General features: G+C 41.2%; 3 protein-coding genes, 1 long non-coding RNA gene, 1 other non-coding gene and 1 pseudogene across 40 annotated transcripts; 3 read left to right on the top strand and 3 right to left on the bottom strand.

Moving 5' to 3' along the window:
* The first annotated feature begins 128,324 nt into the window (after nt 1-128,324).
* On the top strand, nt 128,325-129,527 carry EPCIP (exosomal polycystin 1 interacting protein). The gene has a single exon (XM_081558802.1). It carries the CDS (start codon nt 128,355-128,357, stop codon nt 129,012-129,014), a length of 660 nt encoding a protein of 219 aa, XP_081414928.1. The 5' UTR covers nt 128,325-128,354; the 3' UTR covers nt 129,015-129,527.
* An 18,191-nt stretch (nt 129,528-147,718) lies between these two features.
* Nucleotides 147,719-182,370, top strand: PAXBP1 (PAX3 and PAX7 binding protein 1). Of its 5 annotated transcripts, none has more exons than XR_014073603.1 (18): nt 147,719-148,292; nt 150,064-150,192; nt 155,389-155,565; nt 157,118-157,339; nt 158,209-158,312; nt 158,971-159,188; nt 159,706-159,895; nt 163,516-163,639; nt 167,074-167,173; nt 167,260-167,375; nt 169,251-169,450; nt 170,500-170,622; nt 171,309-171,430; nt 172,186-172,262; nt 172,629-172,695; nt 176,503-176,649; nt 178,444-178,598; nt 180,356-182,370. XR_014073603.1 is itself a non-coding variant. In XM_081558710.1 (18 exons), exons 1-18 carry the CDS (start codon nt 147,917-147,919, stop codon nt 180,471-180,473), a joined length of 2,682 nt encoding a protein of 893 aa, XP_081414836.1. In that variant the 5' UTR covers nt 147,719-147,916; the 3' UTR covers nt 180,474-182,370. The 5 variants fall into 5 exon arrangements, 4 of the variants coding, with proteins under 4 accessions (XP_081414836.1, XP_081414828.1, XP_081414841.1 ...); XM_081558710.1 differs by having other exon boundaries at nt 170,500-170,644; nt 176,608-176,649; XM_081558702.1 differs by having other exon boundaries at nt 170,500-170,644.
* LOC145532848 (uncharacterized) lies at nt 155,399-159,823 on the bottom strand. The gene is made up of 3 exons (XR_014073619.1): nt 159,351-159,823; nt 157,105-157,294; nt 155,399-155,698 (listed from the first exon to the last, which is right to left on the bottom strand). It is a non-coding gene; the product is annotated as an uncharacterized LOC145532848 (long non-coding RNA).
* A 7,571-nt stretch (nt 182,371-189,941) lies between the features above and the next one.
* On the top strand, nt 189,942-284,670 carry SYNJ1 (synaptojanin 1). Of its 32 annotated transcripts, XM_081558415.1 has the most exons (32): nt 189,942-190,028; nt 191,109-191,254; nt 216,989-217,075; nt 219,053-219,320; nt 223,404-223,629; nt 224,368-224,451; nt 231,908-231,969; nt 233,629-233,725; nt 236,581-236,750; nt 237,493-237,574; nt 240,321-240,473; nt 242,970-243,126; nt 245,399-245,422; nt 249,195-249,386; nt 251,430-251,514; nt 254,527-254,667; nt 255,694-255,886; nt 256,503-256,661; nt 257,824-257,980; nt 258,562-258,679; nt 258,779-258,994; nt 261,689-261,767; nt 263,807-263,969; nt 267,795-268,004; nt 269,165-269,308; nt 269,880-269,918; nt 271,765-271,812; nt 273,058-273,096; nt 273,242-273,312; nt 276,191-276,299; nt 276,589-276,806; nt 283,676-284,670. In XM_081558415.1, exons 1-32 carry the CDS (start codon nt 189,943-189,945, stop codon nt 284,474-284,476), a joined length of 4,824 nt encoding a protein of 1,607 aa, XP_081414541.1. In that variant the 5' UTR covers nt 189,942; the 3' UTR covers nt 284,477-284,670. The 32 variants fall into 32 exon arrangements, with proteins under 32 accessions (XP_081414541.1, XP_081414552.1, XP_081414562.1 ...); XM_081558426.1 differs by lacking the exon at nt 245,399-245,422 and having other exon boundaries at nt 242,961-243,126; XM_081558513.1 differs by lacking the exon at nt 245,399-245,422 and having other exon boundaries at nt 189,945-190,146; nt 242,961-243,126.
* Nucleotides 207,327-207,699, bottom strand: LOC145532847 (large ribosomal subunit protein eL34 pseudogene; annotated as a pseudogene).
* On the bottom strand, nt 265,180-265,252 carry TRNAG-CCC (transfer RNA glycine (anticodon CCC)). The gene has a single exon. It is a non-coding gene; the product is annotated as a tRNA-Gly (tRNA).
* Nucleotides 284,671-288,358: the final 3,688 nt, after the last annotated feature.

Below are 288,358 nucleotides of genomic sequence, written 5' to 3'. Positions count from 1 at the left end.
CCCCTGGAGAAGGGAATGGCAATTCACTCCAGTATTCTCGCCTGGAGAATTCCGTGGACAGAGGAGCCTGGCAGGCTACAATCCATGGGGTCGCAAAGAGTCAGACACAACTGAGAGACTAAATTCATTCAGGAAGGAAGTTTACCTGAACCAAACTGGGCAGAAGTATGGGAGGACCCAGTGTTGGTAAGGCAAGCAGCTGAGATGCAAGGGCAGGGTGGAATCGCTAGCTTCTTCCCCAGCCCTGGGATGCGCCATCTAAAGACCAACACCAGAGCGTCTTGGTGGTCCACCCGGCCACCTTGTTCTCTCTTGAGCGCCCTCTGGTGTTCTGAAGTCATGACAACAGAATTCATTAATTGATTCAACAGTTCAAAGGTCTGTCTGTTTGACTTCATCCCAAGGTCTGAAGTCACTCACAGTTTCTTCCTTTAGAAAGCTAGAGGGGTTCTTTGGGGGAACTCTTCCGCTAAGTTAAAAATCTTTCAACTCTCCAAGGACACAGAGGTAGCAATTCTGAACTCAGGTCTTAGTTTACTTTCCCAACTGCCCCCAGCACTGTTTCTAACCTTGAATCTTGCTACTGTATGTACAAAGTCTGTCCATATTCCACTAACTTTTCCCACACTCTCACATCAAGCCATGCCACAGGGAAAAAAAAAAAAGAATGCAACTCTGACTCCAGTTTCTGGGCCCATTGTGAGAGCTGGGTTAGTCTCGACAGCCAGTTACTCAATCCTGGTCCTGGACTGGCATTGACATTTGGTCCTGGTCATTCTTGGTGTGGGCTTCCCAGGTGGCACGGTGGGAAAGAATCCACCTGCCAGGGCAGGAGATGCAAGAGATGTGGGAAGATCCCCTGGAGGACGAAATGGCAGCCCACGCCAGTATTCTTGCCTGGAAAATCCCATAGACAGAGGAGCCTGGTGGGCTACAGTCCATGTGGCTGCAAAGAGTTGGACATGATGAGACTGTACAACGCAGCTCATCCTTGGGGTGGGGGTGCCCTGTGTGTGGCAACATCTTGCAGCACCCCTGGCCTCTGCCCACTAGACGCCAGTAGCATTTCCTCAACAATGTGGGACAACCAAAGATGTTCTCAGGTATTGTCAAATGTACATTAGGGGTGAAAATCTCCCCGTTGATAACATAGTGCTCCTTACATTAAAAAAAAAAAGTATCTTTCACTCACTCCGTGAAAATGGAGTCATCGATCATAAAGTTCTTTTATTTTGGCTGCCATAGGTAATCTATTTTTGCATTTTTAATTAATCAGATTCTAACTTATTATGATACCATTGGTCCAATTAACAGAACACGATTTTCCAATCTAGTGTTACAATGTAAGCCACTATATGTGTCAAACACACGTGTATACACATATATTAATATTCAATATACATATATTTGGAGAAGGCAATGGCACCCCACTCCAGTACTCTTGCCTGGAAAATTCCATGGACGGAGGAGCCTGGTGGGCTGCAGTCCATGGGGTCACTGGGAGTTGGACATGACTGAGCAACTTCACTTTTCACTTTCATGCATTGGAGAAGGAAATGGCAGCCCACTCCAGTGTTCTTGCCTGGAGAATCCCAGGGACGGGGGAGCCTGGTGGCCTGCTGTCTATGGGGTCGCACAGAGTTGGACACGACTGAAGCAACTTAGCAGCAGCAGCAGCATACATATATTAAATGTATATGTATAAATATAAATATAATATATATATTACATTTGTATAAATATATGTGTAAATATAAATATACATACATGTATATGTATTATACATGTATGTATACATTAGACATATATGTGTGTATACATACATGATATATTTTAATTGCATTTTACACGTATATTTAATGCTACAAATTTATTATTTATACTCAAAATTATTTCCAGGGCCTTTATTTTATTCCAGAGTAGGAAATGGCAACCCACTCCAGTATTCTTGCCAGGATAATCCCACGGAGAGAGGATCCTGGCAGGCTACAGTCCATGGGGTCACAAAGAGTGGGACACATTGGAGCAAGCATGTACTTTTTCATAAAGTTTCTTATTAAATTCTCAAAATAATCCTACAGGCTAGACATTACACTCCTTGATTGTTTTCTCCATATTTCAACTTCAGAGGGACTGAATGTCCTGATCAAAGTCACCGAGGGGAGGAACTAGTTAGTGATGGTGTCCACTTCCACAGTTCAAAGCCGAGTATGTGACCCTTCACCCCCCTGAGCTTGGCTGGCAGCCGTGCGTCTTGTCATCTTGCGCTGAGACACTGGGTGACCACTGAAGATTGCTGTGACTAATAACTAGTGGTTTTAGTGAGTGGCAGTAGCAGCCAACATAATTTGAGAGCTTACTCTGTACGTGGCAAGGAGCTAAGGCCCTGTCTCACGTCAGCCTTACAACAGCCCCCCGAGGGATAAATCAGTATCATTATTTTGTGGCTTAGGAGATGCAGATGCAAAAGGCTGAGCAACTTAGCCAGGGGCCCGGGCCCACTGCTGGGCCAGAAATCAGGCCTCCCTCCCGTGAAGGTGCCTCCTAGCTCTCCTCCCAGGCTCTGCTCTGCAATTCTTGACTGCCAGATGCAACCGCCAGCTCCCTAGCTAATAGCCACACATCCTTGGAAGAGGCTCAGTTTCCACACTTGTAGTAGTTCCTCAAAATGTCACATAATTGGTGTTTTTTTCAGTTCAGTCTCTCAGCCGTGTCCAACTTTTTGTGACCTCATGGACTGCAGCATGCCAGGCTTCCCTGTCCATCACCAACTCATGAGCTTACTCAAACTCGTGTCCAAATCGCGTTGGTGATGCCATCCAACCATCTCATCCTCTGTCATCCCCTTCTCCTCCCGCCTTCAATCTTTCCCAGCATCAGGCTCTCTTCCAACGAGTCAGCTCTTCGCATCAGGTGGCCAAAGTACTAGAGTTTCAGCTTCAGCATCAGTCCTTCCAATGAATATTCAGGACTGATCTTTAGGATGGACTGGTTGGATCTCCTTGCAGTCCAAGGGATTCTCAGGTGTCTTCTCCAACACCACCGTTCAAAAGCATCAATTCTTCGGCGCTCAGCTTTCTTTATATTTATTTATTTGGCTGTGCCAGGTCTTCGTTGTGGCATTTGGGATCTCTTTTCTCGGTTTCTGCAAGTGAACTCTTAGTTGCTGCATGTGGTATCTAATCCTATGACCAAGGATTGAACCTGAGCCCACTGCCTGGGGAACACAGAGTCTTAGCCACTGGACCACCAGGGAAGTGCCCATAATTGTTGTCTATCTGTATAGATCTTCCAGGCTTTCTCCTAAGCAGTTATATTACATTCTTAGTGTGAAAACCCACTCTGGGGGCTGCAATAATTGTTTCATTTCCTTGATTGATAAGTAGCTTATCGTCTACACCCGTACGTATTGCTCTGAACACGCCCGATCTCATCTGATAAGTGTTTTATCATAGTAATAATGATAGTAATCATAGGAGCAGCAACAGCAGAAAAGCTAACCATCATAATCGGGAAACTCAAGTTCATTTTATTAAAAATGGAGAGGAGCAATTTTACTGTAATAGTGGAGTATCGGTCTTCTAGAGATCTTGTAACAAAGTGCCACAAAATGGGTGAGTTAAAACAACAAAAAAATCTATTATCTGAGCGTTCTGGAGGCTAGAAATCTGGAATTAAGGTATTGGTAGGGTCATAGTTGAGGCTTCCCTGGTGGCTCAGATGGTAGAGTCTGCCTGCAATGCGGGAGACTTGTGTTCAATACCTGGGTGGGGAAGATCCTCTGGAGAGGGGAATGGCAACCCAATCCAGTATTCCTGCCTGGAGAATCCCCACAGGCAGAGAAACCTGGCAGGCTACAGTCCATGGGGTCCCCAAGAGTTGACCACGACTGAGCTTGCACACAGGGTCATAGTCCCTCAAAAGGCTCTACTGAGGATTCATCTTTGCCTTTTCCAGCATCCGGTAGACCCAGATGCTCCTTGGCTCTTGACAGCATCACTCCAAGCTTTGTCTCCATCTTCACATGGTTTTCCTTCCCGCTGTGTCTGTCTTTGTGCCGTCACCTGGTTGTCTTTTTTTTCACTGTTGTTTTATTCTCTTTTTTTCTTTTCGATTGTTGTCTTATAAGGACACCAGTTAGATTAAGATTCCACCCTACTTTAGTAAGACCTCAGCTCAACTAATTACATCTGCAATGACTCTAGTTCCAAATAAGGTCACTTTCTGAGATACTGAGAGTTAGGAATTCAACAAGTCTTTTTGAGGGGGACATAAAATTCACCCCAAGCAGGAAGTATTAGGGCTCATCTCTAAATCTAACAGAGTATGCCTGGGGTTTTGCAGCATTTGGCATGATTTGGGGATAATTACTGGGGGTGGGGATACATTTGAGACATTGGCCTGTTCCCTTAAACATTCAAGAAGGAAAGAAGTAGAAATTAACTTAAATGTCCCTTGCTTCCCATCCCTCTGTGAAACATAGAGGCAGGTTTGTTCCGCGAGCAAATGGGTACAAATGTTGCAAGGACTGCACACATCTGGGTGATTTGACTCACTCGGGCTCGAGCCAGGTACATGGTAATGGATTTCTCTTCTGGTAGCTGGATACAGGATGGACAGACTGTGCCTTTTCTGCGTCGTCTGTTGCCTTTTCTGTTCCTGTCAGACACCCACTGCTCTCCTGGATTCTCCCCAGATGCAAACAGTCACAAATGCTGATTGCAAAATGGAGCAAGTAAGGCTCTTCACCGCTGGGCCAGAGCATTCACCACACAGCACAGCCTTAGGCAGCCACACCGTCATCACGTGACTGTCCGTACTGTCTGACGGCAAATTCTTTCACCCGCCCATCTCAGTGGTGTGGTAGCTGCGGGGCCTCTCACCTCCTAGTGTTCACACTCTTGTGTTGGCCTCCCGTACGAATCAGGTTGACGTGCGTGCGTGTATGCTCCGTTGCTCGATCTGTCTAGCTCTTTGCGACCCCCATGGACTGTAGCCCACCAGGGTTCTCTGTCCACGGGATTTTCCAGGCAGGAGTACTGGACCAGGCGCCATTTCCTTCTCCAGGGGATCTTCCTGTCCCAAGGATCCAACCTGTGTCTCCTGCATTGGCAGGTGGGTTCTTTACCACTGAGCCATCGGGGAAGCCCCAATGTGTATACAGAATAGTTCAGTGTGATATCTGAAGCCAGGTCATAAAAGTTCTTGAGGCTTCCCCCTTGCTCCTCCTTGGGTCACCATCTCTGGCTGGAGCCAGCTACCACACTCTGAGGACACTCAGGTAGCTTGTGGGCAGCCCAAAAGGGAGGAACTGAGATGCCCCCCAACCACCAGCATCATTTGCCAGCATGTGAGGGGCCCCCTTGGAAGCAGGTCCTCGAGCCTCAATCTGTCTTCAGACAACTCTACAGCCCCAGGTGACATCTTGCTGCAATCAGGTGAGAGACTCTGAGCCAGACCCACCCTGATAAGCTGCTCTGGAATTCCTGGCCCACTGGCACTGCGTTTGTCATTGTGTGAAGCTGCTAAGTTTTAGGGTGTTTTGTTACACAGGCGTGTGTCACTAACACAGTTACCCACAATGCCATAAGGCAGGTAGGAGAGCATTTAAATTGAGAAAATACCCCTCAGGGTTGCAATTAGAACTGGAAGGGTCCTTTCCAATCTAAAGGACTTCAGCGGAGCAGAACCCCTTTACCTTGAGGCTGTGAGGTTGAGTCAGTCAGGGCCCCAAGCAACAGGTAATTTTCTAAATCCTAGGTAAGTAAGCCAACTGCAAGCTCTGAGCTGAAGAAGCTGCACCCAGGCCCATCTGCGGAGCTTGGCCTACCACCTGGTAATTCTGTTAATGATTCAGAGGCACATTGGGAGGGTCCTGACCAGGGTATGCAGCACTTTCACTGAGGTTCTCCAAGGGAGGACAGCGGTTTTCGAGGAAGATGTATGTGCTGCCTGGAAGGTAGGCAGCACAGATCCTGCTAGAAGCTAGGGCTGACTCCAGCAGGGAGGTGAACCCATGCAGGTGGAGGTGGGTGGCCAGAGGCAGGGGGAGAAGGGGCTGGCAGGCCGTGGAATGTCATCTGCAATGTTGCCCTCAAGCACGCAACTCAGCTGGGGGTTACCACTCTACTGCAGCTGCTAAGTCACTTCAGTCGTGGCCGACTCTGTGCGACCCCATAGACGGCAGCCCACTCTACTGGGAGCCCATTGTCAGGCCCGTGGTGGATCCACCCCTGTGATGAGATGAACCTGACTCTGGCAGGAGGCTTTGAAGGCCAACAGAGGCCCTCTTGAGTTCCTGATGTCCCTTCACAGACTCTAGACCATACCAGTGGTGGAGGAGGGACAAGGCTGTCAAGTGACTTTACATAAATAATGTTTCACATATGAAAATCATTCTCCATCAGGAGTTATGCCCTTTGAGCACTTTCTCCACTGAACTGATTCTCAAACTAGACTATGCATTAGAATCATTTGTCAAAAATGAAGATTTCAGGTGCCCACCCCAAATAGCTCTTAGTTAAGCCCAGAAAAGTGGTTCTTGATTTTTTTTTTTCGAAACTGCTCCCACAATTTTAATTTGCAAATAAGTTTGAAACCAAACCTGGACCCAAGATGGGTTACTTAGGAGCAATCTATCTTTGGGCCAGTTATTTAACCTGGCTAAGCCTTGCTTTGCCCATCTGTAAAATGGAAGTTGTATTAGTTTTCTAAGGCTACTTTATGAAAACTGTCAACTGAATGACTTAAACCATTTATTGTCTCACAGTCCTGAAAGCTAGAAGTCCAAGATCAAGGTGTTGGCAGGGTTTCTTCTGAGGCCTCTTGCCTTGGTTTATAGCTGCCTGACTTTTTCTTGTGTCCTGTTGTCTTACCTCTGCGTACATCCTTGTCCTAATACCCTTTCCTACAAGGACACCAGCCACACTGGATTAGGGACCCACCCTAATGATCTCATTTTAACTTAATTACGTCTTTAAAGGCTCTATGTCCAAATACAGTCACATTCTGAGGTCCTGGGAGGTTAGGACTTCAACCCAGAAATCTGGGGGAACACAATTCAGCTGTTAACAGAGGTAGTATGGTCATCGTGACGGTTAATCAGATAAGACACTTGATGCTTGGGGTGTTGGATGCAATCAGGAGTTGCAAACTCTTATTTTCCATTCCCTCCAATTTCGGTGGCACTAGATGGAAAAATTGCCCCTAAGCAGTGGGTGACACAGAGGAAAACTGGACTTTTCTTTCAGGCACTAATCCCCTTAAAACATCTGGTCTGCCCCCACCCCCACCCCAAGAGCCGGTGCAAATCCACCCGCGGGAGCCGAAAGCAGCTGCAGAGGCCATGGGCCTGGTTTTCCGGAATCTGAGCTTAACACTTAAGACTGAGTTTCTTTTCAAAAGAGCTGAGGGCTCAAGCACTTTGTCGCATCTAATCCTTTTTCAGAAGGAGGCAGGCGCTTTCATGCAGCCAGAGTCCTCTCTGTGGGCCTGCAAAGGGGTCTGAAGTTTTCCCCACCGGGTCTCACCCGCTTCCCTGGTGTCCCAGGTGGCTCGGTGGTAAAGAATCCACCTGCCAATGCAGGAGACACAGGTTCGATCCCTGGGTCTGGAAGATTCCCCTGGAGAAGGAAATGGGAACCCACTCCAGTATTCTTGTCTGGGAAATTCCATGGACAGAGGAGCCTGGCGGGCTGCAGTCCATGCGGTCGCAAGAGTCGGTCACGACTTAGTGATTAAACCACTGCCACCAATATTCCACTGTATATGTGTGCCACATCTTCTTTACCCATTCATCTGTCAGTGGGCATTCATAGGGGACATTCTTTTTAAAAAATTGAAGTATAGTTGATTTACAGTGTTTCAGTTATGCAGCAAAGTGACTCAGTCAAGCATATATACGTATGTCTATTCTTTTTCAGGTTCTTTTCCAAAATAGGTCTTTACAAGGTATTGAATATAGCTCCCTGTACTACGTAGTAGGTTGTTGCTGTTTATCTACTTTCCATACAGTCCTGTGTATCTGTTCATCCCAAGTTCCTAACTGAACCCCAAACTTTCCACTCTGGGGGCTTCCCTGGTGGCTCAGACAGTAAAGAATCCACCTGCAGTGCAGGAGACATGGGTTCCATCCCTGGGTTGGGAAGATCCCCTGGAGGAGGGCATGGCAACCCACTCCAGTATTCTTGCCTGGAGAATCCCATGGACAGAGGAGCCTGGAGGGCTACATCCATGGCATGGCAAAGAGTCGGACATGACTGAGCAACTTTCACTTTCCACTTTGATAACCAGAAGATTGTTTTCCTTATCTGTTAATCTACTTCTGTTTCATAAGTAAGTTCATTTGTATCATTTTTTTAGATTCCATATATGAGTGATATCAGACAGAAAGACACATAGCGTATGACATTCACTTTTGAAAGGAGAGACAGAGACAAGATGCAACAGATTGTCTCAGGAAACCAAGCCTGAAGACCCATGCTTCTGCCCAGGGTATAAATATCCATGAGCTGTCTCAGACTGCTCCAGGGGAATAGCCCAGGAGAGGTGCTTGGACCCATCTTCTGGTGTTGGATTCAATATGTTTCACATAAAGTTCAGATAACTTGAAAGCTCTCTCTAGAGACTTCCTTGGTGGTCTGGTGGTTAAGACTTCACCTTCCAATGCAGAAGGTGGGAGTTCAATCCCTAGCTGGAGAGTTAAGATCCCATATACCTCACAGCCAGAAAACCAAAACATAAAACAGAAGCAATACTGTAACAAATTCAATAAGGACTTTAAAAAATGGTTCACATTAAAAAATCTTTTACTGAGGCTTGAGACTAGCAAGAGGGGGAGGCCCAATTCCCCTTCATTGGGAAGTAACCAGAGAGACCTCGACACCCCTATTCCCAAAGAATTGGGCCTCCCATTTCTTGAGGGGGGAATGTTAGGTAGTTAGAATAGGAAAAAGGAGTCCAAAATGGTGGTGGGTAAAAGACAAAGAAAGGGAAAAGTCCGAAAAAAGGGAACAAAAGAAAATCCACGGACCAGGGTGAGAGCCTCAGGTGAAACAAACAACCTTCCAGGCTAGCCCAGTTTGCATAGAGCAGATTTGGGGCGGGGCGGGAGAGGGGAGAGGGCAGTGGAGGAGACAAAACATATAAAAAGAGGAAGCCAAGACAGATTGAAGCCTCTCCTTTGGGGTCCGCCTGCCCTCACGCCTCGAGGGTATACTATCCTTTGTTTGCCAAATAAAACTCTGAGCTGTAACCGAGCTGTAAAAAGAAAAAAAATCTTTAAAAAATAATAAACTGGTGAGCTTTTTAAAAAAAATCAAAGTGTGAAGGCTTCTCTTTCAGACCATTGGCTTCTGTCTTATCTTATCCCTTTTGTCTTGCCTTATCCAAGACTTTCAGCATCTTAATCTGCATAAAATCATTACCATCATTATAAAGTGATCCAAACTATCCTTTGCCTAGATTCTTCCATTAACAGGAGCCTCACAAAGGTATAGCAAGATTAAGATCATGGCCTGGGGACTCACAGAATTATTCTTCTCATAAATGTTCTGTGGCTCAGTGGGTAAAGAATCCACCTGCAGTTGTTGGAGACCCAGGTTCAATCCCTGGGTCAGGAAGTTCCCTGGAGAAGGGAGTGGCAACCCACTCCAGTATTCCTGCCTGGAAAATTCCATGGACAGAGGAGCCTGGTGGGTTATCTACCTATTTTATAAATGAGGAAACTGAGGCACAGAGAGGTTAAGGGACTTGCCTAAGGTCACACAGCTGGAATAGTGCAGCACAGGGAGTTAAATGCAAGAGGTGCAGCACCAGAGCTGTTTCCTCATACCCCTCAAGCAGCCTTGCAGCATGGAGGAGGGTGTGATGCCCTCGAAGGACCAGCAGGATTCAGACTCAGGCTGATTCAGACTCAGGCTCTCCAGAAAAACCTGCTCTGTCCCCAAGGCTCACTTACACAGCTCCCCAAAGGAAGGACTAGCTTTGTCACTGGTCATTGTATTCCAGCACCCAGAACAGAGAAGGGCTCACAGAATCATTCAGTATTTGTCAAATTACTGAGTAAATAAATAATAAAAAGAATATGTGTTCTTTGCAGAAAATTTGAAATACATTTTTAAAAAAAGCATTTAAAAAATCACAACGATAATCCCAACACCTACAGAAAACCACTGCTAATGTGTTCTGGCCCCAAATATCTTGAGTAGATACGTTTTACGATTCATTTCTCCTCTGCCAATTCCTAATCCTAGGCAATCATTTTCATTTTAACAGATTCTTTTGATGTTTACATACTATATAACATGTGTTGAAGTGTTAGTCATTCAGTCGTGTCCAATTCTTTGTGACCCATGGACTGTAGCCCACCAGGCTCCTCTGTCCATGGAATTCTCCAGGCAAGAATACTGGAGTGGGTTGTCATTTCCTTCTCCAGGGGATCTTCCCAACCCAGGGATCAAACCCAGGTCTCCTGCATTACAGGCAGATTCTTCACCATCTAAGCCACCAGGGTATTGCTATTTCTTGGTTTTTTGGTTTTAGGGGGCTGATGTCCTCTACAGAAGAAAAGGATTTTACTCTTTTACATAAAATGCATGTATACACACATACACACATGCCTTTTCTCCATTCTCCCTCTATAGTTTCATTGAAATTTTGAAGACTAATATTAAGCTTTTACATTATTATAATTCTGTAAATGCTGTGAATAGTGGAACTCTATATATATTATGTTTTATATTGTGTTTTTGCGTTCCTCAACAACTTATGCTTTTCCTGAAGTTAACAGTTGCCTTATATTTTTGGTCTGTTTTAATAATTTATCCCTCAACTCTTCCCTCCTTTCAATGTGCTCACACACTAATTCCATCTTTTTGAAGAAATTTCTTCAAGAACCTTCAAGAACCCTCTCTGTCTACTATGCAACTCTGTCTACTATGTATTAGAGGTAACTGTCCTTTATGAAGGAGTCCCTGTTTCCCAGATCCCACATCTTTTTTTTTAATTTAAAAAATTTTACTTCCTTTTGAATAAAAATATCTCCAGTAGCTTCTTCAATTTGTTGTTGTTCAGTCGCTAAGTTGTGTCCAACTCTTTGCGACCTCATGGACTGTAGCCCACCAGGCTCCCCTGTCCATGAGATTTCCCAGACAAGAATACTGGAGTAGGTTGCCATTCCCTTCTCTGGGGAATCTTCCTGACCAGGGATTTAACCTCCTCCTGCATTGGCAGGCAGACTCTTTACCACTGAGCCATCAGGGAAGCCCAGATTCTTCAATAAGGTCTTGCATATCTGAAAACATATTTATTACACCCTCACATTTAATTAATAGTTTTGTTGGGTATAGAATTTTGCCTTTGGAAATATTTTTTCTTCAGGATTTTGAAGCATTTATCCACTGTCTTCTATAATCTTATTGTTGCAAAGTCCAATGCCATTCTGATTCTTGATCCTTTGCAGAAATCATGTTTTCTTTTTCCTCCCTGGAAACACTTAGTATTTCTCTCTATTTCAGTGTGATGAAATTATACAATGATGTGTCTTGGTGAATCAATATTAACCTGTGGTGCTGAATATAATTGGCAAATTCATGGTCTTGATATCTGAGTTTTCATGAATTATTTCTTTGGGAAATTTTCTCTCATTGTCTCTGTATCTGCTTTCCAAATTTGGGTTAGACATTCTGGTGTGGCCTACAATTTCATTACTTCTCTCCTATATTTTCTTTTTATTTTTACTACCCATTCTGAATGCTGTCCTTGACATTTTCATTTCAGCTCTTTCCAAGCACTTTCATTTGTTCTCTGAATGATTTTTATTAGAATCATATTTTCTTTTTCTCTAGTTGTACTGAGATAGAATTGGTATTGTTGTTGTTGTGATTTTGTCACTAAGTCGTGTCTGACTCTTTGAGACCCCGTGGACTGTAGCCCTCCAGGCTCCTCTGTCCATAGAATTCTCCAGGCAAGAATACTGGAGTGGGGACTTAAGGAACGTCATGTACACACTACTACGTTTAGAGTCGATAATCAACGGGAACCTATTGTATAGGACATGAAACTCTACCCAATGTTATGTGCCAGGCAGGATGGGAGTAGGGTTTCGCAGAGAATGGATACATGTATATGTATGGCTGAGTCCCTTCCCTGTTCACATGAAACTGTTACAACACTGTTAATTGGCTATACCCTGATACAAAATGTTTTGGTGTTTAAAAAAAACGAAAAAAAGAAAGAATACTGTTGGTAGTCATTCCATTCTCCAGAGGATCTTCCTGACCCAGAGATCAAACCCGGGTCTCCCACAAAGAGTAGGTCACGGCTCACTTTCAACCCGGCAGAGAAGAGAGGGGGAAAGGCCTGAAGTTGGACTTAGGTAGTTCTCTCCATTTTCTGGAAAACAAATAGTTTAAAGGTCCAAGAGACCTTGATCTATGTGCTCTTGAGGCGCATGCACTGCCCCCTGGTGGACAAGCTGGTACTGCTTTTAGGGCTCCCCACGCTTTCCAAGATGACGATGTGAAGTCCTGAGACTACTGCCAGAGGAGGCAAGATTTGAACTCAAATCAGGACAGAAGAGGGGGGAAAGATGTTCTAAATTTAAACTTTTGCATTTTTTCCCGATCAATATGTCCATGCCAGCATCAATCAGTACACCCCCTGTGTGTGGCCCTGTAACTATCACTGGGGATTTAGCATTACTGTGGGAAAACTATTTTCCCAACTTCTCAGCTGTCGCTACCCTGCACAAAGGGGAAGTACCAGTTTTAAGAAAGAAGATGGAACATCCACATGAAACTCACCTGCAATAATTTCACCCCACGGCCTTCTGCAACTGTGCTGTCCAATATGGTTGCCATTAGCCATGTGTTGGGGGCTCTCCTGGTGGCTCAGTGGTAAAGAATCTGCCTGCCAAGCAGGAGATGTGGGTTTGATCCCTGGATTAAGAAGATCCCCTGGAGGGAGAAATGGCAACCCACTCCAGTATTCTTGCCTGGGAAATCGCATGGACAGAGGAGCCTGGCGGGCTACAGTCACAAAAGAGTTGGACACGACTTAGTGACTAAACAACAAGAAGCCATATATGACTGTTTAAATGTCAATTTATTAAAATTAAAAATTCAGTTTCTCAGTTAACTCTAGCCACATGCGGCTACCACATCGGACATCACAGACAGAGAACATTCCCACTGCTGCAGAAAGTTCTGTGGGACGGCACTTGCCTGAGCTCCCATTGGCACCCAGATGATTCTCCCAGACAGATGTTACCACAATCTCACCCATGTTGCTACAAGTCGTGGTCCCACCTCTGCGGCAAAATCCATCACAGTCTGACTTAAATGGAATCGGTTAGGTGATAGCCCTGCCTCTCCCATCCGACCATAAGCGCATGGGGGCTGGGACCAAGCTTGGGTCATCTGCTATTATTCCCAGCACCTAGAAGAGACAGGCAAAAAGCAGTTTCCCAATAAATGTTGGTTGAATGAATGACCTGATTGTAAACTCCCTGAGGGCAGGCATGAAATGTTCTCATTTACGTATCCCCCACAGTTCCTTGAGCAAAGAGGGAACCTCAGCAAATGTCTGATGGATTGCTCTCACACCTCCCAGCCTAAGGACCAACCTCCACACTGAGACAAAAAGCTGGATGGCTGTGTTCCCCAACTTCACTTGCCAAGCCCCCCTATCTCTGTCCTCACACACATTGTCTCCTGAGACTTTGACACATCCCCCCCGACTTGCTTGCTACTTCCCCATGAGGTCTGATCATCATCACCCCCACACACTTCAAACACACACACACACACACACACACACACGCCCATGCAGCCTCCAAATTCTATCTTTGACATCCTTTCCCCTCCCTCCTCACACCTGGAAGAGTGGTCTCCATAACCAGAGTGTGTATATCCCCAGGAATTGCTCAATATGATCTGCTGAAATGTAGAGAAAAAAATGTTTAGACTTCTGTTTGTTTTTTTTAATCTCATCATTCAAAATTATCTTGTTCTGCTATATGTTTTAATGTTAATAATACACTAATACAGTAATAGATGCTTATTTGTAAATTAAATACACGTATTTGGGGTGTTGGGCTTCCCAGGTGGCTCAGTGGGTAAAGAATCCACTCAAAATGCAGGAGACACAGGAGACACAGGTTCGATCCCTGGGTTGGAAAGATCCCCAGGACGAGGGCATGGCAACCCACTACAGTGTTCTTGCCTGGGAAATCCCATGGATAGAGGAGCCTGGAGGGCTACAGACCATAGGGTCGCAAAGAGTTGGACATGACTGAAGCGACTGAGCATGCACACACACATTTGGGGTGCACTCTAGCTTATTTTTATTGATAGTAGTGTATGTGTGTGAAAAAAAGGCATCACCCTGGAATAACTCCTACCCTTCCACTTCCTGGTCCTGCTCTTGTCTGAGGAGCCAGCAGAACCCCACCCCCTGCATCATCTCGGTCTACTCAGGCCCAGCTGATTTGGGAGGAATTGACACAGAGCCTTACAAACCACCGGCGTCTTCCATTTTTTAATTCTTAGTGTACCTCTAGGGAACACCCTGTACTTTGCTCTTGAATTCAGGTTATCTTCAGTTACTATACTAGCTTTGTCTTTCCAACCACATGGCTGATTCCATGAGCATCTTGCAGTTATTTTATACTAAGGACCTTCCAGTCTAATTTTATTTATGAATAAGACAGATAAACAGAGTCAGGGAGGTAAAGCGACCTACTCAGAGACACACAAGTTTGAGCCTTGCTGGCCCATTGTGGAATGGGACTGCAGATGCGGGCAAAGGAAGTTCCACAAATGGGGAAAAGACTTGCTTGCAGGGATCTGTGCTCCAGTTCACAAAAGCAAACCTGGCAGCCTTGGTTAGGAGTTTCCTGCCTGCCTTCCCCTCACCATCCCTGCCCTCAAGAGGAGCGGTACCTCCGGTACCTCCGTGAGGGCTGAAGAAAGTCTACACACAGAGGAGGTGTCAGCTGCTAACTTGACAAAGATAACAGCCAAGGTCTTGACCTTCTAATGGTGAACCAGCCTATTAGTTTAGCAATATGTGTTTCCAGTGTCAGAGTCATGCCTGGTGGCGATTTGATTTTTCATTATTCAGGAAGCCCCTTACTTGAAAATGAGAAACCTCTAGCAACCTCCGGAAATCTCTTCTTTTCAAATGATAACAAGTAGAATCTTCACCTAAGAAACTTGGGTCCATGCTCTTTTACATTCCGCTCTGCCCTTATTCTGGCCGAGCAGAAGAACAGGCAAATGATTCTAACGTGTGGGTTTTTCAAAAAAAAAAAAAAATGCCAATCAAATGTAAATGATGATCCTATTAAAAAATGATTTTCATTCAAACTCAACAACACAAATTTCTCAGACTTTGCGATTAGCTCTGTGTCAAACTTTGGCTCTCTTTTTAATTTTTTCTTTTTTTTTTTAGTGGTTCATTTGGGATATTCCGCAATAATTTCCAGTTTGGTTGGGGAGGGGTTGGATTTTTTTTTTTTAAGTACTGACCAAAAAAATCTTGCTCCATTCAGTCTCCTGAGAATGTTGGGTTGAGTTTTTTGATCCCTGTGGCTCATTGATTTGCGGGCTGATGTAGTGCGAGGGGTCCTTATTAGTGGCGTCTGTCCCTGCTGTAATGTTTTTGTTATTTTTCCTCATTTGTTCACTCTGACATCATGTCATTACAGAATGGTGCTGCTCAGGCCCTGGCTGGCTGTTCGTTAGCGTGTGTTTAATGAGCAGCTTAATTGAGCTGTCTAGTAGGCCACCTGTCGCCCTCCGGACTTATTAACATACTAATGGCCTGACATTGTATTCTCTGACAGGCAACAGGGCTTACTGATTTGATGTCTGGACATGAGGATTTTATGCAGGAATGAGAGCGGGCATTGGGAAGGAAGGTTTAAAAAACTCGAATTAACTCTTTGGTATCTCTGTGTTTATGGTTCTCTCGTGGAGAAAAAAAAAAAAAGTTCAACCCATCACAGGCCAGGAAAGCAAATTCTGGGAAGGACGGCTTGCTCTGTCTTGGCAATTCCAGCTTTGGTTCTCCAGGAGGAAATATATCCCGCCTGAGAAGAGCGAGCTTTGTTCCGATTACAGTGTTATCATTGGGAACGACTTCAAAGGCAAAGTCTCCTGCATCCTGGGGGGGAGAGTTTTGCAACTAGACTTTTCTCAATTGTGGCTAAACATATGAGAAGCAGCCATGCTGCACTTGAGGGCTGTGAGTGTGGTCTGCTGTCCCCGCCTTTGGAATCCAGCTGAGGGCAGCCTGGGGACACTGGGCCCCCTGGGAGGGCTCAGAGGGAGGGCTGGAGGGCTCACGGGTATGTTGGAGGGGCCCCCTGGTTTGGTTTGTGCTTTTTGTCCGAGGATGTGTGGTTGGGTCTTTCCCCCTGGCCTCCCTTGCATAGAGGCAGGAGGAAGAACTTCTGGGAAGTTTGAGGAGGCTGAGTCTAGAGCGTGGGCATGGCGGTCCTGCAGGAAGACTGGACAGTGCTCTTTGGTGCCTTCTCCCTAGCTGTCTCCTCCTTTGATGCCTGAACACGCAACAAGCACATACAGGCTCGTAAGGAAAAAGCCTCTCTAAGATTTCAGGGAAGGGCTGAAGCTGAGGGCTGTGCCCAGGAGCCACCCCCCACCCCCCACCCCCACCCCGCTACCAAAAGCATCTCAGAGGTGGGTGGGAGTCCTTGGAGAAGAGGGCCATCTGGGGGCTGGGGTGAATTGCAGCATCTTGACTGGCCTGAGGGTCTCCCTAGGTCAGCTGAGTTGCTGCAGGAGGCTGGGGGATCTGTAGAGAGAGCCAGGAGTCATTCCAGATATGGCTGCCTGGAAGCTGCATTCCAGAACTTGGTACATAGAACCTGCAGCTCCAGGCTCTCTTTATAGGAGGTGCTGAGCGGGGGGAGTGCTGCCAGCCAGCACTCATACTTCCTCTCCTAACGAATGCCCAGCCATAGGAGAAGGCTGGAGAAGGAGAGGAATCAGGGAAGAAACTCGCCACTGTCTATCTGCCCACTTCACATGATGATGAGAATGCTAATGATAATGATGACGACCTTTATTTTTATTTCTTAGGTCAAGACTTTTATAAAGATAATCTCATTTAAGTTTTTTCTCTAAGGGTTTTTCAACTTCAGCACAGTTGACAACTGGGGCCAGATCTTTCTTTGTTGTGTGTGTGTTGAGGGGAGGGGTGCTGTCCTATGCATCGTAGGATGTTGAGTAGCACCCCTAGGCTCTGCCCATCAAATACCAGTAGCAACCCCAACTCAACTGCAATACTCAAAAAGCATCTCCAGACATTACCAAATGTCTCCTGGGGGAAAAGTGGTGTCCAATTCAGAAATATCTGCTCTAGAGATAGACGTATCACCCTCTGGTTGTGGATGAGAAGCAAATGCCGAGCGTATAAAGGAGGAACTCGAACTCTTGAAGCTAGGACACAGGAGGCAGAGCAGGATTTAGATGCAAGTCCATCAGATTGCATGCCCTGGCTCATCTGTTGCACAATCTTCCCTGGTTGTGATGAAGATGGATCTGGCCTTGACCAGAGGTGAGGCTACTGTCTACATCCCCAGTGCTGACCATGGCAGAGCTCTTATAGACTGAGTATTTTGCTAAGGATTTTACATCTTCTTTCAAAATCTTCTCAATATCCTGTTGAGCTAGATACTACTATTGCTCTCTTTTCAGAGATAAGGCCTCCTTATCAGAGGCTCAGAGAAATTAAGTAACATGTCCAAAGTCACACAGCTCATGGAAGGAGACAGTCTCACCCAGGTCTCTCTGGTTTCAAGGTGCATGTTTTCCACGACAGCACCCAGACATCCAGACATCTGCAGAGATCCCCGTCATTCATCTCTCTTTCCAAAAAGCAAGGACAATTGCTCCCTGTATTTCCCTGGCTGACCAGGATCCTGTGCTTGGTCAGTTTACCCAAGAGCATGTATGATGGTTCATTTTATAAGTCAGTGTGGCTGGGCAACAGATCTCCTAGATATTTAGTCACACATTATTCCAGGCCTGTCTATGTGAGTGTTTCTGGATGAGGTTAACATTTGAGTTGGTGGACTTAAAGCAGATTGCCCTCCCTAGTGTGGGTGGGCCTCGCTCAACCAGTTGAAGTTATGAATAGACCAAAAGGCCAAGTCTCTCCAAGTAAGAAAGAATTCTTCCTGCCTCATGGTCTTGGAACTGGGATACTGGCTTTATCCTGTCTTTGGACTCAAGTGGGAACGTTAGCTGTTCCTGGACCTCAAGTCCGCCAGCATTCAGATTGGAAATATACTGCTGCCTCTCCTGTGTCTCCAGCTTGCCAACCCACTTTGCAGATCTTCAGACTTACCAGCCTCCATAATCATGTGCACTAGCTCCTTATAATGCATCTTTTTGTCCATTTACATCCTAGTGGTTCTGTTTCTCTGGAGAACCTTAATATAGCTGTTTGTTTAGCTTTCACCCATGGTAACTTCTTATTTCTCATATTTTCAGCATTTCTGTCTAATTTTGTCTTAGGGCTGTAACCCATATCTAGCTATTTTTTAAAGATGTAGTCTGAGAATACTGACGTCAAATACTCTCTCGTGTTGTTGATCATTGGATAACTTATCACTCGTCATTCTAGATGAGTTCCTCCATAATGGTTTTCCAGTCTATCAATTCTCTCTTTAGCCTTCCAATTTAAACTTTAATCAACTCTATCAGGCTTTGTAAATTTTAGTGATAAGCTGCTTTATTTTCAGGATTTCTAAGTGGTTCTTTTTCATACCCATCTGTTCTTTTCTCATCTCTGCCTGGTTTATCTCCTTAGTTGTTTGTTTTGTTTTGTTTTGTTTTTTTGAATCTCTGTTACTTCTGCCTTCAACTCTTACAAGAATTCAGCATTGTAATGTTAAAAATTGTTTTCAGATTGCACTGTTATTTTCATTTTCTCTAAAGTGATCTTATCTCCTGATTACTCGTTTTGTTGATTTTGTGTAACTTCATCAAGAGTTAGTTAATTTTTGTTTCATTCTGTTGTAGCTGCAGTGGCTTTGTACCCACCACTCCCTTTCTGGGAGGGATTGTTTTTTCTATGCACTCTTAGAGTCTCCAGTTCAGAACTACACCTTATAGTGGATTTTGAGAGAGTTTATCCTAAGGAGACAACTGGGAATAGCGCAGGTCTAGTCACTGAGTCTTTTGGTAAGTTGGCCAGATCTGTCTTGGCTGCAAGCCTGTAGTTTGCTTTTCCTCGTCTTAAGGGGTCTGTATCTGGAGTCTAGGCAGTGGTTGATAGAAGCATTTTTTATCCTCTATAAGGAGGGAGCTGCTCCCCATCCTTGGCTCTGTTCCTTGCCTTGCATGAGCCATTGTTAGTTTCAACCACTGTGTAGGAAACAAGCTCCCTGCTTCCTCTGTTTCTAGTCCCACAGTCCAGCAGGCTGGTAGCTTCAGTCCCACTTTCACTTCGGGTTTTCTGGCTAATGGAGATGCTGTCTTTTTGTGACCATGGCAGCTTTTCAAATCTATCATTACTCCGTGTTGGTGCCAATGGAAGGTTCAAAGCCTGAATCTTGATGAAGTTTGATACTCCCTGTGGTACACACATCTCACCACCATTCTGCAATGTTTTATCAAAAATCTCCCTATAGGGAATAGTTTCTGGTTGTTATCTTGGGTTTAAAGAGCACTGCATTAGTAGTCAAAAGCACGGGCTGAGTCAAACTGCCTGGGTTCAAACCCCAGGTCTACTACTTACTAGTTTTGGAAACTTGGGCCAAGTTGTTTAAAGGCTTTAAACCTCTTCTGTGAAACACATCAGTAGTCCAATTTCCTAAGGATATTATGAGGATTATATAAGATAATTTGTATAAAAATACTTCTCGTAGATTCTGGAAACTAGTCAGTCCTCAGTAAATGTCTGCTGTTATTATGGTGGTTATTACTCCTTGGTTTGAATCAAATATCACTTAAAAATCACCTAGCCAATCTCCTCACTCAGGTAAGCTGCATGCATGTGATAGCTTATGGTGAACAATGTCAGATTTGTTATCTCCGAAGAAGAAGATTTAGCTTTGGGACAAGGGACCAGGCTTTATCACTCAAAAGCTTTTGTGTAGCAGAGTTTTACTAAAATATAAAAAGGGACAGAGAAAGCTTCTGACACAGACATAGAAAGGGGACAGAGAGTGCCCCATTCTCTAGTCTTATCAATACTTTTACCAAACCCACTCCCACAACATACATCTTAAATTAACAAGATTACAACAATAGAAAGGTCTAACCAGACCCACTCCCACAACATACATCTTAAGATAACAAGATTAATCAGAAGGTTCTTGTTAAGAAGGAGAAACATGTCCTTTGGCAAGATACATTGTTGTTATACAATCCTTGCTAGGCTATGCTATGCTAAGTCACTTCAGTCGTGTCCGACTCTGTGCAACCCCATAGACGGCAGCTCACTAGGCTCTGCCGTCCCTAGGATTCTCCAGGCAAGAATACTGGAGTGGGTTGCCATTTCTTTCTCCAGTGCGTGAAAGGGAAAAGTGAAAGTGAAGTCGCTCAGTCATGTCCGACTCTTAGCGACCCCATGGACTGTAGCCTACCAGGCTCCTCCGTCCATGGGATTTTCCAGGCAAGAGTACTGGAGTGGGGTGCCTTTGCCTTCTCCGATACAATCCTTAGTACAGAGTTTAAGATGAGTTGTTTTGTTGCGTAATCATTGGCTCTGGGCTTAAAGAAAATTGTGCCTAGGACAAAGCAATGTAGAAAAAAAGTTTGTCCTTTTCTCCTCCTTGAGAGCTCCAGACCCCTATCTCCTCCTTGAGGGTCCTGGACACCTTATCAACCTGCCTAAGAATTAACTCTCACATGAATCTTCAGTCGCATCCAACTCTTTGCAACTCCACAGATTGTAGCCTTCTAGGCTTCTCTGTCCATGGGATTTCCCAGGCAAGAATACTAGAGTGGGTTGCCATTTCCACCTCCAGGGGATCTTCCTCAACCAGAGATTGAACTTGTGTCTCCTGTGGCTCCTGCATTGACAGGTAGATTCTTTACCACTGAGCCACCTGTCAAGCCCCCAAGTAAGCTGATTCTCTGTCAAAAAAAATTTAAAAAGGAGTTCTTTTTCTCTGGCGGAACCCTGACTAATACAGCTTCAGGGGTGGAGGAAATGACTTGGTCAAGGGGATGAGACATGACTCATGAGTTATGAGTTTTGAGGGGAACTCCATGCTACCCAACCAACAGGCAGAGGAAGGGATCCCAAGGCCAAGGGACAAGTAACCCAATAGGGGAGTGGAGTTCTATGTGCGGACCCAGGGGATTCACTGGGATACTTCTGAGCACTTACTCATCCAATAGGCTGAAACAATGGAAAAACGATCATCAGGGTCTTGATCCTTCCAGTGTGAAGGCTCAGGTGACTCTCTAGTAAAGAGCTCAGCCTCACTGAGGCTGGCATAAAATAAACAGGGACATAGGAGGATGAAAGAAGGAAGCAGTTAATTTTCAGTTTCAGGTAGGAATTTGACTGAATCCATGTCACCCCACCACGAGACGGTCACTGCTGGGACTTTGTGTGGTCTGCCCCTCCTGTACCCCTTGTGTTGGAGATGCACATTTTTCTTTCTTTTTTCTTCAGGCAAGGTTTTATCGGGGCCCCTGCTGCAGTAGAGGGGAATGAGAACAAACAACAGGATTCCCTTGCTGGCACACTCACTGAGGGCAGAGCAAGCTTATTCCATATAGAGAGTGGGTGTTAGGAATGTACATTCTTCACCCGGACAAAAGACAAGAGGGAAAACTGGTGGTTGGGAGGGCCCGTCCTGGATATCTTCCATTGGCACCCCCAGGTCTGCTCCCCATCCCTCTCCGTGGCTCTGGGCCGAGGAGGCTGAGCTAGGAGGATGGTGTGGAAACACGAATGGACTTCCAGGGATCTTCAGTCGATGGGGCCAGAGACAGAGGGTGCTCAAGACGTGAGGCCAGGCCCTGCACTCTCCGGATCCCTCTCTAGGGGTCACTGCAGGCTGACAAAGTGCCTCCAAAGGCTGCCTGGTCAGGGGCCCTCAGCACCCAGCCTTCTCTGCCTCAAGTTCCCAGGTCTCAGGCACACAAGTGATACCAGCATCCACCATGGCTTATTAGCCCAGAAATACCGCACTATTTCTTGTGGTTGCCCTTCTTCCAGCCCACATCTTTGCAAGAGAAAGAGAAGAGGCTGGTGGTGGTGGTTTAGTCGTTAAGTTGTGTCTGACTCTTGTGGCCCCATGGGTAGTAGCCTGCCAGGCTCCTCCGTCCATGGGATTTTCCAGGCAAGAATACTGGAGTGGGTTGCCATTCCTTTCTCAAGGGGATCTTCCCAATCCAGGGATCAAACCCTGGTCTCCTGCATTGCAGGAAGATTCTTTACTGACTGAGCTACAGGGAAGCCCTTGTAGCTTTACATCTTTGTAAGTTGTCCCTTTATTAAACTTTCCTCAGATACCACAACGTGTGTGTAACACACTGTCTGTTTTTTGCTTGCACCCTGAATAATGTAGGTTGATTTGGGCTTCTTTAAACTCTCTGAGGATTTCTTTGGAGATTATCAAAGACTCGTGGAACCAGGAAGGACTATAGATGCTGCTGGGACAACATTTCTAGCACAGATGAGACAAACAGAGACCAGTCGTGGTGAAGTAGTGATAAATCCAAGGTCCTTTGGCCAAGCAGAGGTTGGGTGGTGGCCTCTCCCAGAGCTTTTAGCCCTTCTCCACCTGCCTCTGTCTCTTGAATGACCCCCAGGTTGTACTGGGTGTTAGGCTATAATCACAAAAAGTGAAATCCAATAACAAGATGAGAGATTGGGGGAAGACGTTTGCATTCCCAAGCTTCTCAGGTAGCTTAGTGGATAAAGAATCTGCCTGCAGTGCAGGAGACAGAGGAGACCTCAGGTATGATCCCTGGGCAGGGAAGATCTCCTGGAAGAGGGCATGGAAACCCATTCCAGTATTCTCACCTGGAGAATCCCATGGACAGAGGAGCCTGGTGGGCTACAGTCCATGGGGTCACGAAGAGTGAACGACTGAAGTGACTGAGCAGGCACGCACATTTGCATTGCCAGGACCTTCTCATCCAGGGAATCATACTACATGAGCTTTAATCAGCAATCCTCCTCTGGCTGAAGTGGCTTTGGGGTCCAGCCAGGGTGTGGTATCTGGAGTGTAGGTCAGGTCTAGTGCAGAGTATAAAGGGGCAGAACTTGTCCATCATCTGTCCTCTCCTCAGTCCTCCTCTTGGTCCCCTCTTTCCTCTGTCCCCACCAGCTGAAGCTCAAGCACCATATTCTTAGGAACCGCTGTCAGATGTCCCCTGGTAACTGAAGAGTTAAAGGATTTTTCTAGCATAGTATCAAACAGTTTACAATAAGTAAGAGAATACTTTTACATGTGGGCTTCTAGAAGTCATTTTGTGGTGAGCATTATGAGACAGTGTGTGTGTGTGCTGGTTGCTTCAGTTGTGTCCGACTGTTTGTAAGCCCATGGACTGTAACCCACCAGGCTCTTCTGTCCATGGGGATTCTCCAGGCAAGAGTACTGGAGTGGATTGCCATGGCCTTCTCCAAGGGATCTTCCAGACCCAGGGATAAGACCCCCATCTCTTATGTCTCCTGCATTGGCAGATGGGCTCTTCACCACTAGGGCCACCTGGGAAACCCTAAGAGAGACAGTGACCTCCCCCTAAAATTACTTCCTTCTCCTGGGCCAGCAGGGGGAAAGTTCTTAACTCACAAGACATGTTGACACTTTATTTCTGGCTTCTCCCCATTCCCTCATCTTAATATTCAGGGGTAATAATCTTCCTCTGTCCTTGAATAAACGTTCCTGCCAGCCCCAGGAGTTGGACAGTCACCCTAAGGGGCAAACACTGTCTCATCTCAGATGTTAGAATGTCCACATCACATACTGATCACAACTCCAGCTGTGATGTTAACCTTTGTCCTCACCTCCAGCTCAGCCTTGCTTCAGGCTGGGAGCCGCAGCTGCCGGATGGACTTGGCTGGTTTCTTTTTTGTTTCTCCACCTCGTGCTTTTATTCCTCTCCACGTCCACCTCCTTCTTGGTATTCTGTTTCCATCTTGTCCTGGGTAGGAGCAGCGTGGGAGAGAGGAGGCCATACACGATGAGAAATACCTTGTATTTTAGAAGCTATAGGTTGCTTGCATGCTTCATCCCATTCTTTTTTGTTTTTATTATTTGCTTTGAAATAATTCCAAAATTACAGAAAAGTTGAAAGAATAGTACACAAATTCCCACAGACTGACAAATTCTCAACATTTCCTTTATCATTCTTTCTTCCCACCCTTCATTCACCCATTACCTGTTTCCCTTCCCCACCTTTTTTCCTAAACGGCGATACTTGCAGGCGTCAACCCCTTCGATGCGTGTTCCTAAGATCATGGAGATTATCTGACATAAATACAGTAACTGTTAAATTCAGAAAATTGAACATTGATATAATATTGGGTTGGCCAAAAAGTTCTTTTGTTTGCTAATCACCCTAAAAATGTTCTTATGTGCTAAGTTGCTTCAGTTGTGTCCAACTCTTTGCAAACCTATGGACTGTAGTCCGCCAGGCTCCTCTGTCTACAGGGATTCTCCAGGCAAGAATGCTAGAGTGGGTTGCCATGCCCTCCTCCAGGGGATCTTCCTGACCCAAGTATCGAACTCACATCTCTTATGTCTCCTGCATTGGCAGATGGGTTCTTTACCACTAGCGCCACCTGGGAATCCCAAAAATGTTCCTAGTGGCAAATTTCCCCCAATCCAGGCTCCAATCCTGATTGTGTATTGTGTCTGTTAATCTGAAAAAGTTCCTTGGTCTTCCTGTGGCTTTCATGGCATTGATATTCTTGAAGAGTGCAGGCCAGTTGCTTTGTAGAATATTCCATGATTTGGGTTTGAGCTGAGTAGGGTCAGGTTCTGCATTCCTGGCAGGAGCACTGCATAAGTGGTGTGTGTCCTTTACAATATATTATGTCAGGGGACACATGATGTCCGTTTTCCCCACGTGATGTCAACTTAGATCACCTGGGTAGAGTGGCGTCTGCCATGTTTCTCCACTGTAATTACTCTGATTTCCATTGTCATTAATAAACAGTCTGTAGGGAAATACTTTCACACTATGTAATACTCTGTTTCTTTTCAAACTTCCATCCCCAAATTTTGGCATCCATTGTTAATTCTTGTCTTAAGCCCCAAGTCTGTCATCAAGTCTGTCTGGGGGGAACTCATGTTCCCAAATGAAGAGTTGTTATGAATTAGAGTTGCCACTCATCCCTGTGGAAGGGGGTCCCTGCTCCCTCTTAACATTTGATTCAGGTGTGGATACAAGACTCATTCCCTAATCTTCCCTTGCAGGACTATGTTGGTATGTTTAAACCAATCTTTATTTGTGGGCATCACAGAAGAAATGTGAGATGAGTGTCTGATGAATTCATCAGAAGACACCTCTCCTGCCTCACCTGGATGGACTTCCTCACCTGGACCACCTTATCTCGACCCCTCAATATTACATTCTCAAGAAAGAGAGAAAAGAACAAATGTATGATTGTCTGATTTTGCTTATATATGTATAGAAGGGGCAGGTTCCTAGAGACAGAAAGAAGATTAACACTTACCAGGCTGGAAGGAGGGGGAATATGAAGTTACTGGTTAATGATTACAAGAACCTCTGTTTAGAATGAGAAAAAAACTTGGAAATAGATAGTGGTGATGGTTGCACATCGTGAAGGCAATTAATGTCACTGAATTGCACTTAAATAATGTCACTTAAAAATGGTTAAAATGGCAAATTTTGTATTATATGTAAATTTTAAAAATTAATCATGTAATATGCTGAAAACATTGTATTGTACACTTTAAGTGTACGAATTGTGCAGTATGCAAATTATATATCCATAAAGCTGTTTAAAAAAAAAAAAACCCTCAGTCACAGCCCCTCCGTTACTTTCTCAAACACGGAGCCATTATTGGTTATCGTAGGCCAAGTGGTTCCCTGCGGTTGTTGTCGTTCAGTCACTAAGTTGATTCTGAGTCTTTGCGATCCCATGGACAGCAGCACGCCAGGCTTCCCTGTCCTTCACCAACTCCTGGAACTTGCTCAAACTCATGTCCATTGAGTCGGTGCTGCCATCCAACCATCTCATCCTCTGTCATCCCCTTCTCCTCCCGCCTTCAATCTTTCCCAGCATCAGGGTCCTTTCCAATGAGTTGACTCTTCACATCAGGTGGCCAAAGTATTGGAGCTTCACCTTCAGTATCAGTCCTTCCAATGCATATTCAGGGTTGGTTTCCTTTAGGATTGACTGGTTGGATCTCCTTGCAGTTCAAGGGACTCTCAAGAGTCTTCTCCAACACGACAGCCCAAAAACATCAATTCTTCGGCGCTCAACTTTCTTTATGGTCCAACTCTCACATCCATACATGACCACTGGAAAACCACAGCTTTGACTAGATGGACTTTGTCAGCAAAGTGATATCTGTGTTTTCTAATACACTGTTTAGATTTGTCCTAGCTTTTCTTCCAAGGAGCAAGTGTCTTTTAATTTCATGGTTACAGTCACCATCTGCAGTGATTTTGGAGACCAGGATGATAAAAGTCACTGTTGCCACTTTTTCCCTGTCTATTTGCCATGAAATGATGATCCCAAATGCCGTGATCTTAGTATGGTAAATTCATAAAAGGAGGATTAAGAAGCATACTTTAGTGAGTCCATAGGTGAAGAAAGTATAGTATTCACCTTCCTTTTGAAAGAAATGTGTTTTTGTATGTATTGACTTAAACACTATATATTTATGTTTTTATTTTCTAAAATATATGTGAGTAACACATAAGATGTAAAACTTCTGAGTGCAAGTTGATTGCTTCAGTGTGAGGTATAAGTCATAACACAAGATCTACAAAGTATGGTCATAATAATTTAAAATATCTTGAGCCATCCAATATTTATGTTTGAAAAGTAATTCATTTTACTGTGACCCCCAATAACCAACTGAAAAACTTTCTACATCCAAAGTAAAGTTTCTGTGTCCGAATCTACCCTTTTGATCAGCAACCGTTCTCTCATTAACACTTGTGGCCCTGCTGATTTTTGCTCTCATTTGTACCACGTAAAAAGCCTCTGCCAGCTTCCCTTCCTCTCTGTTCAAACAAACAATAGCTTTTGGAACAAAGAAGGAAATTTGCAGCAGGTGAAAGTTTAGTTTTAATGATGCAGAGACCAAATTGTTTTTAAACTAGAAATACGTAGAGAACGCCAAACTCCCTTTAATTTCTCATTTCTCACAATTATCCATTATAGCTTACCAAATCTCTTACTTTGAATCAGAGAATCTTTGAAATACATTCAGAAACTAACCTTTTGTGCCTACATAGCTTATTAGCAACAAGAAAAATTACTTTTTTCACTGATCGTGAGCTTTTTCTCCCTCTGGAACATAAAATACAGACATAAACTTGTAGGCCGTGGAGGCAGCCACCGGTGACATTTTCATGTTTCCTCAGGGAGGGAAAATCTAGGTGAGAGGGGGTTGAAAAAGCCTGAGATTGGTCATTTGTATCCACATGTAGCAAAGGAGTTATTAGGCGCTGATGAGCGGCTCAGATCAGAACACACAAGGCTGTTTCCAGCTCCCTTCATGCCTTGCAGTCCTTGAATCAGGGCATTTAATTGGTGTATAAAAAGTCACCTTAACAAGGTTTACTGTCACCTTTCCTGAACATCCTCCTGATGAAGGATTTGTAAAAACTTTTCTAAGCAGACATCTCATGTCGTTCAGCTATTGCAGAGGAAGCAATGTCAACTCTCATATAGAGTCATCCCTCAGTATCCACAGGGCATTGGTTCCAAGATCTCTAGCAATATGCAAATACCAGGGATGTTCAAGTCACTTTATAAAAAGGCATAGTAAGGTGGGTGCCCTGCCCCGCCCCCACCATCCACAGAGTCCACTTCCATGGATATGGAGGGTTGAGTACCCACGGTCATTCCTACTCTTTGAAATCTCTTTCCCGCTAAAATCCAGAGGTAGCAGAAAGGATGGCGAGACCAGAAAGGAGCAGGCAGGGATGGTATTAGTCAGGCTAAATCACACAACCTGCTGGGCCAAAGGATATATATATGTACTGCTGCTGCTGCCAAGTTGCTCCAGTCGTCTCCGACTCTGTGCGACCCCACAGACGGCAGCCCATTAGGCTCCGCCATTCCTGGGATTCTCCAGGCAAGAACACTGGAGTGGGTTGCCGTTTCCTTCTCCAATGCATGAAAGGGAAAAGTGAAATTGAAGTCGCTCAGTCGTGTCCGACTCTTAGCGACCCCATGGACTGTAGCCTACCAGGCTCCTCCGTCCATGGGATTTTCCAGGCAAGAGTACTGGAGTGGGGTGCCATTGCCTTCTCTGATATATATGTACACTTAAATATTTTAATAGTGTCGCCCTCTAGCTCTCTGTAGGGCCTCTCTGTGTGTCATGTCTGACTCTTTACCACTCCATGGACTGTCGCCTGCCAGGCTCCCCTGTCCCTGGGATTTTTCAGGCAAGAATACTGGAGTGGGTTGTCGTTTCCTCTGCCAGAGAATCTTCCCCACCCAGGGATGGAACTGGCATCTCCTGGATTGGCAGGCAGATTCTTTACCCTCTGAGTCATCAGGGAAGAATTCTCACCACCCTTATTTAGGAGTGCCTTCTCTCCACCCCAGGCCTGCCTAGCAGAGTATTACCAAATTCCTGGATTCTTTTTCTTTTCTTTTTTCCAGCCAAAGGAGGTTAATTTGGGATCAGCAAAGAATCACAATTCAGGGTCTTCAACCAGGGTGAGACCCATGCAGGTCCCTAGCAGAAATCATGGATTTGTTTTTCAAAATCTGTTAAACGAGAAAGGGCTGATGCTGAAGTTTCTGCAAATCAAGTGCATCACTGGGATATTTCTCTTTCCTTTCTCTCTCACCCCTCTCTCTCCTTCTCCTTCCTCTTCTCCCTTTATCTCCTCTTCTTCCTCTCCCCCTTCTGCTTACTTTTACTGTGCTAAAATACACATAACAAAATTTACCATTGTGACCATTTTTAAGGTTACGGTTCAGTAGCATTAAGTACATTCAAATCCTTGAGCCACCATCCATCTCCAGAACTTTGTCATCATCTCAAAGCGAGACTGTACTCGTTAAACAGCCGCTCCCATTCCTGTCTCCCTGCCAGCCTCTGGCAACCACCATTCTACCTTCTGGGTCTATGAATTTGTTTCTTCTAGGTACCCCACATGAGTGGAATCCTACAGTATTTGTCCTTTTGCGTTTTTACCATTGGGCTTCCCTGATAGCTCAGTTGGTAAAGAATCAGCCTGCAATGCAGGACATCCTGATTCGATTTCCTGGGTCAGGAAGATCCCTTGTAGAAGGGATAGGCTACCCATTCCAGTATTCTTGGGCTTCCCTTGTGGCTCAGCTGGTAACGAATCCACCTGCCATGCAAGAGACCTGGGTTCGATCCCTGGGTTGGGAAGATAATTTTTGTTACTATCATTATTAATTATTTATTTGGCTGTGCTGGATCTTTGTTACTATGCATGGGCTTTCTCTAGTTGTGTTGACTGGGGGCTACTCTCTAGTTGTGGCCCGAGGTCTTCTCATTGTGGTGGCTTTTCTTGTTGTGGCACATGGGCTCTAGGCACGCCAACTCAGCAGTTGCAGCTCACTGGCTCTAGAGCACCGACTCAGTCGTTGTGGTGCTTGGGCTTAATTACCCCACAGCATGTGGCATCTTCTCAGATCAGGGATCAAATCTGTGTCCCCTGCATTGGCAGATGGATTTCTAACCACTGGACCACCAGGGAAGTCCCGTTCTTTTGTTTTGCCTTCTTTAACTGTTTTCAAGTTTCATCTATATTGTAGCATAGAGCACAATTCCTTATTAAGGCTGAATAATATTCCCTTGTATGGATAGATGACATTTTGTTCATCCATTCATTCACTGATAGACACTTGAGTAGCTTCCATCTTTTGGCTATTGGGAATGATGCCGCTCTGAACACTGGTGTGAAAATATCTGTGTAAATAGCTATTACTTTTACCGTCATCATCATTTTTACTATTACACATTTTCTATTCTTCTTTCTTTTACCTTGGAGAAAATATTAATTGAGTACCTAGTAGCCTAGTATGTGGGCTTTCCTGGGGGCTCAGCGGTAAAGATCCCGCCTGCAATGCAGGAGACGCAGTTTTGATCCCTGGGTTGGGAAGATCCCCTAGAGGAGGGCATGGCAACCCACTCCAGTATTCTTGCCTGGACAATCCCATGGACAGAGGAGCCTGGCAGGCTATGGTCTATAGTCCAACAAAGAGTTGGACACGACTGAAGTGACTTAGCGTGCATGCAGCCTATTATGTACCCAGGACTTTGACTCCAGTGCAACCATCCAGACTTCCCTTATGTATCCTCAGGTACATGTCAGGCACTGTCAAGTCTCGTTTCACTGAATTACTCACCAGTTCTCTACCTCTTGCAACATCCTCTGCCTAAAATAACCTTTCTTCTTCTGTATCTGGCAAAGTGCATTCATCCCTCAGGACCTCTACCAAATGTCACCTCCTCTCTGAAGCCCATCCTGATTGGCTTCCCTTGTTTTAGTATTTATCCCACTGTATCCTAATTAGTGGCTCATGTGTGTGATTATCTTCTGAGAGTGTAAGATCCCTGAAATCATTTTACTCGTTCTGCCCACTCCAGCTCCCCCTCCAATAGTTTTTGGCATATATTAGTTCCTCAATTAATGTTTGGTGAGTGAATAAGGATGTTATATGTGTTGCGTGTGGCATTTCCCTTGGTATTACATAGGCGTAAAGGCAATTTGCTCCCTCTTCATATGGGCCTCACCTTTTTCTCCAGTACCTAATAGCTTTGGAATGGATTGATCTGGTTAATAGTTTAGTTTTTCCGTTTGTTTCCCAAGTGGTGCAATGGTAAAGAATCTGCCTGCCAGTGCAGGAGATGCACAGGTTTGATCTCTTGATCAGGAAGAGCCCCTGGAGAAGGGCATGGCAACCCACTCCAGTATTCTTGCCTGGTGAACCCCATAGACAGAGGAGCCTGGCGGGCTACAAGTCTGTAGGGTCTCAAGAGTTGGACACGACTGAGCACTACTACGAACACCTTTACCACAATCCCTGCTCCCAAGTGGCTGCAGAGAGTTTTTGGAGAGACAGATCATACTGTGATGGATGTGCTGGATGTTTTTGTTTCCTGCATGCTGTTCGGGCAAGAAATTGAGGCAGCATCCCACATTTACGCCAAGGATGAAGAGGAAATGTCCAGATTTAGGAAGTCTGATTGGCACAAACTGCCTCACAAGCCACCCCTGGCCTTTTTGTTGTGGAGTGTTTGGCGCATGAGGGTTTATTTCTCCGATCAGACTGTGAAACCCCATGCTTTTCCAGGGACTAACAAGCAAACAGACTGGGAACAGGCACACAGCCAACTGGCCACCTACTCCGACTCGTCCTTCCCTGCGTTGTCACCCCTTTGGCTTATATCTGAGAGCGAGACCTCTGGATGGTCACGGTGACCTGTCTGCTCCAATCTTGCTGAGAAGTCATTAGTTAAACCTCTGCAAAGAGAGCAACCACTTCCCTGGAAGGAGAGCTGGAGTCATTAAAATTTTCTCTCTGAAATGAGAGCCAATGTTGGGTATAGAGATGGAAAAAGTTTTGCTATGGAAATTGTTCTTGCAGTTGTTATTTAATCACTCAGTTGTGTCTAACTCTTTTGCGACCCCATGGACTGTAGCCCACCAGACTACTCTGTCCATGGGATTGTCCAGGCAAGGAATACTGGAGTGGGTTGCCGTTTCCTGCTCCAGGGATCTTCCTGACAAAAGGATCAAATCCACGTCTGCTACATTGGCAGGAGAAGTCTTTACCACTGAGCCACCATCTTTGCTATGGAAGATGCTTATTAAATCCTGAGTCCAAATAAGGAGAAATATTAAAACTTGCAAATGAAAAATTCTTGGTGTCAATGTATCTTTCCAGCATGTCTCAAGCAGTGTTTTTCTGGGAGTGTTGTTAATTAGCCCTCTGTTACTGAACCAAATCTGGGTCCAGTTACCTGCTGTATTGATAGTTAAGCCAATCTACTGACACCAAGCTGTGGCAAAGGAAAGTGCAGGCTTGTTGCAGGCCAAGTAAGGAGTATGGGCAACTCATGCTCAAAAGACCTGAACTCCCTAGTAGCTGTCAGGAAAAAGTTTTTAAAGACAGATTGAAGGAGAGGGGTGTGGGGTACATGATAAGCTTGTGGACATTCTTCTAACTGGTTGGTAGTGATGTGATCAGTGATCAATATCATCAAACTTCTAGTTCCAACCAGTCTGGGGTCTATGTGCTTGTATGTAGCATGCTTTTAGCTAAGTTCTTCCACCTGGTAGGGTTTCAGCGTCTGCAAAGCAGTTCAAAGATACAGCTCATGATATTATCTTTGGCTCTTGAGGAGGAACTAATGGGACATGACTTTGTTTAATAGCCAAAGTATTATTATTCTGTCTGGTCTGACTCTTTCCCTTTGTTTCTGCATTTTCCCACTTCTCTGATTAAATTTGTTCTTTGTATCTTGGGGAAGGCCTGAAAGGCAAAGGTTTTTCTACAAACAAGAGGTAGTTGGAGGACACGTGTTGGGGGGGATGTTCCATGGGGTTCTACTCAGTTTCAAGTGCTTAAGAGCTGATATATGCAGTTATTGGCTTCCCTTGTGGCTCAGCTGGTAAAGAATCCGCCTGCAATGTGGGAGACCTGGGTTCGATCCCTGGGTTGGGAAGATCCTCTGGAGAAGGGAAAGGCTACCCATTCCAATATTCTGGCCTAGAGAATTCCACGGACTGTATAGTCCATGAGGTCACAAAGAGTCAGACATGACTGAGCGTCTTTCACTTACACTTTATGCAATTATTGAGCCAGCACATGTTCTAGAGACCTTGTTATAACACACACTGGGAATTCTTAATAATGTATAGCTATTCTGTCTCACCTACCACACACACACACACACACACATGCTGTTTGATGAGCCACTGGGCAAGATAATTAATGTTTGGTCCACCCCAAACTGCCGCTTGTCCAGGAATTGCCCTTCATATCTCTAGGAGTCCCATGGGAGCCACGTGTTTCTACCACCCCCTACCCACCAGTCTCAGATGTCTGTTCTCGATTGGCTCTTGACTCAAATGGACCAGTGTCTCCCCGCCCCAAGATGTGTGGATCTAAGACACCGGCTCAGCTCAGCGAGTCTTCATGGCCACAGCTAAGAGATGTGAAGCTGTCAGGGATCACGTTTCCTCCATGAGAGAAGACAGAAGCAGAGACAAGAGCAGAGGGAGACTGTTGAGACTTGTGGGGCCCCTGGAGGCAGTTGTTCCTGATAAGCTTTGTCCTTCCTTTCTCCATCTTGATGGGCCAATGATTCTATAGATCCATTCTATAGATCCTGCTGCCTCGTTTTGTACAGCCTGCAAACTAAGAATTTACATCTTTTTAGTTGTCGAAAAAAATCAAAAGAATACAATATCTTGTTACATGCGGGAATTATAAGCCTTCAGCACTGCTGTTTCTACAGTCCTTCCCCAGCCAGGTCCGAGCCACCCATTTCTACCCCTCTTTTCACCCCCATGTTCAGCCTTCTTACTCTGACTCAAGAAAGATGAATCAGCCAGTGAAAGCCTGGCCTTCAAGTTGTCCTCTTTGAAGCCAACTCTTTCCTATTCATCAAATGCACTATTTATAATCCTGCGTCCTTATTTATATTTTCTATATCATATTCTTTTCCTATTTGTAAAATTCCAACTGCCTTATCACTACCATCCTTTTCGTCCTTAAAGAAATTCCCTGTATATATGGTTGACTCCAGGCTTCCCAAGTGGCTTAGTGGTAAAGAATCTGCCTGCCAGTGCAGAAGACACAGGTTCTATCCCTGGGTTGGGAAGATCCCCAGGAAAAAGAAATGGCAACCCACTCTAATATCCTTGCCTGGGAAATCCCGTGGACAGAGGAACCTGGCAGGCTACAGTCCATGGGGTCGCAAAGAGTCAAACACTACTTCACAACTAAACAACAACAACAAATCCTCAGCTCCATGCCCCGGGAGCACCAACTTTATCCTTGAAATTCCATAGTACTCATGACAATACCGACAACCCTCAGTAGCTTAGGGGAGCAAGAAAGGTAGGAGTTTCATATAGATCCTAAATACTTTTAACTGTGGCCAATGCATCATGAATATCCAGAATAAAGCTCTTAAAACATTCTTATTTCTCTTAATTCCAAAAGCATGCTTGTATCCTGATTTTGGCTCAGATGGTAAAGCATCTGCTTACTATGCAGGAGACTCGGGTTCGATCCCTGGGTTGGGAAGATCCTCTGGAGAAGGAAATGGCAACCCACTCCAGTATTGTCTGGAAAATCCCATGGACGGAGGAACCTGGTAGACTACAGTCCATGGGGTCACAAAGAGTCGGACATGACTGAGCGACTTCACTTTACTTTACATTTACTTTACCCTGCCTTTTACTAATCATATACTTTATTTTTTAATTTTTATAGGCATATAGTAGATTTGCAATGTTGTGTTAGTTTCAGATGTACAGCAAAGTGGTTCAGTTATACAGATACATATTGCTGTTGTTGTTATTTTAGTTGCTAAGTTGTGTCTGACTCTTTTGAGATCCTGTGGACTATTGTCCATCAGGCTCTTCTGTCCTTGGGATTTCCCAGGCACAAATACTAGAGTGGGTAGCCATTCCCTTCTCCAAGGGATCTTCCTGATCCAGGGATGGAACCTGAGTCTCTTGCATTGACTGATGGATTCTTTACCACTGAGCCACCAGGGGAGCTCCATACATATACACATGTCCACTCTTTTTTAGGTTCTTTTCCCATATAGGCTATTATAGAGTGTTGAGTAGCGTTCCTGTGCTATACAGTAGCTCCCTATTAGTTATCTATTTTATATATAGTAGTGAAATGGTGTATTTTAAAAGCTTTGTGGTTTTTTTTGCTACTTCTCTGTTCAAGTGCCTGAAGTCCTCTCCAAAATACATCACATATTATTTACATTCTTTGAAACATTCTCAAATAGACTTTTTTTGATGGGAAAGAAAAATATTTCTTCTTTTTTTTTCTCATTCAAGTATATACAATGTTTCATTAGGGATGATGAATAAAATTGATGTTAAGCCCTCCTTCCTATGAAGTACATATTTATCAAGATTTCTGCTCTTCTCATAGCATAAAAACATGTCCCTGGCAGATACCTGAAATTTTAGTCCCCTAACTCTGCACATTGGAAAAGGAAATGGCAACCCACTCCAGTATTCTTGCCTGGAGAATCCCATGGACAGAGGAGCCTGGTGGGCTACAGTCCATGGGGTCACAAAGAGTCAGACACGACTGAGTGACTAACAACAACAACTTTGCACGTGTTCTTAAAGCGGATGAAAAACAAGTATTCACCCTTGGTTGCAAATAACGTCATTAGGCTACAGTCAATGGGGGCATTAGATTAAGGATGAATCTCTTCTTTCCTAAACTCATTCTGTGTCTTGTGGAAAATCACACAACCTCTCTGGTGTTTCATTCTGTCCTGTGTTGGCATTTTGAGGCACGGAGGAGTATAATCACTCTACAATGCTGTGTTAGTTTCTGCCGTACAACAAAGTGAATCAGCTATATGCATACATATTCCCCTCCCTCTTGGACCACACCCCCATCCCATCCCTCTAGGTCATCACAGAGCTGAACTCCCTGTGCTATACTGCAGCTTCCCACTAGCTATCTATGTTACACATGGTCGTGTATATACGGCACTCTCAATCTCCCAAATCATTCCCCTCTCCCCTCCCCCACTGTGTCCACACGTACATTCTCTATGTCTGCATCTCTCTTCCTGCCCTGTAAATAGGTTTAAGACAGGGAAGCCTGGAGTGCTGCAGTCCACGGGGTCACAGAGTCAGACTGAGTGACTGAACAACAACAAAATACCGTTTTTCTAGATTCCACGTGTATGTGTTAATATACAATATTTGTTTTTCTCTTTCTGATTTATTTCATTCTGTGTAACAGACTCTAGGTCCATCCACATCTTTACAAGTTTTGTTTTGTTTAAGGTGCGTATGTGTGTGCTCAGTCATATCCGACTCTGCAACCACATGGACTATAGCCTGCCAGGCTCCTCTGTCCGTAGGATTTTCCAGGCAGGAATACTGGAGTGGGTTGCCAGGTAGGCTGGATTAAATCATCTCTGAGGTCAATATTGTCTCAGACTCTACTATGATCATTGCTCTTTCCCTGTTATTCTGTGATATTGTGGATATTTGTCATTGGAACAGGTGTCCGGATGAGGTCCATGGGTGGAACATAAATGCATTCATGAGGAGATGTTGGCATGGTGACACTGGATTCTGTTCTGATCCATTTCAACAAATGGGTATTTGGCCCCCTTCACTTCAGTACTTGTCTTCATGGTAAAAATCTAGCTCTGAGAAATGATGCCAAATCCACAAGATCTTGTCTATGGGACTCGTCAGGGGGACAAAGATGGAGTCACCCAGCGCTCATTAATCCACGTGGAAATAAAAAAGATTAAGCAGCACAGACACGGTGACCACTGGGAAAATTACAGAAACAAAGATCATTACATGCATCTGGTTTTCCAGGGGGAAGATATGGAGATAAAGCCCTAAGTCTTTAATAAGGCTAGAAATTAAAACTGGGATTAATGACAACAAGAAGCGTTTATAAGAAGCGGCACATGATACTCCCGCTTGAGTTTTGCTGGCCTGATTTCTGGAAATTTTTCTATGTTGTTAAAATTTATCATCAGCTTCCTCTCTGGTTGAAAAACAACGGTCACTGGCCACTGGTTTCAGGTCCATGGGCTTTCTTCCCTAGACATACTTGTCCTGCTTCAGACTACACTTTTTTTAAAAGCAGTGATTTAAGGACTTCCCTGGTGGTCCAGTGGTTAAGAATCCACCCGCCAGTTCAGGAGACACGGGTTCGATCTCTGGGCCAAGAGCTAAGATCCCACATGCTGCAGGGCCGCTGAGCCCGAGCAGTGTGACTAGAGGAGCCATCGCAATGAGAAGCCCGTGTACCACAGCTAGAGGGTGGCCTCCACTCTCTAGTGGAAAGAAGAAGCCCTTGGGCAGCAATGAAGACCCAGTGCAGCCAATAAATAAGGCTTTTTTAAAAAAATAAATAAAAGGAATACAATTTAGCGCTATGAGGCTTCTATAGTGATGAGGGAGTATGAATCTCTGAATATCAATAGAGCTTTGAGGTCTGGCCTTGTCCTGTGTTTCTCTGAAGAAAACAGCTCCCAAGGGAAGTGACTGAAGGGGAATACCGCCTGGCCTGGGGGTGGTAGAAGGGAGAACGGATAGCTCGTATCCTCCCATCAGTGGCCGTGCGGAAGCCTCTGTTAAATGTAACTGTGCCACTCAGATGACCAACTGTTATGAGTTGAATTGTGTCCCCCTCCCAGAAAGATATGTGGAAGTCTTAACCCTCAGGACCTCAAGATGTGATCTTATTTGGAAACAACATCTTTATAAAGGTAATCAAGTTAGAATGGAATTTTTAGTTAATCCAATACGCCTGATGTCCTTATAAAAAAGGAGAATTTAGATACAGATACAGACACACATGGCTCCAAAATCACTGTGGACAGTGACTGCAGCCATGAAATGAAAAGACACTTGCTCCTTGGAAGGAAAGCTAGGACAAACCTAGACAACACATTAAAAAGCAGAGACATCATTTTGCCAACAAAGGTACAGACACTCAAAGGTATGGTTTTTCCAGTTGGGCTTCCCTGGTGGCTCAGCTGGTAAAGAATCCGCCTGCAATGCGGGAGACCTGGGTTCGATCCCTGGATTGGGAAGATCCCCTGGAGAAGGGAACAGCTATCCACTCCAGTATTCTGGCCTGGACTAAATAGTCCATGGTGTCACAGAGTCTGACATGCCTGAGTGACTTTTATTTTCACACTTTTCACCTGCCAGGGATGTAAGAGTTGGACCATAAAGAAGGCTGAGTGCTGAAGAATTGATGGTTTTGAATTGTGCTGGAGAAGACTCTTGACAGTCCTTTGGATAGCAAGGAGATCAAACCAGTCAATCCTAAAGGAAATCAATCCTGAATATTCATTGGAAGGACTGATGCTGAAGCTTCAATACTTTGGCCACCTGATGTGAAAAGTCAACTCGTTGAAAAAGACCCTGAAGCTGGGAAAGATTGAGGGCAGGAGGAGAAGGAAGCGGCAGAGGCTGACATGGTTAGGTAGCATCACTGACTCAGTAGGCGTGAATCTGAGTGAACTCCAGGAGATAATGGAGAACAGAGGAGCCTGGCATGCTGCATTCCATGGGGTCACAAAGAGTCGGCACAACTTACAGACTGAACAACAGCAACACACACTCATAAACAGGTATGCAAAGAGGGAAGACTTTGTGAAGAGACACAAGGAGTATGCCCTGTGAAGGCAGAAGATTGGAGTGATGGGTCTGCAAGCCTAAGAACATCAAAGATTGATGGCAAACCATCACAATCTTGGAAAGAGGCCCCAGCACCAACCCTGACCTGGGATGTCCCAGTTTGGGGAGTAGCCTCCAGCCCATGTGCAGCAGGACATGGACTCAGAATTACAGTCAGAGAAAAGCAACACAGAGAAACAAGCTTGTTTGAATTAATAATGGAATATTGAACTTCTTGAAGAAGATACAGCCTTTAAAAAAAAAAAAAAAGGTTAGTGTTGTCCATATATTGGGTTGGGCAAAAGTTTTGTTCAGGCATTTTGTAAGAGGGTACAGGGAAACCGAATGAGCTTTTTGGCCAACCCATTATATTTATCATGGGTCATGGGAATTACATTTCTTTAATATTAAGACATGATTTGTTCCTACTTGCTGGGTGATCATCTATTTACTGAAGCTGAAAGATTCACTGCTTTGTGAAGAGAATGGATACTGCTCAGAAGAAACATCATCAGTTTGCTGGATGTTTCAAAGTAAATGCTTAAAGGTACTTGGTGACCAGCTGGGGAAGAATGAAGACTGTAGTCTTGAAAGCCAAGTTTTCAAAGGAGAAAGCAAATGCGGTGCTTAGCATTCCCAAGGCTGTGTTTTATGTAACAGAAATTAAAACTTTGAGGAAAGGCCGCAGAGTAGGTCATGATGTGTGGGCTATGACATAAGAGAAGTTCACAGCCCATAGGAAGAGGAAAGGCCCTTCTAGAACCTGAAAAGAATTCCAAGGGAATGAGGGAAGGAGCCTCAAGAGGCACTTGGCACCCACATCCTGCTGAGTCTGGGCAGCCAAGGAACAGGCAATGGCAGGAGTACTCAGACAGACCCAGGGGAATCTGGGTACCTTGGGAGAAAGGAGACTGTTGGGGCAGCCTGATTCCCAGTGAGGTGATTAGCAGAATCTGAGGAAGCAAGTGCAAAAGTGAGGACCTAGCTAATCCTTCATTTACACCCCCTGACTATAGCACGTGAGCGGGGTGTTCAGAAGCCCCATCCATCCCTGAGGGCTTGCAGAAGTGCCGCGAGTATTCGTGGGCAAGACAAGAGTGGAGACCACAAGATGCTGACTTTTGATTGTGGGAATCTTGGAAGTAGGGACTTTCCCAGCAACCACAGATATCAGCAGCGAGAGTCAGCCAGCAGGCACCCAAGACTGTCATAGACACAACTCCCTTCTTGTTGTCCTTTAGTTGGTAAGTCATGTCTGACTCTTTATGACCCCATGGACTGTAGCCCGTCAGGTTCCTCTGTCCATGGGATTCTCCAGGCAAGGGTACTGGAGTGGGTTGCCGTTTCCTTCTCCAGGGGATCTTCCTGATGCAGGGATCAAATTATCTCTTGCATTTTCCACTGAGCCACTTGGGAAGCCCACAGCTCCGTAGACCCAGCTGAAATGGCCATGAGCAGAAGAGATGATCTGGGACTTAGAGAAGGCCAGGAAGACAGAAGGTGGAGAAAGAGTAGATGCTGTCAGTCCTATGCTGTGAGACTGGGAACTATCTCTGACCATCAGTTACTCCTGTGGGAAAATGAGGAAGCAGTTACTCCTGTGGGAAGAAAAAGAAAGTAGGGAGAAATACTGAAAAACTGACTATTTATCTGAAAGTGAAAGTCACTCAGACATTTCCGACTCTTTGTGACCCCATGGACTATCCAGACCATGGAATTCCCCAGGCCAGAATACTGGAGTGGGTAGCCTTTCCCTTCTCCAGGTGATCTTCCCAACTCAGGGATCAAACTCAGATCTCCCGCATTGCAGGTGGAGTCTTTACCAGCTAAGCCACAAGGGAAGCCCCCATTTATCTGAAAGAGTAATCAAAAGAAGGTCTTTAAACCTGAAATTATCAAATGATGATTTAAGTATTATATTAGCTCAAGTTGCCATAACAAATAACCAGAGACTGGGTGGCTTAAACAACAGAAATTTATTTCTCATAGTTCCATGGGGTCATGAAGAGTTGGACACGACTGAGAGACTTCACTTTCACTTTTCACTTTCATGCACTGGAGAAGGAAATGGCAACCCACTCCAGTGTTCTTGCCTTGAGAATCCCAGAGACGATGGAGCCTGGTGGGCTGCCGTCTATGGGGTCGCACAGAGTCGGACACGACTGAAGCGACTTAGCAGCAGCAGCTGGAGGCTGGGAAATCCAAGATCAAGGTCTGGCAAGGTCGATTTCACTCTAGGCCCTCTTCCCTTGGCTTGCAGATGGCTGCCATCTTGCTATGTGCTCATATGACCTCTTTTCTGTGCATTTGAGGAGAGAGAGCAACTCTATTCAGACCAGGGTCCCATCCTTACCACTTCACTTAACCTTAATGCTTCCTTACTCCGAATACAGCCACACAGGCAATCAAGCCTTTGACATATGAGCTGGAGGTGGGGAGGTGGTGGGGGGAGACACAGACATTCAGTCCTTAATAGGTAGCAAATTTAAGTGTATTCTTCTCCCAAGTTAGATAAGTGGCTCAAGATCAAGTTTATTTCCATTACAGAGAGAGGAACCAAGTTTCTCCGTTTATACCTGCAAAAACACGTAAATATCACGAGTGGGCTTCCCTGGTGGCTCAGTGGTAAGGAATTCGCCTGCCAATGCTAGAGATGTGGATTCCATCCCTGTAAGATCCCCCAGAGAAGGAAATGACAACTCACTCCAGTATTCTTGCCTGGGAAATCCCATGGACAGAGGAGCCTGGTGGGCTATAGTCCATGGATCGCAAAAGAGTCAGACATGACTTAGCAGCTAAACAACAACAAATCATGAGTGTATATATTTCATATATAAACTATTTGAGGATTTATACAAAATGTTAGCATTGAGTTTCATTAGGAAATGGCCTTTTCGGTGATTCGTATTTGATTATTTTCACACACCTATATTTCCATATTTAACCTGCATTTCTTTTATAATAAGAAAAGATCCATGTAACACTAGAAAATAAAGAGTCACTGTCATCCAACTATCAAGATTTGGTACAAAAATGATAAGCATGATAATATTTAATCCTGGAAAGATTTGGGAAATGAGAACTTTCATTCCTTACTGGTAGAAACATGACTTGTTCCAGTCTTCCTAGTGGGACCATGTGGTAACATGTATGAAAAGCCTTAACATGTGCACCTTTTCTGACTTAGCAATTCCACTTCTAGGAATTTATTCTTTAAAGGTTTATTCTAGGGAACATAAGAACATGTATAGTGACTTACACAAAGATGTTTGTGACAGCTTTATTTCTTAGCAAAATCCTAATAAATAATTGGACCCAGCTCTCCAATTACAGGGGATTGATGAAAAAATTAGATATTCTATACTATGGACTATTATACATCTTTTAGATGTAGAAGCACATTTGTGTTTACAGTATATCGTCAACTGAAAGATTAGGCTACAAAACTGTAGGGGTAGTATTACTTCATCAGCCACAATATTACTGCAAAACAGAACATCCCAGAACTCAGTGGCTTACTAGATACAGCTGATCGTGTGCTCGCTGATCTGGGCTGGACTCTCCTAGGTGGCTCTTCTTCGGGCCAGGGCAGTGGGATGGGCTCTCAGCTGAAGGTTGGGTCAGGTCTATCTCTTTCGTCTCTCATCACTCCAGGACAGCCACCTCCAGGGGCACATTCTCAGAGTAGAACAAGCCCCACCCACAACCACATTTAAAGCCTTTGCTCATTTACATCCACCAGCATTTCAGACCTGAGAAAATTCATGGTCAAGCCTTGTGTCAATGAGTCAAGAAAATACTTGGTGCTGCCACAAGTGAGAGGAATAGCCAGGTGGCATGGAAAAGTGCATGGGTGCATGAAGGGGGGAAGAATTGTAGATAAGATTACCGTCTTCGACTTTTTGATGCTTTTTAAAAAATAAATAATATGCCATATCTGCCTCCTGATTATCTATTTGTGAAAGAATCTTTTTCAATAAGAAATCCGTTTTGTATTGAGCGACAGAAAACTTGACTATACCTTAAAAAGTAAAATTTTCTTATTTTAATTTTCTTGTTGGAGTGAGCAGACCAGATGTAGGCAGGTCAACAATGTTATCAAGGAGGCAGGCTCATCTGTCATTCTGACCGACCATCTTCCACAGGTGGTCTTCATCCTCAAGTCACCAGATGCCCGATGCCCTGAAGATAAGCATGTACCTGTTCCCCAACCCTTGAATTTTTCAGAAGTATCAGTTTTGTTTACATGGGTTAATATGGATTTTGTCTCTACTTTCGTGGGTACAAAGAGTTGCTGAGAATTGTATTTTTCCTTTTTTGTCCATTTTGTAAAGAAATATCAGGTGTCCAGGATAAATAAGAACTGTTGATTGACACATTGCCTAGAGTCACCCAACATTTTTACCCAATCCTGATGTCAATTTCTCTGAAGAGATTACCCAGTCCACTTGCTTCCCCTTGTAGCCACGGCAGCAGCAACTGCAACTTAATACTCGTGGCTATCACCGAGTTCAGTCATAAGCAGTCTTTCCTTAGAAACAAAACAAATGGACATCTCCAATATGTTTGTAATTTTATTTCTTGCTGGGAAAGGCCTGGTAAAATGTCTCTTGTGGCATAGCTGGAACAAAAAAGAACCCTATCAAAGGCAGGGAGGCCAAGGAGGTGCCAGCACAATTAACTTCAGCCATTGGGGCTTTCAAGTTAAGGAAGCTGATTGTAGCAAATGTCTCTTTGCAGAACTGCCAACTTATTAGAGATCCACCAGGGACCCGGCATGTGGGGAGGCTGTCCCAAAGGCTGGAAACTCTTGCCTGACATGAACCTAGAATCAAGTCTGATGAGTTTCTACCCCAATGAGAACCATTATTCCCTAGTTTACTTTTTAAAAGAAACTTTAAGTCATTCAGGAACAAAAAGTCATAGGGTAGAGACTTCAGAGTTTGTTCTTTATGCTTATAACCCAAGAGGGGAAAGGACTGTTTTAACTTTCTGTTACTTAATTAACATAAGAGCCAATCCTCCTGAAATACCCTTCTCTCCCTTACTCTCTCTCGGCCTCTCTTTGTTTCTTCTATGCTGACAGCACTCCTTGACAATGTTAAATACCCACATCTTAAGTCTACTGCTCTTTGAATTTTGACAAATGTGAACCCATGCAACTATCACTCAGTGCAAGATAGAAAACTTTTCCATCATTCTGGAAAATTCTCCTGTGCCTTTTTTCCAATCATCAGACCCTATTCTAATTTCTATCACCATAAGCTAGTTTTGCCTGCTCTTGAACTTCATTCTAATAGAATCATAAAGTATGCATTCATTTGTTTGACTTTTTGTGCTGAATTATTTTTGATTCATCCATTCAGCTGGCATCAAGAATCTGTACCTTTTGATTGGTGAGTCGTATTCCATTATAAAAGTATTCCATAATTTGTTTATACACTCTCTGGTTGATGTTCCCAATTATTATGAATAAAGCTATAATGAACATTCTTGGACACATCTTTTTGTGTAATCTGTATTAATTTCTCTTGGGTGTGAATCTAGAAGTGGATTTTCCGTTGAACTAAATTTTTACTGTTTGGTGTTTTCACCAATGATATATGGTTGCCAACACTATATATTGTCAGTCTTGTAATTTTAGGCGCTCTGATGAGTGTGTTGCAGTATCTCATTGTGGTTTAACTTGTACTCCCCTGTTGCCTAATGATGCTGAACACGTTTCATGTATTTCTTGGCTATTTAGGTATCTCCCTTTGAAAGTGCTTGTTAAAGACTTTTGTCCATTTTTTATTAATTGGGATTTTTATTATTGGTTTGTAGGAACTCTTTATTTATTCTACATGAAGTCTGTTTTAGACATATCCTTCTTGAATATTTTATCCCAAACTGTAGCTTGACTTTTCACTTTCTTGATGATGTTTCTTTTGATGACAAGTTTTTAATTTTGGTAAAGTCCAGTGTACAAATGTTTGCTTTTGTCGGTCGTGCCTTCTGTGATTTTCTTCTTTGCCTGCCTACAAAGTGAAGATATTTATGTATGTTCTTAAATTTTCCACTTCAGATTAATTTATATGTGCAGTGTGAGGTAGGAGTCAAGTTTCATTTTTTCCTTATGCCAATATTTAGTTTTCCACCATTTTTTTCCTAACATTTACTGACATGTGATTTGTTTGCCTTTCCACATTGGATTGCATTGACACTTTTGTCAAAAATCAATTGACCATGGGTCTATATGTCACCCAGTAACCACTGTGGGTCTATTTCTGGGCTCTTTATCCTGTTCCATTAATCTATTTTTTATGCTTATAGCAATAGTACATTTTCTTGATTACTATAGCTTTTTAATAAGTCTTAAAATTAGCAGAACTCTTCCAACTTTGTTCTTCTTTTTCATAATTGTTTTGGCATTTTGGATCCTTTGTAAATATTTTAGTATCAGCTTATTCAGTTCTAGAAAAATTCCTGCTGGGATTTTCGTTGGGTTTGCATTGACTCTATAGATAAATATGAGGAAAGCTGACATTTAACATACTAAATCTTCCAATTCATGAACATGATATATTTCCTCATTTATTTAAGACTTCTCTAATTTGTCTCAGTAACATTTATAAGTTTCTGCATAGGGGTTTGCATATCTTTCATTAAACTTAAATATATTCCTAGTATTTGATCCTTAGGTTACTTTAGGTAGTTTATTTTAATTTTTCCCCATTATTTGTTGTCTGTATTTCCCTGGTGGCTCAGATGGAAAAGCATCTGCCTACAATGTGGAAGACCCGGGTTCGATCCCTGGTTTGGGAAGATCCTCTGGAGAAGGCAATGGCAACCCACTCCAGTACTCTTGCCTGGAAAATCCCATGGATGGAGGGGAATGGTAGGTTACAGTCCATGGGGTCACAAAGAGTCGGACATGCCTGATCGACTTCACTTTCACTTTCACTTTGTCTGTATAGAGAAATACAATTTAATCTTTATCCATTGACCTTTTATCCTGCAACTTTACTAAAAAAGTCTAATTGTTTGTAGATTCCTTTGGATGCTTCATGTACACAATGTCAACTGTGAATAAAGATAGTTTTCCTTCTTTCTTTCTGATATTTATGCCATTGGTTTCTTTTTTAATTAATTAATTTATTTTAATTGGATGCATCACTTTACAATATTGTAGTGGTTTTTGCCATACATTGACATGAATCAGCCATGAGGGTACATGTGTCCCCCATCTTGAACCCCTCTCCCAACTCCCTCCCTATCCCATCCCTCAGGGTTGTCCCAGTGCACCATATGCCACTGATTTCTTGTTCTTGTCTTACTGCACTGGTTTGCCCTTCTACTGCATTGTAGAAGTGATGAGAGTGATTATCCTTGCCTTGATTGTAGAGGAAAAGCATCCAGTATCTTACTATTAAGTGTGATATTAGTTCTAAGTGTTTGATAGATAACCCTTATTAGAGAGGAAGTTTCCTCGATTTTCTACTTTGCTGAGAGCTTTTTGTTGTTACTGTTTTTTTAATAGAATAAAGTGGGTATTGAGTTTCATCAAATGTTTTCTCTGCATTTATTAATATGGTCACAAGGTTTTTCTTCTTCATGACATTGATTTTTGAAAGATCAACAAATTTTCCACACCCTGGATAAACCTTGTTTTGTCAAGTTACATTCTTTTTTTCATGCATTGCTGTAGTCTGTTTGCTAATATTTTGTTTGTGATTTTGGTTAATTTCTTGAAGCATTCTAATCTGAACAATAATCTGTCTTCATTCTGTAAAATGAAGGCCCCCACATTTCCGACTCAATAGCTGCACTGTTGCCCAACAAGCTTTTGATGAATTACTGATGTTTAAAAACCATTTTTATTCTTCTGTGTGAAAATTTAAAAAGTAAAACTGAATGGAATTTGCTGCTGCTAAGTCGCTTCAGTCGTGTCCGACTCTGTGCGACCCCACGGACGGCAGCTCACCAGGCTCCGCCGTCCCTAGGATTCTCCAGGCAAGAATACTGGAGTGGGTTGCCATGTCCTTCTCCAGTGCATGAAAGGGAAAAGTGAAAGTGAAGTTGCTCAGTCGTGTCCGACTCGTAGCGACCCCACGGACTGTAGCCCACCAGGCTCCTCCATCCATGGGATTTTCTAGGCAAGAGTACTGGAGTGGGGTGCCATTGCCATGGCACAAATACAAGTGTGTAGATTGGAGACGCTTTCTGTGAAACTGGAATCATTTAAAAGCTACAACAGAAATCAGTTCTATCTCTGTGGAAGTAAGAATGCTCTAAAAAATAAAGGTTTTCATTTTTTTAATAAAAGAGAGAAAAACAGAAAAATTCTATTGTTTCTATTCTATTTTCTTTATCAATTCTATTTGACAAAGAAAAGTAAGAGCAAAATCAAATCCTGTAATCATTGTTAACTGAGTGAATATTAAGGAGGCTGGCCCTCTATTCCTTGCAATGACGCTTGTTTTCATCAATTGAGCATCAGTGCAAAAATCCTAAAGTGAACATTTTTAATCCTGGGATTAAGAATTGTCCTTTTGCCTGGGAACCAAAATTATCTATGAAATGTGTGCCATGAGTTTAGGGAAAAGAGGAAAGAAACACCTCTGTCTCACATCACTGCCAATCTCACAGCCCCCAGTTCCCAACCCAGTGTCAGCCCCACCCAAGTACTTTGGTCTCTGAGTTAACACAGTGATCTGCTGTGTGCAAGGGTGGACTCAGCACGGGCCTTCTTTCTGCGCTAAAGTAAGGTCTCTCGTCCCATGTCCCACGTCAAGGGGCCCCAGCTGCACCAAACCCTAACAACCATCCCCTTGGAGTCTCTTTTCCCAGCATATCCTTCCCTAGGTTTGCATCTGGAGGAGAATTAGGTAAAGGTCCCCTCTCAGTCCCAAAGTAATCCACCTTGGGAAATTAACTTTTCTAAACTAAGTGTTCAAGCAGGGGATGCTGGGTTAGGATGCCTTGGTTCTGCAACCCAAACCTCTCCTCTCCTCCACCCTGGTAAGGAGTGGACCTACTCCCAGGAAACCTATGTCCATAGCCCATTGTCAGACATCCAATGAGGCTCAGAGATTTCATAAAATGAGCCCAAGGATGCAAGGCTGGTGAGTAGTCAAAGTAAGACTGAGAGGGTAGCCTGGCTCCGGGGTCCAAGGTCTTAACTCTATCAACCTATCATCTATGTATGTATGTATGTATGTATCTATCAGTCATCTGTTTATCATCTGTCTATTTAACTAGCATCTAGTTTTCTATCGATCTATCTAATATAGAGACACAGATTCAGTGGAATATTGCTGTAGAAGTGAGAGTCAGGGCTTTTCCCCCGTCTCCCTCACATGCATGCATTATTAAGCTGGAAACCACTCTAGGCACTAAGATACAACGAGAAAGGAACCCTCAGTCTGGTAAGAAGTGCAGCCATGTTTGTTCTTGACAAAGAGAGCTCTAAAGAAGGAACCACTGACGGCCAGGATATGGGTTTAGGGACAAGCATGCTAGAGAGGAACCCTCAAAGACAGAGCTGAGAGAAGGGAAGGAACCGAGGGCCTGGGGGGAAGACAGGAGATCCAGTGTGGCTCTGAGTCCAGGCCCTGGAGGTGAGGGAGGTGGGGCAGAGGCAGGGAGAGATGGGATGAAGGGCGGTGGGTGGGAAGAGAGTGGGAGGGGGTATCAGGATGTCCTATGTCTGTGACTCCAGAGGAAGGAAGGGAGGAAGGAGGGAGGGGAAGGGAAAGAAGAGGCTGAAAAGCCAAGCTGGTTCGGGTTTTGAAAGACGCAGTGTTCTAGTGAAAAGTTTGAGCTTTTCATTGTCAATGGGAAATCATGAATGGCTTAATCAGGGACATGATAACCAACACTTGACTGAATCTGCATTTCTATATTGGATAGATAGAAAAATAGATGATAGCTAAATCAGTTCAGTTCAGTCACTCAGTCATGTCCGACTCTTTGTGACCCCATGAACCACAGGACGCTAGGCCTCCCTGTCCATCACCAACTCCCAGAGCTTGCTCAAACTCATGTCCATTGAGTTGGTGATGCCATCCAACCATCTCATCCTCTGTCATCCCCTTCTCCTCCCGCCTTCAATCTTTCCCAGCATCAGGGTCTTTTCCAATGAATCAGTTCTTCGCATTAGGTGGCCAAAGTATTGGAGTTTCAGCTTCAGCATCAATCCTTCCAATGAATATTCAGGACTGATTTTCTTTAAGAAGGACTGGTTGGATCACCTTGCAGCCCAAGGGATTCTCAAGAATCTTCTCCAACACCACAGTTCAAAAGCATCAATTCTTTGGCGCTCAGCCTTCTTTATAGTTCAACTCTCACATCCATACATGAATACTGGAAAAACCATAGCTTTGACTAGACAGACCTTTGTTGGCCAAGTTATTTAGATAGCTAAATAGATCAATGATAAACAGATGGTTTATAGACACATGCATACATAGATGATTGATTGATAATGGATAGATACATAAGTACATGGATACACAGATAGATAGATGATTGATTGATGATAGACAGGTAGGTAGATAAGAGAAAGATGGAGAAGGAGACAGAATGAGAATGGAGGTGGACGAAGATGGGATGGGGAGTGGGAGCAAGGATATATTTTCCCCCCCAGGGAGTGGAGGGTGGGGGTTGAAGTCACTAGAAGTGGACAGAAGGTAGGATTATTTGTTACATTTCTCCTCCTCCCACTGTTCCATGAATGCCTCAGGTCAAAGAGTCCTGCTGCTGCACAGCTGGAGCCTAGGCAACGGAGGATGTGGGAGGCAAGGGCTGGCCCGAAGAAACAGCCACTTCCAACGAATGAACGCCCGGCACCTAGGCTTAGATCACCGACCAGACAGCCAGATGCACTGAAAACCCAGCAGCTCATCACTGCTCTAAAAGCCGCTCCCTGAAAATGAGAGGTTCTGTTTTCGTATTTTGCCTTCAGCAGCCTCGTCCACCTGGGTCTCCATCTCCAGCCCTCCTTGGTCCTCCTCCAGACCCCGCCAGATGGGTCTAAGCGTTATTAGGAAGGGACAAACCTGCAGGTAGTCACCACCTTGCCCCCCAGCCAACTCACAAAGCCAGGCTCCGGCTGCGAGGGGCCGAGCCACCCTGGGAGGGAAATGACCAAGGTCAATGCTGGGGACGCAGCATCTGCAGCAATGCATTTGCCCCTTTCTTCTCCTGTGGTCATTGTTACTTTCCACTGACCAGCTGCCTGCAGGCTCCGGGCGGAGACAGAATGGTTAACACAGCCTCCATTCAGCGGAGATTAATGCCTGAAATGAGCCACACCTCTGAACAATTGCTTCCTAGAAGAGGGAGGGCACTGAATGGCCAGGGAGCCCCATTGATGACTGTTATAAAAAAGAGGTGAAGGCCTGCATGGGAGGGAAGAAAAGTTTCACACTGCCTCCCAAACCTAGCTCCGACTCTTCCTCCTAGCTCCTCTTTTCCCTTCTGCCCATCCTTTTGCCCATTTGCCCTTAATCCGGACTCATCCTTTTCTGTCTAGGGACTTGGTCCACCAGCTGAAAATTCACAGATTTACTACTGTAAGTCATATCACGGTGGCTGCTGCCGACCACATTGGTACTATTATCTGTGCAACTTTCCGACTTGACAATTAGTTACTATCATTCACACTGTGCAGTCAGCTGTTAAATCCTCATTTATGCTCATTTGAATATGAATGTGCTGTTCAATAACATGTTAGATTGCCATGTTTACAAATATACTCCAGGTATTTAGAAATTTAGATGATGCAAAACATACTGTTTAAGCCACGCTCGGTGCCAGTTTAAATAACTTAAGCCTATTTATCAGTCACTTAGCGATTCTTTTCACATACTCCTGTTTTCCTGGGTCCTACCCTTCTCAACCAAAACTAAAATATGCTCTTTTTTTGTGGGTTTGCTTTGTTGCTGTATTAAACTAATAATCTTCAAGATGGGACTTAATTAGCAGTCACCTCTACTGTGGGTCTTCCTTTCTAATTCCCGCTGATCTAATTTCTGCCTCTTTTAGAAGCAGGTGAAAGAGTAAATGGGAAAAGGAAAGAAAAAAAAAATGATCCCTGCAGCTGCAATGTTAAATATCAAGTCTCTGAAAGCAAATGATTTGTATATATCAATAGCACAAAGGGAAGGGAAGAGAAAATTTTTGAATGGGGGTACACCTTAAGAGAGCAAGATATACCTGCTCATAAACTCCCAGAAAGAAGTGTTGTGTACACAGAGCAGGGGCTTCCCAGGTGGCGCAAGTGGTAAAGAGCCCACCTGCAATTGTGGGAGACGAAAGAGACTCGGGTTCGATCCCTGGGTCAGGGAAGATCCCCTGGAGGAGGAAATGGCAACCCACTGCAGTATTCTTGCCTGGAGAATCCCAAGGACAGAGGAGACTGGCGGGCTACAGTCCATGGGGTCGCAGAGGGTCAGACATGACTAGAGCAGTTTAGCACACATACACAGAGCTGCTGCTGCTGCTAAGTCACTTCAGTCGTGTCCGACTCTGTGTGACCCCATAGATGGCAGCCCACCAGGCTCCCTCATCCCTGGGATTCTCCAGGCAAGAACACTGGAGTGTGTTGCCATTTCCTTCTCCAATGCATGAAAGTGAAAAGTGAAAGTGAAGTCGCTCAGTCGTGTCTGACTCTTTGTGACCCCATGGACTGCAGCCTACCAGGCTCCTCCATCCATGAGATTTTCCAGGCAAGAGTACTGGAGTGGGGTGCCATCGCCTTCTCCAATACACAGAGCAGGGCTTCTCAAAGTTGATTGTGCATCTGAGGCACTTGGGGATTCCCTAGGAGTTGACAGTCTGGTTCAGTAAGTAGGGCTGCGGCTAAGATTCTTAACCATCTCCCAGGTGCTGATGCTTCTACGAGACCAAGTATCAGAGTGGATAGCCAAGGCTCTAAAACATAAATCATATGTCCACCTTCAATTACTCTCCTTACAATAAGAACACGCATTTCCATTAGGAGATTTAAGGACCAAACTTGACAATTCCACTTCTGATATATCCCGAAGAACTGAAAGCAGAGTCTTGATGAAATATTTGTATACCCAGGTTCACAAGAGCATTATTCACAATAGCCAAGGCAGGGAAGAAAAATAAGTGTCCACCTGTGGATGACTTGATAAATAGAATGTGATATATAAATATAATGGAATGTTACTCAGTCTTAAAAAAAAAGGAAATTTTTGGACAGGCTACAACATGAAAGAATCTTGAGGACATTATGTTAAGTGAAATAAACCAGACATCAAAGAACGCATATTGTGTGATTCCACTTTTACGAAGTATCTAGAATAGTCAGACTCATAGAAACAGAAAGAATGGTGGTTGCCAGGAGCTGAAGGGAGGAGGAAAGGGGGAGTTGTTTAATGGATCGAGTTTCAGTTTTACAAAATGAAAAAGTTCTGGGGATTGGTTGCATAACAATGTGAATAGACTCAACAATACTGAACTACACACTTAACAATGGTTAAGAGGATACATGTTATGTGCATTTTACCACAATTTTTAAAGTTTTTTTTTAATAAATTGTAAAAAAATCTCGGTTTTATGGATATTATAAAAAAATTCTTTTTTGCCAAGAAAGCTATATTTCCGCTAACTTATTCAATTCTTCAATGGCCTGGCCAGCTATCACCAGCCTTCATACCAGTCAGTCACAAAAGAATTAGTCAAAATTTTTCTTCCACACTCCCAAGGTCCTTTGCCCCAAACTTTATTTCAAGAATTATTACATTCTGGTCAATGTTCATATTCTGTGTGTGTCTCCACCTCCTGGGTTTTCCAGTTGGCACAGTGGTAAAAAACCTACCTGTCACTGCAGGAGATGCAGGTTTGATCTCTGGGTCAGGAAGATCCCCTGGAGGAGGGAATGGCAACCTGCTCCAGTATTCTTGACTGGGAAATCCCATGGGCAGAGGAGCCTGGTGGGCTACAGTCTATAGGATCACAAAGAGTCAGACACAACTGAGCACGCACACACAGACACTACACCTCATATCCTCAAGTGTGAGGTTTTGAAGAGGATGGTTTGCACTAACTATGCAGTGGGTACTGCTGGGGTCCCAACCTCAGGCACCTCTTTCCTCCTCCTTCCCGACACCATGCTGATTATATTCAGGTGTCTCCCCTTCTCCACTTTGTCCCCTAGTGTGTGGGCCACGAGGAGTCCGTGTCAACGCTGATGGCATCATTCCCCTCATCAACAACTGGCTCGCACATCGTCATGGGCCAATTTTGTGTCAGTGAGACAGGAGGGGAATCTGCTGAGCAGCTTCAGGAAAAGATTTCCTTGCTTTTTAAAGGAGGTTGTTCCTCTATGTAGGAGAGATGCTGTTTGTTTGGACAAAACACAGGGAATGAAAGCCACCATCTTGACACGAGTCTTAAGCCAGCACCAGAAAAGGGCAGAGACAGAGGAATCCAGAAAGGCAGAGAACGCGCCAGAACCACCCTGCCTTTGGATCCCTCACTGTATAAAGTAACAGAATGCTTCGTGGTCTAAGTGGGATGAGCCGGGATTTTCTGTGTCTTGCAGTCAAAACCGTCTTAATTGATACCACTACCTTGCAGATAGGGGGTCCTTGGAAATTTGCTGGATGAATTAAAATAAGAAGGTGGGGCTGGTTCACTGCCCTGAGGACTCCTCAGGTACCAAGACTGTCTCCCATGCTAAGCAACCTCATATACGAAAAGGTTTTTCCAGCTAGAAAGATACAGGGAGTTTTTGTTTGTTTTGCTTGCTTGTGTTATTAAAGGATTCTCCATGGGCTACTTTTCCTAGAACACATTTAAAGTGTCTTTTGGTTTTACCCTTTGACAGCCTGTGTCTGGCAGAGCAAAGTTCAGGTGTAGGTCATCAGGGTGGCAGACGTTTGCGTGCACGCTCAGTCACTCAGTCGTGTCCAACTCTGTGCGACCCTGTGGACTGTGGCCCCCCAGGCTCTTCTGTCCATGGGATTTCCCAGACAAGAATACTGGATCACGCGGCCATGCCCTCCTCCAGGGATAGCAGATATTTATTGAGTACTTATATGCCAAATGTTGTTGTTATTGTTGTTATTTAGTCGCTAAGTCATGTCCAACTTTTTTGCGATCCCATGTTACACATCATTAACTTTCACAACAGCCCTCGGCTTGATACTGTTACCATGTCCCTTTTACAAATAAAGCAACGGAGGCACAGAAAATTTCATTCCCTTGCCCAAGGCCAGCAGCTAGGATTCCAACAGTTGTCTCCTGCATTATCCTGTATGGCGAAACTTTGGCTAGGTACACTGTGGCACTCTTTAGTTCAGATAACCGAAATCCATTCCCTACAGTGTGGTCAGAAAATCTTCAAACTATTAAAAATCTCCTTAAGACTCAAATCATATTAATCTCCTCTCAGTGCCCTTCGGTGGATTCTGGGTGGATACTCTAAAGAGCATTCAAAAGGACCGACACAGCCCGCAAGGTTCTTCCTATGCTGGTTGGAAGAAAAAGGCACGACAAACCTAGACAGCTTATTAAAAAGCAGAAGCATCACTTTGCCAACAAAGGTCCATCTAGTCAAAGCTATGGTTTTTCCAGTAATCATGTATGGATATGAGTTGGACCATAAAGAAGGCTTAGCACCAAAGAAATGATGCTTTCAAACTGTGGTGTTAGAAAAGACTCTTGAGAGTCCCTTGGGCTGCAAGGAGATCCAACCAGTCCATCCTAAAGGAGATCAGTCCTGAATATTCATTGGAAGGACTAATGCTGAAGCTGAAGCTCCAATACTTTGGCCACCTGAAGTGAAGAACTGACTCATTAAAAAAGACCCTGATGCTGGGAAAGATTGAAGGCAAATGGAATAGGGGGCAGCAGAGGATGCAATGGTTAGAGAGCATTACCGACACAATGGACATGAATTTGAACAAACTCAGGGGGATAGTGAAGGACAGGGAAGCTTGATATGTTTCAGTTCATGGGGTCACAAAGAGTTGGACAGGACTTAGACTTAGCCACTGAACAAAAACATAAAATGCTCATCTCCACCTCATGGTCATTTTCCAGTCCTGCCCTCATCTTACTGGCCACTCTGGCCACTGTGACCACCTTTCAGCTCCTTTTAACATTCAGCCTTTTTCTTCTCAGGGCCTTTGCACCTGCTCTTCATTCTGCCTGAGCTCAACACCTTTCCTCCACACACACACACCTTCCTCCTAGATAACTTCAGCTCATCCTTCAAGTCTCAGTGTAAACATTTTAATTTCTTTGCTGACCCATCAGTCTAAGTGTGTCCCACGGTCATCCCCTCCCCATCTCAGCCTTTATCAGGATGGATAATCACATCAGTTGCTGTGACTTGCTGCTTTGTCTCTGTCGTCTCTAAGGAGAGGTTCAGCTACAACGTGTGAGGGATCATATCTGTGATGTCACCAAGGTGTCCCCCACGACAGGCACATCATAGATAATGGTGGGGAAATATTCAGGGAAAGGAGGGAAGAAGGAAGCTGAGAGGGGAAAAAGTTAAAAGGAAAGAAGGGAGGTGAAAGGGGGAAAAGACTGGAAGGAAGGGATTGTGGGAGTCCTCCGAGTTATCTCGAGTTGGAAAGCCTTTATCACCCGCTCAGAACGCTCAGCCTTGTTAATACCTATTAGCTGATTTCCTTTCTCCCTCCCTTCCTTTCTATTTCTATGTCTAGTTGCCTATTTCCATATTCCTTTTTTTAAAAAAATCTCTATAAAACAAATTTAAATGATTAGGGATTTCCCTGGTGGTCTAGTGGCTAAGTATTTCTATGTCTAGTTGCCTATTTCCATATTCCTTTTTTTAAAAAAATCTCTATAAAACAAATTTAAATGATTAGGGATTTCCCTGGTGGTCTAGTGGCTAAGACTCCACACTCCCAATGGCAAGGGGTTCAGGTTGGATCCCTAGTCTGAGAACTAGACCCCACATTCTGCAACTAAGAGTTCTTATGCTGCAATTAAAGATCCCACATGCTGCAACTAAGACCCAGTGCAACCAAATAAATAAAATATCTTTTTAAAAAGTAAAAGAAAACATCAAAACATTAAATTATCCCTACATTTTAAGGTTCCCCTGATGGCTCAGTGGCGAAGAATCTGACTGCCAATGCAGGGGACACCAGTTTGATCACTGGTCCAGGAAGATCCCACATACCGCAGAGTGGCTAGACCTATGAGCCACAGCTACTGAGCCTGCACTCTGGAGCCTGGGAACTGCAACTACTGAAGCCCAAGAATGGTAGACCCCATGGTCTGTAGCAAGAGAAGACAGTGCAATGAGAAGTCCTTGCACCATAACCAGAGAGTACCCTCACTCACTGCAACTACAGAAAAGCCTGCGTGGCAACGAAGACCCAACACAGCCAAAATCAATTAAAAAATAAAATTATTTTAAAAATTATCCCTAAAGGAAAATATCTATGTTGGGCCCATAAGATATTTTTACCATTTTTTTTTTTTACGGAGTCACAGCATCCTTTTTTCTCAAGGATGTATCAATTTATATTATGTGGATGGATCTTTACAATCTCCCCTATAGCTCAGTACAATGATACCAACTAAGCTAATATATTGGAACTAGGCCTATAACTAAAAAAGTCACCTAGACATATACTGGGATCTTTCACATATACGACTAATTGACTGTAAAGAAATTGCATCATAGAGTCAATAGATTTACTGCTCAGATGTTTTTCTTTAATGTATTAATTTTAAAAAACTAGTGAGAAAAATTTGATGATGTGGAAATATCTGAGCAAACAGAAAACTTTTAAAGTTGTTGTTCAGTCGTGTCCGACTCTTTTTGATTCCATGGACTGCAGCACACCAGGCCTCCCTGTCCATCACCAACTCCCAGAGCTTACTCAAACTCAGGTCCATTGAGCCAGTGATGCCATCCAACCATCTCATCCTCTGTCGTCCCCTTCTTCTCCCATCTTCAATCTTTCCCAGCATCAGGGTCTTTTCCAATGAGTCAGCTCTTCACATCAGGTGGCCAAAGTATAGGAGTTTCAGCTTCAGCATCAGTCCTGCCAATGAACATTCAGGACTGATTTCCTTTAGGATGGACTGGTTGGATCTCCTTGCAGTCCAAGGGGTTCTCAAGAGTCTTCTCCAACACCACAATTCAAAAGCATCAATTCTTCAGCGCTCAGCTTTCTTCACAGTCCAACTCTCACATCCATACATGACTACTGGAAAAACCATAGCCTTGGCTAGACGGACCTTTGTTGACACAGTAATGTCTCTGCTTTTTAATATGCTGTCTAGGTTGGTCATAACTTTTCTCCCAAAGAGCAAGCGTCTTTTAATTTCATGGCTGCAGTCACCATCTGCAGTGATTTTGGAGCCTAAGAAAATAAAGTCTGTCACTGTTTCCACTGTTTCCCCATCTATTTGCCATGAAGTGATGGGGCCAGATGCCATGATCTTAGTTTTCTGCATGTTGAGCTTTAAGCCAACTTTTTCACTCTCCTCTTTCACTTTCATCAAGAGGCTCTTTAGTTCTTCTTCACTTTCTGCCCTAAGGGTGGTGTCATCTGCATATCTGAGGTTATTGATATTTCTCTCAGCAATCTTGATTCCAGCTTGTGCTTCCTCCAGCCCAGCGTTTCTCATGATGTACTCTGCATATAAATTAAATAAGCAGGGTGACAATATACAGCCTTGAGGTACTGCTTTCCTGATTTGGAACCAGTCTGTTGTTCCATGTTCAGTTCTAACTGTTGCTTCCTGACCTGTATACAGATTTCTCAAGAGGCAGGTTAGGTGGTCTGGTATTCCCATCTCTTGAAGAATTTTCCACAGTTTTTTTGTGATCCACACAGTCAAAGGCTTTGGCATAGTCAATAAAGCAGAAGTAGATGTTTTTCTGGAACTCTCTTGCTTTTCCAATGATCCAACAGATGTTGACAATTTGATCTCTGGTTCCTCTGCCTTTTCTAAATCCAGCTTGAACATCTGGAAGTTCACGGTTCATGTACTGTTGAAGCCTGGCTTGGAGAATTTTGAGCATTACTTTACTAGCATGTGAGATGAGTGCAATTTTGCAGTAGTTTGAGCATTCTTTGACATTGCCTTTCTTTGGGATTGAAATGAAAACTGACCTTTTCCAGTTCTGTGGCCACTGCTGAGTTTTCCAAATTTGCTGGCATATTGAGTTAAATTTCTTTTTCAGAGCACTGCCTAACTAATGTAAGTAAAATGGTATTGATCAACAAAACTCTACACCGCTGACACCATAGATTGTTTCCTTAGGTTTGAAAGCACAAAAAAAGGATTGTACTTCAAATATGAAAAAAAAAATGGGAAAAATGCGTTTTTTCTTTGTTTGAGTCATTTTCAAATTCATTTTATTCAGAGTGGCCTTCAGTTAAGAGCTTGATGTAACAATGAGACTGATGAAAGGAATGAAAGAGGAAATCTATGCATTTAAATGAGTATTATCATTCAAGAATGTTATCTAGCAATTATACATTTATTCTTCAGGAACTCCATCCTCAATTATTTTGGGAGAATTTCCATTGGGAATTATCTTTTCTGTGGTTCTGTTTGGCAAGAGGTGCACAAGTTAGAACATCACTGATACATGTGTACCACCTGCCATGATAAAGATGTTGGCTTGGAAGGGAATTTTCAGTTAAGTCTTTATATTATGGATGAGAAAACAGATTCAGAAAATTGAAGACACTTGACGGAGTCACAGAGCTTTCATTTGCTTAAAAGTCAATGAGAGAAAGAGAAAAGGGATTTGAATCACCACTTCACTGAATTATTCAACATATGTAATTCTTTATTATTGGGTTCCCTCATTCATTCATTCTACAAATATTTACTGAGTGCTTAGTATGTGCCCGTCACTGCTGAGGATGTTGCAGTGAATAAAACAGACAAAAAACTGCACATCTTCATGGAGTTCACACTCCAAGGATTCAATAAAATTTAAATCCCTGATTCCATTTTCCATTGAAAGGTTGCTATTTTAACAATTCTAAGAAACCACTTGATTAACATCCAAGATGTTGAACAAATGCTCTGCTGACATAATTTGATGAGTGTAGGAATTACAAATACAAATCAACTCCACTGATCACAAAAAGAAAAGAAAGTAGTGTACAATAAACTTTTTAAAAAAATTAAACCCCATGAAAAAACAATGTTCCAACATGACGTGCAGATTCATCAGCTACGTCTCCTAAAACAGAGGGGAAGACTGTTAGGAATAAGAGAAAAGAAAACTAAGCATTTCTAAAGGCTTCCTATACAGGGTAAGAAACCATGAAACCTTTGGCAAGCATCCTGGCAGCTTGCAGAGTGAAACCACTAGCTGCCTGCAAGTGTTTATCCCACAGCTGTTGGAAATGAAGGACATCAAAACATGCAAAAGTAAGAACCCATGCACAGACATCAAAGAAGCAAAGTTCCAGGGCACATCCAGGGTCAAAGTAGACGATAGATGGAACTTACGAGGAGACACAGGAATGAGAGGTCTTGGACCACGTACAAGACCAGCGGATCTTGGTATCACGACCAGAATGTGGCCTGTGTTCATCTCTCCTGTACCATCATGTTCATCTCTCCTGTACCATCCAGACCTTCGGAAATCTGTTTTAATAGGATACAAGGATACAAGAAGGGCTTCCCAGGTGGCACAGTGGGAAAGAACCCATTTGCCAATGCAGGAGACTCAAGAGACTGAGGTTTGATCTCTCGGTTGGGAAGATCCCCTAGAGAAGGAAGTGGCAACCCACTTCAGTATTCTTGCCTGGAAAATTCCATGGACAGAGAAGCCAAGCAGGCTACAGTCCAGGGGATCGCAAAGAGTCAGACATGAACAAGCATGCACTCACGCACGAAAGGATACAAGGCCTGTGGCTGTTACTTCATTCTGTACAAGGTGCATTTATTTACTCAGTGGTAAGATCATGAAAACTTGGTCAGCACCTCCTTTTTTCTTTTTGTGTTTTCTTCTTTTTTAATGAAATCTCATACTTACTGCACCGATAGAAGCTATTATTCTTAAAAGCCAAATATTGATCCTATTTTGGGCTTCCCTGATGCAGGTAAAGAATCCACCTGTAATACAGGAGACACAAGTTTGATCCCTGGATTGGGAAGATCCCTTGCAGGAGGAAATGGCAGTCCACTCCCGTATTCTTGCCTGAATAATCCCATGGACAAAGGAGCTTGGTGGACTACAGTCTAGAGGGTCCCAAAGTGTTGGACACGACTGAGTAACTAAGCACAAGCACAGATCCTATTTTATAAAGAAAAACATTTGTGTTTTGAGAAACTAAAACAGTTGTATTTTGAGAAGTCAACGTTCTAAAAGTTCATACATCCCTATAGCTCTTTGGTTTAAGTGAAAATATCACATTCAAGCCACAAAGAAACAGCTAATTCACTAGTGGGGAAAAGACTTCTAGGTAACCTTCTAGGTGACAATTTCACAATTTGGAGAAATGAAGATATGCTTTGTTTTTCTGTTTTTCAATCTTTATGGAATTTGATCATGTTAGTTTTACAGTTTCAATAAACATTTACTAAAAATAAAATACAGTGAATCTCTGCTATGGCTAGAAGAGACATGCGCTAAGGTTCCCCCTTTCACATAGCGAAGGAAGGTCACAAAACTAGAGAAAGCAGTGGAGAGAAAATCCACAGGTCAACTAAGTCATAGAACATGAAATATACAAGGATTAAATTTTTTCTCTTACATCATCTACTCATTTAAATTATCCAAGAGACTTTTGTAAACATTAGGAAACTGGTCTCTAAAATGTCATATGTATTTAAGTAAGAAAGAGAAGGGAGTCAAGCTGCATTGTAAATTACTGTGATGAGAATCTAGGGAAAACACAGGACAAACCACAGTTCTGAGCTGCAGGCTGCAGGAGACTAAATCAGTGATGGCAAATATGGCTTCTCAGCTACCGTGTGCCCCATCCCCAGTCAGCTGGCAGGACTTGTATCGGGGCTTCCCAGGCGGTACTTGTGGTGAAGACCCCACCTGCCAATGCAGGAGGCTTAAGAGATGTGGGTTCGATTTTAGAGTATGGAAGATCCCCTGAAGGTGGTCATGGCAACCCACTCCAGTATTGTTGCCTGGAGAATCCCTAGGACAGAGGAGCCTAGAGGGCTATAGTCCATACAGCTGCAAATAGTCAGACACAATTGAAACGACTTAGCACACAAGCACAGGATTTGTATCACATAATAAATTCCCAGTGGACAGCTTGACTACCTATATAAAAACATGTAGATCCTTTGACCCAATAATTCCTCTTTTAAGTCTTTAAGAGCTGATCAGAGAAGTACGCAAAATTATTTGCATGGAGCTGTTCATTTTAGCCTTCTCTACAATATGGAAAAAAATGGACAAGCCCTCAGTATCCAACGAAAGGGCCTACTTAGATAAATAAACAGTGTCAATATGAGGGACTCATTCTGCCTATCAAAAGAAACATGCAGACATAAAATTGGTGATATGAAAAAAAAATCTCCACATATATTTTTGGGCAAAAAGAAGCAGTTTATAAAATGACATGCATGATATCGTGTCATTTTTATTTAATGACACGTACAAATGATAGCGAGACATCTGGAAGAATGGTATCCAGTCAATTGGCAGTGGATATCTCTAGGTGGAGAATTTACAGCAACGCTTACTTTGTTCCTTGTTCTGTCCTGTATGGTTCCAACCTTCTACAAGAGTGGGTGTGGATTTCATCATCCGGTCCTGCAAGGAGGTGGAAAGAACAGCCACAGGAGCCTCTTGGAAAGTCCTGGGAAACCTCAGGACACCGATCAGTGGATGGATTGGAGGGTGGTCAGAAGGGAAATGATGTGGAAGCAAAGGGAGAGCCAAGGCAGTTTATGGCAAGAGAAAGGACTGTGACGAAGCAGAATTTCTGGGTGATTAGATTGAATTCTCTCGAATCTGAGTGGGATTGCTTTTCTCCATTATAATTCATAGAATTCCTGCCATCACAAGATTCAGTGCACCACTGGAACAGTCTGCTAACCAGGATTTTCTTGGTTAGCTTAGGACCTGTGCAGGAAAAGCAAATACTAAGTTAACTGTCTTAAGAAATACCACCATCTTTCAAGGTGGAAGAGGAAGAAATTGTTCCAGGGAACATATTAAATCATCAAGGCCCAAAGTAGGCTCAAAACTATCTTGAATGGCAGTTGCATTCAGCACTATGAGAAATACTAAGTTTTTCTTTCCTAAAAAAAAAAAGATGAAAAAAGAGATTAAAGGATATGCTCTTACTATAACAGGAATCCAGCAGTGATTATGGAATATCCTTGTAAGTATTAAACATAGCTTTGAAATCCTCATTAACCAAAGATGTGAGTAGTTATCTACTCAAAGTGTAATAGCTCTAATGGGCAAAGTTTTCTGGGTGGGTAAATAAGAATTTGGGCTTGGTTACTAGTTTGCCTGATTGAAGATTCTTTTTCGAGTGGGTGGAGCTAGCAACAGAAACTAAAACTATTCACTTTTCAAAGAATTGTCAATGCTTCATCAATATATTTTCCATTAACTAAATTTTTTTAAAAGTTATCATAAAGATACAGCCAAAACACTTATTAAAAGGGAAAATTTCCAAAATTATGACCCTAAAGAGTTCCAAATTAAATACCATCCTTATCTTCAGAGGACTTTCCTATTTGATCCTTTTAAAACTTAACTGCCAAAAGAAATCAAAGATAAAATCATAAAGTAAAACCAAGCTGCAACAAAGACTCTTCAAACATTTGCGCCTATTTAAATGTTTTAGAACATCTCAAAGTTCTCAAACCTAGTTAGAAAATATTTGATGTTGCAAGACAGATTTTCTATCATGCACTTTGAGTTAACAGAGATAGGACTTAATACAAGAAGCATGGCTTCTCCCCTTGGAGATTCTTAAGACACAAGAAATAGAGCATGCTGGCAGTTTACTTGGTTTGAATTAATAGCAATGTATTTATAGGATATTATTAAGATCCAGTTATTCTCTGGCCATTCACCGCTTAAAATTTTCCCATTTAGCAGAATCCATACATGGTTAATGGTAAAAATGAGGTTTTTTGTGAGACCAAAAAAAAAAAAAGTATGCAATTGTATAATCTTCAAAGTGTTTAATTTGTATTAAAGCTAAATCCCGAGGCTCTGAAACCTTAGGGGCTCTCGATGTGGATTTTTGTTCTGGTTCACACACCTTGAGACAAAGGCTCATAGTCAAGATGTGGAGGAAAAAGACGTTTTTTTGTGTGCGAGATGCGGGGCAAATTTATTCCCGAGGCAGCCTGGAATGGGCTTCAGAAAATGGATAGAGTGTCTTCTTAAAGAAAGGGCCTCTAAGTAAACTCGACTGCCATTCAAAAGATTTGCTCTGACACTTAACAAGTGGTGCGGGAAGAAAGGAAAATCTGTTGTCAGGTTTGGGGTGTTTATCAGCCCCCCTCGAGACACTTGACCTAATGCTTTGGCCCCCCCTAATCCGCTGATCTGCATGCCATGGCTTTGCGAGCCTCAGCCCCCAACTGCCGGCCAAATTGCCTGCGACGCTTGTCCCAACATCCAGCCCCCTGGGTACATTGTGTGCAGCTCACCTACTCCGAGCCTCCCCTCCCACCCCCCCCCACGACTCCCCTTAAATTTAATTCTGCTCACAAATTGTGAAATAAGTTGTTTGGGCTGGATTTGTCGAGTGAATTGTCCCACTAATGAAACAGTCTGTTCATTATACAGTTGTAGGAGGGAAGATTTAGCGCTCCCATACCCCGGGACCCGGGCAGGTTAACGTTTTTAGACGGACAGTTGACAAAAGAATGAATAGCTCTCTCCTGTCAAATCAGGCTTACAAACAGCTTGGCATACAAACAGTTACTACTTGTATGCATGCGGATTTGGGGTCCCCACCTGCTAATGCCCCAGATTTGTAAGTACAAATTGGTTAGTCTTCAAACTGTTTGCAAAAGGAAGAAAATAACCAAAAATTAGTTTGTTTTAGCCTTTTCCCCTCCCCTCCCCGCTCCTGCAAGTGAAACATTAAAAAAGTGAGAGCGAGAGAAGAAAAGGATAAAATAGTACGTAATAGACTCGTGGAATATTGTTGACTTTTTTTGCTTAAGGCATCGAATGAAGCTGAATCATTGTTTGGTAGGAAATATTTCGTACTGCTCAGGCACCCTGCTTCTCAGCAAGCGGCTGAAAATCTAATAGAATTAATTGAAGATGTGTGATGTTAAAAGATGGAGGGGAGGAGATCAAAAACTTTCCATTCTATTCATTTTAGTACCTGTTGCTTAAGAGCAGTTACAATACCTTCATTTTGATAACGTTGGTCTTTTAATATGGGTCGTTTAGATTTCTGAACCTTTTTCATAGGGCAATTATGTGTAAATTAGACAAAACCCATTTTATTTTTCTATGCAGGTTTCAACTTTTTGGTGAATACGTGAAACTAATGTATTGAGGGAGAATGCTTTACAGGTAATAAGGTGAATATTCTTATCATATGATTTACCATCAGTTTGTGATCATTATTAGTCTGGATTGGGTTAAGTATAATTCTTTGATTTATTATAACCACAAGAGAACAGCAAAGTTAGTATCACATATTTCTTTCATTTTATAGGAGAAACAAAGGTAACAGAATTTTTCAAAGTCAGGGTTGATGTAACTAACATTTCTGTCTTAATAACTCTTTCCTTCTTGAACAGATACAACCCCAGGAAGGCCAATTCCTTGTAATACTAGGAGTTGGGATTCCATATTTTAGTAAAGTTCATCATCACATTTCTACATACTCAAAAAATAATTTTTAAAAATTCAGATCTCTTGGCAACTTTACAAGCAGCAGTTATGAGTAAATTCAAAGCCTTAAAACCTTTACCCTTCGTGTCTAAATCCTACTGTTATTTTGCAGCTTTGAGTTCCAAACAGTAAGTAACTGTTAACTCACAAATGTGCAAGGTCAGTGGCATTTGGCTGTTGGAAATGTGAATAGAGCAAAAGCATTAGGCTGCTAAAGAGTAAGTGGGACAGCCTTCACCTCTCATGTGGTTGAATCATTTTTTATGACTTTGTCCAAGTATAGCATATACTGCATACATGAGCCCTGAAGTCAGCGTTGGTCCTTTAAATCTGGGGAGAGGAGTAGGAGAAAAAGTTTCAAACAACTCAGCAACAAACTCCACACGACACTACACCAGACCAGCCCTGGAGGGTCTCCTCCCATTTCCTCTTTCTCCCCACTCCTCCCAGACCTTGGCCAACATTTCCCTATGTACAGCAGGCATTCCTTTTTCTAGCAAACCTAAGATTTTTTTTTTTTTTACCATTTCATCATGACATTTTAGGGCATTTCAAAGACAGAGGCAATGAATTATGAATAACTTTGGGCTAGAAAATGCATATGGCTGTGAAATAATATTTTTAAAGAAATATGCTTAGAGAAATGGCATTTCTCTGTGAATTTTGCAGCAGAATGACTCCTTTACCATGGAAAGTTATTGGAAAATTCAAGGGCTTTGGTAATCAGTTACCTATTTGGGGCAGGCTTCTCCTTACAATCTACTAGGATTAAAAAGAACCCAGGGGTGAGCAAGGCCAAAGCTGCTCCAAGCTCCATGCATAGACTGAAGAAAAATGAATTTAGGGCTGCCTATTTAGTGCTGATGAGAACAAAGGTTGCTGGCAGAAGTCTTTTCTAATAGCAAGTGGTAGGTATTAAAATACAAAGCCTTACTGTTCTAAAAAAGAGACCTGGTGCTAAAGAAAGCTGCATAATTAGTTGGGGGTGGGGGGTAGGGCTTCAGATTTCTGCAGAAAGAGGTGCCATTGACCTACACGTACAGTCTCCCAGGGTGGCAAAGTGACCCCTCTCGGAGCCACCCTGCCCCTGCAATATGGGAAGAACAGTATTTCATACTGTTCTCGTGATGAATAAGTTACACCTAACTTATTGCCTGGTCACCTGGTCCAGCAATTAAGATTAGACATGTAGAATCAATATCTATGTCTGGATCTATCTCTACCCTGATGAGGTTTCGGAGTAATCTCAACCGGCTAAAGTAGAAAAGTCCTAGTGTCTTCAGTTCAGTTCAGTTCAGTCGCTCAGTTGTGTCCGACTCTTTGCGACCCCATGAATTGCAGCATGCCAGGCCTCTTCAGAGGCATCCAAAAAGCCCAGGGGAAAACACAGGGTCGTAGTTTTAGATTAATAATCTCACCTGATTGGTAAACCGCTTTCAGGTGCTAGACTACCTGGTAAAACTTAAATTCATTAAAAGTTAGGTCTGGATGGATGCCTCCCTTATTTCACAGATGAGGAAACGCAAGTTCAAATTCAGTTCAGTTGCTCAGTCATGTCTGACTCTTTGTGACCCCGTGGACTGCAGCACGCCAGGCCTCCCTGTACATCACCAACTCCCGGAGCTTACTTAGACTCATGTCCATTTAGTCGGTGACACCATCCAACCATCTCATCCTCTGTCGTCCCCTTCTCCTCCTGCTTTCAATCTTTCCCAGCATCAGGGTCTTTACAAATGAGTCAGTTCTTTGCATTAAGTGGCCAAGGTATTGGAGTTTCAGCTTCAGCATCAGTCCTTCCAATGAATATTCAGGACTGATCTCCTTTAGAATGGAGTGGTTTGATCTCCTTGCAGTCCAAGGAACTCTCAAGAGTCTTCTCCAACACCACAATTCAAAAGCATCAATTCTTCTGCGCTCAGCTTTCTTTATAGTCCAACTCTCACATCCATACATGACCACTGGAAAAACCATAAGAAGTATAGTGCAGGGGTTGAAAATCAAAATTAAAAACAAATAGGCTATGCGGTCAGAGGACACGGCTTTGAATTTTGTTTCAGCTACTCAAAAGCTGTATGACCTTAGTTATTTTTTTCTGCTTGTATAGATTGTTTTAGTTAACTGTTTATTGAAGTATAGTTTACAATACTGTGTTAATTTCAGTAGCGATTCCATATTTTTGCAGACTGTACTCCATTGCAGGTTATTACAAGATAATGACTATAACTCCCTGTGCTATATAGTATATCCTTGTTACTTTTCTGTGGTATACATAATAGATTGTATCTCTCAATCTCATATCCCTAATTTGCCCCTCCCTCACCCTTTGGTAACCACAAGCTTGTTTTCTATGTGAGTCGGTTTCTGTTTTGCATATACATTCATTTGTATTATTCTTCCATTTCCACATGTGAGTGATATACAGTATTTGTCTTTCTCTGTCTGACAGTTCACTAAGCATAATATTCTTCAGGCCTATCCACGCTGCTGCAAATGGCAAATTTTTATTTTATATTTTTATGGCTGAGTAAAGTTCCATTGTGTATATGTACCCCATCTCTTAATCCAATCATCTAAGGATAGGCACTTGGTTTTCTTTCGTGTCCTGGCTATTGTAAATAGTGCTGCTGTGAACATTGGAGTGCATGAACCTTTTCAAATTAGTGTTAGATCACTGGATCATACGGCAGTTCTATTTTCAGTCTTTGGAGGAACCTCCATATTGTTTTCCATAGTAACTGCACCTTGGTTGAGTTTCCCATGGCTTCTACATCTATAATGTGGGGGCGACACTGGATATTCTCAAGATCCTCCTGTGCTCAGACCTTCTAAGTGAAGTCCTTGGATCAAGCATGACTTTGCTAGGAAGGCAGAAACTCAGGCCCCATCCACCTGCTGAATCAGAATCTGTTTTGATAAGACGCTCTCATGATTCAAACACAAGTTAAAGTTTGAGGGATGCCCACTTACAATACACTTCTCTCTACACTTTCAACTTGCCGCTTGAAGCTTTGCAAGGAGGTGTGTAAATGAAGACTGGAGCTTTCCACTAGGATCCCCCAAACACCAGAACACTACCCAGCAGTAGGGGTTGCCAGGCTAGTTATTTAATGAGTTTTATGATACATTCAATCTTCCAGACCTCAAGGCAATTTCACCATTAAAGAAATAACTTTTTTTAAGGTAGCCCAAAACAAGCCAACTCAAGCGCATGATGGGATTAGCGTGGTGATATTGAAATTAGAGCCGTACCACGTGAGTCCCTCTCCATCCGTCACCACTGCTGTCCTCAGCGTTGATTATGGCACATTGTTTCATCAAATTAAACACCAAAGGGATGTTGTAAAGGCAACATATGGTCCTCTTTCAAAAGTAGTTAGCCTGGCATCGCACGAGCGGCCCCATCGTGGCTCCCCACCACCACCACCCGCCTCCCCGAAACCTTCTAAATCAACGCATTGATTGTATTTGCTTTTGCAAAACAATGTCTCATAAAAGTAGTTGCTTCTAATTGCGGCCTTGCTGTTGTCGGAAGTGCGACCGGGATGTGAGACGTAAAGGGGAGGAGACGGAATCAGGTTAGCATGAGGAAATCAACTGTCCGTCTTTTCCTGTTTTCCCATCCCCGTGGCAGCCGTCATGGCAGAGAAGTGGTCTGTTCTCAGACCCACCACGTGGAGGCATGTGGAGCTCTCAGAGATCTATTTTTTGGCTCTATTAGGCATGGCAGACAGGGTGGTAGGTTTGAGAATCCAGATAGGAATAATTACATGCAGTTAAAAGACGTGCTGAAAGGCAGAAGATTTTCTTTAATGATCAAGAGAGAGGGGGGGGACGGTGTTGTGTGGAAGAGCCAGCCTCAGGGCAGGTTGTCAGCCTCTGGTGGGTTCAGTGGGACCTTCAGACTTTATAAGAGGCAGTTTATAGGCCACTGAAAGGTGAGGCTTTTCCCTTGAATTTCAAGAGAAAAGTCATCAGCAACATTAGGAGCAGTGCTTTTGGTTGTTATTTTGCACTGATGTGGCTGGCCTTTCCTCCAAGGAGCATGAACACTCACCTAAGTGTAATTAGCAAAGAGCAGTCCTCACAGAGGGCTTCCCTGGTGGCTCAGCAATAAAAAATCTGCTTGCTATGCAGGAGGTTGCCTGCAAGGCGAGAGACTCGGGTTCTATCCCTGGGTTGGGAAGACCCTCTGGAGAAGGAGATGGCAACCCACTCCAGTATTCCTGCCTGGGAAATCCCATGGATAGAGAAGCCTGGTGGGCTACACTCCAAGGGGTCCACTACTTAGCAACTAAACCACCACCTCTCCTAATAGAGCCCCTGTGAGCCCTGCGTGGGACGGTGTCAAAGCCATCTTCCTCTCTGCAAATCGCAACCCTTTTTACCACCCTCCACTCAAAGCGCCCCCAAAATAAAAGAGCTTAACCAACTTGGGTACAGGGTTTACATTCAGATAGCCATGGAGTATGTCAAGTCATTCTGTAGTACACCTTTAATTAATTCAGGGCTGTTTGTCAATTATATTTCAATAAAACTGGGGGGGAAAAAGATTACCATGGGTCACTTCCTACCTTCTAGTTTGTGTGTAGCCCTTTGTCACCTCTCTTCATACAGTGGGGCTTCCTTGGTGGCTCAGTCAGTAAAGAATCTGCCTGCAATGCAGAAGACCCAGGTTCTATCCCTGGGTTGGGAAGATCCTCTGGAGAAGGAAATGGCAACCCACTCCAGTACTCTTGCCTGGGAAATCCCATGGACAGAGGAGCCTGGTGGGCTACAGTCCATGGGCTCACAAAAGTTGGACAGGACTTAGCAACTAAAACACCATCACCTCCACCATACAGTTGCCCTCCACTCCTAGGGGCAGCCCTAAGTCTGTATCCCCTTCTGTGTTTATTCAGAGACAAATACAACCAAGCAGGTAAGGAATCTTTGACTCACAGCCTGAAAAACAAATCTTTTTTTTTTTTGTATTATTGAAAAATAAGAAATGAATTTTTTTCAACTTTTGGAAATATACTGTAGAGGATAAAATAAAAAGTGAAAATCTTATCAACTGACCATCCTTCTGACCAACCTTCTCCCTCTGCTCAAGGGTACCACTGTTACTGGTATGTTCTGTATTTTGAAAGGGATCTTAGATGGTGCCCAATGAATTTCCCTGTAGCTATTGGAATCTCCTCTGTGATGCTGAGAACGAGGCAAAAATGCCACTGTAACTTCACTCTGGTGGGAATATCTCACAAATAACATAGGCTTTTACACTGGAAGTTGGGAGATACTGACTTTTATCTTGATAACATTTTTAAACTCTGGGAGGATCATAGGGGTGCTAGTTTACCCTTCATGAAACGGACATGATAAAACCCAGTACCTTCCTACCATGGGGCAATAAATAACTAGGTATCCAGGACAATGGAATCCAGGAGAGGCAATTTTAATGACCTCAAAATTCCAAGTTTTTTTCCTTAACCAAACGAAAACTTTAAAACTTTAAACAGGCAGAAGCTGAATGAACCATCATTGAGGTCATTGTCTGGCAAAAGAGCAATTCGTAATGTAAAAGGATGATTTTAATGAGAAATAAAACTCATCTATGGGTCTGATTAAAAACATTCAGCATGGAGAGAGTTCATTATAAATATGGGAACATTGTGCTCTGGCCGGAATAACGGGGGTGTGTGTGTCTTAGAGTGGGGAGTGGTCCCTCCATTATGAGCCTGAGAACACAACACAAATCTATGCCCCCAACCAGGATGAGGCGGGATCTAGTGACCAGGTGGCTCCTGGTGTGGGATTCACGGGGCTTGGTGCACATGCAGAGCCCTTTTCACTCAGCTGAAATAATAGATAGGCTTAACCAATTTAAATGATCTTACTAAACTTGTAACCCTGGTGTTACAGCCACTTTGGGATCTACTGCAGGTGAAGCGTAGCAAACAACCAACCTGCTGGGGAAGGTGCTACTCAAAACACACCTGTGATGAGTGATTCTTTGGTATCAATTTAAAGCCCAAACACTGATGCAATTTGGCCCTCTTTAGAGCCAGGCTGCTTCAGCCGCTCTCTCCATTAATTAGCGTGAGCTGTAAGATGTTGCTAATAGCTACACATCTTGTAAACATGTTGAGCCGATCCTGCCCCTGAAGGCTGGCACCGTTAAGTGATATCTCAGCTGGGGCTGGCAGAGCCGGCGTCCCCATTAGGGATGAGCCCAAAGGTGTGCAGCCTCCGGGCAGAAATCAAAACATCGTGCCGTGAGTGCCCCTTTTCTGTTGTGGTTCCCGTAGAGGTGACTGCTTTTAGTCCTAATGATAATAATAATGAGAAGAATAAAAATAAAGAAGAGAGAGAGGAGCAGGAGACAAAACTTGTGTTTTTACTCACTAGGGAGAATTTCTGATGAGGCCTGGTGGTGGTGTTCTGGAAATACTGGTTTTTTGCCACTGAGGTGAGCAAAGACTTCAACCTGGCAGAGAAGAAAGGCTCTTGGACTGAACCTCAGTCAGCTGAGATAACTGGTCAACCACTTTAGAGCTGCTAGCTACCAAAACTAAAACCATAGCCGAAGATGATGACAAAAGGTTTTGTGTTTGCCTGGTGACTCAGACAGTAAAGAATCTGGCCTGCACTGCGGGAGACCAGGGTTCAATTCCTGGGTCGGATAGATCCCCTGGAGAAGGAAATGGAAACCTACTCCAGTATTCTTGCCTGGAGAATTTCATGGATGGAGGAACCTGGCAGGCTACAGTCTATGCGGTCTCAAAGAGTCAGACACGACTGAGTGACTAACACTATCAATCTCAAACCAGCTTTCAGCTAGGAAACTGCTAAGGGTGAAGAAAGGATGAGTGGAGAGGTGGAGAGGCCCCATGGCTTGCAGTATGGTTGTTCTGCTAACTTTATGCTCAAATTCTTTTGCAGGATTATGTTCTAAGTGTGCAGAAAGGGTGATGGTGGAAACCAAGGAGAGAGGCGGCCTGAGTTTGGAGTCAACTCATTCCTGTTTGCCTGCAGCCAGTTTCAGCACTAGAAGTCCAATGTCCAGGGAAACCTCTCAGTCCCAGACAGACCAGGACAGTTGGCCACCCTACTTGGAGACACAGAGGGGCATGGTGGTGAGAGACCCCCAAAGACCATGTCATCCAACTTCCTCAACTTACATAAGGGGAAACTGAGATGCAGTGGGGTCCTTGAGTAGCACAGCATGGGGCTCAGTTCCTCTTAAATGATGACTAGATGTACTGTCTTGTCAGGTGGGTAAAATTGCCAGCAGTTACTAAATGCAAACATGACACAAGACAGAGTGAAGTGAGTTCTAATTCCAGTTCTGCCACTAAATGGGGACCTTGGATAAGATAATTCCTACCTGCCAAACATACTCCACTGATTATTTCTTTAATCTGAATGATATTCCTTTAAGGGAAGATTAATATATCCACTTACCTGGTGAAAAATTGAGTTCAGAGAAATCAAGTAACTGGCCTAATGTCATAGTAAGAGGTGAGATCTGAAGGTGGGCTCCTTTGACATCAAAGTAAATATTCTTCCCAGGATGGCACTTGACTATATGAAACTGTTGGCAAATTCCAACAGCCCATTGCTCCAACCAAATGATTCATCCCAGAATGAAAGTGAAAGTGTTATTTGCTCAGTCATGTCAACTCTTTGCGACACCATGTACTGTAGCCCACCAAGTCCCTTTGTCCATGGGATTCTCCAGGCACGAATACTCGAGTGGGTTGCCCTTCCCTTCTCTAGGGAATCTTCCCAACCCAGGGATCAAATCCAGGTCTCCAGCATTGCAGGCGGATTCTTTAACGTCTGAGCCACCAGGGAAGCACCTAGAATGCCCAAAAGGTGGATAATTGAAGGATAAGTACCTTATCTGTTTCCAAGAAGGATTTGCTATAGTTCAATCCCTGGGTCAGGATTTAGCTTAGCCAGATACATGTATTGACCTGAGCTTTCTTTTTCTTTTCTCTTTTCTTTTACAAGAGTCTACCAGCATTGATAGATTTAAAAAAAATTTAAGTCATCAGTTTCTTATCTCTGCCAGAATCAGAATAGAAGCTCTATAAGGACAGGAATTTTATTGACTATTATAACCCAGGACACATATACCTGGCCATGGCAAGTGTTTCATCTTTCATCTTTTTTGAAAGAAAGAACTTCAAAATTAAACATGTATAAATGTTAAATATTTATGCTGTATATGTTTATTTTAAAATGGATTTCAAAGTTGATTACAAACCAATAAACAAGTAGGTAGAAATGAGGGAAACAAAGATATATCTGCCAGAAATTTTTTACCAAAAAAATTATTGGATGGGCTGTTAAGAATATGTGTGTATTTTTAATTTTTGTAAATTAAATATGTTAGTTATCCTAAAGGAGATTGCTATTTAAAGAATCAGTTTTTTGATGTGGATTCTGTAATGAAACAAAGAAATGAAACTTTAAAGTTAAGTCTCATTTCCCTTTGTTTATGTGGTGATATATACACAGGGAGCACAAAGCTGAATGGGGTTGTATTTTATAATTATTTTTGCCTTTTACATATTTACCAAGTATCTATTGCCAAAATAATAAATAATCAGAAGTCTTTAAGCTGATTTTTAAAGTAAGACTTTAGGTCTTTTCTAAATGATTAACATTTTCTAAATTAAAAACTTCACAGTTTAGTTGTTAAGTTGTATCTGACTTTTGCAACCCATGGACTGTAGCCCGCCAGGCTCCTCTGTCCGTGGAATTCTCCAGGCAAGAATACTGGAGTGGGTTGCCATTTCCTTCTCCAGGGGATCTTCCCTACCCAGGGATTGAATCCGGGTATCCTGCAGTGCAGGCAGATTCTTTACCGACTGAGCTACCAGGGAAGCTAAACAAACATATACAAGCACGTCTGTTTTTTCAGCATGTATGTTATATATGTGCATGTGTGCTCAGTCGCTTTAGTCGTGTCTGACTCTTTGAGACTCTATGGACTATAGCCCACCAGGCTCTTCTGTCCCTGGGATTCTCCAGGCAAGAATACTGGAGTGGGTTAGGGTGCTCTCCTCTGGAAGATCTTCCTGACCCAGGGATTGGACCCGAGTCTCTGTTTCCTGCGCTGCAGGCAGATGCTTTACCACAGAGCCACCAGGGAAGCCAGGTTTCCTCTAATACTAGGGCTTCCCAGGTGTCACTAGTGGTAAAGAACCTGCCTACCATCACAGGAGATGAAAGAGGTATGTCCACCGCAAAGAGTTGGACATGACTGAAGCAACATAGCATGCAATACTATGAATGAAGTGGACATGCAATATTAGCATTTGAGATTTATGAACAAAGCTTTATACCATTTACCGAGTTTTATGTTCCCCAGCATTTGAAAATGAGAAAACATCTTTGAAACGTGCATTTGACAGTGTTGAGTAAGTAAGAATAGATCACATAACTTCAAAAATGTTATTGAAACAGCCTCAGCCTTAGAACACATTTTAGAGGAAAAAAGTAAACTCTTTTATAGAGTTAATCATAATAAATAATAAAGCTATAAGTCAGCTTTGATAGCTGGAGATCAGAAAATAAACTTAAAAGCTATATATGATGTTTGGAGTTTATGTATAGATGTAATGATCTGAGAAATAGCTTTCTGATTGGATTGTACTAACTCTGTGTTAAATGTGCTATTAAGATACTGATGGGCATCATCTTTCTTTGTGGCTACAAGAGGTATAGTACAATAAAGACTTGATTAAATTTGTGACCATTTCAAGGCAAACAGTGCATAAAATAGCCATACTACATCAAGGAAATGTGTCGAAGCCAGATTAACAGATGTGTGAAGCCATATGAACTCTGCTTCTTTGGCTTAGTCTTTATATCTCCCTAGAAGTATGACTAATCCTCTTTATTTGAAAAACTTCAAAGACTCTGACTTGACACACATGGCACACATACAACAGACAAACTCAGTTCCTGCCAGCAGGTAATCAGAAGCAACACAAACGTGTCTCTCGATGGAGAATTGTCTTGTTGTCCAAGGCATGACTTCAGTTGACCAAACAGAAATTCATCCTGTCACAGCCTACTGCTCAGAGGCAGAATGAAGCCTGGTTTGCTGAAGCAAAAAGTAGCATAGCCTATCAGACCCTGAAATGATCAATTTCATCCCACTGTATTTACTTATAGAAAACCTATTAAATTTTGTATAACTAACTTTGTAACCAGGCACTCTAGTTACTTATCTTATTTCTAACAGCTTTTCAACTGATTTTTATGAACGTTAGAAATATATAAAAATATGATTTGCAAATAATTCCTTCCACATATGCACAAGGTTTTTTTTTGTTTATTTCTCTTATCTTCTCTTTTCTTATTGCATTGGCTAGTACTTCCAGAAAACATTAAATAATAGTTTCCATAGTGGTCAATATTGTCTTATCTCTGGCTATGGGAAAATGTTTTTTTTCCACTGTGTGCAGCATCTATTCCTACTTAAAATTTTTAAATAAAAAATGGCTGTTACATTTTGATAAAAAGCTCTTTTGGCCACCAAGGTCATAATTATAGGGGCTTTGCCCTATGATCTATTAATATAGTGAAGTTGATATCATATTTCATAATTTCAAACTATCCTTGAATTCTTATAATTTTTGCATTTTAATAAACTGACTTTTATATGCTAACATCTTCTTTTAGAATTGACCTAAGAATATCTGCTGGATCATCAAAAAAGCAAGAGAGTTCCAGAAAAACATCTATTTCTGCTTTATTGACTATGCCAAAGCCTTTGACTGTGTGGATCACAATAAGCTGTGGAAAATTCTGAAAGAGATGGGAACACCAGACCATCTGACCTGTCTCTTGAGAAACCTGTATGCAGGTCAGGAAGCAACAGTTAGAACTAGACATGGAACAACAGCTGGTTCCAAATAGGAAAAGAAGTACGTCAAGGCTGTAGATTGTCACCCTGCTTATTTAACTTATATGCAGAGTACATCATGAGAAACGCTGGACTGGAAGAAACACAAGCTGGAATAAAGATTGCGGGGAGAAATATCAATAACCTCAGATATGCAGATGACACCACCCTTATGGCAGAAAGTGAAGAAGAACTAAAGAGGCTCTTGATGAAAGTGAAAGAGGAGAGTGAAAAAGTTGGCTTAAAGCTCAACGTTCAGAAAACTAAGGTCATGGCATCTGGTCCCATCACTTCATGGGAAATAGATGGGGAAACAGTGTCAGACTTCATCTTTTTGGGCTCCAAAATCACTGCTGATGGTGATTGCAGCCATGAAATTAAAAGACGCTTACTCCTTGGAAGGAAGGTTATGGCCAACCTAGATAGCATATTTAAAAGCAGAGACATTACTTTGCCAACAAAAGTCTGTCTAGTCAAGGCTATGGTTTTTCCAGTGGTCATGTATGGATGTGAGAGTTGGACTATAAAGAAAGCTGAGCGCCGAAGAATTGATGCTTTTGAACTGTGGTGTTGGAGAAGACTCTTGAGAGTCCCTTGGACTGCAAGGAGATCCAATCAATCCATCTTAAAGGAGATCAATCCTGTGTGTTCGTTGGAAGGACTGATGCTGAAGCTGAAACTCCAATACTTTGGCCACCTCATGCGAAGAGTTGACTCATTGGAAAAGACCCTAAAGCTGAGTAGGATTGGGGACAGGAGGAGAAGGGGACAATGGAGGATGAGATGGTTGGATGGCATCATTGACTCAATGGACATGGGTTTGGGTAGACTCCGGAAGTTGGTGATGGACAGGGAGGCCTGGTGTGCTGCAGTTCATGGGGTCGCAAAGAGTTGGACACAACTGAGTGACTGAACTGAACTGAACTGAAGAATATACAATAAAAATATATAGTGTTATTCTTCTCAATACTGATATTCTATTCTCTTTGATACTGTAGGAAAGGGGATGCAGTTAATACAGCTCTAGAATTTTTTTGCTGAAAGCAAAGAATAATAATGATGTAGTTCACACTTATATAGCATATATTCTGTGACTGATGCTAATCTAACAGCTTTGCATGTATTAACACCCTGATGCTAGGAAAGATTGAAGGCATGAGAAGAAGAAAGTGACAGAGAGTGAGATGGTTGTGTGGCATCACTGACTCAGTGGACATGAGTTTGAGCCTGACATGACTTAGCGACTGAACAACAACAGCAATAATGTCTTCAATCCTCAGAGCAGCTCTGTAAAGAAAGTACTGCCGCCATCATCATCCTCATCTTTGGTTTTCAGATGAGGAAACTAGCTCAAGTAACTTGTTCAATGTCACACAAGTACTAAGTGGCAAAATCCAGACAATTTGTCATGAGAAATTATGCTTTGATTCACTAAGTCACTCATTTATTCAACTGTAACGTGTACTTGGGCTGCCCAGGTGGCTCAGTGGTAAAGAATCCACTTGCCAATGCAGGAGACTTGGGGTCAATCCCTGGGTCAGAAAGATCCCTTGGAGAAGGAAATGAAATCCACTCCAAGATCCTTGGACAGAGGAGCCTGGAGGGCTACAGTCCATGGGGTCGCAAAGAGTCAGACACGACTTAGTAACTAAACAACAGCAACATGTACTTCCTGAGTGCCTCCTATTTTGAAGGCACTACATAATACACTTTCCTTTAAAAAAGGAAAAGCAAATAAATAGTCAGGCCTAAGTAATGAATCTAATGTTTATATCCCTTTAATCTAGGCAGTATTTTCATAAATCTTTCTCCCTTACCTTTTAATATTTAATTTACTAAATATTTATTTAATATCTGTCCCTCCTACTGAGACCCAGTATGTAGATTGAGAGAATATTAAGCTTAGCCCAAGACACTAGCTTAGTGTGATGGCATCCTGGCAGATCTTATGTGGGTGCCCACAGTTATAAGGAAGAACTAAGTACCAAATGTCATCAAAAATCAGTTTGATCAAGAGACTACTGGCGACCCTGCCGGACACAAAATGTCTTGTCTAAAAAAGGTAGAAAACTAGCTAGGCTAAGATGTATCGCATGACACAGTGTTCTTGGTCAAGAAAAGGGTAAAAAAAAGGGGGGGAGAAATTTGTTCCTTATATCCATCAGCACAAGAAAATCACCGAGCACCAGCCGCAGGCAGAAGTGAGACTGGAGCCACGGTCAGAGGTGACCTTCACACCGTGTGTCTTTTCCCCTGCCCCCGAGTTCCTGTGGCATTTTTGAAATATTGGTCCTTGATACCTTCTATTCAGTTCAGTCCAGTTCAGTCGCTCAGTCATGTCCAACTCTTTGCGACCCCATGGACTGCAGCACGCCAGGCCTCCCTGTATATCATCAACTCCTGGAGTTTACTCAAACTCATGTCCATTGAGTCGGTGATGCCATCCAATCATCTTATCCTCTGTCATCCCCTTCTCTTTCCACCTTCAATCTTTCCCAGTATCAGGGTCTTTACAAATGAGTCAGCTCTTTGCATCAGGTGGCCAAAGTATTGGAGCTCCAGCTTCAACATCAGTCTTTCCAATGAATATTCAGGACTGATTTCATTTAGGATGGACTGGTTGGATCTCCTTGCAGTCCAAGGGACTCTCAAGCGTCTTCTCCAACACCACAGTTCAAAAGCATCGATTCTTCGGTGCTCAGTTTTCTTTATAGTCCAACTCTCACATCCATACCTGACTACTGGAAAAACCATAGCCTTGACTAGACGGACTTTGTCAGCAAAGTAATGTCTCTGCTTTTTAATATGCTGTCTGGGATGATCATAGCTTTTTTTCCAAGGAGCAAGTGTTTTTTAATTTCATGGCTGCAGTCACCATCTGCAGTGATTTTGGAGCCCCAAAAATAAAGTCAGCTACTGTTTCCGCTGTTTCCTCATCTATTTGCCATGAACTAATGGGACCAGATGCCATGATCTTTGCTTTTTGAAGGTTGAGTTTCAAGCCAGCTTTTTCACTCTCCTCTTTCACTTTCATCAAGAGTTTCTTTAGTTCCTCTTCTCTTTCTGCCACAAGGGTGGTGTCATCCACATATCTGAGGTTATTGATATTTCTCCTGGAAATCTTGATTTCAGCTTATGCTTCATACAACCCGGCATTTCACATAATGTACTCTGCATATAAGTTAAATAAGCAGGGTGACAATATACAACCTTGACGTACTCCTTTCCCAATTTTGAACCAGTCCATTGTTCCATGTCTGGTTCTAACTGTGGTTCATAGAAATACGAAGTTATAAACCCAGTGGCACTAAAATGAAAGGAAATCTCCCAAAGATTTTAATCTCTGCTTTTCCCTTCTAAGTCCTTAACTGCTATGGCTATCTAATTCTACATAATTTTTTATTTTGGATTTTCTCAACCAAGTGTTTTTGAATATTCCTATGTTGCTTTCATAATGATTATTTTAGTGCCTGTTTTAATGCCTGATTTACTTCATCAGATTCATATAATTAACCTCTACCCTACTTCTGGATAGATATCTGTTCAGTTCAGTTCAGTGTCTCAGTCATGTCCGACTCTTTGTAACCCCATGGACTGCAGCACACCAGGCTTTCCTGTCCATCACCAACTCCCGGAGCTTGCTCAGACTTATGTCCATTGAGTCGTTGATGCCATCCAACCATCTAATTCTCTGTCCTCCCTTTCTCCTCCTGCCTTCAATCTTTCCCAACCTCAGGGTCTTTTCCAATGAGTCAGTTCTCCACATCAGGTGGCCAAAGTGTTGGAGTTTCAGCTTTAGCATCATTCCTTCCAATGAATATTTGGAACTGATTTCCTTTAGGATTGACTGGTTAGCTCTCCTTGCAGTCCAAGGGACTCTCAAGAGTCTTCTCCAACACCGCAGTTCAAAAGCATCAATTCTTTGGTGCTCAGCTTTCTTTATAGTCCAGCTGTCACATTGATATATATATAAAGGGATATACCCAGTTGGCGCTGCTGGTAAAGAATCAGCCTGCTAAAAAAATAAAAATAAAAATAAATAAAAAAAGAACCAGCCTGCTAATGCAGGAGAAATAAGAGACAAGATTCGATTCCCAGGTCAGGAAGGCATGGCAACCCACTCCAGTATTCTTGCCTGGAGAATCCCATGGACAGAGGAGCTTGGAGGGCTGCAATTTATAGGGTCACAAAGAGTTGGACATGACTGAAGCAACTTAGCATGCATGCACACAAAGGGATATAAAACTATAGGCGGGATGGCTTCAGCCCTGGCCTGCCTTTTTCCAGCCATGTGATCTGTATACCTTAACAATTCTGAAGATAAGTTTCTTCATCTATGACTTGAGAATAACAGCATTCTATCTCCCAGGGCCACTGAAAAATCAAAGGAGATGATGTGTATGAAAGTTGTTTCTGAGCTGCAGAGCCCATACAAGTGTTAGTTATTATTAGCTTGTTTCCAAATGTTGAATCTTAACAATAAAGACTACAGCAAACATTTTTAAACACATAATGTTCAACTTCTTTTGAATTCCTTGCCTTAGAGGGATTCCAAGAAGTCTGATTACTGGATCAAAAAATATGAACAGTTTTATTCACATCGTTAGATCTTAGATCTGAATGGCTGCCTGATTTTCAAATGCTTTGAACCAATTTCCATTGTAACTGGCTGCATGTGGAAGTAGCGTTTTGCCAAGGCCTCATGGACACAGCAAATTTTTATTTTAAAACACATAGGCTAATTGTGTAAGTTGTCATTTCCATTTTGGACTACTGGTAAAATCTGAACATTTTTCACATCTTCCTTTATGAAAGACAATTCCTCGTGTGTGTGACTACTTATCTATTTATACATGACCAAATTTCCCCTGGTATTGAGAGAGAGACTACAGCATGTAGAAAAACCAACTTGAGCTTTGAAATATCACTTATGTATAGGCATATTTGCAGGATTCTGCGGTCAGTGAGCTCTCAAAAACCAAGGACCCAAGTTTCAAAGATTTTCTTGAAATGCATCCCTCCATGATGGTTTATCCACATCTGATGCCTGACACTGAATCTTTGGTCTTTTTCTGTAGTGTGTTGCCTACAGAATCTGACGGTGTTGCTTCTATGTATCCCAGGAGATCAGGAAACAGGGAGACCATGTAGCCTGGAGCAGGCTTTCAGTAAAGACTTGAGAGAGAAGGCAAGATTGCCCTGCCTAGGATCGGAGACAGCAGAACACAGACATGAGGAGCTGGTCCATCTAAAGCACTTGGTGTCTAGCCTCCGAGCTCAGCTGTCCTGTCCATGGGGAACTTCCATTCCATCCAGGAGATGGGTGTTCACAGAGTCAGAACTTGGAAATAAACAGCAAACCACAAAACAAAGAGGTCACTATAAGAAAGCTCAAATGATAGTATTGTAATTACAATATGTGTGTGAATATAATGGCACAATATTTGAGTATGGTGTTATAATACTTGAGTATTAGTATATTAGAATAATATTTGAGTATGGCCCTATAATATGTGAATATTGATCCTATAGTATATTCTTTGAATATGTATTAATCTTATAACATGTGAGTATTAGTGTGTGCATGCATGCTAAGTCGCTTCAGTCATGTTTGACTCTGTGACTCTTTGGACCATAGCCCGCCAGGCTCCTCTGTCCACGGGATTCTCCAGGCAAGAATATTGGAGTGGGTAGCCATGCCTTCTTCCAGGGGATCCTGACTCAGGCCTAACTCAAACCCAGGTCTCTTACCTCTCCTACACTGGCAGGCAGATTCTTTACCACTAGCCCCACCCAGAAAGCCCAACTGAACCCTGTGGACTCATTCTACAGATGAAAACATTGAGGTTCAGAGAAGTCATGTGAATTGCCTAAGGTCACAGGAGCCAAGTTAAACCCACTTGAAGCCTAGAAGTGTACATCAGATGGTATTTATATTGTGTCTGCTGAGTATGTGGCAAGCTTCTGTTTACTTACATTATCTCAAACAGTTCCTCTAACCTCTCCAGATGAGCAGTCAGTCCTCCTTAGCCCTGGCTCGTAGAAGGGCACTGAGGCTCAGGGAGATACAATTGCCCAGGCTGTTGATGGCTGTTGATGGGATGAGCTGAAGTTGGTCTGACTCCAAAGGCTGTGCTTGTTCCATGACACAGCCAGTCTCCCCAGGAGATGATGGATCCACATTGTGGTTGTGGAGGAGAGTCAGAAAGCTGCTGGACCCATCAGAGGCAGGGGTGCTGTGACTCTGCAGAGAGGCTGAGTGGGCCGGGAGCCACTGAGACCAACAGCATTCACCTAGAGCTCGACCAAGCAGGGGTTTGGTTCTGAAATGTGTGCTCCCGTCTTCACGGCACATCAATGAAAAAGAGACCAAAACCCCAGGACTTTTCATGTCGTTTGGGATAGGCCATGAAGATGAACCATAACCTAAAAAATTTCTTTGCCATTAGAGGTAATCAGTAAAAACACATTGTTTGCTTGCTCAAGGTAGCAAATCTCTTTCTTTTCCTAAACCTTAAGACGCACACAAACAACACACTATCATTATCAGTTTGTTGATAAACAGGTTTATTAATGCAAGTTTCTCTTTCTTTAGTTTTTGCCTTGTACCTTGTGAAATCCTAATGAAGAAAAGTAACCATTAACCAAGTGAAGTTTTCAAGTAAGAATGAAAGTGCTTTTCTCATTTTATTTAAATAGAGAAAGTTTATCTTTCAGGTAAACAGTTTTCAAAAAGTGAAAATGTTTCTCTCACCTTATTTAAATGAGAAAATGTATTCTTCAGGTTTAGGGTTCTGCTTTTTTAAATGTATGTTTTGTCAGACTCACAGACTTAAAGAAGGAATTTATGGTTATTGGGGGAGGGGAGAGTTGAGGAAAGGGTATGGAGTTTGGGATGAACATGTACACACTACTATCTTTAAAATGGATGACCAGCAAGGACCTACTGTATAGCACGGGGAATCTGCCCAGTATTCTGTAACAACCTAAAAGAAAAAAGAATAGATACATGTATATGCATAACTGAATCACTTTGCTGTACACCTGAAACTATCGCACTATTTTCAATCAACTCTACCCCAATATAAAATTAAAAAAAATTAAAAAATAAGATAAAATAAAATATGGGCTTGATTAAGAAGGATTTTGTGTTATTCTCACACAACTTCATATTAATTTGCATTCCTTCTTTTTTCAGGAAATATAATAACGTTGTGTGTGTGCGCTCAGCCGCTCAGTCACACCCAACTCTTTTCAATCCCATGAACTGTAGCTTGTCAGGTTCTTTTGTCATGAGATTTTTTTAGACAAGAATGCTGGAGTGGGTTGCCATTTCCTCCACAAGGGAATCTTCCTGACCTCCTCAATAAAGTTTGAGGAGCAGGATTTTCAATTTTCAATATGTGATAATGGCCCCCAACCTATTTCTGGCTAAGAAAGAGTCAGTGGGAAAATATCTAGGATCAAACACATGTCTCCTGCATTGTAGGTGGATTCTTTACTTGCTGAGCCATCATTATGATTGTATTAATCATCTGAGTTAAATATAATATGCTTTGTTATTGACTTTCATTTCATTCCTTAGCATCCAGTACAAATATTAAGCCATGTTTGAGTAATGATCATTGCAAATGATTCTAGGTAAACATTTAATCTTTTAAAAATTCAGAATTTTTTCATAACGTTTCTTTCTAAAAAAATTACAATTAAACTGATAGTCCTCCCATATTGAAACAGGTGCTAACAAAATGCAATTTTTAGTGACAAAAGGAAATCAAAATCATATTAAATTAACGTATTATACCAAATTAATTTGAAATCTATTTACATTGTGTTTTCATTTTATTTACAGTTTGATGGCTTTAAAAATTTGTGTTATTGCTGTACACCTGAAACTAACACAATATGGTAAATCAACTATACTTCAATAAGATTATTTTTTTAATTATGCTATTTCTCCATGTTTATTATTACTTGAATCTTATGCAAAAAAAAATACTGATATTCCCTGTGGCTCAAATGGTAAAGAATCTGTTTGCAATGCAGGAGACCCGGGTTCGATTCCTGGGTCAGGAAGATGCCCTGGAAAAGGGAATGGCAACCCACTCCAGTATTCTTGCCTGGAGAATCCCATGGACAGAGGAACCTGGCAGGTTACAGTCCGTGGCGTCGCAGAGGGTCCAACACAACAGAGTAACTATACCATAACCATATGCAAAAAAATATGTCTGTTAAAATCAGAGATGACTTTGAAATCAACTGAAACACAAATTTGTTGCATTAATAGACCAAGTTACAAAACTCAATCTAACCTTGAGCTGTGGATGATTAGTGTATGTTAAAGGTGGTAAATAGATGGGGAAACAGTGGAAACAGTGGCTGACTTTATTTTTCTGGGATCCAAAATCACTGCAGATGGTGATTGCAGCCATGAAATTAAAAGACGCTTACTCCTTGGAAAGAAAGTTATGACCAACCTAGACAGCATATTAAAAAGCAGAGATATTACTTTGCTGACAAAGGTCCATCTAGTCAAGGCTATGGTTTTTCCAGTAGTCATGTGTGAATGTGAAAGTTGGACTATAAAAAAACTTAGCACCGAAGAATTGATGCTTTTGAACTGTGGTGTTGGAGAAGACTCTTGAGAGTCCCTTGGACTGCAAGGAGATCCAACCAGTCCATCCTAAAGGAGGTCAGTCCTGGGTGTTCATTGGAAGGACTGATGTTGAAGCTGAAAATCCAATACTTTGGCCACCTGATGCGAAGAGCTGACTCATTTGAAAAGACCCTGATGCTGGGAAAGATTGATGGCAGGAGGAGAAGGGGACGACAGAGGATGAGATGGTTGGATGGCATCACTGACACAATGGACATGGGTTTGGGTGGACTCCGGGAGTTGGTGATGGACAGGGAGGCCTGGTGTGCTGCGGTTCATGGGGTCACAGAGTCAGACACGACTGAGTGACTGAGCTGAACTGAACTGAATGTGGTAAAGAGCAATTTACAGAATTAAGTTTGCCCTGGGAAAAACATGTTATGGCACAATGTTGAAACAGATTTCCGGCATTTTCAAATGTAAGAGGGAGAGAATTTGCATGAATAGCAGAGAATAGGACTGTGGTCTCTAGAGCTGCAAAATTCAGGTCTTTGTAACCTTCATTTAGCACCCTTGCAAATTCTTTGAATAAGCATGAAAATATTTTAAATTTTTGAAACAACTGATTTCTGGAGTTTCAAAATATTTTTCCCATATTTCATCAGCTGTAAAATTACAAAGAAAATAATAACAATATTCTGCAAAGATGTGTGGTTTTGTATGAACACATTTTTTTTTTTTTAATTTACAGTCATATTTAACTGGCTGGGCTCAGTTTACCATGCGAGTGTGTGGCTGACGGCCACGGTTCCTAAGGAAAAAGGGATATGAGTGTTTATTTGTGATTGTTTGCTACCCGTAACCACATTGACAGCATTGAAGCATAAGGCTGGTGACAAAAATAAAATACTAGAGAGCTATACAACTCCCCTGGGAGAAATCACAGCCTGAGAAAGGGCAGTCTCCCCATACCAGGCCCCAGCTCTGCCAGGCTCATTAGGACACTGAGGTCTGGAGCCTAGCACCGTCTGCCAAGGGGCACTTGGCTTTGCCCACCTTTCCTACTTCAGCTTCAGAGCTGGGAACAGAAGGGCTGAAAGATCGCATGCAACAGGCAAACAGTGGTGAGTGTCCTGTTTATCTTGAATGCACGTAGCCTCCTCTTTTCTCATTCTTTGTGTCCCTTCTTAGTGTCAGCTCTTGGTTAAAGATCTGATAACCACGTTTATGCCCTCCCGTCATTTTAAGTAGTCAAGTTGCTTCTTCTATTTAAATCTGAGGGACTTCCCTGGTGATCCAGCAATTAAGACTCCGCGCTCTCAATGCGGTGTGTGTGGGGGGGCGGTTCAATCCCAGGTCAGAGAACTAGATCCTGAATGCCACAACTAAAGATCCCCATGCTCCAGTGAAGATCCTGCCTGCTGCAACTAAGACCCGGCATGGCCAAATACATAAATAAAAATAAGTAACGATATTAAATCTGAAACCTTACCTCTGAAACATATGGAGAGCATTGAAGTTCTAGTTCTCTCACAAAAGCAGGAGAACACTGATGGGCCACAGGCCCAGATGACCAGGCCTGCTAATGTCCCAGGTCTCAGAGCTGCAGGGGCCTCCAGGGGCCAACTGGTTGGGCCTTCAACTTTCAGCCCCGAGGCAGGCAAGGTCACCAGCCTGGTGACGGTCTGTCAGTTCAATGAGGACACAGCATTAGGGCAGCCCCAGGCCCTCAGCCCCATCCAGCCACCTGGTGGAGTCAATGCCTCCCTGTACTGAGCTAAACAAAAATCACTTGGCACGGGTTCCGTGATGTTTAGAACTGCAGCCCTGAGAGGAGACGGTAAAACAGCAGGTGATGACATACAGGACGTAATCACACAGGGCTGGCCCACGGGGACAAAATGAACAGCATGGGTTAAATGGCCTTTTCAGCTCCTTCTGAGCTCTCCAATTCTGAGAATCATAACAGCTAGGGCAAAGACTGCTTTTTAAAAAAAATTTTTTTGGACTATAGTCAATTTACAGTGTTGTGCCCATCTCTGCCATATAGCAAATTGACTCAGTTACACACATATAGACATTCTTCTTTATATTCTTTCCCATTATGGTTTATCACAGGATATTGAATGTAGTTCCCTGTGCTATACAGTAGGACTTTGTCGTTTATCCATTCTACATGTAATAGTTTCCATCTTGCTGTTGTTCAGTCGCTCTGTTGTGTCCGACTCTTTGCAACCCCATCGACTGTAGTATTTCAGGCTTCCCTGTCCTTCACCATCTCCCGGAGTTTGCTCAAACTCATGTCCATTGAGTCAGTGATGCCAACCAACTGCTAGCATTAGCAGTTTAGCTGTTCAGCAGTTTAGCTGATTGCTGTTTAGCTCTGTTGTCCCCTTCTCCTCCTGCCTTCAATCTTTCCCAGCATCAGAGTCTTTTCCAGTGAGTTGGCTCTTCACATCAGGTGGCCAAAACATTGGAGCTAAAAAACAGAAGATTAGGAGGGCACGAGGGATTAATTTATACCCCAATGATAGACACTAGGAATGCAGCAGAGAAGAAGCAAACCAATGCCATCAATGAGCTTATCTACTAATAGGGGTTAGAAATGCCCAGGGGCCATTGGTGACAGTACATCTATTCTCACACCTTCCCAATCCAGCTCATGAAATTATTTTGAAGTTAGAAATCGGTCACATAAACTATTGTTGTTGTTGAGTCATTCAATCGTCTCCGATGCTTTGGGACCCCATGGACTGTAGTCTGCCAGGCTCCTCTGTTCATGGAAATTCCCAGGCCAGAATACTAGACAGGGTTGCCATTTCCTCCTAGAGAGGATCTTCCCAACCCAAGGATCAAACCCAAGTCTCTTGCACTGGCAGACAGATTTATCACTAAGCCACCAGGAAATCCCAAATAAACCATACATCTTTCAAATATAACTCTCTTGCAGTAATTTAGAAAAATATTGAGGTAGCCTTTTGTGTACTCGTAAGAAATGGACTTAAGAAATGCTAAGAATCCAGGACATAGTAAAGCAGGTATTGTTGTTCAGTCACTCAGTCATGTCTGACTCTTTGTGACCTCATGGACAGCAGCGCACCAGGTTTCCCTGTCCTTCACTATCTCAAAGAGTTTGCTCAAACTCGTGTCCATCAAGTCAGTGAGGCCATCCAACCATCTCATCCTCTGTTGTCCCCTTCTCCTCCTGCCCTCAATCTTTCCCAGCATCAGGGTCTTTTCAAATGAGTCAGTTCTTCTCATCAGGTGGCCAAAGTATTAGAGCTTCAGCTTCAGCATCGGTCCTTCCAATGAATGTTCAGGGTTTATTTCCTTTAGGATGGACTGGTTTGATCTCCTTGCTGTCCAAGGGACTCTCAAGGGTCTTCTTCATTACCACAGTTCAAAACCATCAATTCTTCAGCACTCAGCTTTCTTTATGGTCCAACTCTCACATCCATACATGACTACTGGAAAAACCATACCTTTGACTAGATGGACCTTTGTAAAGCACTTATCCTCCAATTAAAAAGAAAAGAAAGAATCCATGGAAGCAACAGTGTGTACAGCGTGTTTCTATTATGTAATGTGGACATACACACAAAGATGCACAAAGACACACATGAATTTGTATATTACAATACCTCTAGAGAGTTATACAAGAAGTAGGAAGCGTGGATTGACTCTGAAGAGAGGACCTGAAACACCAGAGTAAGAAGAGAAGAAACTTTTTTTTTAAACTGGAGTATATCTGACTTACAATGGTGTGTTAGTTTCATATGTACAGCAAAATGATTCAGTTATACATATATATCCATTCTTTTCTATTATAGATTATTTGAGTTACTGAATATAGTTCCCTGTGCTATACAGTAGGACCTTTGTGTTTATCTATTTTATATATAATAGCTTGTATTTGCTAATCACAAACCACTGATTTATCCCTTCCCCTCCTTCCCCTTTGGTAACTAGAAGTTTGTTTTCTATATCTGATTCAGTTTCTGTTTTTTAAACAAGTTCATTTTTATCAGAGTTTAGATTCCATATATGTGACATCATAAATATATCTTTCTCGGTCTGATTTACTTCACTTAGTATGTTAACATCTAGATCCACCCACGTTGCTGCAAATAGCATTGTTTCATTCTTTTTCTGGCTGAGTAGTACTCCACTGTGGGCTTCCCTGGCGTCTCAGTCGTAAAGACTCCATCTGTCAATGCAGGTGACATGGGTTTGATCCCTGGGTTGGGACGATCCCCTGGAGAAGGAAATGGCAAACGACTCCAGCATCCTTGCCTGGGAAAACCCATGGACAGAGGAGCCTGGTGGGTGACAGTCCATGGGGTTGCGAAGAGTCAGACATGACCTAGTGACTATATATGCCTCATCTTCTTTATCCATTCCTCTGTTGATGGACATTTAGCTTCCATGTCCTGGCTATCGTAAATAGTGCTGCCATGAACATTGGAGGATGTGTATCTTTTTGAATTATGGTTTTCTCCAGATACGTGCCCAGGAGTGGGATTGGTGGATCATATGGTAACTTAATTTTAAGCTTTTTAAGGAACCTTCATACTGTTCTCCATAAAGTGGCTGTACCAATTTACATTCCCACCAAGACTGTAGGAGGAGAACTTACTTTCATTGTGTTTCCTTTTATACTGTTTGCATTTTTATCTCACATGTTACTTTTTCAGTGAAAAAAAAACTAATAAAAAGTAAATATCCACACTTGGAAGGAATAAAGTCAGTTTAATATTTCCACTCATACTGTATTCAAACCATAGTCAACGCAAGTTTAGTCACTCAGTAGTGTCCAACTCTGTGTGACCACATGGACTGTAGCCACCAGGTTCCTCTGTCCATGGGATTTTTTCAAGGCAAGAATACTGGAGTGGGTTGCCATTTCCTCCTCCAGGGGATCTTTCCTGACCCAGGGACCAGGCCCATATCTCCTGCATTGCAGGCGAATTCTTTACTGCTGAACCATCGGGGAAGCCCAGATGGATTAAAATAGTGAATTTTTAAAAAATTAACTATATGCTGCAATCATCAATGAAATAATTGACTCAGGCAAGAATTATCAATGGATTAAAAAAGCCAGTGTGCCAGAGTTTGTTGGGGGAACAGGAGAGTCACACAGACTCAAAGCTTCATCCCACAGATTACTTTTTAATTGTGGAAGAAAATTTAACTTGATCTGTGGGTAAGGAACGATGTTTTCCAGCATAAAATCAAAAGAAGAAATCCACCCCATGAAATACATACAAATTAAGCAGGTCTGATTGCACACAAATTGAAATTTTCTTTCCCTCAAGAAAATTTCACTGTAAACCTGATTAAAAAGTAAACTGCAAATTTTGAAAAATGAATATGGAAATAAGTTAGTCTATGTATTACATGGGCTTTCCAGGTGGTCCTAATGGTTACAAAAGAAGAAAAAAAAAACCTGCCTGCCAATGCAGGAGATGTAAAAGACATGGGTTCAATCCCTGGGTCGGGAAGATCTCCTGGAGGAGATGGTGATGGACAGGGAATGGGTTGCCATTTCCTCCCCCAGTGATGCCATCCAACCATCTCATCCTCTATCGTCCCCTTCTCCTCCTACCTTCAATCCTTCCCAGCATCAGGGTCTTTTCAAATGAGTCAGTTCTTCACATCAGGTAGCCAAAGTATTGGAGTTTCAGCTTCAGCATCAGTCCTTCCAATGAATATTCAGGACTGATTTCCTTTTGGATGGACTGGCTGGATTTCCTTGCAGCCCAAGGGACTCTCAAGAGTCAAGTAATAGCCATGTAATAAGACACCTTAAGTAGAAAATACATTTTAAGTTCCAAAAATGTGAAAACACAGCCGTCTATGGAGAGGTGGCTGGTTGCGCCATTTTTGATAATTCAATATGCTTATACAGCATTGGTGGTTCAATGGTAAAATTCTCACCTCCCAGTAAACTTACCCTTGGGTTTCCCTGGTGGCTCAGACAGTGAAGAATCTGCCTGTAATTTGGGAGACCCGGGTAATAGTACTTCCTCAGGGCCTATCGAGTACTTCTTTGTATCTACCAAAGTGCTAGCAAAATTTTTTAAATATAGAGTTATCTCCATAAATGTCTATTGATGAAAAGTGGCAACACTAAGAGAAATGTTCTGGGATTTTTTTTTTCTTTTAACTAGGAGGCACAAGGACATACAGTAAACATCCTGTAAGGTGAACTGATTCCTACCTGAGTCCTATTAAAACCTAAAGCTGCACTGTCTATTATTCAGGTTCTTTCCAAGACAACTGGAGGAAGAAAGCCTGTGAATACAGGACATCAAAAAGAAGGCAAGCAAGATTCATTCTCAAATCCAAAGTTAGGTCCAAATATACTTCCTCAGAAAGGCATTTGCTTTCTGCTGCCTTCACTGAAGTGTTTGCTATAGTTAACTATACCCTGTCTTCGTTTTCACCCACTCTCTTCTCTCCCCTAATTCTAACTCAGCCACAAGTCTCAGGGCACCATCAATATCATTCCTTCCTTAATAAATAGAAGGTGATTTTGAACTGTGGTGTTGGAGAAGACTCTTGAGAGTCCCTTGGACTGCAAGGAGATCCAACCAGTCCATCCTAAAGGAGATCAGTCCTGGGTGTTCATTGGAAGGACTGATGCTGAAGCTGAAACTCCAATACTTTGGCCACCTCATGCGAAGAGCTGACTCATTGGAAAAGACCCTGATGCTGGGAAAGATTGAAGGTGGGAGGAGAAGGGGACGACAGAGGATGAGATGGTTGGATGGCACCACGGACTCAATGGACATGAGTTTGAGTAAGCTCTGGGAGTTGGTGATGGACAGGGAGGCCTGGCATGTTGCAGTCCATGAGTCAAAAAGAGTCAGACATGACTGAGCGACTGAACTGAACTGAACTGAATCACTTCTAATTTGCCTTCTTCAGTCTGGAAAGTTGCTAAGAGAGCTTGGGCACCTCCTAGGGGAAGTCAGCCAGCTTGTCAGAGAGCCTGTCCATCCGGTTTTGTTTGCAGAGAAAGACTGCCATCTAGCGTCCGAAAAAGCAATGTTCCCATTCATTTTCTTGAGCTCACGGTGGATAAAATATTGATAGCACCATCTCACTTTAACACTGAATCACATTTAAATTTTCTCAGGAAAACATTTGATCGTCTTTCTACCCTAAAATATGTACTTCAGTGAATTGAGAAAAACACATAATTGGGCACTTCTTTCCTATGAAAATCACCAGAAGCCTGAGCTAGACAGGAAAGGGGATGAGGAGAGAATAAAGGCAACTTTAGTTTATGATCAGTGTGCTGCCTCCCTCTTCATGGCTGGTGCTTTTCCCTGTTTGTGTACATATTATGACTCCTTTGTCAGAAGCTTCACCTAATCCAGTCCCATGGACTCAGATTACATATATGTTCATATGGCAACACCTCCTGATGCCGTTAAGAAATGACTTTCAAACTAGAGACAAACCAGAATTCCCGGTCAGTCCAGTGCTTAGGATTCCGCGCTTCCACTATAGGGGGCATGGGTTGCATCCCTGGGGACTGAACTAAGATCCTACATGTGCCATAGCTCGGCCAAAATAAAAAGAGAGAGAGAGAGACAAACTTGTTTTGGTCTGTGCACAGGTTGGACAAGAATTTCCAGACACAAGACAGAATGAAAGAATAGAGTTTATTAAAGCTGGAGACACTGTTAGAACAGGGAGCCAATTCAAGGGAAAGCCGACGCTTTTGTGGGCTAGTAGTCAATTTTTATAGCCTCAAGACAACAAAAATCCCTCCTGGAAGAGTGGCATCAGGTGATTAGCTAGTATGTTATAGGGTGGGTATTTTTTACCTAATATGAGGTCAGGGACCTCTCTGGTTTAGGTCAGGGGGCTCATGGCAACGGTTGCTAGGGACTTGGTCTGTTCCAAAGATGATCTTGGTACAAGGCTCCATGGCCTATGTACAAGGCTTTACTCCTGTGACCTTGGTATGCGTGCATGCGAGTCACTTCAGTCGTGTCCAACTCTTTGTGACCCCACGGACTAGCCCGCCAGGCTCCTCTGTCCATGGGATTCTCCAAGCAAGAATACTGGAGTGGGTTGCCATGCCCTCCTCCAAGGGATCTTCTCAACCCAGAAATCAAACCCACACCTCAAACCTGCATCTCTTACATCTACCTGCATTGACAAGTGGGTTCTTCACAATTAGTGCCACCTGGGAAGCTCTTGGTATAGGGCTCCACAAAACTGATGATCTAAAACTCAGAGTGAAGGCTTAAAATTTATGTCATCCAAATTGGGAATGATAAGCATTATCAGGTGTGCCCTGTAGACCTCAGCAAAGCAAACTCTAGAATACGTATAGTAAAAATAGAGAATGTGATTGGGATAAAAATAAATCCATTATGGAGAAAAATGATAAAAACAAATTTAAATATACCAATAATCATATTAATGGTTCAAATCATCACATCCAAACAGTTTAGGTTAAAATTTCAGCTATATTCTATTAACAAAAGATAAATCCAAAATGTATAAATACGAGAATAGTGATGATGAATAAAGGAATGAGGAATAAAGATGTGCTAGACCAAAAAAATTCTAATTTCAGATTAGGAAAGAGCTGCCTGGTGGCTCAGTCGATAAAGAATCCATCTGTTTGATTCCTGGGTGGGGAAGATCCCCTGGAGGAGGGCATGGCAACCCACTCCAGTGTTCCTGCCTGGAGAATCCCATGGACAGAGGAGCCTGGCGGGCTGCAGTCCATGGGGTCACGAGAGTCAGACACAACTGAGTGACAAAACTACTATCACTGGGGCCGGCCCCCTCACTTCCAATCTCAGCTTTAGGAGCACTCGCTGTGAGAACCTAGGCAAGTTACTCTCTGTTCTTTAGTTTCCACATCTAAAAAATAAGGATACTAGTAGCCTCCACCATATATGTATGTTGAGAGGATTCCATGAGTAATACGCTTACAAGTGTTGAAAACTGCTTGACACTTATGAAGTGCTATATAGGTTTTTGTTCTTGTTGTTCATTGTTGTTGTATTAGTAGCTACACACAGTTACAAGGGACAATGCATGCTCAGACTGACCTAACAAAGTTCAGCAATTTTAGTAACTAAGGGAAAATGTGTGTGTGTGTGTATGTGTGCTTGATAGTCAATAGTGGAGAGTAGCAAAGAAGAAGAAAAAGCAATAAAAAAATGGAGGAGGACAAATTAAGAGTTCATGATCCACTCCTATCAAAGGCAACACAAGCATACATAAATGAGTTGAACTACTCTACTAACCGTTTTGTGTCATCATTGTGTCAATGCCAATCCCGGCAACGTGCCCTCAAACAGCCCCCACCAAGAATAAGCTCCGTGGGGTGCATTTGTTACTTCTCTCTGTCTACTTACATATTCTAAAATGTGAGGTGCATCAGAGATGATCAAGAGAGACCAAATGAATGTGAGCACCCCTTTAACACCGAGCTGGTTAAGGTAAGGTGTGTGTGCGTGCTCAGTCATGTCCAACCCTGCAACCCCACAGACTGTAGCCCGCCAGGCCCTTCCGTCCATGGGATTTCCCAGGCAAGAACACTGAAGTGGGTTGCCACTGCCTTCTCCGGGGGATTTCCCCAACCCAGGGTTTGAACCCACATCTCCTGCATTGCAGGTTGATTCTTTACCATTGAGCCACCAGAGAAGCCCAGTAATTTTACTACATGCTCATAAAACATAGAAAACCTGCCGTGTACAGAACAATGACTCACCAGCCCAAACAAATGTCATTATGCAGATATAATGCTTTGTGGTTTTGCCACAATAAGGGTGTGTTTTTTCAGCAGTAATTCTACTACTATACCATGCATTTAATTAGAAGATTATAGTCATCCTAATTTTGTCAGCCAGTTGAACACATTTGTAGCATTTCTCGCTTTTGTAAGTGGTATTTAAAATATGGAAAAATTAATTTTTGGAAAAATTCTGTGAACCCTAACCCTAAATTTCATTTCTAACTGACCAAATAGCAGCATTGATTTGTCACCTAAACCCAGAGGCTTCCACGAGTTTATAAAAAAAAAACAACATTATTTGGGGCAAGTCACACAGATGATAGTTCTATGATCTGAAATATCCAGGGTTTTCTATTTCCTCCCCAGTACACTTTAAGTGTTTATGATAGACGCCCAGATTACCATATGAGGGCTACGCATTAGGAGAAACACGAGAATTAGCACAAAGTTGAATACTGCAGTAGGCCTTTCTATCCACCGTCTTGACTAGTTGCCATCCTTTCCCCTCCCATCAACGCAAGAAGCTGGGGACTTCCCTGGTGGTCCAGTGCTTAGGACTCCACTTTTCCACTGTAGCAGGCACAGGTTTGATCTCTGATTGGGAAACTAAGATCCCACAAGTCGTGTGGTGTGACAGAAAAAGACAAGAAACTCATTTTTCCATCCAGTTTCATCATATCAGTGTCTGGTGTATCACAAAATTAATCTCTTATTGCTTAATAACATCTCTGTACCGTGTGCTAAATCACTTCGGTCGTGTCTGACTCTTTGCGACCTTATGGATCAAATGAGTGTAGCCCACCAGGCTCCTCTATCCATGGGGATTCTCCAGGCAAGAATACTGGGGTGGGTTGTCACGCCTTCCTCCAGGGGAATCTTCCCAACCAGGGATCTAACCCACATCTTTTATGTCTCCAGTATTGACATGTGAGTTCTTTACCACTAGCACCACCTGGGAGGCCAATAACATCTCTAACAGACATTAACTTTTTGCCCATAGTTTGAAACTTTTAGAAGACATGAGATCAAATGAGTGTGAGTACACCCTCTAAAACAGAGTTCGTTAAGGTGTTGCTGATAAACCTTTGACGGCAGGGTTTAAGATGTGATTCCGCCAGAGGCCAGTGTCACCACTAATGGCGGCATACTTGGTCGGAAATCCATAGTTTGCGGGGACATATGGGGAAGGTTTCAGACTGAGCTACAAACGTTGGAAGCAGAAACAGAGGTGATGCTCCTGGTCCCAGCGGTTCAAAAAATAACAGGAAATGGGTGGCTAATGACTGAGGCACCAGACTAACAGAATATGTGGGATGTAAGTGAAGATGGCACCACTAAGCTGGTACAGCCCTCCACTTGGAGTGCACAGGCACTCTCTCTTAGGGTGGTGTTGTTCAGTTGCTCAGCCATGCCCAACTCTTTGCGACCCCGTGGACTGCAGTACGCCAGCCTTCCCTGTCCTTCACCATCTCCTGGCATTTGTTCAAACTCATGTCATTTGAGTCGGTGATGCCATCCAACCATCTCAGTTCAGTTCAGTTGCTCAGTCATGTCCAACTCTTTGAGACTCCATGGACTTCAGCACGCCAGGCCTCCCTGTCCATCACCAACTCCCGGAGTTTACTCAAACTCAGGTCCATTGAGTTGGTGATGCCATCCAACCATCTCATCCTCTGTTGTCCCCTTCTCCTCCTGCCTTCAATCTTTCCTAGCACCAAGGTCTTTTCAAGTGAGTCAGTTCTTCACATCAGGTGGCCAAGTATTGGAGTTTCAGCTTCAACATCAGTCTTTCCAATGAACACCCAGGACTGATCTCCTTTAGGGTGGACTGGTTGGATCTCCTTGCAGTTCAAGGGACTCTCAAGAGTCTTCATCAATACCACAGTTCAAAAGCATCAATTCTTCAGTGCTTCGCTTTTTTATGGTCAAACTCTTACCTCCATACATGATTACTGGAAAAACCATAGCTTTGACTAAGGGGACCTTTGTCGGCAAACTAATGTCTCTGCTTTTGAATATGCTGCCTAGGTTTGTCATAGTTTTTCTTCAAAGAAAAAGGAGCGCAGTCTCTGGTCCATCTAGCTGTTCATGGATTCCAGCCACTTGCCTTTCAGTAGGCAGCCAGCAAACCCCCAGCATAATTGAAGGCGCAGGCCTGGTGGGGATTCAGGAAGTAGGCCAAGCAAATTCCCTCATCTGAGACATATGAACCTCCCCATTACATCACACTGGTTGGTTTAAACACCTGGGCCAACTGGTCTTCTAGGTTTCCTAAGAGTCCCCTCCCTCATAGACATAGATTTCACTACCTGGTCCCTCTGTACATTAATAAACAGACTAATACTGTCCATTCCTTTCTCCCTTTTTACCCTGCCCCTCATTAGCTGTACCCTACTCCAGGCAATCAAATGCCCACCAGGTTCATACTTCAGTCTTCTGAGGCTTTAGGCAACATGAACCAGTTCCAAAAATATGGAATTTCTGGTGCCTCAAAATTAGACTAGATTCTGAACCCTAATGACCTTCCAAATGCCCAGCCACCCACTTCTGTGGCATCTCTAAAGTGTCATTATATTCACAGCATAAAGGGTGTCCTTCCATTATCATATTCCAATTTTGAATCTGCTTCCAGTAAGAGGTGATTCTGGCTTGACTGAATGGGTCTCTGTTATTGGTCCCAACAAAGATGGAACCATTGTACATGGAGGCTGCTGACTGTTAATGAATGGAATGCTGTTCCCTGGTTATATTGCCTTGAAGAAAGGGAAATCCCAAACTAAGCCAAATCATGAGTATAAATTTAAAATATTACAATACAAGCAGGTCTTAAGAGAATGGATGTTGACAAATTCTTGTGGACAATTCATTGGAAGACAGTTTCAAGTCTTTCTTAAATTTGTTCAGTAGTTCAAGAAAATTTTATGCAAGTATGATGGGAAAAACTATGACCTTACTATCGCTGCTAGACAAGGTCAAGATATATCAAGAGCATGTTCCCTTGCTGTTACAGTTTGAATAAACAGCAGTGCAGCTCCTTGGGGGCTTCCCAGGTGGTACAGTGGTAAAGAATCCACCCGCAAATGCAGGAGATGCAGGAGACTCAGGTTCAATCTCTGGGTAGGGAAGATCCCCTGGAGGAGGAAATGGTAACCTATATTAATGGTAATATATATACTGGTTACGGGAAATGGTAACCAGTATTAATGGTAATACTCCAGTATTCTTGCCTGGGAAAATTCACGGACAGAGGAGCCTGGCAGGCTATAGTCCACAGGGTCACAAGGAGTCAGACACGACTTAGTGACTACACAGCAGCAGCAGCTCCTTGGAGACTCATTTAGACACAATTACTACTAGGGGTACTGTCTGGGAGAAAAGCGTCTTGGTTTAGGCAATGGGTGTTGTAAAGCAGCGGGATTAACACAGCAGGTCAGTGCCCTCCAACAGCGAACAAATTGGAGAAGCGAAGGATTTCTGCTTTGGAAAGCTAAGGAATATTGAATTGATTTGCCAGGAGAACAAGGATTATTAGGAGTGTAGCATCTTTGTACCAAGGATAAAGCTTTATGATTCCTAGTGAAGGAAAGGGGCCCCATGGGAAAGACCAGCAGAGTATTAACAGACTGAATCAGCAAAACAGCAACATCTGAATTCTTCTTTCCAAATCATGTGCTCAACTGTAAAATACTCTCCTTTCTTATTCTTAGAGGACTCTCTGGTTTCTTTCCATAAGCAGAAAGCACCTCTTAGAGTGCCCTTTGCGGAAGTGTTACTTCTTTTCTAATTAGTTTGTGTTGGGATCATTTTTCCTTATAGCTCAGTATTAGTATCTAGTAGGTTCACTCAGAAATGAAGAGGTTGATCTTGGGAGATCTCCAATGGGTTCCTGGTAAAGGGTGATTTCTGGGGAGGGTGTGTAATGAGGTGGAGACTTCATGGAGAAATATGAAGACTGAATTGAGGTAAGCTATTGTGAAATCTGGCTACAGAACATTTTAATGACTTTCACTGCAATTAATGAATGAAAAAAAAGAAATCCAACAGAAAAAATTCAGTTCTGACTTCATTTGATCTCTCTGCCCTTTTGAACACCATATAATACCCCCATCTCATTTAAGAAAGGACTGAGGGGCTTCTCTGGTGGCTCAGTGGTAAAGAATTCACCTGCCAATACAGGAGACACGGGTTTGATCCCTGATCTGGGAAGATCCCACAGGCTGCGGAGCAACTATTTAATAGGCTCCTGCACCACAAGTATTGAGCCAATACTCTAGAGCCCAGGAGCCATGACTATTGAGCTCACATGCCCCAATTACTGAAGCCCTCGCACCCTAGAACCTGTGCTCTGCAACAAGAGAAGCCACCGCAATGAGATACGCATGCACTGCAATGAAAAGTAGCCCCTGCTCACTGCAATTAGAGAAAAGCACACTCAACACTGAAGATACAGCATGGCCAAAAATAAATAAATAAAAATTTTTTGAAAAGAAAGGACTTAGGCTCAGATTACAAGTTTTAGAGGGTAGTAGGTTGATATTAGTATTTTCTAACTTTTTCAGTTGCTTTTTCAAGCAGTTTTATTGAGATATAGTTCATATACTATACAATCTGCCCTCTGCTCCCTTGTGTCCAGCTCTTTGAGATTCCATGAACTGTAGCCCACCTGCCTCCTCTGTCTGTGGAATTTCCCAGGCAAGAATACTGCAGTGGGTTGCCATTTCCTACTCCAGAAGATCTTTCCAACCCAGGGATCAAAGTTGTGTGTCCTGCGGCTCCTGCATTGGCAGGTGGAAATACACTCATTTAAAGGGCAAAATTCGATGGTTTTAGTATTAATATATTCACAGAATTGTGATTCCATCACATCATTAACTTTAGAAACTTTTCATCACCCCATGAAGAAACTCACACCCATTAGCAATCACTCCTTATTTAACCCCAAGCCCCTGGTCAGTTGGTAAAGAATCTGCCTGCAGGACACCCAGGTTCGATTCCTGGGTTGGGAAGATTCCCTGGAGAAGGAAATGGAGATCCACTCCAACATTCTTTCCTGGAGAATCCCATGGATGGAAGAGCCTGGCAGGCTATAGTCCATGGGTTCGCAAGAGTCGGACATGACTTAGTGACTAAACCACCACCACCACCACCCCTCATCCTAGGAAATGACAAATCTACTTTCTGTCTCCATAGATTTGTCTACTCTGGATATTTTATATAAATAGAATTATAGCATATATAGTGCTTTCAGACTAGCTTATTTCACTTAGGTAATGTTTTTAAGGTTTATCCATGTTGCAGCATGTATCAGTACTTCATTTCTTTTTTATTGCCAAATAATATTCCAGTATAAATATACCAAATTCTATTTATCTATTAATATTTGTCAGTTGATGTGCAAAGAAAATGTAGGTTCTCTTCAGTTTGGGGGTATTATGCATAATGCTGCTATGAATCTTTGTATACAGGATTTTGTGTGAATGTATGTTTTCCTTTTTCTTCGATATTTACCTAACAGTGAAATTGTTGGGTCATATGGCAACTCTGTATTTAATCCTTCAGGAAATTTTCAGACTGTTTTACAATGTGGCTGTGCCATCAATGACTTCATATCTGAAAAGTTTCTCAGTGTTCCAGAGAGTTAATCAAGCTAGTTTGAGTTAATCCAACTTCAATTAATTTTATTCTTATTTTTCTATGATTTTACATTTTACATTCACTAATCTCATATGAGCTTCATTCAATACATTTGAAATTTTCCTCCGAATTCCTTGCCAATGATTCCAGAAACATTGCTGAATAATCTTTAATATCCTCATTGATATGTATTCCCTTCTTTTATATATCTTATTTTTATATTTAATAAACAATCATTCTAACTTGTTTATCCTCTTACACAGTTCATGAGGTTCTCACGGCAAGTATACTGGGGTGCTTAGGCATTCCCTCCTCCAGTGGATCATATTTTGTCAGAACTCTCCACTAAAACCTGTGCTAAGGGCTTCCCAGGTGGTGCTAGCGGTAAAGAGTCTGCCTGCCAGTGGAGGAGACACAAGAGATCCACATTGGATCCCTGGGTCAGGAAGATCCCCTGGAGAAGGAAATGGCTACCCACTCTAATATTCTTGCCTGGAAAATTCCATATAACTAATGCTAGGCTTCAGCATTATATGAACCAAGGAATTCCAGATGTCCCCGCTGGGTCTAGAAAAAGCAGAGAAACCAGAGATCAAATTGCCTACATCTGCAGGATCATAGAAAAAACTAGAGAATTCTAGAAAAACATCTACCTCTGTTTTATCAGTTATGCCAAAGCCTTTTACTGTGTGGATCATAATAAACTGTGGCAAGCTCTTAAAGAGATGGGAATATCAGACCATCTTACCTGTCTCCTGAGAAACCTGTGGGTGGGTCAAGAAGCAACAGTTAGAACCCTGTATAAAACAACTGATTGGTTCAAGATCGAGAAAGGAGTCTGACAGGGCTGTCTGTTATCACCCTGTTTGTTTAATTCGTATGCTGAGCACATCATGAGACATGATGGGCTGGATGAGTTACAAGCTGGAATCAAGATAGGTGGAGAAACATCAACAACCTCAGATAGGTGGATGATACCACTCTAATGGCAGAAAGTGAAGAGAAACTAAATAGCTTCTTCATGAGTGTGAAGGAGGAGAGTGAAAGAGCCAGCTTAAAACTAAATATTAAAAAAACTAAGATCATGATATCCAGCTCCATTACTTCACGGCAAATAGAGGGGGGAAAAGTGGAAGTAGTGACTGATTTCCTCTTCTTGGCTCTGAAATCACTGCGGATGGTGACTGCAGCCATGAAATCAGAAGACGTTTGCTTCTTGACAGAAAAGCTATGACAAACCTAGACAGTGTGTTGAAAAGCAGAGACATCAGTCTGCTGACAAAGGTCCATATAGTCAAGGCTATGGTCTTCCCAGTGGTCACGTATGGTCGTGAGAGTTGGACCTTCAAGAAGGCTGAGCACCGAAGAATTGATGCCTTCAAACTGTGGTGCTGGAGAAGACTCTTTAGAGTCCCTTAGATAGCAAGGAGACCAAACTGTCAGTCTTAAGAGAAATCAACCCTGAATACTCATGGGAAGAACTCATGCTTAAGCTGAAACTCCAGTATTTTGGTCATCTGATGCGAACAGCTGACTCATTGGAAAAGTCCCTGATGCTGGGAAGACGGAGAAGAGGACAGAAGGAGAAGAGGGTGTATACATTTCTTAGGAGACAGGTAAGGTGGTATTCCCTTCTCTTTAAGAGAAGGTCTTCCAATGTCTTTAAGAACTTTGCGCAGTTTGTTGTGATCCACACAGTCAAAAGCTTTAGTGTAGTCAATGAAGCAGAAGTAGATGTTTTTCTGGAATTCCTTTGCTTTCTCTATGATCCAACGAATGTTGGCAATTTGATCTCTGGCTCCTCTGCCTTTTCTAAACTTGGCTTGTACATCTTGAAGTTCACAGTTCAAATACTGCTGAAGCCTAGCTTGAAGGATTTTGAGCATAACCTTAATGACTGTAAACTTTGTTTAATGGCTCATATGACTAATATCTCCTTATCATTCTCCATTTTTGAAATATCCTTTGCTAATTATCTCAGTTAACTTCAGAAAACTTGTATTTATTCCTTTGAAAAAAAGCCCAGTGGTGTTTTACCACTATTGCTTTAGCTCTATAAGTTAATTGAAATTATCGTTTTTACAGTACTTAATTCTTCTACCTTGAAACATGCAATTTCTGCCGGAGAAACTTCAAAACAAGACTTGAGTAATTAGTAACTGTTTCTTCCATGAATTAAAGGATAAGGAAGAATCAAAAATATTTCTGAGATTCTGGGTCTGGTGACTAAGAGGAGTTTTATATAAGCTGACAGAATATTGCTAAGGGCTATCAAAAAGGGGGGAATTTTTTTCAATGTTACTTTGGAGGACAGAAAAACAGTCAGTGTCTCAAAATTATGAGGAAATAGATTCAGCCATTCATACTAAACTATTTTACATAGTAGCGTTCTCAGAAATGAAAAAAAAGCTGCTGTGTAAGGAGGTAAACCTTTCATTTCTGGAGGCATTCAAGTGAGGGTGGATTATCAAGATGATAGCCCTCCTATTTCTAAGAGTCTGTGCTGACTACTTGTTCTCCAAATGACCTTAGTATAACTGAAACAAGGGCCTGAGATTCATGAAGAAGAAATGTAAAAGAAGATCAGAGTCAAAGATGGGCTTTGGGTAGCACTCAAAGGAAGGAGAAAGAGAAGTCGAAAGAAGAGAAAGATATGATTTGAACGATGAACTAAACACTAGAGAAAAATCACAGACCCATGACGATCATGCAGGCCCAAAGACAGGTTGGCTAGTAGTCAGGTGCAACAGGGAGGGTAAGTAAGAGTAAATCTTAGAAAGAGTCACTAGATTCGAAAATAAAGTCCTAGGAGGACCTGGAGAGTGAAAGTCCAGCAGATCTACTTGACGATAGAGTCACAGTTGAGTGGCGCCATGAGTGAATGAGTCAAGTGAAGGCTTATTCATTTCACGTTGAAGACGTTGTGCACATTCAAATGTCAAAGTCCAGACAGTAGAGATTTAGAGATAGGAAGTACGATAGATCCTGGTATTTGTAATTTTGGTAGTCATGGTTCTTACTATTTGTCAATGATCCCATGATCCAAGGCAGGTAGTAATTTTTCAGTGTTGCCAGGGCACGCACTGGAATCATATCTGCTGTGAAACTTCTGGGCAGGCGTGAGTCACTTATTTGGAGAGCAAGCCTAGCCAGCTGTCCGACATCTGTATCACCTCGTGGCTTTGCTATTCTCTACTAATCTCTGAACAGTTCGACTGTCATCAAGTGGTAGAAACTCTCCTTCTTCGTAGCTCCGGGCAAGTTCATGTTGCTATTAAGCTGAAATACGATGACAAATCTTTAGTCCAGTTGACCATTGAACAATGGGGTTTAGAGGCACCAACACTCCTTGAAGTAGAAAATCTTAATATAATTTAAGTGGACCCTCAGTATCTGCAGTTCCTTCATATCTATAAATCCACACCCATAGATTCCATCAACCATGGATCATGTAGGGCTATATTATTTACTAATGTAAAAAAAATCCATTGTGAGTGGACCCATGCTGTTCAAACCATGTTGTTTAAGGGTCAACTGTACTTTATGAAACCAAAGTGTCTGAAAACATCACTGTAAGGTTTTCGATATTCTTTCCATTTTTTGAAGGTAATATGTGAGTGATATCATATGTGAGTGATACTCACAACAGTGTGATTTTTGAAGCTCTCAGGGCACATTTCTTAACATTATTAAGATTCTGATTATTGGAAGAGGTGAGATATCATTATAGAAGAAAATTCTCTCAAGAAATGAGACAGCTAGTTTTTAGCCTAAAGAAACAAGAATTTGAGCCTAGAGAAAGAAGAATTTGGAAAGAAGAATAAAGGATGTGTCTCAGACTGATTTCCCTGAGAGCAGACATCAGAAAAATAGTGTCTACATGTACTTTATTGGGGACTATAATCTGAAGAAGGAGGGGTAAAAGAGTGAAGCAGTGAGAAGCTGCAGAAGGTGTCTTGTTGGGTTGCTTGATCCCATGGACCTTGTGAGAATCCATATAATGTGCATCTTGGGGTGGCCAGTCTAGAGTGAGAAGGGAGGAAGCATTTACTCATCTGCTGGCATCCGCCACTAGTCAAAAATCATTCCAGGAGGCCCGAACACCCCAGCACTCTGGGTTGTATTTGTGAGGATCCTGGGGGGTGCCGCAGGGTCCCAAGCCATAGTGAAAAGAGGTAAGTTCTAGGATGGGAGGCAGGAGGGGCTGGCAGATTGTCTCCATGTGCTACCAGCTGGACCCCTGGGAGAACTGGTCACTGCAGTGGTGGCTGGAATAAAAGACAAGTGGTGGCTGGAAGAAAAGTCTGAAGTGGTGGGTGGGAGGTGTCTGTTCCAAGATGTTCATGGTGTAAGAAGATGTGTGCTGGTATGAGCAGAATGATAAGAAAACTCAGACCAGGTCCTGGCTCCTCTCAAAGAAAAAAGACACCAGGAGCTCTTATAGGAATGAGGATGCTGTGTTAGGAATGAGTATTCCATATAAGCAGAGAAGAGCTGTCAAAACTACTGGGAAGAGCAGACAGAAAGAATGGTGGGGTAGTAGGTTCCTCTGATGCCAAGCATTATGGACTTGTAATTCTTTGCATTTTCTCAAGAGTGCCATCACCCTAAAAGCAGGATCTGCTGGTAATCCAGGGGTGGGCTGGTATGGGGTGTCCTGCAGAGGTTGGGTGGGAGGGTCATCAGAGTTGGGGGGAAGGCAGCACAGAAGCAGCTGATCAGAGAACAAAGAGCGGATATGACAAAATGAAACCAAGGTACCCCACGTAGAGAGGTGTCTGTGAGAGTATGAGCAGAAGAGGAGCAAGGGAGGAAAGAATCAAGGGGAAGCATCTTGGGACTTCCCTGGTAGTCCAGAGGTTAAGACTCTGCACTTTCAGGGCTGAAGGCCCTGGTTCAATTCCTGGTCTGGGAACTAAGATCCCACAAGCCATGTGACAGCACCAAAACAATAAATGAATGCAAGGAAAGGAAGCATCTTGAAGGTGGAACAGAGCCCTCTACTGATGACAAAGTCTAGAGTACACTCAGTGCTATGAGGTGAGGACATGAGGGTCTGTGTCCTGCAGGAAATTGAGTAATACAGTTGCTGACATTGCCATAGAAGGAGTTGAGAAGAAAAGAAGGAGACTGACATGGTTCCTGAAGTTGCCTGGGACAGAATAAACGGTATTAGACAATACTGATAATGATTTGGAGGTGGTTAAGCTGGTGAATACTGAAGCTGAAGCTCCAATACTTTGGCTGCCTGATGTGAACAGCTGACTCATTGGAAAAGACCCTGATGCTGGGGAAGATTGAAAGCAGAAGGAAAGAGCAACAGAGGATAAGAGAGTTGGATGGCATCACCGAGTTGATAGACGTGAACTTGGGCAAACTCTGAGAGATGGTAAGGGACAGGGAGGCTGGGCATGCTGCAGTCCATGGGGTCACAGAGAGTTGGACACAAGTTGGCAACTGAACAACGGCAACAACAAGACAGTGGCATTAGAGACTTCAGATGAGAGTACATAGAGAAAGCCTGTTGGAAACAGCGGGTTTTGAGATTTCATCATAAGAGTTTAAGGAGCCAGCATATTAATGAGCAATCAAGGCAGTTGCTGAAGTTAGAAAACAAAGCAAGATTTGCCTCACTGAAGACTTACACGAGCTCTGTTTCTTCAGGATGTGCTGGAGAGATAGGTGGAGATTTCCACTTTTACTTAACAGACTGGGTATTATTTGAATGTGCTAGCAGAAGCCTGCACAGCTCTTGCGATGAAAAAGAATGAAAGGGACAAAATTAATCAAGGCCAAAAATAGAATTCAAGCCCACAGAAAACAAACACTTGTCCACCACCCTTGACTCCACAGCTGAACAGAGCAGGCATTGGAATGGTTTCATCATGCTTCCCAACATTCATCTTTGTGAAATCAACTTGAACCATGTGACCCCATTAACACAAAGAGCAAAGGGAAGTATTTCAGAAAGATGGAGAGATATATAACCTGGGGTAAATGTTTAACTTGCCACACACAGAGATCCAGCCACATGTTATTGGCAGCTGGGTTTTGTTTTGTTTTGTTTTTTTGCCTTTCAGGTTTCCAGAGAGGAGTATACCCCATCCCATCTGTGCCTTCATCCCAACCGCCCACTCGACAAGAGGTCCCAGAAGGCATCAGAGAAGGTGACAACAAGTAATGATCATAATAGCTACCATGATTGAATGCCTCCTTTGTGCATGGTTTAGGCTCAATACTCTATGTAGTTTATCCTAGGTAGTCATTAAAATAACTGTGAATGGGTGATATCAATTCTATTTTGAAGACTGGGAGGTACAGGGATGCTGAGGGGATTCAGCAGTGTCCTCAGGGCACAACGCTCCTTCATGCTTCTGCTCTGCCCTCTTTAGTGATAGGATTTACACACACACACACACACACACACCCCGCTGCCCAGTTGGTGTCTGTGTTCAAGCAGGAAGAAGCAGAAGAAGAGGCAGTACCAGCAAACTTCCATTTATCTTGTATTGCCCAGAACTAGTACACGATTTCAGGGATCTTGTCGATCACAGACAACAGAGTCTACTTCAGCTGGTTTACACAGCAAGGAATTCCTTAAGTTATATAGAAAGTCTTAAATCACTGGGGAGGACTGGAAAGACTTCAGCTGAACTCAGAAAGCCACCATAGAACTGGATCATCAAGGGAGCTGCTACCTCTTCCATAAACAGACAGTGGCTGAATTAAGAGGCCACCTCCTCCGACAGGAAGCCAGTGCCAGTCATGAGCTCAAGGCATCCACAACAACCAGGAAGCAAGTCAATCAGAAAACACTCTCCCAGCACTCGCTCCCAGACTAGGCCAGCTCTGCCGAGACCCAGACCAAGCAACAGCGATACTTAGAACTCTTCTCTTGCTCCCCACTGAATTCAAATCCCAAACAATGCTTATGATCCTCTCTCCATGTGATTCAGTTCTGAATCAAGAAAAAATGATCAATAAAACTAAATTCATGCATGGAGTTCCAGCTGCTATGGTAGTTGAGGACTCTGCAAGTTGAGTGTTTTGGTTTCCCAATCTCTGTAGCAGAGGCAAGCCAGAGAGAAAAGTGTAGAAACAGAGGTTGAATATGACAAGCCATTGTATTGTAAGATGTTACAGAAAAATTCAAATGAACTTTTTGGCTAAATCAGTATTAGCCACAATTGTTCTGAAAGTTGGGAAAGCTAGTATAGGGACAGTCATCCTTGCCACATATATCATCTCATTTAGCCTTTGACTGTGTGGATCACAATAAACTGTGGAAAATTCTGAAAGAGATGGGAATACCAGACCATCTGACCTGTCTCTTGAGAAACCTGTATGCAGGTCAGGAAGCAACAGTTAGAACTGGACATGGAACAACAGACTGGTTTCAAATAGGAAAAGGAGTATTTCAAGGCTGTATATTGTCACCCTGCTTATTTAACTTATATGCAGAGTACATCATGAGAAACGCTGGGCTGGAAGAAACACAAGCTGGAATCAAGATTGCCAGGAGAAATATCAATAACCTCAGATATGCAGATGACACCACCCTTATGGCAGAAAGTGAAGAAGAACTAAAGAGCCTCTTGATGAAAGTGAAAGAGGAGAGTGAAAAAGTTGGCTTAAAGCTCAACGTTCAGAAAACTAAGATCATGGCATCTGGTCCCGTCACTTCATGGGAAATAGACGGGGAAACAGTGGAAACAGTGTCAGACTTTATTTTTTTGGGCTCCAAAATCACTGCAGATGGTGATTGCAGCCATGAAATTAAAAAACGCTTACTCCTTGGAAGGAAGGTTATGGCCAACCTAGATAGCATATTTAAAAGCAGGGACATTACTTTGCCAACAAAAGTCCGTCTAGTCAAGGCTATGGTTTTTCCAGTGGTGATGTATGGATGTGAGAGTTGGACGGAAAGCTGAGTGCCGAAGAATTGATGCTTTTGAACTGTGGTGTTGGAGAAGACTCTTGAGAGTCCCTTGGACTGCAGGGAGATCCAACCAGTCCATCCTAAAGGAGATCAGTCCTGGGTGTTCATTGGAAGGACTGATGTTGAAGCTGAAACTCCAATACTTTGGCCACCTCATGTGAAGAGTTGACTCATTGGAAAAGACCCTAATGCTGGGAAGGATTGGGGGCAGGAGGAGAAGGGGACGACAGAGGATGAGATGGTTGGATGGCATCAGTAACTTGATGGACATGAGTTTGGGTAAACTCCGGGAGTTGGTGATGGACAGGGAGGCCTGGTGTGCTGTGAATCATGGGTTCGCAAAGAGTCAAACATGACTGAGCAACTGAACTGAACTGAACTGAATCCTATCTCAAGCTTTCACTTTATAGGCAAAGAAGCTGAGGCTCATAAAGTTTAAATAATAATGTTCAATATCTTTTCATAACCTATAATGGAATATAATCTGCAAACAATAACTGAATCACTATGTTTTACACTTGAAACTAATGCAATGTTGCAAATTTATGTACTGCAATAAATAAAAACATTTAAAGTAATAATGTTGCAGAAGGTAGCAGAATCGAGATTTTGAACTAAAGTTCATGCTCTACCATCCTCAAGTGGTAGAATTTACATGCTTGCTTTGTTGAAACTAAACACCAACCATAATGGATTCTCGTTATTCTTAATTCCTTTGTTCTGATTATGAATCCCTGGCTTTCAAAGATGTGTAGAGACCAGATGCCCTCTGGTCCCCAAACCTTGCTTCAGCAATTTTCTTCTTTGGTTTTGTTATGTTTTTTTAATAGGTAAGAAGTGGATTTATTTAGAGAGAAACACACGCAACAGAGTGAGGGCCATCTCAGGAGAGAGTAGCCTCAAAATATGGCATTGTTAGTTAATTTCGGAGAAGGCAATGGCAACCGACTCCAGTACTCTTGCCTGGAAAATCCCATGGATGGAGGAGCCTGGTAGACTGCAGTCCATGGGGTCACGAAGAGTCGGACATGACTGAGCGACTTCACTTTCACTTTTCCCTTTCATACATTGGAAAAGCAAATGGCAACCCACTCCAGTATTCTTGCCTGGAGAATTCCAGGGATGAGGGAGCCTGGTGGGCTGCCGTCTATGGGGTCGCACAGAGTTAGACACGACTGAAGTGACTTAGCAGCAGTAGCAGCAGTTAATTTCGCTGACTAATGAGTAGGAGGATTATTCCAGCTATTTCAGAGAAGGAGCAGGGATTTCCAGGAACTGGACCACAGCCCACTTTTTGGTCTTCTGATACTTGGCCTCAGAACTGTCATGGCATCCAGCAATTTTCTTAATTCCTTGAGTAGCTTGATCCTGTGGACCACCTGAAAAGCTCGATGGCATGTGTATTGGGACTCTGAGGTGAGAAAGGAGGAAACATTATCCATCAGAATCCAAAGAATCATCCCAGAGACATGGTCCTTTCCAGAACATTGTTCTACTCATATCCAGCCACCCTTTCAGCCCCACATCAAGCACTTCTCCACAGACACTTCTCCAGTCTTCCTGCCAAAATGTAGTCCTATTTTTTCCAACTCGCCCACATATTTTCTTTGAGCCCGCCCCTCAAACATTTCCCACAATCAACATATATAACCACCCTTTTTGTATTGTAACTTCTTTGAAGACAAGAATGATGACATTCAGCTCTATTGTTCTTTTAAGCTTCTGGCACAGTGCAGGAATGTGGAAAGGGCTCACTGGATGAATGATAAAGAAATGAATAAACTTCCCTAGGGAGGTGCTCTCTCCTTTAGCGTATTGGCTAATCTGTATCCGGGGAATGATAAATTCAATTGCTCCAGTCTTTCAGTGTTTTTAAGTAGCAAAACTTTTCTCCATCACCACCATCCATCTGGTTTCTTCCATAATGAGCCCTCATCAGTCAGCAACTGACTATTTTACATATTTATTTGCACTTAACATTTTTTAAATGAATTTAAGAGAGAGCTTGCTCCTTGGAAGACAAATTATAACCAACCTAGATAGCTTATTAAAAAGCAGAGACGTTACTTTGCCAACAAAGGTCCTACTAGTCAAAGCTATGGTCTTTCCAGTAGTCATATATGGATGTAAGAGTTGGACCATAGAGAAAGCTGAGCACCGAAGAAGTGTTGCTTTTGAACTGTGGTGTTGGAGAAGACTCTTGAGAGTCCCTTGGACTGCAAGGAGGTCCAACCAGTCCATCCTAAAGGAAATCAGTCCTGAATATTCATTGGAAAGACTGATGTTGAAGCTGAAACTCCAAACCTTTGGCCACCTGATGAGAAGAACTGACTCATTTGAAAAGCCCCTGATGCTGGGAAAGATTGAAGGAGGGAGGAGAAGGGGAGGACAGAGAATGAGACTGAATGGTTGGATGGCATCAACAACTCAATGGACATGAGTTTGAGTCAACCCAGGAGTTGGTGATGGACAAGAAAGCCTGGCGTGCTGCAGTCCATAGTGTCACAAAGAGTCGGACACGACGGAGCTACTGAACTGAAGAGAGAGCAGGACTGTATCTTTTTTATTATTATTATTGAAGTATGGTTGATTTACAATGTTGTGTTAGTTTCTGGTGTATAGCAAAGTGATTTACACATATACATATATATATATATATATATATATATATTCTTTTTCACATCTTTTTCCATTTTAGGTTATTGTAAGATGTAGAGTATAGCTCCCTTTGTGACACAGAAGGACCTGTTGTTCATCTGTTTTACATACAACAGTTTATACCTACTAATTATAAACTTCTGATGTATTCCTCCCCCTCCCCTTCCCCCTGTGGTAACCATAAGTTTATATGATGCTATTTTGGGGAGGGGGTGTGCTGCACGGAGTGTGGAATCTTAGTTCCTCTACCAGGGATCGAACCCACATCCCCCTTCATGGGAAGCTCAGAGTCTTAACCACTGGACCACCAGGGAAGTCCCTGGTAACCATAAGTTTGTTTTCTGTGTGTGTGAGTCTGTTTCTGTTTTGTAAGTAAGTTTATTTGTGTCATATTTTAGCACTAGCTTTGGCAGTGCATATAGTAAAATTGCATCATATTTTAGATTCCACAGATAAGTGATATCATATGATCTTTGTCTTTCTGTGTCTGACTTACTTCACACAGTGTAATAATCTCTCAGCAGGACTATGTCTTTGGAGCTAAAATGAGATCATTTTCTCTTTGGAACAACTACACTGGGACAATTTTTATACTAGTTCAGGTATCTGCCATAAGTAACAATTCACTGGGCCAAAAAGAGTGGAACAAAGCATGATCATGATAGTAAAAGCATCAAGGAGTCTTCCACGCTCTACGTTTAATCCATTCAATTTCCTGCTAACGTAGAATTCCTCGCATCACCGTCAGCCCGTCAGGTCAGTATAGAGCAGCAGTCTCCTTCGTCTCTTCTGGAAACTTTCCACGTTGGAACTCCCAAAGAGTGGCCAGCAGTGACCAAGACCAGTTCTCTTCTGCTGTGTGGTTCATGAAACTGGAAGGCTGGCAGTGTGCTTCTGGTTACCATGGAAATGACCAGGGCCACTGCCCTTCTGAAAACGGAAAAGAACAGCAAGTGCAAGAACAGGCATTCCGTCCTTCCTGCCTGGCAGATTAAACCAGCTGTCAAGCCTGAGTGAAGGATCAGGCCAACAGTGGAGGAGACAACCTCGCAGTGGAACTCTGAGATGTAAGTCATTTCTCTGTTCTTTTTTGAAAAGCCTATCTAGCTTAACAGTTTTTGACAGCTTCAGATTTCTGCGGCGTGGCAGGAAAGTTCTGTAATGTTTGAAGAGCCACCATCAGCACCACCTTCTTCTGCAGTGTTTGCGTTTCCTGAATATAACACACACTTATGAGTCACTTTCACCATGAAACTCTCCTTTAAGCTTCCGAGCATGTGAATTGCTTTTTACTGAGATTCTCTTTCCTTTCAAAGGAAATGTTTTCAGAACATCAAGCAAAGAATGAAATGGTCTTCTCATTATTCCCTAAATAGATAGACTCACTTAGGTTAATATTATGTAACAGATATCTCCGTGGAGTCTGGGCTTCTTGTTTCTATTTTTAAGATCTGGAGAAAATTAAAAAAAAAAAAAAAAAAACGAACAACAAAAAAATCCAGCAATATTTCTTGTTAATCTTTAATGCTAAATAAGAACTCAGTGAAAGAGGTATGTGTCATATCGCTTTTCCTTATTGTGATCACAAGCAAAACTGGGAACTCTCACAACATTGGTTTTTATTGTTTCTTTGCTCTGTTTTTATCTAATAATGTTATATTTACCTAATGGTGTTATATTTACTCTTTATTTACACACTATTCATTAGAAAACATAGGAAGACAAGAAGAAATCAAATTTAGATGAGCATCAACATTTAGATCGGTTAACTTTTTTAAAAATTGGTCCCCGTATTCAAAAGTGAAACAAACACGATAAATACTATAGCAAAAGGCAACAGGCTTACAGGGATGTCTTAGTCAAAACCAGTAATCCTTACACAGTTCTACATATATTTCGTTGTTTCATAAATATGTTTTGGGGGAGTTTCTTAGCAATATGTGTGTTGGTGCATATTAAGGAAAGGAAATGTTTCAAAAGAACTAGGCATAATATTCATAAAAACCTGTCCTTAAAAACTACCAAAAATATCAGACCTCTTTTGCTTGAAAATTTTTTTTGATGAAAAGAGTGATCTTTGAAAAGTTTTTTACTTTTATTTTTATACCAAATAATTCAATGTAATGCATTAGTTAAAATAATGTTTGAAAGGGAAAAAAAGACTTCACATCATATCTTTGACAGAAATTGGGCATTTTCTGAAAATAACAGGTCTGACAAAGCACTTGTGAAAATGAATATTTCCCAACAGCTGGTTTGGATCTCTCAATCTTGTTTTTCACATCGGTATTTTAATTGCTTAAACCTAGTATACTATCTACCTTTAAAATTCAGGGTCCACGGAATTTCCTGGTGGTTCAGTGGTTAATTAAGACTTGGCCTTCTCACTGCCAGGGGCCTGGGTCAACCCCTGGTTGGGGAACTAAGATCCCACAAGCCATGTGGTGTGGACAGAAAAAACAAATCAGGGTGCAGTGGATCATGTCTCTGTGTCCGTGGTCAGAAGAGACAATCACCCAGTTTCCCATGGTTGTGTGATCAGGGCCCAGATGTGCTGAGCTGGAGCACCAGTGATCAGATTAGCTGAGTGTATACCAAGTCATTTGGGCTTCCCAGGTGGCACTATTGGTAAAGAACCCGCCTGTCAACGCAGGAGATGTAAGAGACATGGGTTCGATCCCTGGGTCAGGGAAGACCTCCGGAGGAGGACATGGCCACCCACTCCAGTATTCTTGCCTGGAGAATCCCATGGACAGAGGACTTGGCGGGCCATGGTCCATAACATTACAGAGAGTCAGACACGACAGAAGCGACTTACCACTCATACAGGCATACCAAGCCATTTACAGGAAAGGCTTGAGGGGTTTGCAACCACTGGTTAATTAACTCTCACAAGAACCTGTATCAATTAGAAAGCTGCATATTTTAGTTAAGACTGCCTATTGGCTCACTCTCTAGAAGTCTTTGTCCCATGTTCCCTGACCATGTCAAAAGAAGTAGCATTCAACCAATGTTGTCCTTACTTAAGGATCTAATTTACAAGTGTCTTCTTAAAAAAAAAAAAAAGTGTTCTGATGCTTGTGCATAACGGAACTCTCTTCTTTCCTTTTGTTTCCCATTCATTTAGCCTGAGGTTTCTATACACATTTGAGGTTAAAGGCCACAGAATCTAGTAATGGAATCCAAGGTATGGGATGTCATGTGAGTAAGAACTTGACCCTGGGATGGGAAATAGGACTGTCATTTCCATCATGACTCCCTAAAGTATATGTGGCTGTCTGGGTTCAAATCTTAGCTGTTTCCTTCTGGCTGTGTGACTTTAACCATGCTATGTAACCTCTCTGTGTTTCTGCTAATGAAAATAGGGTCATCATATCTACTTTTAAGATTATGGCAAGGATCAAATGATATGAGACATGCAGTAATACTTCAAATAGTACCTGGCACCAAAAGAAGCACTTATTAAATATAATTATTAATATCAAGGAAATGTGTAGTTCCTAATTTCAGTCATTTTTCAACACACATGTAACTCCCACATTTCTTATTTGAAAGTACATTGCCTCCTATCAATGACCATTTTCTGTATTTAGCTAGTTTAACCCTGGGAACACAGGGCTGAGGGGCAGTAAAGGTTTGTGTGTGTGCGTGTCAGTCACTCAGTCATGTCCAACTCTGGGACCACATGGACTGTAGCCCACCAGGCTCCTCTGTCCATGAGATTCTCCAAGCAAGACACTGGGGTGGGTTGCCATCTCCTTCTCTAGGGGATCTTCCTGACCCAGGGATCAAACCCATGTCTCCTGTGTCCCCTGCACTGGCAGGCAGATTCTTTACCACTGCACCACCTGGGAAACCCAAAGGTTTGTGTAATAAGATGTTAATGCAATACCATCTCTTCTTCATCCAGTAGTCTGAACTTTCTTAGAAGTCAAGTAGCGTACATTCGACAAGTTAAATTTGAGGTGTCTGTTAGATATTCAGGTAGAGCTATCAAGTAAGATGCTGGATACATGAGCGTGAAGCTCAAGGGAGGATTTGGGAGCCAGATAATGATCAGCACATAGATAATACTGAAATGCAGGGGTCAGCATGCAATCTCCAAGGGAGTGGATATACATAGAGAAGAGAGCCAGTTGCTAAGCAAGGGGTATGCAACAACATCATGGAAGGAGAGAAGATGCTACCCAGATATTGAGAAGGAGTGACCATTGAGGTGGCAAGAAAACAGGGGCACGCAATGGAAAGGAAGGACAGAAGGCTCTTTGCTCAGGAAGGAGGGAGTGGGCAACCATATCAAATGCTAGTGAGCAGTCAGGCAAAATAAGACGAGGAAATTAACCATTGACTTTGACACATTGGGGAATGGGAGTCATTAGGAACCTGATGACAATCGTTCCAGCAGGGTCACCCTAAGGACAGCCTGAATAGAGTGGCTTAAAAATCTGACATAAACAAGCACTGAGCTTTCTGTGTGACTATAGATTTGCTTATGCAAGCTTGGTTTTTCCCTTCTGGTTAACTGAGGTAGACCTATAAGAGGTTGGAGGCAGGCAAAGACTGTCATCCATGAATCTAGTCTACCAAAGATTGGTGAAAGATATGAAGACAGTTTAAGAGATGAGGATGGTTTCTTGTGTACGTGTGTGTATATGCACGTACACTCAGTTGTGTCCAACTCTTTGCCACCCCATGGACTGTAGCCCATCAGGCTCTTCTGTCCATGGGATTTCCCAGACAAGAATACTGGAGTGGGCAGCCATTTCCTTCTCCAGGGGATCTTTCCAACCCAGGGATAGAACCCATATCTCCTGCATCTCCTCCATTGGCAGGCAGATACTTTACCACTGAGCCAGCTGGGAATCCTGATGGTTTCTTAGCAGATGAGAAATAGAAAACACTTCTGACATGGGGCTACATAAGCAATATGAGGGAAGCATCACACACACACACACACACATATACACACACTTACGCACACATGTTAGGACTTGTTCTAACAGTTTTCCCCGATGCCTCTTCTTTCCAGTTGTGACTTATTTCCCATTAAAGGACCACTTCTCATTTGCGTCTCTGAAATGCCTGGTCTCCCAGGTCAGTAAGGACGCCAGGATCTTCTCCAAGGCCAGGAGCTCTATAAGAGTCCTTTGGAGTGATGCCTAGTCACTGTTTCATGGGTGTTCTGTTTGACCCAAATTGTGTTGCCCAGTTTATCCACTGGAGCCCTGCTCTTGTCACAAAAATAATCTTCTGTGAGTCATCAATGAGATCAGGAGGCATTCTTTTCATATAAAAGTCTCATTTTAGAATTGTTTTAGACTTACAGGAAAATTGCAATGCTAGCACAGAGAGTTCCCACGTACCCAACAACCAGTCTCCCCTTTTATTAGCATCTTACATTGCTATAGTATACGTTTGTCACCATTAATGAACCAATATTGATGCATTATTATTATTAACTAATATCCATATTTTATTCGGATTTTTTTAGATACCCAGTGTCCTTTTTCTGTTCCAAGATCTCACATTACCTTTAGTTGTAGACATGTAAAAACTCTTAAAAATCTTCCAAGAAAGCAACAAATTTCAAATTGCCTTTGGTTCCAATATTTGTAACTAAAACCCCTGAAGGAAAAATTTAACCCTTAACTTTTCTGAAATCTAATCATTGAATGCAGATGAAAGGAAAAAGCTTAAGGCTAACATTTTAAGGAAATAGTTTAAGATATTTTATGGGGCTGTAATAATGTACAACTGTTAACTGGAAGACCTGAATCCCTTTTTATTGTTCTGGAAGCAGGTAATTAAAATATTAAAGGTCTACCAGCATTTTTTGTTTCTCATCTCCTAGCAAAGGGATTACTCTGACTTATTTTCCTTGGCAACCTCCCGCTCATATAATACAGGCCCAGTAATTTGAGCAAAGCTCTTCCCATGTTAGTTTTACAAGACTGGATGCTTAGATGTTAGATTGTGGGGAAGTTTGCAGCAGGGTGCTTATAATCCTTCAACCAAAAGCAATTAAGGCAATAGTTTCTGATGCCCACAAATATCTATGAAATCAGTATATACTCAACACTAATTCTCATGTTTCCCTTTAGTCTATGGAGTGAAGTGGAAGGATAGCAATCTGGGGCCCTGATTTGGGGCTCATGGTCCCCATCTTAGGTGACTGTGTTTCGTCCTGTGCCTCCATCAGATTCACAGAAATGTTCCAAGGCAACTGCAAACTTAGAGGATGTTCACTGGTAAAGTCGTAAGAGGTTGGGGTTGCCAACTGGGACTTATGCCAGATGTCATTCGACGGCCTTCAAGGAGACTGAGAGGCAAGACATAAGATATTGAGCTCAAATACACCCACTCTTTCACTAATACACAAAAGTTCATCATGCTTTCTCTGTCATGGCTGGGCCATACCCTGGAATTCATGCTGAAATGGATTTTGCTTGCTGATTTGATCATATGCTACACTCCACAATTCTAGGAGGCAAAGGTAAAAGAGGAAGCAAAGGATGAATACATACACTCTGACTTAGCTAATGTAGGGATGCACTTGAGTAATACAAGTGTTTATGGAGGGACTCCAAGTGTCAAGCACCAGGGACTGGGAAACCAAGGTCAACCAGAAGACCAGGGCTTTGTCACATCAGAGATCCGACTTACACAACATACCAACAGCAACGGGTCCAGCATCCAATAGCAAACTGTGGGTTAAATCAACATTCAGTTAAGCTCAGTGCTTTCAAAACATAAAATGCCTGCTTTTCAGTTAGCTCTTGATTATCTCAGACTAGAAGCTTTTGAGACCATTAGTTCATTTCTATCATTAAATCTGAAAGCAGTAATCTGAAAACAGTAATCCCAGTGATACTTGAAGAGATCCTGGCTTCACCAACTGGTGGGCACAAATAAGGCTAAGTTAACACCAATTGCTTATATTTGATTGGTTTGTGTTCCCACCTTCCTGACACAGGTCCTTGCCTCCTTCCATACCACCATGTCTACACAATAAAGTCTTCTCTAATCATTTCTTGGGGTCCCCAGGATTGCCTTACCCATGTTCACAAATGGTCCTTTCATGTGCCTCTGTCCCCAGTCACCGTTGGACGTTGACTGTCCCATGCTGCTGCTTGCTCCCTGTTGATTCACTTCCCGGAGCAGAGTCCAGGAGCATCCCAGTGTGTCCTCCAGGAGGGCCCAAATGATGCTGCCTGCCCCTCACCCCTCACCGTGCCAGACCTGGGCTGCCCTCAGTGCAGAAGTGGGGAGAATACCTCTGTCCCCCACCTCTATGCCCCACATCTCAGAGCTCTTGAGAGCTGTCTAGGCAACAACTGCCTACAGCTCCACTGGACTCAGCCCATGGCTTTAACTAGCCTGAGTTAAGAAGACTGAGTGCCGAAGAATTGATGCTTTCAAACTGTGGTGCTGGAGAAGACTCTTGAGCAGTCTTCTGAAAGGAGTGAAAGGAGACCAAACCAGTCAATCCTAAAGGAAATCAACCTTGAATACACATTGGAAGGACTGATGCTGATGCTGAAGCTCCCGTACTTTGGCCACCCAATGCAAAGAGCCGACTCATTGGAAAAGATCTTGATTCTGGGAAATATTAAAGGCAAAAGGAGAAGACGGCAGTAGAAGATGAGATGGTTAGGTAGTATCACTGACTCAATGGACATAAATGTGAGCAAACTCAGGGAGACAGTGAAGGACAGAGGAGCCTGGCATGCTGCAGTCCATGGGGTCTCAAAGAGTCAGACACAACTTAGTGACTGAACAACAGCACAACAAAAAAGGAGAGAAGAGTGCTGACCCTTCCCTTCACCGACCCCTCCTCCAGACCCCCACACATCGTCATTATTCTGAGCCTGTTCTCTGTTCAGACTTTCAATGCAAGCAGTGTGTTAAATGAACCATTACTTTAGAGGTTTGGGGAGGTGGCTTTTGGAATGCTCTAATATCCCAAATATATATATTCCTATTATTACTATCAATATAATTCTGACATTACAAAAGTCATAGTTTATGAATAGTACTAAAGTACTCTGTGTATTGGGCTTCCCTGGTGGCTCAGATGATAAAGTGTCTGTCTGTTGTGCAGGAGACCCGGGTTCGATCCCTGGGTTGGGAAGATCCCCTGGAGAAGGAAATGGCAACCCACTCCAGCACTCTTGCCTGGAAAATTCCATAGACTGAGGAGCCTGGTAGGCTACAGTCCATGGGGTTGCAAAGAGTCAGACATGACTGAGCGATTTCACTTTCACTCTGTGTATTAATATTATAGTTCTTATGAGTAGATGTAATAGTGAATAGCACTGATAGATGTATATTAATATATCTATTAATTAATATATATTAATTACAACATGCATCTTGCTTTACTCTTATTTTAACCCTATGTGGTAGGTATTTTCATCCCCATGCTATTTTAAGAGAAATGATTAAGAAAAGGCTCTTTGGATCGAAAATATCCAGTGAGTTTAATAACCACGAAAAGACTTTAAATTGCATCTCCCAAAGACCTGAATTGCATGTTTGAAGCTGATTCTGCCTGAATTCCAACTTAGGGAGACATAAACTTGTACTTTTTCTTTTTCTGGATGAGGAAACTCATCAGATGATAGCAAATAGTTGAGATCCTACTGTATAATTCTAAAGAGAAACCAGTCCTCTCAGAGTCACAGTGAACTCAGCTTCCTGGCCCTCAGGATGAGCTATGTAAACCTCCGGGGAAGGGAAGCGATTTTCATCAGTAGAGACCGTACAAGGTGGCGACTTCAGAATCACTTGGGAGGGCACGTGAAAACTGAGTGGCTCGTCCCACGGACGTGGTGGAATGTGAAGAAGAAAGAAAAGACAACACTTATCCCAGTAAGAAAACATAGGGGAGAAACCCAAATTACCTTCAACATCGTAAGCTTTGAGATATTAAACACTAAGAATATCATTCCTCTTTCCGATATCATCTTACATAGTGTTTATCTCTAACCTGCTTCCTGCAGTGCACTTGTGGACCAGAGCCAAGGAAAAGGAAAATGTTGAAAATCCTCTTTTTTTTTCCAAAAAATCCTTCTCAAGGTTCTTCACCTAAAGCCTTCATCCAGCATCTCTGTGAAAATCTCATCCATATAACACAGAGTAGCCAACATTGCCCCTCTGGCTTCCAAGGGCGGAGTGATGTCATAGCCACGAACAAGTGGGAAGTGGGCCTGAGATCAGATGGCCATGGGACTTTGGGTTCTAGACAAGAGTCTCACCCCACACTTCTCCCAGGCTTCTATTTATCCCTTGCTCTCTCTCTAACAAGGAGCAAGGTAGGGAGAAGGCTTACAGCATAATCCCCTTGGGCAAGAATGTGTTTATTTAAATTTGTATTAAGGCTTACCTGGGTTGCTGCAGTCCATGGGGTTGCAAAGAGTTGGGCACGGCTTAGGGACCGAACAACAACAAAAATGATTTTCAACCCTTATATGAGAGTCGGTTTTTAGCACCGGGCACCTGAGTTTGAGTAAACTCCAGGAGTTGGTGAAGGATAGGGAGGCCTGGTGTGCTGCAGTCCATGGGATCACAAAGAGTCGGACATGACTGAGTGACTGAACTGAACTGAACTGAACCTGGAAAGAGTGGATGGAAAGGAATTAAGATGAAGGTACAGCAAGCGGACAGCAGGGCGGGAGCCTCAACCTCCTTCCCACTTCCTCAATCCCACCCCCTTGGTTCTCTCTACCCACTCAAGGACTCCAGATATTGAAATAAATTTATCTGGAGAGCCTGGAGTTAGAAGGAGTCAGCAAATGGAGAGAGATAAACCATCAAAGAAAATGCAACTGAAATGTGTTTTTTTACTTAGAACTCACTGTCCTCTGGTCTCTGCTCTCATAATTCAGTCTCCACCTGGCATCTTCATGAACTTCCATAAGCACAGATCTACCCAGGTCGCCCCTGATTACAAACCGTCAGCTCCCCACTTTTGTAGCTTGCAGGGACCTCCAAAGAGGGTGTGTATATACATAAGCCAGTGAGGTGAAAGTGTTAATCACTCAATTATATCCGACTCTTTGTGACCCCGTGGACTGTAGCCCACTAGGTTCCTCTATCTGTAGAGTTCTCCAGGCAAGAATGCTGGAGTGGGTAGTCATGTCATTCTCCAGGGCATCTTCCCGACTCGGGGATCAAACTCAGGTCTCTTGCATTGCAGACAGATTCTTTACCGGCTGGGCCACCAGGGAAGCCATTTTCATCATCTCAAACATTTAAAAGTCCACTCTTTTTGTGTATTGTCTACAATGTAGATAATATGTGTGGCATTTCTAAAACCTTTATAAATTAAAAATTGTATCTGTTGGGAAGGGTTCTTATTGAAGGAGTGAAGATCAGAAGAGTTTGGAGACCAAACCCCTTAGCTTGGTTGGCACAATCCCAGCCTCGTTCCTAGCCTCATGACCTGAAGACACGCCTAGTACTATAGACTGAGATTTTGCTGAAATTACTTTTTTGTCTTCAGCATCTCAGCTTTCCTTATCCCAGCCTCTCTCTTCTCAGTCCAGGCAGCACCTTCTTTGGGAGTCTTTCCCATTTCTTCCTGCCCAACACTTGATCTGTGTCTTTAATTAGCACCCACCAGTCACTTCACTTTACAGTTAGTTGTACAGCTGTTTGTTCCCATAGTACATGCAATGTTCCTTGGGGAACCCATTAAGCCCCTGCTGTAAGTGAGGCCATCTTGCCACTGTCTGTGTCAGCAGTGGGTACCCTTTTGATAAAACAACTCCAGAGTGTGGGTACATCTCTCCCTCTATGGGACGTACCCAAGATTCCAAATTGTCTCCTTTTCTGGAATTTTTCTTATTTTCACCACCTCCAAATCTTAGAGGATTTTTGCAGGGATACCCCCTAGGGATGGCATTCGGGGTAGACATCCTTGCCTAGCTCCCCAAGTCCTGCATCCAAGTGGTTTTCTTTGGACACCCAGACACTGGATTTCTTCTTCCTTTCTACCCCGTGCTGCCATTCAGATTTATATTTCAGACCGTCTGCTTCTTACTGGAGCATCTCATCAGTGTCTGGTTCTCTTACTTCTCCAGTTTCTTCAATTGAGTCTTTTCCCTAAATTGCCTGTCCACTTAAAAAAAAGATCACTCCTAATTTCATTAACTTACTTCTGAATTAAAATTTGAGATCACTCTTCAGTTTAATTGCTGTAAGGATTTGGAGAATGTTACTCTATATTCCCACAGCCATTTTTCTTGTCTTTTGTGTTAAGACTATAGAATTCAAAACATCGTTATTCATGACATTTCAAATCTGTTTTCAGGAAAATGGTCCAAACGCTATCCTCCCACTGACACACTATCTCCTTACTAGTAATATCTTCTTATAAACAAAACTAGTCCAGTTTGAAATGTTCTTTTTGGAGCCAAGTATAAACATTATCTAAATTTTGGGTGTAATCCTAGATTGGGAAGGAATCTGTGTGGAATTTGTTTTGAAGTTACTGATGTCTGTATCTGCTCAATTCAGGAGTCTTTGCTTTCGTGCAGCTAGCTGCTCATATTAATTGCTCTCAGGATTTCTTCAACTGCAATGTAAGAATGATATTTGCACTAAGTCTGAATAGGAGCTCTGGTTTCTGGACATGCTCAGTGATTCCATGATCAAAGAGTTAATGATCATACATGGTTTTCAGCCTCTTGCCTGAAAGATTTAGGTGGAGTGACACCACCTGAGCTTTTGTCATAGTTGCATAAAGTCATTCTTTGTGTCTTACGACCTAGGTGTGGTCAGTAACTTTTAGTGCCCACCAATACCCATATTCTCCTCTTCCTTCCTGGCACAGTGCTGGGCATCATTTCCAAGCTGCTTGAAGTCAAGTGGCTCAGTTCTGGCCCATGAAATGTGGGCAGAAAATACTGTGGAGGACCTGCGGGTCTTAGAAGTTAGCATTTAAAAAAAATAAAGCCTGAGTCCCTGAATGACTGTGTGGAGCTGAGTAAACCCTCCTTATGCCTTTAATGGCATTAGACTGTAATGTAAGGAAGAAATTAACCTTTATCCTAGTTTCACTAAGCATTTGTTCATTTGTGGGCAGATTCTAGCATGGCATAAAAAGATGGGCACAGATAGATCCCATGCCCCTCGCCCCTCCTTATGTCCCTACCCCTAGGGGTATGGAGGGGGTTCATATTAAGACACAGCAGGCAAATCTCAGTGATGGAGTGAGCACAGGAAAGGCTGGGACACTGAGAAAATGATGTGTCAGAGCAAGTCAGAGGATTCTAGCCCCACAGGACCCCTCACTGCCCTTTCCTACTGCCACCCTAGTTTCCTACTGCTGTCTAGTCAAAGCTATGGTTTTTTCAGTAGTCATGTGTGGATGTTGAGGGTGGACCATAGAGAAAGCTGAACACCAAAGAATTGATGCTTTTGAACTGTGGTGTTAGAGAAGCGTCTTGAGAGTCCCTTGGACTGCAAGGAGATCCAACCAGTCCATCCTAAAGGAAATCAGTCCTGAATATTCATTGGAAGGATGGATGTTGAAGCTGAAACTCCAATACTTTGGCCACCTGATGCGAAGAGCTGACTCATTGGAAAAGACCCTGATGCTGGGAAAGATTGAAGGCAGAAAGAGAAGGGGACGACAGAGGATGAGATGGTTGGATGGCATCACCGACTAGATGGACATGAGTTTGAGCAAGCTCTGGGAGATGGTGAAGGACAGGGAAGCCTGGCGTGCTGCAGTCCATGGGGTCACAGAGAGTCGGACATGACTGAGTGACTGAACTGAACTGAACTGACTGCTACTCCTGCCATCTTCATAAACTGTCCATCTCTCTATCCTACTTTTGGATTATAAAAATTCTGACCACCCTATGCTAATTATATAGATAATTTTCCTTTTATCTTTCTCATTCAATAAATATTCCTCTAATCATATATTACCTCCCCTATGAACTTAGCCATGCCCAGGGAGTCCTAGTGCTGACTGAATATCCCATACAAATTGTGGTTATAATTATTATCACATGACACTGTGACTATTGGTTCAGTGTGCCCTTGACTAGGGTGTAACCCCTTGACAGAGCTCCTATTGGCTTTATTTTCTCCACTTCTAGCACAGTGCCAGCACAAAGCAAGTGCTCAACAAATGTTTATTGAATGAACAAAAAAAGCATAGTTTATCAAATGTCAGTGCACCAAGACTCCTTCAACTGCTTAGTACAGAAATCCCAATTCAGACTGGCTTGAATAGGAAAAAAGTGTGGCTCACATCTTTTTTAAAAAATCAAGAAAGAATGTCACTACCCCATGTGCCACAACTACTGAGTCAGTGCTCTAGAGCCCTTGAGCTGCAACTACTGAGTCCACGCACCTAAAATCTGTGCTCCTCAACAAGAGAAGACATCGAAGTGAGAAGCCAGCGCGCCACAACTAGAGAGTAGCCCCCGCCCTCTGCAACCAGAGAAAGCCACTGTGCAGCAGTGAAGACCTAGTGAAACCAAAAATAAAATAAATCATTTTTTTTAAAAAAGAAAGAATGTCAGGCATGGCTTGATCTGGGTGCCGAAAAAAAAAAAAAGATTGTTAGGAATATCTTTCCACTTCTTATCTCTGTTTTTCTCTGAGTTGGGCTTCACTCTCAAGCTCACCCCTTCTGGACACTTGGCAGTTGCCAGTAGATCCATGGTTCCCTTCTACAAGTTCAGCAGCCTCCAGAGAAAACCATCCTTCCCAAAGTGCCACCCCCACTGTGGGTAGAGGCAGATTAAGTGGCAGGGGTAGGGACTTGTCTGCAGGTCCGGTGGCTAAGACTCAGCACTTCTGATGCAGGGGGACCAGGTTTGATCCCTGGTCAGGGAACTGGATCCCACAGGCAGCAACTAAGACCGGGTGCAGCCAAATCAATAAATATTAAAGGGAAGGGGGCAGGGGCAATGTGACTCACTTGCACCCATTCTGCTTATGCCAATCTGGAATTTAGCCACAAATGAATAGTGGAAAAGAGTCTGCCTGCAATGCCGGAGACGAGGGTTCAGTCTCTGGGCTGGGAAGATCCCCTAGAGGAGGGCATGGCAACTCACTCCAGTATTCTTGCCTGGAGAATCCCAAGGACAGAGGAACCTGGCAAGCCGCAGTCCAAGGGGTCACAAAGAGTCAGACATGACTGAGCGACTGAGCATGCACGAATAGATATTAATACACAGTGAAAGTCGGGTGCTCACAATCTACAGTCAAGAAACCGGAAGAAAAACACCCACGGTAAGACTGAAGAACAACGTCCACATAGCATCTTTGAGAAAACCACGTAAACTGGTTACCAGGGATACTTGGCTCCCTCTGTGCCCCTTCTTGAGGCCCCATGCATCTGGCCTCCTTGGTCAGGCCTTCAGGCTCCCTGACGTCCAGGAGGCAGGGCCCCCGCTGAGGTCCGCCCAGGTCCTTGACTGCTGGGAAGTTGCTCACAAATCCCTTTGGGGATCTCCAGCCCAACTCGTTCCGGGAAATCCATGTTCTTTTACTGTCTTCAGTTCATTCAGTTCAGTCACTCAGTCGTGTCCGACTCTGCGACCCCATGAACTGCAGCATGCCAGGCCTCCCGGCTCAGCACCAACTCCTGGAGTTTACCCAAACTCACGTCCATCGAGTCGGTGATGCCATCCAACCATCTCATCCTCTGTCATGCCCTTCTTCTCCTACCCTCAATCTTTCCCAGCATCAGGGTCTTTTCCAGTGAGTCAGTTCTTTGCATCAGGTGGCCAAAGTGTCTTACCCTTGTCTTTTTCCACTGGAGCCTCTGATCGGTATCAACACCTAAGAGAATGATGTCGATACTTTGTTGCCGGGTTTCAGCTGATGGATAGATGCCCCTCCCTTCCTTTACCTCCAAGGCTAGGGGCAAAGCAGGCCAGCAGTACTGCCATCAGCATTCCTAGTCCAGGGATGACAGGGTTTCTGGGACATGAAGTCCTAGAAACCTCCAGTGGAATCTGGGACAGATAATCATCTAAAATTGTCTTATAATTAATAAATTATGCACTGTTCCTTACTAAGTGGGGTACTTACCATCTCACTGCAACACAATTTAAAACCGTTAAGCCTCTCATTCAGGAAGAATTATGGCTCTACACATTTCTCAAACTCTTTTGCTATAGAACCCTGTGAAATATAGATACTGCTAAATGATGTAAACATGCAGAAAACAGGTCTAAGAACTTGCAGTAAAATAACATACTCTGATATGGATGCATGGGTAAGGTGCGTGCACACAAGAAGAGTCTGAATATCCACTAAGTTAAAATGGCAGAAGGGACACAGTTAACAAGAATATGTTGAATCTGTGTATTAAACATATTACTCAGCCATAAAAAAGAATGAAATAAAGCCATTTGCAGCAATGTGGATGGACCTAGAGACTTGTGTGGGGCTTCCCTGGTAGCTCAGCTGGTAAAGAATCCTCCTGCAATTCAAGAGACCCTGGTTTGATTCCTGGTTCAGGAAGATCTGCAGGAGAAGGGATAGGCTACCTACTCCAGTATTCTTAGGCTTCCCTGGTTGCTAAGCTGGTAAAAAATCCACCTGCAATGCAGGAGACCTGGGTTCAATCCCTGGGTTGGGAAGATTCCCCTGGAGAAGGGAAAGGCTACCCATTCCAGTATTCTGGCCTGGAGAATTCCACAGAGTGTATAGTCCATGGGGTCACAAAGAGTCAGACACTACTGAGCAACTTTCACTTTCAGAGACTGGTGTACTGAGTGAAGTAAGTTAGAGAAAGACAAATACATGATATCGCTTATATGTGGAATCTAAAAAAAATGGTATAAATGAGCCCATTTACAAAGCAGAAATAGAGTCACAGATGTATAAAACAAACCTATGATTACTAAGGGGTAAGGGAGGAAAGGATAATTTGGGATATTGAGACTGACATTTATACACTATTATATATAAAACATATAGTTAATAAGGACCTACTGCATAGTACAGGGAACTCTTCTCAATACTCTGTAACGACCTATATGGGAATAGAATCTAAAAAAAGAGTGGATATGTGTATGTGCATAACTGAATCACTTTTCTGTACAGCAGAAACTAACCCAACATTGTAAATCAACTAAACTCCAATAAAAATTCATTTAAAAACAATTTGAAAAATCCACTTTTAGAAAGGAGAAAAACACTACTTATACTTTAAAAAAAACACAAATTCAAACTCTGTGCCAGCTTCAAAATAAACACAAAGCACTATCAAACGTCTTATCCGGTTTCCTGAATGGACTCTTAGCTTGCCTCTCTGCTCTGATCCTACGTCGTGCATACCTTCCGTCATGGGTACCTTCAGGAGAGACGTCCTCAGTTCAGCCTTCTTTGTCTTCCTCTTTTGCATAGGAGCCCTGGGGGGCAGGATCCTGGTCGTGTTCCTTTTTGTTTCTTCCACGTGGCCCTTACCTGACTCCTGCCTTTGCCTCCTTCACTCTCCTAGCCTCTGGTCCTCACATGCAGGCCTGGCCCACCTTGGGCACTGGAAGCAGAATCAAGTCCCATAGAACTCTTTGCTCATTTTCTCATTCTGCGCTGTATCCCCAGGACTAGCAAAGTGCCTGCTACCTAGGAAACTCACCATGAGCATTTGTTGAATGAATGGATGGATGGCATTATGACTGCTGTGAACCAGTGTCTCACCTCCTGTTCACGTTTACTTGGCTGAGACGATTTGTTATCTCCTTACCCTCACCCTAGCTGAAGCGACGCAGCAGCAGCAGCAGCTCCTGCTGATAGCTCTGTCCCCCTTGGATTTCACATTGACTTGCACTGCCCTCTTGTAGACTCGTCTCACTCCCTAAAGGGTGCAGGTCAGCCTAGCCCCTTTCCTGCTGTCACCATCTTCTCTGGACACATGTTTAACCCCCCCAGGCACTGACTTTCCATCAGTGTCTCCTTAGCACTCTTCCATCGGGAGTCGTCACCAGATCCTGTTCAGAGGTCTCATTCCCAGCATCTTGCCATGCCCACCGCCATATGTATAGATGCACTGAATTATACTGTTTGCTTTCTCTCTTTGGTCATCAGCTAATTCAGGGGAAATTTACTTATTTTTGAAAAACTGAAATCTGGTGTCCTATTTCACCTATTTCTGTGTGTCTTATTTTAATCACACCATAAAAGAAGACCACACACACATCAATTAAACACCAGGCACCTATAGGGCATTTTCACCCAAAGTGGACATCAGGGTTTCTCTTTCAATTCAGCATGCATTCCTACCTTATTTAGATCATTTAACAGTGTTTATATAGTGTTTCACATTTTGGAGCCCTACAGTAAGTTATTTAATAGAAATCAGTTCATAGGACTTCCCTAGGGGTACAGTGGATAAGAATCACCTGGGAATGCAGGGGACATGGGTTCGATCACTGATCTGGAAAGATCCCACATGCCGCTGAGCAGCTAAACCCGTGTGCTCCAACTACTGAGCTTGCGAACTTGAGCCTGTGCTTGGCAACAAATGAAGCCGTGGCAACAAGAAGCCTGAGCACTGGAAGGAGGAGTATCAACCGCTGGCCACTACTAGAGAAAGCCCATGCAGCAACAAAGACCCAGTGCAACCAACTGAAAAATAAAAAAAAAAAATTTTAATCAATTGGTAAGTTTTGTTTGGGGCAAAGGAGTCGGTAAATCAAGATCCCTGTGATGAATTGCTGTGTGATGGATCTTTTCCTTGTCTAGCGACACAGTTAATGCGGACTACAATCCTGGTCTCGGAGACCAGGAAAATATGAACGGTCGTATAAACAGATTGATAAGAGGGAGGGGAGCATGTTTGTCTAGTTAGAAATTGAGGTTTACCATTAACTGTTTCATCATCGGTATGCAACCTGTGTTAACAGATAGCACGTGGGTAGCTGATTCCAACAAGAAACTGTTTGTTTCCTGAATTCCAGGAAGTCACATATTGAGGGGGAGGAGGGAATGTGCATGCTTAAGTGGGTTAAGACACACTCAGTACCGATAACGGGATGTTTGGAGGATGTGTACCCTCCAATCACTCCAATTCTCCATCCACAGACAGGATGCAGTAGGTCTCCTCTCTTGGGAGCTGCTCTTTGCTCGCTTGTTGGCGTGTTCGTCTCACCACCAACAGACACCACGGGCAGTTTTCCAGCTCTCTTTTTCAGATTTCAGGGGCCTGGTTGATGCCCTTCCCCTCACCCCCACCCCAGGCTCTTAGGAAAGAGCATGCCCTGCGCTTGGGCTCCTAGCATCGCCTGCCTTTGCTGGAACTGCAAGTGAGAAAGTTTACGACGTGTTATTTCCGGGGCTCCTTTTTTTTTTTTCCAGAAGCTGCTCATTTCTAAGGAGAGGCTGTGATAACAAAACGGCATATTTTCTTTCAGGTGAGTTTCAATGAATCGGCTCGTGAAGGGGAACCTGGCCGGCCCACGCTGAGACGAGAATGGCACCTCCTTCTGGGCACAGCTTCTTTCTGATCAGTGCGCTGGGCATCTTTGCACTCGACTGCTTCACCAGGGCTCAGAGGAACGGCACGCTCATTTTCACCAAGGAAAACACCATTCGGAAGTGCAGCTGCTCAGCAGATATCCGGGACTGTGACTATAGTTTGGCTAACCTGATGTGCAGCTGTAAAACCATGCTGCCTCTTGCCATTGAGCAAACGAGCTATGGTGACCGTCTGACCATCTGGTTCACAGACACATCTGTGCTGGGGCTCCTGCTGAACTTCACGCTGGTCCGGGATCTGAAGCTTTCCCTGTGCAGTACCAACACTCTCCCCACTGAGTACCTGGCTATTTGCGGTCTGAAGAGGCTTCGGGTCAGCACGGAGGCCAAGCATCCCTCCCCTGAACAGAGTTTACTCATCCACGACGGTGGGGAGAGTGAATCCAGAGAGAAGCCCACGTTGTCACAGCGAGGCTGGCAAACCTGTATGTATATCTCCTTCTTAGATATGGCACTCTTCAACAGGGAGTCCGCCTTAAAATCATACAGTGTTGCAAACTCTGCCAGCCTGGCCAACAACTTCCCCTACTTTTCCCACCTTAAAACCTTCCCAATTCTAAACAACAAAAGCTACGTTGTCACATTCATTTACTAACATTGTAGCTGTGCCCATCCTCCGGGGACTTTGGCACCTGCTGGATCTTCTCAACAAGGGACCTGTGAACAAGGTCATGGGTATCCCTAGCCTCAACTTCACTTCTCCCCCAGCCTCCTTTCACACAGAGCCAGCCCTCTGCTCCACCCATGCCTGGCTCTGGGAAAACAAAATAAAAATAATCAAAACACCTACTTGATTCAGTCTAGAAGCATATGTTGGGAGCCAGCTAGAGGCTAGGTTTTTGCTACTAAAGGGAGGGTAGGGACATGTCAGATCAGTGCACACCAAGGACTGCTTAGTGGAGCTCAGCAGAGGGGATGAACCCTAAGAAAGTCGTCTTCCAGGACTTCCCTGGTGATACAGTGGTTGAGACTTGCCTTCTAATGCAGGGGGTGCCGGTTTGATCCCTGGTCAGGGAACTAATATCCCACATGCCTTGTGGCCAAAAAACCAAAATATAAAACAGAAGCAATGTGTAACAAATTCAATAAAGACTTTTAAAAAGTGAAAGAGAACTGAAAGTGTTAGTCGCTCAGTCCTGTCTGACTCTCTGCAACCAGTGGACTGTAGTCCACCAGGCTCCTCTAGCCATGGAATTCTCCAGGCAAGAACACTGGACTATGTAGCCATTTCTTTCTCCAGGTGATCTTCTTGACCCAGGGATCAAACTTGGGTCTCCTATAACGGGCAGATTCTCTACCATCTGCCATCTGAGCCACCAAGGAAGCCCTTAAAAAAAAAAGGCCCACATCAAAAAAAAAAATCTTAAAAAAAAAAAGAAAAGCATCTTCCTTCAAAACACTTTTTTTTTTCCCCTTCATGTTCCTACATAGGCTGGAATTCCCCTAAGTAGAGAATGACAGACTTCAGTGGTTTTGGGAAAAGGAGCCCCTCAAAATGATTAGATCCTCTTAGAGTGGTATTTTCCAAACATCTTGTAAAGCACATTCACATTGAGAAAGGGAAGTCTTGTGAGTGTGTTCAGTGGCGGGGAGTGGGGGGAGGTGGGGGTGAGGGAGAGCTGAAGCCTGGCGGATATGGTAGAAACTTAGGGCTGAACGAGAACATCAGGGTCCCAAGAGGGGAGATGCAGAAATGAAAATTGGAAGTCACAAAAACCAAGTGCATTGGGGGTTTTGTTGCTTAGAAAGAGGCCTAAATCCAGGGAAAGCTTTCTCCTTCTAGCCTTTCTCTTCCTTCTCTTGCCTTGCCACCTTCTACCTTTGTCCCAGCTGTATCACTTCCCCATTGTTCCTCTCCTCCTCCTTCTCCTGCTCCAGAAATCAGAACTTAGATTCATACCACTGGAACTGTGTTTGACTACATTAGGGGCTAGCCTGGGAATGTAATAACCCCTTTATAACACTATTCGCATGGGTAAACACATCAAGATTACTGATAGATAAGTAACAGGAGAACTTTTAGGGCTCAGTCCATTTGGAGACTGAAAAGACTGGAAAGACTGGAAAGACTTAAGACTGGAAAGTGAAGACACTCTGTATGATGGGGTTAACATAAAATGCTTTTATGTGTGTTCATACAAAGAACTAGGCAAGATTTTTCATTCGTTTTCACTGGAGGATAGTTGCTTTACAAAGCTGTGTCAGTTTCCACTCTACAGCAAAGTGAATCAGCCACACATGTATACATATGTCCTCTCTCTTTTGGATTTCTTCCCGTTTAGGTTACCAGAGAGCACTGAGTGGAGTTCCCTGTGCTCTACAGTGGATTCTCGTTAGTTATCTATTTTATACATAGTATCAATATTTTTTTGTGAATTAAACTGACTCATCATTGGACAAAGAAAATTTTCCCTCACAGAGACCCAACTCAACATTAAAGTGGAACATAAAGAATTCGTGGCAATTATGGCACAAACATCTAAATTCAGAGTGCAAAAAGTTGGAACATATTGAATGCATGATACCATAATGATAAGAAATAGTTCTACCATGAAATAACACACATTTTTCTCTTAGCCTTAACACCAGGTAGCTGAAATAACCTGAAATGTCTCCATTTGCTTAACTGGTGAGAGATTTGGCCATTCAGACTAATTAGCATGCATCTATAATGTCAGTGTTTAAATTAGGCCAGAACTAAGACCAAGATACCAATTTTAATAGAAAAATGTAATGACTTTATTACTGACATTGTATGTGAGAGGTAAGATTAAAGTGGTAAAAAAAGTAAATAAATAAAGTGGTAGGAAAAGACAAATAAGGAAAAAAAAGAGAGAAAGAATGGCAAGAAATATATAGGTGAAAAGATTAATATTAAATATATTTACTGTCATTAGTTACTGAAAATGTAACAAATGGAATTTAATGCTTTTTATTAATAAAGTATAAAATTAACTGATATTAGAAATTATGAGTATCTTCATGTGCATATCTTCCATTTGGTGACTTTTAATAGCTTCAGAGCTCTTTCGCATATGTTTTAAGTAATTCTTACAAGAAATACTTGTTGGGTCCCTCTCTGGTGGCTCAGTGGTAAAGAATCTGCCTGCCAATGTAGGGGACACAGGTTTGATCCCTGATCCAGGAAGATCCCACGTGCTGTAGAGCGACAAAACCTGCGTGCCACAGCTACTGAACCGGAGCTCTAGAGCCCGGGAGCCACAACCACAGAGCCCACGTGCTGCAACTACTGAAGCCCAAGCACTTTCTAAAGCCTGTGCTCCACAACCAGAGAAGCTACTGCAACGAGAAGCCCAGCACCACATCCAAGACAGCGCCCGCTCACCACAACTGGAGAAGCACCACAACTGCACAAAGCAACAAAGACCTAGTGCAACCCAAAACAATTTTTTAAAAAATAAACAAGAAAAAAGTAACTAGAATGTAGTGGAGCTATATATAACCTTGCTCTGTATTTTCCAAGTCTCCTGTAAATGTGTTGTTGTTTTCATAATTAAAAAAAAAACAAAAACTCATGTTCCAAATACAAACAAACAAAAAAAAGAATTCTGAACACAATGATAGATTTGTCTTTGATAGGAAGAAGGCCACTTTTTTCAGTTTCCTGAGTGGAGGCAAGGAAGAGAAGTACAGATGCAAGTAGGTGCGTAGATGTGGTTCCTTCTGATGCTTCTCTATTTTCAGTAAATAATTAGCTAGTTATTAGTTGGAGATAGAATGGAGGATTTGAGAAGAGGTATATAATAATCTCATGGTATGGGAAAGCAGGTGGCTCAGACAGTAAAGCATCCGCCTGCAGTGCAGGAGACCCAGGTTCAATCCCTGGGTCAGAAAGATCTCCTGGAGAAGGAAATGGCAACTCACTCCAGTATTCTTGTCTGGAAAATCCCATGGACAGAGGAAACTGGTAGGCTACAGTCCATGGGGTCGCAAAGAGTCGGACATGACTGAGTGACTTCACTTTCTTTTCTTTCTTTCTATGGCAAAGCAAACTTACCAAGGGAACATTAAAAATACCAGACAGATAAATCTGTTGAAATCCCAAAGGTACATATGGCTCTCTCATGATCTCTTCATTGCCATATGTTTACACGTTTCAAAACTTTGCCATCGTTTCACTGGAGTGATGGGAAAAGGAAATGATAAAAACACATGATTATTCCCATGTCATTAATTCAAAATCTATCTACCTCTTTCAAAACTTTCCCACTTCTTTGCTTATTGGTTTGTTAAGAGCCGTAGTTGTTGTTGTTAGTTGCTAAGCCGTGTCCGATGCTTTGCGACCCCATGGACTGCAACACGCCAGGCTTTCCTGTCCTTCACCATTTCCTGGGGCTTGCTCAAACTGATGTCCATTGAGTTGGTGAGGCCATCCAACCATCTCACCCTTCTTCATCCCCTTCTCCTCCTGCCTTCAATCTTTCCCAGCACCAGGGTCTTTTCCAATGAGTCAGCTTTTCGCATCAGGTGGCCAAAGTATTGGAGCTTCAGCATCCAATATTCTAATGAATATTCAGGATTGATTTCCTTTAGGATTGACTGGTTTGATCTCTTTGCTGTCCAAGGGACTCTCAGGAGTCTTCTCCATCACCACAATTTGAAAGCATTAGATTCTTCTTAAATCAGTTGTGAAATTTGTATTTTGCTAGAATACACATTTTCTGTAGAATTTCAAATGTATTGTCACTGGGTTCCATACAACATTTTCTCACAAATAATTTGGCTCTTCCTCATGTCTAGTTATATCTAAAGTTTTAGGGTATATGTATGTTCCTTAATTAAGTTTGGGTTTTTCTTTGTAATCCCTATGTTTTGGGTTTTATTTTATTATTTTCTAATATATTTTTTATTAGTAATCATTTTATCTTTGACTATTTCTACTCCACACATTTTTTGAATTGTTTTGCTGTTTTTTTTTCTTTGTTTTTCTGAGGCTGAATATTTCTCTTGTCACTTGTGTAATTATAAACTTAGTTTAAAGTTATGCATTATTCCCTGAGTACCCCTTTAGCTATGTACCATATATTTTCATATGGAAATGACACTTATATTAATTTCTAGAGATCTTAGATAATGTATGCTTTATTTTCCCTTTGGTTTAGAGATTTAGATGACTGTTCATTAATTCCCAAGTAGTTAAGACTCTTTTTCTGTATTGGAGGGGTCATTCAGCTTCCTGGATCTGGCTTGCCATTTAACTTTTTTCTCTGGTTGGAGAATGTTCCCTGTAAAAATCTGTTTTGAAGAATTTGTTCAGTTGTTTGTTTACCCAGGTTAATGATTGATATTTATAAATGTTTCACAGATGCCATGGGTAATTAAATAGTCTCTGCTCGAAGAGAACATAATTTTATCAATCTATATATTTGAGTTCACTGATTATATTATTAAAATCCTATACATACTTACACATTATTTGACTACTTCATCTGCCTGATTCAGACAGAGATCCACATACAAATAATAATTAAAATAATGTATTTAGTGTCCATCTGATGTCTGCAGTTAATTTAAGAGGAAATCTGGAAAGTTAACTAACCAGGGACAGATACAGAGAAGGCCACAGTCTGGCTCAGCTATGGCTAGGGTTTTACTGGATGAGTACAACAAACCATTCAATCCTAAAGGAAATCAACTCTTAATATTCATTGGAAGGACTGATGCTGAAGCTAAAACTCCAATACTTTGGCCACCTGATAGAAAGAGTCAACTCATTGGAAAAGACCCAGATGCTGGGAAAGACTGAAGGCAGGAAGAGAAGGGGATGACAGAGGATGAGATGGTTGGATTGAATCACCAGCTCAATGAGTTTGAGCAAACTCCAGGAGATGGTGAAGGACAGAGAATCCTGGCCTGCTGCAGTCCATGGGGTGGCAAAGAGTTGGACAGGACTGAACAACAACAAAGCAGGAGTGCGGAAGGAAGCTGAACTTGTTGGAAGGGAGTGACTATAATCTTATCCCCATGAAATCCAATCTGGGTGGGGTGGGAAACAAAGGCAGGAGGAAGAGAATGGGCAGTGAAAAGTGATGGGTTCTGGACTAGAGGTAGAATAGACAAACTAGAAGATGGAAGTGAAGTTTTACTGAGGAAGATGCCAAGTAGCTCTCTAGTAACTTGGAGAAGATGCAAGTTGCAAACTTGCAAACTCCAAGATGCAATCATTGTGATAGGATTAGAGTGAGGAGGTTAGAGAACTAACTCCAAGTAGAAGTTGCACTGGAATGTTGAAGACATGAAGAATGAAAGAGTGAATGTTCATAAAATAATTCTGGAAAGAAATGCTCCAAAAATTAAGTGTTAAGATTAATAACAATTATTATTTCCTTCTTTGTATTGTTCTGCGTTTTCTAATTTCTAAAATGTAGTAATGCAGGTAGCAGTTTCAGAATTAGATAAAAGACTTATCTGGTGGCTCAGATAAGCCTGGTGGTAATTCTGGTGGTAAAGAATTCGCCTGCAGTGCGGGATACCTGGATTCATTCCTTGGGTTGGGAAGATCCCCTGGAGAAGGGAATGGCTACCCACTCCAGTATTCTTGCCTGGAGAATTCCATGGACAGATGAGCCTGGCGGGCTACAGTCCACGAGGAAGCAAAGATTCGGACAGGACTAAGCAACTAACACTTTCAAATGTTATTTTTAAAAGTCCACTTCATTTTTTCAAAAATTTGGAGCTTGGGGACTTCTCTGGTGGTCCAGTGATTGAGAATCTGCCTGCTAGTGCTGGAGAGACAGGTCTGATCCCTGGTCTAGGAAGATCCTTCAAGGCTGAACACTCTAGAGCCTGTGCTCCACAAGAGAAGCCACCACGATGAGAAGCCCATGCACTGCAACTAGAGTCTAGACCCCACTCACTGCAACTGGAGAAAGTCCACAAGCAGCAATGAAGACCCAGCACAACCAAAAACAAATAAGCAAATGGAATTTTTTAAAAGATCTGAAAAATTCAAAGCTTGATTTGATGCCTCCCTCTGTATTCATACTCTAAAGTTAATGTGTGTTTGTTGTACAATTTTGCTGCCCTGGAGTAAAATTAAACAATACAGAAAAAAGATACATTCCTTCACCTTTATTCCCAAAAGAGATACTTGTAACTCTGTTGTCTTTGATAAGGTATCTGCTTTTAACTTTTTCCCCAAGAAGGAAAGACAACAAGGTCTGAATGATTTTGAGCTAACAGAGGTGAATTCTCTTAGAAAGGATGCATAGCTATTTTTGCTTCTGCATTGGTTGTATAGTTCTTATATGTATTTATAAAGTGTTTATTGTGAATGTAATATAAATATCACATGGTACTATGATTATGAACTGTACCTGTTGACATAGTAACACCAGAAGATATAAAACACTAAATCAGATAAAATGATTTGTTATTATTCAGTCACTAAGTGGTGGCTGACTCTTTGTGACCCCATGGACTGCAGCACGTCAGGCTTCCCTGTACTTCATTATCTCCTGGATCTTGCTCAAACTCATGTCCATTGTGTCGATGATGCCATCCAACCACCTCATCCTCTGTTCTCCCTTCTCTTTATGCTCTCAAATTTTCCCAGCAGCAGGGTTTTTTCCAATGAGTTGGCTTTATGCATCAGGTGGCCAAAGTATTGGAGAAGGGAATGGCAAAACACTTCAGTATTCTTGCCTTGAGAACCCCATGAACAGTATGAAAAGGCAAGAATAACACTGGAGTGGGTTGCCATTTCCTTCTCCAGAGGATCTTCTCAACCCAGAGATGGAACCTGCCTCTCCTGCACTGCCAGTGGATTCTTCACCACTGAGCCACCTGGGAAGGACTGTGAAGCTAGCAGTGAAAAGAAAAAACATAAAATCTCTTCCCCCAGGAAGCTTACTTTTTACTTTAAGTTAATGCAGAACTGTCTTCACTAAATCGAGGACTAAACAAATTTAATGAAATAATTAAATGTTTTCTCCAGCATTTTTCCCCCCAGAATAGAATTCTTGAGTTATTTAGGAAGAAAAGAAAAATGTGTAGACCAGGAATTCCTGGACTATTAGATTTTGCATGCCACATAAAATGTTTAGATATAATAAACAATTTGGGGGGACTCATAGCTTTCACTACTTTTCAGTTTATCAAATAAGGGTGTGAAAACAAACATAATATACCATCATCATTATTTCATTTAAGGAAAGAGATTTTAGTATCTTAATATGGAAGAAGGAAGATCACCTCAGAATAAAGCACCATTTTCTCCCCACCAATAAGAAACATCTGGCTAACATACATGAGCAGACTATTTGCGTGCTTCTCATTTGGCAACTGACTAGGGAAAACTTCACGGGCTCACAGAGCTACATTTGGTAATCATCATCTCAGACTACAGAGTCTAATACTGAGTTGGCAAACAAAACAAACAAAAGTGGTTTGCCTATTTTGTCTGAAATTATGGGTCAGTTATTCCATGCAAAGTCACAGTTTGGTAGGAAAAAAAACTAACTGGAATTATTGCTTGGAAAGGTAACTTTAAAAAGTGCTGGGTATGGCACATATACACAATGGAATATTACTCAGCTATAAAAAGGAATACATTTGAGTCAGTTCAAATGAGGTGGATGAACCTAGAGCCTATTACACAGAGGGAAGTAAGTCAGAAAGAGAAAGACAAATATCCTGTATTAATGCATATATATGGAATCTAGAAAGATAGTAGTGACGATCCTACTGGCAGGGTAGCAAAGGAGACACAGACATTTTGTGACACAGTAGGGGAAGGAGAGGGTCGGATGGTATGAGAAAACAGCCTGGAAATATACATTACCATATGTAAAAAAGATAGTGGGCATTCGAGGTGTGACAAAGCCAGTGCTCTGTGACAACCTAGAGGAGAGGGATGGGAAGGGGGGAGGGGATTCAAGAGGGAGGGGACATAGGTATATCTAATGTTGATTCATGTTGATGAATGGCAAAAACCATCACAGTAGTGTAATTATCCTCTAATTAAAAAAAAAAGCACCAGAGACTTTCCTGGCCATCCAATTAAGACTTTGCCTTCTGATGAGGGAGTGTGTGTTCGATCCCTGGTTGAGGAGCTAAGATATCACAGGGCTCACGGCTAAAAAAATGAAACATAAAACAGAAGCTATATTATAAAAAAAGTCAATAAAGACTCTCAAAATGGTCCACATGATCAAAAAACACAACAAAATTTATTTTCTTAAAAAAGCACTGAACTAATTCAAACAAAATAATGGATGTAAGCATTCTTCTAAGAAAGCGGTCTTTGTCTAAAAACACTCCAACATTAAATAATGATGATATACTATAAACAGTCAGTTTAATACTCAGTACACAAAGCAGTTTATAAAATAATTAGTTTCAGATCATATACTGGCTGATAAGCGATGAAAGCAGCTCTTCTGTTTCAGGAATTTAATTTCAACAAAGTCTATAACCTCTAGAAGGGCCTTTGGCTTGCGTTAGCAGCAAGATAACTTCTGAATCTTTAACTTTGCCCTTCAATTATCTGAATAGGTAGATTATAAAAGTTATAAATACATGCTGGCTTTTCATTTGTTAGCTTGCTTTAAAACAACCAATGTTCTTCTCTCTATCCATATTTAATCATCACTTTCATACTGGAAGACGTTTTTGAAGTTTCAGGCCAAGATATTAACACAGTCTGCTCTGAACCTTATCTTTCTTACCTCTGTCCTAATCACGTTACTGCAAATCTGTCTCTTGGCCCTGGCACTGGTGTCTAGAGGCTGACCAGGCACAATGTGAAGCTTTTGTGATGAGAACTGGAGTTCAATTTCACCAACGAGACACTCTGCTGGAATCAGAACTTAATGCTGAACAGCCAGAATATAAGAACTTAGAGTAATGCGAGTAGAATGGAAGCCAGATGTTATTAACTTTCTCTACTAACTGGAAGAAAATGTTACAGAGGACACTCTCAGCCTAGATCATCTTTCTAGCTTTCATAAGTGAGTCATGGGTGGGCAGATTTCAAACGCAATCAAAGAAAACCAGTGAAAAGAACCAGTTGTGTGTGAAATCTTGGGCTTGGGATCTTTTGCTTCAACTTTCAACTTAAATCTCAAGTGAAATTTTGACAAAATGGTGTAGGCAAACAGGCACTGTGGTAGGAATACAAACTGGCACAGCTGGGAGTGGGCGAAATGAATGAAAAGAGTTAAAAAATATATGTTATGGGAATGTAGTGATAAAATATAACTTGACTTGGTAAATAATACTATGTTACAAAAAAATACTGTATTACATATTTGAAAGTTGATAGGAGAATGGATCTTAAAAGTTCTCATGGCAAGACAAAAACTTTGTCGCTATGCATGGTGACGAAAGTTAACTAAATTCTTGTGATCATTTTGCAATATATGTAAATATTGTATCACTCTGTTGTACATGTGAAACCAATATAATATTCTATGTCAGGTGACTTCATTTGTACTTCCCTGGTGGCTCAGTGGTAAAGAATCCGCCTGTAATTAGGAGATGTGGGTTTGATCCCTGGATCAGGAAGGTCCCCTGGAGAAGGAAATGGAAGCCCACTCCAGTATTCTTGCCTGAAATCCCACGGAGAGAGGAGCTTGGCAGGCTATAGCTCATGGGGTCGCAAAAGAGTCGGACATGATTTAGCAACTGAACAACAATTCCATTAAAAAAAAATTTTTTTTTAAACTGGCATGCTGCTACAGAGAGCAGCTTAGAACTGGCAAAATTACAAATGCACACCTGTGGATCTAGTAATTTCAATACCAATTCAGCCTACTCATGACCATTTTTCAAAGCTTTTCATTGCAGTGTTGATTATCATAGCAAGATTGGAAAAAACATTAATACCAATTCTTATGAAATTACTTAAATATTAATAAATTATGGTGCATTTGAACAATGGATCACTATGCAGGTTGGTAGAAGGGACAACACTTTATGAACAGATATGAACTGATCTCCAATGTATGTTAGACTAAAAAAGTAATTTGCACATTGTATTCAAAAAAGGTAATTCATAAAATATGCATCTTCATTTTTATGTTCAGTTCAGTTCAGTCGCTCAGTCGTGTCCGACTCTTTGTGACCCCATGAATTGCAGCAGGCCAGGCCTCCCTGTCCATCGCCAACTCCCGGAGTCTACCCAAACCCATGTCCATCGAGTCAGTGATGCCATCCAACCATCTCATCCTCTGTCGTCCCCTTCTCCTCTTGCCCCCAATCCTTCCCAGCATTAGGGTCTTTTCCAATGAGCCAACTCTTCGCACGAGGTGGCCAAAGTATTGGAGTTTCAGCTTCAACATCAGTCCTTCCAATGAACACCAAGGATTGATCTCCTTTAGGATGGACTGGTTGGATCTCCTTGCAGTCCAAGGGACTCTCAAGAGTCTTCTCCAACACCACAGTTCAAAAGCATCAATTCTTCGGTGCTCAGCTTTCTTCACTGTCCAACTTTCACATCCATACATGACCACTGGAAAAACCATAGCCTTGACTAGACGGACTTTTGTTGGCAAAGTAATGTCTCTGTTTTTAAATATGCTATCTAGGTTGGCCATAACCTTCCTTCCAAGGAGTAAGCGTCTTTTAATTTCATGGTTGCAATCACTATCTGCAGTGATTTTGGAGCCCCCCCAAAATAAAGTCTGCCACTGTTTCCATTGTTTCCCCATCTATTTCCCAAGAAGTGATGGGACCAGATGCCATGATCTTAGTTTTCTGAACTTTGAGCTTTAAGCCAACTTTTTTACTCTCCTCTTTCCCTTTCATCAAGAGGCTCTTTAGTTCTTCTTCACTTTCTGCCATAAGGGTGGTGTCATCTGCATATCTGAGGTTATTGATATTTCTCCCGGCAATCTTGATTCCAGCTTGTGTTTCTTCCAGCCCAGCATTTCTCATGATGTACACTGCATATAAGTTAAATAAGCAGGGTGACAATATACAGTCTTGACGTACTCCTTTTCCTATTTGGAACCAGTCTGTTGTTCCATGTCCAGTTCTAACTGTTGCTTCCTGACCTGCATACAGGTTTCTCAAGAGACAGGTCAGATGGTCTGGTATTCCCATCTCTTTCAGAATTTTCCACAGTTTATTGTGATCCACACAGTCAAAAGCTTTGGCATAGTCATTAAAGCAGAAATAGATGTTTTCCTGGAACTCTCTTGCTTTTTCAATGATCCAGCAGATATTGGCAATTTGACCTTTGGTTCCTCCGCCTTTTCTAAAACCAGCTTGAACATCTGGAAGTTCACGGTTCACGTATTGCTGAAGCCTGGCTTGGAGAATTTTGAGCATTACTTTACTAGCGTGTGAGATGAGTGCAATTGTGCGGTAGTTTGAGCATTCTTTGGCATTGCCTTTCTTTGGGATTGGAACGAAGACTGACATTTTCCAGTCCTGTGGCCACTGCTGAGTTTTCCAGATTTGCTGGCATATCGAGTGCAGCACTTTCACAGCATCATCTTGCAGGATTTGAAATAGCTCAACTGGAATTCCATCACCTCCACTAGCTTTGTTCGTAGTGATGCTTTCTAAGGCCCACTGGACTTCACATTCCAGGATGTCTGGCTCCAGGTGAGTGATCACACCATCATGATTTTCTGAGTCGTGAAGATCTTTTTTGTACAGTTCTTCTGTGTATTCTTGCCACTTCTTCTTAATATCTTCTCCTTCTGTTACGTCCATACCATTTCTGTCCTTTATCGAGCCCATCTTTGCATGAAATGTTCCTTTGGTATCTCTAATTTTCTTGAAGAGATCTCTAGTCTTTCCCAATCTGTTGTTTTCCTCTATTTCTTTGCATTGATCGCTGAGGAAGGCTTTCTTATCTCTCCTTGCTATTCTTTGGAACTCTGCATTCAGATGGGAATATCTTTCCTTTTCTCCTTTGCTTTTAGCTTCTCTTCTCTTCCCAGCTATCTGTAAGGCCCCCTCAGACAGCTATTTTGCTTTTTTGCATTTCTTTTCCATGGGGATTGTCTTGATCCCTGTCTCCTGTACAATGACACAAACCTCTGTCCATAGTTCATCAGGCACTTTGTCTATCAGATCTAGTCCCTTAAATCTATTTGTCACTTCTACTGTATACTCATAAGGGATTTGATTTAGGTCATACCTGAATGGACTAGTGGTTTTCCCTACTTTCTTCAATTTAAGTCTGAATTTGGCAATAAGGAGTTCATGATCTGAGCCACAGTCTGCTCCCGGTCTAGTTTTTGCTGACTGTATAGAGCTTCTTCATCTTTGGCTGCAAAGAATATAATCAGTCTGATTTCGGTGTTGACTATCTGGTGATGTCTACGTGTAGAGTCTTCTCTTGTGTTGTTGGAAGAGGGTGTTTGCTATGACCAGTACGTTTTCTTGGCAAAACTGTATTAGCCTTTGACCTGCTTCATTCTGTACTCCAAGGCTAAATTTGCCTGTTATGCCAGGTGTTTCTTGACTTCCTACTTTTGCATTCCAGTCCCCTATAATGAAAAGGACATCTTTTTTGGGTGTTAGTTCTATAAGGTAGGTTTTCATAGAACCGTTCAACTTCAGTTTCTTTGGCGTTACTGATCGGGGCATAGACTAGGAGTGCTGTGATATTGAACGGTTTGCCTTGGAAACGAACAGAGATCATTCTATCGTTTTTGAGATTGCATCCAAGTACTGCCTTTCGGACTCTTTTGTTGACCATGATGGCTACTCCATTTCTTCTAAGGGATTCCTGCCCACAGTAGTAGATATAATGGTCATCTGAGTTAAATTCACCCATTCCAGTCCATCTTAGTTTGCTGATTCCTAGAATGTTGACGTTCACTCTTGCCATCTCCTCTTTGACCACTTCCAATTTGCCTTGATTCACGGACCTAACTTTCCAGGTTCCTATGCAATATTGCTCTTTACAGCATCGGACTTTGCTTCTATCACCAGTCACATCCACAGCTGGGTATCGTTCTAGCTTTGGCTCCATCCCATCATTCTTTCTGGAGTTATTTCTCCACTGATCTCCAGTAGCATATTGGGCACCTACTGACCTGGGGAGTTCATCTTTCAGTGTCCTATCCTTTTGCCTTTTCATACTGTTCATGGGGTTCTCAAGGCAAGAATACTGAAGTGGTTTGCCATACCCTTCTCCAGTGGACCACATTCTGTCAGACCTCTCCACCATGATCCATCCATCTTGGGTGGCCCCACACGGCATGGCTTAGTTTCATTGAGATAGACAAGGCTGTCGTCTGTGTGATCAGATTAGCTAGTTTTCTGTAATTTTAGTTTCAGTGTGTCTGCCCTCTGATGCCCTCTCGCAACACTTACCATCTTACTTGGGTTTCTCTTACCTTGGACGTAGGGTATTTCTTCACGGCTGCTCCAGCAAAGTGCAGCCATTGCTCCTTACCTTGGACAAGGGGTATCTACTCACAACGGCCCCTCCTGACCTTGAGTGTGGAGTAACTCCTCTCGGCCCTCCTGTGTCCACGCTGCCGCTGCTCCTTGGGCCTGGGGTAACTCCTCTCGCCGCCGCCCCCAGCCCCTGGCCCGGCCTACCTTCTCTCGGCCGCCGCCCCCAGCATGTTCAAAGAATATCTTTTGGTGTTCCATCACTAAGACATGTCCAGCTGTTTGTGACCCCATGAATTGAAGCATGCCAAGCTTCCCTGTCCTTCACTATCTCCAATAGTTTGCTCAAACTCATGGCCACTGAGTCAGTAATGCCATCCAACCATTGCATCCTCTGCTGCCCCCTTCTCCCATCCTCAATCTTTCCCAGCATCAGGGTCTTTTCCAATGAGTTGGCTTTTCAAATCAGATGGACAAAGTATTGGAGCTTCAGCTTCAGCATCAGTCCTTCCAATGAATATTCAGGGTTGATTTCCTTTGGGATTGACTGGTTTGGTCTCCTTGCAGACCAAGGGACTCTCAAGAGTCTTCTCCAGCACTACAATTCAAAAGCATCAATTCTTCAACACTCAACCTTCTTTATGGTACAACTCTCACATCTGTACATGACTGTTGGAAAAACCATAGGTTTGACCATCCAGACCTTTGTCAACATAGTGATGTCTCTGTTTTTAATATACTGTCTAGGTTTGTCATAGCTTTTCCTCCAAGGAGCAAGTGTCTTAACTTCACGGCTGCCATCAACATCTGCAGTGATTGTAGAGACCAAGAAAATAAAATTTATCACTGTTTCCACTTTTTCCTCATCTATTTGCCATGAAGTGATGGGACTAGATGCCATGGTTTTCGTTTTTTGAATATTGAGTTTTAAGCCAGCTTATTCACTCTCCTCTTTCACCTTCATCAAGAGGCTCTTTAGATCCTCTTTGCTTTCTGCCATAAGGGTGGTGTCATCTGTGTATCTGAGGTTATTGATATATCTCCTGGCAATCTTGATTCCAACTTGCTAGTCATCCAGCCCAGCATTTTGTATGATGTACTCTGTATATAAGTTAAATAAGCAGGATGACAATATACAGCCTTGATGTACTCCTTTCCCAATTTTGAACCAGTTCATTGTTCTATGTCTGGTTCCAACTGTTGCTTCTTGTCCTACATATAGGTTTCTCAGGTTGTCTGAGAAGTTGTCTGTTATTCCCATCTCTTTAAGAATTTTCTACAGTTTGTTGTGATACACACAGTCAGAGGTTTTAGTGTAGTCAATGAAATGGAAGTAGACGGTTGGTTTATTTTTTTGGAACTCTCTTACTTTTTCTATGATCCAATGGATGTTGGCAATTAGATCTTTGCCTTGTCTAAATTCAGCTTTCACATCTCGAAATTCTTGGTTCACATACTGCTGAAGCCTAACTTGAAGGATTTTGAGCATTACTTTGCTAGCACGTGGAATGAGTGCAACTATACAGTAATCTGAACATTCTTTGTCATTGCTTTTCTTTGGGATTAGAATAAAAAGTGACTTTTTCAGTCCTGTGGCCACTGCTGAGTTTGCCAAATTTCCTGGTGTATTGAGCGCAGCACTTTCACAGCATCATCTTGTAGGAGTTGAAATAGCTCAGCTGGAATTCTATCACCTCCACTACCTTTGTTCGTAGTGATGCTTCCTAAGGCCCACTTGACTTCACACTCCAGGAAGTCTGGCTCTGTGTGTGTGATCACACCATCATGGTTATCTGGGTCATTAAGACATTATTGTGTAGTTCTTCTGTGTATTCTCGCCACCTCTTCTTAATCTCTTCTGTTTCTATTAGGTCCTTGCTGCTTCTGTCCTTTATTGTGCCCATTTTTGCAGGAAATGTTTCCTTGGAACCTCCAGTTTTCTTTTTATTTTTTTATTTTTAAAAAAATAAAAATAAAAAAAACAAACCCTTGTGTCGAGGGCTGACTTTCAATAGATCGCAGCGAGGGAGCTGCTCTGCTACGTACGAAACCCCGACCCAGAAGCAGGTCGTCTACGAATGGTTTAGCGCCAGGTGCCCCACGAACGTGCGGTGCGTGACGGTTTTCTTGAAGAAATCTCTAGTCTTTCCCATTCTATTATTTTCCTCTATTTCTTTGCATTGTTCACTTAAGAAGGCTATCTTATCTCTCCCTGCTATTCTCTGGAACTCTGCATTCAGTTGGGTATACTCTCCCCTTCTCCTTTGCTTTTCACTTCTCTTCTTTTCTCCCACTATTTGTAAGGCTGCTTAACCACTTGCCTTATGGCATTTTTCTTTGGGATGGCTTTGGTCACTACCTCCTGTATAATGTTAGGAACCTCTGTCCACAGTTCTTTAGGCACTCTACCAGATTTAATCCTCTGAATCTATTCATCACTTATATAATCATAAGGGATTTGATTTAGGTCATACTTGAATGGCCTAGTGGCTTTCCCTACTTTCTTCAGTTTAAGTCTGAATTTGCAATAAGGAGCTCATGATCTGAGCCATAGTCAGCTCCCAGTCTTGTTTTTGCTGGCTGTATAGAGCTTCTCCATCTTTGGCTACAAAGAATATAATTAATCTGATGTTGGTATTGACCATCTGGTGATGTCCATGTGTAGTGTTGTCGCTTGTGTTGTTGGAAAAGGGTGTTTGCTATGATCAGTGTGTTCTCTTGGCAAAACTCTGTTAGCCTTTGCCCTGCTCCATTTTGTACTCCAAGGCCAAACTTGTCTGTTACTCCAGGTATCTCTTGATTTCCTACTTTTGCATTCCAGCCCCCTATGATGAAAAGGACATCTCTTTTTGGTATTAGTTCTAGAAGGTCTTGTAGGTCTTTACAAACAAATCAACTTCAGCTTCTTCAGCCTCAGTGGTTGGGGTACAGACTTGGATTACTGTGATACTGAATGATTTGCCTTGGAAACGAACTGAGATCATTCTGTTGTTCCTGAAATTGCATCCAAGTACTACATTTTGGACTCTTCTATTGACTATGAGGGCAGGGCTACTCCATTTCTTCTAAGGGATTTTTGCCCACAGTAGTAAATATAATGGTGTGAATTAAATTCCTGTGATCCTACTAGAGACTGAGATAGATCCGCCTGTCAGTGTTGAAGATCTCATGCAGAGGCATGGGTTGGCAGTAGCCTGCCTCGGGGACAGGGTCACTGGCAGCAGCAATCCTGGGAGGCATGTGTTGGCAAAAGTCCTTTTTGAAGGTTGGCAGTAGTTCTACCATAGAGCCTCTGGACTCCAGTATTGCGTTGCCTCAGGGCATAACTAACATAGCATAGACCCAAATATAAGCAGACAATTGGATTAAAGCTTTACTGAGCATGGCCCTGTCCACCAGAGCAATACCCAGGTTTTCCCATAACCGGTCCCTCCCATCAGGAAGCAAGAACTATAATCCCACAGCCTCCAGAAAACCAGGATCACACAAAGCTAACCAAAATGATCATATAGATAACAGTTTTGTGTTTCTCAAGGATGCCATCAGCCATGCCATGCTGATAGCTACCTGAGGGCCACCCAAGACTGACGGCTCATGGTGGAGAGGTCTGAGAAAACATAGTCCACCGGAGAAGGGGATGGCAAACCACTTCATTATTTCTGCCTTGAAAACCCCATGAACAGCATGAAAAAACAAAAAAATGTGACACTGAAGGATGAGCTCCTCAGGTCAGTAGGTGTCCAACAGGCTACTGTGGAAGAGTGGAGAAATAACTCCAGAAAGAATGAAGAGGTTGGGCCAAAATGGAAATGTAGCTAAGTTGTGGATGTGTCTGGTGGTGAAAGTAAAGTCTGATACTGTAAACAACAATATTGCATAGGAACCTATAATGTTAGGTCCATGAATCAAGGTAAATTGCATTTAGTCAAGCAGAAGAGGGTAGGAGTAAACATCAACATTTTAGGAATCAGTGAACTAAAATGGACAGGAATGGGTGAATTTAATTGAGAAGTTCTCTGGAGGATCATAAAACTTTTAACATTGCCAGCGAACTGGAAGGTGCCTAGAAATGGATGGGAATACCTCTTATAACCTTTTGAATTTTGAGACAAGAAAATTCACATATAGGCACATAGGAGAAGGAGAAGGCCCTACCTTCGGTGACACAATGAGAAAGTATGTGAGCTCAACTTCAAAGTCAAATGTGCCTTTGTCAATTTAAAATGTAACCTCTATGACATATGTCTGAAATGTGTCTCAATAGTCCCCACTCGCTAAGTCGATTTTTTTCTTCCACTTGTTTCTGAAATCAGCCAAGTTGAGGAACTGCTAGCAAAACGGGCCTTCTTTTGAAAAGACCAAGGACACTTTTGCTTTCATTGTAACAGAGGGAAAGGTGCTAAAAAAACAAACAAAAAAAAGGCCAAATAACATTTTATCCTATATGACATTCAGTCTTTTTGAAAGTGCTCTTAAATTATGAAGGTGTAGAACTACTAAGTACTAATAAGGTTAGTCGTATTAATATAGCCCGCCTCAGTATTCTGGCCTAGAGAATTCCATGGACTGTATAGTCTAAGGGGTCGCGAAGAGTCGGAAACGACTGAGCGACTTCCACTTCACACCACTCAATTCGGTCTCAAGAAAAAAATATACCACCCTTGTGATTCCTCCCGCTCCACCTTCGGTCTCCTTCCCTCCCCACTACTTCCCCACCTTTCTCCTGTCTCCTCCTTCACTATCTGCCCCTCCCAGCGCTTGGCGGGAGGTTTCCTCGCGTGACTACGTCAGTGAGGGAGACGCACTGCAGTACCCGGGGCTGACTCTTTCCTCTCGTCTCTATGATCCTCTTTGTGACCCGCCGGACGGCGCCGGACTCCCAGAGTTCCGTGCCAATAGTCCTCCAGGCCGACAGGGGGACGCCGCGGGTGGAGGGAAAAAAAAACACAACAAAACTGACGTTCTCGCGAGAGGCGCGGAGTTCTCGCCAATCATTGAGCGCGTGAGCGCCTCCGCGCTCCCTGCGGTGCGCGGTAGCTGGGAAAAGGAAGAGAGGAACCCGGCTGGACTCCCGGGGAGGTCGCGCGTGCGCTTTCGCGAGCTCGGCGCTGCCGGGGCGGCGGAGTTGGGAGCCGGCGGGTGTGTGTGTAAAAGCGCCGTGCGGGACGCGGGGCAATGTTCCGAAAGGCCCGGCGGGTGAACGTGCGCAAGCGGAATGACTCGGAGGAGGAGGAGCGAGAGCGCGATGAGGAGCAGGAGCCCCCGCCGTTGCTGCCGCCGCCGCCTGGCACTGGCGAGGAGCCTGGCCCCGGCCCGGGCCCCGGCGGCGGCGGCGGCGGCGGCGGCGGCGACAGGGCCCCCGCGGGCGAGTCCCTGTTGGGCCCGGGGCTGCTGCCGCCGCCGCCGGCCGCGCTGACCTCGGGGACGGAGGCCGGGAGCTGCCTCTCCGGCGGCGCGGAGCCCGGCAACGGGCTGAAGCCTCGCAAGAGGCCGCGCGAGAACAAAGAGGTGCCCCGGGCCAGCCTGCTCAGCTTCCAGGACGAGGACGAAGGTAAACCGCCGCGCTTCGGGGAGTCCCCGGACCCCGGGATCGCTACCCTAGCTAGGCCTCCACCGCGCGTCCCTGCGTTCCCTGGACGCGCCTAGCTTCAGCATCCCCGCCCCGGGAACCGAGTCGCTTCTTCCCGCCCCGATCCGCTGCACGTTTTCCCCCGCCTCCGGCCTTCTGCGCAGGCGGGGGTAGGGGTGGGGGGAGGTAAAGTGTTCCCGCGCCGCCGCCGGCCTTTTCTTAACTACCGCCTCCTCCTCGCCGGCCTCCCGAGCATCTCCTGTTCCGAGGGGCTGGGGACCTCAGATCACTCATTTTTTTAACCTGGAAATTCAGTGTCTCCTGTCTTGCCTCGTTCCTGGCCGCTGTGTTTTAGGGAGAACCAAACTGCTCTTAGACTAGTCCCTGAACTGCTCTGGGCACGTTCTCCGGGCCTTCCGTAGGTCACCGTGCCCACGCCTCTTGGCATCCTCGTCCCTGGTCAGACATCCTTGACCAGGAAGGCTGAGTGTGTCAAGAGGAGTGCTAGGTCTGGAAAGAGAAGCCCAGAGGTGAAGCTCTGGTTCTGAGTCTCTTTGGGCCAGTCCTTCGCGATCGCCGATCCTGTTTCCGATCCTCAGTTTCCCTGTAAAAGCAAATAGGGGTACAAATGTGCGACCTTAACTCGCGTTAACATTTGGACCGTGAAAAGAGACGGTGTAATGGTAATTCGGAGAAGGCAATGGCACCCCACTCCAGTACTCTTGCCTGGAAAATCCCATGGACAGAGGAGCCTGGTAGGCTGCAGTCCATGGGGTCGCTAAGGGTCGGACACGACTGAGCGACTTCACTTTCACTTTTCCCTTTCAATCACTGGAGAAGGAAATGGCAACCCACTCCAGTATTCTTGCCTGGAGAATCCCGGGGACGGCGGAGCCTGGTGGGCTGCCGTCTATGGGGTCGCACAGAGTCGGACACGACTGAAGCGACTTAGCAGTAGCAGCAGTAGCAATGGTAATTCAAGGCGGTTTATCCAATCTGATGCGAGGGGCCAGGCTGCAGTGGATTTAGATTTCTGATCGTAGATGAGCCTTCTATCATTTTACTTCCCCGGTTGTTGAGTGTATGTTTGTATAATCCAATTAAGTCTATGTTATGAAAAAAGAATTAAAGACTTTGGGAAATCTGACTTGCATCTTGATGCGCAATGCTTTCTTGTTTCCAGTAATAGGCAGTTTCTCTCTCAAGTTTGCCAGGAGTACAGTCGCATTTTTGTTTTCGCTGATGTAGGGACAACTTGGTAAAGTGTTTGCATTCGACTTTTAAAGTTTTCAAATCAAAGATGATGGATACGCCATCGAAATTTACTTTTAAAAAGTTGGTCTTGAAATAACTGTGTCAGTGTGTGATGGGTATAGAGTTACTCAATCTTGACATCTCTGTAAACTAGCACCTTTTGATTTTAGATATTTTATTTAAGATACCTTAAGAATTTGATAATTAGGTGCTTTTTCGAAGATCTCTTTTTCTCTCCTGAAATAAATGATTTAAGAAAGACAGTAGAACACAGAACTTTGTGCAGTTACATGTGTTATGCCTTTAAAAAGTCTCAGATTGGCATTTTATTCCAGATTATGAAGTTGATTGAGTTTTTGGAAGCCTATTATGGATTTTAAGTAATTTCAAATTATGTTATGATTTGGAATGTTTGAGTATATTTAGAAGAATTCAAGAGTTAGAATAGAAATATTGTCTGAAAATAGTTACTACAGATTTTGTTCAATTTTTTTTAAAGAAAATGAAGAAGTTTTCAAAGTGAAGAAATCAAGTTACAGCAAAAAGATAGTAAAACTGCTTAAGAAAGAATATAAAGAAGATCTTGAAAAATCGAAGATTAAGACAGAACTCAACTCATCAGCTGACAGTAAGTACTAATTTGATTCTTTTGAAGTGACAAAATGAAACTCTCCCAGGGATTGAATAGATTTGGTGTATGTATAGTGAACTTGTTTCTTGCCTGGAAAATCCCATGGATGGAGGAGCCTGGTAGGCTGCAGTCCATGGGGTCGCTAAGAGTCGGACACGACTGAGCGACTTCACTTTCACTTTTCCCATTCATGCACTGGAGAAGGAAATGGCAACCCACTCCAGTATTCTTGTCTGGAGAATCCCAGGGATGGCGGAGCCTGGTGGGCTGCCGTCTATGGGGTCGCACAGAGTCGGACACGACTGAAGTGACTTAGCAGCAGCAGTGAACTTGTTAGCTTGATTCTGTCATTGCTAAGGGTTCAAGTTGAGTAATGATGCAGTTTCATTTAATTCCAACATGACTGCATTGTGAATACGTTATTTAAAAAGAACCATTGCCACTGGAATGTTTCTGCTGCGGTGACTAAATTCTTCCAGTTTTCTGACTAGTGTTCAAGTGCTGTTGAACAGAGAGAGGCTTCCCACTTAAATGTAAGACACAGTTTGTTTCTGTTTGAAGGAGTACTGTGCAAATTCCTGTACTTGTATTCTGTACTTGTATTTTGTAGAGACAAGTTTTGGGTTCCTTTGGTATTATTTACACAGTCATTTTAATTCTTAGAGCACTTTTAGGAACCCCCTAAATCTAATGTTGATAATGTACCCATTTAGCAGCCTTATCAGATACATGAATGCACACTCCTGGGTGTGTGGCACCTGCCTACATTGTACAAACATCTCTTAGGTCCTCTCACAATCTAAGTTAAACTTTTAAGCATTTATTCGTCCTTTGGAAAGTGGTTTCATGATAATATGCTGTGGTCTGAGTTATTTTCATGCAAATGCTTTAGGGAGATCTTTTTATTTTGTGGAATTAAAGATAAAATTATTATTGCCCAGTTCTCCACTATAGGCCTGATGTGGGAAAGGATGTCATTATATCTCAAATTTGCAATCTAATTTTGGAGACAACATCACTTCAATTTATAACTGGACTCCGTATTTGGCAAAATGTCTAATGAGTGACTTAAAGCTTAAGTCACTTTTCTTTTTAGAGATGGGTGAAGGAATGCTTCATAGGTAAAGTGGAATTTGAAGCTGGATCTTTGATCTTTTAAATTGCAAAGAAAATAAGGGAGATGTGGGGCTATTAAAGACTTGCTGTTTTAGAAAAGAGCAAGTACATGTGACAGGCTGAATAGATGATTTGTGGGGGATGCAGAGGTTTAGGGTGAAAGGTACGTTGTTGACAGATTGTGAAGGATGTTTAGTATCTAGTATGGGGTTTAGAGTTGCCATTTCAGGGGCCTGCCAGGATGGTGACATGATAAATGCCTGTTAAAATCTTAACCTGGAGTTAGCATGCAGCATCGGAGAAGGCAATGGCACCCCACTCCATTAGTCTTGCCTGGAAAATCCCATGGACAGAGGGGCCTGGTAGGCTACAGTCCATGGGGTCGCTAAGAGTCAGACATGACTGAGCGACTTCACTTTCACTGTTCACTTTCATGCATTGGAGAAGGAAATGGCAACCCACTCCAGTGTTCTTGCCTGGAGAATCCCAGGCAAGAGCCTGGTGGGCTGCCGTCTATGGGGTCGCACAGAGTAGGGCACGACTGAAGCGACTTAGCAGCAGTAGCAGCAGCATGCAGCATGGATTGGCACAAGGAAATATTAGAGGCCTAAAGCAGTTTAAATGCAAGGGCCAGCTTTGATCCAGTAATAATGGGTTTAAAAAGGTCTCAGTTGAGCAAGACTGAGGCTTTTCCTGATTCAGTGGGAAATTCTAGGTGAATTTAAAATGTTTGCTGTGGGTATGGGGAAAGAAATAGAAAAAGGTTATTTGAGAAGTATTCCAAGGGAAGAATTGGTAGACCTAATGTATGCTTCAGCTATTGGATCTAAAAGAAATAGATTTGAGCTTTTGTGCCAGGTGACTGAGAGAATAATTATGTATGATATACAGAAATAGGGAATGCAGGTGGGAGGAGGAGTATTTTTAGGGAAACTGATTATTTTGGAGTCTAGGAAGCTGCTTCGTTTTTTTCCAAATCTCTTAAAAACCAACTGTGTATGATTAAATTGAAGAAGAAAGCTCAGGAAAAGTGAGAACTGAGAAAAGACTCTTACTGTTGAGTTTAAAAATTGAAGCAGGTGCAAAGTTTATGTGGCCACCTTCTGTTTTCATATTAACTGATTTCCTACTCAGCAGATAACTCAATTAATGTCCTCCCCAAAGGTAGAGCCTCTGTGTTATAGGTCGTTGTTCCTGTTTCAATAATCAACTCACAATCCCAAACTTTTCCTGCCCCAACCCTCCTTAGATAGGCAGAGGTGCATTAACTGGAAAACAAGGGTAGTATCAACTTAGAAAACCTACCTTTGGGATATTCCAAATTGATGAGTTCACCTTTGAACTTGAATTTGAGTGGAAATAGCCAGTGAATAGTTGGAGATGTAGATTTTGTTTTGGTGCTCATTGAGGTGATAATTGAAGCCAAGGGTAAATGGAATCGAGGCTGTAGCATAAAGGAAATATTCCTGAGGACCAAAGACTTCTACTTGTAATAAGCATACACATAGAGAGGACGCTTGACTCAAGAGATACAAAGAGTTGTAAAGTCCAAAGGAGAACAGATACGAAAGTTTCAAGATGATGAGTGTTGATGAGTGTCAGTTGTATGAAATAGTATCAGAAAGGTCAGGAAAAGGAAGGGCTGTTGGTATGGTGGCTGGGTTTTTGGGGGGACGTGAGGTGGGGCATCTGGCAAAAGAGACTAATTTACTTGCCAAGCTCTGCCTGTTTAGAGGAAGGAACATCTTTTGCTAAATTGCTCAACGATAGTGTATTAGTTTGCTGTGGCTGCAGCCTCTGGTTTGGTCGGTGAGCTTGGAATGGGAAATATCAAAGGCTGTTTGCCAAGGTCGAGTCTGGCAAACTGGTGAGAAAGTGGGAGGTAGCAGGTCCACACGGCTGCTCTGGAACATTTGGCAGAGAGAGTAGAGGACAATAGCTAGAGAAATAGTTGGGATCACGTCGAAGTTCTTTTGCTAAAGAGAAGCCTGTGTCTCTTTGTAGACAGAATAGAGGAGATAGAGATCGTGCCCACAGTCAGAGTAGAATATTTGTGGCGTCAGGTTTCCTAAAGTAGCAAAGACATTGAGGCACAAGAGGAGCTTCAGAAAAGGTTATTCAGTATCTCTTTTTATAAAGCTGTCTGGAAGGATAATACAGGACTAACAAAAATTCACCTGTCACCGTGTTTTGGACTTTGTATTTGCTCTGTCACAAGCAAATAACTTACGAACTTATTAAAACACTGAATCTTTTAAAGTCTGCAGAAATCGTCTGGGCATATTGGATCTAGTAAACCTTTTTGCAGTTCTATTTTGTCTGTTAAAAGCCATTGATTTAGTGTTGCTGCTGCTGCTGCTAAGTCACTTCAGTCGTGGCCGACTCTGCGACCCCATAGATGGAAGCCCACCAGGATCCCCTGTCCCTGGGATTCTCCAGGCAAGAACACTGGAGTGGGTTGCCATTTCCTTCTCCAATGCATGAAAGTGAAAGTGGAGTCGCTCAGTCGTGTCCGACTCTCAGCGACCCCATGGACTACAGCCTACCAGGCTCCCCCGTCCATGGGATTTTCCAGGCGAGAGTACTGGAGTGGGGTGCCATTTGCCTTCTCCGTGATTTAGAGTTAATTGAGAGCAAAAGCAAATGGGTAGTTCTTGACTCCCAGTATCTTTATGCATCTGATAAAGTGAGTTTTAAAACCTCAGCCTCAGAATGCACTTCAGAGGGAGTCTGTGGCAATGAAGTAGAGTGGTGAATTTAAAAAACTTGAGCTCTGAAGCAGAATGACCTACATCTTCTAAGTAAAGTTGGGGGGTGGGAGGATATCTTATCCCTGGGATTCTTCTTTAGGGGAGTAGGAGATGTAGGAGATGGTTTGAGAACTTTCGAAGCAGTTTTGGGGAGGGGAAAGTGTATCTTTCATATTTAGAATGAACTTTTTGTTTCACTCTTTCATTATATTCTTGGTGCCTCATGTGTGCATTGCCAGGTTCAGTGATTCAGGGTGAAAAATGCCTATTTTTCTACATTTTGCCTGGGATGGAAGGTGTAATAGGACTATTCAGTTATAAGTAAAGTAAGCCACTTGGTATAAACCACTGTGACAGTGGTGCCACCTGGAACCCTGTGGCAGGAAAGTAGGCTTGAAGCTGGCCTCCAGAATGGCCTGCGGAAGAGAGAGCTCTCTTTGTCCACGTGGTGGAGTGTAGCGACTCCACAGCTCCCTTCCTGGTTTGCATGTGGTGGTTTTAGTGCTAACTAGTCTCTAACTTGTCTCTGTGTCCCAGTTCCAGGTTGCCAGAAAAATCAGGTTTAGTCACATCCACTGTTGCAAACATTCAGTTGTGGCAACAGCATCAGGGGTTTACACAGTGTACCTGTGACTTTTGGGTCTCCACCCTTCAGATGATGGTTATAACCTAAGACGATATCCCATAAAGTGTTCATTACAGAGAAGTTTCTATCTTGTTCTTGATAGAAAGCTACCTCAAATGGGCTTCCCTGGTGATGATTCAGACGGTAAAGAATCTGCCTGCAATGCAAGAGACCCAGGTTTGATCCCTGAATCAGGAAGATCTTCTGGAGAAGGAAATGGCAACCCACTCCAGTATTCTTGCCTGGAGAATCACATGGACAGAGGAGCCTCGTGGGCTGTAGTCCATGGGGGTCTCACAGAATTGGACATGACTAAGAGACTGACACAGATGGATTTAGAGTTTAACAAAATACAGACATATAAAGTGAAATAATGCTTGGAAGGTTAGAACAGTTACCTATGAGAGTTTAGAGGAAGAAATTAGTTTTGGTAAAGTGGTAAAATTTCAATAAAATTAACTAAAGGTAGGGATTGAGCAGGGCCTCATGCATCCCTCTATCCCCTGTATTGTTTTTACCTCCTGGTTGTCTGTTGTGATCATTTCACACATCAGTAGTTTGAGTATTTTTATAAACAATTAGAATAGTTGATGCTTTAATGAATTGAGCCCATGATTGCATTAAAAGTGCCTCCTTAATTTATGGATTTTGTTTTAGATATGTTGTATTATTGTTGTTATTTTTTTTTTTTCAAAAATGTAGACGAACCACCTTTGGACAAAGCAGGTCATGTTAAGGACGCCAGTCTAGAAGATGGAGTTATCATCAGTGAACACGGGGAAGATGAAATGGATATGGAAAGTGAGAAGGAGGAAGAAAAGCCAAAGGCTGGCGGAGCCTTTTCAAATGCTTTATCTTCTTTAAATGTTCTCCGTCCAGGTGTGTACTTGCAGATGTTCCTCAGAACTGAAGGAATCCCTCAGGAATGAACCATCTGTAATGATGGTCGTTAAGGATGGAGTTAGCTAAGTGGTGTTTCTTACGACATCTCTGTTTGGAGCCAGGTTGTTTCCTTTTGCAAATACAAAAAGAAGGAGAACTAGAAACTTCCCAAGTTCATTTTCAGACAGGCAGTTTTATTATCAAAACAAATGAGGGGTTCAGGTAAATGGATAAATAGTACAAAAGTCCTTTTTTTTTTTTAATGTATTTCAGATTAAGATTTTAACTTTTTCAAGAACTGCTACCAAAAGCAAAACTGCTGCTAGCTTTATATTCAGGGTTTGTTTTTTTTTTATATTTTAATGGAAATAGTTTGCATATCTATTCACTAATCAGCTTTTGAATAAATACTTAGTCACCAGATTTAAATTATGAAGAGTAACCATTTAACTCATAAAATTTAAAAATGCTTACTCTGTGGGAACTCCTTAGAGCTTTCACTGCTGTGACCAAGGTTTGATCACTGGTCTGGAAACTTCCACAAGTCGTGCAACACAGCCAAGAAAATGATAATTTTTTTAAAAAGTCGAAATGTTTGCTCTGGGTTTGTAAAGTTGTGAAAAATTACATACATAGATCTAATAGCATTCTGATTGGTACAGTCTTTATGGGAAGCTGTTTGACATTATGAATTAGTAGATTTCAGATCTTACTCTTTGACCTGTAATTCCATAGCTATAAATGTATCCCAAGGAAATAATATTTTTATTGTAGCATTAACTGCCATGAGAAACATTTAGAAAAAATGTCTAGTAAGAGAGGAATGGCTTAGTAAGTTAAGAAGTTACAGTGCATATACATGATGAGATATTCCATAGCTACTTAAATAACAAATTAGAAAAGTAGCAAGGCATTAATTTTTACTGTAGGTGAAAGTGTTAATTTGATTATGTAGTAGATTATGCTTTATCTATTGAATGTTGTAAACCACTAAAAATTATGTTTATGCAAAACAACAACATGGAAAAGCTTATGTTTTAATATGAAGAAAAATTAGATACAGGATTATATATTCAGCGTGTTTTCAGGTGAACTGAAAACTATTTGCAGGTGAAATACACTCTAAATCTAATAGTGTATTTTAGGGTTGTAAGAGTGTAGATCCCTCTTCTGTTTTTGTTTTCCGGTTTAGTAATAAATATGACTTTATTACTTTTGTTTATTTCTTAAAAATGAAAAATAAAAACCATTAAAATAAAACTGTTTTCATGAATTTTCCCCTCCCCGCCTTCCTGTATATATTGCCATTGTACATATTGTTTTGTTTCCTTAGCTTCTTTCAGTTTCTGTTTAAACTAAGTTAAAAAAATAAATCAGTCGTACTGCAGGCAGAGTTTAAGGAGAGGGGCAGGGATGCCAGCAAAGGATGTTAGAACATCATTCATGCATGGCTGTCTTGGAGAGATTCTTTTATCTTTCATAGTTTCAAGAAAATAGTACCTTTCTTCCTACTATGGCATAGTTTCTAATCCTTACCGTTTGTTTCCAGGAGAAATTCCAGATGCAGCTTTTATACATGCGGCAAGGAAAAAACGTCAGATGGCCCGGGAATTGGGAGATTTCACTCCTCATGATAGTGAGCCTGGGAAAGGCCGCCTTGTTAGAGAAGATGAGAACGATGCCAGCGATGACGAAGATGATGATGAGAAACGCCGCATAGTTTTTTCTGTGAAAGAAAAGTCACAGAGACAGAAAATTGCAGAGGAAATAGGTAACTTTATTTAGTGCAACAGTAAGCCTGTTGTTATTAAGTTTTATTTAATACTACAATCAAGTAAAATGTATCTATTTATTTAAACTATGTTTAATGTTGAAGATTCCCTCATAGCTCAGTTGGTAAAGAATTCGCCTGCAATGCAGGAGACCCTGGGTTCAATTCCTGGGTCAGGAAGATCCCCTGGAGAAGGGATAGGCCACCCACTCCAGTATTCTTGGGCTTCCCTGGTGGCTCAGCTGGTAAAGGATCTGTCTGCAATGCGGGAGACCTGGGTTCAGTCCCTGGGTTGGGATGATCCCTTGGAGAAGGGAAAGGCCACCCAGTCCAGTATTCTGGCCTGGAGAATTCCATGGACTGTATAGATAGTTCAAGGGGTTGCAAAGCATCGGAGACGACTGAGTGACTTTCAATGCTGGAGAACTGTTCTTGCTTGGATATTAAGTGTCTTACTGGAATTTTGGGGGAAGTGTATTATGATTTTGATAGCTAATGTTTATTGAGGACTGTGTGATGGGTATTGTGCTAAGCACCCAACATGTTATAATATTTAATTGGCTCTTCATTCTTAGGAGGCGCTAAGTTTCGCTCTTCTCTTTGTTGAATTAATGTCAAACTCACAGAGGTTAGGAAGCCTATCTAAGGTTTTAATTGTTAAATTGATACTGTCTCTTGCTTAAGGGATAACTGTATTAAGACAAGTAAAGCAGAAGGGTCAAATACGAGACACATCATAACAGACACTTTAATTTTAGTAAGGTTGAGTTCATGCCAATATTCTTGCTTGATTTTTGTGAAATATCAGGGTAGCATCTCTTCCCTTGCTGCTGTTTTGGACTTATTTTTTTCCTGCTTTATGGCCATAGGTATTGAGGGGAGTGATGATGATGCTTTAGTAACTGGAGAGCAGGATGAAGAGCTCAGCCGATGGGAGCAGGAGCAGATAAGGAAAGGGATCAATATCCCTCAGGTAAGAACTAAACAGCTAAGCTTCATGTAACCCATGGCTGATTCATGTCAATGTATGGCAAAAACTATTGCAATGTTGTGAAGTGATTGGCCCCCAACTAAAATAAATAAATTTATAAAAAAAAAAAAAAAACCGAAAAAGTAAATTAAGATTTCTAGCTTATTTTGTTGAAGTAAAAAACATATTGCCAAAAAAAAAAGCTCTCCACTGTATAGATTAACTGTTTCTTTCTTGCACAACTTGGGTTTTTTTTTCGGCTTTAAGAATTATTTTATAGAAGATGGATTTCTCAGTAGTGCAAAAATCTTACTGTAGATGAAAAATATCTTCCAAAGTAGTTATAACAACTTGTTCTACAGAAGTAAGTAGTTCAATGGAAATGTCATACAAAGTTTCTTTTTGTTAGTAGAGTTTTGACATAATTTAATGTCCCTACTAACTCAAAACCTCATTATTGTTTTCCTGAAAGTAATTGGAAATGAATCCAGTAATCCCATAAGAGAAATTTCATCCAGCCCTACTTTTGATTTTGAGAAGCTCTGCAATTACTTACTTTAATTACATGGTGTTTAAAAAAATGGGTTTATTATTTACTGTTAGTTTTTTATTTTTGTAGTTTCAGCTAATGATTTTAATATATATCCCATTTCTCATCTAGGTTCAAGCAAGTCAGCCCACGGAAGTGAACATGTACTACCAGAACACCTACCAGACAATGCCTTATGGTTCATCCTATGGCATTCCGTATAGTTACTCAGCCTATGGATCATCCGATGCCAAATCTCAAAAAACAGATAATACAGTCCCTTTCAAAACTCCCAGTAATGAGATGACTCCCGTTACTATTGATTTGGTAAAGAAACAGCTTAAAGACAGGTAGGGCAGATCAGCTTCTTAAAGACCTGTCCTCTAGCTTTCCGTTCCCTCAGGCAACATGTAGTCTGGGGTAGCAGGTACAGAATATCGGCAAAGAAGATTGACTGGCCTATCTTCAAAACCTAACCAGAAGATGACTTCATACTTTGTTCTGCTACCTACTTGGATTCCTTCTGTGGAAGCCTCGAAGTTGTTTCTTTTTTTAAATACCACTCCATTATCTGGTTGAAGACAGTTCTCAGTTTTCTCCTCTTGGACTCTGAAAAAAGTGTAGTCAAGATATGGGGGGAAAAGCAAAACAGTGAGATGATGGTTAGCCCACCAAATAACTTTATATAAGAAGTCTGTAGACTCCCGTTTTCTTGAGCAAAACAGGAGTACAGATGAAAAGATCTACTCCAAGCATTTTTATATTCTGATAGTGGAACGAAATGCATTATTATAAATATTGCAAGTGTCCTGACAGCATAGACTTCCAAATGTAAATGTGTTATATTTATCCTTTTCTGTTCTTAAGGTTGGACTCCATGAAAGAACTGCACAAAGCAAACCGCCAGCAGCACGAGAAGCACCTGCAAAGCCGCGTGGACTCCACCAGGGCCATTGCGAGACTAGAAGGGTCTTCCGGGGGTATTGGTGAACGGTATAAATTTTTGCAAGAAATGCGAGGGTATGTCCAAGACTTGCTTGAGTGTTTCAGTGAAAAGGTAAGAATGCAAAAATATTAATCTCTTTGAATAAGGCAAAACTTAGGGAGGTCTAGAATTCTATATTTCTCAGAGAATATCCACTGAATTTAGCTTTAGAAGTGATGAAAAGTCATGATTCATTTTCTCCACTTCATTAGCAGCATTCTGTCTTAGGGGCAATTTAGTGTCTTTGTTGAAAACGAAAAAGATAATTCAAAGCACATTTAAAGACTTTGGCAGATCCTGCCATAACTTAATGATGGATTACTGGCCTGTCCTGGGTTATTAGAATATAAGGGACTCACTGATGAAATTTTCGTTCTTATGGTTCAGATCTAAACTTATCTTTAGACTGTTTCTATAAGTAATTCCAAATATGTATAGCATAAAATTGCAAATTTTTATTAGTTTTTATTTTTTACCCTAGATAAAGTTGATTGCCATTGCTAGTAATAGTTTTCATCTGAATAAACCTGTGCTTTATCCATTTCAGAAACCATTCATTGACCATAATTTGTTTTAAGGTCTCATTTCCAAGTGGTTTTTTTTTTTGGTATGATAGTCAATTGACAGTTATTTGCGTTCTGTTGTACCATTTGTTTGCATTTTTTGTTAGTTGCACACAGAATTCTCTTTCAAACAACTTTTAATTGATTTTTCTTTAAGATAAATCTATTGTTTGATGCACTTGTTAAAAAAGGCATTTGTGGACTTCAAAGCCTTCTCTTTAAAAAGAATTAAAATCATAGTACTTTTGAATATCCTGTCTCTAAACTTTCATGGGATACAGGATTAGAAGGAACATTCTCTCTTATCCTTGGCCATATGAATTAGCATAGAATTTGTAGGCATATAGTATGTTTAAATGAGTATTTTAACTTTTTATTATCTCCTGATCAGTATCTTAAGGCCAAAGACTGGCTAAAGAACAGTGCCAAACTGTGTCTTCCTAATGAATCTTAGTGGTTCCAGCCAGTCTGGTCAGATCCACGGTCTTCTCTGGAGGATTTGTGTTCTTGTCCTGATCATCTGATTTCTGGAGAAGCAGCTACATTCTGAGCTGTGATAGCCCTCATGGCAGGTCTGTGGCTTAGGGTGATAAGTACCAGGGTGAGAAGGAAACATAAGTTCGACTCTGCAGAGGAGCTTGAGTTACGAGGGGAAGTGGACAGAAATGTCAGAGCTGGCGGTGTGTCCTTCCTACTAACAAAGCCCTTGTGAACCCAGGGGGCATGGTGGTGGGAGCTGTCCCAGTAAGCTTTTGTGACTAGAGAAAGGATCTTTGTCTTAAATCATACTTTGTAAGTGAAATTTGTCCCTATGGAGTTTTTCTTGGAAATATCTCGGTCTTTGCTTTGCAACTTACTTGAGTAAATTTATACACTGTGATTGCAAACTGAGCTCTTAAAAAATATTGACAGTAATACGATCAACTAGATTGTACCATTCTTGAGTTAGAGACTAGTAGAATATCTAGTTCATATTGTTTTCATTTGCTTGTTATTTTGAAAACATTTAGTAGTATACTTTATCTCTCCTGGTTACTCTGTTCCTAGGGAAGTATATATTTTTACAGAATCACTTAGGTAAATGTTTTTGAAGCAGATCTTAAACCATATCTGTTATATAGTGACTACATTTTAATTAAAAGAGAAGTAGTTAATTCCCTCTTGAAAATAACATTTCATTTTGACATTTCCATATCCATTTGATTTTACGGAGCCTGCTGCTGAGTTAATAAATGTCATAAATTGTCATTCTGGAAATACTGAGGAATAATTGGATAGATTTGAATGCTCATTTCAGTTATAAAAATACTGTGTCAGGGTAAGACTATAAAAAGATAAGCTTTCTTTTGTTTTTTTCTCTTTCATTATAAAAGTTTGAGTGATTTTGAGCTTATATTTTTATTTTTGCAGATTATTTTAACTTTCCATTGTTTTGTTTTCCTGGAGTCATCTTCCTTCTTGTGTCCTTTGCCTTAAATTTGGTCTTGAAATAATGGTAGTCAGTAGCAGTTTTGAGTTTGGAGAGGGTAAAGAAATTGTCATGGTGCACTCTTGTAATAAATCATAAATCAGTATTGTTAAGAAACATGAAAGAGAGGTGAAAATGTGCTTTAGGACTCTTATTCTCAGAATTTTCTCTGGGCTTTGTTAAAAGGCATTTTAATTACCTAAACAAAAATCACATTATCAGAATTTTAACTGTAAATTGAATAATTAAGGTTCTGTCTGATGCAGCCTCTGGCATCTAGCTCTTAGCCGTAGAAGAGTGTTAATAACCTCCAGAACTAAAGGAATGCATTGTAGGTCCATAGGTTCATTTGTCCTTGGTCCTGTACAGTTTGCAAAAAATGAGGGGGTGGGTGAGTAAGTCACGATAATATGACAATAATTTCTTGAAAAATGGATTATGGTTAATCTTCGAGTTAGAGTCCGTGGGCTCAGCTGATAGCATCAAGATCTGGGGACACTGTTGCCCATGGTGTAGCATCTGAAAGAATAAAATAACTGCATCAGTTTGACCTTTCTGTGAACATGTGTTGCTTTTGCAATGGAATCATTCAAGTGTATGAAACTGCTTTTATCCCACCTGCCTCTTTTTATTTCCATTTGCAGTCTGTTCAGTTCAGGAAGCTGCTATAACACTTGGTGCCAGAGTTGCCCAACTCTAAATAGTGTGTTTTTTTATTCGCACTAACCATCAGGAAACTAGAATTTCTGGTTTCCTCAGGTATGTCTAGTGGTTGTTAGTGTTTTGTGAAAGTTTCATAGCATTTGATTATATAGCATAAGGTATTTATAAGAAGAGAATGTTTTCTGGTTTTTCCTTTGAAGTTAGGTCTCATTCCGTAAGCTTTTCGTATTCTGTATGAACCAATTGAATGCTTAGCTGTGGCTGTTAACCTGGAAAAATCTATTGACTTTGTAAAGGAACAATTCATGCAAGCAACTTGATTTTATTTAAAAATATGGAAAAATTTAAATATTTCATGGGAACAGAAGAACTTTCTGAGTTTCAAATAGATTGATTGTTAGGTTAATGATAGCTAGAAATTTTATTCACTTTATTAATATAAATGAATGCAGTTCACATTTTAAATGTGTAATAAAGCCACAAAGTAGTGTAACATTACTGTAAGGTACTTGGTGCTTGTGAATGATAGAGCAATTTTATTGTCCAAAATCGGGCAGTTAGCAAACTCTTTACCTACTCAGAGCCATTTTTTTGGTCTTATACAGCAATATTAGTTTATCTTAAGCTACAAAAATTGCAAGGTAGATCATGCTGCTAAAAAACTAAAAATGGACTTTCACGTACTTTAAAAGAAAAGCACTAAAATTTCTGACATTTCTTTACTCACTCTCTTTGCTATTGTTAGAGTGTTTAAGTTTCCTAACTGAAGTTTTGCTCCAACAACTAGGCACTGGACATTATAGCTCCATATGCAGAAGGAAAGAAGAAGTGCTATTTCCCAGACAGCGTGAAACTGAATTTCTATTTGTATCTCATTGGGAACTCATGATTATTCTGTCCAGAGGGTACTCCTTCAGAAATCCGGAAATAATATGGAACCCTCAAATAAATAAGCATCTAAGGAGTTTGGTGTTACGGAGTGTGTTGTATTTTTACAGGTGCCACTGATTAATGAACTTGAATCAGCAATACATCAGCTGTACAAACAGCGAGCTTCCCGCCTTGTCCAAAGACGACAAGATGATATTAAAGATGAATCTTCGGAGTTTTCAAGCCATTCAAGTCAGTCCATCTTGAAGGTTTTTATTATTCATTAAACAACCTTGTTTACTTAGTGCATCCTAATTGAAACGTAGACATCTCAGGGCATTTTTTTTTTTTTTTTAAGAAACGAATTTCCTTGCTCTTGTGTCAGGTAGATCTGAAATGATTAATAGCATGTTCTTGGATTGTGTTTAAGAAAATAAGCTTCACAAAGGAGCGCAAATCATGTACTAATATTCTATCTTATTTTTCTTTGGGCATATTTTTTCATTCTTAAAAGTATAGTAAGGACGTCATCAGTATTTTGTCTTAAAACCAGTATCTTGTCCCTAACTGATTTTTTCCCCCATTTTAACATCAGTACAAATGCTAACAACACAAATGCTGTTGTTGATCACAACCAAGGTTTTGAGTTAGGGGTTGGGAAATTTTGGATGGGAGAGAGGGGTTTATTACATAACAAATGATACAATTCTAAGATTAGGGGAGTTTTGAGCTTCACCCCTTGCATAAAGCAAAATTTTTTGTATTGAAATTTTTTTTTTTTCCTAGTTTGCCTTATATAACTAGGTTTTTCCTTTTTTGGGGTTTTTTTAGTAAGTCAATTGATGCCAACACTTCTTGAAATTTTAGTGTAAAAATCTGGAAATTTAAAATTTATATTCCTTTCATTATGGAAATTTAAAATTTATATTCCTTTCATTATGGAAAACCAAAATGAATTAGAAACCTTTTAATAAAGAGTTCAGCTGAAACTCTTTAACCAGACATATTAAACATTTTAATTCCACTTTTTCATTGCCCTCTATATTCTTGAGTACTGTAATAGGAATTTTCCTACATTGGATTTCTCCTGGCTTTTTTTGTCATCTCTTTGGTCCCTGTGTCAGCAGTTCTTAAATGGATGGATACATCGGAATTACCCATGATATTAATTTAAAATGCAGATTTCTTGGTCCTATCTCCAGAAATTCTTGCCAGTTCTTGGATGGTGTCCAGTAATCTGCATGTTAAACAGACACTCCAGGTGTTCCAAGTGCAAAGGGCCCTGTTCTTATTCTTTCTGAAAACAATGCTTTGTCATATAGTGTGTCCTCTAAATTAGAGAGACATTGAATCCCTGGAAAGCATTCTCCTGTGTGCCGAATGGGTTTTGGAGCATCATACAGAGATGGTGACATGGCCCTCAGATGAGTCAGACTCAGGTGTAAGCCATGTGAATGGCTTTGACCTTCTGTTTTTGCCATACACATTTCAATTTGGATTAGTGCCATTTGGGGCACCTAAATAACTAATGCATGCCTCTCAAATCACTTGATCCATACAGAACCAGATTTCTGGGGCAGATTACAGGTAATCGTTATATCTGTGATGGGAAGTAATTTCCTTTTAAGTTAAATGCTTATGTGAGCTGTGCATTTCATCAAATACCTTTTCCTAGCTATAATCTGTTCTTTGTAATTTGGAGTTATTTACTTACAGGGAATTCAGAGTAAGGGTTGAATGATGAGTGTTAATTATCAATAGATTGACAGTTGGAAAGAAAGGTAAAGAGAAAGTGAAAAGTATTGTCCTAGAAGGGAGTACTCCTTATTGCCAAAGGTTTGAGGAAAATTGCATGGGATACTGAAGTATCGATTTCTTTTCCTGATATCTTTTTTTAAAGAAACAAAAATACAGCCTGAAATTCTTCTGTTTAGATTTGCAAGTGCTTTACCACCGTTACTGCATATAGTTCTTACGGAAACAAGCTATCAGTTGAGTTGTCTGCTCTGTCTCCTTCCATATATATTTTAAAAAGTCTCTAAATATAAATATTTTAAGTATTATACTAAGTTAACATTATAATTTTCTTTAGAATACTTTTTTAATGATGGCTGCCTCTTAAAGAGGCAGGAATCATTTCTGTAGTTTGGGACTTCTTAGCTAATTTATCTGTGATATTTAGTGGAGTCCCAGTTGAGGTAGAGCTGGGGCATCTTGTTTACTAATCTTTTTTTACAATTTTGAACTCTGGAACACACTTCCTCATATCCAAGTTATTTTGACATATGAATGAAAAATTCAGTAAACGAGTCAACTTTTAAAAGTAGTAGGATCTAGGGTAGTTAGGGTACACTGAAGTAGACACCAACACTTTTCTTGGTTTTATTTTCCCTGTTGCTGTCCCACGTCTTTGAGACCAGGAAAAAACTTCAGTTGATGTCTTTTATTTTGCACATGATTCCGCCCCCCCCACACACCCTCTGGGTTTTTTGCTTCCCATTACTATCCTGCGTGTTACAGGATGTCTCCATAGTGTTGAACTTGAATGTAGAAATAAAGCATCACAGAGAGATGTTTCCCCCACTTCTGCTTCTACCCTAGGCAAGAGAGTCTCCAGGATTCTTCTCTGGACAAAGAGAGTGGGTCCAGAGAAAAGACCATGAGACACTATTATCTGAGGGCCCCAACAAAAGGTTGACTTTTACCCAGTGATCTGATGGAGACGCCTGTTAGACAGCTCCCACCTGCATCCAGGAAATTTCCAGTCTCATTCCTGTGTAGTTAATGATCATCAGAGAGCAACATAAGCAGTAGAACCAAAGAGACTGAGGACACAAATGCAGGTGGCAGGAGAAAATTTAAAACATAATTGCTATCCTTGGGAGATGGCAGAAGAGATCCTACATGTAGCACAAGTAGAAGGTGCTATAAAAAAGGAATATTCTAAGAAGAAAAGCCATACCTTGGAAACTAAAAAATGGTAACTGATGTATAAATTTAAATAGGAATGTCAAGAGCTAAAGTTAGAAAATTTGTCCTAGAAATTAAAAAGAGAGAGAGATGGAAAATAGGAAAAAAAGAAATAAGGGAATTGTGCTTTGAAAATAGTGGTTGCAAAAGCACAACTTGGTCCTATTCAGATTTGATTTTTAGTCTATATTGTTGATTCTGCCCTTGTTTTTAAAATAGTAATAGAGAATAAATTTCTACAAAGAAAAATTAGAACAAAATAGAATAAATCATTAAACTCCTACAACAAAGGTGTTTTTTCATACTTCCTACTTCTTTGCTGTCATTTCATATCATTCAACAATACGATGCTTAAGTTCATTCCTAAAAAAGTAACCTATTATTTTTCCCTTTACACAAGTAACTTAGGTTTTTAACTTACTTTGTCATCATGATAGCATAAACTAGTTTTGTTACTTAGACATAAGAACAGGGATTCAGCCAGGTTTGCATTGGGGTAGTGTTGTCAAATTCTCTATTTTTCTACTCCTTTTTGTGGGAACATGGATTAATATTGAGATTTGCTCTAAATTAGCAAACTATCAGTTTTATCAGTTATTGCAGAATCCCGCTGTTGAGATTAGAAAGCAGTCTATCATTATGGCTTATTCTGTGCAAACTCTTTCCTCAAGATTGTTGGAGGAAGGCTTTTAATTTTAACTATTGTTGTTTTCCAGATAAAGCTCTGATGGCACCAAATCTTGACTCCTTTGGACGAGATCGAGCACTGTATCAAGAGCATGCCAAACGTCGGATTGCAGAACGGGAGGCCAGGAGGTAATCTCCAGATGCTTGCTGTTGGTTGGTTTGTGAAGGGAGGAGTCTCCTTCATCTGGTTTGGGAACTCACTGCTTGTTATTTAGGACTCGTCGAAGACAAGCCAGAGAGCAGACTGGTAAGATGGCAGATCACCTTGAAGGCCTTTCCAGTGATGATGAAGAAACTTCTACGGATATCACAAATTTCAATCTGGAAAAAGGTTAGACTTTTATTTGGAAATGAGATTCATTGTCAGTGTGCTTTCTGCTTGGCTGTAGTTGTTACCATGAAATAATTTGAGGTTTTGTGGCCTCTGCTTTAGAACCTGGCACTTGTTGCTTACTTGCACCTGTTTTTACCCGTTTTTATTACTGAATATCGTGATGAGTTCTCACAATTAGTGGTAGCACTTTGTTGTGGGGTTTACTTAGTTACTTGCATTATAAATAATATTACTCTTCAGAATCGTATAATTTTAAAAGCGACAGATGTTTTCAGATCCCAGGGGGCGCCCTAATGCAGCCTGTCTGGTCTGGAAAGGTAAAGGTTGGCAGTAGGGAGTCCTACTCAGCCCTAAAGGGAGTTCCTGATTTGGGGAGTCCTGAATCATTCAACCATGGGGAATAGTTAGTACTATTACCTGAAGGCATTTCCAGAAGGAACCCCAAGTAAAAGTCTTTATTTCCCACCATTGGCTGCAGTTATCTGTCATTAATTAACTTTGGAACATAGTTAGAGAAGCTTATTTTGTTTCTCCCACTTTTTTATAGTGAACATTTCTAAACATATAGGAAATTGGAAAGAATAGCACAGTGATCACCATCTACCTGTCACCCAAATTCAGCAGTTCTTACCATCAGTTGGCTAAGTTTGCTTTGGATATGTGTGTGTTTCGCTGAACCATTTGAAATTAACTTACAGACATCATGGCATTTGCCTCTAAAAACTTTTAACATATTTAACGTCTCCCCCCTGAAAAAGGATGCTTTTCTACCTTGTTGTAACACTATTACCACCCTTGAGAAAAATTAACTGAAATTCTTAGTATCATATCTGTATTCAGTACCTCCCAAATTCTCAAGACTGTTTTTGTGGGTTCCTCTGTGTTTTCCAAACCTGGATCCACACAGGGTTCCTGCATTGTACTTGGTCATTGCACCTTTTTTATCTAGAATTAATGAATATCAAGAGTATCTTACAATGCACACACCACTATCATCTGTTCAAGGTATTTGCTTTCTGAAGGCCATTTGTTTTATACAATATCCTGCATTCTACATTTGTCTGTTTCCTCATGGTATTAACTTGTTCATACAGTCATTGTATTTCCTGTAAACTGGAATTTAAGTCTGGAGTCCTGATTAGATTCAGGTTAAACCTTTCTGGCGAGAATACTTCATACAAGATGCTCTTTCTTATTATATAATAGCAGGTGGCAAATGTTAGGTTGCCTGCTATCAGTGGTGTTTAGGTAGATCTTAAGAAGTAGATTGTCATGACTAGATCTCTTCATTATAAAGAGTCTGCTGTTCAAAGTCATATAAAGCATCAAATATCTACACTTAAAGATCCTAGCATCCATTGCGGATTCTTGTCTATGTTAGTTACTGCAGTCACCAGCAACTTTGAAAGAACAGATATGATTGGTCACTGATGATCATGCACATCTGTTATTTAAATGGTGATTTGTGGGCTGAAGAGCTGGATACAGACTTGATGCAATTACTCGCTTATTGTTCCATGGTAACTGAAGTTTGAACTGAGTTGTGGGAAACGGGTGTTATTTAGACCATGGTAGCAGATAATGGTACATATTGGAACTACTGCCTGCATTATAGTTTGTGTGATAGACATTTAGAACCTAAATTTATCTCTGTATCCTTTCCTTTAAGTTGCAGTTGATAATTCATTTCAGTCACTCAGTCTTGTCCAACTCTTGAGACCCCATGGACTGTTCCTTTGTTAGTGAGCCTATCTTATTACTTACTCAAGCTACAGAGAAAATGCTGAAGATAATTGAACTGCATTTTTTTCTACTGCATACTAAGTTAACATTTCTCTGTGGGGGTTTCTTTGTTGTTTTTGTTGGTTTTAGATCGCATTTCAAAAGAGTCCAGCAAAGTTTTTGAAGATGTCCTTGAAAGTTTCTATTCAATCGATTGTATTAAATCCCAGTTTGAAGCCTGGCGTTCCAAATACTACACATCCTATAAGCATGCCTACATTGGCCTTTGTTTGCCAAAGCTGCTCAACCCCCTCATAAGGCTGCAACTTCTCACTTGGACTCCGCTTGAGGTGAGTGGCTTCTCTCACTGTTGGAAAGCAGGATACCATGATGCCTTGGGGAAAAGATGAAGCTTGAATAAAGTGTTTTTCCTGGGAGATAGGTCATGCTCAGAACTATAAGTGATACAGAGTATCACTGGGTATAATCTTATGATCTTTCCTTTTATGTTCTGTCCCTTTTTAAGAGAACCATCTATTGCTTTTCAATTTGTATACAGTATCTTTCTCAACTAAAATTACAAGTATTGACATGGAGATAGGAACATGAGTGAATAAGAACTTGGTTCTTCTATCCCAGAAAACTGTAAAACGTCATGCGAAAGCTCAGTGAGGAAGATGTGAAGTGGAGCCCTGAACTAAGTCAGTGGTGATGGAAATCAGGAGGATGAGATAAACTGGTAGATTTAAGAGGTGCAATCAATAGAACCTGTTTGCCTGTTACCTAAGGGAGGAAACTCAAATTTTCTATGTACATCTAATGGTCATGTTTTAGATAAGTTTTGTAAGTTACCAACATATGGGTGGAGCCATGGGCATGAATGAGATGGGCTGGGCTGAGTATGTAAACTATACCAAAAAGAAGGCTGAGGGGAAGCCCTGGAAACAACAGGAGAAAAATGTGAGCTCTGACTCTTTAGCGCCCAACACCTTGCCCAGACCTCGTAGAGGTGCACGCTGTGCCTGTGTGTCCTAGTGCAGAGCAGAAGCTCATGGGCATGGTGGTGTGCCCCTGCCAGCTCTCCGTCTTTATAGCTCCTCCCTCTGTCTCGCAGCTGCCAGCTGTCTCAGCCTCCCTGAACTTCGTTTCTGGCTCCTGACTCAGCAGGACTGCTCTGCTCTCCTGACCAGGAGTCACCTCCTTTGACTCCCTTCTTGCAGGGGCCATAGTCCTATATTGCCTCTTGTGGTCCATTGTCTGAGGATAGATGTTTCATATATTTTGTCGCGTATTTAGCTTATGGCTGAAGGCTGAATCCAGTTCCTATTACTCTTTTCGTGGCTGGAAATAGAACTAGCTTCTGTTTTAAGTGTTGGGTAACCTTTTAAATATTTTCTAGGCAAAATGTCGTGACTTTGAGAACATGCTGTGGTTTGAATCTCTGCTGTTTTACGGTTGTGAAGAGCGAGAGCAAGAAAAGGACGATGTCGATGTCGCACTGTTGCCTACCATTGTGGAAAAGGTGATTCTTCCTAAACTAACAGGTAGAGATTACAGAATTGACCATTCAGACGCATTGGGTTTTTCATATCTATCGTTAGGAGTTTTTAATCAGAGCATATGTTCTCATAGAAATTACATTATTAATAATGAAGTTACAGTCAGACCCAGAGATGGCTAAAGGGTACCCATCTCTTACCTTGGGACTTGAAGACCACCTTGGGGAGGGCCTGGAGTTGGGGGCAGTAGGCAGATTTTAGACTTTTAAGGACTGCCTGAAGCAAAACTGAATACATAGTTTTGGGGAGGATACGCATTTTTCCAGGGAGCAGTTTCATTTATTTCATCAATTTCTCATAAAAGTTTAGGAATCATTGACCTAGGGACCTGTTGAAAATATTTAAAAAGTTTAGGTTCAGTTAGAGACTCTTGACACTGGGACAGAATCTCCTGGGATATTAAAATCCTATTTTCCCCAATCTTTATTTTCACCAAGAAGCAGAAAATAATAGGAATCTGTCTCCTCTTCACCTTTGCCTAATCTTCAACATTCCCGTGGTTAGTCGGACAAAGACAACTGAAGCTCACGCTCTAGAGGAAGAGTCATGATTGGCATTTCTAAACTGAGGACTGCTTGACATCAGATTTAAGTCAGCTGCAGTTTACTTCTATATCTCAGTACTTTTCTACCTTTTTTTTTCTTAATAGTGATCGCTGAAAATATGTGGGACCCCTTTTCTACAACACAGACTTCAAGAATGGTTGGAATTACTCTAAAGTTAATAAATGGATATCCTTCAGTGGTGAATGCAGAAAACAAAAATACACAGGTAATTTAGTTATTATTTATAAAAGTTTTAAAAATTTTATATCTTTTCTCCCTTTGAAAATGAGCAAGTTGAGAAAACGAGTGGGTTATAGTCAGAAAAATCTGATTCTCCCACTTGAAGTATCTGGTCCTTTACATAGAAAATTTGAGATAGTGGTTTTTAGTTTTAAAATAAAAGAGTAAATAGCTTCTTACCTATACTGTTTTCATCCTTCTCACCACCCCATCCCCATTCACAATCAGACATCCCTTGAAGAACTTTATTTTTTTTTTTCAGGAAAAGAAAAGCAGAAAACTACTGGGATGTGTACCAATTGATAATGTAAATCCCAAAACATGTAATAGCATGTAAAACAATCAGGTGTTGTTTTATATAACTAGTTTCCAAACCTCAAATTGCTGCTGCCCCCACTGAACTTTCTTACGAGCAATATAGACATAGGAAAGTACTCTTTATCATTGTTTTACTTTCACTGACCTCATTTTGAGAAGAACCAGACTTACAAGTCTGATTTTAAACCTTTATATTGTAGATTAAGGGGCTGGAAGATTTCTAAATGACTTTATTACTTGGTAATTGATGAGGCGTGAACTAAGAATAAAGACCTTCGGGCTTCGGTCAGAAAGTAAATTTGAGCTGTTCACTCAGAACTGAATACTCAGTTAATTAGGTGCTTTGGAATGTGGCTTATTTTTATTTCCTAAACTTTTATCATAACCCTTATTATAATGCATGATCTATTTTTAACTCTTCAGGTATACCTAAAAGCACTTCTATTGAGAATGAGGAGAACTTTAGATGATGATGTATTCATGCCCTTGTATCCCAAAAAGTAAGTCATTCCTAAAAATGTTAAAGATGATAATATTCTCTATTGTCTTGTCAGAGAAAGCTTCTTAATTCTGGAAAAACTAAGCATAGCTTGTGATATAAACTTTACCTATGTAGTCTAAACCTGTAGCCCAAATTGAGGAGCTCATTGTAGAAACTGCTTCCCTTAAGCAGAATAAAAATAGTGCTCTGTTATCTCAGAATACATTGCCATTACCTTTTAAAATTATTATCTTCTGGAATATAATTGAAAATCAGAAAAATTTGTTGCTTCCTTTGTTCACCTCTTACTTAACAGAAATCTTCTAGAAATAAGATGGAACTTAACACACAACTTTTGATCATGATGTGTTTCTCTTTTCCTTAGTGTCTTGGAAAATAAAAATTCTGGGCCTTACTTGTTTTTTCAACGACAGTTTTGGTCTTCAGTTAAGGTAAGTGTCTACAGGCTATCTGAAAGCTTTGGATTTTGTTTGACTTTCATACAGTATATTTTGAAAAGTATTTTAATATTTGGTTAAATAACTTGATAGGTTTGCTGTTTCCAGAGGAGAAAATGAATTCTGAGTCCCAGTAAGGTCCAGACTACCCAACAAAATGCCTTACTAAACCACAGTTGATTTATTCAGCAAATAGAGTACCAGTTCTAAGTTGGGGGAATATAGCACTGAATAAGATAGAAGTAGAGCCATCATGATGTTTATAACCCAGCACAACTGACGACAGCAAATAAGGAATCTCAGGTAGGAGGAAGTTTGAAAAAAGAAATTCAAAGTTGTTTTGGAGCATATGACAAGGGGCATAGAAGATTCCCTTCTATCCTGAGAAGTGATATTTAGGTTGTTAGTTGGCCCTCTGGTGAGGGAGAGAAAAATATACTAGAACTGAGAGAAGTCAAGGGTGTCTAGAGTTAGGGAAGAGATAAGCAATCCAGATGATACAGAAGCTATGATTTACGTGGAAACATTATAGGAGACTCCCCAAATCAAGATTATAACCCAAATCCCCTAATTCCTAAGCCCTTTGTATTGTCTTATAGTTTTCTTTGTAAGAATGTCTCAGGAATGGAATTATATACTTGCTAGCCTTTTGAATCTGGCTTCATTCATGTAACATAATGCATTCATGATTTAGTGTTATTTTATGTTCATTCCAGTTTTCAAATGGAATTTGAAAATTTTTTTATTGAAATACAGTTGATTTGACAGTGTTGTGTTATACAGTAGAGTGATTGAGTTATACATATACATATCCTTTCTCAGATTCTTCTGGATATACCATTTTCTGGTGTGGTTTTTTATCCATTAGATAGTTTACAGTTTGGAGTAATTATGAATAAACCTGTCTGCATACAGGTTTTTCTGGGTATATAAGTTTTTATTTCCCTTCGATAAATATCTAGATTATTAGGTAAATATCTAAAAGCTGTTTCCTAAACCAACAATATTAGTGTTCTAGTTCTTTCTCATATACTCGGTATGTTTCAGGGTTTTTATTTTTTTAAGTCATACTCCAAGTGTATATTCATATCTTGTCATGGTTTGCATTTCCCTAATGACTGATGATGTTGAGCATGTTTTCATGTGCTTACTTACCGTTTGTATGTGGCTCAGATGGTAAAGAATCTGCCTACAATGCAGGAGATGCGGGTTTGATCCCTGGGTCAGGAAGATCCTCTGGAGAAGGGCTCTTTTATTAAATTTTATTAAGTTGCTTTTGTACCTTTGTTGAAAATCATCTGCCCTTATATGGGTCATGGAAGGGTTTTTAAGTAGGGAGGTGACTTGAAAAAAATTGCCATTTTTTAGATATTCCAGTTGCTGTGTAGAGATAATGGTTTGAAGTACGTAAAGATGGTAATAATGAAAATGGGAATTAGTACTTATTTACTATGTTCCAAGCACTGTACCACACCCTTTATACAGATTATCCTCTTGAATCCTCACAACAGCCCTGTGAGCTTAACTCCACTGATGCTGCTAAGTTGCTGCTAAGTCGCTTCAGTCGTGTCCGACTCTGCGCGACCCCATAGACGGCAGCCCACCAGGCTCCCCCGTCCACTGGAGTGGGTTGCCATTTCCTTCTCCAATGCATGAAAGTGAAAAGTGAAAGTGAAGTTGCTCAGTCGTGTATGACCCTTAGCAACCGCATGGCCTGCAGCCTACCAGGCTCCTCCATCCATGGGATTTTCCAGGCAAGAGTACTGGAGTGGGGTGCCATTGCCTTCTCCGAACTCCACTGATGGGACAGGCTTATTTACCCAGGCTTACTCCTTTGTTAACCGGTAGAGATGGAAGTCTCCTTCAGGCCAGTCTTACTTACTCTTCAGCAGTTCTTCTCAACTGCGGTTCTGTGAACAAACCTAATTCCTGGTGCCCTAAGGCGTCTATCGTGTATGTACCTGGAAAGGTACTAGTTTATTCCATCTTTGGGAAAATTAAAAGAGTTAGGCAAATCATTTTCTGTAGGAGTGAGTTGTCACAGAACCCTGCTTGAGAAGAACTGTACCAGAGCTTGTGCTCGCAGTCACCAGGATAGCCACAGGGTCCCGATAGAGATGATGGCAGCTCGCAGCTTCCGTCAGGGGCATGGCAGCAGGGGCCGAGAGCAGGGACAGCAGGGATGGAGGTGGCATGAGACAGCTTGAGGGAGAGGTTGGGAATGACATGTAGGCTGTGGCCTGCTTGATTGGTTAGATAATGTTGTAATTTCCTAGGATGACAAATACTGAGAACTTAGAAGTTTTTATGACAGAATGGGCAGGGGCTTCCATTTTTTTTATGAGTATTGAGCTTAAGTAGCTTCCAGTTTCCCAGTTCATGAGGTGTGCTAAACATGCGAGTCTTAAAAGTTAGTCTCTCAGTGGTGCTGACTTTGCGACCCCATGGACTGTAGCCTGCTAGGCTCCTCTGTCCATGGGATTTTCCAGGCAAGAATACTGGAGTGGGTTTCCATTTCCTTCTCCAGGGGATTTTCCTAATCCAGGGATTGAACCCAAGCCTCCTGCATTACAGGTGGATTCTTTGCCAATGAGCCACGAGGGAAGCATGCAATGTGGTAGTCAGAGAATTTTCATCTTTTGGCAGAGTCATAGGACTATGACATTTTTCATGATTTTCAAGGGAGGATATTTATCTAAGAATAATCACTTCTCTTTGTTATGATGGAAACTGTTCTTACCTGCATTGTCCACCACAGTAACTACTAACTCTGTGTGGCTATTTAAAGTTTAGTTAACCTCAGTCATTCTAGGAAATACTCAGGCCCTTCAAAACTGCTTCATAGTGCTTAGACAAGACATGGTCCATGGTATTTCATAAGGTGTTTTAGTGTGTAAGTAATTTACTTTGTATGTACTTAATTTAATCGCTTTACATTGCTTCTCAGTACTTTTTTTTCCTTTTCAAAAAAACAAACTTCTAGTTACAGAGATCTGATTTGTGGTTGCCACAGGTGGGGTTCAGTTAAGTTCAGTTCACTCAGTCCTGTCTAACTCTTTGCAACCCTATGGATTGCAGCACTCCAGGCCTCCCTGTCCATCACCAACTCCTGGAATTTGCTAACTTATTTCCACTGAGTCAGTAATGCCATCCAACCATCTCATCCTCTGTCGTCCCCTTCTCCTCCTGCCCTCAATCTTTCCTAGCATCAGGGTCTTTTCCAGTGAGTCAGCTCTTCGCATCAGGTGGCCAAAGTATTGGAGCTTCGGCTTCAGAATCAGTCCTTCCAAAGAATATTCAGGACTGATTTTCTTTAGGATTGACTGGTTGGATCTCCTTGCAATCCAAGGGACTCTCGAGTCCTCTCCAACACCACAGTTCAAAAGCATCAATTCTTCTGCGCTCAGCTTTCTTTATAGTCCAACTCGCACATCCATACATGACCACTGGAAAAACCATAGCCTTGACTAGACGGACCTTTGTTGGCAGAGTAATGTCTCTGCTTTTTATTATGGTGTCTAAATGGGGAGAAAGGTACAAACATCCAGTTGTAAGGTAGGTTCTGAGGATGTAAAGTATAACATGATGACTGTAATTAACTGTAGTGTACTGTATATTTGAAAATTGCTAAGAGAATAGAAAAAAAGATGTGTAACTCTGTGAAGGGAGGGATGTTAACTTGTAATCATTTCACAATATATATTTTAATTATTATATGTTTAAATCGTTAAACTTGTACAATGTTACATGTCAATTATATCTCACTGGAACTGGGAAAAATAATTTTTTTCTTCTTTCTAGCTCTTAGGGAATTTTCTTCAATGGTATGGCATTTTCTCAAACAAAACTCTTCAGGAATTATCAATAGATGGTTTACTAAATAGATATATTCTCATGGCTTTTCAGAATTCAGAATATGGAGATGATAGCATCAAAAAAGCCCAAAATGTGAGTTAAATGACACATATTGTAGTTTTTAAAGCATATATGTTAAAGATAAATTGTTTTGTTTGAAGAGATTTGAGAAATTTATGAAAACCCCTTTGATTATTGAATTTGCTATAATGTTGGCAATCAGCTTGCCTCCCAGGTGGTCCCAAATCCCCTTAGCATTTTTTATGTAAAAATTTGTGCTGTTATATGTGTTTATTTATCCTTCTGTTCATCTATCTATATCAATATTTATTTTTGGAGGAACTAATAAAAGTTTTTGGAGAAGGAAATGGCAAACCACTCCAGTATTCTTGCCTGGAGAATCCCAGGGACGGAGGAGCCTGGTGGGCTGCCGTCACACAGGCAGACATGGGGTCACACAGAGTCGGACATGACTGCAATGACTTAGCTGACTTAGCTAATAAAAGTTTTAACTTGGAGATAGTTTTTTAACAGTTGAATGAATGCTGTTCTAAGTGTTCCTAAAGAAATGGTTTCTTTTCTCATTTAAGAAGTAATTTTTGTTAACTTTTTTTACTTTATATACATGAGTTTACTTTATATGCATGTGTTATATACAAATTTTGATAGTTTTTTTTAAAAAAACAACAATAATACAATTAAATTCTTCAAGTACAGTATAACTTTTTGACTTGTACCATGTCAGAGTAATTCTCTGCAATGATACTCCCTCACCATCAAATATTTTTGTTTCTTGTTTCCTGTAAACATAGGTTTTGTTGTACATTACAGTATCAACATCAGGAAATTACATTTATATATTCTGTCACCTAATCCTTAGGGCTCTTTTCAAGTTTTATCAGCTGTCTCAATAATATCCAAAGAAATTGGCAAAAGAAATTTCCAGATCATCCTTTGCATTCACTTGCCATTTGAAGGTTTTCTTGACCTTCATAACTTCACACCTCTGAAAACGATAGGCCGGTTATTTTGTAGAATGTCCTTCAGTTTGAGTTTTTCTGATATTCTCTCATGGTTATATCCACATTTTGCATCTTTGGCAAGAATTGTCTTAGACTCGATTAGTATGAGTTCCTTCAAGTTGACCTCTGTGACCTTGTTTCTAATTTGGGGGAGCATTTCCTTGTTTCCTGGCACAATGTTCCAGGCTCACCTTGTACTTGCCTGGCCCAGCTCAAATCAGTTGTTTCTCCAAGCATCCCCGGGTTCTTCGGTGGGGCGCCTTCTCTGCCCACTGGCTGCTTTCTCACAAGTGGGAACGGGCTTCCCCTTGCTTAGGTTTGGTTCCCCATGCCAAGTTGCCGCCATGCCGGGTTGACCCTGCTTAGGTGCCTGCCCTAGGCTGCCCCTGTGGCGTGATGCTCTCTTCACCCTGTTCTGGGCCTGCGTGGCTCCCACTGTCGGCACAGATGCCTGCTGACTGAACCATTCCGCGGGGGAGGGGCTGTAATTTGGTATTTATGCTATACATATTATTACATCAAAAACTTCTGACAGAAGGTCAGTTCAATTCATTTAGGGCTTGGAAGACTGGAAGGTGAGGCAGTTGGTTATCAATTTTATGTCCCCAATTTACTTAAATTTTGGAGAAATTATTTCTTTTGCTTTGGGTGTCTGTCGATGTTTAAAATTAGAGTATATCCAGGTATATTTGTATAGCTTACATAGAAAATCAGGCTTAAAAGAATATCCCTTCTAAGTAATTAGTTAATACATAGCTCAATAGCATATCTTCTAGTTAAATACATTATTCCTGTTGTCTAGACTGAGCTTTTAGACACTTTATTTATTTTTGTTTTAACTAGTCTACATCTTTCTTCTTCATAGGTAATTAATTGTTTCCCCAAACAGTGGTTCGTGAATCTGAAAGGAGAAAGAACTATTTCTCAGTTAGAAAACTTCTGTCGATACCTTGTACACTTAGCAGATACAATTTACAGAAACAGTATTGGGTGCTCTGATGTGGAAAAAAGAAATGCAAGGTAATTATTTGTAATTACTGAATGAAACAGTGATCTAGAGTCTTAGTTGTTGGGTCTAGTATTATTAAAATGTTTTTGGTAGAGACATGTTTATATTTTACTTTAAATTGTACATTGACTTCATATTGATAAACCTACCAAAAATGTGCATTGTATTTTTTCACTTTTGCAACTCGTACCTAATCTTTTTTCAGTATGTTACTTATTCATGAAGGTATTAAGGGAAGACTTACAGTAAGCACCAGCTGTAAGTGGAATGAATGAATGATTATTTTCTCTGTCTTCTCCTTTGAAAAATTGAGACTGTAGACTCTTAAAATGTCATGCATCTTGGTCTTTGGAGGTTCATTTTACAGATATAAACCCAAGAAAAAATAGCCACTGAAACCCCAAGTATATTGAAGGTTATATCCCAATTTGGGGGTGTTTGTGCTCTATGTTAAGTTTTTTTATAGCCATACCATGGGCTAAGTCATCACTCATGATTTATGGGAGCAGCTTACATGTATTTTTTTATCAAGGGTTTCAGAGAAGGAATGAATAAACCATTAACCTTTTTCAGTATGTTGTCTTGGAAGTCCAATAATTTGGGGATAGATCTCTAGCATAAAAGTAATAGTAATAACAACTACTAACACCATTTGGAAAAAATTTTTTGTTTGTTTTTTTGGCTACGCTGTGCAGCTTGCAGTGTCTTAGTTTCCTTTCATATATTCTTAATGTCAGAGTTTCATTTTCATTTTGATCACATCATCAGTTGTACCACCATAAGAAAATCTTTTTTCTTTTCCTTTTGTTCCCCTTCCATGAAAAAGAACCTTATTTTGAAAGAAAACTTGATTCCTTTTATGCTAAAAAAGGCAAAGCAGGTAGTAAATACTTTAGTCGTTAAAAAAAAAAATATTTGGCAGGTAATTACGATTTATATTTTTATTTCATCCTTAATATGTCATTTTGGTGTTGGTTGCAGTGTTTTGGGGAGTTTAAATATAAACAAACAGTATTCACTTTTCTACAGAAAAGAATTGAGCAGCTGTTTAAGCACGTGCTGTGTGCAGTGCACATAAAGTAGGCTGCGTGTGGGTCACAACATCTTACAAATTACACTCCTTCCCAGGAAGGTGCTTACTACAGTTCTGTAGGGAAGAGACAACTGAGAATGTCACACTGATTCAAACGAGTGTTAAATGTACTTCCTGGACCAGCTGCAGCAGCATCACCTGGGAGCTTTGTTAGAGATGCAGATTCTCAGGCCTCACCCCAGACCTGCTGAACAGAATTCCGAGGGAGGGGCCTGATGATCTGTGTTTCAGCACTCCTCTAGCTAATTCTGATGTATGCTAAAATTTGAGGATTGCTGAGAATGACTTGTAGCTGGGTGATAAAGGAAGCCAGATTATACTTTATTATTGGATTTTAGAGGAATGGAAGTTATATGCTGGATCTTGATGGATTGGTGATGAATACTCACAAATACAATTTGTGTTCCTGGTATATTTTAGAAGAGCTAGGACTCGGGTTTGGGAAGGAATGGGTGGCTGGGTTCTGAAGTAGTTAGGCAATAGATTGCTTTCTTTCCTTTTAGATATTAATAAAAATCATGGATCTGAATGAGATGTGGGGTGTTAATTTATTTTTTTTTAATGAGTCCTTTTTCTGGCTAGTCATCTAAACAGGAAAGTTTTTTTTTTTTAATATGGATAATTTTTTTCACATGCTGTAACTTGCTTATCTCTGTTTCCTTTTTTCTTTTTTAGAGAAAACATAAAACAGATAGTAAAACTCCTTGCAAGTGTTCGAGCTCTGGATCATGCTATGTCTGTTGCAAGTGACCACAATGTGAAAGAATTTAAGTCTTTGGTCGAAGGAAAATAGATCTATGAAACTAAAAAAAAGCCTATTTGCTCTAATACCATTCCCAGTGTAAAAATTTTGTATATATGTAAAGTTTCTTAAACTGTAAAATATTGACTCATTTTAATACAAAGAATGTTATTAATATTCAATACTGTGTCCTTAAATGCGATTTCTTCAGAATGAAAGGAATTCAGATTATTTCTAGGAAGTCTATGAATGGTTTCCTTACTGCCTGCCATACTTTGTTTACAGAAGTATTTTATATGGTCAGTTAAATTAACCCTCTCAGTTAATTGTTCTCTGTAAAGGATGTGTGCAGTGTATATTGTATAGTTATGCATATATATATTTATACCACCATGGAGTTACTTTCACACTGGAAATTTGCCGTGTTTTTCTACAGAGTAAGCCTTTTAACAACAGAGAAATTATTCAGTAGCAAATTGTCTTAGGGAAATTACTACACTGTTGCAACAAAAGGGCTGGCAAGTGACTTAAGTATTCATCACTTTCGGTTAGCAGTTGCTGTCACTGAAGCTGTGCTGCCTTAAAATTGAGAGTTGAGTGTGGACTTAGTCATTGGTGTATGGTGAACTTTTCTTCCTTGAGTTAGCATTACAGTCAACTGTTCGTTTGATGTGAGCTCTAAATAATATATGCAACATAGGTTTCTGAAGAGAACACAGACATTTCAGTTTTGGAAATAATAGACCCACAACCTAACTGCATGGTTTTGGGCTGACTGTCCTGTCTAATTCATGATTTTACTCCCTGACCAGCTTAAAAAAATACATGCATTTGTATTTTAGTAGTCAAGCATTATATTTAAAATCCCACATATGTGAGTTACATATGCAATAAAGAACACATTTTGCTGATTTGCCACACCCAGGCAGTTTAACGTCCATGGTCTTCTATAATATTTATGTGCTGTGCTTAGTCGCTCAGTCATGTCTGACTCTTTGAGACCCCATGGACTGTAGCCTACCAGGCTCCTCTGTCGTTGGGGGTTCTCTAGGCAAAAATACTGGAGTGAATTGCCATGGCCTTCTCCAGGGGATCTTCCCAACCCAGGGATGCAACCCAGGTCTCCCACATTGCAGCGGATTCTTTACCGACTGAATCACCAGGGAAGCCCTATAATATTTACACCATGTTGTAAATGTTCAGAGAACTTTTATGCTTTCTGATTCTGTGATTTTTGAAAGAGGAACTTTTTGGAAATTAAGTACTACTGTTTGATAATTATATATGTAATTAAGCTTTAGCCAAGCATTAAATTAATTTTTAAATAGAACCATTGTTGTATTTGGCTGGCGACTAATTTTAGTTAGAGCAGTTCAAATGACTAATATAGTGAGATCATTAGAATGTGTATCCTTGGTCAAATCAAATACTATTTAGAACAGTGTCATGCACTCTTGATTGCTCTTGTCAGTTTTATCTTTATTGTAGGAACACTGCTTATTCCTACAGATTCATTCTCGATGAATTTTATTACAACTCAGTGGCCTACTAAATAGAATTAAAATAGAAGGCTTATTCTCAACTTCAGTGTACTAAATTATATAAACATGTATATATATACACATATATGACATGCACATCATTTGTGCCTTAAATTTGTTTTTGGAAAACTATTGGACTGATTACTTTTCCTATATCTGCTTTTAAGGACTCAAAGTTAAACTCAGATTCTTCATCCTATAAAATCCATTCAGGCTCCTATACATTCAGGAGTGAGTTTGGTGTAAGGTGAATTTAGCATAGAACTGTGCGTTAAACAAGTAGTTCTCATATCTCAACCAGAAGTTTTTTATTCCTGAAATAGGTAAAGGACATTCTTTCGTAGGAAGAAAATTGTCAAATGTTTAAATTCAGAGGGTGACATTTTAATAAAGCTGAGGTTTTTGTCTTTTCAGTTTTTTCTTTTGGCGCAGTCTTCCAAAGTACTTGCAAAATAGATGAGGAGGCTTTTCAAAAAGGAAAGTTACTGAGACACTATAAACCACAGTCATAAAGACCGATAACTACTGTTGTGTACCAGATGATCTGGAGAGCCACATCGTTATTGATGTCATGGTGCAGACGCTTGCAGCTCTGCCAGAGGGCTTTCTCAGCCTGTGCTACAGGCTAGAGGGTCCACCACCTCATGTCCCTGGGAGCAACCCTCCACCAAAGAAAGGAGGGGGAGGGTAAATCCCCCAGTGTGTTAGTTCAGGTCCTCTAGGGAGCAGTCCCTGAGATGGCATTGGATATACAAGAGATTTGGGGGGTGGGAATGATGATGGGAGTGAAGGAGACGAAGCGGGAGGAGGCTGAGAGAGCTTTAGAGCCAAGAGATTGTGAGCAAGTGTGACCTCTGAGGGTGAGCGGGAAGGAATTAAGGAAAGTGTCAGACATCAGTGGAGTTCTAAGGAAGTTTCAGCAAGACTGACAGAGTCCTCAGTACAAACTCATGGTCCTGAGGAGTTTTGTGTTTCCAGGAGCTGGCCTGCCTTTGTATCCCCACCAGCTCAGTAATAGAAGACATTTCTTGAGCATGGCCACTCTTTGGAGATCTAAAGAAGCACAGTTTCACGCTGACCACACCAGCTTCCTAGTTTCAGGAAAACAGGTATGTTCCACGTCATCTCCCACAAGGCTGCAGTTGACTTCAACCAGAGTTGTCTGCAGTGATAACCTCATGACCCAGAACTGGCCCAGAATTTTCAGGAATCTTAAAGCAAGTGACTTCCTCATGAGAATATACTAAAATACAGAGTTCCCTGATTGTTTTAAAGACAGGTTTGTGGGGTATGATTTATTATAAATGTTTTACCTTCTATAAACATGTATAGTTCAGTGCGTTTGGACAAATGCCTAATTTTGTTTTAAATGAGAATTTCCCTTGAAATTATGACATCCTCCTAAAAATAGCCACGTTTTAGAGCTTCAAGATACAATATGAAAATGTCAGTTGCTACATTGTAGTGCTTTTTTATGGTTACAATGACTCTTCTCATTTCTAACACTGTAATATCCATGTAGTAAAGGGAGTGTTGCCATTCCTTGATTACGACAAAGAACACTTCGTTGTTTCAAGTAAATGAAAATAAGAACTGTCTATGGGTGTTGGGTTCATAGCTTCTAAGAGAGACTGCAGATTGCTCAGCAAAGGCAGACAGGCTAAAAATTGTTATATGGGATCAGTATTGGTATGCAATGTTGACCGGTCATTGGCCTGCTTCTGGACCTCTGAGCCCCAGTTATTTGTACTGGCTTCCTTCCAGCCCCGTCAACCCTAACTCTCGCAGAGGTTCAGAGGTTAGAATCATCCAGTACAAGGAGAATGCCTAGCACAGCGTTTCTCAGAATGTATACTGTGGTCCACCAGTTCAGGGGCTCTTACTTTAAACAATCTTTAGGAAAATGAGACTGAAATATAAGATATGACATCATAAAACTCCTAGAAGAGAAAGTAGGCAAAACATACTCTACCACAATTCATACCAGTGATTTCTTAGGTCAGTCTCCCAAGGTAATAGAAATAAAAGCAAAAAGAAATAACTGGGATCTAATTGAATTTACAAGTTTTTATACAGCAAAGGAAACCATAAAAGTAAAAGACACCTACAAACTGGGATATTTGCAAATGATGTGACTGACAAGGGCTTAATTTCCAAAATATGTAAACAACCTAATGAAAAAATGGGCAGAAGGCCTAAGTAGACATTCCTCCAAAGAAGACACAGATGGCCAACAGGCACATGAATAGATGCTTAATGTCACTATTAGAGAAATGCAAATAAAAACTACAGTGAGGTACCGACTCACACTGGTCAGAATGGCCATCATTTTAAAAATCTACACATAATATGCTGGAGAAGGTGAGGAGGAAAGGGAACCTTTCTACACAGTTGGTGGGAATCCAAATTGGTGCAGCGCTATGGAGAACAGTATGGAGTTTGCTTAGAAAATTAAAATAGAGTTGCCATTTGATCCAGCAATCCTATTCCTGGGCATATAGAGACAAAACTGAAATTCAAAAAGATATGCACCCCAATATTCATAGCAGTGAAGTAAGTCAGAAAGTCCCTTGGACTGCAAGGAGATCAAACTAGTCAATTCTAAAGGGAATCAACCCTGAATATTCATTGGAAGGACTGAAGTCGAAGCTGAAACTCCAATACTTTGGCCATCTGATGTGAAGAGCTGACTCGGTGGAAAAGACCCTGATGCTGGGAAAGATTGAAGGCAAATGGAGAAGAGGGCAACAGAGGATGAGATGGTTGGATGGCATTACTGACTCCGTGGACATAAGTGAGCAAATTCTAGGAGATAGTGAAGGACAGGGAAGCCTGGTGGGCTGTAGTTTATAGAGTCAGACATGACTTAGTGACTGAACAACAAAGTTGAAAAGAGAAAGACAAATACCATATGATATCACTTATATGTGGAATCTGAAATATGGCACAAATGAACTTAGCTATGAAACAGAAACAGACTCACAGAGAACAGACTTGTGGTCCCATGGTTTGGTGGGTTTGGGTTGAGAGTTTAGGATTAGCAGTTGTAAAAACCCATTCTTTAGAATGGATAAAGAACAAGGTCCTGCTATAAATATTGGCTTCCCAGGTGGCACTAGTGGTAAAGACCCTGCCTGCCAATGCAGGAGACTTAGATGGGGATTCAATCCCTGGGTCAGGAAGATCCCCTGCAGTAGGGCATGGCAACCCACTCCAGTATTCTTGCCTGGAGAATCCATCCCATGGACTAGCTCAGCCTGGTGAGCTACATATAGTCCATGGGGTTGCAAAGAGTTGGACACGACTGAAGCAACATACAGAATGGATAAAGAACAAGGTCCTACTATATAGCGCAGGAAACTATTAATGTATTTAATATGCTATGAAAAACCATAATGGAAAAAATATGAAAAAAATGTACATAGAACTGAATCACTTTGCTGTACTGCAGAAATTAACACAACATTGTAAATCAACTTAATAAAGTAAATTTTAAAAAGATATTTAGGAAAATGTACCTTATACCCCATGCTCGATAATTCTGAATACATGATAAAGGATAAAAGGTTCGACAAATCCTGTAGAAACCATTTTAAGCTACTTCACAAAAGCACTTTGACCATGAAAGCTTACCTTCTGCATGTACCTTTAGAAGTTGAAACCCCACGGTGCCTGCTGTGTAGGGCCCGAGAGCCAGACTGAACAACGAACATCCTACCGCTCTGATCTTGGGAGGCCACGTCCTGTTACGGCTCTGGTCCTTTGATTTCCACAAGAATCCTTGTATATCATTAACACAAACCACTAAGCTCCCTTGACTGGGTCTCTTTTATCCAAATGAAAACAAGGGTCACATACAAGTTGCCTGTTTTGTCACATACAAGTTCCCTGTATGTTCCAGTTGCAATTTCCTTAACTCTGGTATGTGTGAACAGTTTTTCAGTCTTGGATGTTTTTGATTTTATTCTCAATGATTCTGCTCTCAAACATAGATTTTCAACTGACAAAATTTCTGTTTTTCCAATTTAAAATCTTATCCTTAACTGATTACTATGAACTTATTCAAAGCAAATAGCTAACTAACGCTATTTGTAACTTACCATTGTGTTGCTCTTCAAGACCATTGTTTTCTCTTTAACAAGGAGTCATCCATGCCTTTATAACAGATCTTTGCAGATCTTGATACGAAGATCTGTATCTGTCTCTGTAACCTGAAAAGAAGCTATTAAAGATAACAGAATCAGTCTGTTAACATTCCTCAAATTTGCCAAATGCTTTCTAGCATTTTTGATAAGGAAATCCAGGAAAAGTAGGCTACTACTAATATACATGGTGAATATGTCAAAATTCATAGCCTTGTAACATATGGTATATTTTTTATGTTATTGGGATAATCAATCATTTCTAAAGAAACAGCAAATGTATGTATCAACCTGATACAGGGAATTGTCCATAGGAGAATAATTTTGTCAAAACCCAACATTAAAAAATCATGTCTTTTTTTTGGCATGTGGGATCTTAGTTCCCTGACCAGGGATGGTATCCGTGCCCACTGCACTGGAAATGCAGATTCTTAACGACTGGACCACCAGGGAAATCCCTAAAAATCATAGTGTTTGCCTTCAATTCATCGAAGCTATGGGAGCTGTTATCTTAAACATCTATATCGGGTTGTTTTACTGATCTCAGTTTCTCTCCTGATAGAAAGTTATGTTGTCTTATATTAGTTGTCTGTGGCTGCTGTAACAAATTACCACAAGCTGTGTAGTTTAAAACAGCAGAAATTCATTTCCTCACAGTTCTGGAGTCCAGAGGTTTGAAATGAAGATATTTGCAGAACCATGCTCCCTTCTAAAACTCTAAGGAAGAATCCTTCCTGCCTTCTGGTGGCCGCTGACATCCCTTGGCTAGTGGCCACATTGCTGCAGTCTCTACCTCTGTCTCCATACTGTCTCTGTGTCTGTATGTGTGTGCATGTATGTGTATAAAATCTCTGCTGTCTTATAAGGATATTTGTGATTGCATTTAGGGAATACCCAGATAATCCAAAATAACTTCAAAATCCTTCACACAATCATATCTACAGAGACTTGTTTTCCCCATAAATTAATATTCACATGTCCTAGGGGTTGCTGCTGCTGCCGCTAAGTCACTTCAGTCGTGTCCGACTCTGTGTGACCCCATAGACGGCAGCCCACCAGGCTCCGCCGTCCCTGGGATTTTCCAGGCAAGAGTACTGGAGTGGGGTGCCAGTTCCTTCTCCAGTGCGTGAAAGGGAAAAGTGAAAGTGAAGTCGCTCAGTCGTGTCCGACTCTTAGCGACCCCATGGACTGCAGCCTACCAGGCTCCTCCGTCCCTGGGATTTTCCAGGCAAGAGTACTGGAGTGGGGTGCCATTGCCTTCTCCGGTCCTAGGGGTTAGGATGTGGATATCTTTAGGAGGTGGTATTTTTCATCCAACCACAGGCGTCACTGCTCATTTTCAAGGGTCAAGATAGTGTCAGCCCAACTCCACAGGCCCTTAGGACCTCACTGAGAAGTTTGTGTATGCCATTTAACCTGTATTTTAAAGTCAGCCCATTCCAAACTCTTCAAATTTGGTGACAATTTGGCCAGCTATTTTCAAGTGTTGTAATAAAGAAGTACAAATAGGAAAGAGAGACAAGATAAACAAGGAGTAACAGTTTTTAAAAGTCACTAATAAAATGGTGCTTATGTTTTTAAAGAATCTGCCTGCAATGTAGAAGACCCAGGTTCGATCCCTGGGTTGGGACGATCCCCTGGAGAAGGGAATGGCTAACCACTCCAGTATTCTTGCCTGGAGAATTCTATGGACAGACCATGGAGTTGCAAAGAGTTGGACACGACTGAGCAACTAACAAGCATGTTTTTAAACCCTGAGCATGTGCTTATTTCATGACTACAATGATCAGTTTTGAAAGGGACAACTCTCGAACAAGAGTCCAGTCTAATTTGAAGAAAGCAGCAGCAATTCAGACCCGGAACCAAGAAATGTTGACCTAAATTTCCTTAGCTGAAATCCAAAGGAAGCAGGACCAGGCAGATGATCGAAAAGAGCCTAGCACTGAAATGGAGTGGGCAAGTTTGGTTTGTGGTCCCAATCCCATTTCACAGTGAGTAATTTTTTTGTTTGTTCTTTTAATTTTTTAAATCATCAGACTGAGTAATCTTTAACAAGTTAATTTTCTGGGTCTCAGCTGTCATAAAAAAAGAACTTGCCAGCATCATACTCAATAACATCAACACATCTCCTGAAGCCATAACCTTCCATGAGTTTTCCTGGTGCCTATCTAGCTGCTATTCCTTTGGGGCTATACAAGTAATGTACCTAGAAAGGCAAAAAAAGCAAAAAGTCCATTCTCACTGACTCCCATTTCATTTTTCTCTGTCCAGTGCAAACTCCAATTGAAATGGATTCTTCTGGTTACTTCCCTGGTGGTCCAGTGGTTAAAACTGGACATTCAGTTCACTCCCTGATCTCAGGGAACTAAGATCCTGCATGCCACAGGGTGCGGATTCTTCTGGAGAGGGGGAAAAAAAAGCAACCATGGACCAGTAGAGTGTCTTAATGAGTTTAGTTCTGAGGCTGCTGTAAGCACCACAAAGAGCAAAAACAGTTTTTCTAAGGAGTGAAAAGTGAAGTCGCTCAGTGGTGTCCGACTCTTTGCGACCCCGTGGACTGTAGCCCACCAGGCTCCTCCGTCCATGGGATTTCCCAGGCAAGAATACTGGAGTGGGTTGCCATTTCCTTTTCCAGGGCATCTTCCCGACCCAGGGATGGAACCCGGGTCTCCAGCATTGCAGGCAGCACTAAAGCAAAGAAACCCACCCCCAGTCCTCAGAACTAAACCCAAGTGTCTTTGCATATTTCCTTCTATAAAAGAAGTGGTTTCTTTGCTTATGAATTATAGCTACTTTGGTATCCTGAAACCCGGGTGGTTTCAGCTTCTCTAAAATAGATGAAAAAATGTTAAGTCACATGACAGGGCCTGGAGGGGAAAATGATCTTGTGCAATACACTAAATTTATATTCTGCTTTTGCTGTTAATAAAAGCAAGAAGGGGAAGAGGCAAAGAAAGAGGAAAGCACGAGGAAATGATTTCCTGAGGTGCAGGGTTCTTTTGAGTTTTTTTCAATTCCTTCTGACACTGTGGGTTTTTACTTCATTCTCAAGTTTAGGTCTATTAAGTGGAAATGGACTGAGAAGTCCATGGGACAAACTGATACTATCCAGGAACCATGCTTTGTTGAAAAATAAGGATAGGGTGAAACGATAAGATGCCCTGAGCTGTGAAATTACACGGTTGGCGAGAGCTATTCGCCATCCGGTGACGACCCAGAGCTACTGCCTGGGCCTCAGTACGGCCGTGTGGAAGTCTCGAGATCCTGGCTTGTGATTTCAGACAGCAAAGAACTCTTTTACGGTGCTCCTGAGAGCTCCAAAACACACCACAAGAAAACAGCAGCGAACAGAGCTGTTCCAAAGCCGGCATCAGTTCTTCCTGCTACCTACCCGGACTTCGTGAGACACCATGGACAGCTCTTCAGGCGCTGCCTGCTTGGCCGGCGCGCTGACTGTCCCCAGGCCTAACCCCGAGCCCGTTAGGCCGGTGCGGGTGGCGGGGGGTGGTCCTGACACCCTTCGGGGCAAGCCCCCAAAGTTTTTCCTGAGTCCCTCCCCGGCACCCTAGGGGAGGGTCGGTAAGCTCTGAGGAGACCACGCGAGGGGGGCGGGGGGAGGCCACATCCTCGCTCTCCCGGCATCCTCAGCGGTGGGACCTGCAGCCGCCGCCTGGGGAAACACGCCGCCCGAAGCGACGGTCGCTGCTCGCGGAGGCGGCGGGCAGCTCACGGCTAAGCGACCCGCGGGGGCAATCAGGGAGTGGGGCGGGACCTCCCACGATGCCCCGCCCCTTCCCCGCCAAGGGGGTGGACCTTCCGCCCCTCGGCCGCGGCGCAATGCGGAAGAGATGGACGCGCCGGGACGGAAGTGACGGTTGCGGCGGCGGCTGCCGCGGAAGGAGGAGGAGGAGCCGGAGGAAGAGGTGAGACAGCTGGCCTGTGGGGGGGCGGGGAGCGGCCGCGGCCAGACCCACCGGCTGCGGGGCGCGTGAGCCGGCGCTTCCTGGAGCAGTCTCCGCCTCCGCAGCCCGGGCGGCAGGGGTGAGCGGCCACCGTCCGGCAGCCCGGGTACGGGGAGGGCGGGCGGGGTGGATGGGAGACCGCCGGTTTTATGCGGGGCGCCGCGCCAGACGGAGGGGGGGCTGAGGTGACAGCGGCTGTCAGCGCGCCTGCCCGCGGGAAAGGCAGCGAGTCTGTCTGGGCGCCGGGTCGTCTCTTCTGGCGTATAAGGGAGGGATGGGGCTGCTCCGGCGCTTGCGTCCCCCCTGAGAAGGAGCCGCTTTCCGGGCTGTCGAAGGCCCGAGACCCCCCGAGGAGCCCCGGTCCAGTCCCGAGTTGTGACTCTTCTCCCCACCCCGGGTGGCCATTCATATTTACCGGCCCCCGGACCCGTCAGCCGGCGGTGCCCCGGGCTTGGGCTTGTCCTCCTTCTCCTCCCCTTCAGCGCCGCTCCCCGCCCTGGGAGCTCCTGTGGTGTCGGATAATCCTTTCCCTTCTCTCACCCCTAAAGAGCTTTGAATCAGCCCTGTTCACCTTCCTTCCCACCTTCGTCTCCTCCTCCGCGACCCCCCAGCCCAGGGGCTCAGCTTGAAGTTTCCGAATCGTTTTCCCTTTCAAAAGGCAGTGACAAATCCCGAAGCGGGAAGCTGATAAACCACTCCCGAGCGAAAATAGGCTCATTTTTTTTTTTCCTTTTTGGTAAACAGAAAGGGGAAACTCATCTTAACCAAACCGTTCTTGGAACTTGGAGTGATAAGAGAACCCTGTCTCGCCTTGCTGTGAGACCGCTTTCTTGCTTTTCGGTAAAAAATTAAGTGACGACTTATCTTTTGGAATAAACCATTCTGTCCCCGAGCTCTCTCCGCACCCCCTCCGTTTTTTTTTCCACCCCCGCCCCCCCTCCCAGTCAAAACCTGGCAGGGAGGGACTTCGGGATGGCTTGCAGTCCTTGCTGCAGGAGGAAACATTAGCTTCATTTGCTTTGCTTTGCTTGGTTTTCACAGGGCTGCCTCCGAAGAAAGGAGAATGGCGTTCAGCAAAGGATTTCGGATCTATCATAAATTGGATCCCCCACCTTTCAGCCTCATAGTGGAAACCAGGCATAAGGAAGAATGTCTCATGTTCGAGTCTGGAGCTGTAGCGGTGCTCTGTAAGTCATCTCTCTCAACCCAGCTGATCAGGATCTGTTTGCGTGCAATAATTCAGATTCAGCCTTTTTTCTTTTTTTTTAAAAGAAGATTCTGATAACCCCCTCATTGTATTTCACCTCACAAGTCATGCTTTTATTTCCTTTTAACCAGACCTTACTGTTTTTCAAAGTTTTCTTTGCCTGCTGCAGGTTTCTGATGAGGGTGGGGAGAGATGCCAGTTTGGGTACAAATTTTTGCTTTCTTGGGTTCTGCTGCTGCTTCTAAAAGTAAATCTTTCTTATCAAAAAAATACAGTTGCTGCAATGTATAGCATTTCATGTAAACCTGTAAAACAGCTTGCTTGACATTTTTGTGGAATGAACAGAATTTCTTATAGCTCAGGTATAGTCATGGACTATAAGAATATTTGTTTAATATTTTTGGAATATCTTATGATGATGCTCTTATATTTTCATTAAGAAAATTTTAAACAACCTTTAAAATTTCATGTAAGGTAGGTGCTTGATTTCATATTGGTTAAGAAATTATTTTGATAGTTTATTTTAAAGAAAAGGACTACTGCAGCACAGGAAAAATAGTAGATTAGTAAGGTTTGGGTTATTTTGTGGGCAGATGGATGAGATTAAAAATAAGAATATTAATTTGAATATTACATTTCTTAATATAAGATTTTGACAGGTGACTTCAGTTTGGGATTATTTCAAATGTGATTATTGTTAGAGGCTTTCTTGTGATAACTACTTGTTCTATATTATGTTTTTGTTATGTAGAATCAGTTTGGGTATTGGTCATATTTTTAAAAGTTAAAAATAACATTTGAAAGGCATTCTTACAACTATAAACCCATGAGTATTAAAGTTTCTCTAGATTTGGTAGGGAAAGGCTGAAGACCCTAATATCTACATACAGAATATTAACATGCAGAATATTATGATCAGTTAAACCTGATCTTAATACTCAAAAATAGTAAAATTTTACCCTGATTGTGGAAATAGATAGTGACATAATGGAAAATCTTAAGCAAAGAACAATGTATAAGAAATGCGTATTTTTTGGTAAATGCAGTAACATGGTTTGAGTGAACAGGAAGAAGTTATGTTTTCTAAGAAACAGTTAGTAGCATGTGTTATAATCAGTCAGGACTTAGTTCGTTTACATTGTTATTTATATTTAAATCAACCAAACTGTCGCTTGCTACAATATTAATTTGCAAAGCAAGTTTCTTTGTACTACAAATCTCATACTGATGAATTCTATCTAGATCAAAGACTGTCTATGGGAAAAAGATTTTTGTCTTAGCACGTGAAACACTTCAGCTGCTTGTGTTTTGGTGGTTTCCTAATTTGTCTAAATTCTAAATGTTTCTTTAATGGTGATTGTTAGTAATACTAGGAAGTCAAATTTCTGGCTACAAAGTATTTATTACCTATAGATCGGGAAGCCTAAGGATAATCTTAATTCCAAACCTCCAGCAGTCCTCTTTTATGCCAAATAATGATTAAAAAAAAAAAAATAACTCCAAGCCATCCATTTTGGCATTGCTGCCACTGTGCTCAGTTGTGAATGACTCTTTGTGACCCCTTGGACTAGGGCCCCCCAGGCTCTTCTGTCCTTGTAATTCTCCAGGCAAAAATACTGGAGTGGGTTGCCATTTCCTACTCCAGGAGATCTTCCCCACCCAGGAATCAAACCTGCATCTCTTGTGTCTCCTGCATTGGCAGGCTTATTCTTTACCACTGCGTCATCCAGGAAGCCCATTTTTGATGTTAGCGTTCATGTTAAGAAAAAGAATATTAAAAACATTGTCTTTACTACTTATTAACTCTCTTTATTTTCATTAGCTTTAGACTGTATAAGTAATTGTTTTCAGGAGAAGAAAACTTTGAATGTTGCTTCTCACTATAGAGCTCGCATAAATGGATATTTAATCTTCTGGGTATGTCATTAGCTTTTCTATTGTAAAATTTAATATTTAAAATATTAATGTTTAAGAGCTAACAGACCTTTTTATAAATCATTTGACTTGCAAAATTAATTTGACATTCTAGTGTGAATGCTACCAAGATGTGTACTGTGCTGTAGAATGTTCATTTTTAAAAGCTTCACTTTTTTTTTGGATACAAAAAAAAATGTACTCAGGGAATTGTGCTGGGAAAATACTGAGATGTTCTGTTTATCTTCGTCTATCTCAGCCCCTTGAATTTCAGTGCATCTTGCATGCTAATCTACCAGAAGAATCTTCTAAAATCATTTTTGATATTTAACCAAAGTGTTACCCCATTTTTCAGTAAGAGTAAGTTCAAACTCCTCAGCCTGTCAATTGAGGCCTTCCGTCATTTGGCGCCACCCCATGATTCGCTGTTGACCTCCTTTAAGGGAGACTGGTGTTACCTTAGCACTTTCCCAAAGTATTGTTCTTTTTCCAACCCTCATCATCCCTTCTTCCTCCAAGACTGCTGGAATGCTTTTTTCTATCTTTCCAGTCAAAGCCAGTCAGTTCCAGCTTCAAGAGTCTTCTTCCTTCCAGAAGAATCTGCCCCACCCACTCCCTCCTCCTTATTCTTGTCTCTTCCTTCTCTGAATTTTGTGGACCTTAGTTTTTATCACAAGGTGAATGCTTTTTTTGTGCTGCCTTCATTGTTCTCTGTATGCTTGTATGCAGTGGTGGAAGTGATCCTGGCAGGACTCAACCTTCTGGTACCCAGAGTTTGTGACTTCTACAGGCTCCAGTTGTCCAGCTCTAAAGTTTAAACAGTTAGACATCTTAGGCCATACATATCATTAAAGATTGGCAATCACTTTTCTTGTCATAGGCCAGAAGTGCCATGAGATACCCACCATAAAATGTCATCTTTCCAATTACTGGCATATGTTAAAAAATAGAGTGCAAGTGAAAATCATCTCAGTTCCTAGATCCTCTTAGGGCCTGGGTATCCACTAATCAGTCCAGTCCTGTCTTAATGTTGATAAAGGTGTTAAATCAGTCCTGATACTATGACTTAATCAGTCAGTGAACCAGTGTCTTTCAGCTCTGGATGCGCATTATAATTTACAAATAGTGATGCCTGGGCTCCAGCCCCCCAGAGGTTCTGATATAATTAGATTGCAAGGACTGTTTCTGAGCATGGTTTATGTAGGCTTTCCTATGATAGATTATGGCATAACTTTTCTGGCTTGCAGATTTTATCCAAAAATAACCATGTTTCCAGAATTTTAATGTTGTTGTTGTCTACTGTGGGGTCAGTATGGCAACCCACTCCAGTATTCTTGCCTGGAAAATCCCATGGACAGAGGAGTCCATAGGGTCGCAAAGAGTTGGACATGACTGAGCACACACAAGTACGTGGCATCAGTAATGAATTTTCTTAAAACTCTCAGCCTGAACCAAGTGCCAATGTTCCCGGAGCATTTTCAGTCTATGGGAGCATCACAGAACGGGAAACTGTGTTGAAGTTTCTGTGTCTCATGCTGCAGTCCTTGAGGGAAAGGCCCAGATCTCATTATAATGTTTATATCCCTAGTGTTTAGTTCAGTGTCTTACCTGTATTGCAGAATAAATGATTATTAAATAAGTGGCATGGGGGAAGACTTACCTAAACTAAATTATAGTATTCTATGTTGAAAGTGTGGTACGTTTTCATATAAAATTTATTTTGTATCTTTTAAAGAACTGCTGGTTGACCAAATTGCTGATATAAAACACATATATTAACATGTTATTTGGATCTGTTACTGAAAAATTCTGTTGGAAGTTTCAACTATTAACATTAACTATTAACCACATCATTAAGGTTTTTCTGAAATGCTAGTTAAAATCTGTGCGATGAATGTTGTTTATAACTTTAAGTACGATTAACAGTTTGTTTTAAAATTACTCTTCTTTAGGTAGAAAAAAATTTTGTTATTTCTTTTCATTGCATGTATTTAACAACCTTCTGAAACATTCTTAGATAATGGTTAATATGCTTTTTAGTAGCATGCTCATTTTTAGTGTTACTCATTTTTGAAAATTACTAGTTCAGAAAAATGTTCAATTGAACTGAAAATTTGGTGTCTGTGGAGCAGTGACCCAGGGTAGCAACTGTGACTAGTATACTGTGCTGAAACAGCATAAGCAGCAAGCGTGATGGTCAACAAGTTATAACACTACATATTTCTTCTTGGAACTAGTCTAGTAAGAGATAAAAGAAGACATCTATCAGTTTTGTGTCGAGTTCAGTTTTTCTCATCTTTATACAGTTAGACACATGAAAAGACCATCACAAGGGAAGGACAAGTAGCCAGTCAGACAGATAGATGCATAAAATGCACAGGCTATCTCATTGTTTTTCAGCCCATCTCATGTTTCTGTAAAGGGAAATAATTTGCTTTATAATTGTATCCTAAATAGAAGATGGAGTAAAGAGAAGGTCAGCCCAGGGGAAATGGAGGATGATGCCCAAAATAGAATTTATGAATCACCTGTTTAAAAGATGGTGATGTAAATTGTTGATGTAAATTCCTAACTCTTAAAAGGAGAGCCTCTGTTCTTTGTGGTATCACATGCTGGTGTGGTAGGAAGGATTAATTGCTTTTATCTACCTAGTGGCAAGATTATTTTCAGGCCTTAACTCTGGACCTAGTTTTACCCCAGGCTGTTTGTCTAAGTTTCTTGTCTACCTCATTTATTTTTTTCTCTCTCTTTTGTCTTATAGAAACATGAGCCATAAAACTTTAGGACAGTATTCTCGAGATCTCTGTCACAGAACGTGAAGTGAAACTGCACACTGTGAAGGAATCATAATTGCCATTTACTGAAAGTTACTCTGCTAGTCCAACATTAAGCCAGAGGTGCCTAAACTCTCTTGTCTCACGGCACCTTGGGGTCTCATTAAGTTTTTAACAGCACCCTTAAGTCACCGTTATGTTCATTAAGTAGTTAGGTCCAAATAATAAACATTTATGTCCCAACAACTTTAGTAGCTATTTGGAAAACATGATGCTAAGAAATTGAAAATAATTTACTTTGTTCATAAATAACCACAATTATTAAAGTTTGGGGGTGCCTGCTGAGCACTGAACAGCTTTTCAAACCTTGGCACCAGGTTGAACTGAACAGCACCACCCTCATTGCCTGTTCTACGTTGACTTTGGAGGGAAAGTGTTTTGTTTTGTTTTGTTTTTTTAATCAGAGAAACCACTGAAAACCCAGCTGCCCAAAGATATGATGTCATAGTACTGCAATCAAATGTTAAAAACTCTAAACTACCCAAGTCTAATAGTTTGGGCAGTGCTCAGCACGTAGTGAGTATCTCCATGTTTCCTTCGATTTAAAATGTCCTTCATCTCTCCTGGGAATTTGCTGAAGTGTCCTGGACCTTCTCAGCATACAGTTTAGACTGTGGCACTAGACTTGCTTTATTTCATTAAATTCTGTGGGTTGTACTTTTATCCCCATTTCGAAAAAGTGGAAACTGAGGCTTGGAGAGATAAAAGAACTGCTCCAATGACATAGTCTTAGCATTTGCTTTTTCACTGTAATTATTATTTGGGCTGCTGTTAGGGTGGTGGTTATTGTTGGGGGGGGGGAATGAATAGCAAAAAGACAAGAATGCCTGTAGAATTTTAAAGTTGAGTGAAATGGGCAGCATTTTCTAACCACGGAAGGGTTAAAATTGCCGTGTTTTGCCTACAAACTATTAATATATAAGAGGGAAACATGTTTTGATTTAGCATTAGGTCATTAAAAACCAAGTTTCTTTGCCAGGCCAAGGTAAATGTCAGGTTTTAGAATTTTGGATGACAAGTGTAGTGGGTGGTGATGACAAGCAGTATGCATAGTTTTTTCTTTTTTTTTAATTGCCACATGCTACCAGTCACCATGATTGCCCTTTAGATAAGTTACAGTGTTTTATCTTTTTTTAAGAAAAAACTTCAAGCTGAAAGAAGAAGTGACTTTTTTATAGTTGACTTTTGCTGCACAGAAAAATGAATTTTAGACTTGTTAGATATGACTTTATGTTAGGGTTGCAAAATTTCACTTTATTTTTGTAAATGATTTTTGGAATGTTCATATTTAATAAAAAATGAAGTAAATAGCAACTTTTAAATATCAATGATTAAAAAAAGAAAATCACCCTTACTCCTCCATCCTGGGCAGCAGGATTGTTCAGTCACTCAGTTGTGTCCGATTCTTTGTGACCCCATGTACTGCAGCACACCAGCCTTCCCTGTCCTTCACCCGGACAAACTCCAGGACAAACTCCTGGAGTTTGCTCAAACTCATGTCCATCAAGTCAGTGATGCCATCCGACCGTTTCGTCCCTTCTCTTCCTGCCTTCAGTCTTTCCCAGCATCAGAGTCTTTTCCAGTGAGTCAGTTCTTTGCATCAGGTGGCCAAAGTATTGGACCTTCAGCTTTAGCATCAGTTCTTTCAATGAACATTCAAGACTGATTTCCTTTACTATTGACTGGTTTGGTCTCCTTGCTGTCCAAGGGACTCTCAAGAGTCTTCTCCAACACCACAGTTCAAAAGCATCAGTTCTTTGGTGCTCAGCCTTCTTTATGGTCCTACTCTCACATCCATACATGACTACTAGAAAAACCATAGCCTTGACTAGATGGACCTTTTTTGGCAAAGTAATGTCTCTGCTTTTTAATGTGCTGCCTAGGTTGGTCATAGCTTTTCTTCTAAGGAGCAGGCGTCTTAATTTCATGGCTGCAGTCACCATCAGCAGTGATTTTGGAGACCAAGAAAATAGAGTCTGTCACTATTTTCATTGTTTCCCCATATATTTGCCATGAAGTGATGGGACCGGATGCCATGATCTTAGTTTTGTAAATGTTGAGTTTTAAGCCAGCTTTTTCACTATCCTCTTTTACCTTCATCAAGAATCTCTTTAGTTCCTCTTCACTTTCTCCCATAAGGGTGGTATCATCTGCATATCTGAGGTTATTGATATTTCTCCCTGCAATCTGGATTCCAGCTTGTGCTTCATTCAGCCTGGCATTTCGCATGATATACTCTGCATAGAAGTTAAATAAGCAGGGTGACAATATACAACCTTGATGTACTCCTTTCCCAACTTGGAACCAGTCTGTTGTTCCATGTCCAGTTCTAACTGTTTCTTCTTGTCCTGCATACAGATTTCTCAAGAGGCAGATGAGGTGGTCTGGTATTCCCATCTCTTTCAGAATTTTCCACAGTTTATTGTGATCCACACAGTCAAAGGCTTTGGCATAGCCAGTGAAGCAGAAGTAGATGTTTTTCTGGAACTCTCTTGCCTTTCCTATGGTCCAGTTGATGTTGGCAGTTTGATCTCGGGTTCCTCTGCCTTTTCTAAATCCAGCTTGCACATCTGGAAGTTGTCAGTTCACATACTGATGAAGCCTAGGTTACCCTATTATTATAACATAGGGCTCGTAGTAGTTCCTGGGCTTCCCAGGTGGCTCAGCAGTAAAGAACCCGCTTCCCAGTGCAGGAGACGCAGGTTTGATTGCTGGGTCAGGAAGATCTCTCAGAGAAGGAAATGACAGCCCACTCCAGTATTCTTGCACGGAAAATCCCATGGGCTGAGGAGCCTGGAGGGCTACAGTCCGTGGGTTTGCAAAGAATCAGATACCACTGGGCAACTAAACAACAACAGTAAGTCCTAAGTGCTTTCTCTTTTTGCCACTTAAGTTTGTTAGAAGAAAATTAAGGGTGAAGGCAAAATTTCTCTCTCACTGAATAGTAAAACCTAATTATGTGATCTTTTAAAAGAATATTTATTTATTCATTTATTTGACTGCACCAGGTCTTAGTTACAGCATGTGGAGTCTAGTTTCCCCACCAGGGATTGATCCTGGGTCCCCTGCAGTGGGAGCTCAGTTTTAGCCACTGGACCACCAGAGAAGTCCTATCTCTCAGATTTTCTAAATTGTCCTTAAAATATAGGTTAATGGTGTAACAGGATCTGGATTTGTTCTCCCACTTTAAATAGCAACAACAAAACAAACAAAAAATGTGAAACAGTTGTCAGCCGTTGAACCATGGACAGCACAAGGCACTGATCCCTGAGAGAAGGGAAACAAGTGAGGTGAGCCTTGTTTGTGGGTCGCTGCCTTGAGAGTTTCCAAGCTACAGCAGCATCAGGAGGAACCCAGACAAAGCCTGGCAGTCTCCCCGAGTTGAGGAGACAGAGTAGGGACTTTGGGGAAACTGGGGCATCTAGAGTTCTCAGGACTGAGTACCAGCATAAGGATATCTGCACAGAGCTCCTGAGGCATGGTGGGTTCCACGTGATCCCTCAGCTGAGTTCTGTTTGATGCCAGTGTGAGAGGAAGCTACCAAGACAGGGAAAGAACCACCCAAAAGGAGCCAGCAGAAAAATTCCTGGAGCTCACACAGGTCTGGGAATAGGTCATGGTCCAAACAGCCAGAATAGAGAAAGCTCTTTGGGTTGAGCACCCCGAGAGGGGTATATATTGCTTCATTAGTGGGGCCAAGTAGCTCTCGACCACATGCTGCTCTGGTCCTGCCCAGCAGGCTTCAAAGCAACACCCAAAGGGATCAAACTGTTTCCAAATAATTTCCAAATAGATCAGCTGTATCCCAGAACACAGTTTAGCACGGTTCACAGGAGCACAAAATGTATATACATATATCCAGCATTCAACCCTGTAAATTTCACAATGTCTGGCATTCGATTAAAAATTACCATGCATGCAAAGAAGCAAGAAAATATGCCACATAACGAGAAAAGTCAATCCGTAGAAACAGATGCTCAAATTAATAAGAACATTAAAACAGCTATTATAAATGTACTCCATATGTTCAGGAACACAGGAAAGAATGAGCATGTTAAGGAGAGGTATAAAAAATGTGAAAGCCAAATCAGACTTCCAGAAATGAAAACAGCAATGTCTGAAATGAAAAAAATACACTGATAGGGATTAATAGATTAGACTCTGCAGAATAAATAAGTGACAGATTTGAAGATGCAATAATAGACAACTCAAAAGGAAACATGGGAAAAAAGACTTAAATAGATAAACAGAACATCAGAGGGCTGTGGGACAATCTCAAGTGGCCCGATATATACACGTGGGCTTCCCTGATGGCTCAGCGGTTAAGAACCTGCCTGCCAATGCAGGAGACACAAGAGGTGCAGGTTTGATCCCTGGGTTGGGAACATCCCCTGGAGGAGGGCATGGCAACCCACTTGAGTGTTCTTGCCTGGAGAATCACATGGACAGAGGAGCATGGCAAGCTACAGTCCCTGGGGTCACAAAGAATCGGATATGACTGACGTGACTGAGCATGCACGCATGTATACATAGTTGGAATCCTAGAAGGGAGGGGTGGAGCTGGGAAATACTTGAAGAAACAGTGGCTGATAATTTTCTAGAGTTGATGAAAACTGTAAATCCACAGATCCTAGAGGTTAAATGAACCATGAGCAGAAGAAACATGAAGAGAAAGAACTACGCATGGTCAAATTGCTTAAAACCAGTGACAAAAATCCTAAAAATAATCCAAGAAAGAAAAAAGACATATGTGTAGAAGAATGAAGATACAAATCATGATAGACGTTTCTTTAGAAGCAATTCAACCTGGGACTTCCCTGGTGGTCCAGTGGTTAAGACTCCACACTTCCAGTGCAGGGGATGTGGATTTGTTCCCTGGATGAGCAGCTAAGATCTCTCATGCGGTGCAGCGTGACTCAAAAAAAGAAAAAAGAAACAGTCCAACCCAGAGGAGAAAGAGCTAGATCTTTAATGTACTGAAATGGAAAAAACAAAACAATAATGAAAAAAACAAAACAAAACCCAAAACCTGTCCACCTAGAATTCTGTACTCCATCACAAAGAAATGTGATGTAAAGACTTTTTAGATGTTCCAAAGCCAAAACAAAATGAGCTAATTATATGAATAGCAATTTAGATTAGTATTGCTTTTCCTTATATCTAGTGCCAGTATTTTCAGAAATTCTGAGGTTATAAAGACTGAGTCAGTTTTGTTACTTGTGTATATGTGTGTGTGTGTGTTATTTGCTTAGTCATGTCCGATTCTTTGTGACCCCATGTACTGTAGCCCTCCAGGCTCCTCTGTCTGTGGAATTTTCCAGGCAAGAATACTAGAGTGGGTTGCCATTTCCTTCAAAGGAGTATCTTCCTGACCCAGGGATCAAACCCAGGTCTCCTGAATTGCAGGCAGATTATTTACCGTCTGAGCCCCCAGGGAAGCCCAGTTTGTTACTTAGTTATGTTTAAACTCTAAACTTGAAAGATGCAGAAAGAGTGGAATGGATTTGTGCAGTTGGGGTTAGCCTTGTAAGTAGAGTGCCAGGAGGTTTGTCTTTAAAAATTGTGTATCATGTTTTAATGGTGACAGAGTTGCTTGAGTTTTTTAATAGTTGTTAAGAAGAATTTGTGTTTTATCTTTTTCCACTAAAATAGGTTTTGCTTGTTTGCTTATAGTGTAAGCCATTGTTATCCTTCTGTAATGTTATACAGTATGAGCAGTGCATTCATGTTGGCATACATTTCGTAGCCACTGAACTAATTGAATTACTGTGAGTGCATGTGGAGAGATGCGTTAACTCTCCCTCGTCAGCTGGACACTATTTAATTACTCCCACATTTCAGGCTGAAAGAATGTATGTGCCCTTTACACTCCTAGATGATTCTGAAATAACTTAAGTCAGTTAAAAGTAAAAAGAGGGACTTCCCTGGTGGTCCAGTGGTTAAGAATTTGTCTGCCAGTGCAGGGGATGAGGGTTTGATTCCTGGTCGGGGAACTAAAATCCCACATGCAGTAGGGCAGCTAAACCTGTGCACCGAAACTGGAGAACCAGCACACTCTAGGGCCCGTGCACCATAACAAGAGAGCCTGGCGTGCTGCCATCCGTGGGGTCCCAGAGAGTCAGACACGACTGAGCCACCCAACTGAACTGAAGGCCATAGGATGGGTTTCCCAGGTGGCTCAGCGGTAAAGAATCCGCCTGCCAAGCAGGAGACGCGGGTTCGATCCCTAGGTCTGGAAGATCCCCTGGAGAAGGAAATGGCAACCCATTTCAGTATTTTTGCTTGCAATATCCTGTGGACAGAGGAGAATGGTGGGCTACAGTCCATGGGGTCACCAAAGAGTTGTGGACACAACTTAGTGACTAAACAACAGCAACAGACCATAGGATTACTGTAGTCTGTTGACTACCTTACTGAAATGTAGATAAACAAAGTCTTTTAATATCCTGTGGGTCATATTCTAAGTATAGGCAGGATGAATCATATTATTAAGTAAATTCCTAGCTGCTGGTACGTTAGTGCTCGTTAGTGGTCTGTCTTGGTCAACACTAGGGAAATGACATTGGAGAATGGGGTAAAAATGTAGTTATCAGATGTGTAGGTGTTACAGCACTGTGTGGGATTGATACAGAGCTGGGTAGAATAATTACTGATTGTGGATGGCACAGTTGAGGTCCAACTTTTTTAGACTGAGAAAATGGGTTAGAACCTAAAAAATGAAAAAATGCACCTCTCCCTTGTTTAATTTTTGTGTCCATTCCTGAACCACGTGATCTGTCTGTAGGGCGAGCAGGGCTGCTTGGGTTGGACAGATGATCGACAACAGAAAACAGAACTTTCTGTAGTTGTCTGAGTTCCCATAAAGCCCCCACCAGCAGGGTGCTACATAGTAAGGAAGGGTTGATGCAGGCACTGGGTTGATGGCCTGCATTCCTTCAAACCTGCTCTTCCTTCAGTCTTCTTTACTTGGGGAGTTGCCCTCCATCCATCTGGCTTTTTAAACAAGAACTTAAGAATCATCCTCTACCCCTCCTTCACTCTCGTTTTACACATTCACTCCATTACCAAATCCAATCAACTCAACCTCCTAATATCATTGAGAATCCATGCAGTTTACCATTTCAGCCAGTTTTGCACCAGTAATGCCACTGCATTCTCTTTCATGGACCATTATAATTGCCTCCTTAACTGATCTCCCTGCTTCCACTCTCCCCACTCAGCTCTTCAGTGTTTTTAAATATGCAATTTACTTTTTTAATTTTTTAAAAGTTTGTTTATTTTGGCTGCACTGGGTCTTTGTTGCTGCGCCCAGGTTTCCTCTAGTTATAGCAAGCAGGGCCTATTTTGTTGCGGAGCACGGGCTCTAGGCGTGCAGGCCCAGTAGTCTTGGTGCATGGGTTTAGTTGCCCCATGGCACTTGGAATCTTCCTAGCAAAGGGAACTCTTGACCCCTGCATTGGCAGGTGGATTCTTAACCACTGGACCACCAGGGAAGTCCTAAATACACAATTTAGATCTTATCATTCACCTGCTTAATACCCTTCAGTGGTTGGCCACTGAACTTAAAATCCAGAGTCTTTAAAACGACCTGCAATGAAATGGAGTCCCTGCCTCCCTCGTCACTCTTATACTGTACTGTCTCTTGGTTTCTGTGTTCCAGCCACATTGGCCCTTTTTTAAGTTCTGAATGTCTCAAATTCTTTCTGGTCTCAGGGTCTTCATATATGCTGTTGCATTTGCTCAAGATTTTATTTTTAAAAATAAACTTGTTCACACATGTGGAAAAGTACATAAACCATAAAAGTTCGACTTGATGACTTATTACAGAGTGAACATATTCATGTTACCACTACTAGGTTGAGAACCAGAACGTTGTTGCTGGCTCTCCTTTCCAATTATTATCTCCATCATGATATGTATAGATCATAACTGCATGATTTCTTGCATCATAGATTAGTTCTGTCTGGTTTCCAACTTAACATAAATGAAATCATTCAGTAAGTATTCTCTTGCACCCAGCTTCTTTCAGTTCAGTTCAGTTCAGTCGCTCAGTTGTGTCCAACTCTTTGGGACCCCATGAAGTGCAACAGGCCAGGCCTCCCTGTCCATCACCAACTCCCAGAGTTTACCCATACTCATGTCCAGAGTTTACCCATACTCATGTCCATCGAGTCGGTGATGCCATCCAGCCATCTCATCCTCTGTCATCCCCTTCTCCTCCTGCCCCCAATCCTTCCCAGTGTCAGGGTCTTTTCCAATGAGTCAACTCTTCGCATGAAGTGGCCAGAGTATTGGAGTTTCAGCTTCAACATCAGTCCTTCCAGTGAACACTCAGGACTGATCTCCCTTAGGATGGACTGGTTGGCTCTCCTTGCAGTCCAAGGGACTCTCAAGAGTCTTCTCCAACACCACAGTTCAAAAGCATCAATTCTTCGGCGCTCAGCTTTCTTCACCGTCCAACTCTCACATCCATACATGACTACTGGAAAAACCATAGCCTTGACTAGAAGGACCCTTGTTGGCAAAGTAATGTCTCTGCATTTTAATATGCTATCTAGGTTGGTCATAACTTTCCTTCCAAGGAGTAAGCGTCTTTTAATTTCATGGCTACAATCACCATCTGCAGTGATTTTGGAGCCCAAAAATATAAAGTCTGACAGTGTTTCCACATCTATTTCCCATGAAGTGATGGGACCGGATGCCATGATCTTAGTTTTCTGAACGTTGAGCTTTAAGCCAACTTTTTCACTCTCCTCTCTCACTTTCATCAAGAGGCTTTTTAGTTCTTTTTTGCTTTCTGCCATAAGGGTGGTGTCATCTGCATATCTGAGGTTATTGATATTTCTCCCGGCAATCTTGATTCCAGCTTGTGTTTCTTCCAGCCCAGCATTTCTCATGATGTACTCTGCTGAAAAAGCAAGAGAGTTCCAGAAAAACATCTATTTCTGCTTTATTGACTATGCCGAAGCCTTTGACTATGTGGATCACAATAAACTGTGGAAAATTCTGAAAGAGATGGGGATACCAGACCATCTGACCTGTCTCTTGAGAAACCTGTATGCAGGTCAGGAAGCAAGAGTTAGAACTGGACATGGAACAACAGACTGGTTCCAAATAGGAAAAGGAGTATGTCAAGGCTGTCTATTGTCACCCTGCTTATTTAACTTATATGCAGAGTACATCATGAGAAACACTGGGCTGGAAGAAACACAAGCTGGAATCAAGATTGCCAGGAGAAATATCAATAACCTCAGATATGTGGTTGACACCACCCTTATGACAGAAAGTGAAGAAGAACTAAAGAGCCTCTTGATGAAAGTGAAAGAGGAGAGTGAAAAAGTTGGCTTAAAGCTCAACGTTCAGAAAACTAAAATCATTGCATCTGGTCCCATCACTTCATGGGAAATAGATGGGGAAACAGTGGAAACCGTGTCAGACTTTGTTTTTTTGGGCTCCAAAATCACTGCAGATGGTGATTGCGGCCATGAAATTAAAAGACGCTTACTCCTTGGAAGGAAGGTTATGGCCAACCTAGATAGCATATTTAAAAGCAGAGACATTACTTTGCCAACAAAAGTCCGTCTAGTCAAGGCTATGGTTTTTCCAGTAGTCATGTATGGATGTGAGAGTTGGACGGTGAAGAAAGCTGAGCGCCGAAGAATTGATGCTTTTGAACTGTGGTGTTGGAGAAGACTTTTGAGAGTCCCTTGGACTGCAAGGAGATCCAATCAATCCATCCTAAAAGAGATCAATCCTGGGTGTTCATTGGAAGGACTGATGTTGAAGCTGAAACTCTAATACTTTGGCCACTTCATGTGAAGAGTTGACTCATTGGAAAAGACCCTAATGCTGGGTAGGATTGGGGGCAGGAGGAGAAGGGGACGACAGAGGATGAGATGGTTGGATGGCATCACCGACTCGATGGACATGGGTTTGGGTAGACTCCGGGAGTTGGTGATGGACAGAGAGGCCTGGTGTGCTGCAATTCATGGGGTCGCAAAGAGTTGGACACGACTGAGCGACTGAACTGAACTGACTCTGCATATAAGTTAAATAAGCAGGGTGACAATATATAGCCTTGACGTACTCCTTTTCCTATTTGCAACCAGTCTGTTGTTCCATGCTTCTTTCATTCAGTGTTAAATATGGGAGATCTTGCTTGTGGTAGCATATAGCTGTAGTTTATTCATTTTCATTGCTATGTAGTATTACATTGTATGAATGTTCTGTTGATATTGGCTTTATTTTCAATTTTTTCTATTATAGATGACTCTAGTATGAACATCCTTTTACATGTCTTTTGGTGCACATACTTTCATATTTCTGTTGGATAGTCTTAGGGATGAAATTTCTGGTCTTAAGGTGTGTGGATATTCCTGGAACACTCTTACCTCTACTCTTCGTGTGTCTAACTTCCTGTGTATTCTTCAGATACCAACGAAAAGGTCACTTCCACAGGCAGGCAGGCAGGCCTGCCTCCAGCAAACAGTTTTAAATTAGGTCCTCTTGTTGCAGTCTGTTGGAACTCCATCATTGTACTTAATATAATTTTGCACTTGTGTGATTATATAATGCCTGTCTTCCCAACGGAAGGTATTAGGGCACTGACTCTTTTTGTTCCTGGAATAGGCATTCAGTACACACTTATTGTACCAATGAGTGAAAGGTTATTTTGAAATGTTACTAAGATTGGGATGTATAATTTATATAGAACACTAATTTGGACAGTTGGGTTATCTTTCAGCTGGAAGTTTAGTTATTTAATAGTACAAAGAAAACTATTTTCTTTTCAAGTAATTTTTTTCTTTATGTACGATAAAATGGAAGGAGGCTTTCCTGCCAGCTGCTTACATGATCTTAGATGGATCACTTAACCTCTAGTCTTTTTCTTCTGGAAATGAGTAGCTTGGCCTGCTGACCTCGAGGATCCTCTGACTTGAGGCTCTCTGCCTGCATGCAAATAAGCCGACCACAAACTGCAGTGCATGCAACCTCAGGCAAATTGTGATTCTAGGCAGGGTATGCCAATCTGTCATCTTGTTTTCATATTCTTACCAGCTTTCTTCAGCTTAGTCTTCTGAATCAGTTAAGGAAAGATGTCTGTTCCCACCTGGAAGGCTTGAGCCACAGCAGAATGTTGACCTTGGATGGCAGTATCTTCATTGAGTAGTGTAATTATTTAGCTTGAAGTATCGTAATCCATCAGAAGTTAGAGGAATCTACATTTAAATTTAATCTTCAAAAATACTCTGTAAGTTTTTAAAGAAATGACATTTTTTTTATTACTCAAAAATGCTTCATTTTTTATTTAGCCTTCTGACTCTGTGCTTGTGCTTTCAACACTTTCACAGCGATCTTCTGCTCAATAGGGAAAGCGCGCTTGATCCTGTCATGGACACATTTAGCACACATGGAACCACCATAGGCTTGGCTGACATGTTTCTTCATTTTAGACAATCTCATGAGAACTTTAGGTCTCACAGCATGAACGCCTCTAAGTCGGCCTGGGCACACACCACATGCAGATTTTGGTGCTTTCCCAACCTTCTTGGTATAAAGGTAAACAATTCTATTACCAGGGGTTAGGGACAGCCTGGTTTTGTTAGAGGCTGTATTGTAGGACAGCCGACGATGGTATGTCAGAGGCTGCACCATCCTGAATGCCTCTTGATGCTGTCCCCGGAAGAGGAAAAAGGAAGTCCTTGCAGGTTCAAGAAATGACATTTTAAATTATCTGATGATCTTAGATAATAAGGTCTAATTTTGCTTCTTTGCGTTCAGATGGTGGAGTTAGCAAGGCGGATGTGACAACCATGTCACAATTATCCTGTTTATTAAACCTCTATTTAGACCCATAACTCATGAAAGTCAAGAAATAGGTATATGATTGTTTTCATATGAATTTCTGTACCTGATCTTTTATTAAAATTTATTTATTTTCAATTGAAAGATAATTGCTTTACAGTATTGTGTTGGTTTCTACCAAACATCAGCCTGAATCAGCCATAGGTTTACCCATGTCCCCTCCCACTTGAACATCCCTCCCACCTCCCTCCCCATGCTACCCTTCTAAGTTGTTACTGAGCCCCAGTTTCATTTCCCTGAGTCATATAGCAAATTCCCATTGGCTGTCTATTTTGCATATGGTAATATATGTTCCATGTTACTCTCTCCATACATTCCAACCTCTCCTTCCTCCCCCACAGCCGTGTCCTTAAGTCTGTTCTCAATGTCTTGTGTCTCCATTGCTGCTCAGCAAATAGATTCATCAGTACTGTCTTTCTAGATTCCATATATATGTGTTAGTATACAATATTTGTTTTTCTGTGTACCTGATATTATGTTTCATTATTTGCCATAAATTCTCATTTGAAAAGAGAGGTATAACACCAGCAATGCTGAGTAATGCCAATCACGTCATATGACATAGTACCATAAAAGTAAGCCAGTCGAACAGAAAAGATGTTGAATATTGCGATAGAGACCAATTGGTAGGTTAAATTTTGATAGAGAACAATTGATGTATTCATACACTGAGTGAGTGTTTTCTGTAGTCTATAAAGAGATCATCTATGTAGCTTCTATTTTCATTACTTTCCTGTAGCTTAAATAGGAAGTGTAGATTAGGCCTGCCTTCAGTCATGAATTTGTTTAATTCAGAAACTGTGAAACACGCACAGAGCTAAAATAATGACTAAAGTTGTAGGATTTCACTAGCTCGTGGCTTTGGTAATTTTAAATACTTCTTATCTACTTCTCTGATGGTAGGTGAAGGCAAGCTTATGATCTTCCAACTATAACTTTGACAGGGGGCTTCCCTGGTGGCTCAGTGGTAAAGAATTCGCCTGCCAACGCAGGGGACACAAGTTCCATCCCCGGTCCGGGAAGATCCCACATGCCGTGGGACAACTAAGCCCATGTGCCACAACTACTAGGCCACAACCACTGAGTCACCTGGGGAGCCCCATCAGCATAAAAAGGACTATTTTATCTATTAGAACTAAGCAAAAAATTTGTGACAGAATATTAGCAATATTTACCCTTACTGGGATCTCTGCTCTGTAATTGCTGAGTCATCTTCTTTCCCAATTTATTATGTGTTTATTATCTGATGAATATATGATAGCCTTAGGAAGAGCAGGTCATGGGGTCATTCTCAAGGCTGTAGAATGTATTGCTCCCTTTTAAGTTTATAAAAGTCCTAGTGCCCACTGAACTTTTGACTAATTAGAGGAAAATACCTCTCGGATCACTTCGAATCGCAGTAGCTTCTCCTCTCCCACTGACAGGCCAAAGTTATCTTCTGTTCTCTGAATTTACCCAGAATACCAAAGAATAAATTTTATCTGGAGAAGGAGCAGACACACATCAAAGAAGAGAGAATAGTATCCTTGATTCCCATGTATCTGCCAGCTAACCTCAGTGATTATCACGGACACTTGTGTTTATCTACATTGCTTATGCACTATCTCTCCCCTCCCCCAGCCCTGTTTATTTTGAAGTAAACCCGAACATCATTTAATTTCATCCTTAAATATGTTTTGGAGAGTACATGTTTATAGCACATATTTTATTTTGCTTTAAATTCTTTTCTGTGATCTGATTCCTGTTCATATATTCAGTAGGAATAGAATCCTAGGGCCTTCAGATAATCAGTTCTAATGAAATGAGATTATATTTAAAAATGTAACTAAAATTATAAATTTACACTTAAGGTAGCTCTGTGTTCTTTAGAAATGTACATTTGTATTTAGAGTGAAGACTAAGATTTAAAGCATGAATGAAAGATAGTGTTGAACACAACATGAGAAGAAAAGTTTTTCCGTTTTTAAAAAAATATATTTATTTATTTATTTATGGCCACATGGCTTGTGGAATCTTAGTTCCCCAACCTGGGATTGAACCCGTGCTCCGCTGCATTGGAAGCACAGAGTCTTAATCACTTGATCACCAGGGAAGTCCCAAGTTTTTCCTTTTAAAATAAGGAAAATAAGAATGGAATTACATACTGTTGACGTCTGAGGTGTCATAGCAGTAACTTCAGAAGCCGAGCTCTGACTTACCTTCCGTACTTAACATGTGAGCTGAAGGGTGGGGCCTTCTTACTTCAGCTGAACTGCTCAAGATCTTGATCAGCTCAGAAGGACTCGGAAAACAATGGGTTTCTTGGCCATTCATAAACTACTGGTGGTTAGAAACCAGTCACTTGTAAAAAGGAAGGCTTGACTTTCCTAGCATTTCATTTGTTTAATAGCAACAACATGAAGAGGAAAGGGAAGAAGAAAACACCTCTTTTACAAAAAGCAGTCTGTTTCCCTCATGGATAACTTTGTTATCAGCAAGACAGCACTAACTGGAGAATGAGCGGCCTGAACTTCCGTGTCACCACGCTTCCTGGACTTTCAGTTCTACTCCTCCTTTCACTTTGTTCCCTCTGAGCTCTCCACTTCTACTGCCATTTTATGTGCTCCACAGCGTAAATCCTAGTTTGTAGTCATTTAACGATGCCCATCTTCCCCACCTCTACCTTCACTCCTCACCACAGACATCACATTTGAAAATTTCCACACTTTACTATTTCCACACTTTTCAATAATGAAGGTTTTCAAATGCTATCAGTGGTAAGATGTAATTTTTATCTTCTTTGCATATTATTTTAAAACTAACAAACCGTTCCCTTTTATGCCCAAACCTCTTTTTTTTTTTTTTGCGAGTTAAGTTTTGTTTTGTTCAAAATGAGGACTGCAACCCAGGAAACAGCACCTCAGATAGTTCAGAGGAAATGTTCCTCTCAATTTTTTTTTTTTTTTTTCTGTTAGATGACTATCTAGTCAGCAGCTGCAGTGTTCAGAGGCTCTGGGTTAGGTGGGTATCGTGTTGAGATATAAATAAGTAAGACCTAGTTTCTATTGCTATTAGTAGACGAGATTTCCTTCCAGCCAGAGTATGCGGGGAAAACTTCAGGAAGAAAGCAGCATTTTTGGTTAGGTATTGAAAGGTGACGGGCTTCCCTGGTGGCTCAGTGGTAAAGACTCTGCCTGCCAGTGTGGGAGATGGGTTTTGAGCCCCGATCTGGGAAGATCCCACAGGCTGAGGAGCAGCTAAGCCTTGCACCACGCCTGTGCTTTGGAGCCTGCCAGTTGCAGCTACTGAGCCAGTGCGCCTAGAGCCCATGCTCCACAGCAAGAGAAGTCACCTCGATAGAAGCCTGTGCACCGCAACTGGAGAGTGGCCCCCACTTGCCCCGACTAGAGGAAAGCCTTCGCAGCAACGAAGACCCAGCACAGCCAAGTAGATAAATGACTAACAAGTATTCAGGATGGAAGGAATGCTGTGAACAAGGGAAGAGAGGGGAGGGGGGAAAGAACACAGAGCCTGTAGGAGGCCAGCGCATTACTGGTTTTGGCTGAAGCTGGGATGCGAGGGGAGAGTGTTAAGGGGACAAGAAAGATGGGGATGGACTAACTAAAGTCGTGACAAATGCTGCATTTTATCTAAAGGTTATACATGTTATTTTAAAGTGTTATGGCTTTTCTATTTTAAGTGATCTCTTTATAGTAGAGATTCTCAAATTGTTTTCTAGAAACTAAATTATCAGAGAAACAAAACAATAATTTAATCAGGTCCCTCCTAATTATATATTTCTCAGTATTTCATGGAGTTTCATAAAATAAGGAAATCTTTTTTTCCCTCAGTTAAAAAAATACACATATGGGAAGGAAATAAAATTGTATTATAAGTAATTATCTTAATGCCATTTAGAGATACAGACTTCTTAATTTAGGAATATGCACGTGTATTTCTAACATCTATTTTTGCTGACGACGTTAAAATAAAAAAACATTAAATAATGTTACATGTATGGAAAAGTTGAAGTTCAGCACAAAAGAACTTTCTTTTTCCTGAACTATTGGAGACTACTAAGTTGCTAACATGAGGTAAACAGGGTTTATCTGTTTCCCCTAAATGCTTTATTATAATATTTCCTAGAAAGGCATTCTCCTGCATAACTACCAGATAACCGTCAAAAAATGAACATTGGTACCTGCTGTCTAATCCTCAGACTCTATTTTAGTTCATCAGTTGTCTGAACAATATCTTTCATAGCAAAAAGATCCAGTTGAATTGTGTATATTATATTTAGCTATCATGTCTCTTTAGTATCCTTAGATGTGGAGAAGTTTCCCAGTCTTTGACATTTATGACCGTAAAGTGTTGGCTTTTGAAGACGAAGGCCAGGTGTTTGGTGGAAATGTCCCTCACTCAGAATTTGTCTGATGGTTCTTCCTATTCAGAGTCATGTGGTGTTGGCAGGAATATTACAGAGCAGTGTGCTTTTCATTGTATCCTGTCAGCTGACACGGTGTTGGCTTGTCCCATTTACTGTTGGCGTTCACTTTGATAACTTGTGTTGATGTGGTATCTGCCAGGCGTCGCTGGCCAGCCCTGTTTTCCTTTATAATTAATAAGTGTTTGAAGGTGAGGTACTTTGAGACTGTGTATGATCCCATTGCTCTTCAAACTTTAAGTTTATGGGTTTATTCAGGGATTTATAATCTGTTACTCTTAAAACTTATCTTGATGCTCAAATTGTCCCAAATTTCACCAATGAAAGAAGCCCCTTTAGGCTGGCTTCTGTATTTTTGTGATGTGCCTTCATTGTTCTTAGAACACTCCTTTACTTTCTGGCACAAAAATTTGTTCTAGCCTCATCTTGTCCCTGCCATTCTCCTGAAATCAGCCATTCCTCTACAGAGTCCTAGTTCCTTTTAGTGGAGAATGTATTAGAAAGCAAGATCTGGGTGCTGGCTGTGTTGTCTGTTATTGAGTATTGCTGATCACAGGTCTTGTCAATTGATAGCGTGAAGGAAAATGTGTAAGTGTGTATGTATATGCAAGGGTCTCCCCCCTGGCTCAGCAGTGAATAATCCGCCTGCAAGGCAGGAGACACAAGAAGTGAGGATTCGATCCCTGGAAGATCCCCTGGAGGAGGACATGTCAACCCACTCCAGTATTCTTACCAGAAAATGCCATGGACAAAGGAGCCTGGTGGGCTATAGTTCATGGGTCACCAAGAGTTGGACACGACTGAGCACAAGTGGGTCTATGTATATGAAAGTATAATTATGCTCACCCATTTCTATCTTTGTCTGTCTGTCTCTCTAGAAAACTAAGTTCACACTGGTAACTCCAGTTCCGATCAGCACCACAGTGACCTTTCTGGTTTTCTCTCTGTGTTTGTACTGCCCTTCTCCGACAGTGAGAAACCTGCTCTGTGGTTCTTGATCGTCCCCCTGTGTATAACCAACCACTCTTCTGTTGCCACTACAGCCTCCTTCACCCCGTGGGTGCCTTCCTCACCCCACTGGGGCTCCAGCACCCTGCCTGGAGCCTCCGTCCAATGCACTGTGCCCTCTCCACACTCTCAAGCTCCAGCATCCCGTGGCAGGCCAGTCCCACCACCCTCTTCACTCCACTCAGACTTCATCACCTCCTGCCCGCTGCCCCTCCCCTCAAATGGAGTCTTTCTTTCCCCACCTGTGGCTTCAACTCCATGAACAGGCCACCTTCTTACTCTCCCTGGACTCACAGCCTGCGAAGGACCTCCTTCCATTCTACCCCAAACCTTTGAAGCATAATGAAAAAATAGGTAATCATCTACTGTTCTTTAGAGTAAAGATATTTAGGAATGAAACACTAGGTTTTCTTTTATAAAATTGGAAGGGTCTAGAGGTAAATGTTCATATGGTTCTGAAATCACCTTCACCAGTTCACTGAACATAAATTACTGAACTCCTGGGTGCCAGGCACTGAGCTAGCCCACCAGGGACAGGGCAGTGGACTAGAGAGCCCCTTCCCTCATGAAGCCGCCTTCTCTGACTCTGTTGGAGTTTAACCAGGGTAGTAAATTAGTAACCTCCCTAAGCCTGTTCCCTCATGTCGAATATTTGTCACTCTAAAAAATAATTTAAAATTTCATTTAATATTTTGAGAAGAAACCAAAAAATTCCTGGCAGGGAAAAATGACATCTCATCTATTCTTTGAATTGTTTTTCTTTCCTTTAGCATTATTTTAGTTAAGAATATACACTTTAGTTTAAATTGTGTATGTTTTTGTGTGTGTCCTGTTCCCTGAGTCTCAGAATATAATACAAAAGCACAAATAACTAAACAGCATGATATTTGTTCACATGTTTGAATCAGGTGACAGTCTAATAGATGGATCTTCATTGGGCCTGAAAAACATGGTAGATTCATATATTTGGAGCACAGTTATTGAAAAGGTAATTATTGTGCATCATTAGAAGAGAGAAGATTTTGCTGCATGGTAATTTAAGTTATAAAATGACTTTGTCTTTTCTAAGGGAAGGTATGTGTGCTTAGTTGCTCAGGCATGTCTGACGCTTTGCAACCCCATGAACTGTAGCCTACCAGGCTCCTCTGACCATGGGACTTTCCAGGCAAAAATACTGAAGTAGATTGCCATTTCCTTCTCCAGAGGGAAAGTGACGACTTAACAGTCAAAATATGTTTTCTTTTTAACCCTTATTGCTGGTATTTGAACCTAAATGGTTGCTGCTAAAACTGATAGATATATCTGGTAATTTCTACTAGTATTGCTCTGCTAGTGGTAGTGTGTGAAATGCATATATTGTATAAACTCTGGAATAGTATTTACCCTGGAAACCATGCCTTCTATTATCAGAGAAAAAACAAGCCTCTCTAAGGTATGCTTTTGTACCTGTCGTACTTATAACAAGACAAGATGTGGGGGAAGGGGTTCCTGTATTACTTTAAAATTAAAATTTGTGTTGTGATGTTTTCTAGCTGTTTTCCTTGTCATTGAATGTTAGGAGTAACTATTCTATAAATATACAGTGTAATAAATAATAATGATAGGAACTCTAGGAATGAGGAATGAAATTCACATCCCCATAACTTTAATGGCTTGGTGAAATTGTCCTCACTTCCTAACTTCATACAGGTGGTTTGATAAAGATAAAGGCCCACCCCAGTAAAGAACATACTAAAGAACTGTGACATCATCAGATAACTGAGTGATTGACTCAGTCTTTTTTTAATATTTATTTATTTATTTGGCTGCATGGGGTCTTAGTTGCAGCATTCCAGAGCTTTAGTTGCGGCACGTGAACTTTTGGTTGCCGCATGTGGGATCTAGTTCTCTGACCAGGAATTGTACCCCGGCCCCCTGCATTGGGAGCTTAGGAATCTTAGCCACTGGACCACCGTTCAGTCTTAGCCTCTGCTGCCAACTAGCAGAGCACAGCTCATTCAACAGCAGAAGTGGGATAACCAGGAAGAAGTCTAAGAGTAGATCGTCTGAAAAGAGGTGAGGCAGGCAGGGAAGATGAGCTGTCTGGAGAACCCTGGAGACGAGCTTCGAGACAAAGAAAAGAGCTTTAATGCCGAATACCATGGGATGTTAGGCAAAGCAGTAGACTGAGACTATGGCCGTTTTGTTGGCAATAGAGATCAGCAGAGAAGACTGTAATAATCTGTTTACAAGCGTTTGTAAGGTGGAACACATGCGTATTGTCAAAACATATTCAATACTGTGATTCTGTATCAGAATGAAATTTATTAGAATATTTATTAGACTTTGTAATATACTGTATTTCATGTGCAAATCTTAGAGAAATGGGAAAAGTGCAAGAGATAAGAGGTAAATAAGGAGTGAGCCAGTCATCTGAGAGGTGAACTGGGGGCTGTAGGGTAGGCTGTGGATTAGGGAGGGCAGTGAAGAAGGAAAAGAACTGGAAGGGAAAGGATGGAACAAGAAAGAGGCTCCTGTCTTTCCAGATTTGTAGGCCTTAGAAGGTCATATTTGTAATCGTACATTGAGGTACTAGCTGTGGTTTATGTTTCTTTGGTTCTGTGTCCAGTTTTCAATAACTGCTAAGAACTAGGAAGGTTTTCCTTGAAAGCTTCGGGATTTGTTTTTGTTTTTTCTCAATAGAATGACCACCACAGCCTGTCGTAGGGAAATTATTCTGTAGGTTGTATTCATTAGCGGATGACATTAACTTCATAACAGAAGAAATAAATCCAGATGAAGGCCAGGCTGACGATTTCCCTGTCCCTGTGCCTGACTCTGTGGTCAAGCATTACCATTAACTTCCATAATTTAAGCGTTAGTAGTCTTCCACATGTCAAGCTCTGTTCTGAGTGTCAGGGATTAAAGAATGGATAGGACAGAGGTCCACCTTCAGGGAACAGGTTGGCTAATGAGAAAGACAAGTGATGAATATATTTTAAATGTTTTGGCAGCGTGAAGAAGGAGCTCTGTGAAAGACTTGTGCTTAGAGAAAAAAGGAAAGGTTTTCAGAAAGTGACTTTGTGTTTTCCTACGGTGAATTCGGTTTTGGCAAGAGACAAAAGTTGAGTCGAGTCTTGCAGGCAGAAAGCCAGATCACTGTGAAAAGACACAGAGATGTAGAAACCATGTTTGGGCAATAGTGAGAGTTTAATGTGATTGGGGTATAAGGTGCACGGGGTGGGAAGGAAAGGAGAGTAATGAAAACTGAAGCAGAAAGGGTGTGTTCAGGCTAAATTCTGAAAGATTCCTTGTTAAGGAGTTTGGGTATTGTCCTGTAGGGATATCGTAACACAGTGTGTTCCTGGTATTAAGAATAGGTAAACAGATCAGGGGGACAGAGAAGAAAATTCAAAAGCGACCTCCAAAAGATAGGAATATTATTAAAGGTAGTTCTTCAAGATCATTAGGCGAGGATGGATTCATGAATAGATGGTGCTGGAATAACCTGTTACTTCTTTGGGAAAAACTATTAAAGTTACTGGTTCGAAAAAAGATTTTATGCAGTACATTTATGTTAAGAATATCAGATTTAGATTTAGACATTTTTGGTCGAAACTCTGGCTTTATAGCCAAAGCGAATCTGATGTTTCAGGTCCTTTTTCTTATACTAAAACTTTTTTTTTTGTAGCATCAGCAGAAAAAGAGGCAATCAAGAGTACATACTCCAAAGTTCTAGATGCCTATGGACTTTTAGGTGTTTTACGATTAAATCTTGGTAAGTATTCAGTATAATCCAATCTATCTTTTCATTTCTGTTTTTGTAATTTTGAGGATTTGATAGAGACTATTTCATAGACTCTGTATTTGATCTGTAAGTATAGAAGCATCTTAACCTTGAGATGATTGTTACCTGAAAAGCCATGCTACTTGCTCATGCTCTCACGATTTTAAATTCCAGAGACAGCATCCTGTCTGAACACTTTAAGAGATCAGTATCATTGTCAGAAGAGAAAAATAAGGGCATTGCCCCCCCCCTTTTTTTTTTGCTTCAGTGCACTTAAGGAAAGATGTTTTAGAACCACACACAGTTTCCCCTGCTTTGTAGTGGAAAAGACATCTGTTTTATACTCAAAACATCTCAGCTTGAGCCTATCTGCCATTCAGTGTCACCACGGGCTGCAAAGTAACCTTTGTGATCACCAGTTTGATTCTACAACAGTGTGACTCAGAGTGTGGCCCACGGACAGGTTACACTCCATGAACTGTTTTTGTTAGTGGTCTGGATGAGAAAAGAAGCTGGTGCCGTCATGCAAATCAACACATGGCTTCCTTCATTGATAAAGTCTTACTGTGGAGAAAAAAAAGAAGTCAGCTAAACCAAATAGTGAACTTAGTGATACAGTTTTCTATTCTGGAGCAAGCACCTGTTCTCACCGAAATGGTAACTGAACTGCTTCATGGATCATACTTTGAGGAGCGCTGGTCTTATCAAATGGAGATACGCCACTTGTTATGACTCTATCACATGCAAAGCACTGTGTGTGCATGCGTGCTCAGTCACTCAGTCATGTCTGACTCTCGTGACCACGTGGACTGTAGCCCACCAGGCTCTTCTGTCCATAGGATTTCAGACAAGAATACTGGAGTGGCTTGCCATTTCCTCCTCCAGGGGATCTTCCCGACTCAGGGATCAAACCCAATTCTCTTGCGTCTCCTGCATTGCCAGGCAGATTCTTTACCACTCTGCCACCTGGGAGCGCTTAACTAGTATTGTCCTGGATCATCCTCACAGTCCAGTGAGATTTGTTTTAATCTCATTTCTTTTTTCATTTATTTTTTGGCCACCCCTCACGGCAGGTGGGATCTTAGTTCCCTGACCAAGGATCGAACTTGGACCCCTGCATTGGAAGCAGAGGCTTAACCACTGGACCGCCAGGGAAGTCCCTTATTCTTATTTTCTAAAGGGAGGATATCTCATGTTGCATATGTTAACACATGAAGTTGGTTGATATAATAAGTAGTGGAGAAGCCCAGATGCAGGGCACTTCTGCTGATGTCAAAGCCCCCACATGCTCAAAGTATACCACTGCTGAATTCAACCTTTATACTCACTGTGCAGGATTTTTGTTAAAATTAGATGAAAAAAATCACTATGAAAGTTTTTGTCAGCCAAATCACTTTATAAATTGTTACCAAAGACTTTTTCTTCACATAGCAGCAACAGCAGCAGCAGTTCACATTTAAATGCCATTTTTTCAACTTTACTGTTTATGAAGAACTTTCAATTCATTGTCTTGTCTGAACTTCTTACAATCATAAAGGGAAGGTAGGGAAGATAACACCTATGTTTTTGTTTTTGTTTTTTATAAATTTATTTATTTTAGTTGGGGGCTAATTACTTTACAATATTGTAATAGTTTTTGCCATACATTGACATGAATCAGCCAAACACCTATGTTTTTAAATTTGATAAATTTTACATACTTTTAGATTAAGTAGAGGAATGATTTCATAAATATAAAATTATTCTGTTAATGTTTAAATGCTTCATCATACTAAATGTATTTAAACATGGATTTTTTTTCCCCAACTTCTGCCAAAGTCTAGTTGTGAACTTAAATATGTCTGTGATAAATTTAACCACACTGTCAAATTTTAAAAGACAGAGACACGAGAAGAAAGTTGGAAGAAATTTTGAATAGCTTGTGGAATATTGGGACTTCCCATCCCATTAAGTCTTTGGTTTTTGCAGGTGATATTATGTTACATTATCTGGTCATAGTCACTGGATGTATGTCTGTTGGAAAAATTCAAGAATCTGAAGTTTTCCGAGTTACTTCCACTGAATTTATATCACTGCGAGTTGATTCTTCGGACGAGGATCGCATTTCGGAAGTGCGAAAAGTTTTAAATTCAGGAAACTTTTATTTTGCATGGTCTGCATCTGGAGTCAGTTTGGATCTGAGTCTTAATGCCCACCGTAGCGTGCAAGAACACACAACTGACAATAGATTTTTCTGGTGAGTTTGTATTACATGTTTCCCCTTGTGATCACGTGCAGTGCAGCCTCTGGGTGAGTTGGAACATGGAAGGCATAATAGTTATCTCTAGAGCTGGCAGCGGTGGGCACAGCCAGTTGAGCACACCACTCTTTCCTGTTGCAGGATCCTCAGTGGAGCATAGCAGATATCTGCCATCATTTTATTCAAGTAGTCCTGTGATGTGAAAGCCATTTATTCTTCCTGATCTAGACGGACCTTCCATTTCAGACATATATTTAAAATATTTATTTTTAAATCAGGAAGGAATTAATCATAATAGAATCGTGTTACTCATATGTATGGTTCTTAGTTTGAGATCTCATCTCTGGCAACATTTGCCTTTCTAAGCCTGCATTCCCTTATTGTTTTTAATTGGGAGGTTGTAAGTAGATGATTTTGATTCAAAAGCAGCCGACTATAAGGAAGTAGTATGCTGGGATCAAGTTTAGTACTGTAATAAAATGAGACTTAAGTAGGTAACTGTGACATATTTCAGGATTATGCATGAAGGTGCTGTATTGTAAGTATGCATTAATGGGGCAGCAGGACCCACGTGACTGTAATTGGTATCGCTTTATTGATGAAAGGTTGTTGCTGAACCACAAAAAGACGCCGGGATTCTTGGCCTCCAGAGGAGAAGAATTCAATCCGGGGCCAGAGACGAGGCTTGATTGCTCAGAGCTTTTGTGTAATAAAGTTTTGTTAAAGTATAAAGGAGATAGAGAAAGCTTCTGACATAGGCATCAGAAGGGGACAGAAAGAGTGCCCCCCTACCAGTCTTCAGCTGGATGTTATATAGTCACTAGCAGTTTGTTAATGAAAGAAAGGAATGTCTTAAAACACAGAATGGCACCAGGACCCTCATCCATAAGATGTATTTTGGGATAATCTTGGCACCAGACCAGTCATCCTGGGCCATAAAACGATTGACTTGAATCTTGTAGAAAGGCAGATTACCATACAAATAGTTTCGTTTACATAGATTAGGGGAACAGTGTCTGAGTATAACATACTGGTTTGTCAAGTAGGTTCTGAGCCATTAGGCTGAACGGACTTGGAGACAGAGTTTGGGGTAAATGCATAGTACATTAACATAGCTTAAGACAAGTATTTCCATAAGAAAAATGCATTGATTAACTCAAGGTTTGAGAATAGTTAACTTCTGGTGGAACCAGGTGTCATTATGGCAACACAGTATTTTAAGGGAAACCTCCTTTTAAATTTGTATAGAGAAGAGGAAAAAAACTATATATCACCAGTTTGTTTCCTCCTGCCTCTTAAGAGAGAGATAAAAATGTCTGACACCTGCAGCCCATTTCCTCCATTGGGAGACCCCTGGCCTTCCTGCCTGTTACCCTCTCATTGGAACAGACCAGATTTCCAGTATAGTAGTTCCCTTGTCCACAGTCAGCATCGCTGTTGACTTTTTTCCTTAACACAATGGACAAATTGTATTTCCATTGTTTACTTACGTTATAAGGCCAAAGTCCAGGACTGTGCTCACAGCTTCCCTCAGTAATTCAGACTCGGGGTGTTTCCCACTGTATACTTTCTCTCTCTCCCACTTTCACTATCTGCCTGAATGGTCCTGGAGAAGGCCTGAGGGTCAGAGGGCTCAAAGTCAGCAACGCTAGGACTGGAAACTAACTTCAGAGCAATAGCTTGGTAGCTTGTAGCTCCCATAGAAATGTTTTGGCCCAGACTGGCATGGGGAGCCAAGAGAGCAGAGGGAAAAGGGGCTTTGGAGCGCTGTAGCTGGAGACTTGGAGCCTAGCGGAGGGCAAGAGGATGGCGGGTGGGGAAGGGAGGTCAGTAGGAGAGACAAGTCGACAGTCCTGTCTGCTCATGTCAACCCTACACTTCTCCCATCCAAGTACTAACCAGGCCCGACCCTGCTTAGCTTCCGAGATCAGACGAGATCGGGCGCGTTCAGGGTGGTATGGCTGTAGACAACCCTACACTTCTCTGGTGGAAGAGACACTGATGTTTCTGAAGAAGGTGATGGTGTAGCAGTTGGTCTTAGGGCAGCTGTCCTTACCTTTCTTCCCTTTGCTCTTTCTTACCCCACATTTCTTAGATTGAGAGAGAAAAGTTTCCCTGCCATAATGAGAAGTCTAGGCAGGTGCAGATGCGTTGGCTAAATGGCCAGCAGTTAAGAATATCATGAAGTTTAATCAGTGGGAATAATTCTTTTATCTTTTCATTCAGTTATGGGTAGAGGTGGGGACCAATTTAGATAACAGATTGAGGAGGTTTATGAGCAGGAAACAGGCTGAACAAAGAGGCTGAAATGCCAAAGGTGAGTTTTGCTCACTTTATAGTCTCTAAAGTTTTGCTAAGGATTAGATTCTGGAGCTTCACTTTGCATAGAAAAAGGAAAGCTTTTAGAATTCATTATGCACACCCTTGCAGCTTTGTAGAAATATTTCCCAAGATACAGCCAAGTAAGTTCTGTAGCCAGAGAGTGGCAAACACCAATCCCAAAAGCCTTGGTAAGTTTTACTCTCTTGGGGATTTGAGGCTGCTGCCAGTTGAGGGTCGAGTGTAAACTTAAATAGAATTAAAACAGCAAGGCATTGACTGCACAGAGAAATGAAAACTGACAGCAGAGGGAGAAACTCTATCTGAACAAATGCACAGCTCCCACTGCTATTTAAATGGGGGACAGTCAGTCTGTCCTGCCTCTGCTAGGATCTGAGCTTCCCCTGTGGTGTCTGGAAGAACTGGGTCACAGCCAGTTTGAGCTTTGCCAGATCAGATCAAGGTAGATAATAAGTAAAGTGTGGAAGCTGAAGTCATATTTTTAAATTAGTAATATTCATCAGATTTAACGTTATCCCAGGAGTAAGCCTACTACTCATTGGTTTTCCAGTATGCTTTCTTGGATGGATAAAAGGCTGGGGTTATCTCTGGTTGTCAGGATTGCTGGTGGCCACCACCTGTTTGCTGTCCTCTGCAGTGTAGCCCGAAGTGATAGGGACTGCTCCAACGGCATTGATGTAGATTCTTAACAACCTTAAGCCTTCAAGAAAATGCTGTCACATTGTTTTTATACCTCTAAGACAAGATAGTGCAAAGCACTTAAGATTTCCTCTTAAATTTGTAGTTTGAAAACTCAGAGAACCCAGCTTCAGTATTCTAGAAACTTCCCTTTTGTAAGGTGCCTTATTATCTGCAAGTCCCAGAGAGGAAGTTTTTCTGCACAACAGTGTATTTTACTTGGTGGTGGATTAGTGAGGAGTTTTGGAGGCCTGTGGTTCCAGCAGAGCCCCTGAGGCAGGCAGCAGGATGTGAAGATGGCCAGTGTGGCAGGTCCCCAGCCACCATCCCAACTTTAGCCATGACAACTCCACTTTTAATCTGTTTTCTGATCATCAGGTTTCTGTGTGTTCATTTAAACAGAGCTCTCTGCCCTGAAAAAGATTGGAAAGCAGGCCCTCTCTGTTACCTAGAGTATAGAAGTATTTGGAGCAAGGGAAAACGCTAGACAGGCATTAATACGGTAACTGCTAGCTCATGTAACTATTTGAATTTAATTAAAATGGAGCCTTATAAAAGTCAAGCCTTAAGAAAATCTTTCTATATATATATGTGTGTGTGTGTTTGTGTATATAAATATATATATATACACACACATCTAGGAATTCCCTGAAGTTGTGTGTGGAAACGCTTTTTGGAACAAGCAGTAAATGCATTATGAAGAATAACAAATGGGGCCCAAATTCTAAAAACGTAGAATGTGTGCTGCTTTCGCGTGGACCATCTATCCCGTGTCCGAGGATCTCCCTGTATAGCCCTATCCTCGGTCCCTGGCATAGTACATGTATGCAAGTTGGTTATTTGGGCGCCTTGGAATGTTCCAGGGGCGCTGTTTCAGAACAGACACTGTGCTGTACAGCGTGCTGCCCGTGTGTGCTCAATCGCTTGGTCACGTCCAGCTCTTTGCGACCCAGTGGACTGCAGCCCGTCACGCTCCTGTGTCTGTGGAATTTTCCAGGCAGGATATTGGAGTGGGTTGAGGAGTGCTCATCACGCTAATGCGGTTCTTTCTTTTTCTGTTAGGAATCAGTCTTTGCACTTGCATCTCAAGCACTACGGTGTGAATTGTGATGACTGGTTATTACGCCTCATGTGTGGGGGAGTAGAAATCAGAACAATTTATGCTGCTCATAAACAAGCAAAGGCTTGCCTCATTTCCAGACTAAGCTGTGAACGAGCTGGGACCAGGTTTAACGTCCGGGGAACAAATGATGATGGTCACGTTGCCAATTTTGTAGAAACAGAACAGGTATGTAGTGTTTATCTTGCTTAATTCATGTGTTAGAGGGAAGTCACAAAGAACAATTGCAAAGCAGATTTTTATTTGATTCAGAGCTCATTTTGACATCTGTAATGCCATTTTATGGTTGCCCTTGGCTGGCTACTTGTGAGCCTTAAGAAAGGATCCTCAAAAACAAGCTTATTTAGGTATGGCTCTTCAAGTAAGTAACAGTTTTTTACTAATCAGCATGACATCATCAGTGCCCTATGTTTTACTGTTGAATTGAAAATCTTCAGTTACAGAGCTAGACAACTTAAGAAAAGTGGATTTTGATTAAATTAAGTCAAACTCAACTCTTAAAGGTAGGTTGAGTACCATCTGAAACGAGAAGTTATATTATTTTTGGCTAGGTAACTATGTAATTGTAAATTCAGGCCTTGCCCTCAATCCAGTTTAAGTCTTCAGATTAGTTTTTAAAAATTAGAAAAAGCTAAAGAAAAACAACTAAATGAATTCAAAAGGAATTCTTTTTCTTAAAGTTGTAATGCTTATGATTATATTTTCACTATTTTCTTGGTTAATGTATGCAGAAGAACTATCACTAGTTGAAAAAAATTCAGTTTATTTATGGCCTATTTTGACGATTTTGTTAGGATAATTTGTTTATGAGATGTTGGTCAAGAGATATAACTGTTAGTAGATTTGTCTTCTGATGTAGAGGTAACAACTTTGTGGAAGTGTTTTACCCAGTATTTTTCTCTGTAGGTTGTGTACTTAGATGACTCTGTGTCTTCCTTCATACAAATCCGGGGATCTGTCCCATTGTTCTGGGAGCAGCCAGGATTGCAGGTATGTGTTTTGACGTTTAGTTTTCTTTTTTTTTTTTCTCTTCAGAGCTTTTCATATTTTTTTAAACTTTAAGATTAGCTTATTAGTTCCTGGGATAATTTTGTTACTCAGTCTAACAATGTTACAAATATCCATAGGAATTCAGTTCCCATATTTCATATTAAAATTTTGATGTTTTCATGACATGTTGATTTTCAGTGTTTCTACTATCTCTGTATATAACAATTTAGTGTCTATAGTTAGAAACATGTAGTAGTTAGAACAAAGCTTCTGAAACTAAGCCTCTCAATTTGAATCCTTAATACTGCTAGCTGTGTGATCTCAGGCAAGTGATTTAACCCCTTTGTGTCAGTTTTCTTATCTGTAACATGGTAATATTAGTAGTTCCTACTTCTTAGTTTCTTACAACCCTTACCTAGTTTTGACTAGCCAGAACTAGGTAAGGGTTAGCTGAAATGGCACCCCACTCCAGTATTCTTGTGGGGAGAATCCCAGTCCATGGGGTCATAGAGTTGGACACAACTGAGTGTCTGAGCACGTTTGTTGTTATTAAGAATATATCTAGGAATTCCCTGGCAGTCAGTGGTTAGGACTCCATGCTTTCACTACTGAGAGCCCAGGTTAGATGCCTGGTAGGGAACTAAGATTCTGCAAGCCATGCAGTGTGGCCAAAAAAAGAGGAATATATCTGCTAATGAAATTTTACTTTGCAATTTGTAATGACTTGGGACTTGTCATTTTGAACACTGTTCTCTGTTTTGCTTTCTGATCTTTTTTCCCCCAAACTTTCCTTTTGTTAATTAAATGTCTATTCTTTAAAATGTAAGATGTTTTTTTCATGTTAGTTCATAATATTGGATTGCCCATAGTAGTGTGAGTTTGCATTTTATTTTTATTCAAACATGTTTAGTCCCTAAAGTATAAGTTACATTCATTTTGGGCTTCTGATACATACTGCCTAGTAAATTCTGTGCCTCAGTCTATAATATTGAGAAAATGTACAGGAAAAAGAAAATTTGCCTTCGTTTACTTTCATTTAGTTCACAGCTGGATCTCTCTTACATTCTAGAATGGTTATTGTGGAGAAAAATTGCACACCACTTGAACCTTTTTAATAAAGGAGTTTATTCAAGACAGGCTGAGAATTAACAAGGATTAACACTGGTGCTGCTTTGCTAAAATTCTTGAGTTCTTCTCACCACCAGTTTGAGTCATGTGGGTTTCATCTTTGGCATTTTGGCATAACTTAAATAGATACATTTCTTCCTGAGTCTCCCTTAGGAAAGTATACCAACCCTACCCCACTTCTGTTTTTGTGACCCGAGAAGGGTATTTGGAATATTTGCTCTAAGAAATTTCTAAAACCCTGCTTTGATGGGAGGTAAATGCTTTTGGTTTAGAGACAGGCTAGTGTAAGAGATTCTTCTAGTCTATTTATAGGCCCTCTGTTTTACTGCTTTCTGTGTTATTTTCTTAAGAAGTTCAGAATTACAGTGTTTGATTATTCAGTAATGTTGGATCCTGAGTAGTTACATGGAGAGGTCCTCCTTGGGTGGGACTTCCTTTCGACTTCCTTCTTTGTTCTGTGGCCTGTCCACACAGATAATCTGGCTGGATAATGTCATTTGATTATGGGCTGACAACTGTAGATTTGAAAATTGTGCCTTTCTTGGTAGAGATAGTAATTTTTGAGACCTCAAGACCGTCCAACAATTCTGCCAAATCATCACTGAGCTGGCCTTTCGTCTCAGGTTGGGTCAGTGGTTCCCAGTTACGTAGCTTAGTAGTTTTTAAAGCCAGCCTTTCTTTGACCAGAGATGGATTAGTTTCATGAGTATCTTTTATCATTTTCCCTACCACTCTAAAAGAGCAGTTAATAGAGGAATGAAAATAATAGATACTGACTTTTTAAAATAAAAATACCAAGGCCCTAAGTTCATTTTTGACTTAGAGCGGTTGCTGGGTGTCCTGAGTGTTCTTAGGGCTGGAATTTATTTTCAGGGCTCCTTCAAGTTAGTCGCTTAGTGAGCTGTTTCACTTCAGTGGTCACGGACAGAGAGTCCTTCCTTGGCAGTTGTCCCTTGTTCTACCTCTTTTCCTCCATGATACATTCTTCTCAGGTTCTTGAGATATTTTAAAGGAATCTTTGAGAGTGATTTTAAAATGCAGATTCATGGCCTCAACTTCGCATCAACTGAAGTAGAATTTGTTGGAGTGGGGCCAAGGAATCTGCATTTTAACCAAGTACCCCACCACTCAGATTAGAGAGCCTGGTGGTAGTGGATCCTGCTCAGCTGCTTTTGCAGTGTATCCAGACCACCTGTTCCAGCGGCCAGTGCTGAGCCAGCCAAGGCGGCCCTGTGATGCTTAGTCTCAGTGCTCTCTGAGGTCTTGGACTTTTCATGCCCACTTTTGTCATCTTGGTTAAGGTCTTCATAGTTTTTTCTTGCCTGAAAGATTCTTACAGATTTCTAACTGGTCTTCTCCAAGCTTTCTGGCAGTTCTTAATGAAAAGTGAAGTGCAAGTGTTAGTTGCTCAGACGTCGTCCGACTCTTTGCGACCCTATGGACTGTAGCCCACCAGGCTCTGCTGTCCATGGGATTCTCCAGGCAAGAATACTGGAGTGGGTTGCCATGCCCTCCTCCAGAGGATCTTCCCGACCCAGGGATGGAACCCAGGTCTCCTGCATTCCAGGCAGATTCTTGACCATCTGAGCCACCAGGGAAGCCCCTTTCCACTTTTCACTGTTTTGCTCATCAGACCTATGTACCCATTTCTTCATGTTATGGCTTCCTCTGCCTGTCAGACTTCATGCCTGGCTATTTTCTAATAGGAATCCTCTGCTCCCAGAATGAAGGTTTGATGTTTCTCAGTAGCCGACTCAGATTTCATGGAATGGATTCTAGTCACTCCTCCACACTGATCTCTTCATGAAAGCCTTGAGTTCATCTCATGTGTATCATTCTGTACACATTTGGGTAGATAATCTTGTATCCTATGAGAAATTCAGTTTCTATAGTGATGCCTCAGAGAGAGCTTGCAGTCTGGGGAGACAGTCCTTTTATGGAAAAGGCAAATATCAGTATCAATTAGCTTGAGGCATCAAAAGATTTGTCATAAGGTGCTACACAGATAAGAGTAACATTTTAATTACTGGCAACTCATTCATTTTATTTATGATTTCCTTTCTTTGAAGTTGTTTAGCATTTATAATGCGTAGTGTTCATTTGATACTATATTATTGATATTAATTTCTTATATTAGTCTTAAAAGAAGGTAAGCATCATGAGATTTATGCCTAGCATGGTATGGCACACTGAACTTTTGGTTGAATTCAAGTTACAGAAATACATGAACACAAAGCAGTAATATTGCTAGAAGATAATGTTCTGTACCACTCTAGTATTCTTGCCTGGAGAATTCTGTGGGCAGAGGAACCTGGTGGGCTGCAGTTCTTGGGGTCACAAAGAGTTGGATACAACTGAGTGACTAACACTTTCACTTTGACCACCCATGAAATGGTTTCTAAAAATATCTTTGATGCAACTTTTTAAAAAATTGGGTAAATGAAAAATTTAATTACATTTACATAACTCTTACAGGAGTTTTTCTTTAACATTAAGTAGCAAAACCTACTCTCGTCTAACCAATCTATTGCTGTAAGAGTTATGAATTGTAGCTAGTAGTGTATATGTGTTGGGGAGCAGGTAGTAGGGAACAACTGTCAGTTCAGTTTAGTCACTCAGCCGTGTCCGACTCTTTGTGACCCCATGAACTGCAGCAGGCCAGGCCTCCCTGTCCATCGCCAACTCCCGGAGTCTACCCAAACCCATGTCGATCGAGTCAGTGATGCCATCCAACCATCTCATCCTCTGTCGTCCCCTTCTCCTCCCGCCCAGCATTAGGGTCTTTTCCAATGAGTCAACTCTTCACATGAGGTGGCCAAAGTGTTGGAGTTTCAGCTTCAACATCAGTCCTTCCAGTGAACACCCAGGATTGATTTCCTTTAGGATGGATTGATTGGATCTCCTTGCAGTCCAAGGGACTCCCAAGAGTCTTCTCCAGCACCACAGTTCAAAAGGATCAGTTCTGTGGCGCTCAGCTTTCTTCACCGTCCAACTCTCACATCCATACATGACTACTGGAAAAACCATAGCCTTGACTAGGCGGACTTTTGTTGGCAAAGTAATGTCTCTGCTTTTAAATATGCTATCTAGGTTGGCCATAACCTTCCTTCCAAGGAGTAAGCGTCTTTTAATTTCATGGCTACAATCACCATCTGCAGTGATTTTGGAGCCCCCAAAAATAAAGTCTGACAGTGTTTCCATTGTTTCCCCATCTATTTCCCATGAAGTGATGGGACCAGATACCATGATCTTAGTTTTCTGAACGTTGAGCTTTAAGCCAACTTTTTCACTCTCCTCTTTCACTTTCATCAAGAGGCTCTTTAGTTCTTCTTCACTTTCTGCCATAAGGGTGGTGTCATCTGCATATCTGAGGTTATTGATATTTCTCCTGGCAATCTTGATTCCAGCTTGTGTTTCTTCCAGCCCAGCGTTTCTCATGATGTACTCTGCATATAAGTTAAATAAGCAGGGTGACAATATACAGCCTTGACGTACTCCTTTTCCTATTTGGAACCAGTCTGTTGTTCCATGTCCAGTTCTAACTGTTGCTTCCTGACCTGCATACAGGTTTCTCAAGAGACAGGTCAAATGGTCTGGTATCCCCATCTCTTTCAGGATTTTCCACAGTTTATTGTGATCCACACAGTCAAAGGCTTTGGCATAGTCAATAAAGCAGAAATAGATGTTTTTCTGGAACTCTCTTGCTTTTTCGATGATCCAGCGGATATTGGCAATTTGATCTCTGGTTCCTCTGCCTTTTCTAAAACCAGCTTGAACATCTGGAAGTTCACGGTTCACGTATTGCTGAAGCCTGGCTTGGAGAATTTTGAGCATTACTTTACTAGCATTGTGAGATGAGTGCAATTGTGCGGTAGTTTGAGCATTCTTTGGCATTGCCTTTCTCTGGGATTGGAATGAAAACTGACGTTTTCCAGTCCTGTGGCCACTGCTGAGTTTTCCAAATTTGCTAGCATATCGAGTGCAGCACTTTCACAGCATCATCTTGCAGGATTTGAAATAGCTCAACTGGAATTCCATCGCCTCTACTAGCTTTGTTCGTAGTGATGCTTTCTAAGGCCCACTTGACTTCACATTCCAGGATGTCTGGCTCCAGGTGAGTGATCACACCATCGTGATTATCTGGGTCGTGAAGATCTTTTTTGTACAGTTCTTCTGTGTATTCTTGCCACCTCTTCTTAATATCTTCTGCTTCTGTTAGGTCCATACCATTTCTGTCCTTTATCGAGCCCATCTTTGCATGAAATGTTCCTTTGGTATCTCTAATTTTCTTGAAGAGATCTCTAGTCTTTCCCAATCTGTTGTTTTCCTCTATTTCTTTGCATTGATCGCTGAGGAAGGCTTTCTTATCTCTCCTTGCTATTCTTTGGAACTCTGCATTCAGATGGGAATATCTTTCCTTTTCTCCTTTGCTTTTAGCTTCTCTTCTCTTCCCAGCTATCTGTAAGGCCCCCTCAGACAGCCTTTTTGCTTTTTTGCATTTCTTTTCCACGGGGGTTTTCTTGATCCCTGTCTCCTGTACAGTGTCACAAACCTCTGTCCATAGTTCATCAGGCATTCTGTCTATCAGATCTAGTCCCTTAAATCTATTTGTCACTTCTACTGTATACTCATAAGGGATTTGATCTAAGTCATACCTGAATGGACTAGTGGTTTTCCCTACTTTCTTCAATTTAAGTCTGAATTTAGCAATAAGAAGTTCATGATCTGAGCCACAGTCTGCTCCCGGTCTTGTTTTTGCTGACTGTATAGAGCTTCTCCATCTTTGGCTGCAAAGAATATAATCAATCTGATTTCAGTGTTGACCATCTGTTGATGTCCACGTGTAGAGTCTTCTCTTGTGTTGTTGGAAGAGGGTGTTTGCTATTACCAGTGCGTTCTCTTGGCAAAACTCTATACAACTATAGCCATTTCCAAAAAAAAAAATGAGAAAGCTTTTATTTTTTTTCACCTTCTTGACAATTAAGAGTACTGTGCAAGATGAATGTTAATGAATAAACAAAATGCGAAGTCTTGAACTTTGTTAGAGGGAAACTACCTGAGATGACTCCAAAGAAAAAGTATGAACTTCGTCTGACTTTTCTGCCACCTAAAACCCACAAATGTGTCTTGGAGCACACATCTTTCAAAGCTTAAGATTTTATACAGTCTATTGTGTACTAGAAATGAAATGAAATAGAGATGTGACATTTGGCTAATCAGTTTCTTACTAAGAAGGAAGAGCTCTAAAGAGAGTCTGCTGATTTCTCAGGACAGTCATTTGGTCATCTTGACAGGAGAGGGAATGCTGAATGAATGATAATACTGTTAATTCAGTTTGGGACGTGGATGAGCATTTAGAGCTTATTTTCTGGTTTTATTTGTCCAACTGCATGACTGATTTGGCACTTCTCCTCCATGCCATCTTTAAAGTCACGTTATTCACAGATTAGCCAGGATGAATTCTGGGGAACCTTGAGCCCAAAGTCTCAAGGAAATGTTTACAAGTGAAATTCAGGGGAATAATGTGGTCTCACTGTTGTATTTCTTCTTGGCATCTTTTATATCTTTTGATTCTGCCTCATCTCTCCCCCACTTTTCCTACATGAGAAAAGAAAAACTGTAGCAACACACAGTAGGTAGTTATTTTCCATCTTGTTTAATTCTTTTAACCCAAATTTCAAAATATGCTGTTGTTTTAGTTATGTGCCTGAGAGATTGACTTGGAAAGTCTTTTTTCAGGAACTGTTATTTTTAATCTGTGAGATCTTTGGGTGAGAGAGGAGTGAATAGGGTATTCAGCATAACAGAGAAAAAAAATATGTAGACTTTGCACTTGTAGGCAGCCTGAAAGAGTAGACGTTTTGGTCAGGAAGCCTGTATTGTCATGGGAATTTTTTTTTGGATTGAATGATGTTGCTCTAAGAGGACAGGTTTCTTCACGTGGCTGGGTTTGTTCTTTTGTTGCATGAATGACAATATCTGTTGACTTACAAAGGGTGCATATTTAGAACTTAAGTCAAGGTAATGTATATGAAAGCACTCTTAAAAATATCTTACATAAATAAAAATTCCTGTTAGTTTACCAGTGTTGCATAATGCTCTAACTTCTAGTTTTGTTGTTGTTTTTTTTTAATGAGGTTGTGTTTTAAAAGATAAAAAGAAGGCCAAACCCCTAGAAGTTATTTTTTTAAGAGAATATCACACATGACAATTACTCAGCTTACTACTGTGTGCTTAACAAATGAATTATTACATGGAGTAAACAATGCTATTGCTTTTGTCTGCATGTTGGCTTTTGGTACAATTAAGCATATTTTTCTTGTCTTAGGTGGGATCCCATCGTGTTCGTATGTCAAGAGGATTTGAAGCCAATGCACCCGCTTTTGACAGGTAAGACTGATGAATTTACATATTGCTGTGAGTTTTGATGTTGCTAAGCAGTGAGATTAGTTGTATTTACTGCTTCATTTCAGCTTTTGGGCTCTTAAGTAAAATTTCTTCTTGATTCTAATTTAAGTGAAAGACAGTGACACTCTTAAGAATTCTAGGAGGGGTGGCAGTAAGTGTGTAGGCCTTGACATCTTGGCCTTAAAACTACCTCTTATGGGTGTGTTATCCAATATGGTGGCTATTAGCCACATGTAGCTAGCTCTTAGGCATTTGAAATTGACTAGTCCAGATTGAGATATGTTGTAGGTGTATAATAGGTACTGGATTTCAGACTTAGTGCAAAAAAAATGCAAAATACCAATATTTGTTTTATATGTCAATTCATATAGAAATGGTATTTTAGTTATATTGGATTAAATAAAATACATGTAAATTAATTTCACCTTTTGATTTTTACCTTTTTAATTTGCCTTCTGGACAATTTTAAATTGTATGTGACTTACGTTATATTTCCTGTGGATGATGTTGCTCTCTCGCCTCTAGACTGATTAGAAGCTGGAGAGACTAAAGGATCCTGTGTGGGGCCTATTTATCTTAAGGCTGGAGCTGTTTAGGAGCTCTGAATCCTCACAGAGTAGGCAGCGTCCTCACACGTTAGGTGCAGCCCAGTGCCCTCTGCCCTCGCTGCCTTGCCAACCCAGCTGCATGGCTCCTGGTTTCCATGTCCACCCAGCATTAGCCTCAGGGTGGAGAGGGGGCCAGATGACTCTGAAAGCTCTAGCATCAGCTCAGTTCAGTTCAGTTTCTCAGTTGTATCCGACTTTGCGATCCCATGGACTGCAGCACACCAGGCCTCCCTGTCATTAACAAACTCCTGGAGCTTAGTCAAACTCATGTCCATTGAGTTGGTGATGCCATCCAACCATCTCATTCTCTGTCGTACCCTTCTCCTCCTGCCTTCAATCATTCCCAGCATCAAGGTCTTTTCACATGAGTCAGCTCTTCACATCACGTGGCCAAAGTATTGGAGTTTCAGCTTCAGCATCAGTCCTTGCAATGAATATTCAGGACTGATTTCCTTTAGGATGGACTGGTTGGATCTCCTTGCAGTCCAAGGGACTCTCAAGAGTCTTCTCCAACACCACAGTTTAAAAGCATCAATTCTTCGGCACTCAGCTTTCCTTATGGTCCAACTCTCACATCTGTACATGACTACTGGAAAAACCAAAGCTTTGGCTAGACGGACCTTTGTCGGCAAAGTAATGTCTCTGCTTTTTAATATGCTGTCTAGGTTGGTCATAGCTTTTCTTCCAAGGAGCAAGTGTCTTTTAATTTCATGGGTGCAGTCACCATCTGCAGTGATTTTGGAGTCCCCCAAAATAAAGTCTGTCACTCTTTCCCTTGTTTCCCCATCTATTTGCCATGAAGTGATGGCAAATAGATGATAAGTTGGTAAGTTAGAGACAAAATTGCATTAACTGACTTTTCACAAATTCAGAGTTTTGATTCCACATGAAATGGATTTGTATCGCGTTTTGCCAATCCTATGAGTTTAAAATACTGCCTTGTAGGTCCTGTCTAAAAGTGGGTTACTGTTTATTGAAAAAAGTTTTTGACTTATCACTTGATCTATGCTTACTTCCCTTCTCTCTTTAATAGGCATTTTAGGACACTTAAGAATTTGTATGGTAAACAAATAATAGTAAATCTGCTTGGATCTAAGGAAGGTGAACATATGCTAAGTAAGGCTTTCCAGGTAAGTGGTCATTTTTGTCTTCCATTCTGGCCCATGGACACCTAGAATGATATTTTAAAAATAATAGTCAAATTCTTCCAGGAAGTGAGTTCTTCCTGGAAGAAGATTGGATACTTGTTGGGACCATTAGTTCTTTGAAGGCAGTTAGGCAACAATTTTCTTGCTTAAATTGGGATTACAGAAAGCTTTCAAGGCAATTGACCATTTTCTAATCTGCTTATTTATGTAGTGGAGAAGCAGAAGAATACCCCCCCCCTTCATCTGTTCACTGCTTTGCCTAGTTCCTAGAAACCATAGTCACTGTTTTAAATCTATGAAATTTTGAATAAAGCATTTGTATACACACAAGACTTCTTGTACCAGTGAAAGAAAATTTGAGAATTTCACATAAATAAGAACCTAAAGAAATGTCTGACTTCTAAAGAAAACATATTTTTCATAAATGTTTATTGAATCAGTAATGAATTGATACAAATTATAGTGTTACCCTAAAAGATGATGCTGTGAAAGTGTTGCACTCAATATGTCAGCAAATTTGGAAAACTCAGCAGTGGCCACAGGACTGGAAAAGGTCAGTTTTCATTCTAATCCCAAAGAAAGGCAATGCCAAAGAATGCTCAAACTACCGCACAATTGCACTCATCTCACAATGCTAGTAAAGTAATGCACAAAATTCTCGAAGCCAGGCTTCATCAATACGTGAACTGTGAACTTCCAGATGTTCAAGCTGGTTTTAGAAAAGGCAGAGGAACCAGAGATCAAATTGCCAACATCTGCTGGATCATTGAAAAAGCAAGAGAGTTCCAGAAAAACATCTATTTCTGCTTTATTGACTATGCCAAAGCCTTTGACTGTGTGGATCACAATAAACTGTGGAAAATTCTGAAAGAGATGGGAATACCAGACCACCTGACCTGCCTCTTGAGAAACCTGTATGCAGATCAGGAAGCAACAGTTAGAACTGGACATGGAACAACAGACTGGTTCCAAATAGGAAAAGGATACGTCAAGGCTGTATATTGTCACCCTGCTTATTTAACTTGTATGCAGAGTACATCAGGAGAAATGCTGGGCTGGAAGAAGCACAAGATGGAATCCAGATCACCGGGAGAAATATCAAAAACCTCAGATATGCAGATGACACCACCCTTATGGCAGAAAGTGAAGAAGAACCAAAGAGCCTCTTGATGAAAGTGAAAGAGGAGAGTGAAAAAGTTGACTTAAAGCTCAACATTCAGAAAACTAAGATCATGGTATCTGGTCCCATTATTTCATGGGAAATAGATGGGGAAACAATGGAAACACTGTCAGACTTTATATTTTTGGGCTCCAAAATCACTGCAGATGGTGATTGTAGTGATGAAATTAAAAGACGCTTACACCTTGGAAGGAAAGTTATGACCAACCTAGATAGCATATTAAAATGCAGAGACATTACTTTGCCAACAAAGGTCCATCTAGTCAAGGCTATGGTTTTTCCAGTGGTCATGTATGGATGTGAGAGTTGGACAGTGAAGAAAGCTGAGCGCCGTAGAATTGATGCTTTTGAACTGTGGTGTTGGAGAAGACTCTTGAGAGTCCCTTGGACTGCAAGGAGATCCAACCAGTCCATCTTAAAGGAAATCAGTCCTGGGTGTTCATTGGAAGGACTGATGCTGAAACTGAAACTCCAGTATTTTCGCCACCTGATGCAACAAGCTGATTCATTTGAAAAGACCCTGAGTCTAGGAAAGATTGAAGGCCGGAGGAGAAGGGGACGACAGAGGATGGGATGGTTAGATGGCATCTCCAACTCAGTGGACATGAGTTTGGGTAAACTCTGGGAGTTCGTGATGGACAGGGAGGCCTGGCATGCTGCGGTTCATGGGGTCGTAAAGAGTTGGACACGACTGAGGGACTGAACTAACTAATAGTGTTACATAAGATTATAACCTTAAACAAAATGGCTAGAAAACGTTTTCTCAAGTTGAAGCTAATGAAGTCCAGGATTAATTATTTGGCTATTTTGTTTGAATATCATTAATAAACAAGTTATACGTTAGAGAGTGATTCTTTATTGTAAACTTTGAAAACATTTGTATATCTTGAATGAAGGTATAAAAATGAATTCTTCAACTTTTGATGAGCTTTCACTTAGAAATCAATTACTTTGTTTTGAGATTGTGTAATAGACATAAACAGTCATTATATTTTTATGGTAAAAAATGAAATGCTGGTTGTTGGAAATCATTTTTCATTTTCTAAACCAGATGAGAATGTTAAGTTCCATCATATTAATTATGTAAGACCTAATTTCTCTGAAATAGTAGTTTTAGGAAAAGGATGCTGTAAGATATCAGCAAGTAATTTTTCATTTTACTGCCAGTGGCAATGAAAGCTTAGTGAAATTAGTAAGATTTCAAGGACGTGCTTAGATTTTCTTTTAAAATAAAAGTTCCATTTATAACATTGTGTTGATACAATCATATTTAGTTAACATTTAAATGAATATTTTCAGGGTGGCTCAAATGTTAAAGAGTTTGCCTGCAATGCAGGAGACCTGGTTCGATCCCTGGGTTGGGAAGATCCCCTGGAGAAGGGAATGGCTGCCCACTCCAGGATTCTTGCATGGAGAATTCCATAGACAGGGGAGCCTGGCGGGTTACAGTCCATGGGGCCGCCAAGAGGCAGACACGAGTGAGTGACTAACACTTTCACTTTCCTTGATGGTCCAGTGGTTAAGAATCTGCAATTTCACTGAAGGGGCATGGATTTAATCCCTGATTGAGGATAGGGCATCCTACCTGCCAGATCTGCAATTTGCAGCCAAAAAAAAAAAAAGAAGAATTAAATGAATATTTTCTTTTTATTTTCAGAGTCATCTGAAAGCTTCTGAACATGCTGCTGATATCCAGATGGTGAATTTTGACTATCATCAAATGGTTAAAGGAGGAAAGGCAGAAAAATTGCATAGTGTTCTTAAACCTCAAGTCCAGAAGTTTCTGGATTATGGATTTTTTCATTTTGATGGAAGTGAAGTTCAAAGGTTTGACTTCTCTGTTTTTCTTTTCTTTAAATTGGAACTTTGCTATAATTTAATTTCTTTATTATACTTGATTTTAAACTTGTTCTTCCTTTCTAATAATAGCTTACCTTACTGGGCACGTGCTATGTGTAGGTCAGGTAGTGCATTTAGTCTTTACAATTATTAATAAGAACTGTAGGGGTTGGTTCTGTTATTATCCATTCACACTGGAGGAAGTAGGGGGCTGAAAACTATCATATTCCCCACGTCACGTAAGTAGAAAGTGTTAGCGCTTGAGCTCATCTAGCTCCAGATCTCATGCTGCTCTCTTGGAGGCTGTTCTGTTTCTATCGTAAAATTAATGTCATAATATTTCTTGGCCTCAGTAAAGATTATTTAATGCAAATAAAAGACATTGCTTATTGTCTATTCTGCTATAGAACTGCGTGGTTATATATCTGAATGTGTGTTTAGTTCCTAACTGCTGGCCTCATTAAAAATAAGTGGATGTGGTTGAATGGAAAGATATGTAATAAAGAGTGAATGACAAAATGTTACTGCTTGTAGAATCTGGATGGTGGGTATATGGATGATCACCGTAAAATTCTTTCATCTTTTTTGTGTGTTTGAGAATTATACTAGAGAATTGAAGAGGGGAGAAAGTAGATGCTACATTTTAAGCAGCTTAATTTTTCTCAGTTTGTTTTAGCTTTTGTTATTTTTCTTTTAAACTACCCATTTAGTTTCACTGAATTTGTTTCAGGTGCCAGAGTGGTACAGTTCGAACAAACTGCTTGGATTGTCTTGACAGAACAAATAGTGTGCAGGCATTCCTTGGTTTAGAGGTAAAAAAAATAAAATATGTGTATGGAACTTAACATCAACTTCCTTTTTCAGTGCTTTTGTGGTATTTATGTTTGTCATTAATTATTTTTCACAAAATCAAGTTATGCTTCATTTTCACAAAAAAGTTTTACTTCTCTTCTAGTTTTTTTTTTCAAGTAATGTCCCTTTTCATTTAAATGTTTCCTTATCTGTTCTGGATACTCTTTAGATAGCTTCCGTTTCTCTTTATTGTTCTTAACTTTGCCTTAAAAAAAAAAAAGCCTGATATTTATACTGTTCTAGTGATTGTCTCGTCTGCCTGTCTTTTGGATAAGCAAAATATATATATATATTCTCGGTGTTGTCATTTTTTAAAAAATAATTTTATCTATCTGTTTTTGGTTGTGCTGTGTTTTCATTGCTGCATGGGCTTTTTTTCTAGTTGTGGCAAGCAGGGGCCACTCTTCCTGTTGCGGCGCTCGGGCTTCTCATTGCAGTGGCCTCTTATTGTGGAACACGGGTTCCAGGGTACTCGGGCATCAGCAGTTGCTGATGTGCTCCCGGGCTCTAGAGCACAGGCTCAGTAGTTGTGGCCCACCAGCTTAGTTGCTCCGCAGCATGTGGGCTCCTCCCAGACCAGGGATTGAACCCGTGCTTCCTGCATTGGCAGGTGGGATTTTCTAGCACTGAGCCACCAGGGAAGCCCTTGGTACTGTCTTTTTAAAAGTCCTTTTGGAATTAAGGAGGATCTATTTTCACATGTGTAACCGTGTAGAATTATATTTTTAACAGTCTAAATCAGTACAGTTTACACAGCATTTTAAAAAAAATTGCTACAAAAACCAGGATCAGATGAAAAATGTCATTGTTAGAATAAAAGTGAATGAGAGCCAACTTCTCTAACAAACTCTGTTTAAAATTTTTTCTTGGGTACTTACCTATCAAACTCAGTCTAATTTAGGCATAATCTCAACTATGTGACAAACTGTGTAGCAATGCTTAGATTTCTGTCTTGCCTCTTATGCAACAGTTAGGGTCATAAGACTATGGTGGGTCTTCATTTAGTTCCGTAGGAACTTAGCATAGTTCTCCAATACTGTAAAAACAGGAATAGAAAGTAAAAGGTTCTTATTTCCTCTAGCAAATGATCTTAAATTTGGCTAGAATGTTGGTTAATTAGTTACTCTGCAGCTGAGATTCATTCAGTCTCAAAAGGAGAGTACATGTATAGAATTTCCTACTAGAAAAACATATTTTTCATGTAACTAAATTTTACTGCTTTGCCTTTTTTGAAGTCTGTTGTTGAGGATTATCATTATAATTTAGAAAATATGACAGAGACGAGAAAAGTGAAAGCAAGCATTTGATTATTGGAATTGAGTTTTATGAGATGTCTTGGGTTTGTGTTGAGTTCTCTCAAGTGGCTAAAGACACTTAGTTAGAGTCTGAGAGTAAGCTTGTGAAATGCTTGAACATCTTCATTGAAAGCAGAACAAGCATTAGTTTTCAGAATCTGACTTAGCGGACTACCTGGTGTTTGTTATTAGGTGTGAGAGTACTTACTCCCTAGTTGCTTGACTGGTTACAGAATATACTGCAAATGTAAGTAAAAGCAAACTACTTGTAGTGAAGACCAGTTTTGCCCTGTTCTTTGAAGAAAGAGTTGATAAAGGAGAACCTGGAGGTTTGTTTGTTTTATTCTACATGCCAGCAAAAGAATAGCATAAGTCTAGGCAATTGGATTAGACCCAGTATAGAGTTTTTTATGTTATTTTAGTTTTTGATCCCTGTGTAATTATGGATAATCTCCATAATATCTTTATCTTATAGATAAGATAAAAGGAAACACAGTGGGAAGGAGTTAAGTAAAACTACAGGGGCATAGACTATGACTGGATTCCAAATAAGAGAAATAGACTGGATAAGGATTATACATTGCTTTGACTTTGCCAGACTTCAAGGCTAAGAGTCATTCAGAGTAAAGACTTCTAAACACATACACTGTGATGAAGGAACTGTGGTAGCCCCAAGATCCTTGCATTCTTCAAATACTGTGTTCCCCCTAATTCTTCCTTATATGCTTTACTGATACGAATTCGGTACATTCAGAGCTGTCATGACTTTATTCAGAAATGTGACTTATTTAAAAATTTTGATATCAATTCAAGAGCAGCTCTGCTTTTCTCATAATCTCCTGACGTTAATTACCCAAAAATACAGAACCAAATGCAAAAATTAAAGAAACTTAGTTATTTCTATATATATTTAAATAAACTAAATATATTTCTCTGCTCCAGTGGGTGTTGTTGCATAATTATTCTTTGATGTGAACAAGATAAACTAGTCTGATTTATAGGAACATTTTTTTTTCTTTTTTTGCCCTACGGCTTGTGGGGTATTAGTTCCCCAACAGAAATTAAACTCAGGCCCTCGGCAGTGAAAGCAAGGAGTCCTAACTACTGGACTTCCAGAGAATTCCCTAAAGGTTCGGGACATTTTAAAAAGCTTAATATCATTTAACCAGAAAAAGTTCTTGTTACTACAAGGATTGAGTACTGAGTTACCTGTAGGTTTCATTGATGTGATAGTTACTTTAGAAATTGGCATGGGGGAAATAACAAAGCCTAGTAAACTTGAATTTTCAAAATCCAGACTCTCAACATCCTGTAACTATAAATTTTTGGTTTGATTCTGGTAGTTCTTAAAAGGTCACATCGTAATGAATGTATTTATATACTTATAAAAGTTTCTTTTCTGCTATTTTAGATGCTGACTAAACAGTTGGAAGCTCTTGGTTTAGCTGAAAAGCCTCAGTTGGTGACTCGCTTTCAAGAAGTTTTTCGATCAATGTGGTCTGTGAATGGTGATTCAATCAGTAAGATTTATGCAGGAACTGGAGCCCTTGAAGGAAAGGCTAAGGTAGATCTAGATTATAAAAGATCCTCTTTTTTCTTCTTTAATAAAGCTTTAAATGAACTCTTTTAAATTAATAGTTTTTTTTTTTAAGGTATCTGTTTTAGAATTCTGTTTCATCATTTTTTTATGTCCTCTTTATTACCTCCTTCCTAGTGGATACTAATGATTGAATGGATAGTTATTTCCCTAGGTTTGAGAGGTATAATATATATGTATGACATATTTAGTTGTTTAGTGATAATCTACTAGGCTTACATATGTATTACTTCCAATTTTCTTAATGATTTTTCACTTGCATGTGTGTTTTAATTTTTATACTGTTTATTTTAATTAGAAATATGTTTTTTTTTTAAGCCTTTGCTTTTCTTTTTTTTGGTCACACAGGGCAGCATGCAGATCTTAGTTCCCTGGATCAGGGATCAAACCCAGGCTCCTTCAGTGAAAGTGCAGAGTGCTAACCACCAGACTGCTATGGAATTACCCAAAATATATTGTTGTTGTTTTCAATTAGGGCCATCTTTGGTGGCCCAGTGGTTAAGATTCCATGCTTCTAGTGCAGGGGGTGTGGATTCGATCCTTAGTTGGGGAACTAAGATCCCACAGGCTGCGCAGCACAACCATAATTAAAACAAAAGTTCCCCTGTCCCCAAATAATAGTCTTACCAATAAAGGGTCTTACCTTATTTGCCTTTGTGTCCCCAGTACTTGCCACAGTACATACAGTTGGATAGATATGTGACTAGTGCTGGATGGACAAATAAACCAATGGGTAGTTTATGCAGCACCACCTATGAACCCAATGCTATTAGGGCTGAAGTTTATATTCTTTTTCTTATCTTACCTTGAAAAGGAGGCTATCAAAATGTGCCTTTGCAAGTGTGAGGTATGGACGTAATTGTATATCTGTATGTCATCATTACTTTTTATTTGCTGGTATTATCTACAGACTGCTTCTGCTTTAGTGTTTGTCCCTTACTGAGGGACATACTTGAAATATTTTTCATTATATACTTAAATATTGACCTTTTATGGCTTCTGGATTCAGCTGAATTTGTTAATGTACTACAACCCTACAGTTTCTCAAATTAACCCAGGAATAGAAACAGAGACATTTACCACTTTTAGAGTTTCTTATTTAGTCTCTTCAGTATAGCAGCTGAATTTCATAATCTCAAAGTCTTCTGTTTTTCACATCTTCCTCTTCTTCTGTCTCTCATAAAATGCCATGCCTCTGTTCAGAAGTATTGGCCTTAGCCACAAAGTTCTTTTTTGTTCAACTCAGAAATAATTTGTATTGACATTTACAAATATTTACTTCTTAAATGGTCCCTATTTTAAAAACCCTGAGATTGTTAAACTTTCATGTATTCTTTTTTAAATAAACATAATTCTTGCTTTTAAACCTGATTCTCTACAACTATTGCTTAAAATATTCTTTTATGTTCTGCCTTTTTGTTTCTGCAGTTAACTATCTATGTACAGAGGTTACATATATTTTCAGTGATCTTTTCTAACAAACTAGATATGAAATTTTATGTATTAAGTATACTAGTCTGAATTGACCTAAAATCTAACATCTGAACTGCTCTTTCTTTTCCTTTCTCTGGGTTCCTTTTGATTAATTGCCTGATAATATGAATGGTGAGTCTCTTTTTAAATAATGTCATTTGCATTTGTTTTATGGAGGGAAATAACATTTTTAAGCCTCAAATTCTTGTTATTTCTTTGAGGAATAAAAATTACCTATTGCAAACTAAAGTTTTTTTTTTTTCCCTAAAAGGCAAGAGTTTCTTTTTTTTAAAACGGTCATCAAAATCTGTAAGATTAAAATATCTTTATGGTAACTAACACACCTGAGTGAAATATACGTTCATTAGAAGTTATAATCAGCTCTCTCACTGTAGGAATTGGCATACATTTTTATATTTTTATATTTACATAGGCAAAATGACCTAAAATACAAAACTGTAGTTTTTAATGTTACAGGCTATACCTTCATTCTCATATTCAGTTTTGGTTTTAACTAAGTTACTTGGGAGCAATTTCAGTTTTATTTTTCTACTGTTAGTGTACTTTGAAGTTTTTCTGGGAACATGGAAGTGCAGTGTGTCCTCCTTTATCTCCTCTGCTTCTCCCCACCCATCCCCACGCCTAACAGTTACAATGGAAGAAGTGATTTCCTTGTCTTGCATAAGTACATTTCAGTCTGTTTCCTTTCCAGTAAACAGTTATAAACGTTTACTGCTCTAGATGTCATCAGTGGATGCAGTTGTGGCACTGAGCCTCTTCTGTCTCCCTGCAGTGCTGTTACCCAAAAGAGGAAACAGTGACATCTTAATGTGCCATTTTAATGTGATGGTTTGATATTCAGAGTGGAACGATGAGGTCCTTCTTACTACAGTGAAGTCATATACAACTTATCTAAAGTTTCAGAATACCTATTGAGTGAAAACAATTTAGAATGAAAGTCCATGCTTTTTTCCCCAACAGGCTGGAAAGTTAAAAGATGGTGCTCGTTCAGTTAGTAGAACAATTCAGAATAACTTCTTTGACAGCTCCAAGCAAGAAGCAATTGATGTTTTGCTCCTGGGAAATACTCTAAATAGTGATTTAGCTGACAAAGCTCGAGCCCTTTTAACTACTGGAAGTTTGCGTGGTAGGCGTACTTACTTTATATTTTACTTTATGTTGTCTATATTCCTTCTAAAAGTCCAAGAGGTGAATGTAAACTTATTTACATATATACTTTCTAGTTTGAGTTGATTAAAATAGTTTTTTGAAGGAATTTCTATCAATGTAATTTTCTAAACTTCCATTCTCCAAAGGAAGTTTGATTCTCCTAAAATATTTATAGCATTAGCAGAATTATTAAGCTATAAACTGAGGCCCATGCATGTTTTCTTTCATAGATTATGATTGAGGGGGGAAATTATTTAAATATTGCTAACTTTATTTAAGGCAAGATTTCATAAAATATTCAACTAGTACTTTCAGTATTCAGTAACCTAATTATGTAGAAAGCATTGCTTTATTGAAAAAAACAATACCTATTCTGGTTATTGTACTAATCACCACCCCAGATGTTTCTATAACTTGGTCTTACTTTTTAATTGCTGCTGTTTGAATAAGCTTTAAATCATATTAATAATTTTAAAATGTTGCTTATTATTGGACACTGTCATCCCCAGTTTTAATATTTGACATAAAATATATGTCAGGCTTTCAGAATAGCTGTTGATTTTTCACTGTTTCTTTAAAACCAAAAGAATTTGAGCTCATGTCAGTGAGCATATTAAGCAGGATCATGTGAAAACTCAATATACATTGTATAACTTATTAAATTAGACTCCCTTAATTCCATATTTTTTTTCTATTTTAGCTTTCCAGCACTCTGAACATTTTTTTTACTTCTTCTGTTATCCCCCAAAAGAACCCTTTCAATTTTCCCTGTTCAACTAGGAGAAATTGTTCCTCAAATAACCTCCTCATGGGTTATCACTTGTTATCATGGATTCTTTCAGAATTCTGCATGGTGCTGAAGGTAGTTAATTACAGTCAGCTCCTCAGGGATCTGTGAGTAGGCTGGGGGACTGAAATCTACTAAAGCTCTGAAAACCAGAATCTGATCATAGCTACTGCTTTTAACTTCAGGCTTTCTTCCTGGCTTCCAGCAGTAGACACTGACTCATTTGCATCTTATCACCTCTTTCCACCCGTGCCTGCTTTGATACGGAGGCATTAATCAGCAACCACTGAAAGTAAGCTATTGAAGGAAAGAGAAGTGAGGGACCTGAATAATTCCAAGACTTGATCATTAATGTTTTTTAGTTTCCCGCACATTTTACTATATGAAAAACATACCCTTGAAAAACAGTACAATCAGTTCTGCTATAGCTCTTATTCTGAGAATGGGAATTTATTCCAACAGGGATGCTATGTCAGGAAAAATTGTGAGTGTAACGCCAATTCTGTAGTAGTTCATGCATGATTTCACTGGTAGTAGTGCTAGGGAAATGCAGAAAGCTGCACTCAGCAGAACTGAGATGGGTAGAAATATATAAAACATGCATATACATGTGCATGGACCTCTCCCTCCCTCTGTTTACCAACTGTGTGATGAGCCAGATCCTCCCATATCTGGTGTCACAACTTACTATCCAGTTTCAGAGAACCCTTCTTCTACAATTCACAATTGCTCACAAGCACAGGCCTCTTCCTGCCCATTTCTATAAGCAAACCTCAAGTCTTTTTCAAGGTAAAGTACCATATGTTAGACGTATTTCTCCATTCCTTAACCATTTAACATGTGTAGGGTTCTTCTACTGTTTTTATAGCAGGTTCCTATCTTGGCACATCGTTGCTGAAGTGTTTGAATGTTGTGCCCAAATCCAAATATTTTTGCCATAAACGCTGTGCCTGTAAGAATTTGCACTATCTTGCATAGCATGGTCATTCTGTTGGAATGTATGTGTTTTTTTTTATAACTGAACTGATTGTACCTGTCAGCTGGTGAGTCCCAGAAAGAATACTCCAAGGTGTGCATTAGGGCAGTATCTGCAATATTTCAGTGTCCTCCAGCCTCTTTGGTTTTCGGGTTCGTATTCTCCCTCAAAAGTATGTGCACTTGTACACTCGACAGACATACATATGGGACCGGCCTGTGAAGCAGGCCTAGAACGTTCTGATTGTGAAGCTCTGCACGTCACTATGTCCCCAGAGGATTTTTCTTAGATACAGTGGGTTTACATCAGTTATTGTCATTTATTTTATCTTTGGTATTATCCTACAGCCATCAGAAAAAAATCGTCATCAAATTAAATCAAAAGAAAAAACTGAAGCTGAGAAGGTTTTGTCATAACACTCTAGACTTCAACTGTAACTTACTGTGTTACTAATGATTCTTTGTTTTCTTCTTGATGCATCCATAGTTTCTGAACAGACATTACAGTCAGGTACAGTATAGAAAATCAACTAAATGCAACTTTTTCTCAATTTTTTTTTAAAAAGTGGATGTTGTATATAAATAAAGCCACAAATAAATGGAAACTTTATTTTGCCCTCTGATTCTGACAGGATAAATTGATGCTTTGTTTTAATCTGAGAAAAAAATTTTAAGTTTGAGAAAACAGAGTACTTCATTTAGAAGGTGCTATGCCAAGCTCTTTGTCTTCTTGTAGCAAGTGCTTAATTTCAATTAAATATGGGTCATCTAGTTTTAATTTCTTTTACATTTCAGTGAACAAACATTATTTGTGTTATATTTTACCCTTTATTGTTGTTTAGTCACTAAGTCGTGTCTGACTCCTTTGCGACCCCATGGACTGTAGCCCACCAAGTTCTTCTGTCCATGGAATTTCTCAGGCAAGGAAATTGGAATGTGTTGCCATTTCCTCCTCCAGGGGATTCCCCAGCTCAGGGGTGGAACCTGCATCTCCTGCATTGTCAGGAGGATTCTTTACCACTGAGCCTCCAGGGAAGTCCTGGAAAAAACCTAGATGTGACTCTTACAGATTAATGTCAAAGTACTACCTGTGATATTTACAACTACTCAATAGCACTTGTCACACATATAACATTTTAAAAAAGACATTGACTTATTTTCTCATATGGTATGTGAAGTATTTTCTGAAACTGGAAGACCTGCACTAAAATATGATCTGAAATCTTTTAAAAAGCATTAAGATTGCTAGCAAAGTTAGAAAAGCCAAATGTGTAAGACCTAAAGGTCTTATTTTTCTTGTCATTCCGATTCTTAAAAATCTCATGCCTTCATTCTATGGACAAGGTTTATGATCTTGTCTTTAAACCTGAATCTGTGGCGAAAGGAACTCTTGCCAGAAACTTTGCTGAAAAGGCATCTTTTCTTCCCCTCATTTAAGATTTGGTATCACTTAAGATTTGTTTCACTTAGTTATTGTTCTGAGTGTTTTAAGACACTATGGGTGAGTTTTTTGAGAAGATGGAGGAAGAGAGCACTTATATTTATTTTTGAATTAACATCATGAAATCCGTTTTCTGAAAGGATATGATATTTAGGGATGGACATCTGTTTGAACAGACACATTTCTTTCTGCACGTTAAGATGCCAACCAGTTTTTTAAAAAAAGAATAGGAATTTTAAAACTTTTTATCCCATTTATAAACTGACTTTAGTAGCTTACTCAATGTGGCAACATGTTTTTCTTCACACAATTCATTGTATGTCTTGCTGCATATTTTAAGCCATTAAATAATTATAGAGCTTGTGTTTTCATGTAGGAAGGATTGTAGAAGCTGTTTTCATAGTAGTAACAATGGCAGTGACTTCAATTAGAAAGACCAGTGTTGATCCGTAGTAATAGAGAAGGGTTATTTATCCAGGTTTAGCCAGCTTTCAGTTAACCATATCAACAGGCCAGAAAAGCAATCTGCTTTCATTCCCACCAGACACCTTTGTGCAAGTAATCAAATAATAGGGTTAGAAATGTATACATATGCCCCTAGGAACAGTGAGGATGTGCTTGTCACCTGAATCTGCAGTTCTTTTGTGGGATTCACAGGTCAGACTATTTTCATTCTAATCCGAAAATGTTACTTGCCTTTTTCATTCATTCTTTCACAAGCCTGCTTGCTGTACCTTGGTTTCCATTCCAAAAATAATAATTAATATCATAATAAAATAAGATCACCTGGTGAAAGGTGAAGATCATTTTGATTTCCGTCTTCTCTTGGCAGTTAACCACCCTTTTAAGGGCATATTCTCTATCATTATTAATAGATTAAAGTCCTAGGAAGGTTCTATTCACTTTTAAGTGCCAGGATTTGACTTAATCTAAATGAAATGTGGTTTAGAAGGCAGAAAGTTAGGTGGAAGCCAAAAAGTAGGCGGAGAAGAGAGACTGAGGATTCAAAATGTATTTCACGTTTATTCATTTAACCATTATTTACCAAACACTCAGTATGTACCAGGCGCTCTTCTAGTCTGGAGATATTAGAGCAAATAAAACAGGCCAAAACTGCTATAAAACACAGGGAACTCAATGATCTGTGGTGACTCAAATGGGAAGGAAATCCAAAAAAGAGGGGGTGTATGTATACATGTAGCCTATTCCCTTCGCTGTAGAACAGAAACTGATACAACATTATAAAGCGAATATTGGGGTTTCCCATGTGGTGCAGCAGTAAAGAATCCGCCTGCCAATGCAGAGGGCACAAGAGAAGTGGGTTTGATCCCTAGGTGGGGAAGATCCCCTGGAGGAGGAAGTGGCAATGTGCTCCAGTATTCTTGCCTGGAAAATTCCGTGGACAGAGGAGCCTGGTGGGCTTTAGTTGTAAAGAGTCACACCTGACTGAGCACATACACTCACACATCCCAATAAATAAATAAATAAAATGAAAGGATGTTCATTCTGTGTGTGTTAGTCACTCAGTCATGTTCTACTCTATGACCCCATGGACTGTAGCCTGCCAGGCTCCTCTGTCCATGGAATTCTCCAGGCGAGAATACTAGAGTGCGTTCCCATTTCCTACTCCAGGAGATTTTCACGACCTAGGGATTGCACCCGGGTCTCCTGCAGTGCATGCAGATTCTTTACTGTCTAAGCCACAGAACTATCATATTATCAAGCATATCCACTTCTGGATATATATTTGCATACTGAAGTGGGTAGCCATTCCCTTTTCCAGGGGATCTTCTTGACCCAGGGATCAAACCCAGGTCTCCTGCATTGCAGGCAGATTCTTTTACCATCTTGGCTACCAGGGAAGCTCCATTCATTCTGGTTCCCCGCCCCCCCCAAAATAAAAATAAAAATGAGATGACCAACATTTCTGCCCTCATGGAGCTTCCGTTTTTCGGTAAGGGGTGACAGTTACAGAATAAATAAATAAAATGCATAGTTTGTACATGGTAATAAACACCATAGAGAAAAGTAAAGCAGGGAGGTGATATGGACAGTAAGAGACAGAATGCACATTTTAATAAGCTGATCAGGAAAAGCCTCACTGCAGAGTTGATGCCTGCAGGCAGTGAGGGAAGACTGTTGCAAGCAGTGGAAACAGCTGGTGCAGAGGGGGTCCAGGGCCAGAGCAGTGAGTGGACAGGGCTGGGATGGCAGCTGAGGGTAGAAAGGCAGGGCAGGTTGTCTGGGGTCTTGGAGAACATTGGTGAAGACTTGGTGTCGCCTGTGAGCTGGGAGGCTTTTAGTAATGGCTTCATTCTCCAACATCTCATTGTTGTCCATGATTTGTGTTTGTGTAAGGGAGCTGTTTTTCATCAAGCTCCCTGTCAGTAGCTAGAGTCCTAAAGGTCATGGTTCTTGAACATTTTTGTTTGGGGAGAAATAACTTATTTTTACTAGCTTCCGAATGAAAGTTGTCTGAAAGTCAGTTGCTATATTCCTTAAAATAGGCTATCTCTGATTTTGTGTATCATAAAATGATGTACTATTTCATTGAAACATAACTTTTGCATGTTTTATGTTGCTGCATTAATTTTGTAGTAGTTTTTTTTACTTGGGCTGTTGTACTTCACGTAGTTAATATTTTAAAAATGTGTTGGTTACTTGCATTGTGTTGGGCTCTGTGTTCAAGGCTGATCTCTTTTGTGCCTGTGCATGTATTTGATGCTTGTTTGTGCTGACGATGGTAATTGTACTTTCCAGCCATCATTTCTCAGTTATGAAGATCAATTTTTGTAAGTGTTTTCATGCAGCCAAAATTTTGTTGTATTTTGTTTTTGATCAGCATCTTCTAAAGTACTAAAGAGCATGTGTGAGAATTTCTACAAGTATTCGAAGCCAAAGAAAATTCGAGTATGTGTGGGCACCTGGAACGTGAATGGCGGGAAGCAGTTTCGCAGCATAGCTTTTAAGAATCAGACCCTTACGGACTGGCTTCTTGATGCCCCCAAGTTAGCTGGCATCCAGGAGTTTCAAGGTTGGCTTCTTACAATATGGATTAATTAACCCTGATTCTGATGTATTAACCTAGAAAACAAATGCGGCACTTCACAATATGCATTACTTTATAAAAGAAACTTCTATATATACATTTGAAGACCAGCATTCTTCTTAGAGATCAAATCTGTTCAAATCTTAGGTCTTTTGTATTCATAGACCTTTCTCTACTACTTCATAGGAACCCAGGGTAAAGTGAGAAATCTTTTTCTTTGTTATTTGATTCTCAGGAAATGTAATTGTGTGTAGGTTTGTGTATTTATTTTTTTAAGATGTGATTCTTTTTTCTCCTGTTTTTATTCTTTAAACTGATGCATAGCAAATTTATTTTGTGGTTGAGAATTTTTCAAACCTAATGTATTTCATTTTTCAAACATAGTCCTTTATTTGCTAAGATAAGAAATAGGGTAGGTCATGAGCAGGTTTACAAAACTCATTTTGACATTTCTTGTCCTTTTATACAGAACAGTACTGATTGATCCTTGTAAAAACTCATCACTGAGTTTAGGTACTCTACCACCAAGCCCTTAATAGCCAGAACTAAGCATTAAGCTGAGGATGCTTGTATTAAGATTTTTAACTAGAATTATGGATTTGAGGACTCTTTGCTTAAGTCGACTTGAATTCCTTTTTAAAATGGTACACATTTACCAAGTGTTATTTATGAAGGGGATATGTATAGGAAATATTGTGAGATATAGATTTTTCTTTTTTAGTTGCCTTTAATCAGTCACATCTTAAACCCTGGGAATTTCCCTGAGCTTTTACTAAAATGCTGCTTTTCATTTACATTGAACCTAACTTGAAATCGTGGCTGTAATATTAATAGTAATAACAATAATAAAATAATAGCTAACACTACTGTTATAAGTACTTGACATCTATTCGTTTAATCATTATAACAGACCTAATACATAGTCACTATTAGTATTTCAGTTTCCCAGATGAGGAAACTGAGACACAGGAAGAGAAGGGACCTGCCCAACGTCAGGCAGCTAGTAGTGACAGAGCCAGGATTTGAACTCAGGCAGTTTGGTTGTGGAGTTGTGCCACACTGCATTTTATGTGTGAACTTGGGCAAGTTGCTTAGATTTTCCAGAGCCTCAGTTTCCTTTCTGTAAATAACAGGCAAATGTAATCTGTCTCATAAGGTTTCTGTAGTAAAAGAGAAGATTCATATGTAAACCTTGCACATAATAGCAGTCAATAAAAACTTTGTAAATGTTTTTATTCCTCATTGTTTGTTCATAGTATTTATAAGCTCTTTCTCTAGCTATCTGTCCCATTTCTGAATGCTTGGGCCACCGAGAATACCCTGGGCTTGCTTATCTAAAGCAGCTCTGTTCTCTTTTGGTCAGCTATGGGAGAGCTAATGGCTAGAAGAGTGGGGTTGGTCTGAAGCCCTGACTTCCCGTTTTCCTAGATTGCTTCCACCTAGGAATTTCCAAATTAAAGTGTAAAATTCCCTCTCAACTGTTTTCTCTAATTTGAGTTGGTTACTCAACCACCTTATTGTTTGTGCTCTTTCTGAAAAATTTCTTGGTGGCTAAAGAAGGGAGGGATGTATGTATACTTAGGATTGATTCGCGCTGTTGTACGGCAGAAACCAATACAACGTTGTAAAGCAGTTATCCTCCAATTAAAAATAAATAATAAAAAATTTTTTAAATTAATTACCTATCCATTTGGATTCACCTTTTACCCTTTGAGAAGCAGCGTGTTTCTCTGCTGTCCGTGGTTCAAACTTTAGCAAGAGTTCTTTCAAAAATGATTTCTGAAAGGACTTAAGAATCTTCAAGAATAATAGTCTTCAAGAAAAGCAAACTTAGGTCACCTAAATAGAAATTGGAAGTAATTTTGTCCCCCTCATGGTTTTTTGTCTTTAATTTGCTTTTGGTTAAACTTGAAACACAAAAATGGACTTGTATAAGATCTGATGTTCATCTTAATTCTTTTGGGGTAGGGAAGTTGCCATTTAACTAAGGCCATCTTTTAAAAGCCTTTCTTGGATGCTTAATTTTAGATAAAAGAAGTAAACCAATGGATATATTTGCAATTGGTTTTGAGGAAATGGTAGAGTTGAATGCTGGAAACATTGTGAATGCAAGGTAAGCCAGCCAGGTAACACATAGGGAAACTTTCTAGTTGATGAACATGGGGGTCAGGTAACTAAGTAACTTATTACAAGGATAGATAAAGATTAAATAGGTAAAGATGCTTTTTAAACTGTAGTTCAAATAGTAGTTCTCAAACTTTTTGGTTTCAGGTCTTTCTACACTCCTAAAAATGTTGAAAATCTTAAAGAACTTCTATTTATGTGGTTTTATCTCTTGATATGTATCACATTAGAAATTAGAGACGAAAATTTTTAAACATTCAGTTCATTTAAAAATAACAATAATAAACTCATTATATGTTAACATAAATAACACTTTTTTTTTTTCTTAAAAGTAACTGTTTTCCGAAACAAAAACTTACTAAGAAGGATGGCATTGATTGATAGCTTGCAAATCTATTTAGAGTCTGGCTTAAGATGGCTGGGTTCTCACATATACCTCTGCATTAGTCTGTTGCAGTGTGTTGTTTTGATTGAAATATATGAAGAAAATCACATAAATATGTAGTTGGAAACCAAAATATTTTAATAGCCTTTTTAGATTATTTCTTCCCCGATAATACTCAGCAAATAGTCAATTTTAACGGTTAGTTACATTGTGGAATCTGAAACCATAGTGATGAACTTTTTGTGCTCAGTTATACTAAAACATCAGTCTATCTTTTACCCTTGCTTGATTTTGAAATGTCATTCATTAGTCATTTGGAACATATAGATTACTGAATTATGTAGATCTTTCAGATTTTGATACATGTCATTATACAATATCAAAACATCATATTGGTTAATTTCATCACCAGTCTCCTCAGCAAATTCTTCAAGTATTGGGAGGCTGTCAAGATCACAGTAGTAAATACAGATTTATCAAAATTCTCCCTTTTCCTTCAAAATGTAAATTTTATTATTAGAAATATACACCATAGGTCCTGTCTCTTGAAAACACAGGCATGGTTGAAAACGTGTTTGCCAGATAATCTAAATCTGAATAACAATAGTGTGTCTGTCACTAGTTCTTCCAAGTAAAAAATTGTATTCTATGAATAAGGTGGCTTTTCAGCTCTGACCTCAGACTTGAGTGGTTTTCTCTGAAACAACCATCGTGTCTGTGTTCAGTGTGCAGCAGAAGTGGTTGGTTTGTATTTTTCCATTCATTACACAGAATACTAAAAAGATGGGATTCTAGGATTGAGCTTTGACAAAATTAGTAATGTTTACTGCTTCATCAGGATGTTCTTAGGTGAAATGGCTATTTTTGCTTGCTGTTGGAGGTTCTTGGGGTTTCCCTGTTGACTCAGACAGTAAAGAATCTGCCTGAAATGCAGGAGACCCAGGTTTGATCCCTGGTTTGGGAACATCCCTTGGAGAAGGGAATGGCAACCCATTCCAGTATTCTTGCCTGAGAGTTCCCATGGACAGAGGAGCCTGGAGGGCTGCAGTCCACAAAGTCACAAAGAGTGGGATGAGTCTCGGACACAAACTTATTACTCTGAAAATTTATAAAGAGAAAGACAATCATTTTTCCTACCTTCTTTGTATAAGCATGTTTCATAGTAACTGGATAGTTGATAAAAGCTTTTTACAGAAGAATTCCAACTCATTACAAATGCCCATGGAATGCTGAAATTATGAAATCAACATGTTGTAACCTCTGTTGATGGAGAAGAAAATAGCAACCCACTCCAGTATTCATGCCTGGAGAATCCCATGGACAGAGGAGCCTGGCAGATTATGGTCCATGGGGTCGCAAAGAGTTGGACACCACTGAAGCGACTTAGCACCCAATCCCTGATGAAATAATGGATCTAGGCAATGATCATCAGTTGATGTTAAAACCTTATAGAAAGATCAGTGGAGGAACTTTTATTATAAAGAGTTAGTTGTCACAGTCTGAACAGCCTGTGAGATGTAATATCTCAGAGATTACATGCTTCCTGCTGTGATGCAAGGCTGACTACCACCATGAGGTTATTTTTGCCAAAACAAATCAATAAAATTGAATCAAGCTTCTATAGTTACCAGTTTAAAACAAAGCTGACTGAAGTACAAGGTATCATGAAGACACATCAGGCAAATCCAGACTATTAAACATCTTGCAGACAAATAACCCAGCTTCTTAAAACATAAAAGAGCATTAAAAAAGAGGATGGGACAAACCAAGAGACAGACTGAGAAAGATTTGAAGAGGCGACAAGCACATGCGGTGTGCAGACCTTATTTGGACCTTGTTTTAAAGAAACCAACTATAAGAAACTTTTTTTTAGATAACAGGGAAATATAAATATGAGCTCAGCATTATATGATACTGAGGAAGTGTTAATATTTAAGTGTGATAATGGCCTTTTGGTTACAGAAAAATAAAAATCCTGTTGCATTAGTGATGCTTAGTAAAGCATTTCTGGGTGAAATGGTTAATATTTTTTCTCAGATTTGTCGTAAAATAGTCCAAGATTAGAAAAAGGGGTGGGGAGTTATGGGAGAAGAAAGACTGGCAAAATGTGGATAATTGTTGAAGCTGGGTAATGGGTATATGGTGGTTTATTTTATGATTATCTTTTTTATATATGTTTAAAATTTCCCATAATAAGTTTTTAAAGAGCTATTATAATCCATAGAAATAAGAAAAAGGGGGAAAATGTATCTGAAAGTATGTTCTTCTCTGTTATCCTAATGAATAAATAAGGAAAAAATAAAGTGTACAAGCTTGAGATTACTCACATGGTGAGCACTTATTTAATAAGAAAGCTCAAATTTTCTTTGTAAGGGAGTCATAGGATAGACTTTTGACGTGTGATTTTCTTTTGGCTCAGTTTTCGGTTTTCCTTTTTTAAAGGAGACAAAAACACCCAGCCCGCATAAAGATTTCACTGTTGGTGTGGATTTCGTGATGTCACTAATTTTATTAAATTTGGGCATATAAAGGTATAATTGATAACTCTCTTACAGAAATAGGCTGTATTACTGTCACCGTCTTTTTGAAGATTCCCTTGTTAATATTTTCTGGTAGCACAACAAATCAGAAGCTCTGGGCTGTGGAACTTCAGAAGACCATCTCTCGAGACAACAAGTATGTGCTGCTGGCCTCTGAGCAGTTGGTGGGCGTCTGTCTGTTTGTTTTTATCAGACCACAGCACGCTCCGTTCATCAGGTGAGTAGACAGATGGCTCTCCTAAGGCTGCCTCCTAACACCAGATAACCAAAAGCTCTGGCGTATTTGTGGCTTCAGAGAAACACTGACTCATGGTTCTTGTTTTTGAGCGTTCTTTTTTTTTTTTAATTAAAGTGTAGTTGATTTATATGGACTTCCCAGGTGGCTCAGTGGTAAAGAATCCACCTGCCAATGCAGGAGACACAGGAGACAGGGGTTCAATCCCTGGGTCTGGAAGATCCTCTGGAGAAAGAAATGGTAACCCACTCCAGTATTCTTGCTTGGGAAATTCCATGGACAGAGGAGCCTGGTGGGCTATAGTCCATGGGGTCGCAAAGAGTCAGACATGACTGCGCATGAACATGCACGATGGGTGATAGTTGATTTAAACTGTGTTAGTTTCAAATGTACAACAAAGTGATTCAGTTATACATTTGTGTGTGTGTGTGTGTGTATATATTCTTTTTCAGATTCTTTTCCCTTATAGGTTATTACAAAAAATTAAGTATAGTTCTCTGTGCTATATAGTAGGTCTTTGTTGGTTATCCATTTTATATGTCCTCTCACTCGCGCCTTCCCTTGGGTAACCGTAAGTTTGTTTTCTATGTCTGTGGGTCTGTTTCTGTTTTGTAAATAAGTTCATCTGTATCACTAAGTAGTATTCCATTGTATTTATGCACCACATCTTGTTTATTCATTCATCTGTCAGTGGACATCTAGGTTGTTTCTATGTCTTGATATTGTGAATGGTGCTGCAGTGAACATTGGGTTGCATGTGTTTTTTCAAATTATAGTTTTCTCCGGATATATCCCCAGGAGTGGAATCCCTGGATCATATGGTAACTCTTGTTTAAATATGTTCTTGAATAAAGAATTGCTAGTAGTTCTCTCCACTATTTCACAGGCTTCCCTACAAAGTGCCCATGATGTATAGTGTTGTAATTATGTAATAGACGTTCCTCATTTCTTACGCATGCAGAACTATGGAAATTTCTGATCTTTGATTTCGAATTCTTTCTTTTAAAGGGATGTTGCAGTTGATACTGTGAAAACTGGAATGGGAGGCGCAACTGGAAATAAGGGAGCAGTTGCAATACGAATGCTGTTCCACACCACAAGCCTCTGCTTTGTCTGCAGCCACTTTGCTGCGGGACAATCCCAAGTCAAAGAACGAAATGAAGATTTTGTAGAAATAGCACGGAAGTTGAGTTTTCCAATGGTAAACTCTTGCTGCTTGTTTTTGAAAAGGAAGCTTTGGAATGTATTTCAGTTCAGTTCAGTCACTCAGTCATGTCCGACTCTTTGTGACCCCATGAATTGCAGCACGCCAGACCTCTCTGTCCATCACCAACTCCCGGAGTTCTACCCAAACCCATGTCCATTGAGTTGGTGATGCCATCCAACTATCTCATCCTCTGTCATCCCCTTCTCCTCCTGCCCCCAATCCTACCCAGCATTAGGGTCTTTTCCAATGAGTCAACTCTTCGCATGAGGTGGCCAAAGTGTTGGAGTTTCAGCTTCAACATCAGTCCCTCCAATGAACACCCAGGATTGATCTCTTTTAGGATGGATTGATTGGATCTCCTTGCAGTCCAAGGGACTCTCAAGAGTCTTTTCCAACACCACAGTTCAAAAGCATCGTATTTCAGTTCACCCCATATTCTATGTCAGTTTTTGAAAAGTTAGAATAACTCCTAGAAATGTCAGCAAATAGATAACTCCTTGTGTTATTACTGTGGGGTTAAATAAATTGAACCTGGCAGGGGTAAGGCAAAGAAAAAGTTGTAAAACATTTTTTGCATTGATTGTTTGGAATTCTGTCTCTCTGCTTCCAGGGAAGGCTGCTATTCTCCCATGACTATGTGTTTTGGTGTGGCGATTTCAACTACCGAATCGATCTCCCTAATGAAGAAGTGAAAGAGCTTATCAGACAGCAAAACTGGGATTCTCTTATCGCAGGAGATCAGCTTATCAATCAGAAAAATGCTGGGCAGGTATGTACATACCTAAGATACTTGCATTGGGAAGAAGGGGATCTTTGATTATGAAAACATGCTTTCCCTAAAGTTTTTTTTTTTTTTTTTTTTAACAACCTCTTGGAGTCTATATTTAATAAGTGTGTGCTAAGTCACTTCAGTCATGTCCTTCTCTTTGTGACACTACGGACTGTAGCCCACTAGGCTCCTCTGTCCATGAGATTCTCCAGGCAAGAATGCTTGAGTGGGTTGTCATGCCCTCCTCCTGGGGATTTTCCAGACCCAGAGATCAAACCTGGGTCTGTTATGTCTCCTGCACTGGCTGATGGGTTCTTTACACTAGCACCACCCAGGAAGCCTTTACTAAGTATATATATCTATAGTTTAACAGATATAAAATTGCCTTCTCTTTTTAAAAAAAGGGAAAGGAAAGGAAAACTTATAATAATTTCCAGGAGGAAAAGTATATCATATCTCTATAAAATTCACTTTCGAGTAGAAGAATATACTTTTTTTTCTTTCAGTAGTAGCAAATTTAAGATCTTACTCATCAAGGCTACTGCTGTTTGGCTCTTAAGATCTTATGGTAATCCACTTTCATTTTTTGTTATTTATTTATGGCCATGCTGTGTGACATGTGGGATCTTAGTTCCCTGACCAGGGATCGAACTTGCACCTTGCCCTGCATTGGCAGCACAGGCTCTTAACCACTGGATGGCCAGAGAAGTCCCTGGAAGAATTTATTTTAAAAAAATTTTTAGGAAGAGGTGATTGAGGCCGCTTGATATGGTACCTTTCTGGTGATCAGACTTAAATTCTGATGGGTACCATGTAACCTTCTTAGGCCCCAGTTCCTCTTGATAATAAGACATCACACAATGTGATTTCCAAAATCCCATACAGTTCTAAATATTTGATACTGTGCAAAAGTCTGGTGGAATTTCATCGTTCAAGTTTTTATACTTTGTTTACTCAGACGTCAAGTGAGAGAGATGATAAAGCCCACGTCCTAGGTTATTTTGTCTTAAGCTCTGTTCCATTCAGTTAGAAGTGTTCTTCAGAGGCACATAGATTTCATGAGTCTCCAGCACATAATAGACATTTAGTGCATGACTGCCTGAATGAAAACAGAATGTTTTTGCCCTTTTGAAATAATTTCCTTTATGTATGTTTATTTTAGATTTTTAGAGGATTTTTAGAAGGAAAAGTGACCTTTGCTCCAACATATAAATATGACTTGTTTTCTGATGACTACGACACTAGTGAAAAGTGCCGCACCCCTGCATGGACAGACCGTGTCCTCTGGAGAAGACGGAAGTGGCCTTTTGATAGATCAGGTGGACTTCATTTAAATAAGTCAATGCAAATTTTACAAGGAAGAGGGGAATGATATAAATATCAAATAAAGCAGGAGAACTACATTTTTTTCTCAGCGCAGGTTATCTAGAATAAAATAAATACAATTTAAATATAAAACTTAAAAAAATTCTCAGACCGGCTTATAATAAATACTTTGATTTTTCAGTCTATTTTCTTTCAGTGAAATAGTGTCATATAAATAAAAGCAAGGAAAAACATTCTTATGCAATTATCAACTGAATACTAAGTAAGATTTCTAACTGGAATAACTCAAGTGGTTTTGCAAATATTTTGAACTGCTACTTGTCTGTTCAATTATTTGTAAAACTCTGGTCATGAAGTCTCAGAAGTAAAGGCTTATCTTAGTTTTAACTAAGTAAAGCATAATATGATGACCTCACCAAAAATCCCTGACTTAACGGAGTCTAGACTTCATGCCCATTAGCAAGTGTGTCCGGTGTCCCAGCCTCAGGCAGTGAAGCTAGTGGAGTGAAGGAGCCCCATGTGGTCTGTCATGCTCAGGTGGCTTCTCCTGTGTTCTCTTTTATTCTGACTGCAGCTGAAGATTTAGATCTCCTAAATGCTAGTTTTCAAGATGAAAGCAAAATCCTCTACACATGGACTCCTGGCACTTTGCTGCACTACGGAAGGGCCGAGCTGAAGACTTCTGACCATAGGTTTAAGCAGTCTCTGTATTTCTAATTGTGCTTGAAATTTATTTGAAATACATCATTTCTGTAATGTTCCTAACATATCTCCCTTCCTTTATGCCAAAGGCCTGTCGTTGCCCTGATCGATATTGATATATTTGAAGTTGAAGCTGAAGAGAGGCAAAACATTTATAAAGAAGTAATCGCAGTTCAGGGTCCACCAGATGGTACCGTGTTGGTCTCAATCAAAAGCTCTTTACCAGAAAATAATTTTTTCGATGATGCTTTGATTGATGAGCTTTTACAGCAGTTTACAAATTTCGGTGAAGTTATACTCATAAGGTGAGTAATGTAAAAAAAAAAAAAGCAACTTATGATTCACAAATAATATCTTCTGTATTAAAAGTTACCTTACTTAGTATTTGACTAGTATGTGAGTATTTGTGGAAATTCCCTGGTAGCTCAGTCAGTAAAGAATCTGCTTGCAGTGCCAGAGACCTGGCTTCAATCCCTGGGTTGAGAAGATCCCCTGGACAAGGAAATGGCAACCCTCTCCAGTATTCTTGCCTGGAAAATCCCATGGACAGAGGAGCCTGGTGGGCTAAGTCCATGGGGTTGCAAAAGTCAGACACAACTTAGCAAATAAACCACCATGAATATTTGTATCTTCAAACTAAAAGAAAATCATGCTATAGAAATATAATTCAAAGAACCCATGGGTATTGAAACTGGACTCTCTACTTAAAAAATTTTAAGTTGAGTAGTGAAACTTTACGTGAACAACTGATGACAAAAATACATGCACATTTAGATATGTTCTCTTAAGATTCCTATGCACTATAACATGAAAGCCCTGTGGAAAAGTGAATGTGTGATATTAATATTTCAGTTTTTTGAGGAGTGATAGGAGTAAAGCAGAATGACTTTTCTTCCCTCCATTTAAGACATTTGATGTTCTCAGTAATTTTAAGTGATTTGATTTCCATCTGATGGAGGAGCAGTGCTGCCAGGCAAACAGTTAGGAGTTATCCTTCCCTGTCTTGGTTTCCGGCATTGACTTAACCATCTGCCTTTTGCAGAACCAGATGCATCTTGCGTTGTTGGAAAAAATGTTCTCTTCCCAGTGTACAGCAATTTTGACAAACTGAATAACATGTGTGTTTGAATTTCATAGGGAAGAGGTACTATTAAATTCCTTTCTGTGCTGTTTCATGTGTTTATTGAGGGATGTTTTATAGCTGTTTAGTGGGCAAATCTCGATACTGGGTGCTCTGGCAGACGGAGGAGGAATTGAAGACTCAGTTCCTATTCGGAATCTAAGAAAGATAAGCGTGTGTGCAATGGCTTCCTTAGGTGTTTACCAGAACGGCCCACGGAATGAAGATGGCTTGCTTTCCTGCAGGGTGAGAAGCTTGCCTGAGAAGCCTCCTGTGCTTTCTGAGAGTAAATGGGCAAATGGATGTAAGTCTATATTTAGACTTACATCAAAGCGTTTGACAAAGATCTACCCCAAAGGTTTAAAATGAAAAAAAAAAATGTCTAGAGATCTTAAGACTCCAGCAAGTACATGGTGAAATTTCCCAATGACAGTAAGCGTTGCCAAGTACAGAAATGTGAAACCACTGGGAACATCATGTGGACTGTGTGAGTGGGTAGCACAGAAGCAGATAAATGTCCTTCTGAGCAAGTGTAAACTCTTGCTCTGGGTGAGAGAGAACCCAGAGTGTACATAAGGAATGAATGACTGATGCAGGGAAAGGACCTTCCTGCCTTTTTTCTAGTCTCTAAAGAGCTTGGTGTTATTAGGTAGTTAAGAATAGGAAAAAGGAGTCCAAAATGGTGGTGACTTAAAGACAAGGGAAAAGCCCTTGTAAATAGAACAAAGGAAGGTCCGAGGACTGGAGTGAGGACCTCAGGTAGAACAAACAGCACTCCTGGCTAGCCCAGTTTACATAGGGCAGGCCCAGGGGGAGAAAAAGCATTTAAAAAGAGAAGCCAAAGGGCTGGGGGTCTCCCTCTCTCCCACGCGTGCACACTCGTCCTCTCTCTCTGTCCCTCTGTCTCCCGCGCTCGCTTGCTCTCTCTTTTCTCTTCCCGTCTTTTGGGTCTGCATGCCCGCATGCCTCGAGGATGTATCTTCCTTTATTTTCTAAATAAAACTGAGGGAGCTGTAACACTGTCCAAGAGCTGTGATGCGCCAAGGGCTTTAATGTCCGTTGCCTCAAAATTTTGTTGTGCCGAGACACAACCAAGGAAAATTACCCACTCCCCTGACAGTGTTAAATTGCAACCAAAAGCTTTCCCCAAAATGCTTGTTATCATTGGAAAAAGTATTGGTAACAGAACAAGTACTGGTAACAAAACAAGGATAATGTTATCCTGACATTATAAAACCATGTGGTACCTCCTCACCTAGAATATTCTAATTGTTCCACCTTAAGACCACCAAAGTAGAGCAGACAGGGGAGACACTGAAAGTAAAGGAGGACAGGACTGCTGTCCCCTGTCACCTGTAGGCTAAACTGATCATCACCTTTGGCTCTAGAATAAGCCAACTTAGGGAATGACTGAAGTCATCGTATGTAAATTATATGTAAATAAGAGATTTCCTGGAAATGTAGATGGGGCAGACTACTTATATGAATTGGGGGAAAGTCTAGAATGCTTCTATCCTATTGAGTAAAAATAGGAAGAAAGTACAACACACATTTTAAGTTCCACAGGCCCATTCCTTCGGACAGAGAGTTTTAGTAACACTGTATTGGGTTGACCAAAAAGGTTGTGTGGATTTTTCCATACCCTCCGAGGGGGAAAAACTCCGAATGAACTTTTTGGCCAACCCAGTGTCTAAAGGAATTTGAATGCTTTTTGGGAAAGAGTGCCCTCTCCAGGTCACCGCTGGCCCTGCCGCTCTCACACTTGTATTTTTGCTTCCAGGCCTCTTGCTCATCAGTAATCATTGGACAAGTCGTTGGGCTGGTTATATCTGAGGTATTCATTACGTCTTTTTATTGTTTGTTTTTCTCTTCCTTAAAGATTTGTGGAAGATAAAATGTGGGTCACATTTTTGGAGGGAAGCTCTGCCTTGAGTGTTCTGAACCTGAATGGGAAAGAGGTAAAGTAGCATTTGTTGAATCTAAACCATTCAGTGATTTAGTGTCTGAGGACTGTATTTTTAAGATACATGCAGCAAATTATCTAAGCATGTTTCAAATATCTAGTTGTATGATGCCTCGGATTACCCAACATCCAACATCCTAATTATTTTTTAACTTTGACAGTCTGAAAAACTAGAAGTAGTATGTCACTTCTGTGTTAAGATTTCAGTGGCTAGTTTTTCAGTTAACTGGTCATTCCATACTTCTCTGGCGAGCTGTTTATGACCTTAGCCTGTGTTCCCCCCCGGGGTATTCATCCTCTGAAGCTCCCTTGATGTTAATTCCTTTTCATAATGTGCTGTACATGTTCTTCCCAGTTCGTCTTGTGATTTTGTTGTGTTTTCACCATATAGAAATAACTGATTTTTAAATTTAATTCTGCCTTTAATATCGTAAGCCTTTCCTCCTCCCATGGTGTCATTAATATTTAAGAGCAGCTCTCAATTTGGCCTTCCTTGTCAGCTTTCACTCCTTTTTTGAATATTTCATTTGTCTTTCTCCTGGTCCTTTTCCTTGTTTAGTTTTTTTTCTCCCTTCTTTTTCAGCTCTGTCCCTCACCCTCAAGTCTGTGTTACACTTTTAGAAAGTACCCACCCTTAGCTCCCTTAAAAGATTTTCAAAATTCTGAAAAAATAATGTTTTTGGAGAACATTTTGAAAATCAGACATTTCTAAACCTCTCCTTTGTCTTTGTTATTACAGTTGTTTCAGCCCAGATCTTCTAGATACAAGTAGATCGATAGGAACTCTTCTGTTTCAGGGGAGAATCTGGAAAAAGTACACAGCGTAAGCAGGGCAAACCTAAAGGATAACCTTCTTGAGCATTTTTTTTCCATCATCTAAATTTCTTCCTTTTCATTTGGTTCTGATCTCTGCCAAGTGAATATTCTTGATGAAGTGCATGTTAAATGGCCATTATAGTGATTGAGGCTTAAGAAGACTTGTTAGTATTCTTTGGTGAATGCGTAACAAAGGTTGTTGACTTAAAAAAATAAATGGTCCGTGAAGCCTGTTGCCTACTTCTGACTTCAAACCTCAGCACGGACGATAAATTCCTATTAAACATGGCTGTGCTGTTCAGGCTGGCAGCTGTCAACCTTTCCAGACTGTACCATCAAAGAATTCTGATGTCAGTAGCATTTAAGGAAAGTATTTTTTAATGTGACAGGACAGTGTTGTCTACAAGCTTCTCAACTTTTTAGGAACAGCAGAGTGCCAGTTTCACAGATACCAGCCTATCTGTTTTCTTTTGTTGAAGATTTAAAATGATCTTAAATTCTCTTAAGTATTCTTGTGACATTTGAAATGCTGAAAAGCCTAAATGAACAGGAAAGTATTTTAAGAATTTTCTACTGTCCTTTCTTTGATTGTCTTATGTGGGAACAATTAATCTGTGGGTCAAAATCAAAGGAAGCATAAATTTATGTAGCAGAGTTGTCAGTGAATTTATATCTGGCCCGGGAAAGATATTTACTGCAGCGAAGAAAACTTAAATTTGTGTGCATCCTGGAAAAGAAGGCCTGAGATTAGCAGCAATAGATTGTTTTGTTTTGGCCACACTGTGTGGCTTGTCAGATCTAAGTTCCAAGGTCAAGGATTAAACCTGGGCCATGGCAGTGAAGACATCACCGACTCAAGGATAATGAGTTTGAGCAAACTCCGAGAGATGGTGAAGGACAGAGGAGCCTGGCGTGCTGCAGTCCGTGGGGTTGCAAAGAGATGCACATGACTTAGCAATTGAACAACAGCAATGACAGTGAAAGCCTGGAGTCCTAACCACTAGGCCACCAGGAAACTCCCCAACATAGGTTTTTAAAGGGAGGATTGGGGACATTTGAAACTAGGTGACAATACAGTATATGTGAAATGATTGTGTTGAATGAATCTAGCTGAGTTAAGCCTATGCTATTGTTATAACTTAAATAGACACTTTATTCCAAGATACTTAATTTTCATGTCAATGAATTTTTAATTTTGTATCTCTTTTACTCAACCAGTTATTGGGTAGGACTATAACAATTACTTTAAAAAGTCCAGACTGGATCAAAACTTTGGAAGAAGAAATGAGCTTAGAGAAAATCAACGTCCCCTTGCCATCATCAACCAGCTCCACCCTCCTAGGTGAAGACGCGGAGGTCACGGCCGACTTCGATATGGAAGGTCTGCTCATTGAACACATTGACTTCTATCCTTCTAGATAGGTTGCTTTCCCATCAGCAAAGTCTCAGTCTCCAAATTTACCCTTCTCTTTCTTCTTGTAACACTCAGAGAAGTATTAATTAGATTTGGTTTACATCATAGTGTGTGTTTTTTGGTTGTTACTCAGACTTCAGATGTATGTGCCCTTCTGCCATACAAAGGTCAAAACCTTTACAATAGATAGTTTATGTCCTTGTGTGATAAAAGCGCAAAGTGGTATTTTTGGTATGTGGTTTGGTTTCACTGATTGTAGTTAAGGTAGAAGAGTAGGAGCTCTGTGCAGAAACAAGTTCAAAATATTTAACAACCAAAGAGGATATATTTCAAAGTCATTTGAAAAAATTCTTAAAGTGGCTGGGAACACATTTGAAACTGAACCCACTCATGTAGATGTAATCATCTCAAGTTTAAGAATTTGGCCAGGTTACCTTAATATAATAATTTCCTTAAATGTGATTAAGAAATGTATTTGCTTTTTAATGCTGTATCTGCTATATTATTTTAACATATTTTCCACTAAAATGCATACCTTAGTTTATAAAGGGTAATATATCATATTGTGATATCCTGTACCTCTAGGTAGCACACTTAAGAGTTGAACACCTTAGAAGATCAGCTTGTTTTCACATTTCTGTGTTCATTTGTTTGCTTAGTCCACATGTTTATGCCGTACCTTTTATGTGCCAGGTACATGCTAAGTGCTGGAAATTTCAACAGATGGCATCCTTGCCATCCCTAAAGTTACACTCAGTGGGTGTTACATACAAGTAAGTAGACAGTGACATCAACGCACTCATGAACGGCTCTGCAGTAGTTCTTGGGACAGTCGCCTAACTTAAGAGTTGGACAGTTGGGAGAATGTACCCGGAGAAATTGAAATGGAGAATCTGAAGACTGAGTGAGAATCAGATTAAAGAGGATAGAGCGACGTGAACCAGGAAGAAGGAATGTGCAGAGACCTAAGGGGGACAAAAGGATCTAAGTAGATGATGCAGGTGTGCTTGTGCAAGAGGAAGGAAACAAAGAGCAGGAAGAGGAGTGGGTATGGATGGAAAGTGAATTTGTTTTCTGTTTTGTTTGAAGTATTTATTTATTTGGCTGCACTGGGTCTTAGTTACAGCATGCAGGATCTTTAGCATGCAGACTCTTAGTTGTGACCTGTGGGAACTGGTTCCCTGACCAGGGATCGAACCTGGGCCCCCTGCATTGGGAGCACAGAGTCTTAGCCACTGGACCAGCAGGGAATCCTGAATTTGGTTTTGAATGTGTTGAAGTTGAGGCATCTGTGGGGTGCATCGGGTCCAGAAGTAGGCTGTGGGCATGTGGGCCTGGCACTCAGCAGAGAGCTCCAGGCCCACGAGGCAGCTTTGATGATAGGTAAGGCCCTGCGTTTGGATTTGCTTGGCCAGAAACCTGATAGAGAGATGGGAGAGGACCATCCTGGGATGGAACTGAAACGTAGACTTTGAAGGACAAGCAGAAGAAGGCTGCCCATAAAAGGAAAAACAGAAGAAATGACTAGAAATGTCAGAGAGCCAGGAGAATATAGCGCTTAAAGACCAAGTGAGGAAAAGATGACAAGGAAGAGTGATCTGTAGTGTCCTCTGTCGCAGGGTGAGAAGAAGTGAGCACCACAGCTTGCCCTTTGGGCTTGGAACCAGGGGAGGAAGCTGTTGGCGACAGTCAGGAGTGTGATTTCAGTGGAGTGAAGAAGCCAGATGGTGGTAAATCGGGGTGTAGATGGAAGACGAGGAAGTGCAGAAAGTGTCTATAGACAACTCTCGACAGAAGTTTGTCTGAGGCGGGAGAAAGAGAGATGAAGGCAGTTGCTCCCTGAAGTGTTGTTTTGAAGTGGACACGCTTTGAGGAACTTAATCCTGATAGAAAGGGCTGACGCTGCTGGGGAGGGGCAGGGCGAACGGGGGCGGGCAGAACCCACCCTTCCCATCCATAGGTATCTGAGTGTCGGCCTCATGGTTAGGTTACAGCTGGGGGGCAGGTTGTTGAAGAGAGGGATTCCCACCTTAGGACTTCCCTTTTCTCTGTGAAGTTTAAGGAGGGGGCAGCACAGGGTTTCAGGAGAGTTGAGAAGGTTCAAGATAAAGCTCCTGAGAAGCAGTCAGATGGGAAGCCGGCCAGGAAACTGTGGGTTGGCCAGGAGGCCATGGGAGCCCAGATGAGGCTGAATCCACAGAGTTAACACGGCTGCAGTCCTCAGGACCACGCCGTTGTCTCTGTCTGCAGCACCCAGCAGCCCGTCTGCGGTTATGGAGAGATTAGACTGCAGAATTGATGCAGAGGCGACCGAAGAATAGTGCAGGAGGGGATGGCTGAGGTGAGGAACCAGAGGATGTGAAGACAGCTGCAGGGACAGCTGCAAAATCCAGTAGGGGCCAAAAGAAGAGGGATCAAAGTCCTGGGTCCTGGTAGAGTCAGAACAGGGGAAAGAGTAGCCAAGGGCAAGACTGAGAGGCTGGAAGGTGGTCAGAGGGAAGTGTTTTGAGTTTATTGTTTCAAGGCACTGTGGTTCCGAGGGGCACGCGAGTGTGGAGTAGAGGAGTACGTCAGCAGGGCAAAGTGTCTGATTGTTGGTGCATCATCCACAGCAGCTTCACTGTCACCCAGAAAGATGGTGGGACCCAACTTACCATCTTCCTCTCTCCTTGGTCCTCGATGAATGGATTCAAGTGACCGAAAGGGTAGAGGTTGGAGATTATGGCGGCAAACAGGGGTTGAGAGTGTTACATAAATTCCTGACGGCACAGCCTCCAAGAAATAAAGAGGCCTTTTTGTTCAGGGTTGGAAGATTAAAGTTTTGGAATTGCAATCAGGTGGCATGGGGCTCCCTGACACCACTTCCCGATCCTGTGGAAAACAGAGGTGAGGAGACCTCAGGGGAGAACCAACTCCTGCCTGTTTAATTAAAGCAGAGAGGGTTACGTGTCAGGTGGGGGCACCCAGGGCACCAAGTAGGAAGAGACTTCCTGGGGAAGGGTGTGTGACTGTGTCTGCCCTGAGGGCCTGACCTGAGTTGAGGGCACTGCGGAGGGGGTGGTTCCATAGATCTAGAAGGCAGGTTTGGAGGGAGGGCAGGGAGCGTCCAACTCAGCCAGCACTGAGAGTGCCGCTCAGCGTGCATTGAAAGCTATGGAGTCAACCCATCTCCAGATGTTAGCCACCACTGGGCCTCCTGTTGCTCTGAGACAAGAGACTATCTTTTTAAAAATTGTTATTATTAAATGTGTTTATTTTTAATTGAAAGATAATTGCTTTATAGTATTGTGCTGGTTTCTGCCAATGTCGGCATTGATCAGCCATAGGTATTACTATGTCCCCTGTGACTATCTTTTTTTAAATAATTTAATTAATTAATGGATGTGATGGGTCTTGGTTGCTGCGGACAGGCTTTCTCTAGCTGTGGTGAGCAAGGGCTACTCTCACTGTGATACACAGGCTTCAGTATTTGTGGCATGTGGGATCTTCCCAGACTAGGGATTGAGCCCATGTCCGTCTGCATTGGCAGGCAGATTCTTCACCGCTAGACTACCTGGGAAGCCCAGGGGACTATCTTTAATTACATTTTCTACGAGAGCATTTGCACTAATTTTAGTTGTATGCATATAAACTCTTTATATGTGCCCACATGCTTAACTTATACGTGTTTGCAGTATCATTATGTTAAGGTGTTTATTTTATGTATTTAACCCCTTAAGCCTAGACTAGGGGGAAAGAAATCTCTGAGAAAGTTAACGTGATGGTAACGTGGCCAACCTTGCATTTTCTCAGGTGATGTGGATGACTATAGTGCTGAGGTAGAGGAGATCCTTCCTCAGCATCTCCAGCCGTCTTCCAGTTCTGGCCTTGGCACTTCCCCCGGTTCTTCACCCCGGACCAGTCCCTGCCAGTCACCTACCATATCGGAGGGGCCCGTGCCTTCCCTCCCAATGAGACCAAGTCGAGCTCCGTCAAGAACGCCCGGGCCCCCAGCTTCACAAAGTATGTGTTTTATTTCAAGTTTTGTATGACTTCCCAGGCTGATGCGTTTGATTTTAGATGGTTAAACCTCCGATGCCTTCGGATCTCCTTTGGAGAGCTATTTTTGCTTAACTTTCACATCCATAGGCTAAAGTGTAGCATGTTTCCTGTGCGTACAAAAGAGGAAACTTTGTAGATGAAGTTCTAAGTGAAGAGGAAGTTCATTGCTATCACTAGATGAGAACTTTACTTCATCCTTTCTCTATGTGGCAGGTTTGTCCATGGCTTATCACTGACGATTTTTAATCATTATGGTCAGAACCCATAACTCTTTGGGCTTAACTATCTGTACACTACCTACATTATAATAAGAAGCAGAAAGAGACAAAACAAGTATTTTGAATTCAACTTGATAGTCATGACTCCTCCAAAGTCAGAAGGTTTTTCTCTGGAAGTTGTTACATCACACAGTTCAGTCACTGTTCCACACTAACCAGTATCCTTGAAAAATACCTTTCATTTCAGCAGTTTCTCAAGCTCCCCCTTGCTACTCTTAGAGGACTGTTGTTAAATAGTCACTGAGTTATATCTGACTCTTTTGCGACCCCATGGATTGTAGCCCGCCAGGCTCCTCTGTCCATGGGATTTCCCAGGCAAGAATATGGGAGTGGGTTGCCATTTCCTTCTTCAGGAGCTCTTCCTGATTCAGGGATCAAACTTGCATCACCTGCATTGGTGGGTGGATTCTTTACCACTGAGCCAGGAGGGAAGCCCTCAGAGGACGGGCTTCCTTCAGTAAATTCAGGATAAGTCAAGGCATAGAGAGAAGAGGCTCCCTTTGCTTTTTCTTCTCTCTCCTGGCCAGCAGATCGGATTGCAGATGACCTAACTCACACAGTACTTGATGCCATCTTGTTAGGGCTGCTCAGTAAATCCCTTTTCAGCACCAGGGGCCTGGGTAAGAAGTCCGCAGAGAGAAACCTGATTGCTCCCGTAGTACCAAAGGGTAAGGTAATAATAGCACAGCTGCATGTGTTATTGATACTAAAAATGTGTGTCATTCCTCTGTAGTACAAATTTAGAAGGTTAGCAAAATAATTTATCATATGCCTGTAGAAAGTACCTGTATGCTCGTCCCTTGGAACCTGATCCTCTTACCTAAGGTACTTTTTTTCTGGTAGATTCTCCTGTTGACACTCTGCTGGCAACACAGCTGCAGCAGAAAGATTCTTCCCAGACCCTGGAACCCAAGCGGCCTCCCCCTCCCCGCCCAGTTGCTCCTCCCACACGTCCAGCTCCCCCACAACGACCGCCTCCACCTTCAGGTAACAAATCCTTGTATTTCCATCTCTGCTAGATTTCACCACTCTGCTGAAAAATGTTTTGCATGTTTTTGAAATGCTTGTTTCTAGATTTTAAAAGTTTTCTGTCACTGGTGCTACTTCCTTAGTTAGCTTTTCTCTAACAAACGGCGTAGGCGTGACAGAACAGCTAGATTCCTGTAACATGTTTTCAGAGCTGACCTCTTACAAGTGTGCAGGAAACATTTGTTTTGTTTTTGCTAATTTGATGTGGTTGTACTGATTTCTGTAAAATGCATGATTAGTTAAAAATGAAAAAAAGATTTTTAATGCACAATTAGAACTGAAGAACATACATCTTGCTGTTTACTATACAGTTTTATATATTTGTTTAAATGTTCTTTTAAAATAAGTATAGTGTTGTTTCTGTTAGAAGTATTTGCATTACATAATAGCTTTTTTATAGCACCAAGATATGAATATGTAGTCTCGACATGATATTTGACATCTTGGAAACTATAGTAAATCTTTGACATTTCAATTCTTTATTTAATGTCATTTCCTTTTTGCTGCACATTCTCTTACGAACTATAAGGGGCTAGGAGTCCTGCACCTGCTAGAAAAGAATTTGGAGGTAAACGTTTATATTTGTTATAATGTATGGATCTTGGTTCATTAACTTTTTTTGGAGTTTGAGCCCTGTAACTCAATGACATTTTAGGTTTGTTTCATAAAAGCCAAAATGAATGATATTTGTATGCCAACTTAAAAATAACTCCAAACTTTCATTATATTTCTGGTAAAAGATTAGAGCTTGATTTTATTAGTAAATATTATTAGAATTAACAAGAGCTTCCATTTCCCAGATAAACACAGTTGAATTACTTAAGGCCTGACATACTTTTTATTAATAAATATAGTCAATTCGGTTATAAAGATTAAGTGAGTCAGACACAATGAAGATAGGTGGTTTCCCAAGGATTTGATTATATTGGATTATATTAGAACTCTAGTACATCATCTTGCCAGTAGCCTGTGAATTAGCAAAATGTCCTATGCAATGCAATTTAAAGTTATCATAATTATCTGAAATATAGCTTACATTTTGCATGACTTTATCATAACTTGTCATAACATTCATGCCTCATTTTTAAAATAGAAGAACAAGTCTCTTATATATTTCGGTAAAGAAATTCTTCTTAACACATGGGTCACTTCGTAGTTTACTTGTTTTACATGAAGACTCTCACAAAGCTCAGCTGGAGGTATACATTTGACAAGTTGATTTAATCTAGTTCTCAGGAAAGGCTGAGGCAGGATAGCTCAGTCCCACAGAAGAGCTTTTACTAAGCCAGTTTTAATATCATTAAGGCTCACTGGGCACATGCAGCTGGTCTCCTCCTGCTCTAGCTGCCTAAGGACATTGCTGACTGACTCATATGCTATCACAGATTGACTTTGCTGTGTGCAGATTTTAACGACTTTGTATAATAAGGGTAGCAAAGTTCTTTCAGCACCAAAGCTTCTGTAAGATACTACAGGAGGATAACTTTTCCACTGACTTAAAGAAAACATTGATTTTTCCCATTTCAGACTTGTGCTTTGATTTATAGCTTCATGGAAGATTTTATTTACCTTCGCCTTTAATTAGGAAACCAATCTGTAGAAAAATAAAAATTTTAAAGAAATTTGTGAAAAGCTATACATATTAGCAACTCAGTGACTTACTTAGAAATCTGATGTAGTTTTTAAAAAATTGCTTCTCTTCATAATTCTTTTGTAGGCAGTGTTCGCAGCATATAAACCCTATAAACCAATAACTGCTTGAAGGCAATAAGCTGAAAGTAATTATAGTACTTTTAGAGTTCTTTTTTCTTTTAAATAATGCATTGAAAATTAACTTCGGAGGGACTAACACAGTCTCATGGAGATTTAAAATGAAATTGGAACTTTCAGGTTTTTTTTTTCCTTTATGACTGGCAAATATTGGAGCTTTTATTAGTGGTTTAATTCTGAATATAAAGAATGAGATGATTAAAAAGCAAAGACTTTCATTATACATATTTTCAAATTCCCTACCACTAGTGAAAAAGTGAAAGTGTTAGTCACTCAGTTGTGACCTACTCTTTGCAACCCCATGGTCTGTAGCCCACCAGGCTCCTCTGTCCGTGGGATTCTCCAGGCAAGAATACTGGAGTGGGTTGCCATTCCTTCTCCAGGGAATCCTCCCATGATGTCAGATATAAAAAGAAAACTATTCTCTCCTTTCGATTCTAACTGAAGGAAGGGCCAGAATCAGATTTGGGCCAGGCATCTAGAGGCACTTTGGCTTATACAGATATCTTTGAAGAAATTTGAAGCAGTGAAAGAACTTTTTTTTGCAAAAGGAAGTTTAACTCAGAAACCGTTTTGTGTGCCTGCCTTTCCCAGTGTGCTATGGGCCCTGAACAATACACAGCTTCTGTTCTCTCTCTAAAAAGGTGTTGGAGCCCCTCCCAGTCCGGGGGTAGCTAGGCGAGAGATGGAAGGTAACTAGACGTTTGCATCCTAGAAATGGATCTCTCGTTTTATTCCTAAATGTCAGCCTCTCCGGTGTTTAAAGACATACCAAATCTTTTCATGGTCCAACTGTAAACTCCCCCTCCCCCTCCTTATGTATATCTTGTAACTTCGTATGTTTTCTCTTTTCATTCTGTGTTGTGTAGTTTCCGATGGTTGTCCATTTACTTTCTCTGCAATTCTTAATGTTGTTTTGAGCTGTTCTGTGTATATATATTTCATATACACTTAAGATGTGAAATTAATGTGCACTATTATTTTAAGAAGAATGCCTTCAAAATTCTTTTCAGAATAAATCAAATGTTTAGAAATGTACTATACTAACTCTGAAGTTTTAAAAATTAATAATTAAACCTTGTTAATTTGGTCTAAGGATATAGTATTCTTTTTTTATTAACTTCAGATAACATAAATATGCTGAGTAAATTTGCTTAAAAGGCTATTAAAACTGAAAGTCATTCATTAAGATTACAGTTATTAAAAGGCTGATGGGTTTCATATAACAATTACACTTGAATTTCCTTTCAAAAAGAAGAAATCTGAGATGCTGACTTTAATAGTGTCTCCTACTCCTTTTGGCCCCAAAAGTAGTTTATTTCATTTCAGTCTTTTCCTACATTTCTAATGAGTTTGAGCAGTATCTCAAAGCTGTCTTGTATAAGGCAGATATTGTAATAAGTAGTGCCCGCCTTCTACCTTAATGATAGGGTTTTTCTGTAGAAATCCAAAAGATCTCATTGTAAGAGTCCTCATCCGTACTGACGTCCACAGCATGAAGCCCTAAAACAGTGCTGTTTGGTGTCTTGTGTGACTCGGAAAGTGCGGGTCTGTTGGTCCTGGAGCCGTGAGTCCACCAAGCTCTGGGAAGCAGTGGGGCCACATCTTGTGACTGTTCCCCCAAACTGACCATGTGTTTTCAGGGTTCACAGGAAAGAGCTCTGTTAGGAAAGTTACCTTCCAAATGAGGTATCAGACCAACTGCCAACTTCTCCCATAAATGTCACTCTCAGTAGTCTAAATTTTTCTCTTTTGAGTGTATTTTCTAAAGGGCTGATAATACCCTCCAGCATTTCTAAAGCAGAATAGTTTGTTTTTCTTTTTCCATCTTGTGCCCCCATTTCTGCTGGTAATGAAAGAGAACAGCTAGCTAATATTATACAATATGGCTTGATTGTTTACTTATGGCTAATTTTTTTTTCCTTCCTGCTTCAAAGCGCCCAAAAGCCCTGGAACGACACGGAGAGATAATCTAGGTAAACGCTCGAATTCAGCTACTTAACCTTAAAACTGGACCATGAATAGACAGTTTGGATATAAGTACATGGTTTCTTGTTTCTTTCTTTAAAGAAAAAACAAAAACAAAAACCTGAACTAAATGGTGCGATGTCTTTGTTCCAGGACGCAGCCAGCCTCCACCTCAAGCCGGACTGCCAGGCCCAGGACTTGCTGGATACAGTGCAGCCAGACCGGTAGGCAGCACCTCGCTTGCGAGCCAGGAGGTCTAGGTTCTGGGTCCCAACTTGCTACTCAAATGTGTTACCTTGAAGAAATCATGGGCCCATTAAGACTCCAATTTCCTCAATTCTAAACTGGGGGAATTACACTTGATGCTCTTCAAGGTACCTTCGTGTGTCTGTGTGTTTACTCTCTGAGTTGTGTGTGTGTGTGTGTGTGTGTGTGTGTGTTTACTCGCTGAGCTGTGTCCGACTCTTTGCAACCCCACGGACTGTAGCCCATCAGGCTCCTATGTCTATGAAATTTCCCTGGTAAGATTACTGGAGTGGGTTGCCATTTCCTTCTCCGGGGGATCTCCCCAACCCAGGGATCAAACCCGCTTCTCCTGCATTGAGAGGCAGATTCTTTACCACTGAGCCACCAGGGCAGCCCCACCTTCAACTTGAACGGTATTCTAATATCCTCTTCAGAAGTAAAAACATCCTTCATTATTTGAATAAAAGTGGTACAGTTAAGTGATTACAGTCACTAAATAAATATCTTAGAATCTTGAAGTATATGGGGAAGTGATGTACTAGGACAACTTATTATGACATTATCTGAGTAATTGATGAGGTAAAGTCATTCTTCAATCAGAAAGATTTTATTTTACTTTTATTTCCTTATTTATTTTTGCCGCACCTCAAGGCATGCGGGGCCTTAGTTCTCCAACCAGGGATTGAACCTGCACTCCCTGCAGTGGAAGCACAAGTCTTAACTCTGGACCGCCAGGGAAGTCCAGAAGGATTTTAAAATTAGATTTCAGGAGGCCCGTTTATGATAGTCTGTCAATTAAAACCAGTTCTAAAGGTTTAACCACAGGAGAGCAGATGGCGTTGCAGGGTTTCTCCCTGCGTTGTAAGTCTGTGGTTTTCTGTGTGTTTATCCGTGTTTTGTTATACACAAAATTATTCTATTATTCACCCGCATGAAAATTTCCTCTGGGATAGAATAAGTAATTCAAAGAAGAAGGAAAGAGAAACCAGTGTCAGTCTGGTGGAGCCTGGGGTTATTGGGGGGCCACCAGTTGAATCCTGGGAACTGTGACTATACCTGGAAATGAAGAAACTTCTGCTACTGAAACTACTTCAAGATTCTAAGAAATTCTCATAAGATTTCTAGGATAGAGATATTTTGTTTTTTTGTCTTGTAGCCAACCTGAAGGCCTTTTTCTATATATAATATTATGCTCCAAAGTAAAGTGTCTGTGGAATATCCCTAAAATAGCCATTATCCACTCCCCTGTTTTTTGGTTTTTTTTTTCCCAAAAAGGAGAAATTGTTATCCACCAACTCTACCACTTCCCACCGAGTACTTTGCTTACTTAATATTGTAAGAATAGGGAAGGAAAGTCAGGATTTTGTGTGATTACCTTCGTAACTTTTGCTTATGCATGCACATGAAATCTAGAAAGATGGTACTGATGAACCTGTTTGCAGGGCGGCAGTGGAGACACAGACCTAGAGAGCAGACTTGGACACAGCGAGGGCAGGAGAGGGTGGGACTAATTGAAAGAATAGTATGGAAACGTATATATTACCGTATGTAAAATAGATAGCAAGTGGGAGTCAGGGAGCTCAATCCTGTGCTGTGTGACAACTTAGAAGGCTGGGAGAGGGTGGGGCATGGGAGGGAGGTGTAGGAGGGAGGGGACATATACCTCCGTGTGGCTGATTCATACTGATGTATGGTAGAGGCAATTATCCTCCAGTTTATAAAAAAAAATAAGAAGGTACGGAGTGCTTAAAGCCTTCAGCAAACATGTGAAGATACAAAAGGACGTTATTTCCCCAGTGTATCTTCCAGCATATGTATTTCAGCACATTGAGTTAGCCATTCCAGAGTTTTTAACCTCTGTTTAAAAAAGAAAAACAGCCTCAGTGTAGTTTTTGGTAAGCCTCTTAGTTCCACAGTGTATGTCCCGCTCTGTCTCCTCATGACCTGTAAAATCATCCCACTAAGGCAGCATCGTACAGGGTAAAAAACATGGGCCCTGAGTTCGGCTCCTGGCTTTATTTTCTAACTCTATGGCTTTGGGACAGTTGTATACATTTCTTCATTTTCATTTAAATTAGAGATGATAAAATAATACCTTACCCCCCAGGGCCATTTGGACATTGAAATGTAAATACCTACCCAGTGCTTAGTTAACACAGTGCCTGGCACATAGTAAACAGTGAAAAATAAAAAGGAAGATTTTTGAAACTTACGGAACAAAATTGGGTCATTTGTAGAGACGTGGATGGACCTAGATAGAAAGTATCATACAGAGTGAAGTAAGTCAGAAAGAGAGAAACAATATTGTATGTTAACCCATATATGTGGATTGTAGATAAATAATATAGATGATCTTATTTGCAAAGCAGTAATAGAGACACAGACATAGAGAACAAATGTGCAGATACCAAGGGGCAGGGGAGGAATTGGGAGATTCGGGTTGACACATACATGTGTATGTGTATGTATCAATATATATATACTGTTGATACTATGTATAAAATAGATGATTAATGAGAAACTACTGTATAGCACAGAGAGTTCTACTTACCTCACTGTGATGACCTGAATGGGAGGGAGCTCCAAAAGAGAGGGGATATATATATATATGTACGACTGATTCATTTTGCTCAACAGTAGAAACCAATGCAACATTATAAAGTAACTATGTACCAATAAAAGTTAATCAGTAATAAAAAAAAAATGAAACTTACGACTCTATGGCAATAAATAGAGCCCTTAAAATGACAAGAGGTTGAGGAAATGATAAGAGATGCACAAACAAAATATTTTCGCCAAGTCTTACCTGTTGCAGATAAGGTAGACGTCTCAGTGGTTTTCGTTTCCCATCTTTAGATTATTCCGCCCCGTGCTGGAGTCATCAGTGCCCCCCAGAGCCATGCACGGGTGTCTGCTGGAAGACTGACTCCTGAAAGCCAAAGCAAACCCTCAGAAGTTCTGAAAGGTAGACCCGTAGTCTAAATGGCAGTGCCGTTCTGTATCCCTCCCTTCCACTTCTTTTCTTTCTTCTTTCTGCAGTCTCTCACTTTATACAACTTACTCAAATTGAGGTAGCCTTCTTCCTCTCTCTCTCTTTTTGTTTTTTCACTGTCTTTCTGTATGCCATAATAAAGGAGGCTACTCGGGGCCGGGGGTGGTCAGGACCGGGATTGGAATCTCCTACCATTTCCCGAAAGGAAGGATAAGCTCGGTGTTCCAGAGAACGCCTAACATCTGGAAATGACTTTCTTTAGGGCCAGCTCTTCTTCCCGAACCCCTGAAGCCTCAGGCTGCCCTTCCTGTGCCGCCTTCTCTGCCACCACCTGTTCAGAAGATGCAGGAGCCTCTCATCCCGGTGGCCGCACCTCTGCCCCAGGCTGCCCCGCAGCCCAGCCTGGAAACACCCCCGCAGCCACCCCCTCGGAGCAGGTCATCCCACAGCTTGCCTTCTGAACCTCCAGCGCAGCCGCAGGTAAGTCCTTCCAGCTGGGAGAAAGATCATCTGGATTTGTGTGTGTGTGTGTGAGGGCTTTTGCTTATTTTTTGTTTTGTTTTTCCATTTTTTTTTTTCCACTGAGGCATATTTGATGCCCTTGCTGTAGTCTTTGAACATACTTATTTTAATTATTAGCTTCAGAAAAAAACACCTAAGATTTGATTTTTTTAAAAATTTTGTCATTTGCTGGTAATAGCGTGTTTAGATATGACATCAACTAGTGACTATCATTTGATACCTCAGGCTCGTCACACAACAAACGCACGTTTGGCTGTTTTAGCGTTTGGGTTTTTTGTTTGTTTGTCCAACCTGTTGTCTGGATCAAGGGTTCTCAGAGAGTGACCCTAGATTAGGGCTCTTGCCCTAAAGACTCTTTCCTAAAGGCTCTTTTCCCTAAAACTTCCAAGTGGCTCCCAGGCTGTTTTACCTTGTTTAAAGCGTAGGTGATTTTTTTGGTTTTTCTGTGTGTAATTTACTTTGGATACTTAATTAGAGTGGACAGTAATAATTTAGTTTCTTTTTATTCACAGCTGTTAGGTTAGTTTTGGCCTTTACCTCCTGGACAGAAAGGCAGTCAGGTCAATCCCTGGCCGTTGGCAGTAAATTTCCAATAATCCTATTTCTCCTGATGCTGCAGTTAGCTCTTTTCTGTGATGGAGCCAACACTGGGCTTTCTTGGGGATCTCTTAACAGTTTCAGACACTACTAGATCCATTTAGATGTTTCAGGCATGCAGCAGTAGGCTTATTCACCAAAGTAAAAGCCATCAAAATAATGTTCTCATGAGTGTCATACAGAAAATAGTGCCATTGCCTTGGTGGGTGGAAATCACAGGGTCACAGGGACTTTTGTTATCCCAGAGTGATCTCACATTGGAAAGCCTTCTGGTGTGTATATACACAAAGTTGTTTCAACACAAGAATATTCATGCAAGTTGAATTGTTTTACTTGGAGGCTGTTTTACTTAGTTTTTATTATATGCATCTCAGTAAAATCATTAAAATAAGGTTTATCTTTAGTATAAGGTTTATCTTTATATTTCTGTTGTCTAGCCTCATATTGAATTTTATCGAAAAGTTTTAACTTGAAAATGCCATCAAGGCCAAAGAAGTGAAGTCTGCTTTTATTTTGGAATAGTCTAAAATACAGAAATGTTACACTGGTGATGTCCCTTAAACATGTTTATAATAATAGTTTGCATTGATTTTTACAGATTTGTGAGTATGTCCAGCTAGTTGGCAGAAGTTAGCAGTTTCTTACGCTTCTTCATAGTGAAAAACAGATTATAAAGTAAATACGAATCTTGAAACAATATGAATATTGTTAGCAATTAGCACTTACTTATTAGACTATTGGTCACATTTTTAAAAAAGCTAAGGTGGATATATAATTGAGAATAATGTTCTCTTAAGCTAATTAACACCAAAAAGTATTCTATAGTTGAGGATGCTGAAGATATATGGTAATTATAGAAGTCCTTCAAATAATAAATGTCCATTATTTTCTCTGTGCCAATCTACTTTTAGTGCATGATGATTTTTTCTTTTCATTTTCTTGTAAGGTGTAGTATTGTATTTATTTATTTTTTTTTAGTGTAATTGGAGGGCAGGAAACTTTCAAAGAAGCCATCTTAGAGCTTTGTATTACTACAGTTTTAGGACAGAAAGTGATCATGATTTCCACAGTAAACATGAACCCTAATTCCTAAAACTCTATAAAATGTTTTCAGTATTGAAAGTAGGTGTGGTACTCTGAACAACTTCAGAAAGAACACATTGTCAAGGAAGATTGCAGTTCTCAGTAGAAAGTCATCTTATGACACAAATAGTATAGGATGAATATTCCATGACTGCCATGTATCATCTGCTTAGGTCATTTTCCCCTGTTTTGCTTTCTGATTTTCATTGGAATGGGTATGGTAATTTGGTGACGAAGCACAGCGAGCCTGTGCTTTGTGTGTGATTAGTAGATTGTATTCTTGACTCTTATATTCTGCTCATCAAAACTGTGAAAGGTGTTTGTTTTAAGCCCTTTTTTTGCCTCAGTCATTGATATCAAATCCCTCTACACATTATATACACAGACACACTTTTCTGGGGAGTGGAGGTCTTGTTCATGTGTAGACTGCCTTTGTGAAAGATCACAAAGAGCTTGGTTTCCTCCTGGGAGCTTACAGGCAGAAAGAGAGGGAGGCATTTTACCTTTTGTGCCTTTTTAATTTTGAACCATAAAAATAATGCCTATTCAAAAAATAATAAACATCTAAAGTTTTAAAAATTCTTCTATAATGGCTATAACTTGAAAAGGGTAAGTTAGTAAAATAACTCACATTTTGATATTTTGGTAATAATATGAAACAGTCTTAGAATTGAACACTTAGTAATTTTTACAAGTCTTTATTAATTCTGCCAAAAACATACAAGGTATTTAAAACACAGAAACACACATGACCCAGCTTTACTTGTTATTACTATTTAAGTTCTTTGATTCTATAATTCTATATATAAAAGATTCTTCTAATTCAAATGATTATATATGTTATATATCCTTTAGAAAATGTAAAAATGCCCCACTTATCTGACTTTCAATGTCTTAGTCATCTGATTATCAGCTGAAAACCAGAAGTCAGGAATCCAATGGGAAGTAAAGTAAGAGCATCACAGCTATACTATTGAAGTGATAGCTGATAGTGAAGAAGAGACCAAGTAGAAAATCTCAGGAGTTCCCTGGCAGTCCAATGGTTAAGACCCCGTGCTCCCAATGCAGAGGGCATGGGTTTGATCCCTGGTCAGGGAACTAAGATCCTGCATGCCGCACAGCACAGCCAAAAAAGAAAAAAAAAAATCTCAGCTTTCTGAATCAATTTAATACCATCCCCTTGCATCTTAGTATAAACCCATTCCCACTTTTTATCCAACTCTTCCAAAACTAATGCATCAGGATTATCAAGAAAGGTTAAATTCAGGAGTCTCATGTTTTGTAGAAACACATTTTGTGTAATACAAATATATAATAAATATATTATTTATAAAATAGTTTATTTTAGAATGGTGTCTCTCTAAACTGTCTAAGTGAGTTTTGGTATTTTAAAATAAGGTAAGCTTTAAATATTGGGGAAGATTTGTTCAAACTATTTCTTAAAAATACTGTAGTTTTTTAAAGTACTGCTACTATATTATAGAAAGATTGTGATTTCATCTTTAGTATCACCCTTCAGAAAATTTGAGTGATAGATAAATACTGGATCCTGACCATGTTAAAATAAATGCCAGTTTTCACTTTTGTGCAAAGTGGTGCCATTTTGTACAGTTTCTCTAATCATGATAAACCCATAGGCTGTCTTAAGGCTGTGTCCTAACCTTGGGCTGCCTTAACAAAATACCATGAACTGGGTGACTCAGGCAGTAGAAATTTGTCTTCTCAAGTTCTGGAGGCTAGAAGCCCGAGATCAGGATGCCAGCATGGTTGGGTTCTGCTGGGGTCTCTTCTCCTGTGCCCCCATGGCCTTTCCTTGGTGCTTGCACAAGGGAGGAAAGAGCAAGCCCTCTGGTGTGTCTCCTCCTAAGGGCGCTAGTCCCATCAAGAGGGGCCCACTCTCATGACCTCATCTAACCCCAGTCACCTCCCAGAGGCCACGTCTCCAAATACCATCACAAAAGGAGGTTGGGATTTCCGCATACGAATCAGGGGGAACACAAACATTTCATCCATGGCCTGCTGAAAATATTTCAGTGCTCCAGTAATGTATTTGGAATATTATTTTTGGAATGACTACTTTGAACTAGTTAGTAATCCACCTCAGACAAAATTAAATCCTGAGCCCTATTACAGCGATACATTTTATTGTCTCTTGATCTTATACTGTGACCTGCAGATCTCACTGCTCTTGGGTTTTGTACATAATATAAACCTGAAAGTGTTTTGAAGACTGAATCGTTAGGGTTGCTGGTTGGTCTCAGATTGTCCTCCTAACTCTTTCCCTTGATGTCTGTGTTTCATTTCTCAAAGCAGGAGCAACCATCAGGGTAACAGGTATCGGATTATTTCTCAATCTTATATGTGCTTCTCATCTGTCTTAGCACATTAGATGTATGAATCTTTTGCTTTATACATCTAAATTTTCACCCATTTTTAAAAACCACCTGTCCACATTAATAAATTCTGTTATCATACCATAAAACCTGCTTTTTTTCTTAGTATTTTGAATTCTTAGGAACCATTTTAGTTGTTCTTGCTAATGCTTTCCCATTATTGTGCTTTTTTTACAAAAATTAACAAGACTAAAAAGTATAACTTCAAGAAGGTAAGCCTTAGATATATGAAAGTATATTTGGCAAAACCAGATTAGGTCTTGGTTTTAACAATGGCATAATTATGTAAGTACAAAATTCAATTTTTTTCTTAGATTTCTTTTGGGAAATTAAAAAAAATGACTAGTAGCGTGATTTTTTTTTTGTTAAGGAAGAATTAATGATTTACAAAGATGAAAGTTAACATTATATATAGCAGGATTATTTAAGGGCCTTTCCAACACCCTTCTCTGTAAAAATACCATCGTCATTAATGTCAAGTCATCATAAATACTGCTTAGATATATAGAAATTCATTCTAATGTAATGAATGATGATGTGGCTCTCATTATAATTTCAGATCTCATTGGGCAAAATGATCATGTTTCTATTAAATTAACCTATTTTGAAAGAAAAATTTGTTAATATATGAAAATAAAGATATTTAAAAGTGCAAAGGCCTATTATTCTAAGCTGTACAAAGCATAAACTTCCTACCTATAATGTCTGTGTTGTGGACTCTTCTGTCTACCATGGGAGAATTGGGGCCAAAACCCATTCACGTGCTTCTGTTTTGTCATATGAATCATAAATAACCCAGTCATTATTGGTAATATATAGCTAATTATAATTTTACAGTGTCTATAGTAAATTTGTCTCTCAAGTACTATAATACACTTAGAATACAGTTGAGAATCCATAACATGTCTGCTCTTTAATTTTGTACGAATTTATTGTCATATTAAGTTTGAAGAAAAATAAAACTTGTTTACTCAATTATAAAGTATACTCTAGATCAGTCGAATAAAATAGGTCCTAGAGAGTGATTCACATAAGAAGTTATCCACACTGTTTCCTTTTGCAAATGAGCAGCCTTCCTTATTCCTTTTTTTTTTTTTTTTTTTGCCGCTCCATGTGGCTTGTGGGGTCTCTGTTCCCTGACCAGGGATTGAACCCAGGCCCTGGCAGTGAAAGCACTGAGTCCTAACCACTGGATCGAAGGGGAATTAGCCTTCCCTATTCTTAAGCACCAAGTTACTGTTTAATAAGATTCAATGATGTTTGTTTTATTGGAGTTTCCCAGGTGGCTCAGTGATAAAGAATCTGCCTGCTAAAGAAGACGACACAGGTTCGATCCCTGGGTCGGGAAAATTCCCTGGAGAAGGGAATGGCAACCCACTCCAGTTTTCTTACCTGGTAAATCCCATGGACAAAGGAGCCTAGTGGGCTAGAGTCTGTAGTCATCTCGTGGGGTCGCAGAGTCAGATATGACTTAGCAACTAAAACAGGAACAACAAAACAGTGTTTTATAGAGACTGCCGCTCTTTTTTTCAACATATCTTATGAATGTTTAGTTACTTGCTTTAATAATGACCTGAATTAATTTTGGGTCACACTCCATTTTGTACATTGCAAGTCTTGAGCTAAATAAATTTCTCCCTCTCCTGTTTTTTTCTTGTCTTTAATTTGGCATAAATATCCAAGTCGTCCACCTAGTTTTAATAATTATGTAGAGTGATTTTTGTTTTATTTTGTTTTAATTAAAATGTAGTTCCTGATAAGCTAGCTACTTCTCTCATACAGCCAAGCTTCAGTTCTGTTTCCCTTAGGAAAGTAGCCTATGCCCAGTACCACAGCTGGGTTCCTCTCCAGCCAGCTCCTTTGTGAACTGGGCACACTGGACGGATTTTTCATGACTATGAAGTAAGTCTGACCCCTCCTCCTGCCAGTAACCATTCACAGCCAGCTCTGTCACGCATAGCTTTGTTTTGGTTGAAGAATTACTATCCCAGATAGAAATGGGATTCCTCCCCCCACACCACCCCATCCAGTTTTAAAGAATCATTGCGGTTAGTTATTAATAAACCTATCTATTTTGGAATATTTTTACAAGATGAGGAAGGACAATTAAAAAATATTGTCACATTATTCAGAATTTATTCTACAAAGGAGAGCTGACATTAAAAGGCAAAGAATGCTTTGAAAATTTTATTCTACAAGTGGAAAAGGAAACTATGCATTGTCTTCAGCTTATGAATACAGATATACTAATAAAATTAATTTTTATCCATAAAGTTGAATTTCCATAGTAACATTAACTCTCAATGAAAATATATTTTAGAAAACAAGGAAACCACATCATCATCACAGATGGGTGTTGGAAGTTTATTCATAGCGATTTAGCATAAACTTTGAATTGAATGTGCGTTTCTTAAGTTCATGTGATTATCTGATAGAACTGGGCATGAACCAAACTCACCTGCTAATTCAGTGCAATTCTCCATTTTACATATCAATACTTGCATGGATAAAATAAGCTGTATTTATAAAAGAACTTATTTAGCAGGGAGTTTTTTTAAAGAATATTTATTTTGTGGTACCTGTTTAACCACCAGAGTAACAGACTACACCAAGCTACTTTTTTTATTTTCTGAGTATGTATACTTGACCCCCTCAGAATGAAGAATAATTGAGACAGGAAACAGAGGGGGCATTCAAAGTAACGGTGTCGCTTTTTGTTTGTTCTGATTATTCAGTGGGCTCTCTCTTTCCCAGGTGAAAACAAACGGAGTCTCCTCTGTCAGACTGGACTCGCCATTAAAGAGTGACCCATTTGAAGACCTGTCATTGAACCTGCTTGCTGTTTCAAAGGCTCAGCCATCTGTTCACACCCCAAACCCGAGGGGGTTGATGCCGTTGCCTTCTGCAACCCCAAGTAACACGAACACTCTGAGTTCTGTAAGCTGCATGCCGACAATGCCTCCAATTCCAGCCCGGAGTAAATCCCAGGAAAACACGCAATGTTCCCCAAACCCATTCATCCCAAGCTCAAGCAGCACAAATCCTTTCACCGACAGGACCGCCGCTCCCAGAAACCCCTTTCGAGCTGAGTCTCAAGAATCAGAGGCCACTTCATGGTTCTCCAAAGAAGAGCCTGTTGCTCAGAGTCCATTGTCTTCGCTGAGGCCTCTGGGTCAGAAAAGTAGCAAGCCGTCATCCTCCCTGGATGGGTTTAAGGACAGTTTTGATCCACAGGGCCCACCTGCACTAACAGTCAGCAACCCCAAAGGATGGGTAACCTTCGAGGAGGAAGAGGACTTTGGTGTGACAGGGAAGTCAGGGTCCACGCGTCCAGACGTATTACTGGGTAAGCAGCCGAGTTTGTCTTCTGGCTCCAAGGTGACGCTTGGTGATGACTGGAGTAGAAGTACCAATGTGTCTTTCTGTGTGTTGCCAGCAAGAAGACCACCCCCACCGCCTGTCCCTCTGCTCCCATCTGGCACCACCCCTCCCGCAGACCCTCTCACAGCCCTGGCCTCTAAGGCATCACCCACGCTAGACTTTACAGAAAGATAGCATCACACATTAGAGATCAGTTGTCCCTTTAGTTTTGGCGGGGTAGGGCCAAAAGATTTGGGCATTCGTTATTCATGATGTGCAATAAGTAATTGTTAAGTGCACTGATGTTGTCATGAAATACCACTATTTAATGTGTACAGAGTTGGAATATGTGTATATCAGAAATAAGGAAAACTCTTTCTCATTATTAACTGGAATTTTGGTGTGTTTCTGTTTGGATAAATAAGAGAGAGTAGAAGCCATAAAAAGTGCTTGAAGCTACTTTAGAAAACAGTCCTCATTCAGAAATTCTTCGTCAGTCTCCTTCAAAGCATCTCAAAAAGCCCAAACAACTTCTAGCTGACATTGCTACCAGCCCTTTCCTACTTGTTAACAATTGGTATTTATAAGTATTTACCAAAGAGCCGTCAAAGGTATACTGAAACAGAATTTAGAAAAACATTGCTTAAAAAAAAAAAAGTGTATACACACACAAACACACAAATGTATACACTTACATACTGGTAAAATGCATCACTTAAATTCTAGCATATAAGTCAGACCAAATTTTACCTAAAAGTTGTAACAGAGTTCTCTTTTCCACATAATCAAATGGATGGCTAAAAATGAAATTTGGACGTTTCCATTATCTTTCCTTTGCAAAACTAGAGTAATCTCACGACGGAACCAGAATTTGCCCCCATTGCGCACCCACCCCTTCTGACACACACACCACACACCCCCTTGTCACTCTGCTCCCACACCTCTGCCTGCTTTTCTGGGAGAGGAACTTCTTACAGCCGGAAGCAGCATATTGTGTGGTCACTGTCTTTCGTGTGGACCGGTCCTCCTGCCCTTTCAAAAAAGCATGCTGGCCACAGATGTCAGGAAGGCACATGCCACCAAGTTCAGTGAGAAGTAAATGAGAGTTAAAGGTCCACGAAGGTGTCCGAGGCCCCGTGGGCCTCCTCGCTTCTCTAGCTGGTGAGCAGGGCAGCCCCCCACCCCGGGGGGGCACTGAACTGGAATCTACCTTGTGTGTTCTCTCGCCCCATCTGTGATGCTGCTTTACATTCTTAGAGGCTACACCTCAAATTAGCTGTGGATTTTGTCTCCTGCATTGCCAGTATGCAGCTGATCCCGCTTTGATTAATTTTATGAAGACATTCATAATTTATACAGAATGTAGTATTTTGATATCATTGAGGAATCCCAATCAGAAAATTCCTGGAGCAATAGTTGTTTTGTTGTCAGTTTGAAATCACCTTTACCCACTATATTAGCATTCCTTTTATACAAAGAGTTGTAAATGTCACCTGAATTCCGTTGTCCACATTTAGCCTTTAAACGTGTGCATTGGGGGAATATCAGAAAATGGAGTTCACGGCTAAGAATACATAAGATGTAAAAAAGCACAGCAAGCTGCATCACACTTAACCACATAAAGCAAATCTATTAGGAAAAAACACTTTTCTAAATGCTCAAATGTTATCAGAATACTATATTTATAAAAGTAATTCTCTCTCTGTTAACAGCCAGGACTTGCTGTTAGAAATAACTCTCGTGAGTTTTATATTATGCTTTTTGGGGGTTCTAATCATTTCAGCAGTAGTATATTTTAAACAGCAGTATTACTATAAGCAATGTGCTTCAAAATGTGAATTAACTTGTTGAAACTGTGGCTTTAACATCTGTGTGATTAGTGTGTATGGTATTTGCTCTCCGTTAGGAAAATAACTCATTATAAACTTTAGTGCGACTGCAGTTCTGTGAGCAGTGTTTCCTATTGAATAGAAACTACTGTCTAAAATATACATATCAAGCAGCAGCTCAGCCTTTATCAGGAAATTCTGTTGATACTTGGCAAGTTGCTGAAAAAGTGCACAAAGTTATGACAGTTAAAGGTAGGCTGCAAATAACTAGCCATTATTCTGCATATTATTAAAATATTTACCAGTTCTGTTAAAAGCAGAGCAGAAACTAGACACTAAGATCTCTTTGTGACTTCTTTGTTCTCTATAGTAGATTGCTGTTTATATGTAAGAATTTTATTGCTTATGTGGCACACAATATTTATAACTATATACTTTATAGGAGTACAGTATTAAAGTCAGTGGCATATAAACACTGAACATATCCTGTGAAATGTGCTGTCATATGAAATAAATATACCTGTCTTTACCATACTGACTGCTTTGCTCAAAAGGGAAGAATTTTTCACAGCCATTTTCCTTTAACTTTACATAGACGAGTTTGGTGATGTTTGAGGATTAATTCTTATTGTCAAATCAGGTTTTTTTTTTTTTCAAATCAGGTATTTTAATTCAAGATGTTATTCTCATCCATTTTATTTCTGTGTGATTGTTGCTGTTGTTCAGTCGCTCAGTCATGTCCAACTCTTTGCGACCCCATGTATTACAGCACACCAGGCCTCCCTGTCCTTACCGTCTCCCAGAACTTGCTCAAACTCACGTCCATAAGTCGGTGATGCCATCCAACCATCTCGTCCTGTCTCTATGTGATACTTCTGCTGAAAGTAAGAAGCTGTTCTCAGATTACTAATCATCATTAAGAAGTCATGTGCTTATTCTGTAAGAGAGGCCCTCATTCACAATCTTTCTGGCTTGAAAATAACACAGGAGGCATGAATGATGCTTTTCTGACCCACAGCAAGAGAAACAGCTGGGGGATGGGGGGTGGGGGGAGCAGAGGGGAAAAGAAGAGACCACCTTAAAAGATCCAAAGTAAGAGACTGAGGCTGCTGTTCCTGTGAGTATTGCCTTTTTTTCAGATTGCTGTTTAAAACAATAACCTTGATTCTTAAATAATTCAGTTATGTTCATTAATCTCTGATTAAGAAGTTACAGATACAGAATAATAGGCTTTCTAAAAACTTTTTATTTTAAGGTAACTGTAGATTTGTATGGGCTTCCATGGTGGCTCAGATAGTAAAGAACCCACCTGCCAACGCAGGAGACACAGGCTTGATCCCTGGGTCAGGAAGATCCCCTGGAGAAGGAAATGGCTACCCACTCCAGAATTCTTGCCTGGGAAATCCCCTGTGCAGAGGAGCCTGGCAGGCTACAGTGCATGGCGTCACAAAGAGTCGGGCACAGCATAGCAACTAAACAACATGCAGTTGTAAGAAATAATACAGAGAGATCCCAGGTATCCTTTACCCAGTTTCCATCAGTGGCAAGTACAGTACCACAGGCAGGACTTTTAACGCTGATACAAAAGGTGATCCCATCTCCCTGAAGATCCTACATGTTGCCTTTTCCCCACTTCTCTCCCATCCCATGCCCTTCTCCTGTGTCCTTAACTTCTGGCAACCACTAATCTATTCTCCATAATAGATTCTGTTCTCCATATTCACTGTAATTTTGCCACTTCAAGAATGTTACATAAGTGGATTCGTGTATGTGTAACCTTTTGGGATTGACTTTTTTACTCAGCACAGTTCTCTGGAGATTCATCTGGATTGTGTGTATCAATAGTTTGTTCCTTTTTATTGTTATCTAGTATTCCACGGTATGGATGTACCACAATTGGTTTAACCATTTATTCATCCACTGAAGGACATTTGGGGTGTTTCCAGTTTGGGACTATTATAAACGAAGCTGCTCTGAACACTCTTCTCAGGTTTTTATGTGAACGTTAAGTTTTCATTTCTCTGGGATAAATGACCAGGGGTACGTGCTGGGTCATAGAGTGGTTGCATGCTTGGATTTTTAAAAAGCTGCCAAATTTTCTTCTAGAATGACCGAAACATTTTACATTTGCGTCAGCAACTTATGAGTGACCCAGTTTTTGATATCGTTGCCTGAATTTCATCGTGGCTTTGTCTTTACCCTAAGAGCTAATAATGGTAAACATGTTTTCATGTGCTTATTTGCCATC

The sequence above is a fragment of the Giraffa tippelskirchi genome, chromosome 2 (assembly GCF_054371585.1).
Source record: "Giraffa tippelskirchi isolate mGirTip1 chromosome 2, T2T-mGirTip1v1.2.pri, whole genome shotgun sequence".
Classification (NCBI taxonomy): domain Eukaryota; kingdom Metazoa; phylum Chordata; class Mammalia; order Artiodactyla; family Giraffidae; genus Giraffa; species Giraffa tippelskirchi.
Note: the sequence above shows the minus strand (reverse complement) of the source record. Positions and strands in the feature narration are given on the sequence as shown.

Bases quoted from the DNA above. Each gene is read 5' to 3' on its own strand.
- EPCIP (XM_081558802.1), top strand. From the start codon at position 128,355: ATGGCACCTCCTTCTGGGCACAGCTTCTTTCTGATCAGTGCGCTGGGC.
- PAXBP1 (XM_081558702.1), top strand. From the start codon at position 147,917: ATGTTCCGAAAGGCCCGGCGGGTGAACGTGCGCAAGCGGAATGACTCG. The intron at 148,293-150,063 runs GTAAACCGCCGC...TTTTTTTTAAAG, and splicing joins CTTCCAGGACGAGGACGAAG to AAAATGAAGAAGTTTTCAAA. The intron at 172,263-172,628 runs GTAAGTCATTCC...TCTTTTCCTTAG, and splicing joins ATGCCCTTGTATCCCAAAAA to TGTCTTGGAAAATAAAAATT.
- SYNJ1 (XM_081558415.1), top strand. From the start codon at position 189,943: ATGCGGAAGAGATGGACGCGCCGGGACGGAAGTGACGGTTGCGGCGGC. The intron at 233,726-236,580 runs GTAAGTGGTCAT...TTTTATTTTCAG, and splicing joins TGCTAAGTAAGGCTTTCCAG to AGTCATCTGAAAGCTTCTGA. The intron at 269,919-271,764 runs GTAAACGTTTAT...CTCTCTAAAAAG, and splicing joins TGCTAGAAAAGAATTTGGAG to GTGTTGGAGCCCCTCCCAGT.